At 40.9% G+C, this 288,358-nt stretch overlaps 8 protein-coding genes across 22 annotated transcripts; 7 read left to right on the top strand and 1 right to left on the bottom strand.

The window, feature by feature from the left end:
* The first annotated feature begins 11,567 nt into the window (after positions 1-11,567).
* mgll (monoglyceride lipase) lies at positions 11,568-39,352 on the top strand. Of its 3 annotated transcripts, XM_049753040.2 has the most exons (8): positions 11,568-11,734; positions 18,767-18,914; positions 25,083-25,189; positions 28,542-28,678; positions 31,737-31,847; positions 32,497-32,586; positions 33,933-34,148; positions 35,361-39,352. In XM_049753040.2, exons 2-8 carry the CDS (start codon positions 18,778-18,780, stop codon positions 35,490-35,492), a joined length of 930 nt encoding a protein of 309 aa, XP_049608997.1. In that variant the 5' UTR covers positions 11,568-11,734; positions 18,767-18,777; the 3' UTR covers positions 35,493-39,352. The 3 variants fall into 3 exon arrangements, with proteins under 3 accessions (XP_049608997.1, XP_049608996.1, XP_068509147.1); XM_049753039.2 differs by lacking the exon at positions 11,568-11,734 and having other exon boundaries at positions 18,545-18,905; XM_068653046.1 differs by lacking the exons at positions 11,568-11,734; positions 18,767-18,914 and adding an exon at positions 24,384-24,860.
* Positions 39,353-42,877: 3,525 nt separating this feature from the next.
* On the top strand, positions 42,878-66,177 carry prkar2aa (protein kinase, cAMP-dependent, regulatory, type II, alpha A). Its single transcript, XM_049753030.2, has 11 exons — positions 42,878-43,501; positions 44,292-44,575; positions 54,384-54,419; positions 59,363-59,499; positions 60,026-60,132; positions 61,396-61,537; positions 61,817-61,918; positions 62,476-62,550; positions 63,022-63,087; positions 63,636-63,774; positions 64,903-66,177. The coding sequence occupies exons 2-11, from the start codon at positions 44,329-44,331 to the stop codon at positions 65,025-65,027; spliced, it is 1,176 nt and encodes a 391-aa protein (XP_049608987.1). The 5' UTR covers positions 42,878-43,501; positions 44,292-44,328; the 3' UTR covers positions 65,028-66,177.
* A 140-nt stretch (positions 66,178-66,317) lies between these two features.
* On the top strand, positions 66,318-68,226 carry LOC125988172 (N-alpha-acetyltransferase 80). The gene is made up of 2 exons (XM_049753043.2): positions 66,318-66,563; positions 67,173-68,226. Coding segments are annotated over exons 1-2 (837 nt in total). The 5' UTR covers positions 66,318-66,561; the 3' UTR covers positions 68,008-68,226.
* Positions 68,227-68,716: 490 nt separating this feature from the next.
* Positions 68,717-99,576, top strand: lamb2 (laminin, beta 2 (laminin S)). 2 transcript variants are annotated; one of them, XM_049753004.2, is made up of 36 exons: positions 68,717-68,947; positions 69,156-69,208; positions 79,094-79,263; positions 79,925-80,060; positions 81,009-81,082; positions 81,173-81,361; positions 81,563-81,626; positions 82,968-83,170; positions 83,257-83,377; positions 84,059-84,247; positions 84,343-84,522; positions 84,701-84,813; positions 85,415-85,494; positions 86,214-86,349; positions 86,433-86,591; positions 86,921-87,048; positions 87,708-87,840; positions 87,920-88,112; positions 88,286-88,429; positions 89,016-89,247; positions 90,050-90,219; positions 90,467-90,502; positions 92,211-92,435; positions 92,519-92,736; positions 93,803-93,899; positions 94,445-94,626; positions 94,721-94,911; positions 95,122-95,306; positions 95,836-96,077; positions 96,246-96,449; positions 97,073-97,217; positions 97,289-97,496; positions 97,690-97,831; positions 97,994-98,170; positions 98,238-98,397; positions 98,662-99,576. In XM_049753004.2, the coding sequence occupies exons 1-36, from the start codon at positions 68,943-68,945 to the stop codon at positions 98,796-98,798; spliced, it is 5,421 nt and encodes a 1,806-aa protein (XP_049608961.1). In that variant the 5' UTR covers positions 68,717-68,942; the 3' UTR covers positions 98,799-99,576. The 2 variants fall into 2 exon arrangements, with proteins under 2 accessions (XP_049608961.1, XP_049608962.1); XM_049753005.2 differs by lacking the exon at positions 90,467-90,502 and having other exon boundaries at positions 68,718-68,947.
* A 492-nt stretch (positions 99,577-100,068) lies between these two features.
* Positions 100,069-119,191, top strand: usp19 (ubiquitin specific peptidase 19). 7 transcript variants are annotated; one of them, XR_007488235.2, is made up of 27 exons: positions 100,070-100,449; positions 102,157-102,528; positions 103,845-103,973; positions 104,573-104,709; positions 104,812-105,372; positions 106,233-106,620; positions 106,710-106,866; positions 107,005-107,076; positions 107,357-107,472; positions 107,622-107,860; positions 107,989-108,181; positions 108,431-108,564; positions 108,666-108,824; positions 109,016-109,126; positions 109,206-109,316; positions 109,395-109,496; positions 109,580-109,720; positions 109,800-109,918; positions 109,998-110,141; positions 111,619-112,001; positions 112,292-112,402; positions 112,536-112,752; positions 113,188-113,340; positions 113,434-113,600; positions 113,684-113,859; positions 118,326-118,948; positions 119,047-119,191. XR_007488235.2 is itself a non-coding variant. In XM_049753006.2 (26 exons), the coding sequence occupies exons 2-26, from the start codon at positions 102,324-102,326 to the stop codon at positions 116,621-116,623; spliced, it is 4,704 nt and encodes a 1,567-aa protein (XP_049608963.1). In that variant the 5' UTR covers positions 100,069-100,449; positions 102,157-102,323; the 3' UTR covers positions 116,624-118,238. The 7 variants fall into 7 exon arrangements, 6 of the variants coding, with proteins under 6 accessions (XP_049608963.1, XP_049608965.1, XP_049608964.1 ...); XM_049753006.2 differs by lacking the exons at positions 118,326-118,948; positions 119,047-119,191 and adding an exon at positions 116,345-118,238 and having other exon boundaries at positions 100,069-100,449; XM_049753008.2 differs by lacking the exons at positions 118,326-118,948; positions 119,047-119,191 and adding an exon at positions 116,345-118,238 and having other exon boundaries at positions 100,069-100,449; positions 107,628-107,860.
* Positions 119,192-119,843: 652 nt separating this feature from the next.
* si:dkey-32e6.3 (uncharacterized) lies at positions 119,844-127,618 on the top strand. Of its 2 annotated transcripts, none has more exons than XM_049753036.2 (6): positions 119,844-120,235; positions 120,651-120,823; positions 124,653-124,799; positions 125,058-125,218; positions 125,309-125,441; positions 126,307-127,618. In XM_049753036.2, exons 1-6 carry the CDS (start codon positions 119,977-119,979, stop codon positions 126,481-126,483), a joined length of 1,050 nt encoding a protein of 349 aa, XP_049608993.1. In that variant the 5' UTR covers positions 119,844-119,976; the 3' UTR covers positions 126,484-127,618. The 2 variants fall into 2 exon arrangements, with proteins under 2 accessions (XP_049608993.1, XP_049608992.1); XM_049753035.2 differs by having other exon boundaries at positions 119,845-120,235; positions 124,581-124,799.
* Positions 127,619-128,100: 482 nt separating this feature from the next.
* On the top strand, positions 128,101-202,567 carry klhdc8b (kelch domain containing 8B). 3 transcript variants are annotated; one of them, XR_007488238.2, is made up of 8 exons: positions 128,103-128,435; positions 149,096-149,526; positions 150,176-150,609; positions 173,714-173,878; positions 176,417-176,641; positions 189,984-190,085; positions 193,663-197,462; positions 197,564-202,567. XR_007488238.2 is itself a non-coding variant. In XM_049753038.2 (7 exons), exons 3-7 carry the CDS (start codon positions 150,219-150,221, stop codon positions 193,857-193,859), a joined length of 1,080 nt encoding a protein of 359 aa, XP_049608995.1. In that variant the 5' UTR covers positions 128,101-128,435; positions 149,096-149,526; positions 150,209-150,218; the 3' UTR covers positions 193,860-202,567. The 3 variants fall into 3 exon arrangements, 2 of the variants coding, with proteins under 2 accessions (XP_049608995.1, XP_049608994.1); XM_049753038.2 differs by having other exon boundaries at positions 128,101-128,435; positions 150,209-150,609; positions 193,663-202,567; XM_049753037.2 differs by having other exon boundaries at positions 193,663-202,567.
* An 11,406-nt stretch (positions 202,568-213,973) lies between these two features.
* si:dkey-8e10.3 (serine/threonine-protein kinase SBK1) lies at positions 213,974-217,725 on the bottom strand. 3 transcript variants are annotated; one of them, XM_049753032.2, is made up of 4 exons: positions 217,545-217,725; positions 216,417-216,581; positions 215,187-215,389; positions 213,974-215,053 (listed from the first exon to the last, which is right to left on the bottom strand). In XM_049753032.2, exons 1-4 carry the CDS (start codon positions 217,690-217,692, stop codon positions 214,433-214,435), a joined length of 1,137 nt encoding a protein of 378 aa, XP_049608989.1. In that variant the 5' UTR covers positions 217,693-217,725; the 3' UTR covers positions 213,974-214,432. The 3 variants fall into 3 exon arrangements, with proteins under 3 accessions (XP_049608989.1, XP_049608988.1, XP_049608991.1); XM_049753031.2 differs by having other exon boundaries at positions 216,417-216,589; positions 217,532-217,725; XM_049753034.1 differs by having other exon boundaries at positions 216,417-216,589; positions 217,545-217,684.
* Between the last annotated feature and the right edge of the window lie 70,633 nt (positions 217,726-288,358).

Raw genomic sequence — 288,358 nt, forward strand, 5'->3', positions numbered from 1 at the left:
CCACATTGGGAGTCAGCCGATACAAAAGAAATCTCTCAACTAGCGTCATCGTCACAAATGGAAACAATTCATTCTGAAATGGAAAACATAACGGGAGAAATTCAATCCCTCCAATATACATTTGATTTTGATACAGAAGACATTACTGAGCCAGTTCAATTATCACAAATCAAAACCACTGATTCTGAAATGGAAGACAGGAGAACATTGACACCATCACCACAAAGAAAGAGCACTGACGCTGATACAGAATACATAGCTGGGAAAATGCTGTCACCAAAAAGTGAGAGTTTAGATATTTATAAAGAAGAAACATCAGAAACAACTGACTCAGCTGAAGTAGTCAATGAAATTCCTGAATCAATTCACTTACCAGAAATAGATACCACTGATTTTAAAATGGAAGACAAGAGAAGATTCACACCTTCACAACAAAGAAAGAGCACCGACACTGATACAGAATATATTCCTGAAAAGGCGCTGCCACCGCAGAATGAGACCTTAGATATTTATCAAGAAGGACCATCAGAAGCAAGTCCTTCACCACATGGGGAGACTACTGACTCAGCTAAAGATGTCACTGAAACAATACCATCACCACAGCTAGAATCCACTGAAATACCGCAAGGAGAGGAAATCATTGAATTTGATACAGAAGGCATATCTAGACTTGATCTATTACCGCGTGAGGAGACCCATGTCTACAATCCAAAAGACATAACAGAATATGTGTCTTCACCACAAAAGAAAGCCGCTGAGTCTGGAATTGAAAAAATATCTCAACCAATTCCTCTACCATGTGGGGAAAGAGTTGATGCAGATAAAGAAGAAGAAATCACAGAACTAATATCACCTCAAACGGAAACAATTGAGTATGAAATGGAAGCAATTTTATCACCACAAAAAGAAATCATTGACTGTGGTACAGAAGACAAAGCCGGAATAGTGTCATCACCACAAAAAGACATCTCTGGGCCCAATGCAGAAGACAAGTCTGGAGAAGTTCATTTACCACAAGGAGAGACCATTGATTTTGATGCAGAAAGCATTTCAAGACCAGTTCCTTTACCACATGGAAAAAATGCTGAGTGTGATAAAGATAACATCACAGATAGTTTGCCTTCACCAGAAATAGAAACCATTGAGTCAATTGAAAAAATATCTCAACAAGTTTTTCTCCCACTTGAAGAGACTGTTCACTCCGATAAAGAAGTCACTGAATTAGTATCACCACCACAAGTTCAAACAATTGAGTCTGAAATTGAAGACATAACAGGAGACCCCAAAGAATATAAATATGATTTTGATACAGAAGACATTACTGAACCAGTTCAATTACCACAAATGGAAACCACTGATTCTGAAATGGAAGACAGCACAAGACAAATGCCATCACCAGAAAAAAAGACACTTGATACTGAAGACATTAATGGAAAAGTGGCATCACCACAAAGAGAGACATCTGACACAGAATATATTGCTAGAAAAGTGCCTTCACCACAAAGGGAAAACTTAGATCTGGATACAAAAGCTATATCAGAACCACTTGTACCATGTGAGGAGAACAGTGAAAACAGTACTGATGTCATTTCATCACTGCAGGTAGAAAGCCTTCAAAGTCAAACTAACGTTATAACTGGACAAATTCAATTACTACACAAAGACGTTGACTCTGATACAGAAGAAATACCTGGAACAGGCCCACCATCACAAAAAATCACAGAAATTTCTCATGCAGAACATATATTTGGACTAATTCCTTTACCACGAGGAGAGATCACTGAATTCGATACAGAAGGCTTACCTCGAATTGTTCCTTTACCTCATGAAGAGACCCACGACTACGATGCAGACAACATTGCAGAATATTTGTCTCCACCACAAATGGAAACCGCTGAGTATGACACTAAAGAAATATCTCAACTAGTTCCTCTACCACATAGGGAAAGAGTTGATAAAGAAGAAGTCACAGACTTAGTGTCCTCACCTCAAATAGAAACAGTTGAATATGAAATGGAAGCCATAACTGGAGTAATTATATCACCACAAAAAAATAAATTTGACTTTGATACGGAAGAAAATACTGAACCAGTTCACTTACCACAAATAGATGCCACTGGTTCTGAAATAGAAGATGGGGCAAGACTAAGGCCATTACAACAAAGAGAGCGGCCCAACGCAGATACGGATTATATTGCTGGAAAAGTGCTAGCATCTCAAAGTGAGACCTTAGATATTTATAAAGAAGGAACATCAGAACCACTTCCTTTAACAAATGCAGAGACAAATGACTCAGCTAAACAAGACCTCACTAAACAAATGTCATCACCACTGTTAGAAACCCTTAAAAGTGAAACTGAAGATTTAACTGGACCAATTCAATCACTACAGAAAAAAAACATTGACTGTGGGACAGAAGACATACTTGGAAAGTTTCTATCACCACAAAAAAAGATAATATTACCTGATGCAGAAGACATATTTGAATTAGTTCCTCTTTTAAATGGAGCAACTAGTGATTATGATGCAGAAGGTGTATCTAGACAAACTCCTTTACCACTTGGAGAGACCCCGGCCTATGATACAGACAATGTCAAAGAATCTTTGCCTACAGCAGAAATGGAAAACATTGAGTCTGAAATTGAAAAAACATCTCAACCAGTCTCTCTACCATGTGAGGAAAGAGTGGATTCCGATAAAGAAGAAATCACAGAATTAATGTCATCACCTCAGATAGAAAAAATTGAATATGAAAGGGAAGAAATAACGAGAGTAATTCCAGCAACACAAAAATATACATTTGACATTGTTACAGAAGACATTACTGACCCAGCTCAGTCATTACAGAGAGATGCCACTTGTTCTGAAGTGAAAGACGGGATCGAAATACTGATAGACTGTTTTAATGTTGTAGACTGGTATGAAGTTGTTCCATTACCGGATGAATCTATTGTGTCTGAGGACATATCTGACATTGTCCCAAGTAATGAATTATTTGAACCGGTGACATCACCAAAGAAAGAATTAGATATAGAAGGAATTACTGGACAAACGCCATCACCAGGAGCAGATACTACTTCTGACTTATATCCGGTATTGCCATTAGTGAAAGACAGTATTGTGTCCAATACACAGGTTTTAGACGAACCAATGATATCACCAAAGAAAGATTATGTTGTGTATGGAACAGGAAACCTATCAGTCCCAACCACAGATGACCTACCAAGGTCAATACCACTTTCAGCATCTCATAAACCAATTACTTTCCCTAATACAGAAAACCTATCTGGACTACTGCCATCAGCAATTAACAAAACCACTGATTTTCAAGAAGATTATTTAGAGGGTATGATCATTCTAGCTGATAAAGAGAAACTCAATGAATCAGTAGCAAACCAAGAATATTCTCGGTATGATATGAACTTCATACATAAACCAGTGCCATCACCCTGGATGGAGCTAAATAACCAATCAGAATTGCTCCCATTTGCATCATCAGCTGCAGTGGGCCATAAGACCTATGTATCCCACATAGAGAACCTTGTTGGATCAGTATCTTTACCTCATGGGGTGAACATTGCAACAGATCTAGCTAATCCACCGCAAAATGTAAATGAAATACCACCATTTTCTGACTCACTCCAACAACCACACAAAGAGATCACAGTATCTGATACAGAGGAATCATCCCAGTCATCTCCACTTCTAACATCACCAGAGAAATATACTATTTCATCTGATACCAAAGCCCTCTCTGAAGCATTCCCAAATGCAGAGGAACTAAGTGATAAAGGTGGCCCATCTAAACTCATCCCCCTGCCTCACAAAGGGCCCACCTTTTCTGACGTTGGTGAGTTATCTTTTTTTGTTCCATCACTACAGAAAAAGACCAGTCTACCTGATACAGATAATTCATCTGAACCAGACTCATCTCTAGAGGATTTATCTATACCAGTACTGTCACCAAACAAAACAGTGTCCACGTGTGATGCCGATAGATGTTCCAGACCAGTGCTAGCATCACCTACAGAAGACTTATTTGAAATCACAGAACTAATATCACCTCAAACGGAAACAATTGAGTATGAAATGGAAGCAATTTTATCACCACAAAAAGAAATCATTGACTGTGGTACAGAAGACAAAGCCGGAATAGTGTCATCACCACAAAAAGACATCTCTGGGCCCAATGCAGAAGACAAGTCTGGAGAAGTTCATTTACCACAAGGAGAGACCATTGATTTTGATGCAGAAAGCATTTCAAGACCAGTTCCTTTACCACATGGAAAAAATGCTGAGTGTGATAAAGATAACATCACAGATAGTTTGCCTTCACCAGAAATAGAAACCATTGAGTCAATTGAAAAAATATCTCAACAAGTTTTTCTCCCACTTGAAGAGACTGTTCACTCCGATAAAGAAGTCACTGAATTAGTATCACCACCACAAGTTCAAACAATTGAGTCTGAAATTGAAGACATAACAGGAGACCCCAAAGAATATAAATATGATTTTGATACAGAAGACATTACTGAACCAGTTCAATTACCACAAATGGAAACCACTGATTCTGAAATGGAAGACAGCACAAGACAAATGCCATCACCAGAAAAAAAGACACTTGATACTGAAGACATTAATGGAAAAGTGGCATCACCACAAAGAGAGACATCTGACACAGAATATATTGCTAGAAAAGTGCCTTCACCACAAAGGGAAAACTTAGATCTGGATACAAAAGCTATATCAGAACCACTTGTACCATGTGAGGAGAACAGTGAAAACAGTACTGATGTCATTTCATCACTGCAGGTAGAAAGCCTTCAAAGTCAAACTAACGTTATAACTGGACAAATTCAATTACTACACAAAGACGTTGACTCTGATACAGAAGAAATACCTGGAACAGGCCCACCATCACAAAAAATCACAGAAATTTCTCATGCAGAACATATATTTGGACTAATTCCTTTACCACGAGGAGAGATCACTGAATTCGATACAGAAGGCTTACCTCGAATTGTTCCTTTACCTCATGAAGAGACCCACGACTACGATGCAGACAACATTGCAGAATATTTGTCTCCACCACAAATGGAAACCGCTGAGTATGACACTAAAGAAATATCTCAACTAGTTCCTCTACCACATAGGGAAAGAGTTGATAAAGAAGAAGTCACAGACTTAGTGTCCTCACCTCAAATAGAAACAGTTGAATATGAAATGGAAGCCATAACTGGAGTAATTATATCACCACAAAAAAATAAATTTGACTTTGATACGGAAGAAAATACTGAACCAGTTCACTTACCACAAATAGATGCCACTGGTTCTGAAATAGAAGATGGGGCAAGACTAAGGCCATTACAACAAAGAGAGCGGCCCAACGCAGATACGGATTATATTGCTGGAAAAGTGCTAGCATCTCAAAGTGAGACCTTAGATATTTATAAAGAAGGAACATCAGAACCACTTCCTTTAACAAATGCAGAGACAAATGACTCAGCTAAACAAGACCTCACTAAACAAATGTCATCACCACTGTTAGAAACCCTTAAAAGTGAAACTGAAGATTTAACTGGACCAATTCAATCACTACAGAAAAAAAACATTGACTGTGGGACAGAAGACATACTTGGAAAGTTTCTATCACCACAAAAAAAGATAATATTACCTGATGCAGAAGACATATTTGAATTAGTTCCTCTTTTAAATGGAGCAACTAGTGATTATGATGCAGAAGGTGTATCTAGACAAACTCCTTTACCACTTGGAGAGACCCCGGCCTATGATACAGACAATGTCAAAGAATCTTTGCCTACAGCAGAAATGGAAAACATTGAGTCTGAAATTGAAAAAACATCTCAACCAGTCTCTCTACCATGTGAGGAAAGAGTGGATTCCGATAAAGAAGAAATCACAGAATTAATGTCATCACCTCAGATAGAAAAAATTGAATATGAAAGGGAAGAAATAACGAGAGTAATTCCAGCAACACAAAAATATACATTTGACATTGTTACAGAAGACATTACTGACCCAGCTCAGTCATTACAGAGAGATGCCACTTGTTCTGAAGTGAAAGACGGGATCGAAATACTGATAGACTGTTTTAATGTTGTAGACTGGTATGAAGTTGTTCCATTACCGGATGAATCTATTGTGTCTGAGGACATATCTGACATTGTCCCAAGTAATGAATTATTTGAACCGGTGACATCACCAAAGAAAGAATTAGATATAGAAGGAATTACTGGACAAACGCCATCACCAGGAGCAGATACTACTTCTGACTTATATCCGGTATTGCCATTAGTGAAAGACAGTATTGTGTCCAATACACAGGTTTTAGACGAACCAATGATATCACCAAAGAAAGATTATGTTGTGTATGGAACAGGAAACCTATCAGTCCCAACCACAGATGACCTACCAAGGTCAATACCACTTTCAGCATCTCATAAACCAATTACTTTCCCTAATACAGAAAACCTATCTGGACTACTGCCATCAGCAATTAACAAAACCACTGATTTTCAAGAAGATTATTTAGAGGGTATGATCATTCTAGCTGATAAAGAGAAACTCAATGAATCAGTAGCAAACCAAGAATATTCTCGGTATGATATGAACTTCATACATAAACCAGTGCCATCACCCTGGATGGAGCTAAATAACCAATCAGAATTGCTCCCATTTGCATCATCAGCTGCAGTGGGCCATAAGACCTATGTATCCCACATAGAGAACCTTGTTGGATCAGTATCTTTACCTCATGGGGTGAACATTGCAACAGATCTAGCTAATCCACCGCAAAATGTAAATGAAATACCACCATTTTCTGACTCACTCCAACAACCACACAAAGAGATCACAGTATCTGATACAGAGGAATCATCCCAGTCATCTCCACTTCTAACATCACCAGAGAAATATACTATTTCATCTGATACCAAAGCCCTCTCTGAAGCATTCCCAAATGCAGAGGAACTAAGTGATAAAGGTGGCCCATCTAAACTCATCCCCCTGCCTCACAAAGGGCCCACCTTTTCTGACGTTGGTGAGTTATCTTTTTTTGTTCCATCACTACAGAAAAAGACCAGTCTACCTGATACAGATAATTCATCTGAACCAGACTCATCTCTAGAGGATTTATCTATACCAGTACTGTCACCAAACAAAACAGTGTCCACGTGTGATGCCGATAGATGTTCCAGACCAGTGCTAGCATCACCTACAGAAGACTTATTTGAGCCATTGCCAGAGAATTTATGTGAACCAGCCAGACTACCAAATGAAGAGATCCCTGTTTCAGATCATGACTATCCTCTTGAATCAGTCTCTTGGCTTCACAGGGAGTCCTCTGGGTCAGATATTGAGGACCTAGTTCCTTTTGAACTCGAGGAAAATGGGGAAAAGACCTACTCTAATACAGAAGTCCCATTGAAGTTAGTATCGTCACCGCACAAAGAAATTATTTTTTTTGATACTGAGGTCCTGACCACTGCATTGCAGGTTACAGAGGAAACATCAAAACCCGTACCATCACCACCCAAAGAGACTCTGGACTCAGTATCATCAATACACAAAAAGACTGATGTTGCTGTCAATGAGTTATCTGAACCGTTACCATCCCCTTCCAGAGAGACTACAGCATTACACTGTTATACTAACACAGAGGGACAATTTGATCTTGTCCAAAATATGGAAGGGTTATCAACAGGAATGCCATCACCAGACAAAAAGTTAGTTTCATCTGATGCAGATGACTCAAACAGACCTGAGTCACCACCCCATGATGAGATCACTGTATCGAATACAGAGAACCGATGGGAATCATTACCTAATACTGAGGACATATTTAGACTTGTGCACACAGCCGAAGAGACCCTTTTAAATAATTTTGAGGCTTTAAATGAACACTTGCCATCACCAGCAGAGGATGCTACTATATCTGATCCAAAGGTTCGAGTTAATCCTTTCTCTTTAGCAGCAAAAAACACAAGTGTGTCAGAGAAAGAGGACAAACGATTGCATTCACAACGGCAAAAAGAAACCACTGTGTCTGATACAGACAGCAGTTTTGAATCATTGCCAAATTCTGATGCCGTATCAGGACAACGGCCATCATTACACAAAAAGACTGTCACATCTGATATTGAGGATTCCTTTAGTCGTGTGCATTTTTTACCACACAAAATTAGCAAAGCATCTGATAGTGGGTCTGAAAGGTCTTCGTTATCATCCAAAGGGGATTTTTCAGAATCTATGTTCTCGTCATTGAAAGAGACAACATTTTCTGATGGAGATGACTTACTTGGGCCAGTCCAACTGTCACAAGGAGAGAGCCCTACATTTCATATACCTCGACCGGCTACAATGCCACCACAACGTGAAGAGAGGCGAAAGAGAAGAAGCGCATATTGTCTCCGGATCCCTGATCAAAATAAAATAAAACTTTCTGTAACGTCTGCAACGTCAGGTCTGCAATCACTCCCATTACAAGATCATCATGCCTCAAAACCAGAGGGTTTATATGACGAGTTGCTGAAAATGGAAAGCAAGGAGGCAAAGACTCCTGAACAGACAGACCAAGAATGCTCATCTATACTACCCAAAGCCTCTGCACAAAAACATTTGAGGGAAAAAATATCCCAAAATGCTAGTTCTACCTCATCAACCAGTGACCACTTTTATCATAAATCAAAGTATCAAGGTATTAAAAAGCCTGAGGCAAGTTCTAAAGATGACGTAAAGCCTCCCTCCGGGCCCAGAAGAGGGCACATAGTTGATCAATATCAAACGTCATCTTCAACTATTACATCTAAGTCGGCTCAGGAGTCCAACAGTAAGAGTTCATCTGATTTATCAAAACAAGTAACAGATGCACAAGATGCATCTAGGCCCGTGACCCCACCACACGAAAAGATCACAGTATCACATGTATCTCAACCAGTCCGGCCACAAGGACCTCTTCATGAGGTAAAAAGAGTACGACGTGCATTTACTTTCAGGATATCTAATCAAAAGGAGACACAACTTTCTCCATATGCTGTAAGTGCATCCTTCCTGCCTAAGGTGCGCAAACTACATTTTCAGGCACCAAAACCTGAAGAGTTGCTAGAAAAGGAAAGGAAAGGGACGTCTGGGTCTAAAACAGTTCACCAACATTGGCCACAACCCCCAGCACTGCCAAAGGAGATTACTGTAGCTGATAGAACTCGACCTGGACCTACGCCATACGCACAAGAGAGGAATAAAATAATACGGCCATCATTTACCATCAGATATCCTGATCAACAGTCAACAATTGCCCCACAGGTCCTGAGCAAAGCTGATGTTTGTGGTGAACTCCACAAGCAAACAAAAGGTTCTCACACAATTGAACATCCATACCAAGAACCTTCACCGGCTCTGGACAAAATGTCACAGAAACAAGTGAAAGGAAATAAATCAGCATTTAAAAGTATCAACTTTCCACCAATTAATGATTCCTATCATAAATCAAAGTCTAGTAGTGTTGACAGCTGGTGTTCAGATACCAAAATAAGTGAGGAAAAGCCAATGTCGGAGATCCATCCGCTGTCTCCCTATAGAACTAAGCGAGCAAGTCCTTTTTCTCCAACAGCTGAAAACACAAGTCTAGAAATAAAAAAGAAAGAGTTAGAGCTCGGACCTGAGATCCAGGCTTCAAACGGTCCTGGGGAAGTACTGTTAGTTGGTCAAGATTTCAATTCACTCAAAGTCAAGAAGTTTGTTAGTCTGACAGATAAAAGAAAGGAAATAGGGTACAGACCTGAGAAAAGAAGTCAGTACAAACCCAAGGGAGGAATGATTGTCGATAGAGAGCTCGAACCCCTTCGACCTCAGAGACGAAATATGGTAGGGCAGGAATCTGCGATACGAGCTACATACAAGCCCAAAGAAGAACCAACTGTTGATCAGGACCTCATTCCACCGAAACCCAGGCCACCAGCAAATATGGGTTTGATACAAAAAGGCCTAGGGCTTGGAGCCATCAGATATGTGCCAGATAAAGTCAGACAAGAGACCATTGATGATCCATTGAGATTGAGATCAGAATGCCGGAGGCTTCGAATGAGACCAAATGAGCCTGTACCTGTGATACAGCCAAATAGACACAGGGAAAATATGCTTTCTGATAATACCGTGCCACGAAGAAACGAGGGAGACGCTTGGGCAAGCAGGACAACTGATTCAGGGGGACCCACACTTGGCACTGCCAATGGGAATGCCGGCATGCCAGAATCTAAAAACCTGGTCCAAAGGGCAAATGTGTCTTTTAAGGCCTCAACAGTTACGTGCACTAACTGTGGACATCGTGCCTCTTTGATTGAGTACAGAAAAGACATGATAATGGAATGTCAAACATGGATTCCTAGGCCACTGAATTGTGAGAATACTGCTGTACCGCCACTGAAAACGTTTGCCATGCACAAAAGGCTAATGGGTTCAGTGGAGACTGACACATTTAAGCAACTTAAGCACACTCCTGCTCGCAATTTGTAATCACGTAGTTTCATAAAAAGAGCCCACAATCACTATGCCTTACTGCCAATCCTCTATTCTAATAAGTATTTTTTTGACTTGATATAGAGAATAATTTATTTTTCATTCATTCTTAAAATATATTTTTGTACACTGTTGCTATGCAAACAGCACCTTTTACACAATGTGTAGTAATTGTTTATTTTTATACATTTTTATACCTACACGTTCAAATTATATGAACGTTTTAAATACTTTGTTATTAAAGCAAAATTATTTATTAAAATTTGTTCTTGGCTGAAATTGCTTGTGTGCATGTGTTGGATGGACGGACGGATGAATGGATTTTATGTGCATGCATATCAACAGGGCAAGCTATTTTGCCACACCTTCTCATAACTGTAGGGGGAGCTTGAGAGGAGAAACAACATTGCAGCTTTCCAAAAATGTTGGTAGGTAGGCTCAATATAACCCCTACCTTGACTTTCTGAGAAACGTTATTGACAGTTGACACCCTTGTGATGGTGTTAATGTCTATATATGTTTCTGTTTTGTGGCGGTAAGTTTTACTCAGTTGTTGGAACTTGTTTGCACTGCATACATCCCAGAATAAACATACAGGACATCAGAGAGCTATGGAACAAGTTTCTAGTTTATGTTATACACCAAAAAGAAAAACCGAACCTTGACTGATTGCACTTTTATTGCCCTTTGTAAGACTACAGTATACGGCATGTATATACTATTTTGGGGTGAACAATGCAATATTAAGGTGTCTCCGTTCAAGCTTACATCACAGCAATTAATTGTTACTGTGTACATGACAATTTTGCAAATGTTTATTTTTTTATAACAATTTTCAACAATTACTGTAGATAGGATGCAGTGCCGTCCATTAGCTGTCGGGTGATTTAGGTTAACACAAACTAACGAAAAGGAAACAACGAATATAAAAGACAAGAATAAAGAAAAAGACCCTTGAACTATAAGTTCCAAGGTACTTCTTGTCAAAATGTCCAACTTGAGTTAAAAAAAAAAAAGACTTTTGTGAACGCGCGGTGTGCGCGCGTGCGCGTACTTTTGGTTGCTTCTTTGGTAGTCTTTACTGTGCTCGAGTGCAGAGAGAGAGAAAGGAGCAACGGGAAGCAGTGGGACCAAAGAGGCAACCGGGGCAAGAGACGTTCCGAAAATTAGCTTCTACTTCATCGCAAACGTTCCGCTGCAGGTTGGTTCTGTTTCTTGTCATGTCCATGTTTTCATTCAACTTGGCTCCAGGTTGCATTTGGAGTGCTTGATTGTTGTGGGCTCTCTGTTTTTTTTCATGCCTTTTATGTACAATACGGGTATACAAGTTGGGGAGAATGGATGATGAAAAACGATGTCATAAAGGCGTAAAAAAAAAAAAAAAAACATAGTCCAACGTCACTGTGCACTTGTTGTGCCGCAATTGTTGTGAGTGCGCATCCTTGCGTTGTAGATTCAAGCATCTTGCCATGTCTTGCACGATGTGTGGAGGTACGTACGAGCGTTTGCAAAAATGACAACAAACAAGCGTGCATGGAATGTGCACCATTCTGCGTTTTCATGCAGCGTGCATAATGACGTAAACCGTACTGAATCTTGATTTTTGTATATGCAAGAAAGGAAAGCTTAGTTGCCGTTATTCAGTGGAAGACGCGTTTTGCTGTTGATGCTGCACACTAATAGTTCAGGTATGATGAAATATGAATACACCTGCTTGCATATGGTGTCGCGCCACTTAAAATGAAATCCGATCATGTTCTGGGTTGGAATAGCTTTACACCGAGCTATTTTTAACTACCACGCTGATTGCCTCATTGTTGTGTACAGCACAGTGAATTGTGCCCTATTGAGGTATTCACTGGATGTGAATGGAGCAGCATTGAAGGGAAAAACAAACAGACGCACTTAACTGGCAGCTCTGATTGTCAAAATGAATAAATCTCTGAACATTTCCATGTATTGTAGTGTTTGCTAATGTTTATGGGCTGCATATTCCCTCAAATAGTTACTTTAAAAGACCCTCTCAAATTGTGGTGTCAAACGCAAGACCTGCGGGGATTTGTCATTTTATGTGCACTTTGGATTTATTTAATTGGAACATTTACATCAGTTACACACAATTAAAAAGATAGTCACCATTTTTTCCCTTAATTTTTGTTCAAAAAGTTATCGAGCCATCAAAAAATTGTGGCAGGTAGTAAGTCACGGATGAGACAGCAACCAAGTGTGGCACGGACTTTTATTGACAAGAGGGAGAAGGGAACTGAAGAGTTGGCACTTTGGGGTGCGGTGCAGCAGGGAGAGGCAAAGACGTCACGGACAAGCAATAAGTCGGGGCAGGCGGCGTTCGGGCGTAGTCGGTCAGTTGTGATAGCAAACAAGTTTAGCAACTGGAAACAAGCACAAAAGCAGGAACATGGGCAGCATAACTGAGCGAACTGACAATGTGCTGGTGGGAGCGGTGCCTTTATATTGGGAACTGGTTGAGCAGGTAATGAGTTCTACTTATAACTGAGTAGGGCTGTAAACAATGGTTGACGGGGAAAGTTTTGGGTGAGTGCCAGATGGCACGAGCACGTGGCAGAACCTCGCCTCCTGACATCCCCAAACCAACCCCAACACGAACCCCATCTGAAAAGTCCATCTCCCAAGCGCCGTCATCGGACAGAACCACAGAATGTCAAGTCAAGTCAAGTTTATTTGTATAGCCCTAAATCACAGTCTCAAAGGGCTTCACATAGCCAAAAATTGACAATTATTCTCAAAGCATCCCCTGATCTTAAGCTCCCAAAAGGGCTAGGAAAAACTAAAAAAAAAACCTTCCAGGGGAAAATGAGAAACCTTGAGAAGGGACCACAGATGGAAGGATCCCCCTTTCAGGATCACCAGGTTGTAATGGATGCAGAGAGGGCACAAGTAATACATAATATGAAAATCAATGAAAAAATGGATGTCGGAGGTGCCCTCGATTGTCCTGGCAGTGTCTTCAAGGAGGTTGGGCTGCAGTTTCTTGATCTTAAATTGGTCCCCGAGAATCCAGCTAGCCGCTATCAGTTTTTGCGCCACCTAACCCCCTCCCCAGCCAGGGAGAGGGTGGGCAGAGAGAACAAAACAAACTCCGGCCGAATCGGCCACTACAAGTTAGTTAAAGGCCATCTCATAGAAATGTGTCTATAAACGTGTCTTAAATGTTTCTACTGAGGTAGTAGTTCTAATCTCCATTGGTAGGGCATTCCAAAGCTCTGGAGCCCGGATAGAGAATGCTCTAGAACCTTCAGACATTTTCTTGGCCCTCGGTGTAACTAAAAGACTAGCGTTTTGCGAACGAAGGTTACGAGACGGAACATAAGGAACGACGAGGTCGACGAGATATGAAGGCGCTAAGCCATGCAGTGATTTATAGGTTAGTAGAAGAACCTTGAAGTCACATCTTAAATGGACCGGGAGCCAATGTAAGTTGGCTAATATTGGGGTAATGTGATCAAATTTTCTTGACCGTGAGAGCAGCCTCGCAGCGGCATTTTGTACTAACTGTAGACTTTTGATACTGGACTTAGGAAGACCAGAGAATAATACATTACAGTAGTCCAGGCGCGACGTGACGAACGCATGTATAATAGTTTCCGCATCCCCGGTCGAGAGGATCGGACGAATCTTAGCAATATTACGAAGGTGAAAAAACGCAATCCTGGTTATATTCTTAATGTGTTTTTGAAAGGAGAGCGTTTGGTCATATATTACCCCGAGATTAGTTACAGTATCACTCTGAGTGATAGCACGGTTATCTATAGTTATAGTGGTTTCCTTAAATAAGTGTTGATAACGAGTAGGACCAATTATCAACATCTCAGTTTTATCTGGGTTAAGACGAAGGAAGTTGAGAGACATCCATTGCTTGATCTCCGCAAGGCACGCCTCGAGATTACAACAGTCCCGCGGATCTGTCATCGATAACGGCATATATAATTGGGTGTCATCCGCGTAGCATTGAAAACTAATATTATATTTACGTATTATGTCCCCAAGCGGAATCATATAAATATTAAATAAAATCGGTCCGAGTACCGATCCCTGTGGGACACCACATGTAACATTAGAGAGCTCAGAGGATGTATTGCCATGGACCACTCGGTGAGTCCTGTCTGATAGATAGGAATAGAACCAGCTTAGTGCTGACCCTGAGATACCAACTCAACTTTTAAGACGCCCTAATAAAATATCGAAGTCTACAGTGTCAAAGGCAGCACTAAGATCGAGTAGTAACAATACAGACGACGTATTTGAATCCATAGCTATGAGGAGATCATTAGTCATTTTAGTAAGTGCTGTCTCTGTGGAATGATTAGCTCTAAAACCAGACTGAAAAGAGTCATATCGATTATTAGCGACCATGTAATCAATAAGCTGCTGCGCTACTACTTTTTCAAGAAGTTTTGCTATGAATGGGAGGTTTGAAACTGGCCTATAATTACTGAGACAGTCTGGGTCAAGATTTGCTCGCTTAAGTAGCGGTTTAATAATAGCGGTTTTAAAGGCTGTTGGCACTATCCCAGAGGAAACAGACAGATTGATTATATTTAAGACGGACGATCCTAAAATTGGAAATAATTCTTTAAGTAGTTTGGCTGGAAGCGGGTCGAGTAAACATGTTGTTTGTTTAGCCGCACTAACCAATTTTGTAAGCATTTCAAGGGAATGTCTCGTCCTCATACGTGGTTTCGGGAGGCGCCGAGTCATGTTCTGGAACAGGATCGGGAGTGGACGCAGGTCCGGTGGCAGGAACTGAAGCGGGCACAGGAACTAAATGGGTCCGTCTCCAACGACCCCTCCGATTGACGGCTGGTCAGGGTACACGGCATAAACAGCTGGGATGATAGCATATTGTGGAGCTGATGATAGGCGCCATCGAGGAGGTGGGACTGGGGGCTTCAGCCATCTAAGAGACCGGGCCTGAGTCTGCAGCCTTTAGGGTGACAAAGCAGTGAGCTTACTAGAGTGGGAAGGTAAGCAAACTGAGCCCATACGGATTTGCAGCTGGCTGGGTCCGGGCTGGGCTTTAGCTGAGCAGGACGCCAGTCGATGACCCTTCACCCCTACAGTACAGGCACAGGTCGTACTGAAAACGACGCTGGTGTTCCACATGAGTGAGGGAAGCACGCCCCAACTCTGTGGGCTTAGGCCAGCTTGATTGGGTGGGACGAGCATTTGAGAAGTGCTGGCTGGCCGAGAAGAGTCCCGGTCACGGGCGGACGGCAAGTAGGATTGAGCGTCTGGCCAGGGTTGCTAATAAGACCCGAGGCGTCGAGCAGGCAGCACGCCTGCGGAGAGAGGGGAGAGGCTTCTTCTCCGTCTCGCTCCTTCGCCAATCTACGCATCCCATCAGGTCCATGGCGTCCTCAAGAATACGGGGAAGGTCATAGGAGACCATCTCAGTTGGAGGTCGAAGGGGATACGGCAGTTGGAGATGAACGCTCGAGCTTGTTCTGAATCTTCGTCAAAGGGTTCGGGGTTGCCAACCTTGGGCTCTGGAATGTCCAGCGCTGAGATCAGGGCTGCTGATGGCCGGGTGTCAGGTTCAGCAGGGGATCGTGCTAACTGGGTGGAAACAGATAGAGTAAGGTTCTTGAGGGCATTGAGAGCCTGTACTAGCTCCTGATGTTGCTGCTGCTGAAGCTCCTGATGTTGCTGCAGGACGATCTGGGTTGACGTTGCCATTTCCTCGGATAGCCGGTTGATATCCCACTCGGAGCCCAACAGACGGTCCAGGGCAGAGAGTCCGTTCGCTGGTCGCATTGTTGGTCAGTTCGTGCTGTCATGGAGAACCTTACGAGACAGAACAACCAAGTGGGGCGTGGTCTTTTATTGGCAAGAGGGAGAGGGGGAAGTGGAGAGTTGGTACTTTGCGGGTGTGGTGGAGCAGGAAGGCGAGGCGAAGACGTGGTCAGGGACGAGCAATGGGTCAGGGCAGGTGGCATTCGGGCTTCAGTCGGAGTGATGGCAAGCAAGGTCGGCAAGCGAAAACAATAAGTGCAAAAGCAGGAACAGAGAGAACACTGGCAGCATAACTGGACAAACTGACAATGTGCTGGCAGAAGCGGTGCGCTTATATTGGGAACCGTTGAGCAGGTAATGAGTCCTAATTAACTGGGCATAGCTGTAAACGATGAATGACGGAAAGTTCTGGCTGGGTGGCAGATGGCACGGCACGTGACGGTGCAATTACGCTGTATGTGACGGCTCTAAGATAGAGGGCACTATTGCGCCACCCTACCGCCCATTTGAGTCACAAAAACAAAAATAAAATATGAATAAAAAAAAACTTCAAAATCTACATATAGTGTTTTAAATCAGTAAGATAGTCTACAGTTATTGATAAGTAAAAAATGAATTTATCTCAGGCGTGTCAAACAATGACATACATACAGCTTAGGGTCATTCCCCAGCCTCATTTTTTAAATGTTTTTTTCTTTGAAATGCCTTTCTTAATTTGAGTGTCTTAATAATTTCACACACTCAACCTAAGTCATATAGCACTTCATAATAACCGTCGGTTGTAAGAAAGTGCTGTGCATAAGTGATAAAACAAAATGTAGTATCTCTACGAATGTAACTTCCAGTGGCATTCAAATAGCTTCTCTTGTGCTCTTTGAATGGAGTCGAAGCAATAAATATAATACATTGCTGTTTATTATAGCGCAATGACTCACATAATTTAAATTGTTACTGTTGTACTTGTCTGCATCCTTCACTTACCCCAAAGAAGGCAAACTAATGATGTTGCACTTCCTTAAAATAAACTTTGTACTTGCTGGTTTCATTTTAAAATTTAGCAACTCTACACCATCCAAATGAAGAAATCATCACACTTGTCAAGCTAGACCCTTTTCCGTTTGGGGAAAAAAGGGTAATTACTTGTAATAAATCAGCTCATCGTTTTCTCCTACAAATATGAACACGCTTGTGCCAATTTGAGATTAGTTGCTGAACAAAATGACAGCAATTCGCTGTCTCTTTGGCAACTTGTTCATGTGCAACAATAGGATTCATCTGTATGCTTTTTTTTTATGCCTAAACAGTTCAGCTGTGCACCACAGGAGTTTAATACACAAACCCCAATTCCAATGACGTTGGGAAGTTGCGTAAAATGTAAATAAAAACACAATACAATGATTTGCAAATCCTTTTAAATTTGCATTCAACTGAGTACACAGTGAAGACAGTAGGAACTATATTTTCTTAATACTTTTACTTATATTTCAAATTCTAATCAGCAGTTAACAGGGTGTATTATTATTTAAAGTATATTTGCACACAATTCTTTTAATGCCATGATATTTCTCTGGGCAGTCTCATTTGGAAAGCTAGACATGCCAGAAAAGATGACAATATTAGGTACACCTCCAGAATCCCCCCAAATTGTCTTTACAAAGAATGCAAAACAATGTGTTTGTTACTGTGGTTGTTGTGGTATATTAAAGTGTATTGCTGAGGGTAGCCCAAGTATTCTTCATGCCAGTGGTGTCAAAAAATTTTTTCGCGGGCCGCATTGTAGTCATAGCTTCTTTCGGAGGGCCATTATGACTCAATAAATGTATGAGCACCTCATACACAGTAAAAGCTACAAAACAAACTGACAAATCAGACGAGTAAAAACTGGTCAAATGTTTAAAAAAAAAATTATTAAAGTGAAGACAATTTGCAATTCGAGTAATGACACGAATTTGATGCACAATTTATCTTCGGGGGACACATAAAATGATGTGGCGGGCCGTATCTGGCCCCCGGGCCTTGAGTTTGACACCTGTGCTTTATGTATACGGTAGCCAAAAATAATATATATAAATATATAATATAAAACAGACATGCCATAACGTGAGATACGTAACGTATCGGAGTTATTTATACACGGCGTATTGCATACATGTATGACAGCTGTGTCTCTTGCATTAGGGGAGAAAACGCGCATATGGTCTTCTGACGTAACGCCACCATGTAGCCGCGGCTGTGTGCATGTGAGTGTGCGAGTGTGGGATTAGATCAAGGGAAACGTCGTGCCTCCATTCCAAGTGAACACAACAATCCCTTTTATTAGTGGCCGCCAGGGAAAGCGTATACGAACATCCGTGGGCAATGAACGCCGCGACCGCCGCGACCTGCCTGCTCGCGGTCGGCTTCGGTTGGTTCCTGTACGACCGCGATATCTCACTGTGGCCGTTCCGTGTCAATCTGACAGAGCCATTCTCCATGCCCGAGCCGGGGGCTGCTCCCAGGCGGAGTCCGCAGGGAGTTCCGTACACCGACCTAGAGCACATCGTCAACGCCGATGGACTGCACCTGTTCTGCCGTTACTGGGAACCGGTCCGCCCGCCAAGGTCAGTTCGGTGCGTGGATGAGAAAGGGGGCGTGGGAGTGAGTGGAGACGCGGATCTCGCGTTTGTCGCTGTACTTAAAGGTCACTATTAATATTTTTCGTTTTTAATTTCAGTAGTTAAATGTGATACAGTTGGCCATTTTGGGCATCTTAACCTCCATGCATATGTGGCTGTGACAGAAAAAGTAACAGATGTACATGAAATTGCATGCTGCGTGACAGCAAGGAAAATGTGACAGAATGTGCAGGACCACAAAACATCTGGAGTCAAAAAAACCTTTTCACAGATAATATCTAAATAATTAGTTTACTGCAAATACTGAGCCATGGACATAATATCAACCCATAATAACCCTGATTTATTGATTAGGCTGTTTATTAAAAAAGATAAAAAAAAACTAAGATAAAATGACTGATGAATTTTTGAATTTGTTGACGCTGAATCTTAACTGCTTTGAGAATGATAATACCTAACATCCAGTGTCCACCATGTCAAAGACTGTACGCCCTTTGCGTGTCAATTTTAAAGGGAGAACAGCAGTTTCATTGGCTGTGAAGCATGTTGTCTGTGTTCACGCCCACAACTGCGCAAAGTGCCTCTATAACTGCGCCAAACTGCGTGCGAACATACGTAACCTTTGTGTTTCTTGCCCCCTCACACAATTAGATCACACTACAAGCCAGACTTGTGCTGGGCACAAATATAGAGCCCATGAGGTCAAACAGAACCTCCATATAACTCAGTGGAAGATAGCCTTCCTCCAAAAAGGAAGGCTACAGGAAGTAGCTGAAACATGTAAAGCAAGTAAAATCTTCCCTGTCTAACTAAAATAACTGTTTAAATGGTCGCCAGCCAGTCGTAGCAACCCCCACATGTATACTGTCGCTGAGTGGGAATCGATCCCACGCTACTTGCACACATGTTAAACAAGTGTACCCCAACACCAGCATTGACCTAGTTAATAAAACATATATACACAGAGTACAGTTAAATGACAAGGGCATGTCAATGTATGACAGGAAGGCCATTGGTAAATAAACAATGGGGTAGTTTAAAAAGAAAGCACGTATTTTGTTCTGAAGCAATGCAGACAGTGTTTTTGGTCAAATATTGACATGAATGGCATGTCATTGGTCCTTGAGGATAGTGGTAGCAAACAGCAAAGGGAAGAAGGAAATACATCCTCAGTTTTCATCGATAGATAGATACTTTATTGATCCCAGGGGGAAATTCACAGTTTCCAGCAGTATCCATATCCCAGAGCGGGTAATGAAATATAAAATATGAGTGCAATGAATGTGTTATGCAACAGACACACTACAACCTGTTTAAAGTGCATCACATAACATTTTTGTTATTCGCCTAAACCTAGTCTTTTACAAATGATTTGAATGAAATTTAGTGATCATGATGAGTGAGATGCAATTCTCTTGGATATTATGGTTTCCGTATTATTTTCAAAATGTTCAAAAGCTGTATCTAAACAAGATTTACCTTCTTGCGCCACCTGATAAGCAAGACCATTTGTTTCTCTCTCTCTCTCTCTCTCTCTCTCTCTCTCTCTCTCTCTCTCTCTCTCTCTCTCTCTCTCTCTCTCTCTCTCGCTCTCTCTCGCTCTCTCTCATATATAAAACAGAACACCATAGACTGGTTGAATGAGATGGGGTCAAAGGTCAGCTGCTTCTCAAAGGCCCCTTTCACTAGAACGAGGAAGTGGGTGAAAGGTTTTGGGCTGGAGGGGAGGGGCCTCAACAATGATTGACAGACCATCAAACAGATGTCCAACTGAGGCTTTGAACCCACATGGAGTGCAATCATCACGTCATATGTACACGTCGGGGTCATGGCGCCTCAACTGCATCGTAACTGACACTCAGGCTGTGTAAATGGGTCACTGCTTATACACATTTGTAGACTGATTCCGTCTGGCTTGACTTCCTTCCCTGTTTTGAGTTTGTGTTCCCTGCTGTTAGTGTTACACTTGGACACAGGGCACACAAATACAATAAAAAAAAAAAAAGAGACCTAAATTGACCTTTTGTATGTAAAGCAGAGGTCATGAATAATGCAGGAAGCGAATGCAAAATTACGAGGTCTGCCTTAAGAGTAAGACTTCAAATAAAATGTTTTTACAACAATGTGGAGTTTATTACTTTTACAGATCACCCTACTAGTTTTTAATTCATGCACATAATAGATATTTTCTTTATTTATATTCTTAGTCAACTAATGTTGTTTTTCCAGCCTTTTGATTGTCTAAAACTTACTTGAGGGATTGTTCTCATTTCTACCAAGAGTTTTTTTTCCCCAAACCTTTTGTATGTGGACAATGGACATAGAAATCCTTTTCCCGATAGATTTGCATGGAGCCTATCTCAGCTGACTTTGCGAAAGAGGTGCTGTAAAACCTGGACTGGTCGCCAGTCAAAACGGAAAGCACATATCTGTGCTGTCGGCTGGAAGTAATGAAGCTAGTTTAGAAATTGTTGACCGTCAGAAAAACAACTCAGAGGTCTAGCCAGACATAAATTGTGTAGTTGTATGTGTGTTCCTTTTGTTCACTAATTTAATTGAATAATTGTGTTCAGATACATACGATCTTAGCTGTCATAGAAATGCAAGAAGTAAATTACAAAATTGTTGTGATGCTGGTTTCATGCCGCTTTGAATGTTAATCCCCTCCACGGTGTATATTCTTACTTTTACCTCCTCTCACTTTTAATGTTCACAAAAATTCCAGTTCATCCATTTTGTCAGTAGCTGGAATTCTTTTGCGAGTATGTTGGCATTCCACAACATCATCCATTAAATTTGTACTAAATCCGGTTTGATGGTCGCCAAACTAATGTGTTTTAATGCCTCAAGATGGTTAGTGTGATGTAGAGCCAAATGGATTGTCATAATCGAATTCATCAGACCTCAGTTGCATTCGACTCTAAAGGCTCCACGGTAATGGAAATAAGCATTGTCTATGTTTATCTTGTCACGCTTCCTTTCATTCACTGAGATTTATCATCTGAGTGCCTTTGTTTTGTTACATAATATTCTCTTTTAGAGTGCATTTTGTGCTTGGTTGACAAAAGTTTGTGAAAGCCTAAAATCATCTTCGGGCAGCTAGACGAGCACATGAAAGGGATTAGGCTGTACTTGGAGTAGCTTTACATACAAGAGAATGCAACGGATTTTCTTTCTCTCTTTCTCTTTCTCCGTCTTCTTTCTCTTTCTATCTTTTTCTTTCTTTCTTTCTTTCTTTCTTTCTTTCTTTCTTTCTTTCTTTCTTTCTTTCTTTCTTTCTTTCTTTCTTTCTGTCTGTCTGTCTGTCTGTCTTGTCTGTCTCTCTTTCTCTTTCTTTTCCTCTCTTTTGCTCCGTTTCTTTACTTTCTCTTTTTCTCTGGCTCGCTCTCCCTATGTGTGTTTTCACAAGGCTTTTTATAGACATAGGGTCTGTTTTTCTGTAAACTTAAACATTGTGGGAGACTAGTGAATCAACAATCCCCAAGAAAGACAGTAATGGAGAAATGTGAAGCCTCTTAGGAATTTGACTTTATTTTCAGTAAATGATCCGTTGTTGTAATTTGTAAATGTAATTGAATTTAAAAATCTCTAAATGTTCTGATCTTTTTATCTTTGGTGCCTCAAATGAAGATGGACATGGGGCTCATTGGCATATGCAAGGTGGTCAGGCCTGCATCCATGCGGGCAGAGTGGGCACAGCCCAAAGAGGCAAACAAAGTTCCCCTTCCCATGACCTCGGCACCTAAGGGGAGGGGGGGGCAGGAGATCGAGTGCCAAGAGAGCTGGGTTGCAGTCAGGGAAGCTTGGCTACAGGTTCTATGGACGTAGAATGTTTCCTCTCTTGTAGAGAAGAAGCTAGGACAGGTGTCCGAGTTTGAGAAGTTACTCCTATATGTCAGGCAAGGAAAGGTCTTGCCATACAATCAAAATACTATTTATAGTTTTATGTCAATTATAGTTTAGTGGCAAACATTTCTGAAGTTGTGCTTGTACAATGGTCGACAGTCTCTAATGTATCCTGTGATCGACTAGTGACCAATCAAGAGTTTAGTCAGCCCCCATATCCACCAGCATCCCTGTGACCCTGGATAGGGCAAGATGTAAAAATGACTATATACATGTTTCTGACAATGTCACTTTTATTCCACTTCCTTCATGTTAATTTACCGTCATTTTATTTACCGTCATTGAAAAACCAATCTCTTTAAACAGAATGTACCAAATGTCACATATGTCATTATGGTCAGTATTGTCTGTTTTGTAGTCTGTACTGTGTTCATCTTTACAGTAAAACCAGATTAGCTCCATTAATCTCCAACTGCCCCCTCAGTGTGTGAGTTCAAATCTGTTATGCCTAAACAAAGGCTGCTATTCACTCCTACTGTTGTATGGAGATACTGCACGCACACACACACACACACACACACACACACACACACACACACGCACACGCACACGCACACGCACACGCACACGCACACGCACACACACACACACACACACACACACACACACACACACACACACACACACACACACACACACACACAAACATGAATGCACATGCTTGTTTGCTCTGTGCCAAATTGAGCAGTGGAAGTCTTGTGAGGCAAGACAGAGCAGCAGTTAGTGAAGTTAGAGTGATTTGTTAACAAGGCTTGATGATGAACAGCAACCATTTGGTTATTGGTGTCACTGAAAGCATTTCAAATAATCATTACTGATTGACACTCCACATGGCCTTTCAGCACTTATTTTTTGTTTTTGAGAGAACACCGTGGTGTTTCACAGTTTTCTATAAGATGTTTGTCATGCACTGATGGTAGAGGTAACGCCTCACAAATCATATTATATTTTAGAGTATATAATAAGAATAGTTGCTTGCATACTTCATTGCTGTGTAAACTCTCAGTTTTGTGGGAAGTAAAGAGACATATTTGCATTAGTCTCCTTGTCTCATCATTCATTGCATATCCACTAATAGTGATCCCAAAGTGAGTGGTAATGTTATGTCAGTGCTAGCATGTACACCACAACCGTCAAGGTTCTCGACTTAACAAAGCACTTCACATATAACAATGGGACAACCACAAATACAGAGAAAAGAGTGAATTGAAACACAAATGAATATATAGTAGCAGAACAATCACAGTCGAAAGTCACTCAATAGCCAAATAATTAATATGGGGCTTCAAACGAGTTTTAAAAATAGACGGGGGGGGGGTGCCTTTCATTTAAGGGGAGGTAATTGAAAAGGCTCGATCCTCTCTGAGGCTACGCTTAGTCCTCGGCGCTTCAAGGAGCGTCTGGTCTGCAGACCTGAGGTACCTGACAAGTGCGTACGGGTGGAGGAGCCCAGAGAGGTAAGCTGGGGTGAGGCCATTTAACCTTTTGAAAACAAATCGAAGTATCTTAAAATGCGGTCTAAAATCCACTGGGTTGTCACGCGCGGAACGGAGCAGGGCGACATTGTGCAGCTTGGACCAGGGTTTATTAATGGGAAAAGGGTGGTGGAGGACAGGATGAGGGGAACAAACACAGGCAGGAGACCATGGCGATGAATGGGCAGCAGAAATGGGTGGGAACCAAACATGGGGAAAGCCCAGACAGAGTGAGCAGGGTAAACAGGATAAACAGGACGATCCAACAGGGAGTGTTACACGGGCAAGGCATAAATACAAGACGGGTTACAGGTAGGACACAGGTGGGGAGGGGCGAGAGCAGACAGAGATGCGAACGGGCACCATGACAACGAAACGCGAAATATGACACGGGGCTAGCAGGAGGAAGGCGTGGAGAAGCTCTACGGAGACGTGAAAAATGGCGATCGGCGTGATATGGGAGCCAGTCCAGGGAGGCCCTAATTGGGGTTATGTGGTCCCTCTTACGAGCTCCAGCTAGGAGGCAAGCGGCATCATATATAACTTCCTCCTTTCTGTGGTGGGTGAGCTTGGGTCTATACCAGCTGAATTTGGCCTGAAGGCAGGGGTGCTGTTGATTCTCTCTCGCAATAGCACCTATGGCCAAGGTAGTCGTCAGTCAATCCAACATTCATGATTTTAAAGTGTGGGAGGAAGCAGGAGGACCTGATAAAAACCCACACAAGCATGGGCAAAACGTAAACTCCCGTTTTTGTTTATCACTTTTTATGTCCCTTCCCAGGGCGCTGGTGTTCATCGCCCATGGGGCCGGGGAGCATTGTGGGCCGTACAATGAGATTGCACAGAGACTGAAAGAGCTGTCCCTGCTGGTCTTTGCACATGATCACGGTAAGCCACCATTCTTGCACATGTTCACACCTACTGTAATAACTAGCTCAAACGCGCTGGGACATGTACAGAAGTTCTTAAAAAATAGCTCCTCCTTCTTTGCAAGACTGCATCACATTTTTTCCTTTATCCTTTGCACAAACTTTGTATACCGTATTTATTCTAATTATCGCCCATATTCTAATAATCGCCCAGTGTGTGTTAGCAATAACATAAATAAAAAACATTGATACCTCTAATTATTGCCCATGCTGCTAAAATTTCCCCCCAAAACTTACGTTTTTCTCCGCGACCGCATGCCGACGTCATTGCGCAAGTTTAAATATGACTGATTTGACAGCACGTTGAATGTCCCTTTTAAATTGTTTTCCTCCATAAACTATATATTTGCAGTGTATTTCAATACCTCCCCGACTATCATCATAGTCATCATAGTTCCGGATTGACACGTTTTCTGATTGGGCCAAGGAAAACGAAACCACGCGAATCTTTCCTGGAAATATTTGATTTCAGACGGAAAGGTAGGAAAGGAAAATATACATATTATTGCCCATTTCAGTGCCCCTTGGCGATCGGACAAAAAGTGTTCTCTATTAATCGCCCACCCCCTTGTTGGACATAAACCTTCTCTAATTATCGCCCTGGGCGATCATTAAAATAAATACGGTAAGTCTTTTTACGTAATCCTCTTCGCAAACAAATGTCTATGAAAACCTAACTTCATTGTAAATGAATGACAGGCTTAAGATTTGCATTTGGAAGGACAGGCAGAACTTCCACTAGACGGTTTCCACTGCCTGTTGCCATTTATACAACAGAGTAATTGCTTTGTGTTCAACAGGCACCCAGATTTCACACTGAGTATGTAAATTATGATGAGATTATCATCATTTGACCATAAATACTTTTTATCATGCTTTTGTTTGGTGATGTGCTGTGAGATTTTTCTACTGTTAAATACAGTGTGTACCTTTAGCTAAAGAAGAAGCTGATATGAATCATCACTAATGTCATGCGAACTGTATACTTCCTTATTCGTGAAATTTGCCCTCTGCTTTTAATCCGTCACAGTAGTGAAGACCGCCAACAGACAGTTTGTGGCGTATATGGTAGCACGACGTGACTCAGCTAACGCTTGAGTAGCAGTTCCGGGTATTTGCATCAAGCTCAAGGACGCCACAACCAGTCTGTGTGATGTTGAGGGTAGATAGCAGAGAGCGGTTTCCATCCATCAACCACTTGGTTATGGGCCCTGCAAGCTTTCACTGTGCCACTCTGATAAAGGCTGTGAAATACTGTCTTGCAGTGATGGAATATTTTCCATAGCCTGCTGAATGTCACCCTTTGTTGTTATGCTTGCAAAATATCTTGGTGGTCGTTATCATGCAAGCATCCATAAAAGCTACCATATTACACCTCAGTCAGCGAACGTTCATTTACACATTCTTAGAATAATGTTAAAAATATCACATAGATTTGCATAATTTTCACCAGTGAATCATGGTGGGGAGAAAAATATGAATTTCATTATATGTCAAGCAAAACTGGACTTAATAGCAAAAGAAAAACTACTTTTACAGAGAAATGTAGCAAAATAGCAGGAACCAGGTCAGACTGGGCAGAACAAATCACCATTGCATTACTTCACCCCAGATGCCAAATTGCTGCATAGAGTCCAATATATATGTTAATTTAAAAAAAACCCCGAACAATTGAATTTTGTCAGTAATGTTTGGAACAGCTGGCAAATGACAATTGATTGGTAAGTATCGATGTTAGTGCTGAAAGCTTCCATGTCAAGCAAATTATTCAGTCACACACATTAAAACGGCACAAGATGAAGGAGGTCTCACATGCACGTGAAGAGAATTCATAAGGGGCGTCACTGGAGTTACTGGATCAATGGTTGCCACGGCAACCTACAGCACCTCCCACCTTCTGCTGCATTTGGATCTGCTTCTCGTGCATACGCTCATATGAATGAGTTGACCAGAAATTATTTCAAGTGAAATTTATTCCATCAGAGACATAGAAACAACTGAATGGTATCAAGAAAAAATGATGAGAAATTGAGGGATAGCGATCTTCCATTATATTTATGACCATTATATTCTAATTATCAATATTTGTACTGATATTTGTACTGTCCCCCGCCTACTGGCGGATGACTACTGGGATAGGCTCCAGCACCCCTGCAACCCCTGTGGAGACAAGCGGGATAGAAAATGGATGGATAGATGGAATATTTGACCTGGAAAAAAAAAAACAGTTTAAAACCATAACACCTAGGAGCTCAATACGAGTTCCAGCCATAACCATAGCAGACCTGGAATATGCGGATGACATCAGACATTAGGTCTGACCGGATGGAGCAAGCACAGGAACTTCTGAGGAGTGCAGAGAGGGAGTGTACCCTGGATGTCCCTGGTTTGAATGCTAGGAAAACTGAGGTTATCGCCTTCAAAATCTCCCCGGACCATCCACCACCGGTGACAATAGGGGGAAGCATTCTGAAGGAAGTGGAAGACCTTCAGTACCTGGGCTCATGGATAAACTCCACAGAACTTGAGCTAAAAGTGAGGAAGGCACTAGCATGGCAAATTTCTAAATGGCATGGCAAGTGTGTGGAAATCCAAACTTCCCCGAAATATCAAGCTCCGTTTTTTTGAGGAGACAGTAGAATCCGTTCTCCTATATGCAGAAATCTCTGGATGGGTGCTACACCAGAATGCTGCGTGTAGTACTAAACACCAGCTGGAGCGAACACGTTACCAACGTACACATCTGTATGGAGGGCTACCGAGGCTGAGTAATAAAATAGCAGTCAGGAGAATGAGGCTAGCTGGTCACTGCACAGGCACAGAGAACTCCTGGCCAGTAAACTGGTGCTGTGGGAGCCAAAACACGGGCATCGATCAAGAGGGCGTCCCACACCAACATACATATGTAGACAGACTGAAGAGAGATGTGGGCACGGAAACTGCTGACGATGGAGGATGGGTGAAGTGGAGGCTCCGGTGGATGGCCCGTCTGAGGACGAATAAATGATGATGATGAAAATGCATTCAATGAAAGGCTTTCCTATTACGGAATGCCATATTCCTAATAGATGCCCAGTGGACTTTACGGTTGAGTAAATAAACACCGCTGTCAATATATTAAATACTGTAGGTTTCCCTTCTCCACCTATGAAGTCATTTTCCTTCATTTTTAACTTGATATTTTTTTTCATATCTGTTATAAACCTGTTGCAATTAGTGATCAACCGGTCTGGGGAGGGGCTCGAACCTTGTCCTTTTTGTTTCCTGTTTCGTTGCTTATTGCCATTCTAACATTTGTCTTACCTCCACAGTTGGGCATGGTCAAAGTGAAGGCGACAGAATGAACATAAAGGACTTTCAGGTGTACATCCGAGACTCACTGCAGCACATTGACCTGATGAAGTCTCGCCACCCCGGCCTACCTGTCTTCATTGTGGGCCATTCAATGGTAGGAGGCATGCGGACAATAGTTTTCGAAATAGGCAGAACACAGTGTGAATGAGTCTATTCTGGAAAAAGATTTCTTGCATTTTGTCTTTTATGCTATTCATTATTACTGTTTATTTCATTGTTTGTTGCATTCAATAGCACAAACGGGTGTTTTTGCAGTAGAAGAGCTCTGCAATATGCAATGAGTACAAAGAACAATATGTCAATATTTGCTAGTTAAATAACTCACTCAACCTTGTTTTTAATAATTGGTTTTAGTAGTTTGTCGTAAATAATGTAGTCAGAAGAAAATAAACCACACAAGCTGCGTTTGAGTGCGATATATTTTTGTCAACTCTGTATAGTCAATGCTTATTTAAAACATATGCAATTAAATGATGTAAAATCTTCCAACGTTGTAGGTGAGCACAACTGTAGCTGGGTTTTTAATTTATAGCTCATTTCATTCCATTTGGAAACTGACCACAAACTCATGACCAAATGTGCTGCTCCACATGATCTCATGTTGTCAGTTCTACAACATGAGATCACCTACAAATAAAAGAAGTGTTGCGATGGGCATTTACCAATAAATGAACTTTTTGAAGTTGCATCGTGGTAGACATCAGTCCTGGATATCGCCACTCAGTTAACAACAATAACACATGCTCATTGGAACAAGTTGTCCACAATAACATTAATAATCAGAATAAATGGAATGTGGGTTTTAATGCAGATGTCCATTTACTTTACTTCCCTTCTATTCTCTTGAAATCAAACTCACCTAGTGTTTAACAGTCTTATGAATTTTATAGTTGCTGTGTTTTCAGAAGCCTCATGTTACAGCTTCCTGTATCCTGTTGCTATTAGATTTGGCTGCTGCTGGTCTGTTTGTATAAATTTCTTCTCATCAGCGGCCAGATGACGCACAAAGGAGGGGAAAATCAACAACCACCTGTGGATTAGACAGAATGTTTGCAGAGATGCCGCTGATAGGATGGAATTCTTTCGGGATCACGTGGTGTCACCTCATCTGACTCATAATCTACTCTTGTTTCAGCATGCTCTGGTTACTCAGAAGGCTGTCATTTAAAGCAATACTGCTTAAAATTTACAGGACACAATTTACTGTGCTGTGTACGATTTTAGTGATACGTAGGGTGTCCCCCGCCTACTGCCCGATGACTGCAGGGATAGGCTCCAGCACGCCCGCGACCCTCGTGGGGATAAAGCGGTACAGAAAATGGATGGATGGATGTAGTATCGTTGTACAAATAGCTAGTCCAAGGTAGGCAGAGACAAATCACAAGGAACGTTATCAGACAGGCCTGTGATGAGATAACGAAGAAACTGAGGATTATGTAACAGGAAGTTTTAAACAGCATTTTTTTTATGTGTCTTTTGATCAAAAAGTTCCCTCATAAGTGAACCCTCACCGGACAGACAAAAAAATAGATTTGTTACGACGCGTATTCTGGCAGAGCATCCGTGTTCTTACTACCCCAGAGTCTAATTTTCAATTTTCTACACGGCCTATTACTGATTGTGTGTTGGGTTCACTCTTTGTGTTACGTAGATGGAAGGATTTGAAAGTAAAATACGGACATGAACGTAAACCACAATGATTTGTATGCAAGTAGACCTGTGAGTGTTTGTTTCTTATGTTTAGAGAAAGTGAGATTCTCTGGTGGGAACTACTTAGTGGCTCTTTTCAGCAAGCAAGCCAGTCCACTGGCCAAAGCCTGTTGAATATTCACACAAGTGACAAAGAATGCTCACATAAATAAATTTGGAGCCAATTAGTCTCCAGACGAACAGGACGGATTCACTTGCACACACAGTCTTGTGTTGATATGTGCATGGGTTATTGTGTGTGTTGTTTGATGGTATTACGCCTGAATATAATATTTGCTTTTGGGTGGAGAAACCACATTAGTGTCAAAAGCCAAAGGAGGCTTATGGTTGTAACACAACTGTCATAACTATAGCTCAGCGTTGGTGGGAAGGTGTGGCCTTGCCGTGCCTTCAGGCTATCCCTTTACATTGATCCAATTGTCCATAGAGCAACATTACAAAAAAAACAAAACAAGATGGAAGTTCACACCCACCCATACAAAAGCTTGATTGTTTTATAGCCTTGTTGGCCTCTGAGTAGTTTTCCCAGAGCTCTTTTCATCAGAACCTCTCACCGACTTTGCTTCCCACTTACAAGAAGCCAGACAGTCCTTCCTTACTGTCTGTCACAGACTAGTGGAGGCTCTCAGGATCTCTCCCTCATTGAATCAAAGTCTTTGTTCCATTTTTAACTCCTTGTGCTCAAAGCTATACTCTCCGATTACGTGGGTAGTACTCGTTTCAAGTTGATTTATGCAAGTTGTTTAACACACCTCGTAAATGTGCTGCGTTAAAATTTTGACCGATTGATTTGACCCAACTCTTGGTTGTTTTGTGCAAAACAACAAAGGAATCTGGTATGGTCTATTTTTTAATACACACACACACAAATCAATCGATTGATTGATACTTAGATAGATCGATACTTTATTGATCCCTAGGGGAAATTCAGTTGCCAACAGTATGAATGAATAATTGAATACATGAATAAACATAAATACATAGACAATATAAACATCGGACAAGAAAAAAACGACAAACAAAAGAGAGGAAAATAGATCCGCAGTAGATGCAAAACCCAGCAGGGTGTATGTAATGCTTTGAAACTGCGGCAGAATAGATTAGTTCGGCTACACCCTTAAAATGGTCTGACCCAAGCAGTTGGGTCAGTTTGACCCAACGTCTTGGGTTGTTTTGCAAAAAGAACAGGCTGTAGCTGAACAAAGATGTAAATAATATACCATTTTAAAATTGAGAATATATTTCAGCCAAATCAAGGGCAAAACTGACTAGCACTTATCTCAGTTGCATTCTGTCATTTTGTGGCGTTGACGTAATTAGACCTGCAATTTAATGACGACCACCTCTGTAATCTAATGATATCTAGTACAACTGCTTAATCCAACTGCCCTAGCCTGACTATCACTGTCTTCCTAAATAAATTATCTATTCGCTCCATGCAGGGCGGCGCGATATCCATCCTCACAGCCTGCGAGAGACCTACTGATTTTACCGGAGTGGTTCTAATTGGTCCCATGATCCAGATGAACCCAGATTCAGCCACACCATTCAAGGTAAGTCTTATCCGTGCTATTTTTCTATTAGGCGCCGATCTTTTTCCTTTATTGTAATTCTGGTTGCGTTTCATTAAGGTGTATCCTTTAATTAACATACATTTCAGGCATTTTTCTTCAGCAAGAAAAAAAAGATCCTGTCTGACACGATCCACTGGTCAAACATAAGCAAATGTTTTCTTTACAGGTCTCTGCCAAGTCCTACGTTTTAATATAAACAGAACCATGCATTGCGACAATGTCACTGAATGATTGCCTGACAAGATGACAGAACCTCTCAATAGGAAGCAATTTCCAAACAATTACACTTAATCAAGTAGAGCAAGACCACAACTTTTTTTTTCTAGCTGTATCCGCTATGTTGAATTGGTTACTTTTTTAATATATGGCAAATTGGTTCCTTAGTGTGTTTTTTTTTTTTTTTTTTTTTTTTTTTAAAGAAGGCATATCTGTTGTTCCTGGTTGCTATCAAGCTACTTTTGGTATTCTGCTATTTGGGCAGATGGTAATAGCCCAACCAGTTCAACTCAGGTTATATAACATGTTCTTCCGGTCAGTATGCTGTCCTCATTAACCGACATGGATCTGATTGTGTTGTATTGAAAATGTGGGCTTGTTGTTTGTGTCTTTGTTTATTCACCGTCTGCAGGTTTTCCTGGCCAAGGTTTTGAACCACATGGTGCCAAACTTTACTCTTGGCTCTATTGATTCCAAATGGGTCTCACGGGACAAGAAGCAGGTGAACAATAGAATTAAAAGGTCTCTTGGGGGAAAATCACGTGCAAGCTTGCATGTCTGTAGTAGTTGTGTGCGTGCGTGCGTGCGTGCGTGCGTGCGTGCGTGCGTGCGTGCGTGCGTGCGTGCGTGCGTGCGTGCGTGCGTGCGTGCGTGCGTGCGTGCGTGCGTGCGTGCGTATGTTTGCATGTGTGTGAAATACACGTTACTATATTTTATCTTGCGATTATTTCCATTTAGTTTCCATTTTACCTGTATAACAGTAACACCGTAATGTTTCCATGGTTTTCATGTATCTTAACTCACTTGATTTATCCTTTTATTATTATTATTATTATTATTAGTAGTAGTAGTAGTAGTAGTAGTAGTAGTAGTAGTAGTAGTAGTAGTAGTAGCAGCAGCAGCAGCATTAGTAGCTGTCCAATAAATGCCAGCAGCTTGTAATTCAAAAATAATTCAAGTGTCTTTTAAGCTTTTACACATATTTATACCCTTTTCATGTAATTTGTTATTGACATTGTACCCGGTATTTAGCATGAATTATGGCCCCATCATATGGGAGTAAAAATTGGTCAAACAACCAAATGTAGGTCTTCATTCACTGAGCTAGTGAACCTTTGACTTCACACTCATGCATTATTAACAGTAGTGGAACATGGGCCTCATAGGAGCTTCTGTGCTGCTGTATATGACAAGCTACAGTGGGTCTTTGTGACTGAACCCTTTTTAACTTAAAATGTTAGTTAGTTTGTTTTTCAGATGTAATTCTAAATTTGAAGATTATGGTGCGCTTGTAATCTAAAAGTACTTACTTTTTATCTTAGTCTGACAAAATGCGCGGTACAAAGATTAGAGCTATTTGACACACGGTAGATAAAACATTGAAGGAAGCAAAACGTTAAATTGTACTTAATTCTACATTCATCACTCCTTACAACTTACAATCATGTGTGAAAAGGAAAGTTACCCATAAAGAGGAGCAAAAATCACATTAACCTGATAAAACATAAAAAATAAAAATTGATATTGTACGAATTTCTATTTTGTATTGTTAGGTACAATTGTCCTTTTTAATTTAACAGCTGGCACCGATCACAATAAAATGATGATGAAACGAATGCAGTTGGCATTTTTGTTGCAATTTGATGAATAACACTAAGGAACAATTCTTCACAATTCTGCTGAATTAGATTTTTACTGAACTAAAATTGGCATGCTGATTCCAAAATCTATAGTTTTTTGTTTTTTAGAGTTCAAAGTGTTTTTGTTTCATGCAGAAATAGTTCATCATGATGTCTGTAGTGGTTCATTGGAAATCTAAGTACTAATAGCATGAGTCTCTCTTTCTAGGTGCAGGCGTACGAAGCTGATGAGTTGAACTTCCACGGAGGGATGCGAGTGTCATTTGGCATACAGCTAATGGGGGCGGCGGCTCGCATTGAACGGGAGATCTTGTCCATCAGCTGGCCCTTCCTGCTCCTTCACGGTGACGCTGACAAGCTTTGCGACATTCAAGGTTCTAAAATGATGTTCGACAAGGCTCCCAGCGCTGACAAGAAATTGAAGGTGGGATCAGTGTGTGCTTGTTTTCTATTGGACGACATTGTGTTTTTATTGTTGTTTTGCCTTTTTAGTTCTGAATCTAAATTCAGAAGTGCATAACTGAATGGAAAGAAAAAGAAGTCATGAATTAAATGCTATTTTATGCTTTCCATAGTGATATAATGATTATATAATATTGACTTTAGCACAATGGTGATCTACATTCTTGAGAAATATAAGTTATGTTGGAAGCTATTTTTCTAACCCAGAAGTAAGATGTTTGGTTCACCAAAACAAAAAATCAAAACACAAAATCCACTGTACTCCCACAAGTCTCAGACATATATGGACTAACAATGCTGCATACTTGCCGTCAAGAGGAGTGAAGCTATCCGCCGAACTTCTTATGTTGCCAATCTCTAAGCCTGCCTAATGTAAATACATTGATTTCTTTGCGGCATTCTCACGTTATTTTCTGTCTCTACAGTAAAAAAAAAAAAAAAAAAAGCCATATATGGCATGTAGTTATACCAGTAAATCTAGGAAAAGTGCTATATGCACATTTCATTGATGGTAATTTAATTTGATGGTATGCACATGCGTAGATCAATCGTCCATTGCACTCCCTTTTCCATTCACCAATATCATCAAATTAGAGTTTACATTTTTTTCAATGTTTTTATTGGGCAAAAGTCCAATTAAAACCACATCCGTTTTGGAATATTCTCAAACTGAAAAATGTTTCAGAAGATTTGAACCACTGTAAAAACAACAAAAGCATTAAGTTGCTTGTGAATCTTCTTTACTTCTCTTATGATGCTCTTCTTTCAATGTCTTTGCTGAGGCTGTTCCTTCTTTTAGATGTGTTGCAAAAGTGATTGTAGTTTTGTTGTACTTTTGAGACCTATATTTCTTGTACATTGGCTTTGATGCCGAAAAGGCTTTTGCAGTATGGAGGTTCCGCTACATTTTACCTTTTTTGAAATTTCAATTCATATTTCTTGATTGATGTCATATTAATCTGAAAAAATGTATTGTGTATTTATTTTTAGCAACATTTTAAATTAATTTGATAGAAAAGTTACACTGTCTGTGTAAACTGACAAGTCTCTAATCGGCAACCGATTTTCCCGCATTTCTAGGAGTATTCTTGACGTATAGGACAGTATGTCAGACATTGGGAATGATGATTCTGAAAGGCAAATCAAGGTTCTCGCTTGTATTGTTTCTCGGCAGGTATACGAGGGAGCCTACCACGCCCTTCACCACGATCTGCCTGAGGTGTCGGAGTCCGTGCTAAAGGAGGTGACTGGCTGGATCATAGAGCGCCTTCCCAGCATCACATTGCCATCACCTCAAGGCTCATAGACTTAGGGAACATGTAGAGAGGCCAGTCAAAGCTCCAAGGAAACCACCTTCTTTAAAATACACTGTATAGTACATAGCACCATGGTTTAGCTAGAAGTCAGCCCAAAACCATACTGGTTAAGTGGAAGTACAAGTTCAAGTTGCAGTATGCTCAGGTTTGTAGTGCAATAATGACAATTCTTTGTTTGTGCATATAATGCCAGTTGAACTCCTCAGCCCTCCCCAAATGAATGTTTTATAAATGACACACAAACCTTTATGGAAGTTACAAATGCTCATTTCTGCTTTTCCTAGTCCAAATTAGTTTTATGCAAATATAACTTAAAGCAATTTCCATTAGCTTGTTCATTAGCGTACGGGCAAAATGTGAAAACAGTTTGTGCACACCTGAACGTCTAGGCTGGGCATTAATAGCCTTTACTTGGTTTCTCAGTGATTCGTGTATGAATCGCAATGGAATGATTTAGGTATATTCAAATCTATCCAAATTAAGCATTGATGGAGGTGAAGTAATTGTAGATCAGGGGTGTCAAACTCATTTTTGTTGTGGGCCACAGTGTACTTAAGGTTTCCCTCGTGGGGCCATTAATGACTTAAATAGAAATGGATGGCCCCTCAAACTATCACATACACAACAGAATCCAGTGATAAAAAGTGAAACAATGTAGATGGTCCTCCAGCAGACCATGTTACCCTGTTGCTGTGGACAATAGTTGGTTCACACGTAAATTATAGTTTGGCTCCAGCTGTATTGGTTCAATGAATGTAGGGTACGACATAAAGGACATACTAAACTCCACAATAGGATAACAATTTTTAATACTTTCATGGTTGAGAAGTTTTTTAATGCTAAGAATCTACTTAACATATATAAGACTAATACAGATTGCAATATCATATTTGTATGTTGTAATTGGGGATATCACTGCAAAACTGAGAGGAATGAGATTATTTCTGTGCGGTGGTGCCATCTGAGCCTTTCTTAATAACCATCTTTCCCTTTGTTTGTATTGCTGTGGTGACCAGTAGTGTTTATCCATTCTATCAGCATGGACCTTTTTGTCAGTGCAGCCTCACCCATGCTGCCTCTGGTGGATCGTTCATGCCACTGCTAATGGTCAGTGTCCTGCATTGAATTGGTCATGCAAAAGTCAAATTACTGCTGACTTCGACTCGGTTCCTTTTGAAAAGTGTGATAGATGAGCCTCTTGATGAAATAAGATTTTTATTATGCCACCCTATTTATGGATTTTATGAAAACCTCGACTGCCTTCCCGACTGCAGTTAGAGCACATAAAGCACTTGCATTATAGTACTACATGGACTTGGCACAAGAGACACATTTCAAGGTGTTTTGCATTGCTCACTTATCAAGCTGTCTGCTGACACGAGTGCATGTTACTGGGCAACATTAGCATATTATCAGTGCTGGGGCTATGGGTGATTGAGTGGAAGAGGAGAGAGAACGATGTGCTAGTCGTAACCATGGCAGCACCTTTTATACGTGTGTGTGTGTGTGTGGGGGGGGGGGGTGCGTGTGTGTGTCCTGTTAATTGTGCAGCATGTGAGAGGATGCTGCGCTTTTAGGGCCTGCTTTGTCCAACTGATGTTTGGAGGAGTTTCTTTTGTGTGAGCGTTGACAAATGAGAAGGGATAGTTAGCATTATTAGTACACAGTGTGTAATGAGAACAATTTACAGTGAATCCAAAACAGCCTGTTTCTGCTGAAATCCACATCTTTTTTCCCAGACTTAAAATATCCAGACAGTATATATTTCCCCCTAAATATCTGCATTGTTATCCACAGAATATAATGTGTTGTTAGAGTTCATCATGTCACTAACTGGCCCAGCAACGTAGACAATAAATGTCGTCATTGAAAGGCAGAATTTATTAGCTAGATATTGAGCCCAGCAACATAGAAAATTCCTATTGGTCACTTGTTGCTAGGAAGAATTCGCAGGGCACAAGCTAACTATCTTGCTTGCTCAGAATGTCAAACATTTGTATTAGTCGCTTGATGTGAAGTGGAAGGGAACAAAATTAGCAGACAGTCTCACCAACAGAAACAAATCAGCCTTGTTACGCATTCATATTGGATGTTTGTTTCTAAGCAGAATCCATGGGGCATGCACAGTTTGCTAAATCAAAGGTCAAGCAATGCACAAAATAACTGGCCACGTCACACATTACTGAGGTCGTTTTTTTCGAGGCAGCATTGGCACAATGGAGGCACAGCAACGCTTGGTTGTTTTTCTTTGTTGCACTTTAGAGCTGTCACTTGTTGCTAGGCAGAATGCGCGGAGCGCAGGCATTTACCCCTCACTCCTTGAAGCTCAGTATAAAATATGGCCATCATCCAGTCGCACTCGCATGCTGTTTCCTTGGTAATTTGAGGTAGAGATTGTAATAGCTTTGCAAAAAGACAGTCAGACACCTGCCATTGAAGTTACCCCCAAAAAAGTCTGAGAGAAGTTCATTTGTTCGCATACATTTTGCTATCAAATAACTATTCTTGTATTGACCCTGTTTTGACGACAGTACCATCTGCTGGCTCAGTTACAGATCATAAGATAGTGAACATACAGTATGTAAAAATGTTAAGATACACTGTAATGTACTGCAAACACATATATAAACATAATCTTTTTTGGCAACTTTGACATGCTTAGAAATTAACCATATACAATTACTGTGCTCCATTATGTAATGTATATATTATACATGAGTGTAATGATCGTATGTAGACAGAGCACCTATTTATAAATAAAAATCAATGACTGTTAGTCTCCAATATTAGGTAAGAAAGACAATTTAATATGGGTGGGAAATTGATGAATGATTTGCAGCATAAGTCAGTCAATGCCAGTTTGTTTTTTAAACCTTGGCTTTATGACTGTTTCTTTTCCAAGTATGACATGCGATTCTAAAATAGTGTCAAATATACCTTACCGATCTGGGCTTTAAAATTTAATTATATATTTTTTTTATTTCTGAGAACCTAAATTATGATAAGATACCAGTGGGGCATTTTTGAAATTGTACTGCTTAATTTAGTTTCAACATAATTGATATCATTTTAACAATGAACAATAGCAGCGCTAAGTCAATATTGGGCAATGTGGGGGGTGGGCATTACAATTATTTACATGCTGATGTGTACTGAGCAAATAATCAGGACAATGCACTTTTTTTATACCTTGTATCACAGTGTAATTTGTAACTTTTTAACATGGGAATTGGTGTTTTATGCAGTCCCACACATGTATGACCATGTGTTTTTTAATTCTTATGTTTAAATCAACATTGCATTTTGCAGATTGTGATTCTTAAAAAACATGAATGTTTGAATGCTCTCTTGGCATGTTTTGCTTTATTCCGGAGCATGCATCTTGAGACAAATCTTTCCGTCAACTATGTATTTGTTTTTCAGGAACTGAACTCAAAATTACATGTATGTGATGATGAAAAAATGGAAACATGAGACATTGAATTAGGCAAAAAAAAAAACTCAAGTTCAATACCTGATACATTGCTATGTTCCACAAAAAAAAGAGGACAATTCCACAACAGGACCATGTATTGTATTCTTTTACGGTATAGTGTTTGTGCCTTAATGATGCGAGACCATGCCCAAGAGTGACATTGGTGCAATAAAGTCTGACTCCATCAGGATATTTTTGATTTAGAGAAAATAGAGAGCGCTCGATATGTAGTTATTGTTACCTACGTTGAACCGTTTGATTTTTAAAATTTTGTTTGTATGTCTGTCACATCAGTGTGTATTTCTAAAACAACACATGTATTTGAGATCCTGATATTGCGTGTACTAAAATAAATAAACTGCACTCTTACTGAAATCGTATTTGTTTGGTTTGGTTTAATTTTCTTTTCCCCAGTCTGTTGTGTCCTGCCGCATGACAATGTACCTTGAACAATACTGAAGTACAAGTCCCAACAAAGGTGTAACTTTATTAATGCGTCATATTTTGGGTCTTCCAACGCATGACGCAGATAAACTCAGATACCCAGCATCCACTGCGCGCATCACTCCACCAATCAGAATCGTCCCTACTAAATTTGCAGAAGCAGTACCAGGGCAGGCCAACACTGGTGACACGCTAGAAAAAAAGAGCAACACATGATAAAATCACAGACAATGATGACTTAGCGCCAAAAATAAATGCAACCTCAATTATCTGGAATTAATTAGCCCTCAAGAATGATGATATTTAGCAAACACGTGTTATGTGTGGACGCTGCTGTCTCCATGTGGCCGCACTGAGAGGTACCACAGCTCATTTGTATAACCTTCTAAATCTGCGCCACACAGCTCATTACATCGAGTGAAAAGCCAAATCTGAATGTTGCACGAAAAAACAGTTCTGAAATTTGATTTCAGCCACATGATGAAGGTTCCAAACGGCAGAAATGAAAAATGGATGCTATCACCTTTTACCTGGTTGCGCAGGGAATCAAAGAAGCAATGGCTGCTTGGGCCCTGGATGACGTGCAACAACATAAATGCGGCAAACAAGGTGGAAGCCATTGCACAGGATGAGTAGAGCAGAATGCAGTAATCTGGCCACCTACTTTGTCCTACAGTTGGTAAGATAATGCTATTTTCTGCCTCCTTGCCTATTTTGCCCAATATTTTCTGAAATCATCTGTTTTCTAAAGTGAAATGTGTTTGTCGCATTCTAACTTCTAAAAGCATTTACTTGTTAATTCATTGACGTTTGACATTGACACGTATTTCAGCGTGAGATTCAAGTTATAATTTGAGTATCAGTTTATTGTCATGTTCATAAACTGTAAAGAATGCATGATGTACATATTGAGCAAGCTGTGGGCATCTGTAAAAAGCTGGTTAGTCACTTCTCTCGCAGCTAGAAGAAACCCCTTGAAAACTCTTGAAAAAAAAACAGAAAAAGTCTACTTCAATTCACCATCTCATTCCCTCCTATCAGAATGGCAGAACAAGTTGGGCTCGAGTCAAATGATAATCCATAACTCAGAACCTGTCTGTGGGGAAAAAAGATGCACCATTTAATTTCATCTGTGCGATATAGATGTCGTGGGCCCACTGCTTGACCACTGATGCACTTTCAGGAGAAGGCTATGGCAGCGTTTTCTACGTGAATCCTGTTCTTCATCTCCTAAACAACTCCTGGTGGTATTTAACACCGCACATAACAGTATGTGATTTGTCAATACTTATTTGCATGGTATTACTTTGGATTTTTTTAGACTTTTGAACTGTTGTTTTAACCCCCACACACACACTTATTCTTCTTTTGAGCATGTTAGAGTGCTCATATGTCTTCTGCGTTTACGAGAGCCATGTTGACACTCTTGGCACGCTCAAGAATCCCCCCCCCCCCCCACTCCTATTGCCTTACCCGTTTTCTGGTGAAATCCATCTTCTGCTCTACCAACATGTCCAGTTAACTCTGCCCCACTTAAACCCTCTCACTTTGAGCTATGCTGATGATCAGCATTTCAAAGAATTCCAAAGCGCCTTTCTTTTATCTTCCACTAGTAGCAGTAAAGGGGCCTGTGGTGCGGCTTAACGCAGCTTTACTCTGATGAAAACCTGATCACCTTCATTACTAACAATGCCTAGTACACGGCCTAATCGGTGTCCATCAACAAAGCATCGTCAGCATTCAATTTGTTCTAAAGCTAAATGTGGACAGTAAAATGTTCCACTTGGTGGCAGTATTGCTCCATTAGGGCAGGTAACTCAATCTGGTGAATAATTTACAAGATTTTCCTTGCCATCTGTCTCTGGTTATTCTTCTTATCCTCATTAGGGTGGTGGGTTACTCGGAACCTACCCCAGCTTATTTTGGCCAGAAGGCGAGGTACACACCTACTTCGCAGTGGACATGTAAACAACAATTCACACTCATTCAAACGTATGGACAACTTAAAGTAGGGAGGTCCTGGAGGGATGCTGTCTCGCTGCTGCAACACACTTGATTCAAATAATATGCTCATCAGCAAGCTCTGAAGAAGCTTGATAAAAATCCTCATCATTTGAATTGGGTGTTTTTCAGCTGGGAGATATGAAAACAAAAACTACAGTGGCCCTCCAGGTTTGGAAACCCCAGATTTAGTCTTTAATTAATCTAAAAGACGTATTTTTGGAATGTGGCACGATGCATCGGTATCCGGGAAAAAGAAACGCAATCGTGGAGACAACATGCTGTTTACCTAATTTGCAGGAAACTGTCAAGCCAATTTTCTTTAGGCATTGCACTTTTCTAAACACGGCATTTTGATCAATATTGCCTTTGTGGAATATGACTAAAGCAGGAACATTCACCTGGGAGCGGCCAGAACATATCATAAAGACAATTTTTAACTGTGTTTGTAACTGCGGTATTTAAAGACAGTCCTGATTTTCTTTAAAGACTCCCAACCCAGTATAAGGATCCTGGAGGTAGTTGGTGTCTCTTGAAAACAACAATCTAGCTCGGAGAATTACTCTGAGGCCTGCTGTGGCCATAGCAACAGCTTTTCCTCACTGAGTGCTCAGGAATGGGAATGGAAGAGAAGAGATGCTGCTCTTGACTGAGATGGTGTTTTGGCAAAGAAAGAATACATGGGCTGGAGTCAAATCCAGCCATTCCCAAGCACGCTGCAGCAGCACATTAGTGTGTCGTGACTCGTGGGAGATGCAAAACATCAGGTGTCCTGCAAGTAATTTTCACCTAATTGGTCTGACAATTATGTTTATTTTATGTATCTTTGTTCATCTCTTTATGCCAGCAACTAACTGACTGTTCCATTACCGGCATGTGTTATTTCAACAGTATACAGAAGTCATTCCCAAGCACCTCAGCATTTTAGTGTGCCATGAGATATTGTTAGGTGTAACACGGGACATTTATTTAATTGGTTAGTGTGTGAATGAGAAGGTTAAAGGTAGTAAACGCCATACAGGTGAAAACCCATTTATCATTAAAAATGAAAATAAATCAAGCTTTATTTGCGAACGTGCACATACGCACGCGCGCACACACACACAAACACACACACATTTTGTTTAGTGGGTACTGTGAGAATTTTCCAATGCGAAATATGTGCTTTGGCTCAAAGTTTTGACCTGTACACATTCCTCCACAGGAGATTTCGATCAAATGTTTCTAATGCAAAACTTGTGCTTTGCCTCAAAGTTTGTGAAACATTGAAACAGACCTGGGGGCATTCCTCCCCAGGAGATTTCGATCAAATTTGACCTGTCATCTCTGTGGGTGCGGCACCACTTGTATCCCGCCTCTTCTTTTCAGCCAATAAAGTACTTATGATAATTTGATTGTTTCAACTTCGTGTCAATCAATGTCACCTCTTCTCCCTGACCACGCCCACCACGCGTCTTGGAGGAGGTGGAGGAGATTCATTCGTGCATGACAGCTTGTGGAGTAGCCGGTCGGTGGGGGGCGTTCGATCGTGTTTATTCCATGCACGCGTCGCCCGTTTCATTTAATATTGCAAACCGATCGGTTTTGTCTTGCGTTGTTTTGGCGTTGCGGACTGTTTTTGATCACTGAACTCCCTGTGTCAGTTGACGTACAGTGCAGTAGTGGCTAACAGGCTGTTAGCTAATCAGCCGAATAGCTTGTTGGTGAACCAGCTCCCCACAATTCTCTCCAGCAAGTCCCACCCTCTAAGGAGTGCGTGGTCGTCGTGCGAAGCTGCAGCGGTGAAGCGGTACTTCCCCACCCCCCTACCCTTCAACTCAGCCGGCATCGTTCTTGTTACGCCTCCGACGGGTCTGCTAGCAAAGCTAAAACCATTAAGCCCTGGTAACGTTAGCAAGGTGACGCCAACGACATTGTTGGCGCTACGTGGGGAGAGACGTGTCTTCTGAAGAGGGATACGTTCGCTGTTCTCACTCCCCTCACCGGCTTCGAGAAGCGGCGGAAAACAAGAGCGAACGGGGAATACTGCACGGCGAAGGAGGGGACTGGCTAGATTAGCCGGTGTGATTGAATTCGCATGTAAGTAGACTGCATGGCACTAGCTTTGCCCGGCACCTTATCGTAACAAGCGTGTTGAACAGGCCGACCACTTCGTGTTGGCTTGAACTTCACCGTCCGTTTTACACTAAACCCTCGAAGGGTGGCTTTGCTCCTTGCTAGCCTCATTCTAGCTAACACGTTGATGAATGGCGTGACAAGTGCCGTCGCACAGCCGCCTATTTGTCTGGTAGCGTTTGGAAGTTTAGATGAACTCTACTCTGTGCCTTTTTATATGAAAGGCGCCGTTCGCCTTCCTGCAACTCACGAGGATTAGCCTCTTAGCTCGCCAGCAAGTTGACAGCTCTGTGTGTGTTGTCAGTGCGTGTGCGCGCGTGCACGCTCGGGCAATATTTGCAAAACCTAACGACTGACCCTGTTTATCTGATGGCCCCTCCACTCCCCTTCGGCAATGGCAAACCTTAGTCTCATATCTGTCCAATGCAGCTGTGGGAACTCCGTGTTCCCGGGCTCAACTCGAGATAAGGCAGCCATTCAGTGTCGGTGTCATACCGCAACACTGCATTGCACTTACTACCTTGAATGATCAACTTTGAGTTGATGATCCTGCGGTTAGCTTGACAGTGGAATTCCAGCTGTCTGTTAAATTTAAAACTACAGAGCATGCAAAAAGCTACACTTGTGGCATGGGAGGAATTCTGCTTTCCAGACCTGCAGCAAAAAGTCCAACCAAATGACACTCATTTTCATGATCAAATTGATGACCCTCATTAACGACGACCTTTCCTGACTATCATCTCTCCTACCACAGACAGAGATCAAGCCCTGCGACTGAGCCACAGACAACCATGAGTATTGAGATACCCGTGGGTTTGAAGGAACTGCTGGAGGGCTATACAGTGGAAGTGCTTCGGCAACGACCGTCGGACCTGTTGGAATTTGCCGTCCAGTACTTCACCCGCTTGCGGGACACCAGGAGTCAAGATGGGGCTAATGAAGGGGGCAAGATGGGAAAGGGGGTGATGTTCGATGGAGAGCCGATGCAAACGGAGTCCAACGGCGACGATGACGAAGATGACGATTCAGACTTTGAACGTAAGTACTACGAGTGTCATTTACACTAAAAACGCTGTGTTTTGAGATAGAACCCTAACGTAAATAGCAATAATGGGCCCTTTGACTGTAGTCAGGAAGCAGACTCTCATCGCTTCATTACAAAAAGCATTGGTTGTTGTCTGCGTTTCTGCAGCCACAACACACAGCCAGCCAATGGAGGCTCCCAAGCCCAGCAGATAAATGCAGGGAGGGGTGTGTGTGAGGAAGGGCATCCTATGTAAAATGATGCAAGCGACATGACTCATTATGCTGACACTTAATTGATAGATTAGAGAAATGAAAACAAACCTTCATTTTAGGGGTTCTCTGCCTTGCTCCAAGGCACTTTGACATGGTCACAACGGCCAGGGATTGAACCCTCGATCTTTGGGTTGGAAGACAACAACTATAGCGTACAACTGAGCCATACCGTTTAGTGAGTGGCAATCGAAGATACCAGCCAGTGCCTTCACATCTCGCCACGGCAGCATGCGCATACCACAGATAGAAGCTCTTGCGCAATGGAAGTTTTGCGATGGTGTTTATATGACAAATATTTGGCTAGAAAAGGTCTTACACAGTATTTGGCTTTTTGCACATTTATATGGCCTTTCAATACTGGCATCTGGAGTTGTCTCCTGAGGGTTGTTGAGACGAGATGCAAGCTGCTCCACTGCTCTGCTCTGCATATGCTGCACAGAGCAACGTGGCCTACATCTGTTAAGCTGCGGAGCTGTGTGTTGTTTCGTGAATGAGGCTCCTTCATTGCATTTTCTCAATGGCCTCATCTCTAATGGACTGTGAAGCTGCCAAAGGTAGACTAGACAACATATTTTGGTGCTTACCAGGGGTGGAATTTCAAAGTTTGTCTTTAAGTTGCCAGGTAACCAAATTCATTATCCCCAGGGACGGGGTATAGTAATAGGTTAATTGATAATTATGACTTTATTTGGTTGTTGGTACTTTTATTATTTCATCTTATTAAAATTATATTAGCCAATTAATTACGTAAGTAGTTGTTCAATTTCCCTATAAAATAGAAAGGAAATTATGCCTCCCCCCACAGTACATGAAAGTAATGATTGGCTTTGTCAATTGGCTCAGGGTAAAAGTGCGATTACCGTTTCTTTACAACTGTCTCTTTCTGTGTTTCTTAGTTTCAGTCTTTGCTTCTTTATCTTTGCACTCTTTTATTCCCCCCCCTAACCCTAACCCCCCCTTTGTGTCTGCATGTGTGTGCGCGTTTGACAAACTTGTAGCTCAGCCGGCCCATGTGACAGCCAACTGAGCCGGAACGATTTCCCCATTCAAATCCCAAACAGAACATGCAATGTCATTGCTAGTACAAAGTACATTTTGATTAAGACAATTTCCACATTCAGACTTTCCACAGTCCAACGTATCAGTAAAGGACACAGCTTTAACGTGTTGTGCTTTCTTGTCTGATCACTGCAAATTGCACACGACATCCATGGCAAGAGAAAGTTGCAGCCAGGCTTGCAACACGGCCCCCGGGGACATATCACATGGGGTGACAACACAGGCCTGTATGGCTATATGCATCATGTGCTCTAGCCTGACCACCCTTATGCATGGCCTGCAGATAAAAAGTAACACATGCTCAGTTGGTGATGCACTAGACTGAAGTAAACTTTGTGAAATGACTTTTACTAATCTGAGATAGTTTCTTTTTTTTTTTTAATATGTTCAGGTGACTTTGTAATAGTAATATGATGTCATTTACATATTGCTGGCATTGGGTCAAAACCTCTTTGTCATAATTTGGTAATATTTTTTTTTCATAGATTTATACTACTGGTCAGTGGACTCTACAGCTGATATTTTACTTTTCAAATGAGCTATACCTCATAATTTGGAAACATAAACATTTTTGTCATAAATCTATACTACTGGTCAGTGGACTTTACAGCTGATTGTTTATTTTTCAAATGAGCAGACGTGTGTGACGTCATGCACGCTGTGATCACAACGCCTCTGATCCACTGGTGAAAGGAGGCTTTGAATCTCTTTCATAACCACTTCAAAAAACCAAACATAAAAACGGATGATTATGTTGCATTATTGCCACTGTTTTATGTAAAGTGCTCTGTTGTTATTACATGTTATAAGTTTAGTAAAGTGCTTTGTTATAGTGGCAGGCTGACAGCTGTTGAGAAGGCGATATATATATATATATATATATATATATATATATATATATATATATATATATATATATATATATATATATAAAAATGATGCTTTCCATTGCAATTTACACGTGGGGCTTAATTTTGCAATTTAATGAGTTGAAAATGGCTTGCTCTCTTGACGACGCAGTGTTAATGGACCTACAATCTGTTTTTGAGGTCTCCTAAAAAGTAAAGAATTTGAACAAGAATACCGCCTGGCGCCAGAAATGTATAGATTTTTTTTTTTAAATCCCAAAGAAGAAAACACAGAAGGCATCAATATACAATCAACATTCTTTCACCACTTTGCTTTTTTCTTAGAAAATAGGTCCCAAAAAGAAAAATATCAGTTAAACAAGTGTGTTCTGACTCGTCGTTTTACGAATAAATGTAACACTTGTTTGCTCTCTAGCCCAGTCCCCTTTACTCAGCATGTGTTGACCTGGATGTCTCAGAGCAATCTAATTAGACAAGATGGCTTTCAGGGAGAAGGTTATTATAGGCTTTAGCAGAACCGCCTTTACCATGCTCGGTGGAGAGAATTAACATAGGTGGAAGTGACTTCAATAAAAAAAAAAAGGCTGAACATGAATGGGCAGAAGATACAGAATGAGAAACTATTCATTTAAATGAATAATTAACCAATAACTAAATGAATTAGTTAATTAAGTTATTGAATCTGTTTGTCAAAGGTGAAAGTTGCTCTGCTCAAATAAGATTTTCCACAATGAGCACTTCCACAGCAAAACATGGCTGCGCATTTCATTCTCTGATTAAGAGAGCTTTATTTGATTGATTTCATTGTGGGGCAATGCTCGGAGCGCAGAGCTTTCCAAGACCAGCCCAGTGATTTAGGGTGAAGCTCAGCTTTTGTTACTATGATTGATTAATGGTTCCTTTGGAGAACACAAGGTCATTTTCTTTTGATGCAAAGAGATGCATGTACAGGTTGGATTTGAAAGTTGCTTTGTGGCTCTAAGAGCAAAATGAAACGTGTATGAGGAAAGACAAGAGACATTTTATAAAAGACTGATAATTATTTCCTGTTGTGCTTGATACTTAGTTTTTAATTTATGGATAACCAAGTCAGCCCTGACCTATAGGCGAATGTTAGTAAGTACACATGCAGCCTGATTGGAAGGGGGAAGTTAGGGCACATATGCTCTCGTCCACCGCTAAATAATTTTCATCAAGATCAAATGAAAACGAAAGAACACTTGACTACTCTCTAACCGACAGTCTAAATTATCCACCTCTTATTTGAAGTTAATTTGAGTCCTGACGAATGTGTTTGGTGCAGTCCCCATAGCTGATACAGCCACAGTTGCCATAGAAACTGCTGGCCTTGAGCAGCTCGGAGCCAGTCTCTTCCGTCCATGACTGTGATAGGCGGTAGGTAGCCTTGTTTCATTTATATTTGGATAGCCAGAGGTCATGGCTAGTTCACAGTCCTTTCCTTTTCAAATGTTGTCGGTCTTATTTGCTAGGCCTTGACTTAATGTGATGTCATTGTTGAAATATGAGGAAAGTTTAGGTAGGTTTTTTTCTTTTTCTTTTTCAATGGAATAGAAGGTATGCAGACAACTGCAAGGCTATTGAATTTAATGACTCCGCTGTAAACATATGCTTGAGATTGAGGAGGATTGGACTTCTTTTTGACTGTAAATGGTCATGTAATTGGAGACCAGCTTGGCCTTGTTTATGTTTCACCCTAGTGGTTTGATGAGCCCTTGTTCCGATTTCTTCCCACTGACTGTTCACAAATGTATTTTTTTTCCTGCAGCCTATTCTGTTGCATGTTACATCTGATGGTCAAATCTTGTGTCACACTGGCACACATTACACAGAATATTCATCATGAAGAATGATCATGTTCCGAACTGCAGTTTTGTTGCTATTGTTGTGTTGAGCCGCCTAATGCAGCCAATGCCGTAGTGAAGGTTAGTTCATGGGAATGTACTTCCCACAGTTGCTGTCGCATGTTCAGATGACAAGGACATCTGAGAAGATGGCAATTTGCCTTAAAATGCAAATAATTAAACAATCAATTCAGTAGAGTCCCCAGAGTCGTCAGTTAAATGATGGTTATGCCAGTCAATAGTCTTAGTGCTGACAGGAACAAAAACAATGGAATGATTTTTTTCTTTCTGTACAGTAGTACCGTAATTTCCGGACTATAAGCCGCACCGGACTATAAGCCGCACCAGCTAAAATTCAGGGATATTTTAGTTTTTTTCTTACATAAGCCGCACCGGACTATAAGCCGCACATGCACATGAGTTTTTTACAAAGAAAGACAGTACACAGAAAGCCGTAAAAATCCATAAATACGCCGCGCCGCCATTTAAGCCTCGGGGTTCAAAGTAACCTTCTGAATAAATAGCATTAAAAGTACACATTCATTACAACTTGTTTTTGGTGAGCAAAATGTCAGAAGAATTGAATTTAAATGCTGATTGATTGGGTTTTAATACAATGCAGATGGTCCAAACAGCGCCACTGCTTTGCGTAAACTCTGAGTCACATGCTAGAGTAAGAGAAAGGGTTTAGAGCCCTTTGACGCAGGTCACCTAGCGTGCATTCCTACTAAAGCTCATAATAGTCACAAGCAACACAGCCAGAATAAGCAGGAGCCATAGTAGCGTTTCAAAATAATATTTTTGTTGTTGTTTTTTTCTTCAAGATACCGCACAACAGTGGTTCACAGCCTTTTTACGAGTGTATAGAAGTGATCAAGTCATCACAAAAATCACGAAAAAAAGCTTATATAAGCCGCACCTGACTATAAGCCGCAGGGTTCAAAATTTGGGAAAAAAGTCGCGGCTTATAGTCCGGAAATTACGGTACAAGTAGTGCTGCTGGTCTATGTAATGCCACGGTCATTGATTAAAAATTTGACACATTTTGCACATCGATTGCTTTGACTTTGACCTTACCCCTCTTGTGATGGATCTGACAATCATTCCGGTTTGTCCTGTGGATATGACAAAAATTCAAGATTCAAGAGTTTTTTATTCGCGATGTTTGAGCGTGCCAAACAAGGAATTTGACTTCGGTAAATCACAGCCTCTGTTCAACATTTAGGTGACTAACAACAACACTCAGGACATGTGAAAAATGGAAGATATTCTCAAACATCCCCTGATCTTAAACTCCCAAGAGGGCAAGGAAAACTCAAAACTCCAGCTAGAGGAAATGAGAAACCTTAAGAAGAGACCACAGATGGGAGGGTCCCTCTTCTAGGATGACCAGGCTGCAATGGATGCAGCAATGCCATATGTGCTGACAAGAAACTGACAATGCTGAAGAAATGGACTTAATCACTGGTATCGTATTAAAATCGTCTTCATTCTCAAACTCTCTCACTGAAAATGTGCAACCAAGGAGACTGTTTATTGAGCTCCTTTTATAGCAACTGTGTTTTAAAAATGGTGTTGTGCATTGATGAAGGTGGGTGGAGAGGAGTTTTATTTTAGAGATTTGGAAGACTGTCTGGTTTGTCATGCAGCACTGTGAAAGCAACACATAGCAAGTTAATTATTAGAAGGTTGGGATCCCAATTGGGCCTTTCAAATCAAAGACCGAGTGTAACCTGTGACCTGGACGTGAGTATCAGTGCAATTGTTCCTTCTACCGGTTATCATTGATAGTCTTGCTCTTGCATACTAGAGATGATTACAAGACTTGAAATAATACCCATATTTAGAAAGATACATAACGCATAATGAACATAATGCATACATGGAGACGGGCTAAAGCACAGTTCTCCAAGCCAAGTATTGTTAGTGTTTTATTTCAGACCAAGTTAGATATTTCGTGTTAGTGCTCTACCAGACATGGCGGAATACACCCTGGACTATTCACAGGGACAGTATAAACAACCATTCGCACTTGAATTTATACCTAAGGACATTTTAGAGTCTTGAGCATGCCCATGACCCTCGTGAGGCTAAGCGGTTTGGATGATGAATCAATAAATGAATGAATGAACAATCCTACATTGTAACTTCCGACATCAGAACTGTGAGATGGATGAACTAACCACTTGATCACCGTGCCGCCCAATTTATCATAAATAATCCAAAATGCTAGTGGTTGCTTAGGGCGAAAGTCATATCGATTGAATGTGTTTGTAATAGTCTGGTGGCAACTGGAAGTTGGAGTGAAACACTGGGAAAGTTGATGAGCCTGATAAGTGACCCGAAGAGAATGAGTGGGAGAGAGCGCAAGAAATACTCTGTGGTTGGGAAAGAGATAAAGACATAATAAACAAGAGGGAACGTCTCCCACCCTTATTTGTTACAGCCCATAGTCTTTAGGGTCCCTAAGAGGCTGGAGCCCCTCCCAGCTGGTGACCACTCAATCCCAGTGGCTGACAAATGCATTTAAACTAATCTTGTCACGCTAAACAGCTATTGAGCATTCGTAATCTTGTTGCAAAAAACCAAAACTGAGCTGTAAAGACCCCTCAATGGCAACAAAGTTTTATGGCGTGGAATGTTAGTGTTATGCAAATCTTTTTTTAATGTTGCCCGTGAACAGCTGATGCAGAGCCTGAAATCATTTAAGATGAAGAGAAAAAAGGCTTCTCAATAACTCCAACTGTGCTTCTTATTTTGCTTAAGGCCACCTCAACCACATCTGTGTTCTTTTCACTGTGTTTTATAAATACTGTTATAAAATGCTTGTGAAGTCTGTTGTACTGCTTTCTCAAGACGGCTGTCTTGTATTATTCAAACAGCTGGTCAAAAGAAATATAATTATACTGCAAATATTTGTCTCATTGCCTGCTCAATGATCCTTAAGTCCTGCTGAAATATTTGTTTACTCTGTCCATTAGGCAGGTCCAATTTTTTTGCACTAGTAATAAGTAATACAAAGCTTGACATTTTGCTCTGGTGGTCCCCTGGGATGAGTTAAATGCAGAGGATTGATGGAACGCTCTGTATCCATGTAATTCAGAAACACGAGTCATCACATGAAGTAGATACAATGCTACTGCGTCAACATTAAACTGCAAACATGAGCTAAAATTAAGATTACCTGCATCCAAAATCAATATACCAGAACTTCATTCCAGATAAATTGTATTTATTTATTTGTTTGTTTGTTTGTTTATTTATTTAGCTTGATTTTTCATTCATCCTTGGTGTACACCTTCTTCACTGCGCAAGCCACCCTTTTTTTTGGGTTGATGGTCTGCCCAAGCAAAGTTGTCCTGGCCTATTACACCTTTAGTTAGTCCTTCACATTTCCTATGCCCTGTTGTGTTGTAATTAGTTGTCGCTGTCTCGTAATTACTGGGGAATGTCATTGAAGAGCACTGCATATCATTCCTGAGCTCATCCGATTATGTTAGTGTTACACTTGCGATGTCTTGCTTCAATGTTTTATATGTAAGGCAAAGGCTCATAAATGCCTCATCTCCAGTTATTCTCTCATGCTTCAATTTTGCGTGATTTCTGTGCGAAAGAGGCTTACAGGACTCTCTAATGTGTTTTGAGTTTTTCAGTTTGGATGATTTAAACAGTACTATCTCATCCACCAGTTTATCACTTCAGAATACGTAGCAATCGATATACGATAAATACTTGATTTAATAGCCAAACTAGCTTGACTGAATGTACAGTACATTATGTACTCTATTTTGCCCCAGTTTAAAGACTGGATTTATCAAATTCAATTTCATGCAATCCACCAAAAAATAGTAATGTACTGATCAGTTAAGTGATTATTATGACCGGCGGTATCAGGCACCATTGCTAGAGTATTGCTTTAAAATAAACATTTTTATTTCCATGTAGTATCTTGTTTCTTTGACTGCAATGCCTCTTTTTCTATTAGGAATAGGTTTTTATCGTCCTGCTTGCGTATCTCCCCCCCCCCCCCCCCCCCCCCCCCGAATCTATAGTTATTGCTAAATTTTCATGCTATAGTCCAACTTTTCTTGTTGTTCTTGTGTGGCAACTTACTGCTATTAACTATCATATAATATGTCACATTTCTAGATGTCTCACTCAGTTAAACCTTCTGGTCTGTCGTTTGTTTCTCCATCTGTGTAAACACACCGCCACCTTTTTTTTTTTTTTTTTGCTCCCTCTTCTTGTTTCCATCGAACAGTTTTGATATGGCACATTGTGCATGCACACTGCGGGAGGGGGAGCGATCACGAGAGCTTGAGAGTTGGTAGTGAAGGAGGAAGAGAGGCGTGGAGAGACGAGCTGCCACTTGTTACAAGCTAGATATTGGAGAAGGAAGTTGGATGCGTCTAAGAAGGGACAAGGGGAGAGTGAACGGGGTAGGGTTGTTATGGCAATGAGATCCTCTTTGTGTTAGGTTGCCAAGGCAACTTCAGGCGTACATTTAATACAGCCACCAGCATTGCCACACTGCCATCAACACCATTCAAACACATGACTGTGGAGAGAACACATGCACCCACACAACTGAGCACATATGCATGCGAGCAAAAATATTTCATGGAATGCATTTGTGCGATACAATAGACAATACAGGCCTGAACATGGTGGTGGTCGTCAGGTGATTTGAATTAGTGCTTGTTCCTGAAGACGAATCTAGTTCACCTCTTACATGTTAAATAATTGTTTGAACATTCTAATGAATAGTCTTGTCCTTTCTCAGGTGAGTGAGGAACGTTGCGTGTGTCTATGATTATCTTGGAGTCTCTCAACTTCACTGTCTAGATCTAATGGGCTCTGACACGATGGTAATACCGTAGTGTGGCACACTCTTAATATATGTCATTGCCCGTCTGGCCCGCAACAATCTTGGCATTATTAAGCGGGTGTTTGTTTACTAACTATGTAGGATAATCACCCGAATGCAAAGACGCATTGTAATGAGGTGAAAACATAAAGGAAATAGATGCACATTTACATGTCCTCACACAAACAGGTGCACATCCTGCATACTTGTTTGAATGGCCTCTGAATAATTCCTGATGTATAATCATATTCAGCAGTATCCACTTCAGGCTGCTCGGTCAAGGGTGCAGTACGCTGGTCACATGCTTGAAATCTGCATTTCCTTAAATATTGGAGAATAGACCTAATGTTGGCTCTCGCTTGACACCCACATCTCTTGTATCAAACTCTAAAACTGCTCCCCATCACCTCCAAGTGCCACTGTGCTGCAGTTTTCTGGGCACAGTCAACGTTGAATATAGAGTGCAATAGTTTTCAGTCAATATGTAATCAATATTGTATACCACTGTACAGGGTTTTGGGATGGGGAGGTTCCTATTGAGTGTGAATTTCATGTTAATGAAACCCTGAAGCTATTGAAAATTATTATTTTATTTATTTTTTTAGAGAGAAATTAGATGGTGCTGTCAGAGCACGTCACCACCATTAAGACCTTTTGGACACGTCTGTTTTATTTGTGTTCAAGTTATTGTTTGTGTCTTTGTGTTGCCAGTTATTATTCTGACCGACTTTAGGCACTTATTGCTTTTTGAAATCCTACTTTTGCCTCAGAATTGCATTATGTATTAAAAAAGAAACCGATTACTTAAGTAAAACCAAAAATGTCTCAATATTTGTTTGTTGAAACTCACTGATGTTCATTTGCCCCTCCCCTTTCTTGTCTGTTTGCAGCCCCACCACCAAGCAGATTCAACAGAAGAGTGTCAGGTGAGATTCCTGTATGAGTGTGAGAGCGTGCCTGGGAGATTTATTGTACCTTTGACGTCATGACCCTCAAGGGCTATTATATGATATTGCATACTTGGTTGCGTAATGGGCCCTATTGCGGCGCGTGCACAAATTGTGTTGACCATGCACGTCAAACACAAGTAGCAGATATATTCACGGTTTCCGTCACTGGCCCCTATTTTGTCACAATGAGTCTCTATGCGTAGGTAGGCTGTCTGTCTGCACAGCCTTATCTGTTTCCTCTATTTGGTGAGAGTTTTTTTTTTTTTTTTCCCTCCAGGATTTTCAGCTTTAAACAGCTTCACAAAATATTTGACGTGATGATGAATGAAATGTAGGCTTACAGCTTTTTATTGAATTAATTTCTTTCAAAATTCTCAGTGGTATTTAGACACTACATAGAGCCACCATTTTCCATAACTGGTTGAATACTTTTTGAAAAAAAATCCCGTGAAGTCTTTGGCCAGTCGCCATCAGCAAATACTGAGTTTCTTTCCTTCATTTTGCCAGGCCTTCAGTGACATCCAGTACATGAAAAGTATGCTCTACTGTCACTGAGATAACCATTTAAGAATATTATCATATTTTTGTTTTCCGAAGGTGTTGAGTAGCATGTTGCAGTAACTCACAGAAAGACAAGTGAATAGTAGAGTGAAGTGGGGGAAAAAAACAGTCAGGTCTAGTCCAAATGCACAACCAACCTTTATCAATGTTAATATGTAGCGGGCAGATGCTTAGAAATATGTGCCAAGAGTGTAATTCCTAAATGTGTAGGTGTGTCTCTACATCAGTCTTATCTCTTGTGCCAGTTTGGTGAGTTTGGTGTTTTGTTTCCACTCTCTGTGTCAGTTGTCTTTGGTCTATGGTACTCTAGTTTTCTCACATTTCATTGCACTTCACAGATGAGTAAGTAATTGACTTGTCGTCAGCCTTAGTGGACAGCATCACTTTGATTTGGCTGTCTGCTGCGTGTCAGCTGACGTTTATCTTTATTACTGTCTTGCTATTGCTCTTGACTCTGCTGTCCATTCCTCAGCTTTATAAAGGCTTGTGTGGGCCATGTGGTTTTAATTCGACTGAGTAAACTGTTTTTTTATTTTTGGTACTACCTCCACTGGTGGAACAGCAGTCACAAATTCTTAATGTAACAAAAAAAAGGCAATTTAAACAAACTAGAGGGGAGGATTTCAGGATTAATTTTACTCATTAGCTGTTAGTATTTCAGATATTGCAGGTTTTTTTCACAATGGTGTGTTAATGGCAAGAGATCTTAATGAAACAGCCTTGGCAGTAGCAAGCGAAAATAAATGTGAAGCTTCAGAAACATCCACGTGAGAATGAGTTTGTGTAAAAAGTAAAAGAAAAAGGCCTTTCTGTTTGAGCCAACTTAGTATTACAACAATTAAAATTCTTTAAAAAATTGTAGCTATCCAAAATCAGATTCATCATGGTTATCGTAATCCAAAATCTTTACAGTTATAGTATTACTAGGACAGTTAGTCAACTGGTCTTTTTGCAATTGTCTTGTTGTGAAATTGTTGAAACAGGTTTTCTACCTTTCGCATTCTGTGTAAAATGTCAACCATTACCTTTAAAAATGGCATCATAAAGTCGTAAGATATAGCCATGTTTTGAATTGGTGTCTAGTGGCTTTGCAGCAATTGCAAGACCACTTTATTAAATAACATGGCTCATTTGAGGCTACTTGTGAAGCAAAACCGATGTACTGTATTAAGATAAAGTGCCGTAATTTTCGGACTATAAGTCGCTCCGGAGTACAAGTCGCACCAGCCATAAATTGGCACCATTGAGAGCGTCCTCACCAGTTGCATCGCTGTCTGGGGTGGTAACTGCACTGAACAGAACTTGAAGGCCCTGCAGCGCATAGTGAATACGGCTGGTAAGATTATTGGTGCTTCGCTACCCTCCCTGAAGGACATTTACACCTCCCATGTCGCCCGCAAGGCAACCTCGATTGCCAGAGATGTGAGTCACCCGGCTCACTCTTTGTTTGACCTTCTGCCCTCTGGGAAGAGGTACAGGAGCCTGCGCTCCCGCACCACCAGACTCGCCAACAGCTTCTTTCTCCAGGCTGTTAGGGCCCTGAACTCGCTACCCCCTTCTGCGTAGCGTGCGGCACTGTTGCGCTATTTTCGGGAATGTCTGCTGTACGCGCACTTGCTCCTTTTTTTTTCTGCTCCTCCTATTTATTTATTTATTCATTATTTATTCAGCACGCTTTTGTTATACTTGTTTACTTGTTTGTCTGTTGTGAGCCATGTCTTGTCACCGTGGGATAGGGGGGAACGAAATTTCGGTTTCTTTGTGTGTCTTTGGCATGTGGAGAAATTGACAATAAAGCTGACTTTTGCCCCAAAAAGTGAAAAAAAAACATATATAAGTCGCTCCGGAGTATAAGTCGTATTTTGGGGGGCAATTCATTCGACAAAATCCCACACCAAGAACAGTCATGAACGAGCAACAACAGGCTAAACGATAGCAACAACAGGCTAAACGATAGGTATGCTAACGTGATAAACACAAACAAAGAGCTGAGAACGGGCCTAACGTAACATATAGAGTTATTAAAGACAACTATTACATAAATAACATGTTTATAAAACCATCTGTGTCACTCCAATTCATTAAATCCATCGATCGTTCGATACGACGGCAACAACAGGCTAAACGATAGGTATGCCAACGTGACAAACACAAACGAAGAGCTGAGAATGGGCCTGACGTAACATATAGAGTTATTAAAGAGAACTATTACATGAATAACACGTTTATAAAACCATCGGTGTCACTCCCAATTCATTAAATCCATCGAGCGTCCTTTGTCAACAATGGGTGTGCGCGGCTGACGGCGCTTGCACTTCAAAGTATTCCACAGGCCCTTATAATGATATATAAATTATATTTCAAATAACTATTATATAAGCAATATTATCAAACCATCTGTGCACTTTAAATAATTGAATCCATCGATCAAATTCCTCGTCCTTTGTCAACAACGCCGCGCGTGCGTCCTGACGTCAGCCTCGTCGTTATTCCACAGATCTACTATATAACTATATTGTAGCGTTAACAAAGTACAAGGAAAGACGTGGGTTTGGTAAACGGCTCTTTATTTAACAAAACAAACTTCCAAGCGTGTGGCGGCGTGGACTTCCAGCCACCGATGTGGAAGAGAGCTCCATACAATAGGACCGCGCGTGCGTAAAAGCCATGTCCGAGCCCCATGCACCGTCCGCGGACAGCCACCCGGCCGAGCGCCGGACCCCGACTTCGATCCACAGAGGTGAACGAGAGCTAAGTAGAGTAGGACCGGGCGTCCGTAAAAGCCATAATATTTTTTCAAACCTTCTATGTCACTCCAAATCCTCAATTCCTTCAATCTCTGCGTCCTCCGTGTCACTTAGAAACGTAGCCGCTAATGATGCTGGTATGTTTGTCCTTTATGTAAACAACTGCCGCGCCGTGCCACTGATGTCACTTGAAATTCAATTACAGTAATGCTTTGGTACATCACGGTTCTCCAAACTTTCTTTCTGCTGCTCGATTACTTTTTTCAGCTGCATATTTTACAACTTGAAGTTTGTTACCTGCAAAATATGAGTTTCTTTTTGGTGCCATTTTTCTCAAGCCCTTCCCATTTAGAGCGCCCTCATCCAGTTTCTCCTGAAAATATATATTTTTTTCAGATGTAGTTTTTTGTTTTGTTTATTTGAACTTGAACTTGAACTTGAACTTTGGTTGTTTCGTCAAAGTCTGCTTTATTGTCGATTTCTTCATATGCCAAGACACACAAAGAGATTGAAATTACGTTCGCACTATCCCACGGTGACAAGACAGTACACAATATGCATACAAGTAAACAACACAAAAAAAAACAAGAAGGCACAAACAATGAATAAATAAGAGTGATGAATAAATAATAAATAAACAAATAACATAATAAATATAAGAGGAGCAAAAATGGAGCAAGTGTGCATACAGCAGACAGTGGACTTGGATATGGCGCTTTAAAGTGTTAATTGCTTTATTTGATTTTTTCCTCTATTTTTTATATTTTGAATATGTTGAAGGCGGCTCAGTGGCGCACTGGGTAGCACGTCCGCCTCACAGTTAGGAGGGTGCGGGTTCGATTCCACCTCCGGCCCTCCCTGTGCGGAGTTTGCATGTTCTCCCCGAACCCGCGTGGGTTTTCTCCGGGCACTCCGGTTTCCTCCCACATCCCAAAAACATGCTTGGTAGGCCGATTGATCGCTCCAAATTGTCCCTAGGTGTGAGTGCGAGTGCGAATGGTTGTTTGTCTCTGTGTGCCCTGCGATTGGCCGGCAACCGGTTCAGGGTGTCCCCCGCCTACTGCCCGATGACGGCTGGGATAGGCTCCAGCACGCCCGCGACCCCCATGGGGACTAAGCGGTTCAGAAAATGGATGGATGGATGGATGAATATGTTCAAGATAAAGATATAAAAGCATGTGAAGTGATCAACTATACTAAAAATAACATGTGAAGTGGTCAACTATACTTGTAAGTGATGTGTTAATGATCAAGTAAAAATTTGTGGAAAAAAAACACATGTCGCTCCTGAGTACAAGTCGCCCTCCCACCCAAACTATGAAAGAAAACGCGACTTATAGTCCGAAAATTACGGTAATAACATTATTGTCAGGGGAAATATTTCTCAATATGGCAGTATTAACGGTCTGTCACTTTCATAAGGCAAAAACTAGGCTCTGAGTAGACACAAACAGAATTTCATGGGTCATGGTTAAGAGTCACGTTTACTGCAGTTGGACCAATACTTTAATTTACAATGCCGGTAAGAGAAAGTCTGTGTATTGTATGTGTGGCTCGTGTTCATTGCAACTCCATTACACCCCCCCCCCCCCCCACCCCTAATTTCTCCAGTGTGTGCGGAGGCATTCAATCCAGATGAGGATGATGAAGACACAGAACCCAGAGTGGTTCATCCAAAAACCGATGTACAACGCTGCAGACTGCAGGAGGCCTGTCGGGACATTTTGCTCTTCAAAACACTGGATCAGGTAAATAATGGGAAGGATGACTCGGTATACACTGCACGCACACTAGTGAGAAAAGGCTAGTCCCCTTTGCCCCGTGTCTCTCTTTGTGTCCTTTATTATTAATGGCATAGTACATAGTAAAACTCCTGCGATCTGCCCATGTGTGGGATTTTCCCTGAATTCTAAATGTGCCTTGATTTATTTGCATCTGCTTTGGCTTGAAATGAATGAGAATGTTTTTTCCCTTTGTGAGCCAAAGTGGACTCACAAATGATATATGTCTGTGACATTGTGTTGAACTTGTGGACCCCAGGGATGGCATGACTGTCTTGAGATTACATATTCTTGTGAAACACAGAAAATGTTTACTTAATGTAAACAAAAAGGCTTTTTTCTCTTCTTTTACACTCTTCCTTAGTTTTAGCTTGGCCCCCTCCAGGGGTCTTTTTTTTTTAGCTTCTTGTTCAATTGCACTGTTTCTCTTGGTTTGTCATCTGTTTGTATGTGTCTACAATGTTTCTTCTTGTCATTCTCATCTTCATTTCAGGAGCAGTTCTCTGAAGTGCTGGATGCAATGTTTGAATTACGGGTCCAGCCCCAAGAGCATGTGATTGACCAGGGAGACGATGGGGACAACTTTTATGTCATAGAGCGGTAAAGATACAGACAAATAGCCACACTTAATATAGCCTTATGGTTAGTTAGCCTTAGGTTAATATAGCCTATAACTGTAAGAACACAGAAGAGCACAAAGGACCACACTGAAAAACTAATAAAAAGATGGTGTACTTGCCAAATTAGCTACATTAGAACTACAAGAGTTTTAAAGGTTAATGTTTCCGCCACCCTGGCCTCTAATTACTCATCTGTGCAGTACATTGGGAGTCCACTGACTGTGATATTCCCATCTACATACACACAATCTATAAACTATTGTTTTCTGTGTTTTCTCTGCACGAGGTGTGTCAGGATGACCTTTACCAGCAGCATGTCTGCCAAGTCATACTATCTCAGGCTATTATCAAAGCAGTTAAAATGTAATGAATGTTATATCCTCTAAGGATGCATTCAGAGTTTAAATCTTGATTTGCTGACTAGTGAGTGCTCCAGTGACGCCATTCAATTTCTGTTCTGTTGATCCTAGCAAGGGTTGTGGTAGGTGAGTTGTAGCCTATTCCAGCTAAATCTGGGCGAGAGGTAGGGCACCCGCTAAACTGACTGCCAGACAATCACAAGGCACATAGTACAAACAACCATTCAGAGTCTTTATTTTAAACTAAGAAACATGTCTTTGGAGTGTGGGAAAGCACTAGCCACTCGACTATTGTGCCACCCTCAGGAAGTGATAATGTACACAAAGAGACATTGAACTGATCTACTGGAAACGGTGCACTCTTAGTGTAAACTTATTTGTATGGGTGTCCATTTTTAACGACAAAAACTATCATGTGTAATGGAAAATGACTACTAATGTGAATTTGGTGCATGGTCTGCCTGAAATTAAGCACAATACATTCTCTACGTGGGTCCTCTAAGACTCAGTCAGAAAGGATTGGCTGTGGAATGTTGTTATTAATCAGCATACAAGCCAACAATTTGACCCTGGGAACAAGAAGTGATCCCCAACATACCTGAATGGTCTGCTCTGTTCAAGTAGAATAAAAAGGTCAGATATGTTGGGCCTGAGCCACATTTGTGGCATAGTAACATTTAGAAGTCATTTGAGGAACTGGTAGCTAATGAAATATCGTAACAAACAATTGATGATAATCTCCGAAATTTGTGCATGTTCAAAATTTAGTCTGTGGTTCGATACTGTTCACCTAAACTTTTATCTAAATTAGAGGAATCACATTCTTTTCTTGCACATGAACTGATTCAAGGTTTCTCTCCCCTGTTTGATCTCTCAATCTCCAGAGGTGTATTTGACATTGTGGTATCAGGAACATGCGTGGGTCAGTATGACAACAAGGGCAGTTTTGGGGAGCTGGCACTCATGTACAACACACCACGTGCAGCTACTATCATCGCCACCCAAGAGGGCTCGCTATGGGGGCTGGTAAGAGCATCTAAATATGCTAAACTGAAACTGATGTTACTTAGCATAATATTGCGACACCAGTCTGGATTGCCATGTCTATAATTCCTTGTAGTTGTCTAGTCGTCCACATACTGTATGTTTTAAGTACATTGATTGTGAGCCACCAAGCTTAAGAATGGAATCAAATTCTGCGTGAATGGAGGAGGTACTCTGCTGTTCCCCCAAGTGGCCAAAGAGAGAAAGACAAGTCAGAGACTTTGGGAATGCACTTTGATGATTTTTTTCCTCCCCCTTTAGGATCGTGCCACATTTCGTAGACTCATTGTGAAGAACAATGCCAAGAAGCGAAGGATGTACGAGTCTTTTATTGAGTCTGTGCCCTTACTGAAATCCCTGGAGGTAAGTTCAATGCTTGAGAGAGTGGACCATGAATAAATCTGTTATCATAATGTTTGGAAACAATAGGCGCCAACATAATGGCAAGCCTGTTTGCTCAACCAACTCTACAATGTGTTTGTTGTTAAGCGCCAAAGGAGCACATCTGCGCCGTCAGCCTAATCTGGGCAACAGAAGGATAAATTAATTAGCCGGGCTCTTCGTGGTCAGGTTAACAATGTCTGTACTGCTACCACTTCTATTTTTGAATAACTTAAAAGGTTGAAATGTAAATAACGGATGGCGTTCCGTCTTATTCTGATCTTTTCAATTGACACTTTCAAACTGCAATGGTAAAGAAGGCTAAAAGCATCATTTATCCTGTCTTCCTAGTTGCCCTGCTTTGGTCAAAAGTGTTTGTTTAGATGTGGTGTCAGAGCTATTGCCATATTCAAGTACGTGTGTAGTAATGTTTAAAAAGGTGCGCAAACATCGACAAGTTTGCATTAGTCAAAAAATTCTGTTGCCAGCATTTGTCTCATTTTTCCTCCCTCATCATTCGCCTTGTTTTATCCTTGCAGGCAAATGAGAGGATGAAGATTGTGGATGTATTAGGCGCAAAACAGTTCTCAGATGGTGAGCGCATCATTACACAGGTAAGCCCCTCACATTTGACTTGTGCAGCCTGAGCATGATCATGTTATGTCAAGGCTTGCATCTATGATGTGGACGATTTGCAAAATAATTTAAATGTATATGTATGTATACGATATTGTACACGGATAGAATTACTTGTAAACATGCAGACTAGAGTGCACTTAAGCGCTGAACATATCAAGACACTATTAGAAATAATATCCATAAGTAAAATACACATACTTAAAAAAAAAAAAAACACTGCCAACTGACTCAAATTAAGCTGAGATCATGTAGTGAATGAAGCTGAGAAATTGCATTGTACTACATTGCCATGTAGATTTGAATTTGATTACTTGTTCAGTCCTAGCCCACATGTTGATCTCACCTGTGAGTGACAAGTGAAATTTCTCAAATGTTTTGGATTGGAATAAAAACCAAGATATTGTCAATTAGTATGTCAGAAACCTAACTGCATTTGTTGTTGACAGGGGGACAGTGCTGACTGCTTCTACATTGTCGAATCTGGGGAAGTCAAGATCATGATGAAGAGTAAAGTAAGCAGAGTTTGCATTTCACAGTATTCAGTTGATCGATTTTTACATTGTATGAAAATTGTATCCCACCCAGAAATACTAGATTCCTACTGTTTCATTTGGAACATGGTCACATCAACATGGCTCAAATTTTGACGTATTTGATTGTGTTTTTACCAAAGAATAGATGCAATTATAGTTTATCTACAAAAAAATCTGATGTTTTCAAAGTGCGCTTTTCACACTTAATCATAATGTCTGTTACAATACATTTGTTATTCATTTGTTTATTATTTTCATAGTGTGCAAAGTTGGGGAGAAAAAAATACATTGTCTGAAACACAAGCCATATCAGCTGACTATTGCAGTCTTCCGGGTAGTTGCTGTAAGAATCAGTTTGACAATGACAACCAACGCTCCCCATTAACAAGGTTTTGCCAAGCAACAGAGGAAATTACGACTCTCGGCTCAGCTGCTGAGTGCCTCTCTTGCTTTGGGGGGTGGGGTGGCGGGCAATGATACGCTCACTGGTTGCTAACCTTTAACCCTCTTCCTTCTACGCCGAGCAGACGAAGGCAGACCATGCAGACAACGCGGAGGTGGAGATAGCACGCTGTAGCAGGGGTCAGTACTTCGGGGAGCTGGCCTTGGTCACTAACAAGCCCCGCGCTGCTTCAGCCTACGCAGTGGGCAGTGTCAAATGTTTGGGTAAGATCTCATACACTCCATCTTAAAAATATTTGGCAGCATCTGTTGTTTTAAAGCAATATTTTTTTTCTTTTTCTCCAAGAGTTGTTGGCTCAATACATGCCTTTTAAAGCGATCAGTATAAATCCCTGTATTATTAATGCACAATGTTTTATTTGAACCACTCCTGCTCATATGCATTTGTGATTAATTGCTTACCTAATTGATCCGGGGGTTGTCAACCAAGCATGAAGTGACTTGACGTCTCAATTATGCTGTGGACTGTTACTCTCCACCACAGTTATTTATTGCATTTCATGGTATTGTCTATCATTCATTTATCTTCTAAAGTGGTTCACTACCCATACGACCACAGTTGTTGTCAGTCAGGCTTAGAAATAAATGATAAAATAACTAGTACAGTGGTACACACCTTTTTGTGCCACGTTTTTTTTTTTTTTGCATTGAGAGCAATTACTTGGTCCTTTTTTTTTTTTATTTCTTCTACTAATCAAAATTTAAGTCACTCACAAGCTTCAGGTAGGCTGTCGCTAGAGTGAAGTGACAAAAAAAGTTGCCAATGCATTTTGAGCCATTATTGAAGCGATCAAACAGACAATTACAAAATAAAGGGACTCATTACCTGCATTGGGTAGACACCAACAATAAATTAACCTCCACATGTCACTCACAGGGCCGCACAGCTTAAAGGCCCGCATCGATGCAGAATTATTGCACAAGCATGCGTGCACATGTGCGACTGTTGGAATAGTTAGTGATGAAACCACTAGTGTTTTATATTTTCATATGTTTTTGTATTTATTTTACAATACAGTGATTTTTATTTATTGACTTTATTTAACACATGTTCCAAAATGATTGTTGTTTTTGGCGCCTGTAATGGATTACTAGCATTCAAATGTATTTCATTTAGTAGGGAACATTTATTTTATATCATGGACAAGTCTAGGTACCATTTCAGTAGGATTAGATTTCATTTAGTTTTGCCAAATCCATTTATGCCAATGTTTTTGAATTCATTGTCATAGCAAAAAGAGCTCAGTCAAATGGATATTGTGTGGCCAGACTTGATATTTTAGCATCTGAGTTGACTCCACACTCACATATATGATGCACTCCGTTTTGCAGTAATAGACGTGCAAGCGTTTGAGCGCCTCCTGGGCTCCTGTAAAGAGATCATGAAGAGGAACATCGCCCATTACGAGGAGCAGCTGGTGGCCCTGTTCGGCTCGAGCATGGACCTGAGAGACTGAGCCTCCCACTCCACTCGCCGTGCCTTCTATTACACAAGCACGCACGCACACACACAAACACACACACACACACACACACACACACACACACATTCACACAGGTGATCGAGATGCATCCAAAGCTTTACCCATTTTGTCCAAACATGAAGAAATGTATTTGGTTCACATGGAAAGGAATAAAATAAAAATTATTTTGCGTATACACTGACACAAGCACTCACATATTCCCTTAATATAACTCTTATACATGCACTCCTTAATGAAACTGCACACACGCACACACATACAGATAACTGTAGGCCATAACCTTGTTATTTCATGCCAGCTTCACGCTTTCAGCATGTCTTAGCTGAGTTCACCTGTATGCAGGTAAAGCAGAGGTCAGATGTAGAACGAATACACACACACACACAGACTCGCACTCCATTCATGACGTTTTCCAAAGCGCAGCAGCACTCGTGCTTTGAATGGCAGTTATCGATATCACAAGAGCGTTTTAGCAGCTCTGATTTGCCTCAGCAAAAAAAAAAGGAGAGAGAGAGACACACACACACACACACACACACGCGCACACACACACAGAAACATGCACAGGGGGTACACTTAATGAACACAAACCACATTTGCAAAAACTAAATTGAGCTGACAAACTTAAAAAAAGATGTTAAAAAATGCAAAAAAGTTTAATGAAGACTAAAGTTTTAGAAACATTTTATGAAGATAAAAACAGAATCTTTGATAAAATATTATTTAAGTATATAAAAAAGAAGTGTTTCCTCCCTGAGAGGCCGGGGTACAGAACAATGTGAGGACACTCCATTTCTTCCTCGACTGTTGTTGAGTTCAGTTAGTGCTGGTGAATATTACAGTACCATGGAGGAAGTGATAAAACAACATCCTCCATTTCTGGGAATTTGCTATTCTATTCGTTGACGCCACACTTCATTGTATTGAATTAATTATTAATGTATTGCTATCATATATTTGTTTTTGTTTTGTTTTGACCAACTGATAATTCACCCTCCATCTGTGTAAAAACACAGAAAAAGCTAATAAAAATTGTGCTTATTTCTCTTCGATTATCCTAAATGAGTTGTCCTGGATGGAAAAAACAAAAGAAAAAAAAGAATAAAGAAAACCTTTTGGTAAAGATGGTTGCCTTGTTAATATTTGTTTTACTAGGACAATTTGTTTTATTGTGATTTAGATCGTTTTTGGAATCCACATGTTGAGATTGACTGGATGAATGAGTTTTATTGAGGATATATATTATATGTACTCATTGTGTAATGTAGGCACATGTACATGCAATATCACTCCTGTGCGCATGGTGGCACACGAGGATCACAAGCGGGAAACGCTACACGATTGTCTTCTCTTTGAGACAGAGCAGTACATTTAATAAAGCAGCTGATCCTGGAGCACTTCTTACGGTTCTCATTCGTGCTCCAACTAAAGCCTACTGCAGACGGCTGCTTCAGGAGCAGGAACGAGCTGAGTGAGCTGTCACGGCGACCGAGCGTGGACACGGAGCATGTAGGTAAAGTTGATTTCTCGCTACTACCAGTATGTAGTAGTAGTATCTTGCTCAAGGAAACGTCAACATTTAATATCAAACTGTTGCACTTGACTCTTTAAGATGAACGCATGATTAGCTGGCGCTTAACTTCACCTTCCGTCACTTCCTTGAGTTCTTGGTAAATCTTTGTTACAAGTCCCAAATTTGAACCAGACGAGTAAAATAATGCGCTGCACGAATAAAACTTCCAGGATAGTAGCAGTGCAAAGAACGTTACAGACATCCCAGTCTACTCGTTTATTCAAAAAGCCAATCGAGCATGTTTTACGGAAAAATGATATTCATCGTAAGCTAATTCGTCGCACGAGTAGAACGACCCCCGTCCCACGAGCTCGATATCCGGTTAATGCTTCTGTTGGCCACTAGGTGTCGCTAATTGTGCCAAGCACATTTTAATTACAAAGCTCTGAGGGCAGTGGTTCTCGGTGAGATAGATGCCTTTGTCCCTGTAAACAAACTTTTAAAGTCAAGGTACCACTATAGTTTCTAAAAACTATTGTACTCCAGGGTGGACATTGTCTAACATTGAATAAAGACTAATCTGAATCAAACTATGATCCCCACAGGGCAGAGTCTGGAACCCCAGTGACCAGAGGGCTCGATGTGAACACTCATTTTCGGACAGTATTTGAGCCTTCAATTTCATACGATACAAGTGATGCAGAATGTCAATCAGAAACTGAACCAGCAGAGAACAGCTACGTTATTCCGATCCACCTCCGCCCGGACCTGCTTCTTACCTGCGCTGACCTAGTAAACTCCGAGTGGCAGAGGAGCCAGACTGCTCGTGTTCACTCCCTGCAGAAATCCTGCCCAGATTTCCCCATCTGCCTAGTTCTCCTGCAGGGTCCCAGAGACATTGAGAAGCTGCTTGGTCATGCCCGTCTCTCAAGAGTCATAGGCCAGAGCCACAGCCTGTTTGTGGAATCTGTGGTCATATCAAAGGCGGAGAGAGGGAAAGGCTACGGGCGAACTCTGATGGAGAAGACTGAGTGCTATGCCAAACGACGAGGGTTCAAGCGATTGTGCTTGACCACCCACAATAAGCAGCACTTCTACGCCCACCTTGGCTACAAGCTATCAACGCCGGTGCAAAACTCTGGAGCATTGGCCTCGTTTGTTCCTAAGGAGAGTCTACTCAGGTTTTCCAGGATCCCTTATGAAGAAGTTAACGTAAAAATACAAAAAGTAGAAAAAGACAGCCCTGTTGGGAATATAGGACCTCCTCCTCCTTCTTCCATACTTCCACCACCTGTGACCTCCTCCATACCTCCACTGCCTCCTCCGCCTCCTCCTATCCCACCTCCAACTGAAAGAGCACCTGTGATTCAGACTCTTACAGAAACCACCTACAGAGATGCCAAGGGAGCATCCATTTTTTGGATGCACAAAGATCTCTGAAGGACACCTCTGGGGTTAAACAGTCGAAAAAAGAAACGAATAGACGAAGGTTCGGGAGAAAATTCTGGCATCAATTTGTTACATCATGCACTGTCCTAAACAACTCAACATACAACAGATGGACTATGTTCTTCAATTTTTTTTTCAGCTCTGAAAAGCAGTGAGATATGGTTTTATGTGAACTGCAAACAAATAAAATAAATTAAAATTCAATTTTCAGCACTTGTTCTCATTAAGTGTTTTTATACATTTGTATTTGTGTATGTAATATAAATTGTATATTTTTTGGGAAGACATTGGGGTGAGGGCAGCCTATAGCCCTGTCCGAAATTTGCCCCTTCAGTATTTTATTTGATATTTGAAAATATAATTATAAATCATATAGTCAATATAACCTTGGTATCATCACTTTCACCTTTGAGGCCCCGATTAAGCAATTTATTTTCTAATGGCATTGGTGATGTGCGGACAGCATTTTTGAACCTTTTTGACAGATTCTCCTGATAAATAGCAATAGGAGTACTTTACAACACACGGAAAAAGTTTCATTGTAGCACAAAACCTTGTATTTATTTATGTATGTATTTATTTATTTATTTATAGCACTACATACATACACGTGTATATATACACACACATACAGACTGCCGCAGCGTGTATTTTTGCCACCTCTCGTACTTCTAATCGTGTGGGTGCTTTAACCCCCACTGCCCCAAGACCGCCCGTGTGTCTCCTCCCTCTGTTTGCGCTCTGTTCCCTTCCACTAGGACACCAACAAGGGTTTTCCACACGCAGGAGCACCGATCTTTCGCTCCGACCGTAGCAAAGACACGCAAGACCCTCTTGTCGTGTCCCGCAGCTTCTCAGCAAGTGGACCCAAAGGACGAGCGGTGGGTTCGGACACCGAGACTGGAGAGTACATCTGAGCGGAACCAATGCGGTGAGTTGTTTGACTCCCTGCGGCGTTTAAGACCGTGCGTAACTGGAAGGATTTGGCAAACGTAAAAAAATCGGAGGAAATTACTTAAAGAAATTCAATTAAAGATTGTGTGTGCTCCGGTTAATACATGTATTTTAAGTCATGTGTAAAAGTATTCCAAAGTAGGCATGTGGTGCGGATGATGAAGTTTGCCAACTTTTTCCTGCAGGTTGTCCGTGTGCGGCTGCGAGATGCAAGCGTCACTGTTGGTGCTGGTGTGCGGTGAGTGCACACGACACCCGCACCTTTTGAAGTCCATCCATGAGTTTTGATCCTTAAGAAATCCTCAGAAGTGATCCGGTGGTGGGCTTGTCGAGGCATTAATGATTGCCTTTAGGTCACTGAAGGGGCAACACATGAGCTATTTGATGTTGGCTGCACAAAAACAAGTCGAATATCCCAAACAAATCAGATCATTTCGCATCGGAGCGACATTCATTTTATCTTTGCGCAGCTGGGCAGCCTTGAGCTCAGTACATCTGCCTCACTGTCAGGAGATCAGGGTTGGAACACTTGCATGGACCCTCCACGTTGCCAAAACATTCAAATTGGGTTCATTTCAGACTTAACTCAATTGGTCATGGGTGTGACTGTGATTTGAACAGTTGCTTGAAATTGACTGGTAGCCAGTCTTGGGCAAGTGGCAGGATACACCTTGGACTCACGAGTTGGCAGTATTGGTGTTCATGAACATTAATGAGAGATGTTTCAAAGAAATGTGTTGCAAGTGAAACGTGAACTATATTCAGCATTCAGTTTCTCGCAATCATTTGTTCATGTGCACTGACCCACCAAAGCATGACTATTTGCACATCATATCTAATACAAGACCTGTATAAAATATTTTGCCTTTGCAAGAATAATGAAGAGCAAATTTTCCTTTTTGTTCATTGTAAATATCAAGTTACGTGTTCTTGAAGTATTTTAATGACTGCGGGGTTGAATTTGATTCAAAAGTCCTCTGTGGGTGGCGTGCCTTCCATTTACGGTCCTCTTAAAGCAGCCCAGCTGAATCCGCAAACACTCCCGTTGACACCTACAAGACACCGTATGTTCGTCCCAAGATGTTACCCATGTAAAGGCTGAAAATATCAATATCACGTCAACCCAGAAAATAAGAAACTAGCGGAAAATTACAATTCATCGTTGGGGTAAAAATAATATTGACAAATGTTGAGGCAATATGAGTTTTTCAAGTGATTTTTATGAATTTAAGAATCTTATGCATACATTAAGTCTATTTCACTTGTGTTTCCTGTGACCTGGTGCTAGCATTCAAGCAACCAGAATGTACATTGCCAGAATTCATGAAGCGTTATGAATATAGCTGATATTTTATTATTTATATTGCTCATCTTTCCGTTACAGTGTTCATGTTCCATAATGCTATTTTCTTGCTAATTGATTTGTGATACAGCGGAAGTCATGAGTGGTTTAGAATGTGGCTTGTGACCAAAGAGCCCCATGTTCGATTGCCCCCCAATTAGCATAAGGATGTGGGCATTTGCAACAAATCCACCGTTGAGGTGTCCTTGAGCAACAATTGCAGGGTTCAAAGTTTAGACTGGAATCCTTCATCACTTGTGAAAGTTGCAAGGAAAAATTGATTAGGAAATGGTGGTGTATAATTTGAACCAGTAGCGAGTTAAACATCCCACACGGTTGTAAGACCCATTGACAGACAGCTGGCCATGGAGACTTGCGACGCCTTTCGGGACAAGGTGGAAGGCCAAGGGTCATTTCCCAACCCTCAGGGTCAGAGACGTTAATTAGTGTGTAGCTTTGTGTGTACATGTTGCCTTGTGTGTTTGCGTGTGTCAATGAGGCAAAACAAACTTGGAGTCTTTCTTTTCACTTTTCCCATCATGCCCTTGTATTTGGATGAGTGCATTAGGTGTATGAATGTTTGTGTGAATAAGTGAGTATGTTTCTGTACATGCATGTGAACTTGAGGGAAAGCAAATTCTCAAATTCACCTTTTTGTTCTCGTTTGTGTGAAAGACAGCTCCCTATTCTCCCTATTGTGTGTGTGTGTGTGTGTGTGTGTGTGTGTGTGTGTGTGCGTGTGTGTGTGTGTATGTGTGTGTGAGTGTGTACGTGCGTGCATGTGTGTGTGTGTAAAAAAACTTCAAAGTGGATTTTGAGGCAAAGCAAATCCTCTATGATTCAACTTTTCCTGCATGTCAATGTGTGTGTAAGAACATGGGGTTCTCAGCTTCTCGTGTGTGTGTGTGTGTGTGCGCGCGCGTGCGTGTGTGTATGTGCGCGCGTGCAAAACACTCGCAGGTGAAGGTGGTTTTTAGGCAATGTGCGTTTGGGAGTGTGTCTCAGAGGCCTTTTGTAAGCGACAGCCTCCGGAAATGTCTCAGTATCAGAACAATGGTGCAGCAAAGCCCACGAAGTAGCAGCAATGGAGATAGCGAAGGAGAGAGAAAGGCAGGGAAAGTAGAGCAGCAGGAATGGCTCGGATAGAATCAGAAACAAAGAACAAGGGGGGTGGGCCTGAAAGGTGGGGGCAAAAGGGAGGGCAGAGAGAAGGAACAGGTTGCTTTATATGAAAGGGCCGGTGAGTTGGTTTTTGTTGGCAGGAGCTTTTCTGTCTGAAAAGTGGAGGTGGAGATAAAGGTGGGGGAGGATGAAATGAGAAATGGATCTCATCTCATTAAAAAAAACAAAGGATGAATTGAATGATTACTAATGTCCTACTCAGGATCCAACTGTTTGACCTAACCTGGAGAATATTTCACTTGTGACAAAGTGTTAGAGAACTTAAACAAGCAGATGTTGATTTTAGAATGGCTTGACCGGACTGTTAGCTTTTGACCATTATATCGTTTGTTATATGTGTCTTTACACAATCACAAAACTCATCATAAAGTATATTTACATCTTTACCTGTCTTCTATGTGTAGAAATATGCAAACAAACTAATTCAACTCACACGTAGATTTACACTGAATTGCTCGATCTTGGCTTATTACTGCTTTAGCTATTGCCTGTGTGTCCATTCGTGTGCATGTGTCAGGATTTTATGCAATCCAAAATATTTTGTTCATTTTTGTCTTCTCAGTATTGGTATCACAAAATAAAGTGACAACTTTTACTTTAACTCATCACATTCTGGTCTTTTTCCTCTTGGAAGAGTCTCAATGTTATTCCCACCATCTGTGCCCCATGACATTTTACTTCCTGAGTCTTTTATTTTTGCTGCAAAGCCAGTAGCTAATACTAATAACAGGCTGTGTAAAATAGCCCTTTCAAGCACCTTGAGAGGTTGAGACTTCTAATTTTGTAATCTCAGACAAGGTATAATTGCAGTGCGATACTGTAGGAGGTAGAATTGAAGTGCGATACTGTAGTGAGGCAAATGGATCACATACACATTCATGCAGACGCATGCACGCACACGCACACACACACACGCACGCACGCACGCACACACACACCCTGGACTAAGCTTGTAAACAACAGAAAATGTTTCAATTGGGAGGAAGATGTGCTAACTGCTGATATGCTGCTGTCTAATAAATTGTAGATGTGAAAATATTATGCCCCAATATGAACTCCTGTTGAATGATGGCAAAAAGGCTTTTGTGGCCAAATTGTGCAGCTGTGAACAATTATTTTTGTCCAACATCCCACTAAAGTCTAGTAAAAGAAACTTTGAATGAAGCAGCTTTACAAACATGTCGGTTTTCACTGACTGTGATAGGTCAAAATTGACATTTAAATTTGATGAGGTCAGTATTGTTTTACCTTGGTATGTGTATGACGTAAAGTAAGAATACATAAAAGAATAATGGCCCTGTTTGACTTCTATGGGAGTAGTGTGTGTACCATGAAGGACATTTTAACCATTAAGAGTAATTAACGTAGCTCAATGTTTATGCTACATTGTTGTTATTGTGTTTTTAGTCTACATAAAAATGACTTCCCAACCAACACAGACTGCAAATAAATATCGATAAGTTCCTTATGTACTGACGGTTTTCTCTTAGCTTTCTCCTCTCAGCAGCACCACATTTTGGTTATCAGGGCTCTAATTAGCACGGACAGTGAACCAAACCTACAAGCGCTGTTGAGCAAAAAGCTGAAGTCAACATCTGCTGGCCATATGTGCCTTGTCATCTGCTCCATTTTGTCTGTGGTCAGTAGTTGGTCCTTTTGAGATATGGTCATCCTAATCACTTTCATTTCATGGCCGTTAATGCGCTTAATAAGCACCCTTTTTACCACGTTGGTCTATTTCCGTATACAGCGCATGTGGGCTCGCCATAAAAATGGTGGCGTCCTAATTTTTGTGCCGGCGGTGTAGTTTACCGTGTTTGGGATTTTGGCAAACCGCGCTACGCCATGGTAGCCATTAGGGTGGACTGAGGGTATTTTCTTTTACACGCCCTCGCCACACCTGGCAACTTGTTGAAGAAAAAGTAGACTAGAATTTAGACCTGGTCAGGGTTGGTCTAAGTTGTGGTTCAGGTGGTCTAAGGTGATTTTGGTGAATTTGATCCAGGTGCAGGCAGACAGATTCTGAATTCCACTGATATGTTTGTTGGGTGTCACTGTACTGCATTCATAAATATGACAACCGCATGCATCAAACCCTCTCATATTTATTATATTTATTAACACCCCCCCCCCCCTACACACACACTTGGTCAAGGCAAAAAAATAAACTTTAAACCATGTCTTTCTGTAAAATTGTCGTTGAAGTAAAACTTGAACTCATTGCACCGGACCTTCAGGTTCCACTGTTATCAAGCATGCTATCCAAGTGTTCTTGGCCTGGCATGGACTATTGCTTCTCTCAGCTGTTGGTTAGTATGACAGTCTGGAAGTCTAACATAGTCTCTCAGTGATTAGGCCCAGATGCTGCCATTACACACTGAGTTAGATTAGCAGGCAGATGGAGACAGCTGGAAGATGCAAAGCAGATTCCTGTGTCATGGGCCAGACGTCTGAACAGAGACGCGTGTTGTATCACCCGCAACAGGTGGGCGGAGGAGTGTCGCGGCTCCGAATGAACGTCACCATTAACCCTGCTTTCTTTGGCCTTCACACATCTGCATGCAGCTAGGCATTTGTTTCAAGAACGTTCACACTAGCACCCACATTTCTAACTCTCTCCTAGTCTTTTCACATGTAGAATTGTTAAGTCAATAATAGATTATTGTGCACATTGAAGAGCATCTTTCTGAGATAGAGGAGACGAAAGGTCCAGAAGATGAAAATGTTTAGCAGATGCCAATCATGCCATCCTCAGTTGCACCTTCCAATGTAGTTACAAGGTGAGGCAGCGGCGGCAACTTTTGGCTCAGCGGTTAGTGCTCCGTGCTTCCAAGCCGATGTCACCGGGGCCGCGGACACCATCCCCAAGTGGAGTGATGATTTTGTTTCCGCAATGTCAGGCACGGCAGACTCGGGTTTGCCCTTCAACTGCCCTGATTTTGATGCAAATGAGAGACACGGCGCAAATTGGCTTGGAAAAGTCTATTTCCAGGACGTTCCAGCCCACAGCGGCGCTTAAAGATACCGAAAGAAAGACAACTTCACCCATGCACACAGGTAGTTTTGCCCCCGGAACAAAAATAGGGCCCTATGCCTGCGACCCCCATGACGAAAAGGGTTTCAGAAGATGGATGTTAGAACAGGAGCGTCATGTGTCCTTTTAAAGGTTAATGGGCTTGTCACCGTTTGTATATCTTAGGGTCCATAGTATGCATGTCTTCGTATTTCTTTTTTCCTACGTGGATTTTATGAGAAAAATTGGCAAAGACAACTGCACACAAGCCAGTGTGAGACGACCCTTTTTCCAGTTTGTAGTCTACCTACTATGTACTGTCAGTGCCCAATTGGTATGGATCCCAATACTTTACTCACCGTCTTATGCAATGATGACGGAAGGATGACAGAAATGAGGGACGTAAACAGCAAGGCAAAAAGGAGGAGTGCGAACGGCAGGAAGAGATATCCCATGCCGGCGGAATCGTGATGAGGAGGAGGAGGAAGGAAAGCAGCTGGTTGTTTGGTTGGGAGTCAGTCATCCTTCAGCTAATTGCTGAGCAAAGAGAAGATAGAGGCAGCGAACATGTCTCTTAATTAGCCAGGAGGATGTTGACTTTTCTCTTCTATCCGATGGCAAGGGCTGCAGCGAAAAGATAAATAGTGATGTTTTTCTGTTCTCTGCCATTATTTTCCTTCATTAGTTGTCCACCCAGTAATAGGCCCGCCTTTTGGTTCGGCCATTGTTTGCTTGATGTGGCAACAGTTTGTCTTTTCCCTTCCCTGGTTAGACTAACCTGTCACAATGTGCCATGATGATGCCACATCCTCTCCACCAACAGCTTTCATCCTTTTGCTAACCTTGCCTTCTCTTGTGAATGAATTACAGTGATACACACTGTAGCTCAGTAGTTATTTCATCCAGACAGACTGAAAATGGAACAAAAGATGGGGTGCACCTGCAACAATGGGAGTTTTTCTCCCTTCATCCAGAGCTCACTAATATTGTACTGGAGAGAGGGCCTGGCTATCACGCAATCTTTGTTCGTAGTAGTTAGAGTTCACTGTGATTTGGAAATGGATTTAACACGCTTGTTTAAAGAAAGGTTATGCCTCACAATGATTAGAACCCTTGAAGTTTAATAATAAATTGTTCATATTGAAAAGTAGTCCGCAGCAGTGTGACAATGTATTTCCTGCTGTTTGGGGCTAATTGACATCAGTGGCGAGTGAGCTTAGAGCTTCTCGTACAGACACAGCGGCTCCTTGCTCAGCTGTCACCCAACATTCCTCCGTGCCTTCTCTTTCCATGTATGGGTGCAGAGGGGGGAGGAAAGATAAAGTGCGCTCTTAAATTCAAAGTACTTCCCTGTGACCTTTCATTTCCAATTTTCACACTCACAGTGACACCAAACGAAACCTTCAAATCGTTCTTCTTCTATGTGCTTCATGATTATTTGCTGTTCTGAGTTGTTTTGAAAGCAGAGTGGGACATGACTAAACGGTCCCTCATTTTCTGCTCATGTTTCTGCATGATGTCATGCCATCTCAATTTCAAGAGTGTTTGAAAATGGAGGGGACGATTAAAAAAATGATTTTGTGCAAAAAAGAAAAACACCCTAGTGCTACAAAGTTATAAAGGTATGAACATATTCAAATTCATGCTACATTTGACAATTATTCTGCTCAGTAACGCCTGTTCTAAATGTTTCTTTCTTATTCTTCTTTGTTTGGAAATTAATGCAGTTTTAATTTAAATTATACCTATTATTGAGTTTGTTATAACAAGTATAATACATTAACTTACTGCAACAAAAACATGCTGCGTTTAAAGGGATTTAAAACCATTTAATTAAGTACGTTTAAAATAAATATTTCTTGGTCAGGTTGTAACTGTGGAAACAAATGCCCTTTGTGTTTTTACATACTAAGACAATTTTGATACTGAAAAGGAAAATAAACAACAGTGTTAATAGTAACAATAATAGAAATGTTGCATTTAGTACAACAATATGTTCATCCTACTACTGGTAAACATTGCCTAATTAACATATCAGTGCATTCTATTTACCATTTAGTTGGGGCTAACTGCTAAATCATTACAGGACTTTTTCATGTAAAAAAGTGAGTTTTACCATTCTGCGTACGGTATATTTTCCTCGTTGGGAGAGGTGAATACTGTAAAGTCTTACACAATCACACACAGAAACGTACACAGATAAATGTGACAAGATACAGTTTGTCTGCTTCTCTTCCACAAACTCCCTGCTCCTACACGCACACGGACGTGCACACTCTTGATCGTGTATCACTTGTTTGCAGAACAGATGTCAACTGACTTCCGAACCGTCAGATAAAAGATAAGTGGACGAACGCACCTCGGCTGCCTTTGTATCACTCACTGTTTTTGTTGGTAATGACTTCAATGAAGGAGGATCCGTGCCATTTTTAAATCTTTTCCGCAGAATTACGTATTACACTTGTAATTTTAACAGAGCTTTGTGAATGACTGGAACCTGGGAGAACTGATAGTGTTTGATAGTTGAGTTAAAGTGGATTTGCCACTGGCATTTTCCCCCACTGGTGAGCATGAGAGAGTGTTGAATGATTTTGGATCAACAATCAGAGAGGGAGGTGAGTATTGGTGAACAATAGAATTGGCTGTCTTTCAAGTTGGTGTTGAATATGTGTCAATGGGAAGGAAATTAGCAGATGATGAACAAAAGCAGCCTTAGAACACAACCCTCAAGAACAGATTTGGTACCAGATTCTTATGAAATATTTTGGATCAACTCAAACAAAACTTAATCTGAGTGAATTGATTGATGGATCAGAGTTAGGAATTTAGTAGCCAAGAACCCCGTATATAATCTGTATATAAGACAACTCGAACGACTAGCATGAGTCTCCATCATTTCCAATGCTTTAATTCTGATATTTTCTTATATATTTTAATTGCTTACACACTCCTGCCTTTGCTCTTATGCATTTGTCGCCCACTTGGTGGCCACTAACATGGGTCCAATACTCGACTCGAGACTATATTTGTGTTTGCTTGTCCGTGTGAAAGCTTCCTCAGCTCACTTCCCACTCATCTCTCTTTCCACACCAGTGTCGCTGCGTGATAATTTACCATCTTAGTAAATCCTCTAGGCTCTCCATCTAGTGTTACTTTAATAATGTCAGCTTTAAATAGTCCTTAACGATCACAATTATACTGCTTGTAAAATTGTAGGTAGGAAAGCGGGGCACATTTGCCAATCAGTCCCACGACCATGTCCACTATGTTTCCATTGCTGTTTGGAGGAACAGTCAGTTCTATTCAATCGACCAGTCGCTGATTATTGGGTTATTGTGCTTATTCCTAGTCCAGAACACATGAACTTCATTTTTTTACGCATCCCATCTGTCTAAGTGACTACTAACACAATTTAGACATGGAGGTCTGTGCTCTACCTCGTGCCAATTTTGGTTTAATTTTGTCCCATTGAAAATAAATTATTGATGCAAAAACCACTTTGTAAAAATCTCATTTTTCTGCCATAAATCAAACAAATGCAGTCATAGATGTATTTGTTTCTCTTAGTGCTATTTGATCCCTTGTAGAGCCACTGTAACATAGTTCCATTGAGAATGGACACACAATGGATTAGAACCAGCTGCTGCTAAATTGCTGAAGATTTGACAGGAAGACCCATGGGTCTCCACTCTCCTCAAAAACAAATTTTCCTTATCTCATCATACAGACAAACCAGCAGCATTGAGAAAGAAAAAAAAAAACATTTGCAACAGAATGTCAGACGGAATGTGAGGCACCTGCTGCCGGTTGTCATGAAAGTCTCAAAGGTTTTATTTTAACTCCCATGCATAGCACAACGATGCAGTCACTGCCTCCGGTAGTGTGTCGCACCATCGTTTCCCTTCTCCAACGTAAAAATAGACCCAAACATGTGTTACCTGCAGAATCGAAAAAGGAGCTAAAGCTGCTTTTGGATGCAGAATCGATGTCATCAAATCCTTAACGGTGTTGGAGTTAGTTAGCATGTTACAAAAGTAATCAGTAAGTCAATAAAAATCACATTTTGTAACTCAGTCATGTAATGTGTAACGCAGTAAATGTTTTTTTACTCTAAGCATACATTTTGGAAATTAATTATCCAACACTGATCCTACATTATCACAAAGAATGGTCAGGTTTAATATCCGTGTCTACACATGTTAAAGCGAAATGTGTAATCTGGATTGCAATTTGAACATTTGCATAATAACAAAAAAATATGTCAATCCATTTATTTTCTATACCTTTGATCCTGTTCATGATCGGTGATCTGGATCTTATCCCAGCTGACTTTGGGGCCGAGGCAAACAAGACCCTGTATATAAATAGTATATTCATTCAAATTGGACAAAATTTAACAGTTATGACTAAAATATTTCTATTAAAATGTTGAGAGTTTTTGTGGGAGTTTTTGTATAGATTGTCATCAAAGAAGGGAAAAAAAGTCAGTATTAAAAAGGTAGATTGTGCAGCTATCTAGCAATTAGGTTCTGTTTCCTGGTCCCTGTGATTCATTTTCTTTTTTCCTCCCTCTCGTCTACCTAAAGTCTTAACTGCAGCCACTGGCCAGGAGCCCGACCACAACCATGGCTGTGCCCATGGCAGCTGTTACCCGGCAACAGGGGACCTACTGGTCGGACGAGAGAAGAGCCTGAAAGCCTCGTCCACGTGCGGCATGAGGAGAAAGGAGCCCTACTGCATCGTCAGTCACCTGCAGGTGGGTTTGGGACTGCGACTGTGTCTGGAATTGACATTTCGTAAATATGTTTGTCATAATGTGCACTCTCCTGTGTATAACCAGGGGTGGAGCTACTCTTGTGCCCAAACCCTTGGCTTCCCCCATTCCAAGGGGAACATTTTGATATCTAGGATTTTTTCCCTGCAATTTTCACATGGATGTGCTATTCTTAGAACCATCTATACCACATTTTTTGTGCTATTAACTGCTGATGAATCAGCGAATCAGTTCATGAGACAGAAGTACACGATGTAAACAAAAACAAAGCCACTGCAAAGAAAATGGGACGCTCTAGAGAATTAACATAAAGTTGTTCCTGCTTGATTGAGTGTAATGGACATTGTTCTAGATATGAGTAAATTATATTTCATGAAACCCTGACTGTGGTTGGTATGAGAAAAAATGGCCACCCAACTGAAAAATATCTGGCTCCGCCCCATTTAAGCACATTCTAACTCACTTGGTTGAGCAAACTTTAAACTTTGAGGCAGGCATGTGTACCACTAATTGTGTTACTTTTCTATATTTGAAATAAATATTATGTCTTTCACAAGTTCACCCTCACAGTGGCTTCCTCATTGACCCCAAAGTCTCTCACCCTTTGACCAGACAACCCTAACGTCTTGTCTCACCAATGTAGGAGCAGAAAAAATGTTTTGACTGTGACTCCCGGAGGCCTTACGACCCTGTCTACAACATTATCAATCACCGCATAGAGAACGTAATCACCACGTTTAAGCCTCATCGCAAGAAATCATGGTGGCAGTCAGAAAACGGTAAGAAAAGATCTGCACTGATACATGTTTCACACGCTGTGTCACTGCAGTAGGTCACTTGGGCTAGAATAGAACAGACGAAAAATTGTGGATATTTTTAGCCACAGATGCTTCACGTCTCCATGACAACTTTGTGATCTCTCCATGACTATAGTGGTTCCACTCACTGACTTAAAAGGTCACTTACTCTGTTAATATGCATACTTTCAGGATTTAGGAGGTTGGGTAATCCTTTATGTGCACATTTTCCATTAAAACTGAATACGTAGATTAACATGGAATCCCTTCCCTCCTTCTCTTCACCTTTCACCCTCTGTATCGCACCCTTCCTCCTCCTTCCTTTTCCGACTTTTCCTTTCCTGTGCTCGTCAGCTGTTGATTAGAAGGTCATTATAATTCATTTTCCATTGTAGACTGCTGAGAATGATCTTAAGCAGTGGAAAGACTGGAAAGAATGACTTGGTAATTAATAATAGTGGGAATATTTTTACATCTAGCAGATTTAACATTAATCAGTAGTTTGGGCTCAAAGTAACAGTGATGATGGCAGTATAAACAGGCTAGACAGGTCTTCTCCTAGGACCACTTGAGTACTCCTTGGGCATGTTCTAACAATCATTCAACAGTCACGGGACATTGTGATTTCTGCGAAATGTTGAAGTGATCATTTGACAGGCACAACCAATTTTATATTCTAGAAACCTGCTTCAAGAGTGAGATGTTTTGCTTCTCCCCAAGTTCCCAGACCCTATGAATTACATCATGGATATTTTGGGGCTTTTCCCCCACGTGTAAAAAAAGTTTATCTTATGACAGGATATCCTTATAAGCAGGAACAATCAGTTTACAGTTACAATGATTTTCCCAAAAACAAATACTGTAGTGTGAGATGAGTACAATCTGTGTGTAAATACATAAATGTGACACTTGTGCTTCACTGTGCTGTAGGAAAGTCAAATGTGTATCTCCAACTGGACTTGGAGGCAGAGTTTCATTTCACTCACCTCATTATGACTTTCAAGGTAACTTTTAAATTATTTGCTCCCCTAAAAAAAAAAAAAAAAAAAAAAAATCAACAAATTGCTAATGATTGTCTTTTTTTTTCCTGACAGACATTCCGTCCAGCAGCCCTGCTGATTGAGAGATCGGCTGATTTTGGTCGCACGTGGAAGATCTACCGTTACTTTTCCCATGACTGTGCCGCCAACTTCCCTGGTGTAACCCAGGGTCCTCTGCACACCATCAACGATGTCATCTGCGAATCGCGTTATTCCGACATAGAACCGTCCACAGAGGGAGAGGTGAGTGAGAAATTACGTCAAGTTTCATTTATTATAGTTTTAGTTGGGATTTGTTGATAATCCGATGCCAGTGTTCTCATAAAATAGATTTTCTGAACTGAAAAGCTGACTATCAAAGTACCTTAGTGTATTTATTGTATTATTGTATGATTGTTTCAAAGTTCTGGAATAATCTTGTATTAAATGTTTGTCCTGGTCTAGGTCATCTACAGAGTGTTGGATCCAGCCATCAGGATTGAAGATCCATACAGCCCAAACATCCAGAGTATTTACTCTTTATTCCCATTTTTACCTCACAAAAATAAACAGTTTTTATATTTCATATTTCTATTAAGCATCTTTAACTGGTTACTGTATTTGAACTTGCTTCATTAAACGTTGCTAGACTTCTTATTATTTGTGTCAGTGCAGGAACCCTATGGATTTTAATGGCCAAAATGTATTTGAAGTTCAACACTCCTTTTGCACCTCAGCATGTTCAACACCTTTAAACGCCGACATGTTCAGGCCTGCTGCGGTCACTGCTCAGTCTTCATTGAAACTCTTATCCTATTGGGTTCAAAGGCCAAAATATTATACTCTATGGGATGCTTTCAGATGGTGTCTACGTACCCTATTAGTGGTATTTTATCTTTTTCAAATTAGTCATCGTTCTATGTCAAAGCAAGAACTTGAATACTGTCTGACACAAAATAGTAGATTGTGACAGATACTGTGACAGTCTCTTAGCTGCTCATTTTCTCTCTCTTCCTGACAATGTTTATGGAAAGGAATTATGAAAAATATCTAATCCCAGATAGTTGGTTGGATAAACACATTTTAAAATATTGTTTTTTTTCTTGCCATGAACACAGAGTAGATCTTTTGACCCATCTGCACCACACAGTTGCTGTTCTTCCTGGCTGGCTCTGTGCACAAATGAGGAAGAGCAGCTTTTTGTGCCCCACAAAAATTGCATGTTGTCTGCAACATCGGGGTTGACATGACATTCAATTTCAATGCATTGGCTGCGTTTGTCTTTTTGTACAATATTTAGCTAAGTGATGACAACTGACCTCAATATATAGCTGAATATTTACTCACTCTGCAGGTTAGTGCATGCATCACTTTGCAGCCAGCATTGCTCAAAACCTCTCGTCAAAAGGACAGAAGGACTGTCCTATTTCAGTTAGATCACCAAAATGCACAGAGCAAGTTCTGTATTTTCATGAGATTTCATCTTTTTTTTTGCATCCTATTTAGACCCCAAAAAGGTTGTTACACAAATAACTTTTATTTATATACTTTGGCCAGACCTATTGCTGACACTGTGAAGACCATTTCACACATCATTTGAGATTTCAAGTCATTTCTCGCACACGGACTAACAGGTTCAAAGACCAGATAATTAACTTTTCGTCCAAATGCTACACACTCAAGCCCGTCATGCTCTGTTTGCCCTGACCTCCTCTCAGCGGGCTGCGGGGGTTTGTTGTGCGCTCACTCATGTGTGCGTGTTATCTGCCAGTAGGGCCTTTTATGGCTTGTTTGTTGCCACCTTTACAAACACTGATCATCTAGTTAATTTTAACAATAACGGTGGCTCCTTCTCATTTTTGCTCAACAGATCAGCTGAAAATCACCAACTTGAGGGTAAACTTCACTAAACTTCACACGCTGGGCGACAACCTGCTGGATCCCAGACCTGAAATCAAAGAAAAGTATTACTACGCCATCTATGAGCTGGTTGTGCGTGGAAACTGCTTTTGCTACGGCCACGCCTCTGAGTGTGCCCCAATCGATGGCGTCAGGGATGATATAGAAGGAATGGTGCGCATGACCCGAAGAAATGGATTTGCTTTTGCTGTCTATAATCTACAGAATGCCTTGTAACGCTCCCTCGTCGGTTGTTGCAGGTTCACGGCAGGTGTGTGTGTAACCACAACACCAAAGGTTTGAACTGTGAGCGCTGTGAGGACTTCTACAACGACATGCCGTGGAGACCCGCAGAGGGCCGCAACACCCACTCATGCAAAAGTGAGCCCACCGCTGAAATCGTTTTAGCATTCATTCATAAAGTCAATGCCAGTGTGTTGCGTATTGTTAAAGAACATTTTACTTTTTAACAATTTCATGTATGATAAAATGAAATATTATCATAATTTATTTTATTTTATTGTGTATGATAAGCAGTTTGGATTTCATGTGGATTTTTTATTCTTATACAATTAAAAACAGTTAAGGGGTTATAATGTAAATGAGCAATTTTGCGCCTTTGTATATTATAATTCTGTTACATTTTGTAAGATTTAATTATATTTTACAGTGTGGCATTTCTAAATCATAATAATTAGCTGGAGTATTATATCTGTCTGTCTGTCTGTCTGTCTGTCTGTCTGTCTGTCTGTCTGTCTGTCTGTCTGTCTGTCTGTCTGTCTGTCTGTCTGTCTGTCTGTCCTAAAAATCTAATGCTCACAAAGGGATTTTAGTACAGTACTTCGTATATATATATTGAAAAAAGTCTGATTCAGAACGTAATTTGAGGTAAATGAGGGTTGTGAGGTCAAAATCCTTAAACCTATTAGCATTTTTTATTATTCACTGCTTTAAAAATTCCTGAGCATTCCATTTGTGTTTCTTATTTTTTCTGAAATATTTCCATTTGTGTTGATAACCTAGGTAAGTGTCTTTAGCCTGATTGCAGCCTTTGTTTTTCAGAGTGCAATTGCAATAGCCACTCATCAGTGTGCCATTTTGACATGGCCGTGTATTTGGCCACGGGCAACGTCAGCGGTGGTGTGTGCGATGACTGCCAGCACAACACGATGGGCCGAAACTGTGAATTGTGCAAGCCTTTCTACTACAAAGAACCCCTCAGAGACATCCGGGATCCTCGGGTCTGCATAGGTCAGTGCAATGCATCAGGCAATATATATATGTGAGCGTGTACTGTACGACAGATTATCACGTTTATTAAACGCACCCCGTTGTGCCTCCCACAGCTTGTGACTGCGATCCAGAAGGTTCAGAGAACGGAGGGATGTGCGACAGTCACACAGCGCCGACGTTAGGCATGGTGGCTGGTCAGTGTCGCTGCAAGGCCAATGTGGAGGGCCAACGCTGTGACAAGTGTAGGACCGGCTACTTTGGCCTAAGTGCCGATAACCCTCAGGGCTGCCAGCGTGAGTATGCGCAACCCTGGAAGCCCAAAAAAATAATAATTCCACAGGTGTATCTGAATCTGGGTTGTGATTCCAATGCAAAACAAAGGACAAAAAAGGCTAGACTGACCCAATGCCATTTAAAGTTTGTTTTCAAGTACTTGTTGGAAAAAGGTGCTTTTTTCCCCCCCTCCTGCAGCTTGCCGATGTGACCACAGGGGAACAGTGGCAGGCAGCACCCAATGCGACCCAGTCAGTGGCGACTGCTTCTGCAAGCGTCTTGTCACTGGACGAAGCTGTGACCAATGTCTGGTAAGACGCTCACTCTGGTCCCTGTGGCGCTCATTGTTTTCCATTCTGCTCCCTAATTATTCAATTGTTTACATCCTTTCTTCAAGTTCTGCTTGTTTTTGTTCTCTGTCTTGTCACACTCATCCAGGAATAGTGTGTAACAGCACTGTAAGCTCCCGCCTGGGCTCTATGTCTAAATTTAGTTGAGGCATTTTAGGTTAGTCCACATGGTGTGGGTTACCATCGGACTAAAAATGGACACGGCCGAAAGTGAATCTTATCTTCCATAAAACAAGAACTAAATGTTGTGTGAAAGAATGAACATTTTTGGTTAAATGATGAAGCTGCCTAGTAAATGTATTTGCTGCACAATATCCAAAATACACCCACTCTTTTGGAAGAGAAGACAACTCACAATGTTAAATTACAGGAAGCGGACCGTGACCATATACCACAAAGCTGTGAATGTTAGTCTTTGAGATTACAGGGTTGGCTTCAATGTGTGTGACTCAAACACTTCTTTTATAGAATGAAGGATTTGTGTTGTCATGATTTCATCTGTCTGTTTGCCTGTCTCTCTCTCTCTCTCTTTTGCTCTCTCTTTCTCATCTGTCAATCCCAGCCAGAACACTGGGGCCTGAGTCTCGACCTGAATGGCTGCCGAGGCTGCGAATGTGACATCGGAGCTGCTCTGGATAACGAGTGAGTGACGTTTACTGAGCAGATTAAAATAAATAGTGGCCTCCTGTTTAGTCTGTGGCACTCGAGTTTGACGTGCTCTGCAATGCTTATGGCACTACATTTTCCCTACAGAAGTAATGATAAAACAGAAAGTATGAATACATACTTTACCTGCCTGCCTAATGCCCCAAATCGTATTTATTGCATTGCACGTATGTAGCCTGTGGTTTGCGTCACATTTTCTACATTAGTTTTACTGTCTGGTGTCATTTAGTGTACATTTCCATAAATAAGTGTATCCATTTGGGACACATCGACCTTGAAGTCACTCATCAGCAATTCTTGACATTTAAATATGGGCTAACTTACCGACTTGGGAGATCAACTACCACACACTCTATTTGTGGATTCATCTATTCATGCATTGGAATGTATGAGAACATCCAGATGTATTCTGTGGGATAATTTGTGGTTATCTACATTTTTGTTTTCTCTTCAAATTCATTCTAGTTTCTAATTTGTCTGAAAAGCAGCCACCTAACATTACCATAATGATGAACGATTCTGAGATACTGGAGCCAACTCACTTTGGATGATGCGGTGCCATCCGGCTGATGTTTGGAATCTTAAGTGACATTAATGGTTAAATGATTAAAAAAAGTGAACAGTGGGTTTGGAGAATTTGCTTGTTTCCATTCAATGGAAAAAGTAGTTCATGTAAAATCATGTGTTCTCTGTAGCTGCTCCATCGACAGTGGTCAGTGTCGCTGCCGCAGTCACATGACAGGACGCCAGTGTACACAGGTGGAGTCTGCTTATTTCTTCATGGCTCTGGATCACCTCTTGTATGAAGCCGAGTTGGCCAAAATGGGTCAGGTGAGACTCTCAGTTGTGAATGAAGCAACATGTATTAGTAGAGCCATCAAAGTTCCCAAATGAGCATTTTCATATTCTGTCAGGGCTGCACACTGGAGACCCGAGAACACGAGCTGGGTCGTCCGGCCACATGGACGGGTCTTGGGTTTGCCCGCGTACCTGAGGGTGGCACGCTTGAGTTCATCATCAGCAACATCCCTTACTCGATGGAGTACGACCTGCTCATCCGCTATGAGACACAGGTGTGTGCATTTGTTTTTACTTAACATCTTCTACTATAAGGGTAAATATGTTTAGATATAAATCTCTTATCAATTAATCCTCCCATTAGGGGTTGTACTTCATCTATTACCCTTAAATCTTAATTCTTAATTGTCATAAATCACAAATGCTGGCCTTTAGAAAGAGAAAGACATTCCCACGGACAGGCTTCATAATTTTCCATTGGAAGCTGTTATAGATGTCCAATGTCCAAACTTCCTGTAGGTCTAATGACCAGGTGTCCGAATACTTTTGTCTAATACAAAGATCTAGATGACATCCATCACTTCTTAACATTCATCCATTCCAGATGCCCCGGGACTGGGAAGAGGTACGGATAACAGTAATCCGTCCGGGCCCGATTCCAACGAGCAGCCCTTGTGGAAACACAATCCCAGATGATGACAAACATGTCGTCGCCCTGCCGGCTGGAGCCAGGTCTGTTAATCTAGCACACATGCACGTGCATGCATTCAACCACAAAAGCTGAGATGGAGGAAAAACATTCAGAAGTGCTTATGTGTTAAGTATTTATTGTGTAGTTTTGCTACTGCTGAAAACTCTTGCTGCCCCCCGTGGTCTCATTACCATCAGCATGATTAGTATTTATTCATTCATTGTATAGTTGTCATACTGATGCTATTCATTCTGCTCATTGTTATTGGCCGGTGTTATACTGTGAATTTGCTGCTATAAAACTGGAATTCCCCCATTGCATGGCAAAGCAAGGCTAATTCTAAAACGTCCCTCAGAGAGCTTGCCAAGAATGACATCAGTTTCAATGATTGACAGATCCAAAATAGGACAGTGCTCACCATACCTGATTTCTTATCATTGCCAATTACATTATTTTCAATTTACAGTACTTTGTATAATGTATATTCTGACCTGGATTGACGACTTTGTGTAACAGTTAGGATATTATAATGGTACTTAACCTACAAGTACAGTTAATAAAGGTTTTATGACAGCAATAGTGCAACCAAGGAGTTACTTTCAATGGGAAAATGATAGTGGAATTTATTGGCTGCTAAATTTTTTATACCCATATGAGAAGGTGACTCTAGAATTTTTCTTCTTTCCAAACATGCCTTTAGGTTCATGGTCCCTCCACAGCCCGTGTGTCTGGAGAAAGGTGTGACATACACCATCCGCTTTGAGTTCCGACGCTATCAGGACGCCAACGTCGTCCTCAACGGAGCGGCCAATGCTGTCCTCCTCATGGACTCTGTGAGGACGATTCCTTCCTTCTCTCTCTGTTTCAACCTTTGCCGTGTCACTTTTGTGAATCCGTGCTTCTTCGCTCCAGATTGCTTTGATGCCTCGTCACTCTTCCATGGAGCTTTTCAATGCCGGGGACCTGGCCTCTAGCAACAGGAAGCAGACCTACGAGCGGTACCGCTGCCACGAGGGGGCGAAGAGTGTGATCCATCCATCAATGAGTGATACCTGTGCCAAGCTGATCACAAGCATGTCGGCTGTTATTAACGACGGGGCTTTGCGTGAGTACAAAAACATACTTCTTACATCATCAATTCATCGCTTTGCTTTTCTTTTGTCTGTGAACCTATCCTCAGCCAGCAATTGTGGTCATCTATGTTCCTATATTGTTAATGATCAGCATTAAACCCGCCTTGAGTTGTTTTAAGTTGTTTTCATCCTTGTTTCCCTCCAGCTTGTAACTGCGACCCCCAGGGATCCATCAGCTCGGTGTGCGATGTCCGCGGAGGTCAGTGTCGCTGCAGGCCCAATGTGATTGGTCGACGGTGCGAACAGTGTGCTCCTGGAACTTACGGCTTTGGACCCTCGGGCTGTGTTGGTGAGACAACATCATTTTAATGTGGTGCTCTTTTTTTCTTGTGATCCCAATGTGGGCTACTTATAGACCATTTTACTAGTTTTAAACATTGAAGCATGTTGTTGTACAGTACCAGAGTATTAACTGTAATCCATACAGTTTGCCAAAAATGATTTATACTGTACAGTATTAGAGTCAAATTTTAAATTAAAGCCTACATTTATATTTGAAAAGGATATGAAGACCTGCTTGACTGTATACCTGTGTACCTAGCATTTTATTGCAGTAGATAATTTACAATAAAAAAAAAAAGTACGATCTGACATTTAACAATGTAAACATAATAGAATACTGAAATGAAATGTGAAATACGCTAAATTCAGTAAGTGGTTGTATTTTCGCTCAGATTTGTTACATCCATGTCTATGACTATAGACAACAGTAGTGTGGCTTACTGAACACGAGCGCCATCTACTGGTGTTTAATATCGAACATTCAGAAAATCCCATACCTTAGTCCCCTTGGAGGTCTAAACACAAAACCAATCCACGTTCATCATCCGTGCTATAGTCTCATATTACATCCGCCTCATCCTTTCTCCCTCCAGCCTGTGGTTGCAGCGTGGAAGGTTCCGTCACTCGGCTGTGTGACAAATACACCGGGCTGTGCCAGTGCCGGCCCGGAGCATTTGGCCAGCAGTGCGACAGATGCCAGGCAGGTCACTGGGGCTTCCCCAATTGTCGCCCCTGCCAGTGCAACAGCCATGCCGATGAGTGTGACCAGAGGAGCGGTGCGTGTATTAACTGCAGAGACAACACTGGAGGAGACAAGTGTGACAGGTGACATCTACCTGTGGAATCTGCATGTACAGACAATTTGTTCATGTTTTATTTCAGAAGAATAGGGTTGCAAAGAGGTGAATTATTTTTTCCAAGTTTACGGAAAGCTTCTTGAATGGGGAATTTTCGAATATAACAGGAATTGATGGAAATCAAGTGGGAAATGAGCAGAATCCAATTGAAAACTATCATGTTCAAGCTTATCAGTACATGCATGTTAACATTTTTGTTTTGCTATAAGCAGACTTCCATGCATGATAGTGATAGCTACACTGAGAAAAAATGTTTCTTTTTTTGTTTTGTCGAGTGTTTGAACAAATCCAGATGATATTTTTTCATGCAACCACTTGATGAAATAACGTAGAGTAAGATCGAGGGGTTTTTTTTTTTCCTCAGGGTATTCTTGTTCAAATTTCCCCCGTATCCAAGGATTGCTCGTGCTGCAATTTTTTTCAAGTTAAAAAACTTGACGGTTGTTTCAGTCAGAATTTTGCTGACATGTATTTTTCCGCATTATATTTAAGCTCCTTTTTAATAACCAATCTTGAATTCCTGGCATATTCTCATTTATTTCCATTAATTCTGTTTAATTCCTATGGAAGTTTTCAACTTAAAAATATAATACCCCAATTTTTCTATCCCTAATAATCCAACCATAACTAACACCTCTACAGAGTTAACAATGTTCAGTTTTATTTCACACAGTCAGCGAGATATTTATTTCGCTATTTCGGAGGTACAGTGTGTCCCCAATATTATGACTGGTGAATGTCTTCTTTTACTGAAATCACTGTTTCTATAGGTGTGCCAATGGTTACTACGGCAACCCAATTGTGGGCATAGCAGCTGGCAGCTGGTGTCGCCCATGTCCCTGTCCGGACAGTCCCACCAGTGGACGCCATTTTGCAGCATCCTGTTACCAAGACAACCGTAACCAGCGAATTGTCTGCAACTGTAACCAGGGATACACAGGTAAACGTGTTTGATACCTGACGATCTCTCGAGCAGGTTGCACAGTCCCTTCCACTGTTGACGGGCAAACTAAACATAAAAGTGACTCAGCAGAACTATTCCATGAATGTATGTGCTGGAGTTGACATTTGAAACTGATGGTCTCACTTTCTCTCCAGAGCAACTTCAGATGAAGCCCAATTATAATCTCGTGCTTTAAATATCTAACCTTTTCTTGTTTCCTCCCTCCCCTGTATTACTGGTACAGGGATTGTTAAACGCTCCAGGCTAACCATTTGCAAGCGTGAGTAAAAATGAAAATGAAAGCCCGGCACTGCCAACACCACAACAAGTCTGTCCTTATTTTCCACCAGTCCTGCCCATGCATGCATTGCTTTAGCACCCTGTGGTCCAAGGTGCTCGGCCACACCTCTCCAAATGATTTTAATTTGTGAGTGGGTGTGTTACGCAGCACGTAGTACCACGGACGGACACTGCCATTAAAAATTGGCCGATCGCTTTCTGAGCTTTACTTGTCAGTGTAATTGTACCCCACTGACATCTTGAGATTTTTTTTTACTTTAAGCGTAATGAGACAGTAATTTGACCGTGTCCCACAACTATATTTAATTATGCCTCAAACTGTATTGGTATATGTCTGTTGGGGTACATTCATTCTTCACATTGCCATACACCACTACGTGTCTGTGAATATTATTCCCTATCAAGGGTCGGACCCAGAAGTCCAATTTTATTTCAAGTGTGTGTTTGTGTGTGTGTGTGTGTGTGCGTGGGTAGGGGGGGGGGGATTAGGGGGGGACTGTGAGACAATTCTGTGATTGATGACAACTCTGGGTCAGTAACTGTTTGAAGAACTGTTTATCTCCCATAAATTAATAACTTTGCAAATCACCTCCAAAACTGACAAATGAGCTCATACTCCTTTTCTTTCGGCACCCAACTTTCATCTCTACACCACTAATGCTTTTTGAACTTATGAACTAGACCGTTTCATCTTTCCTTCAGCTTCTCATTCCCTTTTTGGCTTATTTCCTCTTGTACTCCTTCCTGCCAGACTCAAATATGCCAAGTATTTTGTCAGTCATGCAGCACAGTGTGGCACACAATTGAGAGCAGGAGTCTGAGAGAACGGACATTGAAACAGAGTTGTATTAGTAAGTTTAAAGTTTTATATAGAACAAGTTTACATTGAGTGTTTGTTCTCAGTCAGGCGGTTTTGGCAAGAATGGAAGAGCTGTTTTTTCTTGCTATCCCAGAATGCAACTGTATTATTTTTAAATCTAATTAGCTAATTTTCTAATTAGTGTAATTGTATGTAGCACATTCTCACAAAGAAACACTTCTTGTTTCAGGAAATTAGCTCACACCTCATAGCACCCCCCCGTCCCCCTTTGTCTCATTAGAACAATGTGACAGTCAAAATGCTGAGTCTGGTTGAGATGGCCACTTCAATCTGAGTACAATGCACCATGAATTGAAAATCAGATGATGAAAAACATTTTTGTGTGGGGAGGGAAATAAATTCCTTTTGAGGAATGTTTCTGTGTGATATTGCCTACAGTATGCCTTCAAATTAAAGTAAAACTTTTTTTTTAATTGTCCTTGTTTCCCAACATATCTCCTTGACTACATGAAGAAGCCCTTCTCTGATTGTCTGACAGGTTTTTATTAAAATACCCAGCAATAAACTCAGATGGGACAAAATCCCGAGAGGTCTTCCTCATCTTTGATAAATCTCTTTGAAGGAAATGCAACATTTGCAGTTTTGACAAGTTAATTGTACAAGTCAATCTCAATCCCACTGATTGAAATTGAACCGATTCACTAAAAAAATTGCACTGGCCTTGAATCGTATCACACACCACGTTTTGAGACACATATACTACTTTGTAGAATCATCTTTTTCTGGCGAGATGCACACTGCTAGTAATATTGTGATTATCAAAACTACTTCCTTTACTCTGACCAATCTGCGTTTTCTCTCAATGTAGGTACTCGATGTGAGGAATGCGCTCCAGGTTACTATGGCAACCCCTCTCAGCCGGGGGGAAGTTGCCAGCCGTGCCAGTGCAACAACAACATCGACATATCTGACATTGATGCGTGTGACCGGCGAGTCGGCGAGTGCAGGAAATGTCTTTACAACACTGAAGGGCCCAACTGCGGCATCTGCAAAAGTGGCTATTTTGGAGACGCATCAAGACGAAATTGCAGGAGTAAGTCACCTTTTGACCCTTCTTGCTACCTTAACAATATTTTTAATCAATCATGATCTACTCATCCCCCATGCTCACTTTAGAGTGTGTATGTAACTTCCTTGGCACGGAGCGCAGCCAGTGTATGGAGCGTGAAGACTGCGTGTGTGAGCGGGCAACGGGCCAATGCCAATGTCTACCTAATGTAATCGGTCAGACGTGTGACCACTGCTCCCCCGGACACTGGAACCTCGCTAGTGGCAAAGGCTGTGAACCCTGCGGTTGTGACCCCCACAACTCAGTCACCTCATCATGTAACGAGGTATATAGAGGACACACAAACTGAACTGGTATGGGACACAAGATGTGAAATGTGGGCCTGGTCAGAGCACAACCAGTGGGACCTCAAGTGGTAAATATTGGAACCCAAAAATGTTTGTTCGTGGTACACAGTGCAACCTCAGAGGACCATAAGTCAAAGTCAAAGTCAAAGTCAGCTTTATTGTCAATTTCTCCACATGCCAAAGACACACAAAGAAACCGAAATTTTGTTCCCCCCTATCCCACGGTGACAAGACATGGCTCACAACAGACAAACAAGTAACAAGTATAACAAAAGCGTGCTGAATAAATAATGAATAAATAACACAACAATAAATAAATAAATAAGAGGAGCAGAAAAAAAAGGAGCAAGTGCGCGTACAGCAGACATTCCCGAAAATAGCGCAACAGTGCCACACGCTACGCAAAAGGGGATAGCGAGTTCAGGGCCCTAACAGCCTGGGGAAAGAAGCTGTTGGCAAGTCTGGTGGTGCGGGAGCGCAGGCTCCTGTACCTCTTCCCAGAGGGCAGAAGGTCAAACAAAGAGTGAGCCGGGTGACTCACATCTCTGGCAATCGAGGTTGCCTTGCGGGCGAGATGGGAGGTGTAAATGTCCTTCAGGGAGGGGAGCGAAGCACCAATAATCTTACCAGCCGTATTCACTATGCGCTGCAGGGCCTTCAAGTTCTGTTCAGTGCAGTTACCACCCCAGACAGCGATGCAACTGGTGATGACGCTCTCAATAGTGCCACGGTAGAATGTAGACAGGACTGCCTGAGGAGCACATGCACGCCTGAGCTTCCGCAGGAAGTACAGGCGGCGCTGAGCTTTCTTTGCCAGTGACGAGGTGTTTGCGGACCAGGAGAGGTCCTCACTGATGTGCACCCCCAGGAACTTGGAAACGGGTTGACTTCCATTGTTTGAATTTTTATTCAGTTTCAAAACAAACAAATGATGCAACTACAAATAGTCTGGTCAAGAAAGTCTCGCTGTGTTTTTAAACTTATCGACTTCTATTTGGAGGACTTAAAATAACTGCTCTTTATTTCAATTTTTGTGTTGCTCAGTTTAGTGGACAATGTCACTGCCGCGATGGGTTTGGTGGGAAGACCTGCACGGACTGTCAGGAGAACTACTGGGGAGACCCTCGGACTCAGTGCAGAGGTCAGTCATGCATTTCTTTTGTAAGCCGTAATAGTAATACATATACACTTTTGGATGATCTGTAGAAGCTATGAGTTAGTTTACCGTGCCACTGGAGGGAACCCAAGAAATACATTGTATGCATCACCATAGTTTTATTTTTTATACAATACACAGAGCACAGGTCACTGTATCATGTTTTGGTAAAAATTCTTAAACTCTCAACCGAGAGTAATTGACACGCCACCTTTTTTGATAACTGACTAGAAATGCCACAGTATTGCATCGAAGCACTACTTTTGTCTAAATGGAAGTCCCTGACTCACTTCAACACACTGCAGTTCCCTTGATACCAAGATGCCACAAGATGGCGGCAAGGCACTTTGTGTTTGTGTTTAAAAATAAATCAACCAGTAATGAATACGCATGGGAGCAAGAAATAAAATGCATATTGAATTTTTTGTCTTTATAACAGGAGCAACATTATTAGCGTGCAAGGCTCTTTTAGTCCCAGGTGTTGGCTATGCCGTATTTACATGCTTTCTTCTTGTCTGCCCTTCTTCCAGCTTGTGACTGCGACTGGCGAGGCATTGAGACGTCTCAGTGCAACCGAATCACAGGTCACTGTGTATGCCAGCAAGGGGTGTCGGGTGTCCGCTGTGATCAGTGTGCCCGAGGTTTCTCTGGCATCTTCCCCAACTGCCAGCCCTGCCATCAATGCTTTGGGGACTGGGACCGTATTGTCCAGGTGCAGAGAGAGTTACAGTCAGATCGGGAGAGATGAAATGTAAACCCACCAATTGAGTAAAAAAAAATACAACAACAATGTCATCCTTCTACAGGACTTGGCGGTGCGCACCAGGACTTTGGCAGAGCGTGCCCATGAGATTCAGACCACTGGGCTTACTGGGCCATATGAGAAGGCTTTTAGAGACCTTGAAGAGAAACTGGCCCAAGCTCGAATTATCGTCAACTCACGCAATGCCACTGCTGCTGCCATTACCACTTTGATGGAACTTATTGAACAGCTTAGGTACATGTTGCTTTGTGTCTTCAAATCTTTTACAGAGTGTAAATTGGATACAACTCAATAGATTAAATAATTGGCATCCTTCCAGGCAAATAAATGCCTTCTGTACCCCCCCGCCCCCCATCAAGAAAAAAATAGTTACTAACAATGTATATTTGTATAAGTCATTGTTCAGCCCAACTCCATTTACAACAAATACATCTTTTTCCTTAGATCTCAGATCAGTGAAACCACTGACACACTGAACCGTCTGGAGGGAGATTTAACTCTTGTCCAGGACAGCAGCTCGGAGGCAAGCAAGGAGCTGAGTGCTCTGGAGAGGGAGGCCAGAGAACTGAACTTCACTTCAGAGCAGCTCCATCACCAGCTCGATATCATTAAAAACTCAAATTTCCTAGGTGAGCAAGTAAAGGGGTCCCTTATGAAATAGTCCAAATATTGATGCTTATTCATTCTTCAAACGTGCAATGATTTTTAATTTTTTTAATTACAATTTTTCTCATCTAAAATTTCTTGTAGATTAACAGAATTTATCACTTTTGATTACTTTACCAGATTGCTTTTCCTAATCATTGTGCAGGTTTGTCAGAGGAATTGTTGCTAGTCGGAGCTCCGAGGGCTCCATCACAAAGGCCTAAGCTGATTTAAAAGATACAATTAAGAAATTATATGCCAGCCATGACAAATAAGGGATACATTTAGAAGACTACTCTAAAACTGCACTTTAAGGACTATAGGACAAGTCTAGTCCTACACATTAATTTCACAGTTAAATCACTGTAATAGTTATGAAATGCATGTAAACTAAAAATAAAATCTAATTAGGTACGGTTCGCTTGGCCGAAATGCCTTGTGATTTACAAAATGTGCTGTTTTGATTATGTAAATTCAAAATATAAATCTCTTCCGTCATCTCTTTTGTGCCAGGCGCCTACGACAGCATCCGTACCTCCTACAACAAGTCTTGGGATGCTGAGCGCCGCGCTAACCAATCAACAGTGAACAGGCCCAGCACAGTCAGCCAGTCGGCCGACACCCGCCGTCGCACCGAACGCCTCATCTCTGCTAAGAAGGACGATTTCAACCGCAAAAATGCTGCCAACAAACGCTCGCTTTCAGAACTCAAGACCAAAGTCCAGAATCTGGACATGCAGAAGATCAATGAGAAGGTCGGGTCTTGGTCAATTATTGTGTACGAATTATTTTCATGCATACATTAATGGTATTACAGTCTCAATGAAAATATATTTATGTCTTTTGCCTTGCATGAATGAACTATCTTCCATTGACAGTGATGATATTTTATGAGAAGCAGACATAAACTTTCCCCACAACAGGTTTGTGGTACAACAGACGATGCTCCCTGTGCGGAAAGCCCTTGTGGAGGTGCAGGTTGCCGTGACGACGAGGGGAACCGTCACTGTGGAGGCCTAAGTTGCAACGGTGCTGTAGCAGCCGCTGACAATGCTTTGGAAAGAGCCAAGCATGCTGAGAAGCAACTCAACAAAGCCATGGGAGAAGTTGAGGGACTCGTTATCAAGGTAGGGATTCACTGCTGTTAGTTGTCATGATAGCATCAGCTCTGCTCCCATCTAAATGGGTTCAGGGAGATATTAGGGATTGTTTAGTGACATACTATAATTGTAACAGAGAAAGCATATGTAATAAAGATAAGGATGACAGCACAAATGTGAGGAAAACCATTAAATGTCATTTTCTGTATGCAATCTCAAAACCATAATGAGTTTTGTCAGCATTCTGCTGAACGCAAGTTGCAGTCAAGATAGCTCTGATCACAAGTTAGTTTGATTTAGCTTTCTTTTGTCAATATTCTTTCAGTTTTTCACCAAATGCCCCTAAGTTTTAACATTCCTGTCAAACTCGCAAGCATTTGCTGAAACATTTTCATGACATTTTTGCCTACATTGTTGACAACTTTGTTTTTTATTGTGGGTGTTCACTACTCGCTCTATATGGTAGACAGCAGAGTGTGATTTTGAATACCTCCCCTGGGATTATAATGAGTATGATAAATTATTCTTCATTGAATTCATTAATAACACGTGATCTTTACCAAATACAAATCCATCATTCTTTGAATGCAAGACAACAAATACTGTTGAACTATTACACCAAGTTGAAGTGATTGTATTATTTTGGTGAGGTGGCGGAAGCTAAGACTAAGGCAGAGGAGGCCAAGGGTAAAGCCCAAGCGGCTCTCGACAAAGCCAAAGTCACCAAGGACCAAGTGGAGCGCTCCAACAAGGACCTGCGAGACCTCATCAACCAAATCAGGGACTTCCTCATGCGTGAGTCTGCTTGATGAAAAACATCATGATAACGACTTCCAAACTTCAATAAGTCGTCGTCTTTCTCTCAGACGAAGGGGCAGACCCTGACCATATTGAGGTGGTGGCCAATCGCGTGCTAGAGCTCTCCATCCCCGCTTCCCCTCTCCAGATCAAACATCTTGCGGACGAAATTAAAGAACGTGTACGCAGCCTGTCCAACGTAGATGCTATTCTGGCGCAGACCCAGGACGATGTCAGAAAGGCAGAAAAACTACTGCTGGGTGCCAAGAGGGCAAGGTATTTATCATCTTTCAGCCAAATTTTAATTTGCTAATTTTTATACACAGTAATTCAAATTATAGGAAAATAAATAAACACAATTTAAAACAGGAAAGATGACCAGAGATAAAAAAAATCTCTAAAAGAATCTGAAAGTCAATTCTGCAACTCTGAAACCACCTTCTGTGTGTGTAACACTGCTGTTGTACAGGCATCACGCTGAAGGTGTGAAGACCACAGTGGAGACAGTGAAGCAGGCCTTGGTGGATGCAAAGACTGCTCAGACATCTGCAGAGAAGGCCATCGCCAAAGCCAGAGCCGACATTGACGAAACAGAGACTCGCCTGGCACAGGTAACCAAAAAAAAAACCAATCCACTGCTTCTTTCATTTGAATGGATGGACGGACAAACGGACGAGTGGTCGGATGGATTGCATTCATAGCGCTATTTTCATAGTCTTTGTGCATAAGACACAGCACTGATTTTCACAATGCTTGTACGTGAACGTCCACAGATAGAATCAGAGACGTCTAACAGTGAGCGGCAACTAAGCGAAGCCGTGCACCGTCTGGGCACGCTGGGCCGGGAGATCAGTGTGCTGAAGACCAAACGCGCTAACAACAGCATGGCAGCAGCCCGGGCTGAAGAGACGGCCACCATGGCACGAGACAAAGCAAACGAAGCCAAACAGGTATGTGTGCTTCTTATTCTGTATATTGCTTCATTAGTAACCTACACTCTCACTGTTTGATGCACAGATTCTAGATGGACAGCTTACCGATAAGTACCATGAGGTGAAGCAGCGTGTTGGTACTAAGGCCAAAGCTGTTCAAGATGCAAAGGCAAAGGCAGAGAGCCTTAGGGATGAGGCCAAAAAACTACTGCAAGACGCCGAGAACAAGTTGAAGAGACTAGCAGGTACTTTTTGTGTATGTTGGAAAAATATGGAAAATATTTAAAAAAATAACAAAATAAAGCACAGGTTCAGATGGTCAAATTTAGGAGAGTAATTGGAGTGCCTGTGATTGTCTGGTGGGTGTAGCATAGGCTCCAATCTGACCTGTGACCCAACTGATGACAAGCACAATTAATAGAAAATGCATGGAAGGATTTTTTTAGGATAAACAACAAATGAATGTGTATTAAATGTTGGTTGCCTGCTGAAATATTCTGTTCCCACAGAGCTAGAGAAAAACTACGAGGAGAATGAGAGAAGGTTGAAAGGCAAAGCTGATCAATTGGATGGCTTAGAAGACAAAATGAAAGCCATCCTCAATGACATCAACAAACAGATCCAAATTTATAACACGTGCCAGTAGTACTAGCCACCTTTTCTGGTTTGGCTAACTATTCTGCACTCTACGTGTCAGGTGGATCATACCCAAAAAGCTGAACGTGTGGAAGTTGTGTTCAGTGTTGAAAAAACAATCTGGAATTGTATGCTTGTAAATGTGTGTACTGAATATTAAAACGGTGTGTATAATTTAAATTACAAATGTCAACTGTCCAAAGATAAGGAATAAAAGAATGTGACATTTACTACTGAGTATATTTTAAATTACCTTTTTAAAGACAGCAGGTTGACTAAATTGGAAACTTAGGATATTTACTCAACAAATATCACCTACAAAAACAAAACTGCTGCGTGGATTGCTTTTGACTTAATTAAATGAAAGCCCTCATGCCACTTTTATTTTTTTATCATATGAAAATCAAGCCAATGAGGAAAGCCTGCCTTCTTGTAATCAACACTCATAAGATTAAGGGTGATATTATGGTGACTTAAATTTACAGTATGACACTTGCCAGTGTTCCATTGCATTGAACATAATATAATTTTACCAGGCATATTATATTGTATTGTCATATTCCATTTTATTGAGTTTCAGTTTTACAGCACAAAGGCCACGCATAAGTAATTGTACAAAAATATAGCTTTTATAAGAATAGATTTGTAAAATAAATTTTGCATAACATACAACTTTATTCTCCTAAATGTATTATGTACCAAAGATGAGAGCAAAAATGCCAGAATAATAATGTACTACTGTATTTCAGTGCCTTGACGTTGTGAATAAAGGTTGGAAGTCTGTATAATTTTTTTTGTTTTACTACTTGCGCCTGCATTTCCAAACGTAGTGTATTCATAGTTTACATATAGTATACACATACATCTTTTAATTTGTAACCAGATGTGCATATTTGAATTAGAATCTGATATGAATCTATAGCATCAATGCCTTAAATCCTACAAATACGTTATGGAGTAAAAAAAAAAAAAATGCCTTTCTTCACCCCCACACTTGTCCAGTATTGCTTTATTTCTTGCGCCAAATGAGTTGCCTTTCTTCATGGTAGCTGTAAATGAAAGATTAAAAAAATCAATCTATAAATATTAAACACGTGATACCACCATAAACGTGTGTACTGTATACGGCACGTCAGTTCTTAATGTCTTTGAGTATCTTGAAAGTCAGATCTTTTGTGCCTTTCAAAACTTTGAAACGAAATGTCATTTCACATGAGATCATATTTGTGCGTACATGTGCCCGCACGAAAGGAGGAAGGGCTACAGATCACGTGGTACTTCCATCCAGGAAGTTGCTTGCAGTCTCTAGGCTTGGCCGGGCAGGATGTTGTCCTCAACAAAGTAGACTTATCCCACGGATTGCCCACTCCATCAATGGCATTGCAAGACTGACTAGCTTTTAGCTGTCGTCGTGATTAAAACACACGCACATACCTGCCTGTTCAACTTAGTCCAAAATGGCTCCTGGATAAAAAGGAAAGAAGGTTCCAGAAGCACCGTGGACGACAGGGTTGCGAGTGCGTGGAGCTGAGCGGCCTGCTGTCGCGAAGAAGCGAAGAAAGCTTAGCAGCAACCGGTGAGGACGCACAGCAAGTCGCCGGCCATTGTGTACATGCACAACAACAACAACTAAATCACACTTCTCCTTCAATTAACACTTGGTGAGTACGATGCTTTCGTTTCAGTATCCACCCAGTCCTATTATCCTCAGATGACCGCAAAGGGTTACCTATTTTTTTTCTAGTGTAAAATGGAGGCTAGCATTAGCTTTAGCAGCTGCTAATGACATTAGCGATTGATTGTTTTGCCTATGCTCCAAAATGTAGACGTTGACAATCTAATTAATGCATTGAGGTGAGTGGTATGGAGAATTACGTGATGGTAACCTACTTCGCCAAATTAAATATGGAGGATCAGAACTACATGGAGTGTAAATGTCTCGATGTTTCTCATGACGACAATGCTCTATTTACAGGTGAAGGTGACAGCAAAAGCATTGGAGGGTTGTGAGCATCACGTATAAACCTCTTAAAACTGCAGTGCAATGTTCAAAGTGATGCATCTCATGGATTTCAAAGATGCACGGCGACCAATTCGCTAGTAACAGCCATCGTGTTTACGCTAGCAACAGCAAGTGCTAATACTATTGTTTAAGCTAGCGTTTCCTTAACTGTTATTGAGCCGAGGTATTTATTTTGCATTAGGAAAAGCTCACAGCTCACGCTTGTCTAAAAAAATATCGTTCGTTCATGGGGTGACATGATGATCTCGTATCCCCTGTGAGGAATCCGGGTTTGTTTAGTTCAAGACAAAGCTATTGTTTTCTTTCATGAATTGCGTCAGGTTATTAATTGGTTACACAGGTTATTAATTGTGCCTTGTGAAAATGACTGGAACCGCTGTTGAATTTTAGTATGCTTTTATATAGTTAGTTAGTAGTAGTTCAGTAGTTAGTAAATAATCATTAAAGAGCAGGTCTTCGGGAATCACTGTTTTTAAGATACTTGGCAGAGCAAATGGTTTTAGACACAATTTAAGGAAAGTAACAATATTGTAAAAACGAGGTTGTAAAAGGATCTTGTGCAAGTGTGCATATGTGCCGTCCTTAAGTGTCCTTTAAGCGCTTGAATGAAGTTGACAATAATACTAAACACAAGAAAAAATACACTATGTATTTTTAAGTACAATTAATGCTTCATTTTAAAAACGTTGCGTGTGCTAATGTAAAGACAATGTTAAAATATCTCATTCAAATTAGGGTTGCGACTATCGAATATTTTTAGAATTGATTGTTTTATCAATTGCTCTATTGATTGATCAAATAATCGGATATTTTATTTTGCTTAAAGATGTATCACAAAAACGATTACTGTATTTTCCGCTGTGCGTGCGTATGTATGTATGTATGTATGTATGTATGTATGTATGTATGTATGTATGTATGTATGTATATATATATATATATATATATATATATATATATATATATATATATATATATATATATATATATATATATGCACGCACACACAAGGTTTTGAAGTCAATGAACATTTTTTTATTATATTTTTTATTAATCATGATTTTAATCTCAATCAAAATTATTGGGATCTTTATCATTTTATCATCCTCTTTATAAATTTGTCAGAAATCCCACATTGTTTGGATAATTCTAATTATGAAGGTCAAATACATTTTTCTGTGAATTCACAAGGCAATGTCCTACTTTCTTTGATCGAGAATGGTCAAGTCAAACAAATCAAATTCAAACCCATGCTAAATGTCAGTCACACCAGCCACAAACTGTCACAATCAACAATCATGGCTATTGGATAATTGCCTTATTTTGTTTGTTTTTCTACCCTTAGGTTCCCCTCTTCCCCATTACTCTTCCTGATTGTGTTCTAAGAGAGGTAATACCAGTATCATCGCCAAGATAGCTGGGCCAGGCAGAAAGCGGCACACCTCAGATCCAGACCCCAGCAGCGACAGTGAATCCGGCGACGGGCGGCCCCTTAGCGCCAAGTGTCTGAAGATGTCCAGCGGTGGTGGTAATGGAGCCGGGGGCCGACGCAGCGGGGCTCCGAATCAACAGAGGGGAGGAGGTGACCACGGGTCAGAGTTATCCTCCAGTGCCAGTAAGAAGAAGCAGAAAGACAGGGCTAACCAGGAGTCCAGAGAGGCCAAGAGAGCAGCTGCTTCTGCAGGAGTAGATGGAGTCCTTGCCGAGGTCAAAAAAGGTAAAGAGGTCGGTTTATGGGGGTGGGGCCAAAAAAAAAAAACTCCAATGATGGTGCAATATAATATTGTAACTTTCATTGAGATCAGAATACAGTTGTCTTTTAATTTGTCATGTTGACAATTTTTTTCTTCATTATGTATGTTAATTGGCACCCGGATTCATATCGTGTCTGACTCGATATCTTGGCAATGCCATTAGGAAGAAAAGGATTTTTGGCTTGGCACGGTACTCGCTAAAATCGAAAACCATTGGCTCTGTATGTAAAAGATTGTTTGGTCATTTTCACCCATCAATTTTTTTTTTCTTTGCCATGACTTTTCTCCATATTATGTTTGCGCTCTATGCATGCGACAGGAAATGCAAAGTGACATTTGGCATTACGACCGCCCAGAAAGGATAGAGTGTTGTTCCTGACATTTAGAGGGGGAGAGAAAAGGAGAACGTGTGTGTGTGTGTGGGGGGGGCTCTAGTCGAGTTGCAGGAGGAAAAGCAGCACACTCAAAACGACTTTGGAGATGATATTCAGCTCAAATTACGTCACCAAATTCGTCACATGGACGACGGTATACAATTTTTCTTGATTCTGAAGTTTTCCGTTGGGTGTGATATTAAATTAGGTCTTTTTGAAGTATGCACGTGTGAGTGTGGTGAGACTAGACAGCTTGTGCGTGTGAGTGCAGTGGCAGGGATTGAATGAGTGTGAGCAGGTGCACCTACCTCAAGACTCTGACTGGAGGCTAGTTTATTTGTATCGAGCCTTATACCGCTGCTCTAGTCCTAACAGTTTAATGCACAGAGCTTAAAGAAATGCATGACGAAATGAATGAATTAGTGTCACATCTGGATTCGAAAAACGTCTGGGCGTAAAGGTGTTCATTATACACAAGTTAGAGGATCAGAATGCAGGTTCTTCTTAAACTGTTGACAATGTAACAACCATAAGAAGATTGACATTTCGAGACTGTACCATCGATACCATTGATAGAATCTTAGTTCTTATCAGCAAGACACTTGTACGCTTCGCTATGTACTTTGCTGCCGTGGAGAGAAGACATTTCATTACATCGCAGCAACCAGCAGAGGGTGCAAGTATTTCACTCCAGACTGCTCTGCAGCCAAAATGGGTAGAGGAAGTAGAAAGCTAATTTTCATCTTGACATTAGTAAACAGCTGATTCAAATTTCACGAAATAAATGGCAATATCCTTATCTTGTTTAAATTTATAAAAACACACTTTATGTAGAATACACAAAATAATGTATGAATAAAAGCAAATTATACCACATTTAATCATGATTTTTTTGGTGCTTCCAGATGTGTTTGTGGATTGGAAACAAAACGCCAATGAAGTGATCATCAAGTTACGCTGTGGGGAAAGTGTGCAGAAGATTGAGGATGTCAACACAACCTTCACTGATACACACTGCCATGTGCACTTTGCAGGTAAAGTCATCTTTGCATCACATGAACACTTGTTGAGTTTCAAAGGAATATTAAAGAAAAACAACATAGAGGCTGTTTGCTTTATCTCTTATTCAACTTTGGTTTTGATTTTACTCTTGTATGATTGTTGAGAATTTTAAAATGTTACTCAAAACTAGGGACGTTCAATATCACTTTTTTTTTTGTGATTCATAATAGTACAAGTATTCTTTGAGTACTCATCTAGTATGAGACACCCTGAACCGGTTGCCAGCCAATCGCACAACCATCCACATTCGCTCAATCGGCTTGCCAAGCATGTTTTAGGGATGTGGGAGGAAACTGTAGTGCTCGGAGAAAACCCACGCGGGCACGGGGAGAACACACGGGGAGGGCTGGAGGTGGTATCGAACCCGCACCCACCTAACTGTGAGGCGGACGTGCTTACCAGTGTCTCACCGAGCCACCCTCAGAGAAATTTTTGAATTGTATTTCCATTAGTAGTTGTAAATATTATCATGCTTCAGTTTGCATCTATATCCCGATCTGCCTATTGTAAAGTATTACTCCAAAAGCATGCATTTTCATTCAATTTTAATTTTGTGCATTTCCTTTTTCAGATGGCCGTGAGTGGAGCTGCCAATTGCAAGAGGAAATAGAGGCCTCTTGTAGTAGAGTGCAATACAAAGAGAAGGGAGGATTTCTGTTGCTCATCCTCCACAAGAAGATCCCTATACACATTTGGCCTTCACTAAAAGTGAGTTAGAAATGAATGTTAACACATTAAATGATCTTGCTCCCACCCATGTTACAGTGTATCTCAATGGTGACAGCAATTTTTCCATTTGTTGTGTTTAAGTCCAACAAGAAGGAGAAGGAGGTGGGACCCATCGAGACAAAAAATGTCAAGGTGCCAGAATTAAGGTCTGTAGCCTCCGAGTCATCAGAGCATCTCAAGTTGTCCTCCCCGCTGGCACAGCATCAATCTCAGGCTCCCTCCCCCCCCTCTCGCAACGCATCAAGATGCAGCAGCAGCAGCACTAAAGCTGATCGTGCTGTCAAGCGTTATCTGAAACATAAAACCTCCATGGACTCTTTGGCGGCGACTTCTAGTGATGGGGACGGCAGAGGTGCTTCACCTAAGCCCGTCCCCATTAAGAAAGGCAACCAGCAATCCCAAGAGCCCAGTGCGAAGCGCACCAGTGCACATCTTCCTAGGAACTCCAAGGAGGACAAGTCTTCTATCAAGGAGGACAAGTCTTCTACTGATAGAGGCATAGACTCATCCCAGACTAGGATGTCTCATGCACACCTGCCGGCCGTAGAGCTCCCTCAAATGCCACACACAGATAGAGACAAGAGTATAGAAAGATTACTTGGTGAACATGTGCATGGGAGCACTGTTGCTAACAAGTTTCAGGTTAGTACAAATATTTGTTGATAATTTATCACTGATAAAAATGTGTTATCTGAAAACTGAGTTATCTTTTAAGGTCACAAAAACAAGATGACCAAATACTCTTGTGAACTAAGCTAAAATGATATTGCTCTCGGCACAGATTTTTGCCCATTCCATTATTTTTCATGTTATGGCCAAACAACAGGCATTGTTGCTCATTCCATTATTTTTCATGTTATGGCCAAACAACAGGAATGACAGTTGAGACGATTTTAATAAATTCCTTTTGCAAAGTTGACAATTTACATAGCTCCAATTGCATTGTGCAGTTAGTTGGCTGCTGTCAAATGCTGTATTGGAGAAAGGGGGAAAAAAAAACATGCAACAGAATACATAAGAGAAGTCGAAGCACACAACTCGCATTCTGGCCTCCTTCCACTGGCTGCTTTTGTATTTAGAGAATTTAGGAGTTGTTCTAAAGAAAGCTTTGTTCTCTAAATGGTCTCATCCCATCGTACCTTCTATGGTGTTCCATTCCTCTGCTCTTGTCAAGTTGACCAGCAGAAAGTCGAAAGAGCTTTTTTTTTTTTTTTTTTCGCTGCTGGTCCAAAACTATGGAATGACTTCTTTGTACACATCAAACAAGGCTCTTTCCATAAAACAAAAAAACAAAAAAAGAGCTAACTTAGCTTTCAACGCTGAATGAGACACAGCCCTTGTTTTAGTGTTTTGGCCTTACAGTTTTAAACTGTATATTCAATGTTTAATGTTTTAGGTACATTTTTATTTAAAGAACATTAAGCTCTATTGTTTTTAAATGAAGTTAACCTGACTTCTATATATGTAAGCTGGATCTGATTTTTGTTCTATTTTCTATTTAGGAGGCAGATAAGCCGTATGACTCCCCAGACACACAGTACAGAGGCGCTGAAACCGGGGACAGTGAAAACCAACCAGCTGTTCCTATAAGCACTGGTGGCTCCCTGAAAAGTTTAGACTTCAACAACTCTCTTGACTCAGCCTCTCTAGAAAAGAGCTTAGACGTAACAGGCGTCAAGCCAGACAAAACGACTCAGTATCACGAATCGATGCAAGATACCCAAACTTACCAGCAGCCTGTTTCAAAAGGAGTCACCTCTGCGTCCTCTCAAGATGCGTCTGCCGAACAAGGCCCATCGGCAGGTCTGAGGCAGATTCAAAGTAGCTCTGATGGGGAGGAGAAGTGTGACCAGTCCAAAGAGGATCCAACCCTCATAAAGCAACAGGAAGGTTTGTCTTGGCAGTATAGAGTCTCCTGGAGCTGTTTGTTTGTACCGGTCTTCTGAATGAATTTAACGATTCATATTACTTCATCGTAGTGCCAGAGCCGATGGTAAACCTGCAGTTTGTGAAGAGTGACTCGTATGAGAAAGGCACAGACTTGATGGTAGTGAACGTCTACATTAAGGGCATCTGCAGGAACACATCCAGGGTCATTTTCAGGGAGCAGGATTTCACCCTCATCTTCCAGACGAGGTACTGGATCGAAATCTTACCAAGTAGTGCAGTACTTTGTCGCAAAATTAAATTCGTAAATTTTCCAGCCAATGACAAAGCTCTTTCTTTGTCACCATCTTCTTCTTTTTTTTTTTTTTTTTTTTTTTTTTTTTACAGTGACGCTAACTTTCTTCGGCTTCACCCGGACTGTGGACCAAACACGGTTTTCAAGTGGCAAGTAAAACTAAGGTAGCCTTTCCACTCTTGAAATGGCAATGATGTTTTTCTTATTTTTTTAATATTTCTGCTTTGTCTAAAATAACATTGGTATTGCTTGCTGTGATGAAATATTACTTGAAAAAGCATTTCCTGCATTCAAGAAATTGATCACCTTATGTATATGTGATGACTAACAAAAGACAAAAAACAAAGCCCCAATTGCTTTTTATTAATTATTTTTTTTATTTTATTTTACAAATTTCTAATCCTTCCAACCTGTCCGCATTGGTCTGCCCCGTGCTTACTGCAGGAACTTGATACAGCCTGAGCTGTGCTCCTACTCCTTCACTGTATCCCGAGTGGACATTAGCCTGAAGAAGAGACACAGCCAACGCTGGGAGGGTCTAGAGGCCCCTGCCACACAAGGTCTGATGCCAAGCTTCTACTTGATAAAGTGACGTGGCCTTTTTCATTATGTGTGATGCAATACTGTCCCAGGCAAACATGGGCAACATCGTTATATTAACGTGACCACCACCTCCTCGAACCACAAGGTCCATTCTCCTCTGTTTAAGGTGCAGTGGGTGGCGCCAAGGTGGCTGTGCCCTCGAGCCCCAGTTGCACAGAAAAGAGCCAACCAGGCAGCAGCCAGCACAGCCTGCCGACCAAGGAGGAGCCCCCAAGGGTTGGTGAAGAGAAACCCAAGGCCCCTAAAGCCCCACCTCGAGTGGAGGATAGTGGTTTGGAAACTGTAGTTCCTCGTACAGTCTCCGACCATGATGCCATCACCAAGGCAGAGCCCACTGTTATGACGGTTAGTTGGAAAAATGCAGGCTTTTTTGGGTGGGAGGGGGGGTTCAGGATGACGATTTGCATGTAGAGTTGGTGCAAGTGGTCCATTTTTTATTTTTTATTTTTTTTTACTTTTATTTCTCATGTCAGCCTAAGCCGACTTGCATGGTGCAGCCCATGACCCATGCACCCCCTGCCAGCAATGAGCACCTTGAAGAAGAAGAGGAGAAAAAAGTGTGCCCGCCTGGTTTCACAGGATTGGTCAACCTCGGAAACACCTGCTTCATGAACAGTGTCATTCAATCCTTGTCCAACACCAGAGAACTACGGGATTACTTTCATGGTAAAGATTTGCGCTCCACCAGTAACCTTACTGGATGGGTGCCAAACACTACACTTCTTTTCACTGAAATACAAGTACAGTAACTTGCTGTTTTACGCTCTTGCCAATGGAAAACACGTCAAGGAAACCCTCTGTAACATTGCAATGTCACTTCTCGAATCACACATTCATCCCAAGAACATTACTGTAATTTTGCCACAATATGGTTGTCTATCCCAAACGGATTTTCCTCTTTCCGATCTCTTTTAGATCGGGCGTTCAAGTCAGAAATCAACTGCAATAATCCGCTGGGAACAGGAGGTCGCCTAGCCAATGGCTTTGCTGTGCTGCTCAGGGCCCTTTGGAAAGGAACACACCATGCCTTTCAGCCTTCAAAGCTCAAGGTCTGCGTGACATTTATGGGTTGTAAAATGTGCTTCGCTTTTTCAAACCTATATGCACGTTCCATCTTTTATGGTACTTTAAATTTCATTTAACTTTGCAGGCAATTGTGGCCAGTAAAGCCAATCAGTTTACAGGCTACGCCCAGCATGATGCCCAGGAGTTCATGGCCTTTTTGCTCGATGGTCTCCATGAGGACTTGAATCGCATTCAGAATAAGCCATACACGGAGACGGTGGACTCCGATGGTCGCTTGGACGAGGTTGGTGTTTCGGAAGAGGCCTGGCAGGCCCTTTTGTTATGAATGATAATGTTTTGCAGCTTTAGCTGAAAATGTATAATTAGGTAGATATGGAAAGGACTGAAATGAAAATCATGTCTTCATGTTGCCTGCTGGGACATCGATTACTAACTTTGCTGAAACTTAGTTAATGTTGCTGTTGCTTGTCACAGGTAGTGGCAGAGGAGGCATGGCAGAGGCACAAGATGAGAAATGACTCATTCATAGTGGACCTCTTCCAAGGCCAGTTTAAATCCAAGCTTGTCTGCCCCACATGCTCCAAGGTAATCCATGCTACTTTCAACATCTGGATTTAAGGTAACAGTCAGTCCTCAGTAATCATCTCTTCTGCTCTCTCCTCAGGTGTCCATAACATTTGACCCCTTCCTATACTTGCCCGTCCCATTGCCACAGAAACAAAAGGTGCTCTCAGTTTTCTACTTTGCCAAGGAACCACATAAGAAACCTATAAAGGTGAGTTTAGAAAATAATTGACTGTCAAAAGACAAAGATGTCTCATATTGAATGTTATTTTGTATATGCCTGTGCCAGTTTTTGGTGAGTGTGAGTAAAGAGAACTCCAGCACTGCAGAAGTCCTTGAGTCCATCTCCAGGAGTGTTAGGGTCAAGCCTGAGAATCTCAGACTCGCGGAGGTTACCGTAATTTCTTTCTTTATTCTTAATTTAAGTTTAAAATTTTAAACTTCGATCGTACTGAGCTTGTTTCCTTTGTTCAGGTGGGGAAGAACTGCTTCCAGCGAATGTTTTTGCCCTCTCATTCCCTGGACACTGTGTCATCCTCAGACATGTTATTCTGCTTCGAGGTGCTTTCCAAAGATCTGGTCAAAGAGAGAGTAGTGTTGCTCCGAGTGCAGCAGGTAACAAAACAATGCCTTTCTGGGATAGGTGCTTTGCAGTGATAAATGATAATGCAGTTTTCTTATTTTTCCCCAACAGAGACTACAGGTTCCCAACATCCCCATCTCAAAGTGTGCCTCCTGCCTAAAGCCTCCAGTGTCTGAGGAAGACAAACTAAAGCGTTGCACTCGCTGTTACAGTGTTGGCTACTGCAATCAGTGAGCTGTGTTTTTATAGTGGCAAGTCCATCTTGTAGTGCAGTTGCTAATTTCATTGTTGCTTTCTTCTTCTTCACAGACTGTGTCAAAAGAACCATTGGCCCAATCACAAAGGTCAGTGTCGACCCAACACTGAAAATGTGGGTCTGCCATTTTTGGTTAGTGTACCCAAGTCCCGGCTCTCCTATAGCCGCCTCACTCAGCTTCTGCATGGCTACTCCAGGTACTGAGTGTGACTCAAAGCATCTTATTGTGCAAAATGCATCCATTCATACACATTGATTATTAACTTATTCACTGCCATTGACGAGACTAGACGTCAAACGGCTTTACTTACCGTAATTTTCGAACTATAAGTCGCACCAGCCATAAAATGCACAATACAGTGGAAAAAAACCCATATAAGTCGCACCGGAGTATAAGTTGCACTTTTGGGGCAAATTTATTTGTCAAAATCCAACACCAAGAACAGACATGAACCAGCAACAACAGGCTAAACGATACGGTATGCTAATGTGACATATACACAAACGAGGAGCTGAGAACGGGCCTAAGTAACATTCAGAGTTATTCAAATAAGTATTACATAAATAACACGTTTATCAAACCATCTGTGTCACTCCAATTCATTAAATCCATCGATCGTCCTTTATGTAAACAATGCCGCGTATGCGCCACATATGCGCCGCTGACGTCGGACTCGTAAGTTGCACTTCTAATTATTCCACAGACCCATATAACGATATATAAAGTATATTTCAAATAACTATCATATAACAACATTATTATCAAACCATCTCTGTCACTCCTAATCATTAAATCTATCGATCAAATTCCCCGTCCTTTATGTCAACAATGCCGCGTGCGCGCCGCACAGATCTAGTATACAACTATATTGTAGCGTTAACAAAGTACCAGGAAACACGTGGGTTTGGTAAACGGCTCTTTATTTAACAAAACAAGAGTTCAACGAGCCAACAACTACTGAACTGTAACGATAAAAACATATACAAGTTGCTACACGAAATAAAATGTATCAAATAACTATAACATAAATACGTTTTTCAAACCTTGTGTCACTCCAAATCATTAAATCCTTCAAACGTGGGGCCCTTCGTCATCTTTGTCATCCCGTGATAGAATCCTTTGTCCTTATGTAAACAACCGCCGCGCTGCCAACGTCACTTGCAGGTCAAATGACAGTAATCCCTTGCTACATCGCGGTTCGTTTATCGCGCTTTCACTACATCACGGATTATTGAATTTTGAAAATTTGCGAAAAAATTCACATATAAGTCGCTCCTGAATATAAGTCGCCCCCCCACCCAAACTATGAAAAAAAACGCGACTTGTAGTCCGAAAATCACGGTACATCAACTTTGTAGTGGGATGGCAGTTAAGTTGTGAGTTAAGACAAGTACTTGATTTAAATATCAAACCCCATCTTTTGAATTTTGTTGGGGAGAATGAAATTATTCATGCCTACTGATATGAAAAGCAAAGCATTGCATATTTTGTGCATTTTCCCACCATATGAATTTTATTTGTGCAGAACACAGGTGTTAGTCATATTTAGATCATGTCAGCATTTTGTTTCCCTATAAATTCTAAAGCTCAGGTATATCTCTCAAGACAGAATCTTGATGAGTTAGGCAATTTTTGTTACCTATTAAAACACCATCCCTCATCTCCTTGTGCAGGTTTTCAGTCAATGTGTTCCAGCCTCCTTTGCAGTCAGGGAGGACATCCCCTGAAATAGCTCCAGTTCTTTTGACAACACCAGTAGGTTCTATAGGTGGCCCTGGGTCAGGAGATGAGGCCATGGCTGGAAGCAGTACTGTAGCATTAGGTGACTGTGGACCTGAAAGTGGCGGGCCAACACTTGACTCCTCTAAGCTACATACCTTTACCCCAGCCCATGTTTCCGGCGATGCTGTTCCACTTACTTCCCCCCAGACGTCTCACTCCACCACAAAGACTTCAGACTCCGGGTTCTCAGAGTCTATCTCCTCTACTTCCTGCTGTTCTCTCGACACCCACACTGAAAAAGAAACCTCTTGTGAGAAGGCAGTACGACCGGAAGGTGATGGATTTTTTTTTTTTTTTTTTTTTAAATATAGTGCCTTGCGAAAGTATTCGGCCCCCTTGAAAAAGTTTAAATTATCCAATAAATTTCGTTCCACTTCACGATTGTGTCCCACTTGTTGATTATTGACAAAAAATTTAAATTTTATATCTTTATGTTTGAAGCCTGAAATGTGGCGAAATGTTGAAAGGTTCAAGGGGGCCGAATACTTTCGCAAGACACTGTACATATCCAGTAATTTTGTTGTCTAACATCCTTATTTATCTTTGCTGTTTCCTGTTTTCTAGCTGCAGTAGCAGGGTATCAGCAACCTAATGATCCATCTTCAGGGCATGCTGGTCAGTTCTACATCAATTTGCTGGATTCTAACAACAAGGAGCAGCGGCTGGATGAAAAAGGTAGCAACTATACTGTGGATTTCACAATGTTTTATTGAGAACTTTCGAACTGGAACCACGTGTGTGTTTGAATAAGGCACAATAATACGCATGGCAGCTCTAGATTATGATTGTATTGCGACCCATTCTGCAGAGGACATTCTGGTCGATCTCCCTGACGATGCAACTGTGGAGCTGGTGTGGAAAAACAACGAGCGTCTAAAGGAATATGTCCTGGTGAGCTCAAAGGAGCTGGAGTATGAGGAAGATCCTAGTTCCTTGAGTGAGACAGCCAGGGCAGGGCACTTCACCCTGGAGCAGTGCCTCAACCTCTTCACCAAGCCAGAGGTGTTGGCACCAGAAGAGGCATGGTAAGGCTCTTCATATTGCCATCATGTAATGTGTTTATTGTCACACTTCACTATTTATTTAGCAAACCGAGTTATATTTTATGTTTTGGGAAATGTTGAAAAAGTAGGACCCGTGAAATCCTGGCCAAGGTCAATTTAAAAGATGTAAAAATAGAGTCTGGGTACTCTTTTGTCATCACATAAAGATGTTTCAATGTTTGTTTACATTGCAAGCACTGTTTAACAGAGGCAAGGAAAAGATTAGGTTCCTTTCTGTTCTTCATTTGTAGGCAAAATTGCCAAAGCGACATGACAAATTCCAACCTATTACATTCATATGATTAAATTAATATGAAAAAACTCAATAAAAAAATATCATCCCATCTGAGAGTTCACCATTGTAATGTAAACACTCCGCTGGGCTCTGATACAGTTGCTCTGTTTCCCCCTCCAAAGGTATTGCCCCAAGTGCCAGCAGCACCGTGAAGCCTCCAAACAACTGCTTCTGTGGCGGCTTCCCAATATTTTGATCATACAACTGAAACGCTTCAGTTTCAGGAGTTTCATCTGGAGAGACAAAATTAACGACATGGTTGACTTTCCTGTCAGGTGAATGTCTCTCAAATAACAGTTACTTGGCCTTGTTGTTAGTAAAAAGAATGTGCAGTGTTGATCCAATTCAAAAAACCTTTTGTCTTGTAGAAATCTGGATCTGAGTAAGTTCTGTATTGGTCAGAAGGACGAGATGCAGCATCCACCTATCTATGACTTGTATGCGGTCATCAACCACTATGGGGGCATGATCGGCGGCCACTACACCGCCTATGCTCGGCTGCCAAATGACAGAAACAGCCAGCGTAGTGACGTTGGTGAGTTTATTTATTGTTTTGTAAATATGAACTCTCTGCTCTTCTGGTCCTTATTTCCAACCTAACGTACGTCCCTCACACAGGCTGGCGCCTATTTGATGACAGCACTGTAACGATGGTGGAGGAGAGCCAAGTGGTGATGCGATATGCCTATGTCCTTTTCTACCGCCGCCGAAATTCCCCCGTGGAGAGGCCGCCACGCTTCCTTAGGCCCGTTGGAGCAGACTCTCCCCCTGCAATGGGAGCCACTGCCAGTCAGGTGAGGTCACCGGAACAAGCTGCGATGGATGCGGTGTTACAATATCTCAAAACATTCTAGGCATTCTTCTAAAGTGTGATTGATGTATTTGATTCAATTTGAAATGCGATGCACAGTGAAGATTTGGAGCCTTATGGGAAATGCTGTTGAAAGGCATGCAACCCTATTTTCTGATATTCTTCATACTAGAAGGGATGAGTAGCACGTAATCACACAACAACAGTGACATATGAGTACATTCTATGGGTTTCTACAGTTAGGAATGTCTCACAGTTATCTTTCTTAGGCTTTTGAAAATAACACAAGGTCAAGTGTCAGAAAATCCACCTCTTGGTTTGGAAGGGGTGCCTCATTCTGCTGTATCATCACATTTTCTTAATAGTCTATCTGTGGGGTTTGTGGTGTAATCATCATATAACAATAATGTGTATGCTGAATGCAGCTTTCAGCATGTTAACATTTTCCCCACTTTTCCATTGAAATGTTCATGAATGACAATGATGCTATGATAACAGTCACAGACAATGGTGTTACAAGTGTCAAGATAAACGCTTCCTCTGTGACCCATTTTCAGTTTTGTTGCACTAATCTGTACAATACAAGCAAATGACCCTCACGGTTTTGTCAGTTGAGAGAGAGGGTATCAACTCGGTCACCAGCCTACTCCTTGAGTACTGATAAATGTGAAATGCTGCCAGTTTGGTATGCACCTCTAAAATTTGCTCAACTTATTTTTAATTGTACAATGATAATTAATGAATTCCTTATATGTGACGATGTTGAACATGTTGATTTCATACAATAATTTTAAACAGTAATTTAACAATACTCATCTATGAGAGTGTTTGCATTTTAAATTGACCACTTCAACAGGTCTAGGAAATCACAATGTTCTATCATCGGTGCACCATTTAAAATAGGCCTGTGTGCCACTTGAGGGGCTCAAACTCGGTATGTAATTAATTGCATTGGCTGGATTTATTTTGACCAAACGTGGGATTAGACCTCTCTTAGGTGCACTCATGAAGTAATAGGGTAAATATTTCACCACTTGGTAGCAACAAGCTGGTGCAGTTAATCAAGGTTTAAGCAGCTTAAGTACGCAATACTACCGTCATAGCTTCAATACCTTTCATCCCTGCATGTTGAACACATTCTATTCTTTTTGTCAAAATGACCTTCTAATTCTAAATACATTATTGTGAAATTCAAGTTTCTTGCATTTTCATTCTGCTACAGCCACACCTTTGCTGCATTTCTTCTTTGCAAACCTTCAAACCATGAAGAAGGTTCTGCCTTATTTCTATTGTTTATATTTTCTTGTTGTCTGGTGACCCGTTATCCTGAGACCTTCGGTATCTATTTTGTGTCATATTATGTGGAAATGTGTTTGTACAATAGACATTCCATGAATGTCCTTAAATACCACCTTAAATATAACTTGAAAGAACAACCAGAAAATAAATTAGGAACAAACTAAAATAGGAACACACTGAAATAATAGCATTAAAAAAAGCAAAAGAAATACCAGCTGTTCCTGTTGTGTGCGTGTTGGCTTCTTTGGGGCAGTGCGGTGCCTTGCAAGCATGGAGTACACACTCAAAATGAGAAGAGTAGAAGGAAGGAAGGTGCGCTTCAACTCCATATATGTCGTTTTTTTTTTTTTAGGGGGGGGGGGGGAATGTGTGCCTTTGAGTATTGCTATATTACTACCCATGTGTATGTGTTCTTACAGTGTTGGTAATATTTGAAAGAATCACACTCCAAGTAGTCCAAGCAAATTTCTTGTTATATCAATGAGTTTTTACATTGTTCTGAGCATAAGCGCTGTTTCTGTGATTATTTTTGTTTTGTCAATATAGTTTAACAAAAAACTCCACCTGGGGTCATTTAACAGTTGAAATCACGCTGAGGGAGGTCAAAATCACATCACATGCTTGCTGCACAAGTGCATTGAGGGTACCTTCACAATGCTGGGAACTTGTACACACCGACGTTCACCACATTAATAGTTTTTCTTTGACTATAACGTTTTTAAGATTGAGGGAAGCCATAGTTAAAATCACATGGATATCAACTGCCCAGCCCTAATACCTACCTGTGGAACAATCTTCACCACTCCAGTAAAGTTAGCTCATGAGTAACTCTGGATGAATTTTATGAATTTTAAAATTGACTGCGTTACAATTTTCTTTTTTGTTTAAAAGTGATGAGACCAACCTCTGATTCTTGTGCTTCGCTACCTTTCTCTTGCCTCTATCCTGTCTGCAGTTCTCCTTTTTTGGATGTAAATTTAATGTGACAATGATTCTCAAAATCAGCTGCAGACTGAACAATCTAGTGAGCATTTATTTACGTGACTCCATGAGGAATTGCCCACCTCGAATGTAAACAGCAATTCGACTCAATACATCAACTCTTAATAACAGTGTTTGTTAGACCACATCTTTTCCCAGAAGTTGATACCGGTTTCCGCCAATCGCAGGCCTCTCTAATATGGCGGGAACTGGAAGAAGACGAGGAGGGTCTTGATGAAGGCCCACGCAGACCTTTCCTCTCTGGGCTGCGACGGCGACAAGCCCAAAGGACAAGAGATGAGGAAGATGAGGACAGAGCAGAAGGGCACCATCAACGCGTGGGGAGGATGCCAGATTGTCCCGACGACGATCGTGTGCGATACTTTGTTCTGGGAACCCTTGCTGCCGTCTTTGCCCTTTTGGTCAACTTGGTCTACCCACTTCTTTACAAATCAAACTGGACCTGAGTCACAGCGAATTGCTCAGGAGTTACGCTTACAAACTAAAGATTGATTGGGTGGAAGCAATCTCAGTTGTCTTAGTACATTGGACTCTCTTGGTATTAGGAAAATACAGGAAAAGCTGATCAGGAAGGAGAACAAGAATGCAGAACCTGAAGTTGGTGAAATGAAACAAATCAACTTTGTATCAGCTGTTCTCCCTCGCATTCCCTGTCCTTATTTTAGTCATTCATTTTACCATATGATAACCCAGCAGCCTCGTTTCTGCTAAAAGGTATACATTTTATTACGTTTTGATTCCAAATTGCTGCAAAATCAAGTTTTGATTTTGTCATATCTGATAGATCCCAATTTTTAGTGTCTCAGACACTTTCAGGCACTGTCCCGTCACCAATTGTTAAATTACGATATGACGTCACTCCATTTACTGAGCTGACACAGCTATAGCAATCCCGCCAACACACCCCGGGTTGGACAAGCAAGCCTGATCAGGAGTTAACTGGTCCAAACACTGAACTGGTAACAATAATGAAAGAAAATAAATACTGGCATAATGGGAGAATAAGCCCCATAGTGATTATAAGATGCAATATTCATCATGGTAGCTGCACTGCACATTACTATGTATCATTTATGTTAGGTTTGTTTTTGAAAATTTGCTGTGCTAAAACTTTAGAAAATATGCTATACTACATTTAACAATACCAATAGCAAATTTTAATCTATGAAATACATTCTGTTTTCTATGTTTCTTCTGGTGAAAATTCAGAATCATAATCCAGATCAATCGAAGGTTAACTTTGTGTTGATGGTCTGCTTTACCTATGCATCTGTCAACCTTTTAAACAGAAGCTCAAGTAGAATATGTAATAATTTGGATTGTTTAACTGTCGAACCAGCAAGGTGAATGTTACGTCTGAATGTGAGCATGACTTAACTGACTTTCCTTTGCATTTAATACTAGATGGTAATATTAGATACAAAACATACTTGGCGGTTTAAGTCTTATGATTGAGTTTTGAATGGTTGAGCAACCTAACATGAGGATTTCACTCAAGAAATACACATTGCTTTCGCATGATGTACATTTTTACTTTATTCCCCTCCCTTTTTTCCTGCAAATGCGTAACATTCTATCTCCATTTTAAGCCATAGTCTGTTGGGTTTTAGTTGGGTTTATTGTCTTTCATTTTTAAAACCCTCCGCCACTGTTTACTTACATAAGATATGTGATAGCTTCAAGGTGAAGAGCACGTTGGGGTGTATAACATTTGGTTTAGTTTTGTTAATTTTGTAATACTGTGTGAATATATTTGAAAATTGTAAATTTCAAAATGTGTAATAGGACAAATGCACATTTGAAGTCTTAATGTTGGCTGCTGTGGTGATTCTGATATTATATTGAAAAGCATATCTCAGGGATTTTTCACTGCAACCTTCCTGTTTCCCTTAGTCCGTATAGAATGCGATGGTATTGATTGATTTCTGTGATGTGTACTCAGTAAAGACAGAAGTTATTAGTTTCCCCGCAAGAATGTATCGAAGGTCCTTTATCCAAAAGTTGCTTGCTAATGACTTATTTTTTTTGTTTGGAAATAATAAAAAAAAAGGTGTAGCTTTACTCGTCTTTGAATGCATTTGGCACGATTATTGACAGAAAATTAATTCAATCCTCTGAATTTATTGTTGATACTGCTTTATTTTACAGGCATCAAGTCAGTCACTATTTGGCGCAGACTTGGATTCAGAAGAACCACCTTCGTTGACCCCAGAAGTGCCCTCTGGTGTCTGTGCACAATCTGGAGACTGTGCATCCTACAGCAACATGGAGGATGTGGACTAATCTGTGACTGACAGGACACAAACGTGACCCAAATAACATCTCATGGTGATGCATTGAAGTAGAGCTAAGAATTACTTGGCCGACACACACTGGTGCTCATCATAACATCAAAGCCTCAATGGGCCGTCTGATGCTGCAGTGTTGGAAGAGCTGGATTTCAGAACTGTCATGTTGAAGTACTAATAATGTGCTCAGACTAATTACATGCTTTATGTGGACAAATGTATCAGGATACTTGAAAATCAGAATCGCCTTTATTGTCGCTGTACACAGTACATCAAAATTTGAGCGCTGCTCACTTGTGTGCAAAAAGCATATTAAAATAAAAGAGCATTAAACCACACAAATTACACTTAATGAGCATTGCGGGGAAATCTGTTTACGGTTCTGTGTCTTGTCATCTTGTCATTCAAACAGGAATGGGCTAAAGTTGATGTTGGATGAGGGTGTCACTCGTGGCTTCTTCATCCTATTCGGGTCTGATTGAGGTCAGGGCCTCAAGTTATTCCACACCCAAGTCATAGCTGTGTCCCAAGAATAGGGTCCACTTATTTGCTTACATAACTATGAAATCGTGTTGTTGCAGGTATACAACTGTCATGTTCATAAGCGCCATAGGCTTTCAGAAGCTGCTGTTGAAACTGTTCTCGTCAAGAATTGAGTGGCCCATCTGCAGGGTCCCACTTGTCAACGCACCTTGTGGTATGTCAAAATAAAAACTTTATTGTTGAGTCGGTCCAGCCCTGTTGATTTGATCTTGAATGTGAGCTAGTGTGTTATGTATATTCCTTAGTTTTCTTCACAGGTTATTGCCTGGTAAGACTAGTGCGTGTCAGGGTTGCATTTGAATTGTAGCAACAATAATAAAGGTGTAACGTAAAGGTAGCTTTAATAACGTGGATTCAAATGTCCAAGGCTTCAGTATAAAGTGAAACGTGCATGTCTGCATGTTCTCACATCACATGTAAGTCAACAGCTTGCTAGATCTTACTAACCCCCCCTGCCCCCCTTTTTTTTCTTGCTAAATTACCTGTTCTTGCCCCTCTTTTCTGTTGTAACCAATCGCATAAGTGGTGGTCTTTATGAAAGCTGTTGTGGATCATACATGTAAATTATTTATATAAATAAAAATAATTCTAATTGGTAACATTGAATGACTCCTCTCCATATCCCCTTTCCCCCTATACACAGGAAATAAGTTTTATCATTTCTTGTTTTACAATGTTCCCCCATGCACAACGAACGATAAGAATACTTTTGTCGTTTGTATGTTTAGCACATGTTTCCCCCCATCAAAATTAAGAAAAACGATATTCCGCGGCGTGATTATAGAGGTGCGGCATCTACTTTTATCACCAATGGGTGGCGCTCAAGTAACCCTGTACAATATTAACTGACAGAAGAAGAATTTGGAACAGTTGATAAGGAAGTTAAGGAGACAGCTTAACTAATTTTGGCAGCGGATAAACAAAATTGAAGTGCCGATAAGCAAACTACCACACAGAGTGGTCCAGTGATGGCCAACAACAGTGGAGACAACAGCCACCATGCTGAAGACGACGAGGACACGAATTACCGGGATGCCTCCGAACCTGCGACCGGGACAAATGACGGCCCATCGTTGTGTCCTGCCATACACAAGAAGCATAAAAAAATAATCCTGCATGTGGATTTAAACAACACCATTCTGGTGTCCGACTCAGTCAGATGTCAAGGGACAGAGGCTGCCCTGGATTATTTTATGACGACTGTTACATGGGGCAAAATGAGCAAAGGTAAAAACTGCGAGTTGTATTTATGCTGACTCAGGTGAACAGCTATGTCTTTTATGTCGAATTCAATGTCAAGAACTACAGCATTTATTCGAGCATTTTCAATCCATCGCTGTGGAATGTCAACTATGCTGAATGGCAGATCTGCAGGAGCAGTGTGTATCCCAACCTTTGTGAGCCAAAGAACATAATCATTCCATTCACACAAAATCCCTGACACACCAAAATGTACTTACATAGTAACAAAGCGTACATACATAGTAATTATCTCACTCTACATTACATTCTGTAAGTAACTCAGCCTTCCCGTAAAATGATACCAACTAAATTTACAAAAATGTCTGTTTTAAATTATAGAAAATGCCCAATCCTCCAGACCAGTCTGATCTACATCTCAAATGTGTGTCTACATTCACAGGCAAGTGGAAATGGTTGAGTGACTCTCCTTCTCTACTTCCGCCATGTGATGATGCCGTCAACTACTACTCTCAGTTTGGAGCATCTCCCATGTTCACCTCCGTTGCCGGTAAACGCTTTCGTGGAATTCTGGAGGAACATCTGAACCTGCTCCGCTGGCCTGAAGGTGTAAAGGTAAGTATCCTCTCAGACAGAGTAGACATCAATCTACCCATTTTCTGAACTACTTATCTTCACGAGACTCATGGGCAGGAGCCGGGGAACACTGTTAATTGGTTGCCAGCCAATCAAAGAGCACACAGAGTTGTTAATTTAATTTAGCCCTGTGATTGTCTGACGACCAGTTCAGGGTGTACCCTGCCTACCGCCCTACTAGACTGTTGGGGTAGGCTCCAGCTCCCTCGCGACCGTTCTGAGGATAAGTAGTTCGAATGACGAATGAATATATTAATGAATAATTTTAATTTTAAAAATAGGTCTTTTTTAAAGTCACTTTTCAAATCAATATCCATCCATCCATCCATCTTCTTCCGCTTATCCGGTGTCGGGTCGCGGGGGCAGCAGCTTTAGGAGGGACTCCCAGACTTCCCTCTCCCCAGCCACTTCATCCAGCTCATCCCAGGGGATCCCAAGGCGTTCCCAGGCCAGCTGAGAGACATAGTCTCTACAGCGCGTCCTGGGTCTCCTACTGGTGGGACATGCCCGGAACACCTCCCCAGGGAGGCGTCCAGGAGGCATCCTGATAAGATGTCCGAGCCACCTCATCTGGCTCCTCTCAACGTGGAGGAGTACCGACTCTACTCCGAGTCTCTCCCGGATGACCGAGCTTCTCACCCTATCTCTAAGGGAAAGCCCGGACATCCTGCGGAGAAAACTCATTCCGGCCGCTTGTATCCGGGATCTCGTTCTTTCGGTCACGACCCATAGCTCGTGACCATAGGTGAGGGTAGGAGTGTAAATCGACCGGTAAATTGAGAGCTTTGCCTTTTGGCTCAGCTCTCTCTTCGGACCGGTACAGGGTCCGCATTACTGCCGACGCTGCACCGATCCGCCTGTCGATCTCGCGCTCCATCCTCCCCTCACTCGTGAACAAGACTCCAAGATACTTGAACTCCTCAACTTGGGGCAGGATCTCATCCCTGATCCGGAGAGGGCATTCCACCCTTTTCCGATCGAAAACCATGAACTCGGATTTGGAGGTGCTGACCCTCATCCCGACTGCTTCACACTCGGCTGCGAACCGTTCCAGCGAGAGCTGGAGATCACGGCCTGAAGAAGCCAACAGCACCACGTCATCTGCAAAAAGCAGAGACGTGATGCTGAGGTCCCCAAACCAGAACCCCTCAATACCTCGGCTGCGCCTAGAAATTCTGTCCATAAAAATTATGAACAGAATCGGTGAGAAAGGGCAGCCTTGGCGGAGTCCAACCCTCACTGGGAACGAATCCGACTTACTGCCGGAAATGCGGACCAGACGCTGGCATCGGTGAAACAGGGACCGAACTGCCCTTATCAGTTGGCTCGGCACCCCATACTCCCGAAGCACCCTTCACAGAACCTCAGTCCTGTGTCAGGGACACAGTCGAACGCCTTCTCCAAGTCCACAAAACACATGTGGATTGGTTGGGTGAACTCCCATGCACCCTCGAGGATCCTGCCGAGGGTGTAGAGCTGGTCCACTGTTCCACGGCCAGGACAAAAGCCACACTGCTCCTCCTGAATCCGAGGTTCGACCTCCCGATGGACCCTCCTCTCCAGCACCCCTGAATAGACCTTAACGGGGAGGCTGAGGAGTGTGATTCCCCTGTAATTGGAACACACCCTCCGGTCCCCCTTCTTAAAGAGAGGAACCACCACCCCAGTCTGCCAATCCAGAGGCACTGTCCCCGATGTCCACGCAATGTTGTAGCGGCGTGTCAGCCATGACAGCCCCACAACATCCAGAGCCTTTAAGAACTCCGGGGGGATCTCATCCACCCCCGGGGCCTTGCCATCGAGGAGTTTTTTAACTACCTCAGTGACTTCGACCCCAAAGATTGGAGAATTCGCCTCATAGTCTCCAAGCCCTGCTTCCTTAATGGAAGACGTGTAGGTGGAATTGAGGAGGTCTTCGAAGTATTCTCCCCACCGACTCACGACGTCCCGAGTCGAGGTCAGCAGCATGCCATCCCCACTGTAAACAGTGTTGACGTTGCACTGCTTCCGCCTCCTGACACGCCGGATGGTGGAGCAGAATTTCCTCGAAGCCGTACGGAAGTCATTCTCCATGGCCTCACCAAACTCCTCCCATGCCCGTGTTTTTGCCTCAGCAACCGCCGAAGCCGCGTTTCGCTTGGCCATCCGGTACCTGTCAGCTGCCTCCGGAGTCCCGCAGGCCAAAACGGCCCGATAGGACTCCTTCTTCAGCTTGACGGCATCCCTTACCGGCGGTGTCCACCAGCGGGTTCGGGGATTGCCGTCATGACAGGTACCAACGACCTTACGGCCACAGCTCCGGTCGGCCGCCTCAACAATGGAGGCGTAGAACATGGTCCACTCAGACTCAATGTCCCCCGCCTCCCCCGGGACGTGGGAAAAGCTCTGCCGGAGGTGGGAGTTGAAGCTCTTCCTGACAGGAGATTCTGCCAGACGTTCTCAGCAGACCCTCACAGAGCGTTTGGGTCTGCCAGGTCGGACCGGCATCTTCCCCCACCATCGGAGCCAACCCACCACCAGGTGATGATCAGTTGACAGCTCCGCCCCTCTCTTCACCCGAGTGTCCAAAACATGCAGCCGCAAATCCGATGACACGACTACAAAGTCGATCATCGAACTGCGGCATAGGGTGTCCTGGTGCCAAGTGCACACATGGAAACCCTTATGTTTGAACATGGTGTTCATTATTGAAAATCCGTGTCGAGCACACTGCTCGGGTTCAGATCGGGGGGGCCGTTCCTCCCAATCACGCCCTTCCAGGTCTCACTGTCATTGCCCACGTGAGCATTGAAGTCACCCAGTAGAACGACGGAGTCCCCAGAAGGAGCGCTCTCCAGCACTTCCTCCAGGGACCCCAAGAAGTGTGGGTACTCTGAGCTGCCGTTTGGTGCATAGACACAAACAACAGTCAGGACCCGTCCCCCCACTCGAAGGCGGAGGGAGGCTACCCTCTTGTTCACCGGGGTGAACCCCAATGTGCAGGCGCCCAGCCGGGGGGCAACAAGTATACCCACACCTGCTTGACACCTCTCACCGTCGGCAACTCCAGAGTGGAAGAGAGTCCAACCCCACTGTACGTGGAGGCTAGTCCGACTATATCTAGTCGGATTTATTCTGCCTCGCACACCAGCTCGGGCTCCTTTCCAGCCAGAGAGGTGACATTCCATGTCCCAAGAGCCAGCTTCTGCAGCTGGAGATCAGACCGTCAAGGTCCCTGCCTTTAGCCGCCGCCCAGTTCACACTGCACCCGACCCCTTCGGCCCCTCCCACAGGTGGTGAGCCCATGGGAAGGGGTACCCACGTTTCCTTTTCGGGCCGGGCCCCATGGGCGAAGGCCTGGCCACCAGAAGCTCGCCTTCGAGCCCCGCCTCCAGGCCTGGCTCCAGAGGGGGGCCCCGGTGACCCGCGTCCGGGCGAGGGAAAACGAAGTCCATTTATTTTACTCATCATAAGGGGCTTCTGTGAGCCGTGCTTTGTCTGGCCCCTCACCTAGGACCCGTTTGCCATGTGTGACCCTACCAGGGGCATGAAGCCCCCGACAACATGGCTCCTAGGATCATAGGGGAACGCAAAGCCCTCCACCACGATAAGGTGACGACTCACGGAGGGGTCAAATCAATATAATTCGAAAATTATAATGGTCTTCCAAACCTCAACCAGAATGTACTTTGGTAGTTTCACCAATCATCAAGATCTTTAGACTATATTGTTTGTTGATGGGCTGGCCTTCCTACAGGGAGACAGCGAGCTGACAACAAAGGCAATGAATGGCCGACTCTACCACTGGATCCTTCCCTCCTTTTTCCAGTTGCTCAAAGACCTGACGCAGCAAGGCACTGAGTTTGCCATCCACTTTCGTACTTTTGGATGCGACTTACCTCGTGTGTTAAATGCTGTATCCAAAGCACTGAGCCAGGATGTTCATCCCCTGTTTCCTGATCTCCCTGATCTGAAGGTAAAATAGAGTCACAATCAATCCAAGCATTGTCTACCCTCACCTACTCCACATTTTTAAACACGAGCGCCACACGTTTTCAAGCTCTTGTGCTGTAATTTACAAAGCAATGAACTTGTGGTACAAGAATTTTCCCCGATGGTTCATGGAATATTTCACATGAAAATGATAACAAATGAGTTATGGACCGATAATGGCCATCAATCTCCCAGTAATTGTGCTGTAATAGACACCTGTCTGGACTTGTCTCCTGCTCAGTTAAGTGTGAATAAGACACCAGGGAAGATCCGCTGCAGTTCGAAGGGGGTTCTTCTGACCAGAGGCGCAGAGCGGCTGTCGTCCCGCGATGGCGAGAGAGGCCTCTACCAATTCTTTAGTGGCGCGAATGGACTCGGAGGCTTCCAGGATGACTACAAATGGTAAGTTAATTCCCCAAATACGATCGCGGTAACTCCAGTCTCCTGTATGTATCCTTAGCCATATTTCTTTTTTTTCTTAATTCAACAAAGGTGGATGATGAAGAAGTTCTCCATCCAGGGTGGGAAGCCGCTGTGGGTGGACCCCTTTGACAAGCATGTTCAGCACATCTTCATAGATGACAACATAAGACAGAATGACAAGGATACCGTTGTCCATCCCAAGGTAGCACACAGCTCTTCTCGCCACAGATCATTTTCTTCACTTATTTTCCACCACCATTTTCCATCTCATTTGACTACTCATTTGTGATATTTCATACTACGCATATTGAGCGAGATGCAGTGTCCTTACTCCCTGCCTCCTTCTCTGCCTCATTAATCTTTAATTGAGTGTGTTTTTTGTTTTTCAAATGTCAAGTCCCATTTAGTGAGAGCAACGTTTTAAAGCCACTTCAAGAACTGTAACTTCCCGACTCAGCTCTTCTTGGAGTAAACTGCTGACTCGCTGCTAGTGTGTTATTTCAGTCGATGAAAGTCAGACATTGGTAATTACGAGATTTAATTAATAGAAGCTTTATTCAGTAAGAGCCCCAAAGCTTTTGTGCTTTGCTCTAGCCAGCGGTTACTTCTATTTAGTTTCATTGTTTTTGTGTCTTTGCAAATGAGTAAAATGTTGAAAAGAAACTAACAAAAAATAGCAGAACTTGCTTCTTTCAGAGTAATGATATTTAGAAGCAGGTGGGACTTAATTATAGCAGTCACGTTGGTCCACTTTCCAGGTCAAGCAAGTCAAACAAATGGAAGATGGAACAGCATGAAATATTCACGCCAACCATAGAGCGATCTTTTTCTTCCCATTAAGTATTTGCAAAGTGTTGCTCTGACGTTTTCACTTTCAGGCATTCTAAATTGGTCACTGTGGAAAGCAAGACAATTTGTGCAAGTATTACAAAAAGCAGAATAGTTTGGTTGTTTTTATTTTTTTGTGTGATGATTAAATGCGTCAGACCGCAATTCGCATAGTAGCTTCCAATGCAGTTGTGTTTAACAACCGACAAAAAAATAACACAACCATGTGTCTGGTTTAGGTTTTCATGGAACCAGGCGGCTCGGACACTCGCACAGCCTGTGTCTCAGAGTTTTATGACGTCGCCTTGATCCAGACCGACCTCCTCAAGGCCATTTCTGAGCCCGACTACTTCACCCGCCGCGTCCACATCTGCCAGGAGAACTATGAGAAGAATATCCAACAGAGGTCAGGCTAGAGCACAGCTGGACAACTTTTAACCACTTCTACTCTTGAAGAACTCCTATTCAGGGTACCATTTTCTCAGGGCTGTGATGTTTAACTTGCTTTATTGTTCAAAAAAAGAGTAATGATAAAAATATTCCCAAGAAACTAAATATTGGGTATTCGCAGCACATTCCTATATAGTACATTGAGACAAGACCAAGTAAACACATTTTCCATACACATTTCGAATTGTAAGTCAACAAATTTGAGAGACTGCCTTTCAGCAGAGGCTTTGTGAATAATGCATCTTGGCAAGAATTATGCAAACTCTCTAATTGGGGTCAAATGGAGTTAAGCGCCCCTTTAGTCAGAGCTGATTTCATCCATTACTTGAGTATAAAATTCTCTGAGGTTTTTAAGCCAATATTGGTGCCAACACCCATTAAAAGAAGAGGCAGGCCGTTTACATTCTCATTCACACTTTCTGTCGTGATTTTTGTCAATGAATGATGCACTCTTTGGTTGCACATCACTTTTACTAGCTGTGATGTGCAATGTTAAATGCATTGTGACCCACCATTAGGTTGAGCAGGTGTCAGGGATGCTTTTAAATAATTTTACTTTTGTTATGTCTTAACACAAACTGACTGCACATTTACCGAGTGATTGTTCGTGGTACTGATTACTGTATAATATGATGGGTGTTTATAACAAGTTTATATTTCTGCCAGGGAGATGTTTTATTGGCAGTTTATTTATTGCTGAGTAGTTAGAGACTAAAAAACAACAACCACAAAAACTTTGTGGTGTAGTGAATTTGTAGCCAAAGATTTTTTTGCATGATGGAGCTTTTTATTTTTATTTTTAAACATTGTCCTGAACATTTATTTTGCAAGAAGTGCAGATATAGTACGAAGGTGTACAATTTGAGGCACATACAAATCAAGTTTGTTAGCCTCAGTTCATGCTTCACTCCACTGATGACTTCAACATTGACGTTCAATCACATGAAACATTTGTTTGACTGCTTCTTCACCATTAATTTTTTTTGGTATGCTTCTGTTACATCAAGCTATTGTATTTACTGTCGTTACAATATGGCTGATGTCTAATAATAATGTGTGACAATCATTAAACATTTGTTTTTTAAATGAGATAATTGCAAAGGATGTTTGATGCCACTTCTTTTAAAGTACGTAGTCACCGATGCCGAGGGCCGATACTACTAATACTACTAGTAACATAGAAGCAACATTTTAAAGACCTATTCATCCCAAGAGAGCAATTTGCTTCCATTTGAATCGAGTATGTTGCACCAGTGAGACATAAAAGCATGCAGGAGATCAGACATTGTCATTTATTTCAGTTTAGGCCAGTGGTAGCCGCTTACGTATTGTTTATTTACTGATATTGTTTATAGTAATTGACAAAAGGTCTATTCGTGTTAGGATATGAGGAGTCGTTGGAAAAAAAATCTGCCATCTTAAATTTGATAACCACTGACTTGACTAATAATACAGTAAAAGGCATGTCGGTCGCATAAATGACTGCAGTGTCTTCTTTGTCCGCATGAGGGCAGCAGCATCTCTGGTTATTTTAACCAGCTTCCGTCTTCTCAGGTGAGTTACTGTTACCTGATTCCGTTGTCAGCTAATGAAATGCGCACAATCAAACTCACCATCCTGCTTTTCTCCACTGAATGTCAAACGACTACAGGTGTGCAGGAGTGTCTCAATTTGCACTTGAAGACGGCGGAAGTTGCAGCTTGAGAGCACTTGATGGCTGCGTCAATTGTGCGCACAGAGAAAGGGAGAGAGAGAGAAGTGAGGAGGCGATCAGAGTGCAGCTGGATTGAAACTGTTGGATGCTGGCGTTTTAGCAAAATATGGACAGCTACGCTCTGGGAGCATGTGACTAATTCGGTACCTGTGGGCTACGTGGCACCATCGCTGCATCTTCGGACTGATCTCCCCTGCTAGGAAGGTACACGCATTTCTTTGCACAACTTTGCACATCTTTGAGCTTTTATTTGCTTATCAAACAAGATGCATTAATTTTGTATGTGAGAGAAGAACGTGCGCTTCAGCGGGGCGTTGCGGCGGGTGGTCAACTTCGAGCTCCAAAATAGCCATTGACATTGTTTTGTTTGTTTAAGTCGAAGCTATTTGAAACAATTTGCATTCACTCACTGACCACTTCGTTAGACATACGTGCAATGTCAGTGGGGTGCTGAACGGTTTCTAATATTTTGACATCATGTTGCGTAAACCGCTTTGTGTCTATTTTTTAAATTTATTAAATCATTACTATTTTAGCGCTTTCAATGCAAATACAGTTAAAGTTCTCAGGTGTGGAGTTATGTCTCGTTTTGTAACTTGCACCTTCAGTTCACTCAGTTGCACTTATTTCACTGGTTTACATCGAATTGGCACTTTCGTGGCCAATCTTGTCCAATTGAAATTCAGGATTAAATCATATTTGAAAAGTGGTGTTTCTGCACTCAACAGTTGATTTTTTTCTGCTTCTGTCTATTTGTGATTTTAACTGTGTCCTGTAAGAAAAAAGGTTTTCTAAACATTTCTTTTATGGGCATATATGCCCAATTTGTGCAAACTACAATTTAAAGGCTTAAAAATATAAAATTATATTTTAATCATAACAAATAGTTGAATAATTAAAATTGATGTTTAACACTTCATGTCATAAATGTATAATTACCTAAAAATATTTTAATTAAAAGACACTTGTAATTGAACAAGACCAGAGAGTTAACTAAACTACAGTATGGGAGACATTTCACTACACATATAGTAAAACAGAATCGTTTCAATCAAAACTCAGTATAATTAAGCATAATCAAGTCTTGACTTGACTTGCTGTCATGAGATTGCAATTTGCTCCATGATTTCACAGCTTATTCGGATGTGATCAGAAGAGACATTGATATCACAAACTCTACACAACTTGAAGTAAACACTTACCTTTTACATCAGTTTTTTTTCCCCTTGGGAAATGATGGTTTCCTTCAATCTGATGAAGCCTTGTTATTGAAGTTGTCTAGTGATGTAGTTTTGACATCCTGAAAGGCACAATAAAAGCCTTCTCCATTAGTGCTGTAAACTAAGACAGTCTTTATGACTTTGTCCTTCACACCCCTTCTTAGTTAGTATGTTATCTGTGAATGACATCGATTGCATCACCCGTCTTTATTCCTCTGTCCTTGCAACTAGGGCCCTTTTATTCACAGTTTTTTTCATTAAAGCAAGATGTATTGTCGATAATAGATCAAAAGGTCATTATTTACCCACATGGAACAGATTTCAGTGGTAATAGAAAATATTGCCGGGGAACTGAATGCAACTGTTTATTCTTTTAATTACCGTAATTTTCGGACTAAAAGTCACGTTTTTTTTTTCATAGTTTGGGTGGGAGGGCGACTTATACTCAGGAGCGACTTATATATGTTTTTTTTCACAAATTTTTACTTGATTATTAACACATCACTTACTTACAAGTATAGTTGACCACTTCACATGTTATTTTTAGTATAGTTGATCACTTCACATGCTTTTATATCTTTATCTTGAACCTATTCAAAATATAAAAAATAGAGAAAAAAATCAAATAAAGCAATTAACACTTTAAAGCGCCATATCCAAGTCCACTGTCTGCTGTATGCACACTTGCTCCATTTTTCAGACGAAACTGGATGAGGGCGCTCTAAATGGGAAGGGCTTAAGAAAAATGGCACCAAAAAGAAACTCATATTTTGCAGGTAACAAACTTCAAGTTGTCAAATATGCAGCCGAAACCGTACCGTACCGATGTACGTACTACCGGCATCATTAGCGGCTTTGTTTCTAAGTGACACGGAGGACGCAGTGATTGAAGGAATTAAGGATTTGGAGTGACATAGAAGGTTTGAAAAACTATTATGACTTTTACGGACGCCCGGTCCTACTCTACTGAGCTCTCGTTCACCTCCATGGATCGAAGTCGGGGGCCGGCGCTCGGCCGGGTAGCTGTCCGCGGACTGTGCATGGGGCTCGGACATGGCTTTTACGCACGCCCGGTCCTATTGTATGGAGCTCTCTTCCACATCGGTGGCTGGAAGTCCACGCCGCCATACGCTTGGAAGTTTGTTTTGTTAAATAAAGAGCCGTTTACCAAACCCACGTCTTTCCTTGTACTTTGTTAACGCTACAATATACGTAGTTATATAGTAGATCCGTGGAATAACGACGAGGCTGACGTCAGGACGCACGCGCGGCGTTGTTGACAAAGGACGAGGAATTTGATCGATGGATTTAATGATTTAAAGTGCACAGATGGTTTGATAATATTGCTTATATAATAGTTATCCATCCATCCATCCATTTTCTGAACTGCTTAGTCCCCACGGGGGTCGCGGGCGTGCTGTAGCCTATCCCAGCCGTCATCGGGCAGTAGGCGGGGGACACCCTGAACTGGTTGCCAGCCAATCGCAGGGCACACAGAGACAGACAACCAATCGCACTCACACTCACACCTAGGGACAATTTGGATTCTTCAATCGGCCTACCAAGCATGTTTTTGGAATGTGGGAGGAAACCGGAGTTCCCGGAGAAAACCCACGCGGGCCCGGGGAGAACATGCAAACTCCACACAGGGAGGGCCGGAGGTGGAATCGAACCCGCACCCTCCTAACTGTGAGGCGGACGTGCTACCCAGTGCATCACCTATATAATAGTTATTTGAAATATAATTTATATATCGTTATAAGGGCCTGTGGAATATTTTGAAGTGCAAGCGCCGTCAGCCGCGCGCACCCATTGTTGACAAAGGATGCTCGATGGATTTAATGAATTGGGAGTGACACCGATGGTTTTATAAACGTGTTATTCATGTAATAGTTCTCTTTAATAACTCTATATGTTACGTCAGGCCCATTCTCAGCTCTTCGTTTGTGTTTGTCACATTGGCATACCTATCGTTTAGCCTGTTGTTGCCATCGTATCGAACGATCGATGGATTTAATGAATTGGGGTGACACAGATGGTTTTATAAACATGTTATTTATGTAATAGTTGTCTTTAATAACTCTATATGTTACGTCAGGCCTGTTCTCAGCTCTTTGTTTGTGTTTGTCACGTTAGCATACCTATCGTTTAGCCTGTTGTTGCTATCGTTTAGCCTGTTGTTGCTCGTTCTTGGTGTGGGATTTTGTTGAATAAATTGCCCCCCAAAATGCGACTTATACTCCGGAGCGACATATATGTTTTTTTCACTTTTTGGGGCATTTTATGGCTGGTGCGACTTATACTCCGGAGCGACTTATAGTCCGAAAATTACGGTATATAAGCCAAATGGATGCCATCTGCTGCTTTTTCCTGCATCTGGCCAAACAGTTGAAAGATGGGTTCAGTCTCATACGTGGAGAAGAACGAATGCACCCTTCCTGCCCTCCTTTCTCCGTGTCCTAACATATGTGCTAATCAGCTTAATGAGGATCACAGCTGACATGCAGCGTTTGGGTCTGTCTCGTCAGGTGCCAGGCAGGCTTGCGCGGCGTGTTGGCGGCGCTCGTAGTGCCAGTAAAATGCCACCTTCACTCAGGAGGCGGCACCGTGAAGGCAGGCACTCAGAAATACACAAGCTTGCACGAATGATGGATTACATTATTGAGTCATGCACTACTTGGGTCAGCGTTGTCAAACTTGTTGATATCGAGAGTCACATTTACTTGTGGTCGTAATGTATACGATTGGGGTGTAATGGTACACCAAAAATAATGGATTGGTACATGAAGTTAACAGTTTGGACACAGTAGGGAACAAAATGCAAAATAAAATTCTTATGTTTTGTGAAAAGAAGAAAACATTCGATGGCATTTGAAATAAAAATCTAAAGAGCTTAGGAGTTGGCAATTTAAAAAGAAAAAAGGTCATATTTGAATAGTCATGAGAGTGGAAAAAGAACAACAGCTATCTCCGGCTCATTCCTGTGCCTCTACTTTGATATCAAAGAAAAAAAAACACACATGAGGAAAAATAATCTATGAGCGACAGAAGCTGCGAATTACATGTCAAATTTGTTGCTTACTCGTGAGCACTCATTGGGGATACACCTCTGCAGCCTTGCCCAGAGAAGCACCTCATTCATAATGGAATGTTACTATAACTCTAAATATTAGCAGTTAGATTTTTTATTTATTTATCTTTTTTTATTTTTTTTTTGGAGAGGCTGCAGCGATTGTCACAGTGAGTGTTTCCACAAATGCGGAGACTTGACGGCCACCTCGCAAGTCACATTTTGTTTCTCTGATTGTTTTTTTTTTCCTGTGTGATTGTTTTTTTTATATATCAAATGAGAGAAGCGCAACAATAACTATTTGGTCAGTCTGAATTATCATCCTATAAGAAAGTAACAATAGCTTTGGCAAATTGAAGAGCCTCAACGCGTATACTGCACTACATTATTTTTAATGCTGTAATGATATTCCCATTGGCATGACGCCATTTCAATTGAGTTAACAAGTTTGCCGTTTTGCCAAAAGCTTGCCTCTTTAGCAAGGACGTCCACTAGACTAAAACTGAGCTATGTTGTCTGTTTAAGAGCCGTGTGATTAGAGCGAGAGGCAGTTTACTGTTTGTAACATAGCAAATATGTTCTGTGTGGGAACCCTAATTATCTCCCCATCATTTTGCATAATTGCCCCTGTTTGATTACTATCATTTTTATGGATAATGAATTTTGAAAAGAAGTCAAGGGGAAAAAATTGCAAGCTTTCAGAGGCCAAATGTTTAATTGGTCACTCTGGAGAATGCATTGGTGCCTAACAGGGATAAAGTATTGTAAAAGCTCCAAAGTTGAACACCATTTATTATCATTATTATTATTATTATGGTTATTTTTATTGTTATTGATGATAATACTAGTAGTTGTTGTGTCCGTCTTTAGCTTTAACACATCCGGCTCTGGCCTCCCTGCGTCGAGTTTGCATGTTCTCCTCCAGGTACATCCCAAGACAGCATAGAAAATGGATGCGTGGATCATAACAATAACTTAAATTTATTCATCAGCTTTTATTTTGACAACAAACATGCACACCTTGACAAATGAAGCCATAGTGTGTAACCTAGTGTTTTAAAATGTGATTGTTTCATATTAATTTCATATACACACTTGCGCACATGAACAAAACACAAGGGGACATTGCAGACATCAACCTGGATGAATGAGTGTGGAATCGAGCCAACTTTCCCATCAGAAGATTAAGTGGGATGCATGCAGTGGACAGTTTGGACGTTCCTAGCTGCCAACGTTGACTTTTACACCAACAAGAGAGCTTTGCAGCAAGGAGGCCATATGTGGAAGTGATAATGTCAATTTATGATCTATTATCTTCTCAGTTTTATCAGTCGTAAGAGCAATCATTTTCATCTATGCATCTGTTTTTTGTGATTTTGTGGAATAAATTGCCCCCCAAAATGCGACTTATACCCCGGAGCGAATTATATATGGTTTTTTTTTTTCACTTTTTGGGGCATTTTATGGCTGGTGCGACTTATACTCCGGAGTGACTTATAGTCCGAAAATTACGGTATGTTAAAAACCAACAAACTAAAATGCTCCCAAACACTACCAGATGGAAAAAGAGCAAGACCAGTGCTGAAAATAATGAGAAAGAAAGTACAAAAATTTAAAGGCTACCTTTAGACAGTATGCTCAGGCATCTTCCTAATGAAGGAGCAGTGTTTAATAAACAAGGGAAATTATGGCCTTAGTAAGAGTCCGAGATGGCCAAGAAATGGTGCACACTGCACAGACATCCGTGAGAGGCCATGTCAGCGGCTGACTCATGGCATCAACTTCCCTCTCCAAAAAGGAAGTGTGGCACACTCTTGAGACGTGCTTGCATAACAAAAGGTCAAATATGTTTACATTTTACTTCCTACGTTCAAAGAAGTAGTCTCCTCTCCAACTGAAAAAGTCAAGGCCTTTAATACAATTGAAAAATAAATATTGTGCCAACGTATGTATTAACTCATCATCACTCCATCATCAAAGCTGTTTTTGACAGAATCCATCCATCCATCCCAGTCTTACTCCTTTCTGGTTGCTACAGTCCACATATGGAGCAGAGGTTTGATGTTATCATAATTCAAAGGAGAATTGCATCAACTTCCAGATCTCTCTTCTTAAGCTTATTACTCTCCATCACTCTCCTGAGATTTTTTCATATTTTCATTACTTAAGTCTAAGGGATCCCAAGGCAACAATAAGTGAGTGTCAGGCATTATCGCCAGGCCATGTTGCACTTAGTGTATATGAAGTCGCTTTGAATTCAACTCAACTATGTGTAGTCCCCACAGAGCAGTCATGGACTCGAACACTAAGATAAATCCCCTGGAAATAGCCTCGTTCGTCTCAGATGTGATTTTCTTCAAAATCTATAGGTTTCGTTCTTTGATTTAGCTAGAGCACATAGATCAATTCAAGATTGTGCCTTCCTCCTGTGGTACAAATCAGAAAATGAACTTTGGTTGAGTTTTCCTGATTGAAAATCCTACAAAATCACATAGAATTTGATACTGTGCAATTTAAGTGGCACATTGAATCACATTACACAAGACATTAAGTTAAAAGAAAAAGAGCAGCAAAATGTTGTGGCAAGCATCATTCAAGTCTGGTAGCCATGCAAACATACGCGAAACGGTCTCGGTGATATCTGCCCATGAGCGCTAATTTGATTTTTTTTTCTGTAGTCCTGATACTGTAATCCCCTTACATCATACCATAGCATCACCGGCAATTCTGGTTCGATAAGGAGCACGTCATCACATCTTTTATCAGGACTTTTCATCACATGCAATATGTGACTAGAGGGGCAAAATAGCACTTTTGTGTTACATAAGTCTACATGTCTGAGCATGATCACACTGATGGGAAATTTGTGTCATCTGAAGTATTAAGATGTTGGTGTGATTGTCTAGCAAAGATTGCTGCAAGCAGCTGTCTGCTACGAACAGTGTCCACATGATCCCAACAGGTATTTTAGTTTAGAACAGAAGAAGAACCTTGCCGCCACAGTCTACATCACTTCCAGGGTGAATGCGACGACGAGACCAAACCAAAAGAGAAGGAGGCAGGACATTCACAGTCTGCTTTATGACTGAATCTTTTGCATCCTTCTGCCACGGGTTGGTTGTGACTGACCTTAGCAACTATTTTAAATACCGCCAAAGTCCAGGAGCAAATCTTAAAACTAAACATGAACCAACACATCATTTGGAACCTCATAAAAAAAAACCTCATATTGTAGCTTGGCATTCATTTAAAACTGCTCCAAACGCTGGGCCAGTGAAAGGAAAGTCAAACTTGTGCAATATTACATGTTTAATAGCCACAAGTTCAATCTGTGGCTATATGATCAAATTAGACAGAGGCAGGGCAGAGTTGTTCCCTGTGAGCAGCATAACCTTGATATGCTACATATGAGGAGAGGAAGGAACAAATAATCCTATTCATGGTGATCATTCTTTTCCCCAATATAATTAACAGTCTGTTCCCTGATTACACGACCACTCGTTCGCTCTTCACATAATTCATGAAGGTAATTACAGTGCAAGATGACAAAGAGAAGAATATGAGCAAACGTGCTACAAGTAAATTTGTCCTGGCTGCTTCAATTTCGCTAATAAATGAAAGACGAATGTATCTTTAAGACTAACTTCATTAGACGCTCTACTCTATATAAACGAATTAGTATTCAAATAAAACTGAAAATCTTTGAAGCAATTCTTGAGCATGTGTCTGTGAGACCTCACTTCCTATTCTAACATTATAAGGTGGAAAAACCTCCCGTTTTTTTTTTTTTTTTCATTTGGGCATGCAGGCCTTCAGCAATTGGATGAGAGTATGAAATGTTAATTTTTTTTGTATCCATATTCTTCTGTTTTTGCTGCAATGTAAATTTGAAGGTGGCCCAAACTTCTGAATAGCCATCAGGTGATTAAAGCTTATGAAATGTATGGTCACCCAGCCAATTGTCAAAGTGTAGAATTTCTTTTGAGCAACAATGCTATTACTATGGGTTTGATTGTTTACCAGAAGTCATTTAAAACTGGGGAGGATTTGTTCACTGTTATTGTCCGACCTGATTTGCCGTACTGCTACTTTATATGAGCTGTATGAAGAGGATTTAATAAAAGAAAATCCTTTTGATTTAAAACTTTGTAACATGTTTTATTTAAGATAATGAGTTATTGTTTTTTTTATTCACGAAGGTCTGGTTGACATTTTTTTTCCCCAGAATTTCACAGAGATTTGGAAAACAGCTCTTTATATGGACTTGGCAGCATCAGACTTTATAACGCACTTGGGTGATTTTGTACAACATTGCCCGCATGGCAACACAAAGACAAAACAGCGACCAAACAACTGAACCAGATAATTGTGGGGAGGATGCATTGAGCGACCAGAAATGAAAAGGGAGATATGCAAAATTGTCACAGCTACACAACAGCAAAACAAAATGACATCCCGTCGCTTTGTCGAATGGCCACTCTCGGTGGAATTGTTTCCTGGCAATTGAATGTTTTCCATCTGTGCCACCAAGAGGCAACAACGTGCCCCAGAGGTTGAACGTCCAGTCCGTTGCTCCGCTGCCTGTCGCCACGGAGACGGCCCAGCTCACATAAGTGACACAGAATAACAAAGGCATTCTCCACTTCACTAATGAATTTGAAACCCCACACTGCTTGTTTCATTGACATGCGTAGCAGTTAATCTGCCGGACGTAATTCTCCTCATCTTGGCTTGCCGCGTAACAATTGATGGAGGATTTTTTTAAACGGAGAGCTGCACTCATTTGCACTCAATTCCAACCTTTCAAACTGAGTGACACCGTCGAAATTGTCGGATCCAATTGAAAAATATGAAATGGTTTGTTCACAACTATTACATGCATCTCAACAAACTTGTCGACCAGCAACTGACTGTGCATAACCTCTTGTGATCATGACCGGTGTCATCCATCGCCATCAAGGCTGGCAAACCATTTATCAACCTAACAAAGTCCCAACACATTGTCATGTATCATGTCTGAAACAGTTTGCAGCAGAACAAAAATATAGAATGTCCAAAATGCATTACAAAGTTTGGTGCTAAATTACCAAGTCAGGATCCCCTGTGAACATTCGTGTTTTTTAATATAGTCAGAAAACAAAGGAACTCACAGGAGAACATGCAAACTGCACACGGAAAGATCAGAGCTGAGATTTAAAGTCACGAGAATCTTCCATCGTGATGCAATTGTGTACAGTAAATTCATCACCCTGTCTTCTTAAACTAATAAGAAACAATCACATTATTTGTCACTCTTGGCTCAGGGCTGCCATTGATTTGTGTGCGCAAAGCCAGAGGAGGAGGCTTGCACTGTCTAGGTGCCTTTAATACTACGAATTCCTTTTTGATTATGATCCCCACTATTTCTCCTCCTACAACTATGAGTTTTTTTCCTTTTGAAATGATAATGCTCCCGAAATGTTGCACCCTTACAAAAAAAGTCGCTCATCTATATAATTTTTATGCCACTTATGCAAAATTTATAATACTTCCAGCTGTTTGTCACGTTTTCATCAAAATGCTGCAAGAATCATACCGCATTGTTTAGCCATGTTGAGTAAGTAATATAACCAATCAAGCGATCAAAGGTTCTTAAGATAACAAATGAGCCATTTGTTACTTATCACGATATTCCTTGATATTTGTATTGTACGCCATGTCATCAGCAGCACTTTTTTGTGTGTGGTTGGCTTGAACTATGAAACAAACAGATATTACGTATACATAAGTTAAATACTTGAATTGGACCCTCAACGAACGCACAATTTATTAGTTGGGGCTGAAGAGAATGCACGTTGGCAGATGTCACACACAACGCATTAACATACTAGCTGCACTGTACATGACAGGCTACATAAGACTGCAGTGTTCTGACTGCATCTGTTCATTTTGTAATTCCACAAATCAATCCAACTTTTAATCCATAGCAAAATCACGGTCACGTGTCACAGGTCAAACACACACATGACCTACTAAGCCAGTGGACACTTTTACTTTCATTTGAGCATTTATGCTGGGGGACTAGAGAGCAAAGGAGCTTACGGGCGTTCTCTCAGAAAAAGACATGACAAATAATGCCAATGTGAAATAAAATATAGATTTGCTTAACAAGCAGAGAAAACAACCAAGTAGGTCACAATGCAACATCAAAGCTTCGGAGTGATGGAAAAAAGATGAGTTGTAGTATGAATTGTGAAAAGTGATGTTATTCATGACGGAGTCAATCAGGACTTATGGCTTGAAGTGCCATAAATGACTGAGAAAAGAAGAGGCAGCTCACCATAAATTCATAAAAGTCAGCAAGATTTAGTGGAAGAATTATGGCTGCCTCGTCCAGTTCGACGAAAGTCAAAATATTAACTAAACTACTATGTCTCACGGGTACAGTGGCGGTGCGATAAAATATTGTTAGATGAATAGCTTTCTGGCAGCAGCATTCAAAAGTGAAGATATGGTATGGGATAAGAATTAAGTGCAGTAAAACAAATATATTCAGTCAATCAAAAATACTCAAGGGGGGCAGAATTCATGAGTGACTTCTTAGCTTCTGAATTAAATTATTTTATACATGCTCACTTTATTTTCCTCATGTAGTATGTATGCCTGCACACTGGATGAGGCATTATGCTCCTTTACTTGCACTATATGTTTTTTTTTTGTTTGTTAATTCAGTCTATTTACATTCGAATTAGTCAATTCTGGTCCACCCGATACAGACCAATACAGATGAAATGAGGAGGAAAAATAACAATTACATGCAGTCGAGTGTAGTAGCTCTCTGCCTAGCCACAGCTGTCGCCATGGAGACAGTACATTCATTTATCTTTACTTCACAGTAAACATTTATTATTTTATTGGAAAGATGGCATCTTGTCATGTAAAAGTACTTCGAGCCATACGTATGAGAGTACAGGGTGCAATCTGTGGCAGCCATGGCAGTTTAGATTGTACAACTCCAGAATTTGAACTGTGGTATGCGTAAAGCTGACCATGCATGTGGTGCGTGTGCATCATCTTGTCATATTTTTTCACAGTGTTAGTTCAATATAAAAGTATTTGTGGATACAGCAAGATACACGAAAATGATGCCTCACTTAAAGTATGTATTCCGACCTTTGATTCACCTCCTTTTAGAGTGTAAATACTTGGTCTTTCTTATTCTTGCCCTCACTCAAACCCAATCTGTCACAGTACATCTGGCTATGTTGCTTTATAGTGCCCAACTGCGGCATGAGCCACAAAAAGGCCATATGGGGACATTCAGCTACGTTTTCCCCACATGGCTCAGCAGCTTCCTAGCAGTGTTCTTCCTTAAATAGATGGGAGGCAAGACGAAATTTAAAAAATGGAAAAAACCCACAAGGGAGTGTAGATGATGAAAGCAAAAATAAACAAACAGAAGGTCTGGGAGGGTAGTGAAAAAAAATTAAAGCGGATGGTAAAATATATTTACGCTGGCAGAGGTGACTTCCTAGATGGCATCTGAGGCAATGTTATTTTAAAAAATGACAGGAGGTGGTTTGCTTGAAATTTAGATTCTTTAGAGACTTTAAAAAGGAAACCTATTGTGAACTTTTTTAATTGCTTGTATAGTGTCAACCAAATATTTTTCTACCTGCCCTTTTAGGACTTATTTTAATCATTGTTTTAATTTTGAAGGGGAAAAATTGACGAGAAGTAAGGAGGAAGTTGAGGATGATAAAGGAATGATGAGAGTTAAGTTAAGGCTTCATTAGTTAGGAACCATTTTGTTATTGTCAATGTACATATTATAAAGTCTGTTCGGAAATGTTTTGGTGCATTGTTGATGGTTGTCTTTAAATAGGGTATTGTCATGTGATACTATTGTTGACAGATTTGCATGCTACTATTGTAGTGTGTCCCAAGTAAATCTCAATTAGGAAAACTGAACAAAGTTTTGTTTACAAGTGGGGGCTATATCGGGCTTTTTGTGTGGGCTTTTTGATGGCTCTAAACTTATAATCATGCTTGATTAGTAGGGTCACAAGCTTACGTTGAATACTTTATGAGGGTGTTAATTAGGGCCACAACCCAATTTTAAAAAGATCCCCTCAGCTGGTCAAAGCTGCGTGCCCTCTTTACCACCGCAGCTTCAGTACCATCGCAGCCTCAGCATGTAATGGTTGCTTAGCAACCAGCAGCAGGGCATCTCAGCCGACTGGTTGGTTATCCGATACTACTTTTTTTTTGTTCTACTTGCAGTCTACGTGAGTCTATGTGTTTTTATACTGAGTAGAATGTAAAATAGATGCATAACTATAGAATGGGTGATTGGGGATCTGGTAGATATGTGGTGTCACTTAACACTTAAAATACTGTTCACAACTCAAGCAACAAGTATTCGAATTTTTTTTCCCCTTCTTCTGATAGTGTTAAGGCCACTGCTCAACATTGATGGACACAAACATTAGTAAAACCATTGGCTTATTGTATCGAAAATTGGAGGCTCCATGTCAAAAGACTTCACATCTAATCTAACCGGTGTTGGTCTGTATTTACAGCTGCCTTGCTATTTGATTTGTCAGCCATATTTTGCCAGGTTTTTACAAGTACCTATGGGAGCGTCATGTTCCCCTGAACTCGTGTGAATTTTGTGGTGGCAGCATTCAAACGAAACCATCAAAGGACACAGTTACCGTGAATGGATGCATTGCTGCGCCTCTGGCAAAGTCAAGATAAAGCACACAATTCTAAATGGCAGGCATGTGGCAAGCAGCCAACTCTGGCATACACACACGCACACACACGCACACATGCGCACACACACGTGCGCGCAAATGTAGAAGCAATCATTCGAAAATAGTAATTCGCTACAAAGCTGGATTGTTTGCTGTGCACTCCAAACGGTTATTTTTTGCCACTTAATTGCTCATTCGTCAAACATCGCCTGCAAATGGTGATTTTCTCCTAAATCATGTCATTTCTGCATAATTCCAACTCTGCATTTATTTTACCGCTTTAATTTGAGAATTTTACTTTATAGCAGCATTAAGCGTTTCACACACACAGAAGATGGATGTTATTCATCCACATACTTTATTTCCTGCATAATATCTCGAGGGCCAGGGATGTTTCACTGGCGGAATCACAGTTAGCAAATTAGTAGTAGTATGCTACGAACCGGGAGTGTTTAAATGAAGATCGACGTGTCCCCTGGGAAATTGGAAAATCAAGAGGCCATTCACTTGAAAATTAACAGCTGTTGTTCTATGGAAGAGGAAAGATTTGGACAATGATTTGCTGATTCTGACCTTTGATGACTATATCTACAGTATAACGTTATCCCGAATTTAATAAAAGTCTCACAAACAAAGTATGTTGTATTGGATCAGATATGTGACATCACGGGAACCAGAGTTTTGTTTATAAGCTATTTGTACCACCGCAAGTACACTGTGACAGAAACTAACTTTTTTTTTAACTTGCCCAAAAAAATCCAAAAACACTTTCTTCACATTCACATTGTCAAGTGGAGCTCTGTGAATTCTTTCCAAATACCTGCTTGTTTCTAAATTATGGCTTTATTTATTTAGGGAGTAAAATCCAAAGCTTTTTGACCCCATGTGAAAAAGTGATTTCCTCCTGGACCTAATAAGTGTTTATTACCACTCTTGGCAGCAATAACTGAAATGAATCGTTTGTGATAACAGGTGATGAGTCTTCCACATAATATGGAGGAATGGTGGCCCACTTTTATTTGCAAAAAATATTTTAACTCGGTCATATTAGAGGGGTTTTTTTTTTCATCAATTGCCCATTTAGAGCAGATCATAGCATCGAAATTGGATGAAAGTCTGGAATTTTACTTAGCCCCATCTTAACCTTCATTTTATTTTTTATTTTTAAGACATTCAAATGTGGATTTGCTAGTTTTAACAAACTTAGTCAATCAAGATGATTTTACAATGAACACAAAAGTGGTCATTTTAGTGTGTTGGTGCAAGCACTGAACACAACAATAACATTCTTTACACCATACACAAACATGTCAATGTCACAGTGTATCATGCAAACATGATTCCAGCATAATGTGAATATAAACTGAGATGAAACCGTGCTGATCTTGCAGGATAAAATTCCCAAATTTCGGAACTGATACAAGGAATGTCATTGTTTGAGAAGTTTGATGTCGTTGAATAATATACAGTATGTGCTCTGCGATTGGCTTGCAACCAGTCCAAGCCCCGCATCTGGCCTGCACTCAACTAGGATTGACTCCGGCTCACCAGAAAACCTAATGAGAACAAGTGCTACAGAAAACAGATGCATAGATGAAAATGATTGCTCTTACGGCTGATAAAACTGAGAAGATAATAGATCATAAATTGACATTATCACTTCCGCATATGGCCTCCTTGCTTCAAAGCTCTCTTGTTGGTGTAAAAGTCAACGTTGGCAGCTAGGAACGTCCAAACTGTCCACTGCATGCATCCCACTTAATCTTCTGATGGGAAAGTTGGCTCCATTCCACACTCATCCACCCAGGTTGATGTCTGCAATGTCTCCTTGTGTTTTGTTCATGTGCGCGAGTGTGTATATGAAATTAATATGAAACAATCACATTTTAAAACACTAGGTTACACACTATGGCTTCATTTGTCAAGGTGTGCATGTTTGTTGTCAAAATAAAAGCTGATGAATAAATGTAAGTTATTGTTATGATCCACGCATCCATTTTCTATGCTGTCTTGGGATGTACCTGGAGGAGAACATGCAAACTCGACGCAGGGAGGCCAGAGCCGGATGTGTTAAAGCTAAAGACGGACACAACAACTACTAGTATTATCATCAATAACAATAAAAATAACCATAATAATAATAATAATGATAATAAATGGTGTTCGACTTTGGAGCTTTTACAATACTTTATCCCTGTTAGGCACCAATGCATTCTCCAGAGTGACCAATTAAACATTTGGCCTCTGAAAGCTTGCAATTTTTTCCCCTTGACTTCTTTTCAAAATTCATTATCCATAAAAATGATAGTAATCAAACAGGGGCAATTATGCAAAATGATGGGGAGATAATTAGGGTTCCCACACAGAACATATTTGCTATGTTACAAACAGTAAACTGCCTCTCGCTCTAATCACACGGCTCTTAAACAGACAACATAGCTCAGTTTTAGTCTAGTGGACGTCCTTGCTAAAGAGGCAAGCTTTTGGCAAAACGGCAAACTTGTTAACTCAATTGAAATGGCGTCACGGCAATGGGAATATCATTACAGCATTAAAAATAATGTAGTGCAGTATACGCGTTGAGGCTCTTCAATTTGCCAAAGCTATTGTTACTTTCTTATAGGATGATAATTCAGACTGACCAAATAGTTATTGTTGCGCTTCTCTCATTTGATATATAAAAAAACAATCACACAGGAAAAAAAAAACAATCAGAGAAACAAAATGTGACTTGCGAGGTGGCCGTCAAGTCTCTGCATTTGTGGAAACACTCACTGTGACAATCGCTGCAGCCTCTCAAAAAAAATAAATAAATAAATAAATAAATAAATAAATAAATAAATAAATAAAAAATCTAACTGTTAATATTTAGAGTTATAGTAACATTCCATTATGAATGAGGTGCTTCTCTGGGCAAGGCTGCAGAGGTGTATCCCCTAGATACACGAGTAAGCAACAAATTTGACATGTAATTCGCAGCTTCTGTCGCTCATAGATTATTTTTCCTCATGTGTGTTTTTTTTTCTTTGATATCAAAGTAGAGGCACAGGAATGAGCCGGAGATAGCTGTTGTTCTTTTTCCACTCTCATGACTATTCAAATATGACCTTTTTTCTTTTTAAATTGCCAACTCCTGAGCTCTTTAGATTTTTATTTTAAATGCCATCGAATGTTTTCTTCTTTTCACAAAACACAAGAATTTTATTTTGCATTTTGTTCCCTACTGTGTCCAAACTGTTAACTTCATGTACCAATCCATTATTTTTGGTGTACCATTACACCCCAATCGTATACATTACGACCACAAGTAAATGTGACTCTCGATATCAACAAGTTTGACACCGCTGACCCAAGTAGTGCATGACTCAATAATGTAATCCATCATTCGTGCAAGCTTGTGTATTTCTGAGTGCCTGCCTTCACGGTGCCGCCTCCTGAGTGAAGGTGGCATTTTACTGGCACTACGAGCGCCGCCAACACGCCGCGCAAGCCTGCCTGGCACCTGACGAGACAGACCCAGACGCTGCATGTCAGCTGTGATCCTCATTATGCTGATTAGCACATATGTTAGGACACGGAGAAAGGAGGGCAGGAAGGGTGCATTCGTTCTTCTCCACGTATGAGACTGAACCCATCTTTCAACTGTTTGGCCAGATGCAGGAAAAAGCAGCAGATGGCATCCATTTGGCTTATATACCGTAATTTTCGGACTATAAGTCGCTCCGGAGTATAAGTCGCACCAGCCATAAAATGCCCCAAAAAGTGAAAAAAACATATATAAGTCGCTCCGGAGTATAAGTCGCATTTTGGGGGGCAATTTATTCGACAAAATCCCACACCAAGAACAGTCATGAATGAGCAACAACAGGCTAAACGATAGCAACAACAGGCTAAACGATAGGTATGCTAACGTGACAAACACAAAGAGCTGAGAATAGACCTGACGTAACATATAGGGTTATTAAAGACAACTATTACATAAATAACATGTTTATAAAACCATCTGTGTCACTCCAATTCATTAAATCCATCTATCGTTCGATACGATAGCAACAACAGGCTAAACGATAGGTATGCTAACGTGACAAACACAAACGAAGACCTGAGAATGGGCCTGACGTAACATATAGAGTTATTAAAGAGAACTATTACATAAATAACACGTTTATAAAACCATTGGTGTCGCTCCAATTCATTAAATCCATCGATCGTTCTTTGTCAACAATGGGTGCGCGCGGCTGACGGCGTTTGCACTTCAAAATATTCCACAGGCCCTTATAACGATATATAAATTATATTTCAAATAACTATTATATAAGCAATATCATCAAACCATCTGTGCACTTTAAATCACTAAATCCATCGATCAAATTCCTCGTCCTTTGTCAACAACGCCGCGCGTGCGTCCTGACGTCAGCCTCGTCGTTATTCCATAGATCTACTATATAACTATATTGTAGCGTTAACAAAGTACAAGAAAAGACGTGGGTTTGGTAAACCGCTTTTTATTTAACAAAACAAACTTCCAAGCGTGTGGCGGCGTGGACTTCCAGCCACCGATGTGGAAGAGAGCTCCATACAATAGGACCGGGCGTGCGTAAAAGCCATGTCCGAGCCCCATGCACCGTCCGCGGACAGCCACCCGGCCGAGCGCCGGCCCCCGACTTCGATCCATGGAGGTGAACGAGAGCTCAGTAGAGTAGGACCGGGCGTCCGTAAAAGTCATAATAGTTTTTCAAACCTTCTATGTCACTCCAAATCCTTAATTCCTTCAATCACTGCGTCCTCCGTGTCACTTAGAAACAAAGCCGCTAATGATGCCGGTAGTACGTACATGGGTACGGTTGTCCTTTATGTAAACATCCGCCTGACGTCACTTGAAATTCAAATTACAGTAATGCTTTGGTACATCACGGTTCTCCAAACTTTCTTTCTGCTGCTCGATTACTGTTTTCGGCTGCATATTTTACAACTTGAAGTTTTCTACCTGCAAAATATGAATTTCTTTTTGGTGCCATTTTTCTTAAGCCCTTCCCATTTAGAGCGCCCTCATCCAGTTTCGTCTGAAAATATTTTTTTTTCCAGATGTAGTTTTTTTTGTTTTCTTTATTTGGTTGTTTCATCAATTTCATCGATTTCTTCATATGCCAAGACACACAAAGAGATCGAAATTACGTTCCCACTATCCCACGGTGACAAGACATAGTACACAATATGCATACAAGTAAACAACACCAAAAAAACCCCAAGAAGGCACAAACAATGAAGAGTGATGAATAAATAATAAATAAACAAATAACATAATAAATATAAGAGGAGCAAAAATGGAGCAAGTGTGCATACAGCAGACAGTGGACTTGGATATGGCGCTTTAAAGTGTTAATTGCTTTATTTTGCTCTATTTTTTATGTTTTGAATATGTTCAAGATAAAGATATAAAAGCATGTGAAGTGATCAACTATACTAAAAATAACATGTGAAGTGGTCAACTATACTTGTAAGTGATGTGTTAATGATCAAGTAAAAATATGTGAAAAAAAACATATATATAAGTCACTCTTGAGTATAAGTCGCCCCCCCACCCAAACTATGGAAAAAAAAAAAAAGAAAACGCAATTTATAGTCCGAAAATTACGGTAGTCCTTTTAAGCTTGTCTAGGTTGGCTATTCATTTTCAGGAGTGAAACAACTGCATTGCAAAGCATTTTAACGTTTCTCTAATTTGGTATTTCTGTTTTGAACGTGTTGATAAGTAAATTGATGAGTTTGGTATGGCATATGCAGTCAAATCCATGTTTGTGAACTTAACATTTTGTCCTGTTTGCCTCTTAGTCATGATGCGTTTTTCTCCTTGTATTGATTCTTTCGAAGAAAATGCAATGAGACAGGCAGCGAGTCCATAGAATGGGTAAGGCCACCTGTGATCTACAAGGCGGCACTTCATGCTGGGAACTCCAATAATCATTTTTAGCATTTTTCATTTGTTCCTTCGCTTCCTGTTGTGCAGCTATTCAGCCGGAAGCTTTCATTACCGCTATTAAATTTAGTTCCGGAAAGGTTCACGGGCACCTCAAAATAGCTCGACCTCTTTTCTAAATCTCTAAGCTCCTTTTTGTGAATATAAGTGTGTGTACATTGCCTTTTCAGGGATGCGTGCTTCCTATTCAGAAAGATCTCTTTCATGGTTGCCAGAAAGATCAGAGAGGGCTGGTGGCAGACGGAGCACTCCAAGAGATCATTATCGGTCTGAAAACTGTGCAATTTTACTTTTGGGTCTCTTGGTAGTCTAAATACGGTACAAAGTCAGAAGTACAAGGGAGTTTTTGGCCTGTCGGAAACAAAATAACAATAGTGTTACAATGCTGTAAATTGTGTGTGCCAAAAAAGTTCAAATAAATGATGTCATGATGTTCATAATTTTATAAGAAAAAAACATGCATTGAATAAACCGTCATTTTAGGAGCTAAAGTTAAGGAAATCACATGAGTAGTCTGTAACATGCAGACTTCACGCATACATGCTATTAGATTTTGTTTCCGGGGGTTAATATTTGGACTAGTGACACATTTTAAAATATGATCATGATGTTTAGAATGTTGAGTGACAAACAATCCAGTGTGTGGTCACTTGTGACAATTTGGGGTTCAGCGTCTTGCTCAAGGATAATTCGACATGGTCACAATGACTGGCGATCAAACCCTCAACCTCTTGGTTGGGAGACGACCATTCTACCACTGAATCACGCCTCCCCTAAATATGTGCATTGCTTCAATACATGTTGAGAAACATAGTTCCGTTGACGAGCTCATTACTGACTTGGCCATTTCTTTGCCTTCAAAAAGTCTTCGACTGTTTATCGATTAACATGCCAGCCTATCATTTTATTGTAGAAAACGTTTGAATTTCAAATAGTACTTTGGTTGTATAAACCAAAGTTAACCCCGAGCATAACATAGCTATCTCTCTTCTTCAAGCCAACTGACTATCAGAGTAACAGTGTTTAATCGTCTAACGAGACACAAGAGTCAAGAGCCTAGCTCCCACTGCACCTGTGCTAACACTGAATTAGGAGACATTCATTTAATTCTTCCAACTTCCACAAAGTCATGCCCACAATACAAATTGACTAGACTGCTACGTGAGCACCACAGGGGAAGCAGGATTTGTGCTTTTTCTGCTCTGTATCTTTTCAACATTTGACAACTTGTAATATCTTTCTTTTAAAGATGAAACATTGTGTGCACCACAACATCAACCAATAACACAGCCGCTTATTGTAATTTTCACGTATGCCTTTGTCGTGAACTCCGAATTGGTGGTGGGTAGCGGTGTAACATGCAGTGAGTCAAGCAATATGTTAACAACACTCAAACAGAAGTTTCAAAATGAATGGAAGATAAACACGCAAACCTCCCTCATGCAATGAGACGTAAGAACATGTTGAAAGCATAAAAAAGGAATATTGTAATTCACTCATGTTGTCAAAACCGGTCCCATCATCCATCTTTCCAATTTGATTTGTTAAACAACATCGTCTGTGATACATGTTGCCGAATTGTTTTTAAACACATCTCAGCTGAATTATGTAAATGTCTCAGGTGGCCCCAAATACAGCACTCAAACAATGGTTCATACGTTGCCCTAGTAACTGCATCGGGGGAGGGGGGGTGATCAACAGTGTAGGATGTCTTGAGGTCATTTGAATAAAAACTGCATCCAGTAAAAACATGCCCACTGTCTTTTTATGCAGACTTCTGATGTTTTTCCTCCTCATTTTAGACAATTTTTTATCCTGTGACTCATCATTCCAAACCATGTTTCTGTGTGTTCTTGCAGGTTGGCCCTCATCGAGGGACCTTCTCCAAAGCTCTAGCGTGCGTGTGCTCTCTTATGAGTCAGACGATATTCCTCCAGGAAATGGAGACGTTGCCTAATTAAGGCAGGAGAAGCCTTTTTGGACGTCCGGGGAACTTTTTATTTGCTCTTGTGAAGTTTTTATTTTAAACTATGACCCCTCCTGATTTCTTTTTTTTGAGATTGGTTGCTGCTTGAGGTTTTGTGGGATTAGTCGTTAAACCTGAAGACACCCTCCTTGAAGGATATATTCAAGTCCAAATAAGCTCCTTGCAAGACACACTGAGGGAAAGACACAGCCAGAGAAAAGGGGTGAAACAATTTGTGAAGGGCAGATGGCTTTGCTGCTCACAAACCAACAGCCGTAGGAATAAAATATTTATATAGGGGTGGACGTGACATCTGGAAGAGAGGTGAGATTCACAGTTTTTTTTATCCCCTACTTTCTTATACCTTCCACTTCCACCTCTTCTGTCCTACACTTCCTCTCCTGGATGCCTGCGTGCTTTTGCTTTTAACCCATGCCAAACTAATATTGTTATGTTTTTATTATTACTGTTCATTTGATTATCTTGTTCAGCGATTAAAAAAAAAAAAAAAAAATCGTATAGAGCCCTGATCATATATTCTTTTTTTTATTTTGTGGTGTGTCATTGTTGTAATTTAAACCATATCGTTGACCCAATCATATTTAAATGTTTGGTGAAAATGAACAATATTTAAAACACACATTGGTATTTTTATTGGGTCTTCTTCCTCCCATCTAGTTGAAGTTTTTGTGACAATATCAATAGAAAAATACAAACACGTGTTCATGGCTTAGCCAATTGTGTCATGTGGCCGACAATATGCTTTGCTTGAGCAAAGGTTGGCAAACACGACTATCGTTACAAGCAATTGCTCAAATAAGTTAGGTTTTCATCCAGCCATCCATTTTAGAAGGATGGAATTAAATGTAAAGTTAGCAAAATTGAGCAATATACTGTTCAAAGAATTACATTACAATTTTCAGTTGTACTTCCCACCGTTTCACACTCTCTCCTCCATCCTTCCTCACTTCAGCTCGGTGTGTGATGGTGTCCCGCCTCTTATCAGTCTCGGAGACATGCCTGTGCAGGAGATGGCAGTGAGTCCTGTCAAGTCCTTGCACTGGGAGAAGTTCCCCCCCATGTCCCAGCGCAGAGTCTACTGCACCCCCATCTACCACGAAGGCCTGCTCTACGTGCTGGGGGGCTGCAGTGAGACCGGCATGCCCCTGGACAGCGTGGAGGTGCTTGATGTGGAGAGCCAGACATGGAGCCAGCTGCCACCTCTGCCCACAGCACGAGCGGGTGCCGCGGCCGTGGCGCTGGGGGGGCAGGTCATGGTCTTGGGAGGAATGAATCAGCAACAGACCCCGCTGGCATCAGTGGAAGTTTTCCACCCAGATGAGGGGAAATGGGAACCGAAAGCTAGCCTGGGGCAGCCGTCCATGGGCACCACCACAGTGCAGAAAGGTACACATAATGCTACACTAAGCGGAGAGAATACAAGTTGAGATAAAACTTTGCTGGTTGGCTTTACTTTTGGGTGCTTTTAAGAAAATAATGCTAAATAAATAATAAATGCTTTTAAGAAAACAATCGCCTCAGCTTGCATTGTTGCACTGAGATGGGATTGTTATTTAGATGGAAGTTTCTTTGTATTTTATGCCACTTTTAAGACATTAGCTGAGTATCATTACATTTTATCAAAACTTTTTAATTGCTAATAAAACAGTGTGACCAATGTTAACAGAAGCATAAACATAATCAACAAAGAAATCCAGTGCACAGTACATCTCATCTATAATTAATTCACAGTGGTATATAAAATGTGATAAAATAACCTATTAGCTATATCTATTGTAGATAATTATCAATTGTGTACAGATTTAACTCTAATAATTTATGATAATATGATAATTGTTCAAACAGAACCTTAATCATAGAAATCTTTGGAGGGCAAAAAATGTTTTTTTAAATTTAGATATGCTAACCACTCAAGCCATACGTCTCCCTTCTATATAAATAAATGAAAAGATATCATGTAACAAAAAAGAGTAATTCGGACTCATAAAGAATATGTTGATGCAAATTTGTCATGACACAAGACCAACAACGGAAAAAAGCAGCAGACCAAAAGTCCTTTCTGTGAACCTTTAGACTTAATTAGATCGTTTTTTATGTGGGGCAAAGATGCTTGGTTGATTGACTGAGAAACCTTCTCCAGCATCCCTGGAGTGGAGTCTGCTCAAGTGTAATTAAAACTGAGTGGTGCAGAAATCAATGTCCACTCACAAGTCAAAAGGCGACCGGTTAACTAAGATTCAGGCTCAATGCAAATTGCACAAAACTCCTGAGGTTGTATTTGTGAATACATTTGATACATTCGATGTAGGAATTTGTTGGTGAACTTATACAGTAAATACAGGATATTTCTTTGTGCGTGTGTGTGTCTGTGTGTCTGTGTGTCTGTGTGCCTGTGTGCCTGTGTGTCTGTGTGCTTGTGTGTGTCTGTGTGCTTGTGTGTGTGTGAGTGCTTGTGTGTTTGCTTGCGCATCAGCACGGTGTAAATGTAGAAAAGTTGTCAAACAGTCCACAGTAGATGAGTAAACATAGTGATGCTTCTATTCTTTCCTCAGACTTGAGCAGACCATCTCAGCTCATGTTCGTGTGCGTGTCTGTGTGTGTGCGTGTGTGTGTGTGTCTCTGAATTAGCATATAGGAAGTTGTCCATGTGACAGTCGAGTGGGAGGAAAGAAAGAATAAACTGTTTACACGACATCGGTGGGGAGAAGGTAATGTAATTGGAGCTATGACACTGTCAAGAACAAGAGAGACGTGAAATGATTTAGTTTCATTTTACATTGTTTAATTCAGGTTTATGTCAAGCTTGGGTCCTCAAGGGCCTGTTTCCCACGTCTTACACATACACACGTATACACAGTGTGTGAAAGTTACACTGCCCTGCAGTCAAGACATTCCTTCAAATGGTGGCTGTCACATTTCTTCACATCAACAGCTCATGCTTGAGGTTCTATGTTTGACTGCGACACAATCAAGAATAGAATATCCACCACCCACTGTTGGCTTTCTGGAGAAATAAAACCCGGAACTAACGCAGTCATCAGTTTTTTTTAAATTGGCTGCCGGCATAATTCGGTGAAAGCAAAACGCTAAAACCCATTAATGTTATGTGTAAAAAGCATAAATCTGTTGGGGTAGCGAGGTGCGCAGTGTTGTGACCAGAGCGAGAAGAGCCGTAGAAGATTTTTGCTTTCCAGTCGTCATGTTTACATGGTGTGTGCTCGGATGAGCTAAGACAACGCCTACACATGGAGTAGTAGAGCCTCTGGTGGTTTCATCCTCCTACTGGTCCTGCCAAGCTGTCAGCGTGTTTGCATTTGTAGGAAGGGATTGTGTTGGCCAAATTTGTCGCCATTCATCTGGCATGTCACAAAGTAAACCATCAAACAAAGATTAGCTTTGGACTTTTTGAAAACATGCACAATATATTTGAATATTACTATTTATAGTACATAATTGTAGCACAACTGTACTATATGTACAGTACACAGTGAACTCCAGCTTATTGTGGAGAAAGAGTGCTTGCGTTCCGATATACACGGCACTAAACTCAAAACTCGTATGCATTTACGTCCCATACATAAAATTAATAACCTCTGTCTGAAGGAAAAATGACAAATTATTTTTAACGTCCATCCATCCATCCATCCATCCATCTTCTTCCGCTTATCCGGGGTCGGGTCGCGGGGGCAGCAGCTTTAGGAGGGACTCCCAGACTTCCCTCTCCCCGGCCACTTCATCCAGCTCATCCCGGGGGATCCCAAGGCGTTCCCAGGCCAGCTGAGAGACATAGTCTCTCCAGCGCGTCCTTGGTCGTCCCCGGGGTCTCCTACCGGTGGGACTTGCCCGGAACACCTCCCCAGGGAGGCGTCCAGGAGGCATCCTGATAAGATGCTCGAGCCACCTCATCTGGCTCCTCTCAACGTGGAGGAGTAGCGACTCCGAGTCTCTCCCGGATGACCGAGCTCCTCACCCTAGCGCTAAGGGAGAGCCCGGACATCCTGCGGAGAAAACTCATTTCGGCCGCTTGTATCCGGGATCTCGTTCTTTCGGTCACGACCCATAGCTCGTGACCATAGGTGAGGGTAGGAGCGTAAATCGACCGGTAAATTGAGAGCTTTGCCTTTTGGCTCAGCTCTCTCTTCACCACAACGGACCGGTACAGGGTCCGCATTACTGCCGACGCTGCACCGATCCGCCTGTCGATCTCGCGCTCCATCCTCCCCTCACTCGTGAACAAGACTCCAAGATACTTGAACTCCTCCACTTGGGGCAGGATCTCATCCCCAATCCGGAGAGGGCATTCCACCCTTTTCCGATCGAGGACCATGGATTTGGAGGTGCTGACCCTCATCCCGACCGCTTCACACTCGGCTGCGAACCGTTCCAGCGAGAGCTGGAGATCACGGCCTGAAGAAGCCAACAGCACCACGTCATCTGCAAAAAGCAGAGACGCGATGCTGAGGTCCCCAAACCGGACCCCCTCAACGCCTCGGCTGCGCCTAGAAATTCTGTCCATAAAAATTATGAACAGAATCGGTGACAAAGGGCAGCCTTGGCGGAGTCCAACCCTCACTGGGAACGAATCCGACTTACTGCCGGAAATGCGGACCAGACTCTGGCATCAGTGATACAGGGACCGAACCGCCCTTATCAGTTGGCTCGGCACCCCGTACTCCCGAAGCACCCTCCACAGAACCTCCCGAGGGACACGGTCGAACGCCTTCTCCAAGTCCACAAAACACATGTGGACTGGTTGGGCGAACTCCCATGCACCCTCGAGGATCCTGCCGAGGGTGTAGAGCTGGTCCACTGTTCCACGGCCAGGACGAAAGCCACACTGTTCCTCCTGAATCCGAGGTTCGACCTCCCGACGGACCCTCCGCTCCAGCACCCCTGAATAGACCTTACCAGGGAGGCTGAGGAGTGTGATTCCCCTGTAATTGGAACACACCCTCCGGTCCCCCTTCTTAAACTAGGGGAACCACCACCCCAGTCTGCCAATCCAGAGGCACTGTCCCCGATGTCCACGCAACGTTGTAGAGGCGTGTCAGCCATGACAGCCCCACAACATCCAGAGCCTTTAAGAACACCGGGCGGATCTCATCCACCCCCGGGGCCTTGCCACCGAGGAGTTTTTTTAACTACCTCAGTGACTTCGACCCCAGAGATTGGAGAATCCGCCTCAGAGTCTCCAGGCCCTGCTTCCTCAATGGAAGGCGTGTGGGTGGAATTGAGGAGGTCTTCGAAGTATTCTCCCCACCGACTCACGACGTCCCGAGTCGAGGTCAGCAGCACGCCATCCCCACTGTAAACAGTGTTGACGTTGCACTGCTTCCCCCTCCTGAGACGCCGGATGGTGGACCAGAATTTCCTCGAAGCCGTCCGAAAGTCATTCTCCATGGCCTCACCAAACTCCTCCCACGCCCGGGTTTTTGCCCCAGCAACCGCCGAAGCCGCGTTCCGCTTGGCCATCCGGTACCTGTCAGCTGCCTCCGGAGTCCCGCAGGCCAAAACGGCCCGATAGGACTCCTTCTTCAGCTTGACGGCATCCCTTACCGCCGGTGTCCACCAGCGGGTTCGGGGATTGCCGCCACGACAGGCACCAACGACCTTACGGCCACAGCTCCGGTCGGCCGCCTCAACAATGGAGGCGCGGAACATTTTTAACGTCCTTTATGTAAATTCAGGTGTCCAGGGGTTTTATTGTACTTTATTAATTCTACAAGGGGAAGTTCTGGAGTTATTGCACCACATTTGCATTGGCATTTGCTTGACCAGTGAAGATTTGTATGTGGACTGAAGTCATTGTGTCTGGTTGAAAGATTTTCCAGTTTGGTGTGGGGAGAAAGCCTATAACTAACCCCCACAGTAATGAAACTAGACTAGGACTTTCTATTAAACATTCATCCGTCTAATTGGCCATACTATATACTACATATGTATTATATTTCCTTAACTCATCTCAACCACTCTGTTCATTTTCAACCGTAGAAATGGAGCTGAGGAAAGTATAGCGGTATATATGATTTATGAATGAAATTCGCATCAAATATCACAGAAACAATATAGGCCAATCACAATACTGTATATGATTTTGCGTGTGTGCGCATTGAACTTTGAGAAGCTAATCAGATGGATAATGGAGGAGCCCTGGTGGATCAGTGTGTTGGAACGATTAAATGATCCTCTCACTGCTGCTTCTGTTGCTGCAGTAAGGTCATGCATATGCATGACAGAGCTGCTCACGCACGCACACACACACACGCACGCACACATATTGAAATGCCCACATATTCAAATTATGATCACAGTGAATGCTATGCTGTCGTTTTTGAACTGTCTATCTCAAAGGCTGAAGGTTCAGTCACATAACAATGAAAAATATGCATGTAACAAAAAGAAGCATTGCGGTATTGCAATTTTAGAGTTCCGCTTCTTGAGAATTTTTAATTTCTTATGACAACCATGTATATCGGGTTGTCATTTTTAGATCCAGAAGCTATTTCATAAAAAGCACCACGACCAGCTCTTATTAGAGGCTTGTTAGCAGTTGTAATGGAAGCTTTGGTACTTATTTTATTTGGTACTTATTTTCAACCCCGTTTTTATTGGTTATTTGGATACTCAGTGTTGACAGTGCATAGAAGAGAATACAATGTTCAATCGTTAATACACGATATTATACATACTCTTATATAAGTCTGTTAGTAAATTATGAGTCTGTATTGCTGTATAGTCTCCCTCAAGCCAAATTACTTTGGAATGATTTTATGTTTTGTAGATATTGTCTTTTTTTAGCTATACGTATTGATGAATCAGCCCGTTTCCACCTACCTCGGTGTGAAGCTTGACAGAACACTAATATTAAAACAACACCTGGACAGTGCCACGGCGAAGACAAGTGCCCGTGCCGCCCTTATGCGCCGCTTAGCCGGCACCACCTGGGGAGCCACAACGAAAACACTGCACATGTCCACGCTGGCCCTGGTGTTCTCAGCTGCCGACTACTGTGCCTCGGCCTGGTGCCGTAGCCCCCATGTCAAGAAGTTGGATGTCGCCCTCCACAGCACCCTGCGGACTGTCTCGGGGTGCCTGCGAGCCACCCCAGTAAACCAACTGCCCGTCCTCGCAGGCATCGCCCCGGCTAACATCAGACGAGACGAGAATCCCACTTGCTCCATAAGATCGTCACAGAGACACCACGACGCGTGCGCCTAAAAGTCATGATGCCCCTTTGCCATCCAAGCCCATGAGCTGCTCAGCACAACAACAGCTGACACTTCCAAGGCCACCTGGGTCAAGACCAAATGGAGAGAACAGTGTAAGTCAGCAGAACCATCTAGGCTGCACCACTACATCAATGACCCCACAGACTTCTCTGGCCAGGACTTGCCCCGGAAACAGTGGACAACCCTCAACCGCCTGAGGACCGGCGTTGGACGCTATGGAGCTGCAATGAAGAGGTGGGGACTCGCAGATAGTGCCTACTGCGAGTGTGGGGACCCAGTCCAGACAGTAGAGCAGCAGTTGCCCCAAACACTGGCCACCGAATGCCAAACAAGGTCTGATTGATCTGGACGCTCGCCTCAACAGAGCTGCAAGTCCGAAGTCATACGACAGAAGAAGAAGAAGCTATACGTACAAGTAAATTATGTTGTAGCATGGGTGGGTGCATTGCTTTTGTGATTCAAGTGATTCACTTGTACATTTTCTTACAAAACAAACTCCAATCTATTACTTTATTTAGCTAGAATCGATGGTTGTCTGGGTGACTACTGAAAGAACATTTGTAATTGCAGATAATACATTTTTCATGAGCATAAATACTCTACAGCAACATGGGATGCAGTTAAAGCGCATAAGCTATTCAGAGGTCACGGAGTCCTAAAGTATAAATGATCCGCTCGGAAAAACATGAGACGTATAGGAGGTTTGTAGAAGTATGGCACGCAGGAAAGATAAGAACAAGTATCACTTAGTATTATAACAAGATTATGAATCTGTGTGGATAACCATGGTTGTTAATTTTTATTCTTTCTCCATAAACTTTGTTGATACTGGCTTGTTTCTGCAAAGTCTTGAGAAAGCCGAATTGATTGATAATAATCATAAGTGGATAAAGAGCCACATCATTTTTGAAAAGTGAAAATCCATTAATGAGCTTAAATGTTCTTTCAACTGTGATTCCCTTTAGTGAGCCAATAAAAGCTGTACTTGTTTGGCATGTAATCAGACTGTGGACGGAATGCGGCTAGATTTTTTTTTTTCAAAATACTGTACAGTGGCGGTTCTACACACTTTTACTTGGGGTGGCAAGGGGGTTGCAGGAGGCTCGGTTGGTGGGCGGAGCTTATACCCCCCCACCACAAACACACAAATGTCCACAGATGCGCACGCATGCCCACACACACACATACGCAAACACAAACAAGCACACACATTTCGAATTCAGGTTTCAAAGTCAAAGTCATAGTCAAAGTCAGCTTTATTGTCAATTTCTCCACATGCCAAAGACACACAAAGAAACCGAAATTTCGTTCCCCCCCTATCCCACGGTGACAAGACATGGCGCACAACAGACAAACAAGTAAACAAGTATAACAAAAGCGTGCTGAATAAATAATGAATAAATAACACAACAATAAATAATAAATAAATAAATAAATAAATAAATAAATAAATAAATAAATAAATAGGAGGAGCAGAAAAAAAAGGAGCAAGTGCGCGTACAGCAGACATTCCCGAAAATAGCGCAACAGTGCCGCACGCTACGCAGAAGGGGGTAGCGAGTTCAGGGCCCTAACAGCCTGGAGAAAGAAGCTGTTGGCGATTCTGGTGGTGCGGGAGCGCAGGCTCCTGTACCTCTTCCCAGAGGGCAGAAGGTCAAACAAAGAGTGAGCCGGGTGACTCACATCTCTGGCAATCGAGGTTGCCTTGCGGGCGACATGGGAGGTGTAAATGTCCTTCAGGGAGGGTAGCGAAGCACCAATAATCATTTTTCATTTCATTTTTGTTGTTGTCGCTTGAATAAAATAGCTTAATGTTGCACAGTGTAGTCGACATGTCACAGAAAGCAGCTGCTATTAGTTGACTAATCGGATCATTTGTAAAACACAGCATATCGCAACAGAAGACCGCTGCCCTTTTGTAATTTGAATTTCTTAGTACAGTTTGCTTCTGGGGTAGGAAGATCCCTGAGAATGGTAAGCGGTTACTTCGGCTGATGTAGGTGCAGGGCTCCTGCACAGAGCTCCGTGTGACTTTGTCATTAGCCAAGTACACCGCTGGGGCAATTCCCTGAGCCCACCCGCTGCGACGGAAGCTTAGTGGATACCAACACGTGTCATCCATTTATGTGTCCTATTTATTCAAATGAGATATGAATTCACTTGGGGCGATGTTGACTGATTTTCATCATTCTCCTTTATAAATCAGCACTATGCAGTCAACATGTCAGCATAAAACTAATGTACACGGGGAACAGTCACGAGATGGCCGATGTTCTATTGGTGGTTTATCGTATCAACCAGTTTCTTTTGAAAAAAGAGGGGGGGGGTCAGACTGAGATAAATTCTAATCAGTTGTTTACTGTTACTTGGTATGGTTGAGTACTCATTCTGGTATCAGTGTGAAAAATGGTGGTTCAGAAACACCGTGGGTCACCCAGTTTATCATCACTGTCAAGCATGCATGAGCAAAAAGTTGTTGGCAAGATTTGAAATTGTGCCGTGGTACATCCATGAGACATTTTACTGACTATTCAGAGTACACAATGTTGCAGCAGGGCATACACCGCTGCTGCAGCTCGTGAATTCAAATGTTATACTGGGTTTTCATCCAGCAAGTCACTTGACATTCCCTGCAGGGCTTGTGTGTGGGTGTGTGAGCGCATGTGCATGAGAGCGACATGACAGCACCGCTTGCATCCTGCGGGAGTTAGGTTGAGGTTTCCCCCTTTTCTCTGATACAGCAGAGGAGGTGAGAATAAGAGCAGCTTACGGTGATGAATTGAGACGAGACTAGAGAGGCAACAAAAACCAGAGTGCGGGTGAGGTGTGTGTTGAAGAGTGTGGCAGCGAGGGGTGCATGCAGTGTCTGAGAGGGGGAAAACGCAGCGGACAGGTAGTCACACTCTGTACCATTTTGCTGCATTGGCACATTACAACTTCCCATCCAATAGACAGTTTGTGATTTGTATTAACTAATAATGAAAAGAAAAAAAAAAAATTGTGGACCCTTGATGGTCAGCAGTAACATTGCAGGCGCCTGTAACAACAAAAAATCATGTATGACTCATGAAAAAGCCATGCACTTGCAGACAAACCAGAGTTGAGGTATAGCTTCCCTAATGATACCGTTGTTATTTCTGACCTGCTGAACCTGCTCACTTTTAAGACCTTAGCTAATGAATCATAGCAGTATAGCGCAGTGTGGGCTGCCAGCACCTGAGGCAAGTCAACAATTTGCACTTTCTAACCAGTAGATCTGTGGAACTGCTTTGAATCTTTTCTGAGCCCTCTGGGCTCTTGTGACGTGAGTCCAAAAAAAGAGATACCTTTTTGTGACATTGTGCTAATGCACATTGCCATTTTATGTACACAATGTCTGCAGCACGGTGGAAAAATGATTAGCAGGTCTGCTTCACAATAATGAGGTTTGGGGTTTGATCCAAGTTTCCGCTCTCCAGTGTGGAGCATGCTGGTCCTTCCTCCTCAAGCTAGTCCAGCTTCCTCTCACTTTCAGGACAATAAATTGTCCGTTAGTGTGGATAGTTGAGTGTTGAAATGTGCTCTGCAATTGAAGGCAACTGAAGGTCGGTCCTGTGTATCCCCCGTGAACATGAAGTCTCATAAGCGAACTATGGTCATGGCAGATTTGTCAATTCAGAAATTGTGATTACTGTAATTATGATTAGGCATGGACCCACTTCATATTCTGATGATAACTGTGAGCAAACATACCATACTTTCACGGAATTGGAATTAAGGCTCTAAAATGTATAACTTTTAAATCTTCAAAAAAACAATAAATGAAATCAAAACACTGTGTAACCGCTTGTAATCTCTTTTAACAAATAATTCCTATTGGGAAGGAAATTTTTGTAGAAGTAATATATTCACATATCCATCCCCACATGTTGCAAAGCAGAAGTTCAACCTTTATACATTAAATTGACATACTTTTTTTATAGTCTGTTTTTACTTGTTTTTATGTTATTGCATTTATCCCTAACCACACTCTATTTAAAAACATGTATTTGTAACTTATTTTGGGGGGCTGGAATGAATTAATTGCATTTATATATTTCAATGGGAAACATGACCTCAAGTTACGAACCTTTCAAGTAACAAACAGGCAGAGGAAACCAGTTAAATTTGAAATTTGAGGTTCCACTCTACTGTATGCAGTATATTAAGTATATAATTTGCTATGAATATGATGGCATGATTGCCCCAGGCTCTGAATTTCAAAGGAACGTTAAATACCTGTTAAAATGCTGTGGTCATCATAATTGCTAATCATGCATAATCGTTTGAAAATGTTCTTTTTCATCATCATATCAAGGCATCTGTGAGCCACACCATGGCTGTTTTTCCTTGGCCTGCCTTTGACATGTTTCTTTCTGATATCGTCCAGACTGCTCTCATCTCATCACCCTTTCCCTTACCTCCTCTACACATGTCATATCTGATCACACAGCCCACTGCTTTACCTTTTGCCATTTTACGCAGTCACTGAGCACTCAGTGTGCTGCCACTCAACCTGTAGAAATTCCCAAAACACCAATAAATAAAGTCAAGGTGTGCCTGTCGCTACTTCCCGTTTTTCCCACTTGTTTGACTGAGCTTGTCCATAGTCCTGCTCGACTCACTCTGTCTTTTTCCTTTTTCTATCATCACCGCGCAGCATTATGCATTCCGCATACGGCTTTGCGTTATAATTCTCTCAAACACAAGCTCACTTCATTTGAGCGCTTGAGATTATTACAGTGTTTGTTTAGGAACATGGGAGCTTAGCGTATGAAGATAAACAGCTGCGATGTTCTGGCTACCTGACTTTTAGGATGTGTGATTAATTTCACCCGCTCGCACCCATGCACATTCACTGCTGGCAGAACAAAATTAAATGCACCGTAAAGCAGGCAAAGATCCATATATGACACTCACATAGATAAATTACCACAGACAGACCAAAGCAATGTGATTGTTTCGCACGGAGGTCAGGTCATGTCTTGCGCATGAATTGAACAATTCATGGTGGTTTGGGCACGATAGCGCTTTCGATGAAAAGTTGTAAAAGTATGTGAAATATCTGAGGTCTTTTGACATTATCAATACCATTCCGGATTCTTCCTTGACATCTTTAAAGCTGGTTGCAAAAAGTACATTAGTGGGGTCGATGTAGGTTGCACTTTGATCAATCCATCATTTCAGTCTTTTCACAAAAAAATAGATGAAACTATATATCCAAATTTACATCAGGTGCAAAAATCTAACCCTTTTCAGGAAATTGGACCTGTGGAGAAAAGGGTTGACGTCTCAATCACACATAATCCTTGTAAATTGTGGATGGCTACCCCAGTTGGAATTGTATGACAAGCTTGAGGCGAGATGTTTTGTGGTTTCCATTAATGTGTAAATAATACTCACCTACTTACTTTTTCTGAATGTTTGGGATGCGAGATACGACTTTTAGTGCATGGTTAAGGCTTATGGCTGGGGAAGAATTTGCAAATAAAATGTGATACATGAGAGGATAAATGGAACAGGACGTGATAGATCTTCAGAGTTCAGTTCATACTTACGAGTGGAGGATCATACATGCTTATGTACAGAAATGTAATGCATATTTGGATCAAACTGAATATTTAAGGCTTATGTCAAAGGTTGGTGCTTTGACAGAAGACAGATATTTCTTTTCTGATTTTTCTGTGTACACACGAATGCATTTTGGATTGGATTTCTACAATATTTTTAGATCTAAAGACGGGTAAGGGGAAACGTCCTTTTTACGTGGAAGAGAGAACCATTTTGAAAAATCCAAATTGTTATAGATAAAATAAGGATTTTGCAGAGAAAGGTGAATTGATAAATTGATTTATTCCACCTAATTAGGAATTTTAACACAAACACTTTCCACCTTTCCTTTTTTTTAACCTGCGTGGTGGAATGTAAACTGCCACCATTACGATCGAGGAGGGACTCAAAGATGCACTGTTTAATCAGGGTGTCAATTTCTGGATTGTCTGTGTGGATGTATGAGTAACACCCAGCTCTGTCTGTCTAAATCTCTAACTGCCTCTTTCTTTCCCTCCTCCTCATCATCCTGCCATCTACCAAGACCAGAGACTCACGAGCCTTATAACAAAGTTCCATTCCCCTCTGTCTTGTGCATTAATGAGACACCCTCTATGCAGGAATACAGATAGAAAGACATATGTGGCATACAGAAATAATGAAAGCGCCAAACTCTGGTCCCTGAAGACGTCGCTATTCATAAACTGCACCTACATAGCATGTGTAACGTCACAGGTTTGGATTCATTATAAATGGTGGTATGAAATGTAGGCAAGCATATACTGTCCATGGAATACACGTATCTCATTTCCTTATCAGTAGCTTTACCTTCTCCTGTTTGCTAGATATCACCAAATAATGCTGCAGGCAAGAGTGGGAAGGGTAAATGCACAAGGGCGTGTAAAGGTAATGATACCATTCATTTTAAGATGAGATGTGACACCAAAGAGAAGGAAATCGAGCCGCCAGAATAGAATGTTTATTCATAGGCTGGTGCACCAGTGCATGCTGCAACAAAGTGCCAACCAGAAAAAAAAGTATTTTGACATTGTGTGATGTGGCTCAGGTGTGCTGAGGAAAAATGGTAACATCTTGACAGCTGCATTGCTCTCTCTTTGCAGCCCCTGTTGCTCATTACATCCATGTTAAAAATGATTTACATGGATAGTGGAGCACTTGGTGGCAGCTGAGCTCTGCAACAGCTTGATTCATTATTGATCGCTTCCTATTCTTAGATTTGCGCTGCAACATTGGCTGAGGTGCATTTGTGCTTCGGTCTAAATGGGCAACGTACAAGTGAGAAATCTGAAAGTGAGAGGCGGCCGTTCTGATAAAGGCTGCCATGTCAGGTGGACTCCAAATGACAAGTTTTCTCTTTTTTTAAATGATGAAATACTGTCCAGTTCTGATAAACGTTTGCTTGAACATCCATGGTATTTTTCAGGAGCTGTAAATTTTGTTTTAACAATAACGTCCAAATTTATACTGTTTTGAGTTTAAGCTTGCAGGTTGAATGGTTATGATTGTTGCTCACACCACATTTTGGATTTGAATTTAGAATTCAGGCTTCTTTCCATAAGGTGTCCAAACATCCTCGACTCTTGGCTTTGACTCTTGGCGACCAGTCCAATTTATCTCATGCCTCTGAGCCAAAGTCAGCAGGGATAGGCTTCACTACCCATGATTGAATGTCTCAACTTGCTATGTGGAAAAAATAAAGATAAACAAAAAAAGAAAAGAAACATCGCAATGTCAACTCTTAACACTGTCTCTCACTCATTCTTCCTGCTGACACATTTTTTGGTTCGTCCCTCTGTGCGGCCAGGCCCAGTGGGGACCATCAGGCTATAGAATATGAGAAACGTATAAGAAAAAAAATGTAAAAGAAAAAACATATCTTTAGATTAGTATATTATGTAGTTTATTAAAAGTGACTGTCTATGAGAGCCTGAGGGGCTCCAAGCACAGCATCTCTTCTCACCTTGCACTGGCAGCCTGATGATGGAGAAGAGTCCTACACTCACTTGCTTGTTATATTTGAGAGTGTCATTTTGAGTCAAATATTTCCGTGCGTGTGAGGCACCACCGGAGTATGCTGTGCTGTGTAACAGTCTCTTAATTTCAATGAGATTTCCAAAATATAAGTGGCAGTTAGTCGACCTCAAGTTATTACGGTCATTGTGGAGTGGCAAAGTCAATACGTCCTCTAGCTGATTAGTAGGTTCAAACCCTGATAGGCGGTATAACAAATAGATGCATGGAAATTTCATGAAGACTTGAAATTACTCGTCGGGGAATGGTTTGTTTTAGTGTTGTGATTGACATTTGATGAAGTCAAATGGCCTAGACTCCCGTTTTCTGGTAACACTTAGAGTAATTGGATGAGTGGTACGAAAATGGATGCCTGGATGTTAGTGTTCCATGTTTGTGAGCAAATGATTTTAGTGAATGGATTGAAAGACATCCTCAAACTTGTTTCTGGTGTTCCTGTTGGGTTCATCTCATTAGCCAAAGAGCAGAATTGCCAAAGTCATTTTTAACATACAGTTCAATAAAAAAAATAAAAAAAAAATTGAAAACATTCAGATAAGCATGCAATTAAGATAATGGTATTGTTTGGTAAGCAGGACACCTGGGTAGTTTTATCTTTCTTATTTTGCGTATTATAAGATCTGTCATTGTGCCTCCAAAGGAGTTTTGTTATGAAGAATGCTTGCACACAATCAGTACTTTTCAACTATTTATCTGGAAAGTAGTATTATTGGATGTATTTCAAAAGTGGGCCCTCACACAGCAAAATGATATACGGTGTATAAAATGAAACATAAGATATTCATTGAAGCTTAGAAAAAGCGCATTTAGAATATTTTCTGCACTTTCAATGCTTTCAGCTACAAATAAAAGTATTTGATTTATGCCTTCAGCAAAAAAAAAAAGACATTTTGACAGTGCTGTGGAGTGATTTTCTTTAAATGAGCCCTCTGAATTTACACAATTTATTTCTCAACAGCCTACTCAGCAGACTCCATGTAACACGTGTCTATGGGAATTGCATATAATGATTACTTATTCAGCCCGTGATTGTATTTATTTATTTTTAGCCTTGGGAGTTAAAAGTCAGCTTTCTTAGAGGTGTCGAGAGAATTGTCATGTTGCCACAACACATCATTTGTAGTAAGTAAATGAAGATGTTTTGTTGTGTTTTTGTCTGGCTGTGCATTGATAATTTGATGTCCTCCGAGAAACTGGTGCTCTGGCATGTAATTTTGTCAACATGACAAAAAACAACAATACAGGCTTTTTTTCGTCCTACTTCAAGAGAAATTAGACGCATAGCACTGAAAACATCTCATTGTGGAAAAGGTCAAATACTTGAATATCACAGTAAGAATCTCTAAAGCCTCATATTAGCCACAACTCTCTTGTGTAGTGAGTTTGGAGGAAGAGATATGTCAAACTAATTGCTCTTCATTTGAATAAGATCTGTCAAACATATGCAAATTAGTAGCACAGAAAAGGCTTTCAATTCAAAATTCTCCAATGCTGGTTGAACAGTAATGTTTAAATATATTCACTGGGCATTCTATTAGTTAAACCTATGAGCATTGTGACACCTCCAAGGGTGAACATAGTAATCACTTTGAGAACCTTGCTTGACTTCCAGTTTTAGATTTGTTAACATTGGCTCTTATAAGACGTAACCTCTCGTTCCAGAACATTCCAAAGATGCTCTAATGCACTGAAATGGAGTGAATCCCGAGGACGTTTAAATGTGGTTAACCAACACTCATGAACTGTATAAAAAAAACAAAAAAAAAAACACTTAACACTCCCGATTAAGATCAAAGAAGATGCACCATGTTACATTGTGCTCAGGAGCAATACTCGGCAAGAATGTGGTTTAAACAAAACAGAATTGTTGCTATGGGACTGGAGTGGCACCCCCTTCCACAATTACACCACCATCAAATGCTGTTTGGGCGCTGCAATAGTGGAAGTAATCAGTACGAGTGCCATTTGTTTCTAATATGCATGCTATTGTATTCTTTGTACTAGTGCAAGCATTGTTACTTTTCTATATTCTCAGCAGAACATTGGCTAATGATCATACATTGTTTGTTTTCAGCCCATTACACCTTGCACGGTGAACAGGAAGAGCAAAGGCATATATCACACTGATTGGCTTGTAGTAAGTCTATGTTTCATCCTAAAACGGTTTCTGAATATTATTACACAGGCAGTATCTTGAGGGCTACCAATATCACAAGCCATTTCCAAGAGTGATTCTTTATTAGTTGTGCTATATAAAGAACTGCCCGATGATCACATGTAACATGTCAAGCACATGATTTGTCTTTTAGCGCCTGCAGGAAGTAAGCTTGTGCGTGTGTGTTTGCGCGCGTGTGTGTGCGCGTGTGTGTGCGCGTGTGTGTGTGCGCGTGTGTGTGCGTCTGTCAGTACACGTTCATGCGTCTGTGTGGGACTGTCAAGACTGTTCAAGTTTGCATGTTGGCACTTCATATGACAAGTTATGACAAGGCTGCACAACATAAAAGCTATTGTCTCTGTATGTCATCATCAGCATCATCATCATCAATCATCCCAGTCACATTCTGTGTTGTCATAAAACCTGTTATTGTGTTACTTAGAGCATAGGCAGGTTCTCTCCTGCTTTGGTTACACAGGGCTCATGAATAAAAACAGCAGATAACAAACCAGTTGCATACGCATCCAATCACTTCAACATCCTGTCAAGCTCCATTTAGCCTCTTCAGTTTGAAATTAGTCAAGTGGCAAATTGACATTGACGTGAAAATTAATTTGAGCATATTTCCCCATGTCAGGGAAACAGTGAGTTGGAGCAGCCATGCGAATATGGTTGCATCATCAAAAACTTTTACATAGGAACGTTTTGTATTTTTTCTAGTTGTACAATTTCTTTGGAGTATTGTATTGTATTGTATTGTATTGTATTGTATTGTATTGTATTGTATATTGTATTAACTACCAGGAAGGTAGCTTTGACATCTACTCCAAAGTAGGGAGAGAGTGGCTGCTTCCAGAGTGAACATGGAAGATGGTTCCGCAAGAAAAGAGCCTGATAACTGAAGTGTTGCTTTACCATCCAGTTTTTGAGATTTCAGAAATCACAATGCCGCCTGGCCATGTTGACCTTTTAGGAGAGTAATAAGATTTTACATTCAATTCAAAATTTTACAGATATCCAATGTTTTACATTACACAGAGAAATACAGTATTGTTTCTTCTTGATACAAGAAGAGCATTCTTTGAGGATATCTGTGTTTTGTTCTGTCAGATGCAATTTGTGGAGTCATCCTTGTGGTACAAGTTCCGCTTAGTGAAAGAGCACATAGTTTGCAGACTTGATACCAGACTCCATAATAAATGGGAACAAAAATGGCCACTGTGTGTGCAGTCTTAAAACAAACAAGCACTCTAAATGAGCCCACTTGGTTCCTGTCTCATTCAATTTTGAACTAATGGGCCAGACCTGCCCTCGGCGATTTGACAAGACTGGGGTGTACAGTTTAACATAACAATTAGTACTGTAAAGCCACATGGCATCCTGCCATTGCATTTGTAAGGCATAATTGGTAAAAGTAGCTTTTATCTGATAGAGGGTGAATTTGTGGCCACTTGGATGGTGATTGTATTACAGTATACAGCGATTGGTCATCATGTAATCAACTTGTCATGTAAAGATTGAAGGGTACTTGAATACAGATGATTTATGGATGTACAGTATCTATCTTAGTGATTGCTTCTTAAAACTATTGTTTCTTTTACGGGCGCAGTGAAAGGTATTAAAATGGACTTACTGTGGTGTCACAAACTAAATCCAAAGTAAAGTCTGATAACATGTACCTTTCTTTTGCTGTTATTTTTTTGCCTTCATTTATACAGAATGTTCCTATTAGCAGACTCAAGTTTAATATGGCCAGTCATAGCTTTGTGTTTATCTGGGCAGATGACATTTTCACACTGGCCAAGAGATAAGAAATGGCACACGAGTTTACTGCTGGGATCTTCCCAAAGTATTAAGTGAGAGAAGTTTTTGTGCTTGGAAATATTGTCGGTAATGCAAGCGTAGTTCAAGCTCACACTGACAGAAATGAGATCAGGAACAAATTTGAAACATTGTTTTTTCTAAGGGGGAATGAAACTAACTACTTCTGTGTTTAATCCAATTTTGTACAATAAGTAAAAATGCATAACCATTAAAAAACATTCAGAGGTTAAAATAATTTCTATTAATAATTGGAAAAAAAGACCATTTGTATTTTTTTATTAAATTAATTTAAATTATGTTTTGAAATAATTAACTAGGAAATTAGCATTTTAATGTCAAGATACAAAATATAGCTTTTTGGTAGACGTTCACATATTCAGCATTGCACTCTTTGTCTGTCCATGACACTAAAGGAATTCAATTATAATGTGACACGCACAGGATGAGACAAACAAAATAAATTGAATCCTTGGTAAAGGAAATTAGTGACGTCTGCAGGCAGGGTCAGGGGCTGAATGTGGAAGCAATTTAAACCCCATTTAACATGCCTAGGTGGTTACATAGCTGTGAAAAATCTTTAGATTAACTTGTAATTTATCGTGTTCATGTTATTACATTTAGTTCCCTCATGAAACTCCCTTATTGAATTAAGGTGACAAATGTTTAAGCCTCGGCCGCAGTCTCCTATTGCTTTCGATAAGGATACAATGCGGTAGATTACCTTTTATCAATTGAACATGCCAGCAAATAACATAAGTGACGTTTAGCACGACGGTCCCCGTACAATCGACGGCCAAATAGGATTTTGTTGTCTTCATTAAGTAGGTGGAAGGAAGCTGCTTTCAGTGATAAATTCACTGCTTTCATCCTGCTATTTAATTCTCTCTCTCCTTCACATCCACTTTCGGTGAAGTCAATAAATTCACATTGGCCCTTATTCATGTCACAGTGGAGGATTGGACAAGACTATTATCGAGGTTCGGTAAAGAGGACAAACAATATGGTGACTACATTTAACCCCATCCCGTCACACTAATCCAGATTTGGTAAGTCTTTCCTGTGGCGCCATCCAATTGCCAACAAAGCACAAAATAGAAGGACGCCAGACGGACAAAATGACGAGAAAATGTTTTTTGTCTTCATGTGCTGAGGAGAATTGATCCTCCAAAAGGTGAAAGCTGTTACGCTCCCATGCCCGTCTCACCGTCCTTCAAGGGCACTATAGGGGTCTTTATTGATTACCTATTGACAAATCATACGGATGAGTGCTGGTATATCAAACTGTGGGAATTCACCTGCAGTTTTATCATTTACAGTAAATATAACTTATATATTTAATTTTATATTATATTAAATATAACCTGCCATCTGTTTTTTTAACAAGATACAAATGTTTGTTAAGCTTAAAGGCAGCCATCATCCTTTTATGCTAAACTAATTAACAGTTCTGTCTTCTCTTTATTTTTAATATATGTATAACATGAACTCGCGTTTCACCCTTGTCTTCTTCTGCAGCTGTTATGCTTATCATTTTTTGACATGTAACTGAAATGAAACTCATTGTACCATTTTAAGCTTAGATCTTTTTCTGTAAAATGATGCATTCAAATGTATGTAAAGGAAGATCTTTTTACAAAATTACAGTGTTTGCTTATTAAGTCCTACAAGAATCTATTTTCTCATGGTAAACATCAGTCACATCATGGGAACACGATGCATGGTAGGCCCATTGACCGCTCCAAATTGCCCATAGGTGTGATTGTGAGTGTGCCCTGTGATTGTCTGGCAAACCAGTTCAAGGTGTACCCCGCTGAGGTAGGCGCCAGTACACCCGTGACCCTTGAGAGCATAAGGTGGTTTAGATAATGAACAGATGGATGGAACAACTGCATTGAATGACACCTCATTTTCTTGCCGGGCAACTGTAACTCAACACCTGTTCTATAGCAATTTGTTATTTTCTGTCATTTCTTGTTTTCTGTGCTAGCTCCAAAACCGCTGCAATAATTATATACAATGTAAGAGGTGTGTTTTTCTTTCCATAACCCCCCCCTTCAGATAAGAGTGGGAAAATGAAATAAGAAAATAAAAGTATAGACACGGTAGGGTGAGAAAAGGACAAACGACGCGGTCAATTAAGCAAAGAATGGGGAAAACTGGCATCAAAGTGGAGTTTTAAATAGCCGAAAGGAGATGATGGAGGGTGCGAAAAGACAATAGTGGGATGCCATTGATGAAAGATGTGGAGGGATCAAAGCATCGGATCGAGTCGTCTCAAGTGCAGCGTTGGAGACGAAGCAACATCACAAAATAGAAAGCTTCACATGTACACTTTGCTATGACTCACTGGTCTGCCTCTTGGTGATAACGCATTTGGTCGCCAGGCACTGACGTCAAACAGCCACACCATAATAAGTCTGTAGGTTACGCTACGGTTACCATGGTGACTCCCTGGGTGATGGGCAAAGAATAGAGCCCGCTTTGCTTAATTAGAGAAGATTGCACATGATTAAACCAAGGCTGGACCAGAACAGGAGCGGACACACACACACACACAGACTTACTGAGACTTATATGCGGATAACTGTGGCAGTTTGAATGTCAGGCATTTTCATTTGTTGATAATTCAAATGTAATAATTCAGTGTTGTTAGATTATACTAATAAGATAATTCTAATAGTCTAATATAATCAGAAATCAGAAAACCTTTATTGTCATTCTACACAGTACAATGAAATTGGAGACCTCCATCCAGTGCATGAGGTAGATACAAGTAACATAGTCAAGTAAACGACTACTAATAGAAAAGTAGATGAATAATCGGAAACAGTAGTGCGGACAAAGTGCAGTAGTAGTGCAGGAGGAAAGTGTCATCAGTGTCGGCTGGAGTTGAGGGCGGCTATGGCTTGGGGAAAGAAACTGTTTTTGAGTCTGTTTGTCCTGGTCTTCATTTGCCTGTAGCGTCTTCCAGAGGGCAACAGGTCAAACAGGGCGGAGCCAGGGTGGGAGCTGTCCGCTGAGATGGCCTTAGCCCTGCTGAGGCAACGGGTAGTGTAGAAGTCCATAAGGGAGGGGAGAGGGCGGCCAATGATCCTCTGAGCTGCCTTCACCACTCTCTGCAGCTTCTCCCTGTCAGCGGCGGTGGAACTGCCGAACCATACTACGATGCAGTGGGTCAGTAGACTCTCAATGGAAGATCGGTAGAAGGTCAGCAACAGGTCGGTGTTGAGGTTGTACCTCCTGAGGACTCTCAGGAAGTGTAACCGCTGCTGAGCCTTCTTGACGATGGTGGTGATGTTCTCTGACCAGGAGATCCGGTCAGAGATGTGGACGCCCAGGTACTTGGTGCTGTGGACCCTCTCCACCTGCTCGCCGTTGATGAAGAGGGGAGTTGGCTCAGGGCTGTGCCTTCTGAAGTCTATGATGATCTCGTTGGTCTTCTTGGTGTTCAGAGCGAGATTGTTCTCTGAGCACCAGTCGACCAGCTCCAGGACCTCCTCTCTGTAGGCTACCTCATCGCCATTGGAGATGAGACCGACCACAGTGGTATCGTCGGCGAACTTGACAAAACATTATTATACAGTATCGTGGAACCTCTAGGTCAGGGTGTCAAACTTATCTTTTGTCGCAGGCCACGTGAAAGTTACAGTTGCCCATAGAGGACCATCATGACTTTACACCATTGTCCATAGGCATGGCTGTGAATGTGAATGGTTTATTTTTTTGCAACTTATTTGTGCCCTGCATCTGATGTTCAGCGTGCAAGCCATCTCTTGCCAAAAGTCAGCTGGGATCGGCTCCAGCACTCGAAAAGCAAAGAAAACGTGGCACAGAGAATAGGTGGATGGCTACAACTGTACTACTTATTATAATAATTGAAATGATAGTAATAATAATATATAATGTCAATATCTGTATGCGGACGTGCTAACCATTGCCCAACCGAGCCTAACCCTCACAGTTAGGAGGGTGTGGGTTCGATTCAACCTCTGGCCGTCCCTGTGAGGAGTTTGCATGTTCTCCCCGTGCCCGCGTAGTTTTTTTCCGGCCACCCCGGTATCCTCCCACATCCCAAAAACATGCTTGGTAGGCCAATTGAGCACTTCAAATTGCCCCTAGGTGTGAGTGCAAGTGTGGATGGTTGTTCGTCTCTGTGTGCCCTGCGATTGTCCCCCGCCTACTGCCCGATGACTGTTGGGACAGGCTCCAGCACGTCTGCGACCCCCGTGGAGACAAGCGGTATAGAGAATGGATGGATGGATGGAATATCTGTTTGCCATCACCCCGATAGAAATAATACAAATTGCTAGACCAGCTTTTTACCTTGCAGACATAGACGTGATCTGACTAAAATTTAGATTGACTTTCTGCCACCAAACTGTCACTCTGCCAGGCAAATCTCCAAAGGGGCACACCCAGCTTGGCGTCAAATGGTCTGCCAAATCGGGAAATGCTTTACACTTGCACAAAAATCAGGATCTGTCAGCATTTGTGCTCTGACGCAGATGCACTGTCTAAAAAATAGAGCCTTGTAGTCTTTCATGACCAGTTTTTGTTTCTGGACTTGTTTTACTTAGGGTAATAAACAAAAAGTCTCTAAAAGGTTCTCTGAACAGAGAATGGCAGTTTCTTCAATTCCTAGCTTGCATCACATGCAAGCATCCTTTCCATGTCGAGAGTGCCATGAAACAAAGTGAGCTGTTTATTTTATTGTCTTACAGTGGGGAGAGACTGTTCAGTTGTAAATGCACATTTTTGGGGTGATTGCACCCATGGTGAGTGACAGATTTATTAGTGTTGAATTTTTCACAGCTTGAACCACAGCTTGGTGGTTGTGTCATCCGTTTGCGTGACTGAGCAGCCATCCCCGCTGTCCCTCAGTGACTCTCTTTCTCGCAGTTGGGCAGTCACAACTCTCCAAACACTAATGGACCGCTAATCTGGAACGCTGCAATCTCCTGTTTTTCACCCCATGCTCAATCTTCCCTTCCTTCCAGTCCATCCCTTCGATTTTCCGGCCTTGCATTTCTTCAACAGGCTTACCAGATTTACTCACTCAGCATTTGGCTCTCCTATTTAAGTCTTAATGATTACTGACACTGCAGTACTGGAGCATTTTTACGTTTCCCTAGTATCCCTAATCATCTATGCTAGAAATAAGGTAATGAGTCATAAGCGCAGTACCGGATATGACATGGATTATAGCCATGGGTGGCCAGAAGAATTTATACTTGACTACTAAAGTTTCTGTTCTGTACATGAACACTATTGATAAGTAAGAAAACCAAAACAAGTTTTGCTCATGTTATTAGTGGCCTTTTAACTATATTTATTATCATATGGGAGAAAACTGCCGTGAGTTAGTGGAAAAAAGTACTTGCTTTGTTACTTGTGTAAAAGACAAGAAACACTTATTCAACTTCTTCACTTACGTAAAAGCAAAGCATAGGCAATCAAATGATAACCAACCGACAAAAAGAAATGTGATCATAGGGAGGAAGTTGTGAATGCATTTCGTAGTTTTGGTTTCATTGATGGCAGCCTCTGTTTTAGCAGTTATTCCTATTGATTAAAAACATTGGTGTTTCATTTCTCCATGATGCGTTACTTTCTCACTCGAAATTTTTACAAATCACTGCCCTTTATTTCTGTTTCCCTGCAGATGGCAAGGTGTACGCATTGGGGGGAATGGGGGCAGACATCACACCGCAGGCCCTGGTGAGAGTTTATGAGGCAGAAAAGGATCAATGGCAGCCGCTGACCTCAATGCCGACACCGCGATATGGAGCTATCCCCTTTGTAAAAGGAAACAAAATCTACATCATGGGTAGGAACTTTCTCTGTAACGCCTCTCCTTAAATGTATTCTTGAAACTGATTCCAAAAATGTCTACTTTTTTTTTTATAGAACTCATCAAGTTTTTTATTTTTTTTCCTTGTTTGCGCAATACGGATTTTACTTCGTAATTTATAACTATGACATTTCACAAAAAGTCCACCTTTTGCTGAAATTAGTCAATTCACTAATATTACTAAATATATACCACAACTACTACTACTACTACTAACTATTATTATTATTATTATTATTATTATTATTATTATTATTATTATTATTATTACATTTCTGATGAGCTTCAGAAAAAATAAGGGCTGAATCGGAATCAGCACAAAAAAGTATCTGTAACAATTTCCTTGCTTACTCTGTGATTGATATTCTGTAAAAAATAGTCAGCAAGTAAAATACAGGGATAACTTTTTTCAAGGTAATGTTTGTCACAACACAATATACCTATTTATATATATTTAAAGGACAATGTAGAAAGTTACTAGTATGGGATCGGTTCTTATAAGTACATTTAGAAACTGATGATTTTACATCTGTCTTCAACTTGACATTTTACTTGACAGTGTGGTGACCCACAAGGGATAAAAATTCACCTCGTGTCTTTAAGGGAGTAGTGGGCATCTGACACTTCGATAAAATAGATGATAGAGACCAAAAGCTTGTTGCATGTTAAGTGAATACTTCAGTTTTGTCTTGTCATTTACCGCATTTCCACAGCAGAACATTAATTTTTCATCATTCCATTCAATTCTATCAAAATTCAGCTCATTCAGGCATTACAATGTTTCTCTAATTTTGTATATAAAAAGTCATGCTACGCTTCCGTCCATCTGTCTGTAGATCTGTCCGTCCTCCATCCCTTCTCTTCCGCTCAGGTCGCAGAAGCAGCCCCTTAAGCATGGAAGCCCAGACTGGCTTCTACCCAGCCACTTCCTCAAGCTGTCTCACAACTATCTTAAATGGAGAGCACAGACACCCTGCGGAAGAAACTCATTTTGGCCACTTGTAGCCTTGATCTTATAGCCATAAATTGAAAGCTTCTCCTTTCCACTCATATTGTTTTATATTCCTCATTTCGGGTGGGATTGATGAGTTTTGTTGTCAAGTGCCGATGTACTAACAGGTTTCTTCAGCTAATCCCTAGTTTTAAATCACAGTACACGTGGGACAAGTGATTGTCACGCAGTAGTGTAAGTGCGTGCAGCAGATTGATGCAGCTGCGCTTATGTCAGCAATTGTGCTTCAAATTGTCTGCTACCATGACTGGCCTCTGAAGAGTTGAGCAGCGCTTGACGGAGAGCAGCAATATGCCCACGCTTGTGCAACAGCTTTGTCAGGATAGACTTCAACCAAAATGGATAAGTGTGTCGCCTTTTTCATGTGCAATGTATAAGAAACAGTGATTACACCGTATCAAACCCGCCATGACTATTTCCAATCCAACTGTAAGGAACATTCCCATTGTAATCTTGAGGTATTAGTCTATCATGTCTTTGACTGTAATCCTTCCCCCTCGTCTCACTTTTTGCAGTCAATCTTTTCCTTTTCTAGCTGATAAGTATCAGTCTTTCATTCACAGGCTCTCCCTTCTCTGTTCTTTCTATCATTACTTTGCATGTTTGTATGACTTTGAACTCCTCTTAGCTCTTCTCCCTTTTATTACACAGCCTTTTTGTTCTCTGTCAACACGCAAAAGATGGGTACAAGAAAACCTGAGGGGAGCAAACTGTCTTTTCTTGTGTTCTGTCCAATTGAATTACTTCCCGATGACGTTGTCATTTCACTTTGCTGTACTGTAAGTGCCAAATAGACTTAAACAGTGCAAGATGGGTGTGGAACACGACATGCTGATTATCTTCCAAATAGTATTCAGTGGTGAATTTGTTTACCGTTCCATAAAAGACAGATTCATAGTCAAATATATTTATTTGTGGTTATGTGAGATGTCCTGTTACTAAAAGAAGTGAACATTGTTTTTTTTAGCATTTGCATTCTGCTAGTGGTGTTAAAAAATCCTCAGCCAAGTTTGCCTTTTCTACCTTTTCATAGCACTTCAAAAACCGCCAGCCTGGGGGCTGTCACTTGTGTTTCCTTTCTATGGTATTGCTATATTTACTACAATGAATTTGTTTTTGATTGACCCACCAGCTGTCCACGTTGCACTCCGCTTCTTGCCTGGGAGCCAGCTGGGACTGGCTCCAGCGCACCTAATGACGATGGGCAGTATAGAAAATGCATGGATCGTTAGTTTTTCATTGAAAATGGTCAATTTTGACTGTCAATTCATATGTCAACTATCATGGCTGTAAACTAATTGGATCGACATTAAATTAACCACCTGTTTTGAAGTTGATACAAATGTTACATGCATTAAATTCCATATGATTAATTCCCAAAAGATTAGTGCGCCATCATATTTAGTGTGACTCATCCATCGTATATTTTTTTACAAGAAATTAAAATTTTGTGCATCCCAGCCTTGAAGTAAGCTTTCCTTGATATTCCTTGATATTCCCAGGTGGTCGTCAAGGAAAGATGCCAGTGACAGCGCTAGAGGCATTCGACCTGGAAATGAAGAGCTGGACACGCTACCCCTGCATACCGAGCCGAAGGGCTTTTTCCTGCTGCGTAACAAATGAGCGAAGCCTCTTCAGCCTGGGGGGGCTTCAGCAGCCGGGACCGCACAACTTCTACTCCAGACCTCACTTTGTCAGCACCATGGAGGAGTATGATCTGGATCAAAGTAAGTGGACCAACACTTTAAGAATGAAGGCACACTATTTGCCTTTCTGACAGGGTTGGATGTAGGATATTAAATTTTATACTGTTTGTGTGTTTGTGATAAAAATGAGTCCTACGTTTAAACCTTAGGGCTTTATTTCGCACCCATCACAAGTGTAGTACAAAGCATGGTCGAATTGTATGCATGGGTGGCGGTTTCTTGATTTTAGTATTTTTGTACACCTGCGCAGTGAAAAATGGGTGTTTGCGCTGTTGTGGGCATGAACACAGCTGACTAGCCTCCTGACCAATGGAGAAGTGGAAACTTAAAAAGAATTGTTTGAGTCCATGCAGAAGATGAAAATATGCTTATAAGGGGGATGATGGCAGATGGATAGGGCGATCACAGATCACCTCTACAAAGTGGGCACATGGAGGCCACATTCCAACCCGATCCCTCGTGTCTGTGTATGACCCCTCACCCAGCCCCAAAGCTGTGCCGCAGCCAAAGAGGCTGATTTCTATAATGATTCACACTGTTGTCGTATTTTTAAAATGTGATCAAATCCAACACACATCTGTGAAGCAGAATGTGCCTGCACCACGATCAAATTCACCCAAATTGCATTATACCACCTCCACCACAAAATAGACCTCCTTACAGCAGGCCCAATTTTTTTCTACTTTCAGCCACCAAATTGACAGGCGTGCCTGAGGAGGGTAAAAGAAAAGGCCCCCAGTCCACCTCAGCGCCCACTATGGTACAGCACAGTCTGATAAATTCCCAAACATTTTTTTAGAACTCAACTGAGAGATGAGAAGCTTCTTTGAGATTTCATTAATGTGTGAAATCATGTGAGATCCTTCTGTCCAAAATGATCATTTTCATGGACTAGAATGTATGTATTTGCAGTGCTTTGCAGTGCAAGTCACTTTTTTATTGGCTTTGCAGAGGAGCCTTGATGCAACAAATTGACATTTTAATTGCTTACCTATTGTACAAATCTGTCATGAGAACACAAGCTACAATTGTATTATTTGCGCAGGACAGAATTTGCAATGGTATCTTTGATCATTTAAGGTATTCTAGTTTTTGCTAACATAACAGAAAAGAAACTCTCACAGTCATCAAATAGCAGCCTGGAGCCTAGAGCATATAAACCTAAATAAGAACACGATCTGCTCAGTGTTCATAATCCTATCCAAATGAAGGTAGATTAGGCATTAGTGAGTCAGAGCGCATCAGAGGTGATAGTGATGCAGATAGGAAGAAAAGGTCTTATCTGCGTTAGATTTTGAAATTCTCCCAAGCATGACGGTTCTTCAAAAGACATGTCGCAGGATTGCGAAGTAGAAGCTGTCTGTGTTTTGACTCAGAGTTGCTTTGAGCACTTGCATCACCTTGACTTGAGTGTGCTTTTGATTGTCTGGTGCTGAGGATTTGATGCATCTTGTCATTAAGCAAGGCTAAGGGATGGCAATCTTGGATATTGGACCCAAATTCCTCCATAGACTCTGGGAAATAGTTGTAATTAGGAATTTTACTTGCTTTTACTTACAAAAGCATTTTGTCAATCAATATTTATAGTAATAATATACCAGTAAATTAGTCAGAAATTTGCTCACTTGTAACTATAACATTTTCCTTACTATTTAATTTCTGTTTGTTGCTAATTAGCTGGGCTACATTAAAAAAAAAAAAGAGAGAGAAACTTCATCACACTGCTCCCTTAACTAACCCTGTCCACACTCTATATACATACATGTCACATATAACTCTAAATTGAGTTCTAATAGCTCATTGTGCTATTCAAACAGTCTGGCAACTGAAACCTAGTTGCCGGAATGCAAAAAGAGATACACTAACTTTTCAAGAAATTGTCTTCTCTTTGGGTTGTAACTGAGGAACGCTAAAGACCTCAATTTGGGTTTTGACTGTGTCATCTGTAGCCAAGCAAACTACTTGTTGAGCACAAACAGTTATCTTTGCAGGAGCAGTGTACCCATTTTTTTCCCTACATTAATTTAGGACAATAATGTGTTATTTGCCCTATCCAATCCCAAAAATATACAGCAAAGACCCCTTCAACATGTCTGGACACTTTAGTGCAGTAACTATAAGCTATTGTCTGAAAAGCTAAACACTGCCAGCAACAATTTTTGTATTGTTTTGAGTATAATTCCAGTGATGGTGCATACAAATGCACAAAAGAGCAAAGATAATAGAATCCAGGTTTGATATCTCACATGCCATTTTATCTACTGTGCAGCAGAGGATAAAACCTCTTTGTGCTTTTAACGTTAATTTAACAACCCAGGAAGTTTGCCAGTTTGCAGACCGTGTCAACAGATTAAAAAGCTTTATTTCAATACTTGTTGAAACCCCACCTCCAATGTAACAATGATACTTCAAGTGATTATGTGCATGAATAACAAATGGAGGTAAATTTAGAACAGGCCTACACACATTATGATGTGTGGGCATATGTATCAAAATGTGTGCCTTTGTGCTTATCACGTAAACTCGTGAATTCCCTGCAGAAACATCCGTATCTGTGTTTTTTTTCCCCCCTGACTACACTGCATAGCTTGTTGATCTTATTTGTATACATTCATGGAGAATATGACGAACGTAAATAGCATTGTAACTAACAGATCAGAAATATTACATAGTGTATTCTGTTGAATTATTAATCACCGGCTTTATCTTCAAGGCTCCTGACAGACTGGAAAGCTTGTGGCGAGGTTTCATCAGCTGTGCATTGTTACCGCTGGGGACAAGCTCAAGCAACTAGCTGACATCATAGCTATTCAAAAAAGAAAGATTTTCAGAGCTGAGCATGTGGGTGACTCAATGCTCAAAGGCTTATGAGAGAAAAAAGCCACCCGCATATACTGAGCTGAATTAGATGGAACTGGACAATTGAAAGCAAATTACTGACCCTTGCATACCTACCAACCAGCCTCAAAAGGCATTTTTATCAGGAACCAAAGTTTTGAAGTGTCACCTTCATTGTTTATTGAAACACGAACAATATTGCATGATTTTTCAAGATAAAAAGGGTTTGCCCTGGTCGCTGCCACGACATTTGACAATATAAAAATAGCAAATGGAGGGAAGAAAGGAAAGCTGGTGGCTTAAGATGTTTTGGTAACAATAAAGGGGCATTTTTTTTTTTCAATCTTGTCATCAGGTTTTAATATAATGATCAAACATCCAGCTATATTTGAGAGGCTGTGGGCAACAGTATTGCTATGGGTTGATCTTGCTTGTTACCCATAAATCCAATGTTTCTTTTGAATGGTCATGTCAATTAACTTGGCATTTTGATTGTCTCTAAACTCTTCTGCTGTTGCAATGCTATTCACCTTCTACCAAGTGCATGATACGGATAGTTCGCTCCCCTGTGTGGCCGGCTTTACTCGACAATAACTAAAATTACAGAAGACATTCTATTTACCTTCATTTAATATAATTGGGAAATTTGGATAAATATGCTAATAAGTATATTTTTTAATTTTTATTCATTAGAAGTCTATTTATTAAATAATATAACTATGAAACTGTAAATCTAGTTATGGCAGGATTGTATTGCACATAACTATGATGTGTCACCTTTTGAGGTCCTTCTCATTCTTAATGATGCAAAAGCAGTTAGAGCCTAGTACAGGGAAACAGTGAAGAAAAGCTGGAGCTCAATGAAATCTTTAAAGTATTTATTATGAACTAAAAGGCAAACAAAAGGATGCCGGAGCAGGATCAAAAATGACAAAAATAATGGGTAGCACGGATGACAAAAGCACGGGGAGACAAAGCCATAACAAGCAGAGTGAGAAGATAGGAAAACTAAACAAACTGAAATGGCGGTGGTATGAAAAACATAACACAGATAATGATGTTACACCACCAACTTCCTTCAAGGATGTTGTCCAGGCTTCTAAAAAAGGCCATGGTGGGAGGTATTTGGTGGTAGGTACGAGGGAGAGGTCATCCAAGACAGAACAAGGCCCATAGGGACCAGTAAGTTGGGCTTGTGGGATGCTAGACACAATAGGGAAGGTGACCAAGATACTGAACACATGGAGCTCCTCCAGGCTGTTTAGGCGTACCGCCGTGGTGTGAAGCCCTATAGAGTTGTGGGGACCAGGCATGAGGTCTTGCCTGACAACATGAGACATACGACACATGGTTCAAGGCTCGCTGCACACCGTGCGCTGCTAGAGAAATGTCCAATGGCATCCACAGGTTGTGCGCCGCCAGAAAGAGACAGATGGCAGCCACAGGACGTGCGTTACCGGAGGAGGTTCGGACTTTATGCAGTAATGCTTGATTTGGCTGGAAGATTTTTCTGTGTCATTTTTTTTTTTAATCTTGGACATTTAGTGTAGTGCTACATGCTGCTGCAGCGAGTGCCCCAATATCCAGCCACTGTTGCCAAGCCCGCAGAAATTCTAAATGGATAGGTTGTGCCGGGAAGTGCAACTGTAAATGAACTTTGCAAGAGACTCGCTGTGGCGGTGCCTGGTGGGACAAACCGAAAGTGAAAATAGCAATAGCAACAGCCAAGTTTTTTTTTCTTTTTAAATACTCTCCCCCCTCCAGAATGACACTAACAATCACAAGTGTGGCATTTTCACATATTTCGAGCACTCAAAGAAATATTTGTTGTGCTCAACTTTCCCATGTGAATATTTCCTAAATTAAATAGTGAGGATTAACAAAATGTTCAGAGTCTATAAAAATCTGGTTATCTCTTATGCACCCTGCTGAGTATGAGGTTTAGAAATGGGATCATGGTGTGATGTCTCTCCTTGTAGTTGGCTTACAGCATTAAATCGCACTGGGATGTATTACTGTATTTTAGCTACCTTCTGTGTTTGCTTCTTAGTGTGTGTTTGGGGGATATTCAGACAGATGGTAAGTAAGTGAGCTTCATTGTTGCCTATCGAGAGTGTTGTGTGTCCATGTCACTGTAAAATATTTGATTACTCTCGCGTGAAGAGATCCCTAAGAATTTATGAGGAAAATAAAGCCATATCTTAGTAAGGGCACATTCTTTCACACTTCCCTTTTCCTTATGGCGGTGATCTTATTGTATTAATAATTTTGTTGTTTAATCCTCAATCGGGTTCAATGTGCACAGCTTGAAAGGATAATAGCCTTCCGCCAACTAAGAAATCCTTTCTCACCTTATCTTTGACAGGGAGCCCATACTTATGCCTCAAAGCTGTAATAACTTATCTTTAATGCTGCCTGTTTGCACATTACACCGTATGGGTGTGCTTTAGTGGAGCCATACAAATATGGAAGCTATTGAAATGCAAATCCTTCAGTACTGTATGCCATGTTTGAAACATCTTTTTAAACATTGGTCTTTCTCTTTATACAAATCAAACCTTGCAAAAAAGAAAGAAAACACTAATAACAAAATGACACAAAAATAGACAGTCAGTGTGGTCCATAGTCGTGCGGGAAGTGTGAACCTATTTGGCAGAGGACATAACAGTTCTCTATTAACGTACAGTATATACAATATATGCAGCTGAAACAAAGCACTTCACATATAGCAATGGGACGACCGCAAAGACAGTGAATACAACACATTGAAAAAAATAATATACAGTAGCAGTACAGTAACAGTTGAAAGTGAGTTGAAATCCAACACCCAGCCAAGTGTCTATATGAATATAAACCCAACACTGCGTAATATTATGTTTGTGGAATACCAATTAAACAGCAAAATCCACCCGTTTTTCCAAGAATGATCCTGAAGACTCTAACCAGTTAACTTCAGTCATTATGTAAGGACATGGTTTCAATTTCAAATAGACGCCATTTGGTGTGGAATCCAGGTGAAACCCCATTTTAACAACGTGAAAGTGTCACACAAGCTTTTTTTTAATTACTGAGGGGTGTTGATGCAACTGTTTTAAACACTGTTTGTAAACTCTTAACACTGGCGGATTTGCAGTATAAGCAGTATTACGATGTTAGTTAAAAAGTTGAGGCTGGTCTTATCACCCATGATGAACCTTGAATAATGAATAACCTTATTGTAAGGGGAACCACAATGACACCAGGACAACGCTTGCATTACCAGACAGCTGCTAAATGGCATGCTATAGGTCAGTGAAGGAGGCTATGTAGCAAAAGGTCATGGCTTTGATGCCTCGGATGAAAAAGAAACATTGGATGTGAGTCAACAATCACAATTTAAGATACCCAACAGTAAGTCAGAAGCAAAGTACAAAGTAGCAAGGTTTTGTAGTTAATATAGTATGATGATTTACTATGGGTGCAGATGAGAAAACATTATCTGGTGTGAAAGAACATTCCACTGTGATTATGGTCTTTAGTGGCGGCTACAGCCTTTCTTTCATTTCCCATTACCGAGCAGATTCATTTTAGCTGTGTCTGAAATGTAATCAAGGTGATTTGCATTTAAATGTTTTCTCCTCTGGCGTTCAGCGCAGCCAGCAGGGTTGTCATCAGGTTACAAATACAGTGAAGAAGGAAACTTCAATGTTTAGCAGAAAAACAAATATGTTTTTCCATGGTCAAGCAATTAATGGATTGCCAATAGAACTAGCTGAGCCACAGCTGGCAGGGGTCTTTCAACTCAGTTATTGGTGGCAATAACTTTCATTTCACAACAAGTGGCCTTGCATTGTTTGTCTAGAAACTTATAATCATTTAGTTTATTAACCCACAAACACTTCTGTAAACGACTGAAGATACAGTATGTTGAGACTCTTTCACTTCAAAGCCTGATGAGATTGATACGTAACGACAGGCTTTTTACACGGCTTGGACATGCTGTTGCATAAAGCTGTAAATAGACCCGAGGGGACTGATGGGGGTGAAGATGGTGATGAAGGATGATTTGTTTATTTATTTTTTGCCTGTGTGTATGCTTTACTATGTCTATACTAAGTCACCAGGGTGATGGTGGTTGACAGCTTTCCTTTGAAAGGATAGTAAGCGAAGACATAAATGTCCAAATAGAACAAATGAAATGACTGTGGTGTTCCACAAGTTCAGCAATGTCAATGAACTTTAATAAGTCTCATCTAAAATGCGCAAGTCTGTCAGTGTAAAACGCACACACGCACGCACACACAGGCACACAGCAAGCTTTAAGCGATCACAACGATAGAAATGCATTCAAGTAACATGTAAAACATACGACTTACTGTGCTGAAGGTAAAATGTGATTATGACCTTGAGTTATTGGCGCTTTGAGTCTCAAAGGAGAAGCACAGAAATGAATAAATCATCTATTTTAGCACATCACAATTGTACGAAAATACAGCAAGCCTTTTATTGAACAAGAAGTGACATTTAAGAAGTATTAAAATTTGCAAGCACTCCATAGTAGTCTAGGAGTTATCCTAGCACCAGGCCTGCTATAAAAATAGCTTCCCAATGATGGAACATTGTGATATCCTAAGAATGTTTATTAAGTGATCTTTTCAAAATGTAAACACTTGCAGAGATTTCTAGAAAAAAATCATATTGACATTTGTCTGTTTCCTACACTGTTAAACCATTGTAAGAAAATGTATTTCATTTTATTGGAAGAAATCAACATTTATGATTGATGTGATTTTTACAGTGGTAAGTTCTTCCCTGCTAGCTAGGTGCTTAATATTATACTGCATGTAAGAAAAATAGGTAATTATGCAAATTAATAAAAGTCAATATAACACGTGTGTCATGGGAGTAATGAATCTTGCCCAACCCTTGACAGATTGACAATTCATTCATAATTAGCATCCACGTACACACGCCCACACATTCACATGTGCACAATAATATTGTGACATTATAAATCGAGCTTTATGATCCCAAATAAATGAAATTAATGAACTGAGTGCCAAAATGTTGGAAAGAATCTTTATTTTGTGTTCCAATCCATGGTAGCTTTCCCGGGTTCCTTGAAGGTAGTCCAGGCTGTTGCTATGTGCTAAAAATGGTTCTTTCATGCCTGTCAGCATTCATCCTCGTTGTTGTTCTTTTCACTGGAGCAAGCACTATGATTATATGTCAAATTTATTTTTGCTGATTACACATTTTGTCTGTAATAATTACTGTACAATTCAGTAAGACGAGAGACTGCAAAGGTACTAAATACTGTGAGCAGTGTGATAGCCCCTCTACTGCTGTCACACCTTCAGAAGTCTAAATCTGTTTACTCTCTGTGGATTGGCATATTTTCACCCTCCCTTGGATGTCTTGTTTTGTGGGTGTGTTTTGTTAGCTTTGACCTCCCAGATGAGCAAATCGGTCTCCTCTGTGCTGAAATGGGGCTACTCACACTTTCCGCTAGCTCTAGACTCTCTGGAAGTCAGGTGCGCCCTATTTAAAGGGATGGGAAGAAGCCGCTTGATTGATTGGACACAGTTGGAGTCGGCTGTGTTGACGCCCACATGGCGCAGACAGCCTCTGTCTAGCTGTGCCCAACTGCGTCGGTCTACAAAAACTGCCAAAATGCTGTCTGGCCCCACCACTTCCACATTTGAAAAATGGGAAAATAGGCCCCCAAGTATTAAAAATTGACATTCTTTATCTCCAAATGTGCCACTCCCTGGGCAAGGAACCATATTTATATATAACAAGTAACTTACTTCAGTATACCAGTATTCAGCAAAACCATGTCTTTTCTCTCTGTTAACCAAAGCGGTAAGTGGTGACAATGATTGCTTGACAGTGACATTGACAATGATGATGCAGGGGTGTCAAACTCATTTTTGTCGCAGGCCACATCGTAGTCGTAGTTTCCTTCAGAGTGCCATTATGACTGCAAACCCAAATAAATGTATGAACGTCTCATATTATATACATTATAGGCTACACAACAAACTGATGAATAACTAGTATTGAAATCAGAGACTAGTAAGAACTGTTCAAATTTTTAAAAAGATGACCGGTAATCAAAATTGCTTGAAACATCTCTATTTTTCAAAAAGTGAAGACAATCTGCAATTATAGTATTGACACAAAGTCGATGCACAATTTGCCTTTGTAGGACAAATATAATTACACTGCGGCCCATACTTGGCCCGCCGGCTAGAGTTTGACACCTCGGTTCTTTTGTATTCCAAAAACTAACTTGTGCCTCGTTAGGAATTAATCTGCAGAGTGAATATTTATTCAGCTGAGTATCTTTTTCTTCATTAGACTATAAAAGCCACATCATCTTTGGCTACCAGCCATCACTCACCCTGCGGTAGAGGAGGATGCAGTGCAATCACTCTTCAGTTATGGGAGCAGCTTACTATGCGACAAAACCACATAGCCTGTGCAGTGACGAATTAAACATGACTCAAATGTCTAAGTGAAAGAGAGACTTCATTGACTGAGAGCAGTTAATGTTTCCTTTAGATTGTTCAGAATTTTTATTCTGTGTTGTATATGCCTTGAGATGGGTGGATTCATAAAAAGACTTCGAAATCAGCTCGGAGTGCTGAATTCACACCGGTGTCTAGTTTCCTTCTTAAACAGGATGCAGAAGAAATAATCCTTGGTTTTGAGAGAAAATAAAGCTTTGGGTAAAACCGTTTTAAGATAGAGTTTGGATATAATTTGATAATAATTTCCCACTGCACGTTAGCCAGGAATCAAAGAACTTTACAAGATGAGCTGATGTTAAAGCAAATAGAGAATGACTGTATGTTTGTGTAACCCTCAACTTTGGTTCTTTCTGAACTTGGGTTTTCAGTCATCTCTCTTGGCAAGCTCGTGCTTCTAAGCAAGAATCAGGGGGCTGGAATTATTTACACTTTATTGCAGTTGGCTCATGCATTTGAATGAGGATTAGCTTGGAGGCTCCCGCGTCATATTAAGAAGAAAATCATTCATGGGATTCAACTGTAATGTGTTTATAGGTCAGGGTTTGTGCTATGCTTATGACAGTGGGACAGAATAATGGCAACTTGCACTTGTCAAGCTAGCCTCAAGACAAATCCGCCAAATGGCCAAATGGAACCATTAGCAGACTGGTGCAGCCTGCAGTTGATGCACCCCACTGTTCTTGAACATCCCTCTCGGCCCTGCTGAGGTGCAGTAATTGCTGTGTCAAGGATCATCTGCTAAACGCACATCTTTTGACAAATGCAGCCAGACTCTCTGTCCTCACTGAGGAGCACAGAGCTGCCCAGCCACTCAGGTTAAAATACAGACTGCCCATCCTCCAGGAATACTCTCTCAATCTTTATAAGAAGTGCAAATTAGTGAATTGATCTCAGGTTAATCAATAGCAGAAGGCTATTAATCCCACCCACATTGCACCACTTGTCTAAAGCTGTGCATATAATTAGTTACAAATTTTTTGCCAAATAATTCAATTATTATTATAATATCACAACTTTATTGTTGGAAAGTGTCACATTTTTCTATTTTGATTAACACCATTTTTTCCATTATTATTATTATTATTATTAGTGTTTCAATTCGTAATCTCCAGAGGAAAGAGCTTTGAGATTTTCATCTTCGTGTTAGCAAAATGTTACGTGTTCAAATTTCCCTTCAATTCATGAGAAAATCCAAAGCGATAGTCCTCTAACAATTTGGGGCTGATACTAATTAGGCTGCTGAGGTGGAGGTTTGATATCTAATGCAGCACCCAATTTTTTTTTAATTTTTTTTTATGATGGAGAGGTTTCACCTAAAGCAACAGATCGACAGACCAGCACATAAACAAATATAAACATATTATTACCAATATAATTTACCATTATGCAGAAAGTAGCTGTAATAGTTAGTGTAGCTGTTGGGAGCTCTGCACTCGCTTTAATGAGACAGACCCATCTTGAGTTAATGAGACACAACACCAGAATTGTGTTTGCGGTGGTACTTATGTCAAGACTATACTCCATAATTTATTTTTGTTTGCGATCATTGCAAAAATCAGGTTTCACAAAAATTTGACGATGGAAATTGAACCAAGTATAGTATTCGGTGCTGACTGACAATTTTCATTGCTTCATTTGCAAGCCAGTTACCACATACTTGTCTGTGACCACTACTGTATCCTGTTAGCGTGCTGACTGGTTTGTCATGCATGGAAAGGGACAGGCGTGTGTCGCTGGTTTTGAAAAGAAACCTTCTTTCAAGTGATCAATTAAAAAAATTGTTCAGTCTCTCAGTGGGGCCTGGCAGACAGGCTTTTATATAAAAGAAGACCCTTTTTTTCCATGACCGCAGAGTGACTAAGCAACACTTTGGATCAAGTGCACCACTCAAATCCGTGCAACACTCCAAATGTACTTTGTACATTAACAGCAACAACAACTATTATATTCATCTGCATTCCCGTCGGGGATTCAACCTGCTGTCTGACTGCCTGTTGTCTGTTGCAAGTGCCGGTAAAAAAAAAATTGTACCATACACACTGTACTAAGTGCCGCACATGTCATTCACACTTAGCTTCAACTTTAGTAGAGTAAAATAAATCCTTTCAAAAGTGAGTACATTATTCCACACATGTGCGGAGGTGACTCCAACGCGAATTAATAATTGCCCAAAGGGATACAGGCTCCAGCTCACCCGTGACCCTGAATGGGATAAGCCGAAGAAAACACATGGACTGATCAAATATATGCAAGGAGGGGATTAGTGTTATTATTTGCTTGCTTTTAGGCAAGAAGTGCTCTTGAATAGGTTTATTGCATACATGAACCTCTTTGGTATTTTGCCCAGGGTTTTTGGTAGCCATCGGGAAGGTTGGGAAAACTCTCGTACAGCCGGTCCATTTCATTCCTAGGTGGGCGTACATTGAGCCAAGGGCTGCAGCGAAGAGCGCAAGGTTGTCTAGTGCACCTAACCAGGATAGTAGTGTGTTGCACCACCTAATTATGTATATAGAAGTCCCCATAATCTTAAATGCTAACAAACATCATATGAACTTCACAAGACAGAAAGTAAGCTTGCTCTGAGAAATGTCAGCAACGTTGGCGCATGTCACATTTGAAGACATACTAAATTAGTCTGAGTGGGCTTCTGGCCTCTGAACACAAGCAGGGAGTGGAGCCGTTTCTGGATGCATTTTTGCACAAACTGCTGTCATGGTCTCTCATATCCATGTTTTCCTTGCATTTGTCTTTTTGTCTGCGTGATTTGACATTGAGCATACAGTGTGTAGACATCTCAGCTGTAGCTGACTACAGTATCTGCTGATTTGTGTGTCCCTCTGTTTCGATCTCTTATGTCTTTTTGAGTGTGTGTCTTATTGAACTTAGTGAAAGCAGCAGAGTGCTGCTGTCTAGAATGGCAAAACAGGATGAAGGAGAGGAATGATTCAGAGCTTTAAATAAACATGCTTTCCTCCAGCTGAGTCCACCAGACAGAGATCGTGAATTTAACCTGCCTTAAGCTGAAGGAACCCTGTTGAGTTCTTACAGAGTACATATAGAAATTGAAAATACCCCTGTAAAAATATATATATATACCATATGTAAAAAAATACTGTGACGTGTAACCTGCACAAATAAGAGACAAATTGACTTATGCTTGTAATAGAAGTCACTAATGTGGTTATGGCAATTTTGTAAACATGCAGAGTATTGTTTTCATGTCAAGCACACCTATACTTTTTTACATTCGGGCCAAAGTTCTAGCTTTGGTTTTGTTAAACCAAAATACATGTACACACTGTCGACAACTTGCAAAACATTCCTTTAGTAATAATATGCATAACTTGTTTGTCAAGTAAAGAATAAATCCAGAAAGGTCCGGTAATAATCCAACGGCAAATTTTGGCCATTTTCGTGTTTTTATTTATAGATGCTTGCCAGTCAGCAGTGATTGCTCCGGGCTCGAATACCTTTCTGAAAACATTACTCTCAGCTCCTCTTCTCATACATTTACATGTTATCTGACTTTCCTATTAGCTACGGCTGAATAGCTGATCTTTTGCTGGCAGAAACTGTGTCAGAAAACTCATAGCATGGCGTCGTCCTTCCTTCTTGACTGCAACTCTCCAGCGACATCTTATTATCTGTTAACAGCATTTCCTCTCCAATCCTGGGTAGCGAGGCATGGTAAATTTTCAAGAGCAGTCAGGAAATGTAAACAGGAAATTATCAGCCGTTTGCATGAGCAGAACTCGAATGGAAGAAAATCAGCTGTGGTAAAATATGTCTTGCTGTTGTTGTTGATGCTAAGGCAGTCATACCCCAGGGATTTTGTCTTGTGTTCAAAACTGGTGAGCATTTCATGGGAAGTCAGTATCCCCAGGCTCAAAATGAGCTCCACATATAAACAAACACAATTCTGTGAGAGCAGATATCAGTGATCTAATCTTTGAAATATATTTGTTTGGTAAACGATGCCTCTGGACTAATCTCTTTTTCCTCTCTGTCAGGTGTCTGGCTCAAACCCAGTCGAACGTCAAAGATGCGAGAGAAAAGGGCGGACTTTGTAGCAGGTTGTCTAGGTGGACGGATCATTGCTGCTGGTGGTCTAGGTCAGTACCTTTTGACCCTTGTTCTTATTCACGTGTGGTATTGAGTAGTGTACAGCCATTACAGACTCATATTCCATGATTGGCTTTTCCTTGAAGGACACAAAAAAATTAAGTGACTTCAGAAAGCATTTTAACTGTCATGTCACATTCCATACTGCACACTCCCAGAAAAAAAACTCCATTGTTGTATCTTAAAGCCCCTGTCCGAGTGAGGGGAGAACAATTGTGTGTTTTCGAAGGCAGCAAATGTTGCTCTCTTAGCAGGGTTTGTTAGGGATTGTTTAAGGTTGCAAATATTTGCCAAATGATCAAAGTAAATAATATTAATCACCAGTCAGTAAAATAAAACAGGTAACTAACTGATCCAATCTATGAAATCTTTTTAAACAACTTGTTCATTTAGTGTATAGTTGAGTCCCACTATTTGCAAGGGATTAAACCACAAATAGCCAAAATTCACATATAATTGACACCCATTGGTTTGATTTGATATGTCTTTATTTCGAACATATTTAAAACAAAACAGGAGGAAAAAGTAAATAAACAAATATAACACAATAAATAACACTTTAAAGTGATATATTTAAGTCACAAAAAAAAAAGAAACCATTGAAATATGTTGGGGGAAAAATTAAAAATTAAAGTCTAAAACCTCTCCCCAAATCACTGATAAATATTTAATACACAGAAAGCGTGATGTGTGTGGGAATGACCTGGCACATGCACACAAATATTTAAAAATATTGGAATATTAAATAAATATGAATTTATGTAAAACACGACTGCACATTTTGAGAAATCTTGGATTAATTATGGCACCAAAGAACATTCTTGCAATGAACAAAATTGGGTTCGCTGTAATGTCTGATTTTGTGGCTCTGATCAATGGCATCATTGACAGATCTGCAACGGATGACCGCGTTTTCCTGAAGTGCAAAATATCTGCCGATGCAATCCAGCAGACCACATCTGTGTCAAGTCCCATTACTGTGGTGTCTTGAGGCAAAAAAAAGTCTTCACAACACACATAACCAGGAGAATTACAAGACATCAATATCATAGCTTGGACTTGATAAATTGAGTGGTCCATACAGTAAAGCTATTATGTGCTATTTATAATGACAAGTGGCATTACCTGAATGAGGCAAAAATGCCCCCAAAAATGTTGTAATTTCATTTGGTCTATCTCTGATTATGCATGTTGCAAAGAATTGTTGCGGACGTTATATTACCACAAAATCGTACATTAGACAGTCAATGATATTTTACTATGATGATAATAATGAACCATGTGACAATACCTTCCCTCAGGCAGTATCTTCCTCGCTGTACACTTCATGACAGATACACAGGAAATATTTTATGAAATTTACACTCTCATTTCTCGACTTCCCCCGCCGACCCATTCTAAATTGACATGTATTTTCCATCAATTTTCATTTTCTCCTTGACCGACCAAAATTTGTTCAAGTAAATACAGCGTGAGCAATCGTTCAATTAATCAGGGGCGAGCTTTTTTCCTCTCAATGACATGCTTATTAAGCAGACATTGACGTGTTGTTGTGCAGCCCAAAGTAACATTACTCATGTGAACTGTTACTAGATTGAATTGAAATGCCATTTTCTCTTTGTAGCGCAAATACACATAAACACACACCTCGCATTTCTCTTTTCAAGATGATGTGATCGTTTGCTTAGAAATTATTAATAATTTGAAATACAAGTGCCCCTAAATCAGGACTCTAGACTAACATTTTTTTTTTTTACTAGAAGCACAGTAGCCCCTAACTTAAATAAATAAGAAGACGGAAAAAAAAGTAGGGTCTTGAAAATTAAATATTTACATTTGGCTCCATTTTCTTTGTATTACTGATAAATACTTTCAATTTACATTTTACTGTGCAAATTTCGACAACCTAAACCCTAAGAATATCTCATACGCCTCAGATAGTTAAAAGTAAAGTTAACATTTAAACGAGCAGAGCAAGTATTATCTGCAAATTCTGCACACAGCGCATGTTTGTGCCAACAGAATTTGGCGTTAAACTGAATTTGTTCGCCTGACCAAGATGCAGGCAGCGTCTGCTCAGTTCCTACTCAGTGTCAACTCAAAGTCAACGATTGTCTGTCCACATATGTGCTCTACAACTTTACTGGAAACCAGTCTGGCATTTGTCTCCTTTGACACGCGAGATTAATTGCAGAAAAAGTAGGCACCAATTATCCTCTTGACTGTTGTTCCTCGTCGCAGTTATGCAGGGTCCGACATTTAAGCCTTTTTGTGTGATAGTCATGATAAATTACTTTTGACATTTTAGTGGTTATTTCATAGTATCGTGATTGTGTACAACTGGCATTTATGGCAATGACTGTACGAATCTCACTGAAATCAAGGCATTGCATTTGCAAGCATTAATATTAATGATTCGAAAAAACCAAGTCAGTTACAGACGTAATAAAAATTTTATAAAAAAACTAACATTTCCAGCATGCAGAGTTTCCAACGATCACTTGCAATTTCTTCTCTGTAGCGGACCAAGTCCTTAAAGAACAAGATACCAAAATACTCCAGGTCCAGTCCGGAGCTTTAGATGTGTGCTTCAGATAAAAAATCTGACTAGAGTAATAGATAATAAAAGAACATGATTTGAGACAAGAGACCTTGGAGAGGAAAGAACCAAAATGTGAGTAGGGGCTGACGCAGATCAGAGGAGAGTCAGATGAAATTGTGTGGTTAAAAAAAAAACTGATAAAAAGGTCTGAGAAGAAAAGAATAAGATGAAAAAAATCAAAAAGATTTAAAAATGAACTTGAGAAATAACAACAAAGGAAGAGCCATATGAGGGATGGCATTAATGGAAGAAAAAAAGGAGCAGCTGGAGAATCGACATGACATCTGTGGGCCAAAAAATCAAAGCAATGACGGGAAGCCTTTGAGCAACAGGAACAGCAAGTGTCGTGTGTGTGTGTGTTTTCAAGAAGAGAATGGGGGAAAAAAATAGTCCAAGCTCAAGCCTTCCCATCACAGCAAACCTCACCCTGTGATGCGGGTCTCCATGGAAACGGAAACGACATGATTCCACGTGATGTATAATGACAAGTCTACACCTGAGCTTGGAGGGGAGCAAGAAAGGAAGAAAGCAAGAAGTGATTGGAAAAAGCCGAAAATGTCAGCAGACTTTGAAAATGTGGTCATGCGTCATCTTTACATGTTTTTGTGCTTTAATTGAAGTGAGTACATCATGGATTAGGCTTGCAAATGGGCCATCAAGTAATGAACATTTAATAACTATTGTTCCACATTACATTTGCAATTAAATTTGTTCCGCTGTTAAAAAGGTGAGTCTGGTGTAATGGAGTGTAACCACATATTCCCCGTTGTACTATTGCCCAATGTTTTTACACTAAATTGCATCTGTGTCTTCTTTTCTTATTGTTTTGATATTAAATTAGTCGAGACCTTTGGGGCTGCATCGTTATCACTTTTATTTGGTTTTATATTATCTATGTACATATGCATATTGTTGACTAGTGTCTTCTCATTGCTTTGTCTTAATTGTGGCGTATGTCTTTGCAGGCAACGAGCCAACACCGTTGGGCTCAGTCGAGAGCTACAATCCGATCAAGCGACGCTGGGAGTACGTGGCGCCCATGCCCACTGCACGTTGCTCGTCTGCTCTCCTGCAGACCGCTGGCATGCTCTTTGTGATTGGTGGGGTGGCGCAGGGACCGAGCAATGCCGTGGAAGCCCTCTGCTTGCAGGAAACCGTGTGACTCGTGCGCCGAGGGCACAACGCTCACAACGGAGCAGGTCCACAATGGCATTGATATATTCTCAAATCTTGCGTGGAAAAGGCCTAAACGCATGGCTTGGTTATGGAAGCTATCATGCTCACATACTTTTCAACCTTCAATATGCAACTGATGGATTCCTCTTGATGCTGCACATATTCAGCAAGCATTTTGAAAAGAAAAAAAATCATCCGGGGACATTTGCTGACAGAGCTGGACGAATAAATACAAGGACAGCTTAGATTGTTGTGACTGATAAGGAGAGCGAACTGACGGCTTGTGTTCCTTGTAGATGTCAGGAAAAGATGGAAGAAAAAGAGCAAAAAATAGACACACACACATACGACAGTATCCGAAGACTTCACATGCCTTTGAACTATTGAACATTTTTTGAGAATAAAAGCAGGGTACTTTTCTGGATATTAAAGGAACATAGGGCCATATCTGTGTTGCGCTCCCCTGCTTGCTGATGAGCAAGCTGACATTTTTCTATGATTCTTTTTTTTCTTTCTTCTAGTCCTAATATGCTTATGGGACACTTTGTTTTTGTCCTTGAGTGTTGTTACAGCGTTAAGAGTTGCTGTTGCTGGTGACTTCCACTATCTCATCAAGATGAGTGAGTGACTCCTTGTAGGCAGTGACAGTGGTGTTGTGTTGATTACCATTGAGCAAGGCAGGTAATTGTGACTCCTATAGTATTTGGACTGATGCTTTATTCACTGGGTAACTGAGTTTAAATGGACACCACATGGCTCACTAATAAAAAAAAAAAAATCATATGTCATTATTATACATAATTTAATAACTGTCCTCTAATACACAACTCGGGTTAAGGTAAACCCCCCTCACTCACCTTTTGTTGGATTTGAAATAAACCAATACTTGACTTAACGCTCAATAACAATGGTAAATGGTGTGTATTTTTTAAATAATTGAGGATAATGACTTGTATGACGCATATACTTTCTCTTTTCGCAGGCATACATTGATAATTGATAGGCACTAGATTAATGTTCGCCATCGTTAATTTTGCCAAGGCACCTAATTTACATTTTGGTACACCATTAAATACCCCCCCCCCAAATAAAAATTAATACTGAAATAATGCTGATCTCATCTCAATTTACTCACAAAAGGATTTACTCTATGGGAATTTTGAGGCTGTTTAATTAAACACTAAGCTTGTACGAAGAAGCCATAAGGAATTCTGTTGTATGAAAGGCAACAGGTGGACTCACAGGTTCATTGTACCTTTAGCCATCTAACGGAAGAAGAGCATTGTTTTCTTCTGCCTGTCTATGTCGCTAACATAGAAAGTTGAACAACAATATCCTTTTAAGTGATAAATAATAATTTTCAGCCAAATTAGGTCAAATTGCGCAATTTTCTCCTGGCACACAGCATCCTGGTTAGGAATCACCACACTACATGTCTATCCGTAATGGCTGAAAATTCAGTGCCATTGACCAACAATGTAAAAGATACACGACTAAAATTACTGAACATGTTTTAATCCAAGTCCTGGAATAATTCTTCGTGCGTTGGACTTGAAAATGCAAAGAAAGTTAACATTTCTGTTGACTAGTTGTGAGTTATTTATGTAGTAGTATTTCTCTTTCAAATTTAAATGTAATTTAAATGTATTTGATTATTGATTATTGGTTGGGTTGAAAGTGTATGTGCTTGGCGTAAAGAGTATACTATTTAAAGTACTTCAAATTTGAAATAATTACAAAAATTAATGTATTTTAAAATACTGAAAATACGCTTCTGTCTGGCATACAAAAAAATACATTTCTGAGCAAAATCTGAGATTTCCTGCTGCCAGACATGACTGCATTAAACCATGTCAAAGATCCATCCACATCCACTGCTACATCATCTGTTGTTGACCACAGTCACTGTGCTTCTTTAATCTCCAGCCATGAGCAGCAAAGTGATTTATCAACACTGACGTTATCCGTCGCACTGTAGTAGGCTTTGTTGTTGGGTTGTTGTTTATACACACTCAATCATAGCTACTGCATCCAATCCACTCCTCAGCCGGCATTACCGACGTTTGTTGCATTTCCCCCACCCGCGGTCTCAGTTTAATGAATGACAGCAACACAGTGTATTTATTACCTCAGCTTGATATCAAGCACATTTCAGATTCAACAGATAAATCATCTCAAGGTAATGTGAGCCGGACGGCTTTTGGAAGCATTAAATTGATTTGAAAGCACCGAGCAAAACACTTGTTGCCATATCATTGTTTGTTGGGTGGACTATAGGCTGGTCCTCTCATCTTGGCTTGTTCCCAATAACACCAGCCCAGATTTGTTTTGTCCATTTTCTTGGTATACAAAATTGTTCCTTTCGCCCATTCGTAATATTTGAGTGAAGCTAAGCAATTCTGTTTGCTCCAATGAGTTGAATTTTAAACGCCATTGACAACTTGAAGTCTTGGCACAATTGGTTGATGCACAGCGGCCCACTCTTCTGGGCAAACAGCCTCCTGTGCCTGTAAATTCTTGAACTGTCCTGCATGAAGAGCACTTTTGCGGTTTCTCCAAAATGACATTTAGATTTAAGGAACCTGAGACAGCTCCAGGATAGATTCAGAGCCAATGAATTGTCAACTTGGTCTTGCGTTTTGGCTCGGTATCTTGCTGAAGGCCTAAACTACAGCTTTTGGCTAATGAATACAGACTAATCTCATTATGTATTTTCTTATGTATCTTATGAGTGCAAATTGACAGCTCGTATTTTCTGACTGGCTTCCATCTTGCCATTACTATGGACCCTGTATGTTTGTAACTCAAACATCCTCAAAACCAAGTGCTCCACAGCAGTGTTTCACAGTTGGAATGTGTGTACTTAAGCCATGCTGGCGCCTCTCCAAATGTACAGTTTATGGTTGTGGACTTAAAGCTCCATTTTGATGTAACAACTTCAGATGTTTTATTTTGGTGCTGTTCTGTCTGCAGGCTTTCTTGTGGCATTGTTGTAATAATTGCTTTTGTCTGGTGACCCGACCATGTAGCCTATTTTTCTTCAACGACCTCCTTATTGTTCACCTTGAGACAGAAAGTCCTGCATCTCACAAGTCATCTGTGGCATTTCTTTGTGCCCTGAAAGATTTTTGTAAAGTTTTGACTGTGGCTTATTTCCACGTGAAGTTCTTTTTATATAAAGTAGAACGTTTTCATGTTTTATAAAGTTCAACAACCTCCTGCAGATGCTTTGATTATTGCTTCCCCCATGGCTACAAACACAGAAGTGGACGAAAAATGGAAAGTTCTTTTAAAAACCCACAAAGTCACACACACACATTTTTCTGACATCATGATGTTTACCCTTCACCCTTTACTCCTTTAGTAGATGTGTTATTAAACTCACCTTTTGATATTTACACACATGAAAAAATACTCTGACATAAAAGCAAAAATGCTTACGTGCAAATGGACAAAATTGGCTACTTGTAGCTGTGTCAGGAGAAAAGCAAAAACGAACTTTCAGTATCATTTTCACTGAAGAACCACCAACACCTAATGCAAATGAAAAAAAAAAAACATCACAGAATGTCAATGAATTAAACTTAAGGTCAATAAATCTAGAATAAAATCAGACTGGTTGTGAACCACCAACACCTCATGCAAATGAAAAAAAATATCACAGAATGTCAATGAATTAAACTTAACAAGGTCAATAAATCTAGAATAAAATCAGACTGGGTGTTCAGATGACAAGAATATACATCAGATGTTTGGACCAGCTGACCACTCAATGACAGATCTGATGCATCATTTTTACTTATTATTCCTTTGATGCATCAAAGTGACTCATGTAATTCAAACTAGAGAAGTCTCTCTGATCATAGGATAGTAAATTCAAACATAGTCAGTCATGAATACGCAGGAGAGGGAAAGAAACATGCTTCAGATGAGTGAGAGATAGGCACAGGACCAGAAACACACGCGCTCGCACACACACATGCTTTTCCTAGCTGTTGCAGTTTAAATTGCTGGTCTGCATCCAAACGGCTCTTATCTTTTTTGAGGAAGCACATGAGGTTGGTGCCAGTAGACAGTCAGTTATTTTTGGTGTTCACCATTTGATTATGTTGGGTGCAGGTCATACAGCACAGCGAGAGCACACGCTCGCATGCACGCACGCACGCACGCACGCACACATGCACTCACACTAGATGCTCATGACGGAGCAAATCCATTTTCCGCTCAGTTATGATAGCACAGTTCTATCTAGGAACAACTCGAGGGGGAAAAAACGCTTGTAAGCCATGAAGTAAAGCAATTTGGTTGTGTTTTTTACCCAAGTCTGATATTGCGGCGGTCTGTTGTGTCATTCTGGCAAAGTAAAACTGGAAACTATTGCAGATTTAATACTTTTTCTATATAGGTCTATGGTCGGATTTACAATGGTGAAACTGACGTGGGTGGTTGTGAAACGGATCCAATGTGCAAGCAAATTGGTGTCTGCACATTTATGGCACAGTTCTGTAAGACATCCATTTGTTAGGTGAGCCATCTGGAGCGGTACAATGATATCGTCTAAATGCGTCTTGTGTTTTTCTCTGCTGTAAAAAAAAAAAAAACCTTGAAATAAATCAAAGGCTTTACTCGGTTTCCCACCCCCAATTGCCATCCCCCCTTTTTATAACATCATCTCTGTCACTCCCTCATTGATCCATAGTTGCCCATGGATATGATTTTTGCTGTAGTTGCAGGTTAGTTTTTAATTGTATTAGAATTGTACTTGTACCACCTCTCACAGGCTGTTGGGGAATAAGAGCAGGATGAATCAGAGCAGGTAGAAGCCAATTACATGCTGTATCGTTTAAAACAGGCCATGAGCTAATGATGCACAAGCCTCCTGCTTGAACGTGGATGTAAATGCATTCTTGTTGAAAGCAAAAATATATTACCAATCTAATTCCCATGGCAGCAGGTGTTCAGGATTTGGTTTGAGCCCATTTATTTAACCAATTTTCCAACTTTGTGTGTTTCTTAAGACTTTTCCAAAGAGGGTTAGAGTTAGTTAGTTAGTTAGTTAGTTAGTTAGTTAGTTAGTTAGTTAGTTAGTTAGGTAGGTAGGTAGGTAGGTAGGTAGGTAGGTAGGTAGGTAGGTAGGTAGGTAGGTAGGTAGGTAGGTAGGTAGGTAGGTAGGTAGGTAGGTAGGTAGGTAGGTAGGTAGGTAGAAAGCATTTATTATGTTTGTACAGATGTGTCATATTTCTCACTATGGGGACTCGTATTAAATTTTGCTGATCCAACATCAACTTAATAAACAAAACATGACTATTAACAAGTTCTCAAATCATCCACGGTCATTACGACCTGAAGGACCGAAGTGGGATCTTATTTATTTATTGATTTATTTATTTGTAACACACATTTGCCATAGGTCAGCTGTCTTTTGTTACATGTCTTTAGCATTTGTAACTTTACTGCCACTTATAGGACAGTCATTTATAATTAGAATACTCGAATTTAAAAAAAAAGCCTTCCAAATTTGCCATTCCATGGTGTTGTTGACGATCCTTACACATATGTAGATAAAAAGAGGCTTCAAAATTATGAAAATTCAACCTTTCTATCTACTCTCAAAGGCTGTGCACCTGTCTGCTGAATGTGCTAAAACACCAAAACTCTGCTCATCTGTCAAATGTTAAACCTATAGTGGATAGGAGTGCATAGGCTACATGCACCTTGAAAATGATGGTAGCACAATGTAAAATCACATTGGAAGCATCACCTTCAAAGCTGAATAGATACTGTGTACTATAGCCTAATCATGAAATAAGCACACAAACCAACCTACACTTGTTAGTGGGAACATCGAGTGACTTCTGACGAGTTGTCCAATTCTGTCACTGCGCAGTTCAAGTTCTGACATAGGTGGGTAGGAGCAACTCATGCCAGATGCCCAAGTGTGTCACCGGGTGGTGAAAAACAGGAACAAAGAAATGCTGAAATATAGTTTAGCACTTTGGGCTCTATTTTTTGGTATAAACCCTGCGCAACGTTTGTTATAACTGCACAGAGACAGGTTAGAGATGAACAAGGGTGGGTTGCGCCGCCGTGGGAGTAATAATGAATTCCTTTGAATGCGCCTACGAGAGTCACATCACAGAAGCACATGTGTTGAGAATGTTGGAAGAAGTAGAGTACCTGAAGAAAACCCATCCAAGCACGAGGAGAACACAAACGCCACACAAGATAGTCGGAGACATGATTTCTGCCCCTAAACTGGGAGCTCGTTTTGGTGTGCCGTGGATGTCCAAAATAGAACTCAGGCACTCAGGACTAAACAATGTGGGGTGACAAATGTGAATGGAAGATGCTGATGCAGATATGCTATATCCATACAAGCTGTCGTGAGTAATTTATCAAATGCAAATGCTTTTTTTTTTTTTTTTTAATAATCTCACAATGATATCATGCTCTAATTGAGCTGTTGTTTAGGGAAACTTTAAGACAAAAATGAGTGACAATAGCGTCCCTTCACGCAGATGCCAATGGGTGTCTTGTTTCCTCTTTGAAAAATGTCCCGTCAAAATAATTAATAATAATAATAATGATAATTCAATGTGTTTGTGGTTTTAGTATGGGAGTTATTGGAGATTGTTTGTAATGTTTTTATATACAATATATGTAAATTATGGATACTTTGTGTTGTGCATTGAGATTTTTAGATGACACCCATGCCTTGGTGTTGTTTTGTTCTGAGTTCCTGCTTTCACAAGGGTTTCTCACCAGGAGCTCCAGTTGATTTTCAGTGTGGATGATATCAAACAGAAGTGAGCAAGCTGTGGCCTGCAGGCCACTCTGCCCTAAGCATTTAAATTTTCAAGGGTCCTGATATATTGCTTCAATTTTAATTTTATTTCCACAATCTATTTATTTTTTTATCAAATTATCAGATGATTTGTTTAATTTACTTATGTAAATAATAAAGTATGACATAAATTTACCAATTTGTTAATCATTTTATTTCTCGTTTACATACATTTTACATATACTACTATATACATGTTTATAAAACACGTACAAATCGCTTGATATCTATCAAATTTAAAAGAAATATGACCCTTGAACACAAAGCTTTGGTCACCCCTGAAATCAATGGTGATCATGTGAGTGTTGCATTAAAAACTGTCGATGCTATGAGCCTTAATGAACACTGTTCACTTTGACTCAGCATTTGATGTAACCACGGATGATTTGATGATTAAAGTGAAGCTAGTGTGGACACATTTTGGAAAGCAAGAGAGGAATTCGCTCTTTTTGTGATCTCTCTTGCTGTGCTATGCCGTTTCCCTGTACAGTGATCAACATGATAGAATCCAGGGGGAAAATGCTTTGTGCTCAGTGAGTGATCTATGTCTGTAAAAGTGATTACTGCACTGGATGAAATGTTCAGAAAATTATATATGGCAAGCTGGGAGGTGAGATCAAACCATTATCATATTGATGATTATGTATGTCATAATGCTTTATTTCCCGCGTACGTTGTCATCGCTATGACTATACGCTGAATATCTTATTTCATAAGGATGCAATCATAATTGCAGTCAGCAAAAACTTCCCTCGCACTGATCCCTACATATCCTGTTCTAATGAGAATTTAACTGAAAACTCTTCAAAGAGTAAGATTCCTTGCTGTTCATTTCTAACCTTTTATCACCCTGAGAACTGACAAGTTGTCAGTTTGCTAAAACTTCCACTGATCACCAACAGAACAGCAGTCAGGCAAATGTAATATTCTAAGCCTGAATTTGAATACAGTTTGAAGAGACTTCAGCTTCTCTGATATTTGCATTGATTAAGTAACTAAAAGGAATGGCATTTATGTACATAGCTCTGCTAATCTCTCTGCAAGTCACGCTGAGATGGAAGGTAGATTTTACTCGCAGAGGTGAATCACTCGAAAGAGCGGTTGAGAATTTGCCAGACAGGCAAACTGCAATCACATTGGCGAGAGGCGCAACGCGTAATCTCTGCTAATAGTTGAAAACAGCTGAGACCACTAAATACCCCATTGTGTGTCATTTAGGGTAATTGTACATCTGTGCCATAGATGTACCAAAAATAATTACCACTACTTGATCCCTCTATGAACAAGATACCAGGTGTGCTTTGTCCCAACCATGCTGTATGTCAAGAGAAGCAACAAGATGTGATATTATTGTATTTCATTGAAATAATGGTAACCATATTATTTGTTGGTGTTGTGCTTGTCATAGCAGATGAATGTGAGACTTTATTGTGTTCAAGGTGTAACAGTTGAATTAATGTGTATGTATTTCAGAGAGCAGTCGTGTATTCATCTGCTTGATAGATGAGGCTGTCATGGAGAAATAGAAAGCCTCCCCGCAAACTTGACACACACCATTAATGTGACTTCAGAATAGGTTTTTGATCCATGGAGTTCAAGATTCAGCCATACCAATGAACCACACCATAAACTACATGACATCAATTCTTTTTTACCTACCGTTAATGCAACTCACCAACTGCTCTAATGTTTAGATTGTATTTCTGTTTGTCACTCAGGTTGATTAAATGAGGATGATGTGTCTGGCAGGTGATGGTTGCCACAGCAGGGCAGTAGTACAGTGCCTATAATAAATGTGAGGTAGTGCCTCAAATATGAATACTGTTCTATAATAAACTATTTTGACTTGCTGTCTAAATCTCTTCTGTTCAACTATTTGTTTTTGCCATTTTCTTTGTTTCCTTTCCGTGCTGCCTTAGCAGACAAAAATGAGATGAAGTGAAATGTATTGGCAAAAATACACGGTGAGACCATTCAGTACATACATAGTATAAGCTTGAATTTGATTATTAATTATCTACTGCAATTTCACATTAGACACTACAATAGGTAGACTACACGAGGTAAAAAAAAAAAAGAAGAAGAAATAAATAAAAAAAGCGTAGCGAACGATTCTTTTGAACAAATATTTTGAGTGAACCGTTTCTAAAAATTCACTTAACTGGAATGCACATCACCAGTATAAAGCGTTGTAGACGAGAATGTGCTGACAGGTCGAAATAACCGACTGGTTAATGACACGGGCTCTTGCTCGGTGCAAACTTGGTTCGATCCCAGGTGTGAAAACTCATCTAAATATGCTTTTATTTTGTAATTAACCCTATATTTATTTATTCTTTTTTTTTTAACCTCGTGAAGTGTACCTATTGAAGTGTCCATGAGGTGTACCTACGCATGTTGTCATATAAAGCAGTTAACCAAATATCTGATTTTTATGTTTTAATTGGCGAATATAAAAACAAGGAATAAAACACCAGACAAGTTTGAACATAAATCCATCCATCCATTTTCTGAACCGCTTAGTCCCCAACTGGGTCGCGGGCGTGCTGGAGCCTATCCCAGCCGTCATCGGGCAGTAGGCGGGGGACACCCTGAACTGGTTGCCAGCCAATCGCAGGGCACACAGAGACAGACAACCAATCGCACTCACACTCACACCTAGGGACAATTTGGAGTCTTCAATCGGCCTACCAAGCATGTTTTTGGAATGTGGGAGGAAACCGGAGTGCCCGGAGAAAACCCACGCGGGCCCGGGGAGAACATGCAAACTCCACACAGGGAGGGCCGGAGGTGGAATCGAACCCGCACCCTCCTAACTGTGAGGCGGACGTGCTACCCAGTGCGCCACCGAGCCGCCCTTTGAACATAAATGTTTATTAAAAATAATAATAATATTAAAAGTAAATTTCAAACCAGCAATCCATTGTGAAATTGCAGTAGATATATTGGATAACATTATTTAGGCGTATATATGCATACACGTTATTTAAAAACTACTATAAGTGTTATAAAATCAAGATTACCCAAAGAGAAGCATAACCTCCCCTTTGTTGCATAACGGCGCATCCCTTCATGCAATAAAGTTAGCCGTTAGCTTGAAGAAAAAAAGTGGTGTTTCAGTGAGTGGTTCTTTCTTTCCTTGGCAAATCATAAATCGACATTCTGGCTTACATAGTTCACGCCAGGAGGGAGACGCAACACGTTCACTGACTGATCCATTGATGCACGGGAAGGAAGGCAGTTGACCCATTGACTCGTTCGCGAACGGGAAAGTCCGGATTCGTTCCCTCACTGATCCGTTCTCGCGATGAACTGGAAATGCAAATCACTCACTGACTGACTCGTTCACTCACAGATCTGTTCCGTTGGTGAACGGGAAATGCAATTCACTACTCGTTCATGAACGGGTAGTTACGTCATTTTCTTCTTCGTTTTGTTTTACGGTGAGGTGGCACCAGCTTCAATGCGCATTACTGACACTTACTGGTTAAAGTAATATGAACTGAAAAAAGAATTCGTTCACTCGTTCACTGACAAGATTTGGTCTTTTAAACCAATCGTTCACTCACGAGCCAACAGTATCACACAGCACAGACAAACCAGGCGATAAAATGTGCAGTGGGACACCATGGAAAAATAATGAGCAGATATTATTTTGAGTGAATCTTCTGAGTGAACTGATTCTAAAGATTCAGTTCACTTAAAAGAACTGGAATGCACATCACTCGCCTCCCCAGTCATGAACCTCACAGTACGTCACTGGGTCCTATTGACCCCAAGCTCCAGCGCGCGACCATCGTGAGGATAAGCGGTGTGGGAGGTGAATGAATGAATGAATGACATACACTATTATCAAATGTCAAGTTACCCCCTCCCCACCAAAAAAAACCCCACTCTTTTTGATGCCAGAACTATTGATCGTATAATTAGCCACAACAAATAATCAATGTTCATCATCAAGACAGTGAGACTTCTGTAGTACAATTTCCCTTTCTTTTTCTGCCATCTAGTGGGGAAAAACGCGAAACTACAATTGAAATGAGGTAGTACATAATTTTTTTTTAACTTATTACAACTCCCGTGCTAATGTTGTTTCTAGCCAAATATTCTATCTGCCAAATATTCTATCTCTTTTTATACATTTACAGAACATCCCAGGTGCTTATTTAACTATATCAGGGATGATATAACAGAAATAATTAATCAATATATATATATATGTATGTGCACGGAGAATTGCATCATTCATCAAATTACATTTTTACAAATTCCACATAAACAACACATTTTAAAGTATTACTTTAATGCTGAATGGTGAATTTCATAAAACATTTTCAAGGGATATTTTCAAAGTGAAGGCTACAAATGAGTCACAGAGCAAGTTTTTCAATTACCTAGAATTAAAACGTCTGTCAGTCAGTTAAAACTAATTTATCCATTTGCACATACATAAGTTTTAAAGTCATACAAAATAATAATTCAGAAAAAAAATCAAGTAGCTACCATCGAGCTTTTAAAATGTAGATGCTCTTTATTGGGGGGTGGGGTTTAAAGCTATAGAATGAAGATTAGCATCTGGCAGTGATTTTCTATGACACAATACACAGAAGACCACGTGAAGGGAAATAGTTGATGTTTAAGGCAACTATCATTGACTGTGCAAGGCTCTTGGGAAGATGCGAGGTCATTGCTGAGAAGCGTGCCTGTGCCCTTGGTGGCCTCCAGTCATGTACGGGTATTGATTTCAGCCTCAAATCAAACGTTTTCTTCATCCCTACGCTATATCACTGCTCTTTACAGTTGCCAAACATTTGTGGATCAACTACTTTTGAGATTGATAATACTGGTGGACCAGCCAGGACATCTCACAATGAGCATCACTTCTAATGTCACTGTGTGTTTAAAAAAACGATTCATTTAAATAATTGTGTACTTTGACTGCTGTCTGATTGTCTTTAGCACTGCAGTTTTAAAGTATTTACACATGTGCCCATTTTTAAGCATTCGGGATGATTTCAGAATTCAGATGCACATCCACTTTTGTTGTTCGGAGGAAAAACACACTTACGCCTAAAAATTAATTAGGTGTTGATTTGATCGAAGAGTTTGTCCTTAATGACTTGAGACTCATGATTTAATTATATTGAAAAACCTTTTGGGTCAGTTTAAACTCATTCAACGCTCAAGCAACAAAGGAAGGCTACTTCCCTTGGCATTTATATTTATTTATTTATTTATTTATTTATTTATTTATTTATTTGTGAATAATTGGAAAGGTAATGTAAGCTTTAAATAATTAACTAGTGTCATTTAGAAAGGAAAATTACTGGAACATTTACTTTTCATATACATTGTCGCAACAAAAACCTCCACATAATTTACATCACAAATTTATTTCAATAATTATAAGAAAGACTTTTTTTCCTTATGTCCTATTGACAATTTAGTTTTCAATTAATTTAAATTGCTCGTTTTTGGAATGTAGTAGAAAGTTGGTGTACCTGGAGAAACCCTACTTCCAAACACGTGCTTTGTTATATTTATAATATTTCTGTCAGAAAGTGCCACAAAGTGCAGCCCTTCTAATACATAGAGTACCGTTAGGCTTCTTATGTATGTGTTGGCAAGTGGTAGAGAAATATTTTGCAACCCGCAAGAGAAACTGATCTTGGTTTCCAGTCCTTTAAAAATGCCACTCTGGTATTTCTATTGCTTTCCCTCGTAGTTTAGTTTGGCATCACCCTTTCAAACAAATGTCATGGTGAAGTGAGAATAAATAACACTCTCAATGGGACTGTAATTATTCACACTTAGTTTGCCAAACAGTACATAGCAGCAGGGCTCTTGATGGTGTTGTCAGTCATAAACAACTTGATGAAAATGAAGCGCAAGCATGTCACTTGTGAGGATTACTATTACAAACTTGGCCAGTGTGAGAGATCTACACAAATAGTGGCTAACATGGTGTGAAACTGCAGTTATACAAAAACTAAAGAAATATTGCTCTACTATGTTATTACTAAAAATCATGTTTTCCTTTTATCATTCTTGTGTAAAGTAGAGAACCTAAGTGTAACAATCACAATGAAGCATGTCAAGAGCAGTAATTCCCAAACAGAAGCCAAGGGAGTTCATCGGCTTTTAAAATTCAATATCATAACAAAAATCGGTTTGGTACTACTATTTTAGTCTGTTAGTATTACCAGGCATTAAATCATAGCCAACCAATGAAAAGTGATCCAAAATCCAAGTTTTTGGAAACAATGCCCACTTAATGGCCACTACTTAGGCACAATGTACATTTTATAGAAACTTGAATGTTCGTAAAATTGCAAATCTGTCACATCAGAATCAGGGCCATCATAGCAAGTGTTTTATGCGCTACCTTAATGATTCTAAAATGTTGATGTTCAGAAAGTCTAATAATAATAATACAAAGCACATTAAAACTAGGGTCAGGGTTTCAAACTAGGGTTAGGGTTTCAAACTAGGGTTTCAAATAGGGTTAGGGTTTCAAACAACATAGAGTTAGGGTTTCAAACTAGGGTTTAAAACTAGGGTTAGGGCTTCAAACTAGGCTTTCAAACTAGGGTTAGGGTTTTAAGCACAAAAGACTCAACAGTGTCGTAGAAGACCTAGCAGATGCACAAGATATGACAGAGTCACAGCATGCCTTGCATGCTTTATCAAGAGGTAACCAAAGGACCGTGTTATCACAGATGCAGCCATACACCCAAAGGGACTCATTTGTGAGCCGCAGTCCTTGACAGCTGTGTAAACATTATATGTTGCCTGATGTTTAGCTGATTGATCACAATGTAGGATTGAATCTGCTTTGCATCTGAAGCTAAAAAAGACTACCAAAGTGAGAAGAAAGTGAACAAGAATTTGTAAAAGCTGCAATTAGTTGAACCCATAAATTGACATAGATACAGGCAGTAGGTTTGCAGTCACGAGGAATTATACATACAGTAATCCACCACAATTCGTGGGGCCTAGGGACTAAGCCCTGCTGTGCCTGTGAATGATGCCACACCCAAAATGGAACAAATAGTATGAACTGTAATAAATAAATAATAGCAATCATTCAAACTCTATTTCAGGTAGTTTTACATGGTGCCCTGTTCTATCATTCTTGTTACTTCATATTGACTTCCAGGCCAACCAGGGGTGTTTCCATCAATGGGTCGTACTCGACTGTACTTGCCTCAGTAATGCTTCAAGGCTATAGACATGAGAAAGGTCCCAGTTGTGGAGATTTTCCATAACAGACAGCATGGCAACAGCTGCTTTATTAATAGTTCTCCCACATGACGGTCATCAGGCTTGACTGCCTTGTCTTCTGCTGTTTCTGTGTTTGTATCGTTGTGAAGTGTGGTGTAGCGAACAAGTGTGTGAGGGACACTATGGCAACGTGATGCAAATTGAATGGCCAAATACATACAGCAATGTTCCATTATTTCTCTTTATTCAGTTGGTTTGCTAAAAGTGATGGTTTTGTTTTAGTTTTAAAACCCTACATGAAAACCTTAACCTGAGGGTGAAAAGCTGACTTTAGTTTGAAACGACTACAACGCTTAACCAAAAACCATCCATCCATCCATCCATCCATCCATCCATCTTCTTCCGCTTATCCGGGGTCGGGTCGCGGGGGCAACAGCTTCAGGAGGGACTCCCAGACTTCCCTCTCCCCAGCCACTTCATCCAGCTCATCCCGGGGGATCCCAAGGCGTTCCCAGGCCAGCTGAGAGACATAGTCTCTCCAGCGCGTCCTGGGTCGTCCCCGGGGTCTCCTACCGGTGGGACATGCCCGGAACACTTCCCCAGGGAGGCGTCCAGGAGGCATCCTGATAAGATGCCCGAGCCACCTCATCTGGCTCCTCTCAACGTGGAGGAGTAGCGACTCTACTCCGAGTCTCTCCCGGATGACCGAGCTTCTCACCCTATCTCTAAGGGAGAGCCCGGACATCCTGCGGAGAAAACTCATTTCGGCCGCTTGTATCCGAGATCTCGTTCTTTCGGTCACGACCCATAGCTCGTGACCATAGGTGAGGGTAGGAGCGTAAATCGACCGGTAAATTGAGAGCTTTGCCTTTTGGCTCAGCTCTCTCTTCACCACAACGGACCGGTACAGGGTCCGCATTACTGCCGACGCTGCACCGATCCGCCTGTCGATCTCACGCTCCATCCTCCCCTCACTCGTGAACAAGACTCCAAGATACTTGAACTCCTCCACTTGGGGCAGGATCTCATCCCCGATCCGGAGAGGGCATTCCACCCTTTTCCGATCGAGGACCATGGACTCGGATTTGGAGGTGCTGACCCTCATCCCGACCGCTTCACACTCGGCTGCGAACCGTTCCAGCGAGAGCTGGAGATCACGGCCTGAAGAAGCCAACAGCACCACGTCATCTGCAAAAAGCAGAGACGCGATGCTGAGGTCCCCAAACCGGACCCCCTCAACGCCTCGGCTGCGCCTAGAAATTCTGTCCATAAAAATTATGAACAGAATCGGTGACAAAGGGCAGCCTTGGCGGAGTCCAACCCTCACTGGGAACGAATCCGACTTACTGCCGGAAATGCGGACCAGACTCTGGCATCGGTGATACAGGGACCGAACCGCCCTTATCAGTTGGCTCGGCACCCCGTACTCCCGAAGCACCCTCCACAGAACCTCCGGAGGGACACGGTCGAACGCCTTCTCCAAGTCCACAAAACACATGTGGACTGGTTGGGCAAACTCCCATGCACCCTCGAGGATCCTGCCGAGGGTGTAGAGCTGGTCCACTGTTCCACGGCCAGGACGAAAGCCACACTGCTCCTCCTGAATCCGAGGTTCGACCTCCCGACGGACCCTCCTCTCCAGCACCCCTGAATAGACCTTACCAGGGAGGCTGAGGAGTGTGATTCCCCTGTAATTGGAACACACCCTCCGGTCCCCCTTCTTAAAGAGGGGAACCACCACCCCAGTCTGCCAATCCAGAGGCACTGTCCCCGATGTCCACGCAACGTTGTAGAGGCGTGTCAGCCATGACAGCCCCACAACATCCAGAGCCTTTAAGAACTCTGGGCGGATCTCATCCACCCCCGGGGCCTTGCCACCGAGGAGTTTTTTAACTACCTCAGTGACTTCGACCCCAGAGATTGGAGAATCCGCCTCAGAGTCTCTAGGCCCTGCTTCCTCAATGGAAGGCGTGTAGGTGGAATTGAGGAGGTCTTCGAAGTATTCTCCCCACCGACTCACGACGTCCCGAGTCGAGGTCAGCAGCACGCCATCCCCACTGTAAACAGTGTTGACGTTGCACTGCTTCCCCCTCCTGAGACGCCGGATGGTGGACCAGAATTTCCTCGAAGCCGTCCGAAAGTCATTCTCCATGGCCTCACCGAACTCCTCCCACGCCCGGGTTTTTGCCTCAGCAACCGCCGAAGCCGCGTTCCGCTTGGCCATCCGGTACCTGTCAGCTGCCTCCGGAGTCCCGCAGGCCAAAACGGCCCGATAGGACTCCTTCTTCAGCTTGACGGCATCCCTTACCGCCGGTGTCCACCAGCGGGTTCGGGGGTTGCCGCCACGACAGGCACCAACGACCTTACGGCCACAGCTCCGGTCGGCCGCCTCAACAATGGAGGCGCGGAACATGGTCCACTCAGACTCAATGTACCCCGCCTCCCCCGGGACGTGGGAAAAGCTCTGCCGGAGGTGGGAGTTGAAGCTCTTCCTGACAGGAGATTCTGCCAGACGTTCCCAGCAGACCCTCACAGAGCGTTTGGGTCTGCCAGGTCGGACCGGCATCTTCCCCCACCATCGGAGCCAACCCACCACCAGGTGGTGATCAGTTGACAGCTCCGCCCCTCTCTTCACCCGAGTGTCCAAAACATGCGGCCGCAAATCCGATGACACGACTACAAAGTCGATCATCGAACTGCGGCCTAGGGTGTCCTGGTGCCAAGTGCACACATGGACACCCTTATGTTTGAACATGGTGTTCATTATTGAAAATCCGTGTCGAGCACAGAAGTCCAACAATAGAACACCGCTCGGGTTCAGATCAGGGGGGCCGTTCCTCCCAATCACGCCCTTCCAGGTCTCACTGTCATTGCCCACATGAGCATTGAAGTCACCCAGTAGAACGATAGAGTCCCCAGAAGGAGCGCTCTCCAGCACTTCCTCCAGGGACCCCAAGAAGGGTGGGTACTCTGAGCTGCTGTTTGGTGCATAGACACAAACAACAGTCAGGACCCGTCCCCCCACCCGAAGGCGGAGGGAGGCTACCCTCTTGTTCACCGGGGTGAACCCCAATGTGCAGGCGCCCAGCCGGGGGGCAATAAGTATACCCACACCTGCTCGACGCCTCTCACCGTGGGCAACTCCAGAGTGGAAGAGAGTCCAGCCCCTCTCGAGAGGGCTTGTACCGGAACCCAAACTGTGTGTGGAGGCTAGTCCGACTATATCTAGTCGGAATCTTTCTGCCTCGCACACCAGCTCGGGCTCCTTTCCAGCCAGAGAGGTGACATTCCATGTCCCAAGAGCCAGCTTCTGCAGCCGGGGATCAGACCGCCAAGGTCCCCGCCTTTGGCTGCCGCCCAGCTCACATTGCACCCGACCCCTTCGGCCCCTCCCACAGGTGGTGAGCCCATGGGAAGGGGGACCCACGTTTCCATTTCGGGCTATACCCGGCCGGGCCCCATAACCAAAAACCCTAGCACCTAAACCCTATCCATAACCCCTAAACGATATCCCTCACCCCTAACTCTAACACCTAAACCCTTACCCCAACACCTAACCCTAACCTTAAACCCTATCACCATATTTCCTTATTTGAGTTTAGTTTGAAACCGTACACTTGTCGACACTTAACTAATTACCCAAACCCTAACACTTAAACCCTACTTTGAAACCTTAACCCTTCTTTGTAACCCGAACCCCAATTTGAAAAGCTGACTTTAATTTGAAACTGTACTACAACACTTTATCAATAACCCTAACCCTAACTCCGAACCATAAATCCTTTGCAGTTAGAATTACACAGGCTTCCTCATTGTGCAGTCAGGTCAAGGGGTGATCTGAAACAACTCAGAGAGTGCGTTGCATAGCATGACTTGCCATCAGACCAGGGCCAGCTGGAGCTAAATGCCAAGGAATTATTCAATAGAAGGTTGGAAAATGAGATGAGAAGAGGATAAAGATGTTGAGTGACAGCCACACTAAAGTCACACTGAGGTCAGTGGTCTTTACCATAGCTTCAAAGAGTTATATGATACATATCTGGCCAAGAGACAGAACGCAGGAATGTTAATTGACAGATGGATTTGTGTAAATATTTCTTTCCATGCACCTGCTATCACAGTGTAGCCATCTACAGTATTGGATGTATCGTGTTATGAGATTGGACACAAGCTGTGCATTTGCTGATGTTTCTTTCTTTTTCAGGAAAAATATTGCTTAGTAATCCATTGACAGATACTGTTTTCTTGTTTGTTTCATCAATATTTTCACTACATACATGCACGTATTTATAAAATGTAAAGGTAGTAAACTTTCTTATGCTCATAAATAGGGGTTGGGGACCGTATGAATTTGGATGATTCCGATTCCATATCCTAGATTCGATACTGATTTTTAAAGATTTTCTATTCCGATGCTTGAAAAAAAGAACAAAAGATGTAGCTAAGGTTTTTTTTTACTGCTCATGAACTTTACTATGAATTTCTCAATAGGCTACTGAATTTCTTACAACTATACTAATATCAAACTTTATGAACTTACATTTTTGAAAATGGAATGTTATTTTTAAGAAGCTCAAGAAAATACAATCGCGTTGTTTTTCTATGGAAAGAAAAAGTATATAGGACAAACTCAAAAAGTGTATTTGAGGGTGACGTAAGGAAAATTTAATACAAGCAGTCTCCAAAAACATGTGCCGTACGTGTATCTGTACTACATGCTGTGTGATTTATACTTTATGATAATTATTGATTTGCGTGTTGACCCACTGTTTTGGTTACAATTTAACTTGATGGCTCTATGATGGGATGGCATAAGAAGGATTTTGGTTTACTTATGTGACTGACTTGGGTTTTATCGTATTTGAATTGCAATCTTCTTTGCGCAGTATTATTTTATATACACATACACATGGCACTAAGTAGAATGGTCTTTCTTTTGTTTTTCACTTTCGATCTCTGCCGAGTGTTGTTTGATGTTTGCACACACTTCCTGCTAGTTCTTTTTCATTTGTGTCTGAGGGGGTGTCTATTATTCCCTGCTACACGTTCACGTTTCTTATTGGTCCTTATTCATTTGTATTTGAGGACTTCCATGCAGCAAACTGGGCATTGATATTTAGCAGTTGATCAACATTTCAAAAGCTGAATGATTACATGAGGACTGGAATGTTAGTCCCACTCAATTCTCAATGCCCAGCATGAAAGATTGGCAGTGGAGATCCGGAAAAATATTCAAGACGCCAGTTGTTATCACCAGCTCATTCTGTATTTAACGAGGGTACTCGTTTACATCATTCATTGCCACGATAAAAGGAGCAGTGACAACACAGCAGTTTTTTCCTCACATGCAAGATGTGTGCGTGCCACATTCAAAAGTTTTGATAGCCGGCAAACAGAGTCTATTTCCACCCACATTGGCGCTAACCAATGGTGCATGCATGTTCTGATCTCACCTAGTGTAGTTGGCAAAGGTGGCAATCAAAGATGGCTGATCTTCTGCTCACGTGCAACACAGACCGAGCAGGATCTTTTTGCAAAAAACAAAAAGAAAATGTCGTCGTCAACTAACTGCCTGGTGTTGTGTTACGCAGAATAAGTGTACTAAATTGAGGTTGTACTAAGAATGGGAAAAGAAGCTGCAGTACAGGCAGGCTACAGATTTGAACCTGAACCTGCAGACTGCGAGCCAGACAAAGAAGAGGCGGGAAGAAAACCGTCTCATTCTCATGCCAGTCACACCACGGCACTGGTACATGCTGGCGGACATGGCGGTATCAACATGGTAGCTTGCATCTATTACGGTACTCAGATTTAGACACATCACATTCCTAAGCCTACTCGGTTCATGCAGAACATGTTGTGATGTGTTAACTTGATACATTAGATTTTCACTCAGCAGGGTGACCTTGGTGGCTACTCTATTGCAACACCCATGAGCATGTGCAATGCTCACACGTTTACTCGTGCACATCCCAGCCAAAGAGTTCAGTATTGTGCCAAGCTGTTGTTAAGTAAACAGAAGACAGCAAAAGAACATTTGCATACTGCAGGGCTTTGGCCTGCTTATTTATTACACTTGTGAAACATTTCTGGCCCGGGTTCTCTTCATATCACGTAGTTTAAAAGTGCACTGGTTTACTTCTAAATGAGTGAAACAAAAACGTGGCAAAGTTTTTCTGAACCTTTTTCATGTTAAAGGAAAACACATACGAAGTATACAAGTGCACAAACAAGAATTGAATTTGAATTTAAATTAGGGTGTACAATCATTTCAATAGATGCAACTTAGTGTAAGTCCAATGATACAAACCTGACACAATACTTTCAGTCGTCGCATGTTTTTGAAATGGAAAGTCAAAGGACAAATCTATCGTTGTTTAAATCATTCAGTCATTTTCAAATATACTTAGGGACTGATGTTCAATAGATGTACATGGTTTCAGCACATGGTGCAAAGGGAAATTGTATTGGTCAGCTCTGTATGTCCAGGATTATTCTTTGTCTTTTTCTACTGTCTTCTGCTGCTCCATTCCATGTTTCTTCTTAAGCCAGGCCTTGCCTACATAGTCTCCCACCACCCCTTCGGTGCACCTCTTTTCTGCATCCACGGCCAGGAGCTTAGTGAACAACTCCATGGCTTCTGGAGTAAACTTCTTCCACAATTGAGGATTATTGTCCGGTTCAGTGTTGGCATTTTCACCCAAGCTTGACCAGTCAGCAAACTCTTGGTAGCAGTCATCTGAGTCTGTGCAACACTCCCAAGGAAAGTAGCCCGTCAGGATGCAGAATATAAGCACCCCAAAGGCCCAGGTGTCTAAACTTGGCTCCACTTTCAGTGGAGGGGCAGTGACTTCTTTCTGGCCCTCTTGGAGAGCAACGTTACAAAGCTCAGGAGCCATGTAAGGCAGGGTCCCTGTGATGAAACTGATCAGAGTGCCTCTCTTCTGGGCCAGACCAAAGTCAGCCAGCTTGACCTGGCAACAGTCATGATCCAACAGGAGAATGTTTTCAGGTTTAACATCTCTATGGACCAAGCCTCGGCTGTGGATGAACTCCAAAGCGCTGGCAATCTGGACGACACAACGTTTAGCGGCCGACTCGGGGATGCCCACCTGAAACAGATAAATGAGTTAGCAGTATAGCAGATGAATGGGTGGCTATACGTTCTTCAGCTAAAGTTCTGCTAAAACAGAATAATCAGACTTTGTTTTCTATTTCAATATTTTGCTCAGTTACCAGCCATACCTTAGGCTGAATGACAGCAAATAGGTCCTTCCCAATGACAAGCTCCTGGGCAAAGCAGTAGTGCTCATTAGATTGAAAGACGATGCCAAAGAGGCCCACGATGCAGGGGTGGCAGGACAGATGTAAGGAGATGCAGTACTCTCGCAGGAATCCCTGCAGCTTTGTTGAGGATTTTGGCATGACTTTCAAAGCCATGGGAGTCCCTGCACAGAATCCGTGTATAAAATATCTCCTTTCTACTAAATGAGAAACATTAGCAAATTAACTGATTCTATTTGCCTACTGCTAGAGAAATGTGTAAATCTTAGCTTAAGGCTTATTTTCACATACTCGCATTTTGTTAAACTAAGTCATTCATTATACAAATTAAATGTTATTTCTAATGTCAACGAATTGCATCCGTGTTTAGGGAAGTAAAAATGGCCCTGCTGTACGTCTCAGTCCTCATGCATCTTGTTTTTGTTACAAAAATTGCTTTTACGATATTGCTTTTCACACCCTCTGTCTTCAAACAATTGAGATGTGTGTCACCTTTGGATGATACCAGGGCCGGAGTTGAGTCTTTCTTTATCCCATCCAAGTCAAGTCTGAGTCAAATGTCCAAGTGCAAGACAAGTCGGAGTCCGGAAGGTTCGTGTCCATATGAAGTCCGAGTCCACAAGGTCAAAGTCGAAGTCCAAGTCAAGATGAGATCAAGACTAAACCTTGTTGACCTCGTGGAGGGACCAGGAGGAGATTGACCACCGAGACCAGCAAACTGTACCAAGCAGTGCGAGTCGGCTGCAAAACAGTGCAGAACTCAAAGCTAATGAATGAACACGAAAGCCTAGGACTTGGTCGAGTCAATTAAAATATTTTGCGAGTCCAATGTCCAAGTCCAAGAAGAGTCAGAGTCAATTGCCAAGGAGTCCGACCCAAGTCTAAGACATAGGCTTAAGTCCGGATTCTGCAGCCCTGAATGCCTGATACATGTCCGATTTATATGCACATAAAAAAGAGGCATTGGTTGGATTTGAAAAAAAAAAAAGCTGAATTGTACTGTCCTCATTGATGATTTTTTTTTTAAAACATGTCTCAAATGGAAAGAAATTTAACATGCAATTGATCTGTCGTATGAACACAGTTTATTTAGTCACACACTATTTTTTTGTATTATCTGAAGTCTCAGGAGAACAGGTTCCAACACAACACAAACATTTGATATAATGGTTAGCGATTACAAAGGCGTACCCCTGAAACGATGTGTGACCAGCAGCACTTTGCCATATTTTCCTCGACCAATTTCTTTGATGACGTTGAAGTGTTCTTGGATCTCCAGTTGGGTGAGGCTCTGGGATGTTAGCACCATCAGTTCATCAATCAGGCTGCCGTCAGTGAGGCCCAACTCCATCATCTCTAGCCCACTCATAAGAACAACAAAGAAAATACTCATAACATTTCTCAGGGGTCGGTACCGCTACTTTTTTTTTGCCTTAGTTAAAAGTGTCGTCACTTGTAACGGCAGCTGAAACGAGTATTGGTCACCTTCTAGTGGCCATTTTACAACCAGGAACGAGAAATTAGAAATTACTATTAACATCATGTATTTTAAGGAAAATTTATATTTTGGGATATTTAAGTCTTTCCTTTTTCCATTATCTGTCACTGTTTTGTGGGGAAATATTACGTATCAAAAGTGGTGGTATCGGTCTGGGAAAAAAAAACTGAAAAAACCCCAGATATATCTAAATGATCATCATGATCAGCTAGATTTTTAAAAATATTTTTTTACATTATTCATAGTATGAAGGGACGGATCTACATGAGATAAAGCACTGTGCTTCAAAATGAGCAACTTTTTTGAAACTTTATTTTCAATAATTAGCAAGTAAAATACTAAAAGGTTTGCTGCAAAAATACAATTATTTCAGGTTTTCACTTCTACAGAACAGAATAGGGATCAGTTAGTCTCTGAGTATTTATTCAAGAGTTTTTAAGTAACCCAAAGCACGTGTTTTCCTATTAAAAATATTTCCACATTTGAACTAAAATTCCACAGTAAATAAATAAATAAACACATTTGCTTTTTTAGGGATTTGAATTCCCTACAAGTGCTGACATCTGATGCTAATGAAATTGAAAGGAAAATTTCATCACTCAAATCAAAGATCACATTTGCACAAAGAGAACTTATGCATTAGTTACTTTTCCATTGATGCTATTCACAGAAGGCAATGTTAATTAGTGATTAGATCAGAACTGGCAACTACAGCCATGATTAGAACAATAGCAATAAGAAAGTATGCCATTGTGTATTACTTTGATAATCTGAGTATAATCATTATAAGTATAAACAGTATATTTACATTGAAGTCTTACCGTAGACAGAACTCTTCAAACACCTTGTAGTTAAGAGTGCAGCGAAGCAGATGATGTCAATACAGTATGTTGTTCGCATCCACTGCCACTGCCACTGCTTGGATGAACATACCGAGGGGACCTGAGAGCTTTTCCCTGCCCAGCACATAGCTCAACTCTCAGTGGCTACAATGAGAACTTTGCATGCTTTGACAGCTGATTACAAACAGTCTCTTTGAAGAACAGTTACGCACTCACTCACACACACACTCTCGGTCGACATGGTTACGTTTTCATGTATGCAGTATAAAAGCTATACCTAGTTTTCTTTACAAGCTCTATTTACTGGCAAAGGACATGGCAATATGCTAATGTATATCGACAACTGCTGTGGGTCTCGTTATTTATGCCTAAACAGCTTCATGCATGCATTTTATACATTACAAATTAGCATTTCATTTGCATGAATTGACAAAAAGATGTGTTTATCAAGTATGATAAAAATACATACATGTGTATAGGCCTATAGGACTATATCGTGTCAATTTGCAATTTATTGCATTTATTAATGTTATTTTATATCACTCATTTTCAAAGGATTATTCTCAGGGATAAAAATCACAGATAATTGTTATATGCATAACGAGTGTAAAAAAAACTACCATGATGCACTTCTACCATTCAATTTGAATCATCTATGCATAGTGTTGAGTACATATTCATTTAGGGTATTACGCTTGTAATATGGAATCCATGGGAATGTTGCCCCCATGGCCCCGAACGAGAGGAATACGTGCCCTCCTACTGTGAAAACATACTGCGTCTACAACTTGGGCACAGCCTAATGGGACGTTCTTGACGACTCTCGTACGTGTGTGTGTGTGTGTGGGGGGGGGGATTAGTTTGTGGAAAGCCACTCAGCACTGTGACCCTTGTTTCTATTCTTGGAACACAGGCATCAACATGTGCAGGACTTGATGACACAAAGAAACAGATACAGTACGCTTGTGTTTTCCCTCGTTGGCACTTGCAGGACGGGGGGGATCATAATGTATCAGTCGCTCTGGCTCAGGGCTGGGTTGGGCTAAAGCCAACAGCTGAATTGAAAACTTGAAAAACTAAACAAATGAAAAGCAGTCAAAAGGGTCTTAAGACATTTGATTTTCTTCGGTTCTGATGAAATTCTGCATCTCAATAAAACTATTATGATGAAATTATACTTAAAAGTAGTACAGTTACTACAAGTTTAACAATGACCCTGCAATCGCTTATTTCTATTCTTTCTACGGGAAACATTATTTACAAATCGACATCACGGGATGTTACTTTACTTTAACTAATCCATTCACTCATTAGTGTCATTGGCAAAACAAACAAACAAACAAACAAACAAACAAACAAACAAACAAACAAACAAACAAACAAACAAACAAACAAACAAAAACTCCTTAAATCTTGGATCCCACACTGCACTTGAATAATTTTGTTGGCGAATAGTTGAAGCAGATGTAAATCATTGTTTAAATGGACATGTGAAACTGAACTTTGACATGACACTGCTGAATGCTTTGTTCAGATTAGGTACTGAACACACGTCCAAATGGGCAGGAGGATGAATGATATATGACATTTGGCACAGGGCTTGAACTTTAATATTGTGTCATCATTTCCAAAAGTGTCCAGCTTATCACACATCCAATCTGACAGCTGCACTGAGCCCCATGCAGGCCATTAGAGGTTGTACTCGGTGTGTGTATTCATGTTTTGACATTTTGTCTGGTTTGCAGACACTTTGGTTTTATGTGCTTTAGAGTGCGGCTGTGTGTGTGTGAGTGCTTTCACGCTATGTACAAAGGTGAAATTGTTCACACACCACGGAGTAAAATGGGGACATGTTTGGACGCACTTGGCAAAAGCACCTGCTGTGAAAGTAAAGGTCCATTAAACACCCGCGATCATTCTCAGAATAAAGTACCTCAAGTTTGGCCTGACCAACTGAGTCCTCACGGTCCAAGTACTGTCCACACACTCTATGTGTACATCTCCAGATTCAAACAAAGACACACACATTATTGGGTGCATATTTATGAATTTATAAATTGGGAGTTTTCAGACAGCACACATATTGTAGCTACGCATATACATGTATTCAAGGTGGAGTGCAAACTGTGAAGTCCACATTGCGAGATGCATCACCGTGACATTCTGTCTCTAAACAGCTGAGCTGAAGCCATAATTATGGTTGTAAGCTATGGTAAACAGTAAACTGAGCTCACTCAAAGTGTCATGTACTACAGGATGCCGCTGATGAAACGTATCATTAAAACGGGCCTTAAAGTGGAAGCTGGAAAAGAAGGCATGAAGTTTGTACAACTCTGAGTGTTGATGGAGTGAGAGGACAGGCTGCTGGATGTGGACTGACGCTGAGATTCTCTTTTAGAGACATCATTCCTTAAGAGAGCTGTCCATCTCAAGACAACTTATTTCGTCAACAAAGTAATATCTATCTTCGCTGGGACAGAGACATATTATTGTATTTCTTGATGGTCACTTATGGCTTCTTTCTTGGGAAAACTTGTTTTGTAAAAATGTCAAGAAAAAGTGGTAACACAGGGGTCACCAACCTTTTTGAAGCTGAGAGCTACTTCTTGGGAACCCATTGATGCAACTGGCTACCAGTTTGATGTGCACTTCTGAAATAATTAAAAAATATTCAAATGACCTTTAATAATGGTATTATGAGGGCCTGACCTATTTAATAGGCCGGGTAATCAGCTTTCATAATTTTATACTGCCAAATATCGGACAACATCCATCCATCCATCCATTTTCTGAACCGCTTAGTCCCCACGGGGGTCGCGGGCGTGCTGGAGCCTATCCCAGCCGTCATCGGGCAGTAGGCGGGGGACACCCTGAACTGGTTGCCAGCCAATCGCAGGGCACACAGAGACAGACAACCAATCGCACTCACACTCACACCTAGGGACAATTTGGAGTCTTCAATCGGCCTACCAAGCATGTTTTTGGAATGTGGGAGGAAACCGGAGTGCCCGGAGAAACCCACGCGGGCCCGGGGAGAACATGCAAACTCCACACAGGGAGGGCCGGAGGTGGAATCGAACCCGCACCCTCCTAACTGTGAGGCGGACGTGCTACCCAGTGCGCCACCGAGCCGCATCGGACAACATTTAATATTTAATAATTATTTAAATAGGAGTACAATGTTGACCACCAAATGGCTTTTCCACTCCTTTAACCATAAGTATAACTTTAATAGGTATATTTTCCCATCATGCCCCATCACCCGAAAACTCATACTGCATCACTTCTATGCAGGGAGATACCACAAGGGGGTGCACATTCCCCATACAAACGCCACAGATTTGACAGGTCATACCATAGCTCTACTTCAACTATTTATAGAGCACCAAAACACCCTAAAACAGTAATTTCACTTCGCAATCTTTTACATAGCTATTCCTGCGCCATGTACAACGACATCTAATGCACATGCCAGAGTCTGTCATTGGAAGTAAGGACTTTCCTCGGCAATTCAAGCGAGGCTCTGTGGCTCCTTGTGCATTTGGTAACAAAAAGAGCCTTCTTCAAACTGTTCCTACATATTTGTAAGAATTAAGCGATGAATTAAATTGATTAAGCGGTGTTTCCCATTGCTTTTGCATATTGGGGTTGGTCATATATAGCCCGTTAACCACCATATGCATTTCTATTCTTAAATTGGACCTGCAGAACATTTACATTTCCAAGAGTTTTAAAATTATATTTCATTTCATTCAGCCCTTCTTTCGCCAAATTGGTTAATTAAACCAGATGTATACATTTTACTTACATTGATTGGAAATGATGCAATCAAAATATATAATTATATAAATATCTAATATTATATATAATGTACACATGAAACGTGACTTTGGAGCACAAGTGCGCCCTCTTCAATACCGTTGCATGGGAAAAGGCAACGAGAAATAGAATCATGAAGAATGCTCCCACCTAGTGGACGAGTCAATCAATCAATGGCAAACACATTTTAATGAGGTCAGAGCTAATCAGAAATCAGTATAGTTCAAGTTAAGCCCCTTCAACAACCCTTTTATTAGATATTCCAAAATATATATGGATTTTGTCCATCAGATTTTAAGCCCCAGTTAGATAGACAGGTAGATAGACAGGTAGATAGATAGAAGGACGGACGGACGGAGTAGACACAATTCTTTCCTTCAAGGAAACAATACTTAGATAGATAGACGGGTGGACAGACGGAAACGGGATGTGAGGAGTGTACTTATATGAGATGAAGCACAATTGTAAAACATTGCCCCAAGATGGGAGTCACTAATACGTTAAAAGCTGCAGACTTCAAAACTTCAACACAGCATCATGTCCCACATGTGAATGTACATTGAGAGGACATGCACAGTTTACAATTTTGTCTGTGCGTATATCTCTAGATCAAACATATGCAGTCAAAAGAGGAAGTGTTTTTTTAGAAGTGAAGCATGAGAGCTTTTGACTCTTCCAGGAAAGAAGTTTGCTGACCTAATGTAAAGGCGAGACCACATTCACACACTCTTCTTCCTTTTTCTGTGTGTTTATTTCATCCCATTGTTTTTGTTCTGGTGTACTCAAAGAGGAAGTTTATGTTTTAAGTAATGACAGAGGGGTTTGTTTTCTCACACGTAAACACAAGATTGATGTTTTAAAAAACAACCATAGAAATAAGTATTATATATATTCTTAAAAGTATAACATAAACCCTATAAGTTGTTTACCAGACATACATATTTCTACCAACATTTCGTGGAACCCCAGAAGCAAAATAATGTTTTATTTTTTATGGACAAATTACAACTCTCTTGCAAGCACTACTTTTGCATGTCGATTTAAAGAGCAGGTGGCTCGGTAAAACACTGGTTAGCACGTCCGCCTCACAGTTAGGAGGGTGCGGGTACGATTCCACCTCCGGCCCGCCCTGTGTGGAGTTTGCATGTTCTCCCCGTGCCCACATGGACTTTCTCCGGGCACCAAAAACATGCTTGGTAGGCCAATTGAGCACTCCAAATTGCTCCTAGGTGTGAGTGCGAGTGCGGATGGTTGTGTGTCTCTTTGTGCCCTGTGATTAGCTGGCAACCGGTTCAGGGTGTCCCCTGTCTACTGCCCTATGACCACTGGGGATAGGCTCCAGCATGCATGCGACTCTCGGAGGGACAAAGTGGTACAAAAAATGGATGGATGGATGGATTCAGAAAGCACCTTTGCTATAAATCATTATGATCAAGTGGTATTTGTTCTGTGGCAGAAAACGCAAGCTTTCATGGCATATGAACGATGATACGCGGTTGATGCTACTTTACCCAGCAAGGGGCGCTCTGACACTGGTAAAATATTTCTTTGAGTTTTGACATTGGCAATCGTTTTGCTTTTTCTCAAGCATGCTGTGTATGTAAGCTAACATCTTTTATCTAATTTAGCATATTTTACTCGGGGTCTTGCTGAAAGAGAGCAGGTGAAAGAATGGCAAAGAACACCCTTTATCGCTTCCATCCAGAAGAGTTTCACTATCTGATCATGCACTCACGTACTTCCTATTTCTTCTAAACAAAAGTATTTTCCGTCTGTCATTTACATCTCACCACAGTGAAATGTTAATTTGTGTGTATAATTTATTTGTGTTCCACTTTAGGTGACATGAATTATATTGTTATATTATATTGTTCATATAATTGTTTATAATAATGGTTATATAATTATATTGTTGTTTTTAATTGCGTTTGTTAAATACAGAAATCATATGAGTCTAAAGTCTAGCAAGTCTAAAACATATAATTGTTTATAATAATGGTTATATAATTATATTGTTATATTGTCGTTGCAAATTGCATTTGTTAAATAAAGAAATCATATTTGTACATATAAATGAATGTAATAAATGTAAATATATATGAGTCTAAAGTCTAGCAAGTCTAAAACATAGACTTACACTGAAGACTCAGAAATTGTCTCAAGGTGTGAATGTGATTATTCATGTTTGTTTGTCAAGGTGACCAGTGCATGGTGGTGTCCATCTCACACCTAAAGGCACCTGCAACCCTAGTATGGTAAAAGAAATGGATGCATGCCTGGATGGCATACCAGTGTTTTTATGCACATATTTACAAAAATCATAACTTGACAACTAGATTAGTACAAATTAAAAATCGAAACTTTGGTGTGCTGAACCTTTCATACAAAACTGAGTTGCATTGGTTCTCTAGAAATGGATCTCTGGTGTAATCTGAGGAGTTATGTGGCTGTGTGCTGCACCAGTGGGAGCAGGGGCGTCACCTACTGGGGAAAGAGAGAAAGAGAAGGAAAAATAAACCATGTGATTTGAAAAGTAAATGGAGTAAAGGTCAAAGTAAGAGTTGGAAAAAAATCCAATAACATTGTAGTCACTGCATAAGAATGTGTTGTAACAGAAGCTTTCCTTGACATTTTCCAGTCCCTCATTCCAAATTGACGAGTCACTGATAAGAGCGGGAAGGTCGCTTCTCTGGAATCCCCAGAATGGAACCTCTGGAGTGGCTCAGGCTCCACCCACATTTTGTGGGAATTTGGCCTCGGTGCATGCGCGTGCTATGTTTTGTCAAGGTTTCTCACCCTCATTCAAACTCAGTCATAACTTCTCTAGCATCAAAGTAATAACCTGGATTTTAATGACAGAAAATGTCATTTTTAAGTTACTCACCTGGAAATTCATGCTCATGTTCAATCCTATTCAGTTGGTTTCTTTCACGTGTGAAGGTTTTGCTTTTATTGTTGTTTAGTCCCATATGTAAAGTATCTTGAGACTAGCTATTGCTTTAAACTGGCACTATGTCAATAAAATTGACTTGCCTTCATAAATTATGCACTGAACAGCAGTGGTCTCAAACCACAGGTTTGCAGTGAATTTTTAAAAATTATTAATATACTCTATCTATCTATCTATCTATCTATCTATCTATCTATCTATCTATCTATCTATCTATCTATCTATCTATCTATCTATCTATCTATCTATCTATCTATCTATCTATCTATCTATCTATCTATCTATCTATCTATCTATCTATCTATCTATCTATCTATCTATCTATCTATCTATCTATCTATCTATCCAGCTCAAGAAATGAATGCTTGAATAAAATACTGTGCTTGTGAAAGGCATCTGATTCAAGTTTACATCAGTTTGATGTGACCGAAAGAAAAATATCTGATCGATTAATTGCAGAAGTGTGCATGAATATTACATTTATGGATCTTTTCCTCCGGCTTGTGTATTTGATTACGTGTAGAACTGCGTGATGTTAGTCTGGCCCAGCTAGAGGGAAATGCCAAAATCTGTCAAAGTGGGTCGCTCCCCTTGGAAGGCAGGTTGCCTGGGTAACATGGAAGGAAGTCTGCCAGTCAAATTTTGCAGTCCCACACTATTGATTTCATTCTCACTATCCACACGTCTCTCCCTCAGTTGACATTGATATTTGAGTGTCGTTATTTCCGGCCTGCATACGTATAAACATGCGCAAATATTGGTAAAGTGGAGCATAAGGTAACCCCACCTCTTTGTGTACCTTTAAAATATCCTTCTAATACTAATACAATTCTAGCATTGGGGGAGTGTTCATTAAACTCTTTTTAGTTTTCTTGTCCTTGTCGAAGCATACTGTAAGACACATATCTGTTTGAATACATTCTTGGACAAGTGATGCCATATGACGACACACAGCGGTTCGTGCTCGATTCCGTCTTTTAGGAAAAATCCATCTTTTTCCTTCTGTGGAAGGAGTAGGTGCATGGAAAACTAAATATTTTATAAATACATTTTAGAATATCAAATAAAATGCTGGACTGGTTTAACTGGAGCTACAGAGATTTCTGACTGGGCTAAAGCACCCCAGCAAAACATCTTTCAAAAATAGACTTACATTTATATTGTGTGTGTCCCATGTGTGTTTTTGCTGATGTTGTTGACAGGTGTGGTTGGTGAGTGAGTGACTATTTCTGATTACAACTGCTTGGTGCCAAGCAACTTGTTAGTGGTCATTCTACCCAAGATGTGAGAGACTCTTTCAGGGAGAAATGTCAGGACATTGTTGGCAAGACTAAAAGTACATGTACCTCCCCCTCTTTTTCAAGGGGGATGTTCTATTTTGCATCTTTCACACCTCTCTCAAAGCACTTTTTTGCTCCTTGACTATGTAAAATGAACTCACGCTGCTCTTCACAGTTTCATATTGTTGTTAAATCATTCATTCTTATTTCTGGGGGGTTCTTTCGGCACAACCATCTAACCAGTTAAAGACTAAAACAATCTTGAAAAGGTTATGTTTGCACTGTTAAATTTGAGATGCCATCACAATTGAGAGACAACGGTCTGAGCTCCATGAGACATTCAGTAACCCAAGAGCCTTCATCAGAAGCCTTTAAATTCACTTTGACCCCAATTTTATCATGCCCTTCCAGCTCTCTTTGGGAGTCCTGCATCGACTGTAATGAGATGTGACGGATGTTTGAGGGCAGTGCTGTGAGAAAACGTGACGCAGTGTGGTCTAGCGTTTGGACACTCCATGGGAAGAAGAGCCTAGTCTGGCCTATAAGCCTCCACTCTCCCTCCGGGGCTCCTTCAGATTGTTGTATGGCTCGTCTTCTCATTACCTTCCCTTGTTTGACATCCTCCTTCCCTAGCGTGTCCTCCCACTCCTACGATGACCCATAATCTCTCCATCTTCTCCCTCCTTTTCTTTTATTCCCTGCCTTTTGTTTTCTCAGATCTGCCTGAGCGTGAAGCATGGAATGCTGCTGGCAGCCCCCATACTGCCCCCTCCTTTGGAATTCCCATGGTGGGTCATTGTGGGTGGGATTGAGTGATTGGAGGTCATAACCAAGGAAGTGAACTAGGAAGTTTTCCCAAGAGTTTGGCTTTTTCACATTTGCCTTAGGGAGAGACACTTTGTTGTAATACATTAATCACATAAGTAATGTAATATTTGAAGAAAAAATAATAAATCTCATGTAGTGTATGAGACAGCTTGCTCTCAAAATGTAATAACACGGATTGGCTTGCTTTTAAGATCTATTTTATTCAAGGTCAGGAATGTAAACTGGGAATGGAAACACCTCAGGAATCTCTTGTCAATGCAGAGTGTGGTGTGACAGGCCTGGAATGCTAACCAAACTAATAAACCATCATGATTCATGATGGCAATATACATGTGTTGTAGTGCCCTGTCATGTTCCTTTAAGATTACTACTACATTATATTCTTCCACATCATTCTACAACATTCCACATCATTCAAAATCTTTCATAATCATTCAACATCATGCCAATGTCAATCAATATCAGTGTCATCCAAGATGAGTCCATAGGTTTTCATTAGGCATTTCAGCATTCGCATGCAATTTTTCCAGAAAGTATATTCTCTAGCAGCAATCCACTTTTGTGCACAGCAGGACTAGAATAATGCTTTTCTCCTAGTACTGCTTTTACATTTGTCAAAACAATAAGTTTGGGAATAACTGTAATTGTTTGTCACTATCTAATTTTCCGCTTCCTTTCATAATCATATCAATAGAAACATGCAATCTGCTGGTGGTCACATTCCTGTTTGTTTAAATGTGGAAAGAAAAAAGCCATAGATGAAACAAGATGGGGGTGCACGCAGACAGCCACGACACATCACACGCAGAGAGCGCTGGGCTGGTGGCTCCAACGGTCAGCGCTGGTGAAAAGATTTGTCTGTAGTTGCTGCCATTCTATGGTCTGTAGCCTTTGTGTCTCTTCCAAGAAGAGCAAGTTCACTGAGGCACAAAGGGAGTGGCATGAGGAGGAAAAGTGAGGCTGAAATTTCCTTTCTTTTTCCCACTTCAAAGACGACACTTGCTACTTGCCAATCATCACTTGGAGGCCAACAAAAAGTCTGGAATGATTTTTTTTTTTACATGCACACGCTGCGTTGTGAAAAAAAAGTTAGAGTTGATGCCAGATCAAGGCCCAACACACTGTGCGACGTGGCTGAACCCAAGTGAACTGTTGCACAGCTTACGTGGATCGGCAAAGAATTTCTGTGAGTGGTCGACCGTCGGCCACTAGTCTTGCTGGATGGCTAATCAAAAGCATTAAAATGTTGCAGATATGATGCCACATAAAAAATGCCATGTAATATCACATGATCTTTCTCAAACAACGTATTCGGCTCTACACAAGATTTAACAGGCCTTCATCATTGCTCCCTGAGCGTTTCATATTGAAATAGGGCAGGAGCCCAGGTGGTTTAACTCAGTTTTTACATAGGACACTCAATGAAATAGCTTCTTGTAAATTCTAAATCTGAACCCCAGAAAGTCAAGTCATATGTGTTTTGTTTTTAAAAAATGTAAAATATTTAGAGGAGCTTCAGTACCCCCACACTCTTGAAGTACCCCTCGATAAAACTACCGACAGCATTCTCCAAGTTAACACAACACTTGTAGACTGGATGGATACCTGAGGAACTGTGTCAACAGCAAATGGCAAAATGTATCGCCTAAGGTACATGAAAAACTATAAAATTATCATAACTATAGATGAAACTTTGATTTTTATTACTGCTAAAGAGTGAAAGAATCCTATCCCTGCGGATTTTGGTTGAAAGGCAGACAACAGCCTGGCCTGGTCTCCAGGGTGCACATGAAGACAGACCACTCACACCGTCACGAATTGGGAACTGAACCCACATAGTTGGCACAAAAGTCAAATCAACTACTACGCTATGTCTGACTATGGTAGCTCCTTTCAGCTTTTCCCCCGAAGGGGTCGCCACAGCGAAACATCTCTTTTTGTCCAGATGATTCGCATGAGAAGTGTTTGGTTTTTACGCCGGATACCCTTCCTGACGCAACCCTCTGCATTTACCCGGCATTTGGACCGGCACAGGGGAGACATGTGCTGCATATGGTTCCCTGACCGGGAATCGAATCCAGGCCGCGGGCGGAGAAAGCTCCGCATCCTAACCACTGGACCATCAGGGACACTATGTCTGACTATATTATCTGCTTATTAACCACAAGATAGACAGCAATATATTACTGTTTGATGCATTATAGTACACAATATAGTATGTATAGAAAAGAGTGTTAAAAAAACCTCCTAGTAATACCGAATATGAAGCATATAGCACACACGTTTGTGCGCTGTCCTGTTGGACCTGACACAGGGCCATCACAAGCAATTTCAGCATAAAGCAAGAATTGCGGTTTTGTGGTCCACAACGAAGGTGAGGAGGTCAAAAAAGAGTCACAGATCACTGAGGTGACCACATTTATTTGCCACAATGTGTGCAAAAAGTGCTTGACCTGGATGACCCCATCAAGCCCCATTTGCATTGGGGGAGTAAAAAGGACATGCTACACAACAATCAGTCAAGGGCTTAGCAAAAGCAAAAGAGACAAGATCAGAAGAGATGAGACGGGAGAGTGAGGTGAATGGAACAAGGCCGTCGGTCTATAGGCCTGCGTCTGCAGCTCTTCTTGAGGTGAACTAATGGAGACAGGACAGATAAAAGAGAAAACAAAGGATAAGAAGAAGTAAAGATTAACCCCTATGAAAGTGTGGGAACAGACACTGGAAGCTCAGTAGGGGGCAAAAGGGGGACGACGACCTAAGGGACGACCTCAATTTCGGGGTGCTTAAAGCAATAAACCACCTCACATTCAGACACGGGAATGGGAAATAAATATGACTATGTTGAACTACCAGTAAGTTTTTATTTCTGCTTTTAAGGAATTGCAATAACTTCTAAATATTATTTTTTAAATCACAGAAATCGAGAGTTTGTTGAGAATTTTGACAGCTAAGATGTTGAAGTATAATTTATTAAGTATGTATAATATTGACATAGCATTTAATTATATTCAATTAGAATTTACACGTCCTAAATGATCTTTAATTAGATGCTAGAACAGCGTGAAACAACCTCCGGATTGAATTGTGGTCCTCAAACAATACGCACCGTTTACTGTCACAGCACTGCATCATATCTGAACAATTTCCATGTCGTGGTGGTGGTGGTGGTGGTGCGGGGATCATATCAAAAAAACATTCCAAACAAGATGTTTGTTTTCTTCCTCATGAAGGCAATGATTGTTTCATCATCCCGATTCTGCTCATTTATTCCAACATTTGTTGTAAGAAGCAGCGTATCCCCTCCCCAGCACCCCCAATTTTATAATAAATCCAATTACCCTATCTCGACTCATGTAAGATAACATGCTTGAAATTCAGCGTAATGTTAATTTATTGGTGCCTGCCTAATTGATTTTTTCCCCATATGCAATAATTTATGACACTGTAATTGGGTGAGATTCTGCGAAGCGCTAATGTATGCGAAATGTAAATCTATAGGATTGAGCAGAGGCGCTTGTGTTTGTTTCGCATGAGTGGCATACTAATGACGGCAGTGACTATGTGCCCCAAGTGGCCAAGAGCTGCGGGATTGGCTCATGAAATCAATAGTGGTCCCTTCCCAAATAATGACAGTTTTTTTAAAGGCTTTTTGGTGAAAATTCAACAATGTCTTTAGTTTTTTCCATCTTCTCTCTTCAACAGTTACTCTAGTCATCTGAGCAAAAGGTTTGAGAATTTATTGATGTTTTTTGCCATATAAATGCACAATTCAATCATTAACGATAAAGGTGTTTCTTAGCTGGAGGGCTTATGTGCACTTTAGTGGCGTGATAGATGATGGGAAATTTGAGTTGTTACAGGGCCAAAGGAGACAATGTGATGAGGCTGAAGGAGGCTGCCAGCACTTTGTAGTGATACCTCCACTGTGGTAAGTCGTGAGTGCTCATATGGCACCAAAGATGACTGACACATTTACTCAAACATGCCTGCACACACACGCACACACACACGCTCACGTACACACAAAAACGTACACACAATTCATATGTAAATGATGGATTTTCATTGGTCCCCAAAGTGTTCACATCAATCCCCCTGTGTGCTACCCCCCTACTTCAAACGCCCTCATTGAACTCATGAGTGTGCGTGCATGGCCCGCCTGGATGACCGCCTCAATGTCTGTAGATCACCCGAGGCTTTTAATGGTGGGGGTGTCTTTCTTTGTGTATGTGTATGTGTGTGTGTGTGTGTGTATGTGTGTGTGTGTGTGTGTGTGTGTGTGTGTGTGTGTGCGTGTGTGTGCACGTGTGTATGTATTCATTCATTCACACGCACGTACACATGCACACGCACACACAAAATGACTATTTAATAGTAAAACCATATCAAATGACAGCATTTCGCTTCTTCTGTAAAGTAATTTTGACATATGTATTTGGAAAACAAATCAGGACTTCAAAATAGAGCCCAATGACCCAACTATAAGGCAGTAGAATCATATGCATCCCATCCAATTAAAAACTGAAAATTAATTGTGTTTGACAGATTATGTCACATTTATAATGACTGATTTCTTATAATTTCTGATTTAATATAACTTAATTGAATACCGTTATTATTAAAGCTATTAATAATCACAATGAAATACTTTCATTTCATTTCTGATTTAATATAACTTAATTGAATGCAGTTATTATTAAATCAATTAATAATCACAATGAAATACTGTACACTATTATTGTTAAAAGCAAACTGAAAGCATCTTCAGAAGGAAAAACAGGTAATTGAGTTGGGTTAAACTTTTAAATGTATTTCTGTGTTTGCTCTTCAATGGCAATGTCATGCAGTTAAAAGTCAAATGCCACACAGTAAGGCCAAAGAGCCGAGATTCAAATTTAGCACCTCTCATCTGTGAGTCAGATAATCACATGCTCCACTGTGCTGCCTGAAAGAAACGTGTCACGTTTCCTAGTGATGCTCTCTAATTGATTTCAATGGAGTGACATTGTTGTTGTTTTTTTTGATTAACTACACAGTGGAAAGAGCAAGGGCAATATCTTCCAAGACATGGAAATTATTTTTTCCATGGAGGTAAATCATGGAAATAGAAATAGTCTGTTGGGGTCAAATTTTGATCCATCCTGAAACTTTCATAAACTATACAGGGAATGTTCTGTTTAATTTTAACTTCTTAATTGAAATATGTTTATACTGCAAAGATTGTACAAAAAGTATTTTTGGTATCCAAAACAAAACTTGCTGAATGCTTTTGATATGTTCATCTGTTCACTGGTCTATTCACGATATGAAATATTCATGCATCTTGTATATGTGTTGGTGTTTCAAATTGAAAAACATAAGCTTGTCTATGGTCATAACAAACTTGATGAGTCAGAGACAAAAACAGAGTTGTCTCTTAAAATGACAAATCTTTGACCACATGTGATGGGAGCTCCACGCAGACACTATATGGCATATACTGTATATGGCACTGCAACACAAACCCACAATTCTTGACAAATCCAAATACCTAGAAGAGGCTGCATTCAATTCAGCCTTGGGCCTTTCCAGTCCTTTTACTAACAGAGGTAATATTTGTGAGTTGATGGCTGCGCACATCAAATGATCCAAATATCAAGTCTCGTGCTAGGGCTGGCCCAGAAGGCCATCATCCTCTTTGGCCTCGTGATAAGCAGCAACTCAAACCTGCACACGTAGGTTTCCTTCATTGCCTCGAGAGAGTTTTTACTGTGTACAATGATGTTATACAGTTTGACTTGAGTTAAATTAGGAATTTACAGGTCACATTACTAAAACAAAAACAAAAAAAGCCAAAACGAAAATCTTAATTTGAATTTAAAGTTTGGATTATTATGAACAGATTTCAGGATAATAATGATCACTTTGCTGGACGAATTTATATGTTAGGAAGACAAGAAAACGCAAAGGAAAATGTCAAAGATGATTTTCTGACAGCCAGACAGACAAACCTAATCACTTTGATCATCCCCATTTCTGTGGACATAAAGTAGAACCAACCGTTCAATGGAATAACAGTTTGGCCTCTGAAGTTACACAAACTTTAGAGGTTAAACTGAGTATTTATTATGCTTGCACTTGTGTGCTCAATGAACATCCAAAGAACTCTACAACAAAAGTGTGTCTTTCTTTTTTTTATGTTCTTGTTTTATCATTGTCATGGGTCCGCACATATATTTTTTTTACAGGATTTCTTAGGGGAAAAAACTATTCCAATTCCAAATCAAATGGTATTCTACAATAGATGGCTACTCCTGTAATTATTAGAAGGCATGTAAGACGGTTAAGGTAAATGTAAAATAAACTCTATATTGTTAAGACATAATATATACATATCGAATTTGATTGCAGAAATTGGCCTATATGAGTAGTGTGTGCATGATCTCTGGTATTTCATTTTCTTTCTCACATTCCCAAAACAAGTATATTACGTTAAGTGAAGGCTGAAAATGCCAATTGGTGTGAACGTGGGTATAGAGAAGGTATGGTCGTCGCCATTTTCTGTCTGTATTCAGACTCTAATACAATATAGAGTCTGAATACGGACAGAAAATAGTGACGACCATTCCTTTTCCATACGCTATTGCTCATGTGTCAAACTCCAGTCCTCTGGGGCCGCATTCCTACATGTCTTCCAAGTTTCAGTTAGAGTAAATATAAAGACCACCAGTTTGAAAAGGACAAATGGCAGCAATGTAATAGAGAGTCAGCAGATTAAGCAAAAAGCAATTTATTCATCCATGTCAAACACAATTAAAAATGAGTGTTTACCTAAGGATATTTGCCTTCTAAGGGTAAGTCAAACATAATACTGTATTTACATTGACTGTATATAGGAAATTTTGTGTGCTCAACACACACACACACACACACACACACGCAAATGTATGCACACACGCGCGCGAACACACACACATGCACGTGTGCACGCACATTAAATGAGTGTAACTCATAAATATAGTTTGTTACCCACCTCTGACAAAGACAAATGATAGAAGTTGCAAAGAATACATATTCACTCACGTGTGCACATATGCAAAGAATTACACACAGTTCCCAAATCAAGTCAGAACAAATCAGCTGATCATTTTTCTAATTCAGTTGCTTGCACAGTCACCTGATGGAGACGATATGACGATCTCTCACACGCTTCATTGTAAGTAAAGAGTGCACAAGATTCCGGGCAAAAATGTCAAACATGAGTTAATCAGAGCAGACACGATACACGTGGGTCTCATCATCCTTCTTTTCATTCCTCACGTTGGTGACATTTGTGGCTTGTGGCTGCTGTGGACATTGGACATCTTCATGGCACCATGCAGAGAAGGCCCGCTTACCGCCAAACAACCAACGTGCATGTCTTGTGATGGAGCTGCTGACCTTTTTCAAGTCATTGCTTACTTGCATGCATGCAATGGCTTGGGGAGGTACGAGGAAGCCTTTTTATTGGAAGGGTCAGTCTGACACTGATGTCATACATGACTGTTGGGCATGAGATAACTGTGACTCCATGGAGTCTCCTTCTCCATATAAGGATTACTCCCTCCATTCATTCGGTTATTATTAGCAAGACTGCACAACAGCTGGCTCTCCAGTGCGGGAAAAGCAAATTGCACAAATTCTCATCGTTGCCGGGTTTTGCCATAACAAGTTTATAAATAGATAGGAATCACTTTTTTTTATTGTGCTGTATTAGTACCAAATTATTTGTGTATTGAGTGTATTGACTTTATAATCATAGGAACATCCTGTCAATTTTCTTTACTCATATAAAGAGTGCCAAAGTTCTTGAAATGATTGAAAATTATGTTTAGATTGAGATGTTTTCAGGAAAAATTGCAGTTGAAGGTTCTTTAAACCATTTTATATACTACATATCCAACTACAGCAACAAATGCTGGGAACAGTTGGACGGATCCGCGCGAATCACTATGAAAATAAAACAAGAGTATGTGGAAATGCAGCTATTATAGCAACTATATTGCAATAGAATAAAGTGTAAATACATACAGTATGATAAACTCTTGTTTATTTTAGCTAGAAAGTGTTTGTTCACCGTTGGTCACGTCTAAACTCGTGTTTAATCTGTCAAATATCATTTAAGAATCGTCACTTCATTATGTAATCATCAAAGCAATACAGCTCACATATGTGAGTTCATTTCTTTATTTACAAGTGATCAGTCTCATTGTTAGTTTTGCATGTTCATCTTACAAACTAAATGACCAATGCATAAACATTGTGCCTCAAGGTTTTTTTCAACATACTACTTGGCAAAAAATCCTCTAAAATGAAACATTTTGCATGGATGTCCATGCAGCAGGGTTTATTTAGAATTGTCAAAATGAAAAAGAATGATGTCGAATTAGATGATCATTATTAGTATGTAAGGTGTGATTGACTGCAAAATATTGGAAAAATCATGTTGATCTTGTATTTGACCTTGCAACACGTGTATGTAGTCTTAAAATAGATACTGTGAAAACTTGCATTGAGTATTTTAATGTGACCTTCAAAGGTGTATGAATCTTGATAATAAAGTGCAGTGGGTCAGCAGGTATTCCCTGCGACAATCAGATGAGTGACCTTCAACATTGTTATTTGATTAACACACCGGGGACCTTCATCCCCTTTACATTAGATTCACCTTAAATGGCTGTGATGGGATGAAAAAGAAAGGTTGACATGGTTTGGTCTTGATAACCTTGAAATGCATGTGCATAAACGAAACGCATGTACACACGCGCATGCACACACATCATAAGACCACAACTGGGATGTTTCCCTGATAAGGTCCTCTTGATCCACTGGAGGCTCCCTCTAGCCACTCTTGGTGCTGTAACGCCCACACTGGTGCACTCATACCTCATCAGTGGTGAAACCTGACCAACGTGTGCACTCAACAGCTGCGCGCCAGTGCGGCTCCTCTTACCCTATGAAAGCATCACTATGCCGAGCAAAACCTGAGACGTCCCAATTAATAAACGCGCCACTTGGAATCTCATCTTGGCAGCATTCACAAGGCAAACATGCATGGTTAGAATGACAAGAACAGCACGAGTTCGCTTTTTTGGTCTGATGTATGTATTGCACAAGGTTGTCAAGTGTCGTCGTAAAAGAGAAAGCAGGGGTTTCCTATGTGGGTATGTTTGCATCTGAGGGTGTGTAAAATAGTGCTTAGGGGAAACACCCCCCTCACACACACAGACACACACACACACACACACACACACACACACACACACACACACACACACACACACACACACACACACACACACACGCACACACCTTCCTCTTTTTTGCTCTGCCTCTGCAGTGAGCCTCACCCATTCGCTATCCAATCAGCTTGCAGCCACATGAGAGGAGACAAATGATGGGGGAAGCCATGCTGTGGATAGTGAGAGCCTGCCGGGATGGGCATAAGCGTTTGTGTTTTCCAACGCAACAATATTTCCTATTCAGGTTCAACGAATGTATATTTCTAGTCGTGTAGCTGGAGAGATATGCAGTAAGACCTGAACAAGCATCATCAAATGAATTGCAATTATTTGCTTCCAGCTCACCAAAAATGCATATTTTTTGTTTTTTAATGAAGACAAATGTATCTTATGATTGAGCAATATTACACAATCATTAATTATCACAAATAAGAAGAAAAAACGAACTACGGTTTGTTTATTTATTAAAGCAGCAAATTGCCACTAGCCATTCGTGACACATGCTAAAAGCAAACTTGGACAAAATAAATGAAGCAAGTGGTTTTTGTTTTTCACAGTAAAAAAATAGCATGCTTAGACTTCATCATATCTAGTCACATCACATAATTACACCATTTAGTTGGATCTTCAAAAGTCTCACAAAGTCTTCTGAAAGCCCAAAATAAAGCCAACTGATGTGACAACTGTGAACTTGTTAGTTAAATTTGCATATTGGCTGAGTGTCCACTTGTGTTTATGCAAATGGTTGTGAGTGATGAAAGCTTTCGAAATACAGCATATTGTTTGCAGCCGGAAAATAGCTATTGTAGCCGACTGTCGCAAATTAGCATCAAACTGAATTCGTCAAATATCTACAAAAATACATGTCATAGGCACGCTACCTTGTCATGTTAGAGATACAAGTACTTATAAGCACATATGTAGTCCAAAAATCATGGCGATCTCAGCCGTCCAAAACCGGCTATAGTGTTTTCCCCGACAGGAATCCGGAGAAACTCATGCTTGCAAATTGTTCCAAGATGTGTCTTGATAATGAATGCATCAACCAACAGAGGAGGAAAACAGTCACTATTTTTGGAAGCAAATTTCCGACAACCGACATCAAGGGGTTAATAGATTATTTTTTTGTGGACAGCGCAAAAGCGTAAAGAGTGCCGTATCTTAATATTTTTTTGCTTCAATGTGCTTGTTTGGGAATGTGCTGGGCATTCCAGCATCCTGATAGTTTCAGTTTGACATGCTCCCAGCAAACCTAGCAATGTATGGCTGAAAGAATACTAACCTCACTTCTGCTGGATCTAGGTCTAAGTACTGGCACAAAGATTGTAACCTGGTTTTGGTTCTTTGTGTGTGTGTGTGTGTCTTCAAGAATATTGTTATATAGAAGTCTCCTATTTCTTCACACAGATCTTTTCATTTGAATTGAAGTCTGAAATATGTGGTAGGGTCTCCACATTTGGTCATAGTTGGCCCAGTCTTGTTGCCCCATTTGTTTCAAGCAACCCTGGATCTTCCCGTTTTTGCTCTCAGGCGGATTGCCATTTGGTCCACAGTGTGTCTGAGTGGGGAGCAAGTTTTTCAGCACGCCGCAATCCCTGTCGAGTGATACCCAGCTGCCACTTGCGAATTCTACCAAACTCTTCAAAAGCTGAGCCAAAGACAAGAGATGTCCAGAAGCTCTACAAACAGCAGAACCCCCACTGCCCAGAGTGGTTTCAGTGAATGTGATCAAGATGCAGGCAGACAGCTCCTCAGGCGTGTGTGGTTGATGTCATCGTATTTCATTCTTTATTATCACAACAACGCATCAGACCCACTGAATCATTGTAAAAATCTATTAATTGAACGCATTATTATTATCACACGAACATACTATCGGCATGGCAGTTTTCGAGTGCCCACTTCGCAGCGATAATCTGTGATCGTCCTGGTCAACTGAACATTAAGTACTTGACAAGAAACAACTCTGTGCTACACTTTGCTTGGATATTATCAGTTCACAAGGGTGTGCCATAGGGCTCTGTGTTAAGTCTACTTTAATTTCTGTGAATAATCTCTGTCAAATGCAAAACTGCACCTTTATATGGATGACGCCATTGTGTACTGCTGTGCTGCATCTCTTGGAGATTTGAGCCCACCACCTCTGAACTGTGAGGTCGATGTGCTACTAGTTGTCCGCCGTGCGATTAACTTCTTTTTTTAACGTGTTTATTCATTTGGGTAAAAGAGACACTTGAGTGTCATGTAGTATGTCTGTTGTTGTACTATTGTTAACTCTTATTAAAATTTTGTCGAATTCAGTCAGTATCTAAATGGAAAAAAAATAATGTTTTTTCAAAATGAGATAGCTGTTGTTTTGTGAATAATATAATCTTCAATTTGAAGAGCTTGTCGGTTTATTCCATAACTTCTCAAAATACTGCGTTTTGTGGAGCAAGATTCTATTTATTCAGCATGTTGTGGAGTGTTTTGTGGTGACCTAACCCTGAACCCCAACTGAGTGCAATGTCACAGGAAATTGAAGGAACCAACCACCTGTCCAGGTGAATAAAATATTAAATTGTCATTAAAAGATGAAATAAACCCAACGACAATATATCCTCTTAACAGAGCAATTTTACAGCAGCATTTACACACCATTTAGTTATTTCTCATGTTGCAAATAGTAACGTGGAAGCGAGTCTCGACCCAGGAACCCTCGGGGGAAATCTGTAGATAATCAGTGAATTCCAGAGCTGCTCGGCTCTGCCTCTCCTCACGGTGCTCTCCTGGGACCAGAACTTGCAAGTGTGTGTGTGTGTGTGTGTGTGTATGCGTGTGTGTGTGTGTGCGTGTGTGTGTGCGTGTGTGCGCATGCATATATGTGTGGTGTGTGTGTCCACGTGTGTAAGGAACAGGTCGTGAAGAAGGAGGCCAGCATGCAATTAAATACTTATTATCTCCCTCAAACCTAAATCAAGAAAATGACTCAAGTGACCTATGAGGAGAGATGAGAATGACTATGGGCAGTTGAGGACCAAGGTTTGACGTCCAGGGTCATTGTGGCGACCTGCAGGGCTGCCTTTTCCGATGTATCGCTCCCTCCTTTTTCTCTTACGCTGCACACTGCATCTGTCTTCCGTCTTACACGAGAAATTCATCATAATATTCAATATCAAGTGAATGTAGTCTATTTGATCATATACTGCTGTAAACTAGTGCTGAGCGGTCTGGGCCTTCTAAGGCCCCAAGCACTTTCCTACATTTAGCCCTAAGGTTCAACCTTTTTCGTGAACCAATCACATTTAAAATTCATTCCAACGGCCGAGTGGCGTCTTACTTTAAATGGCAAAAAAGCATTTCTGGTCAGTATGAAGTAGTTTATTTTAAAATGTTTATTTGACATTTTATTAGATAAGAAACTGATTCTGAATGGCTCCAGATAATGTAAGAGGCACATACATATATTATACCCACTCCACATATATTACATATTTGTATAGAATTGTTGTTTCTATAATTATGATGATGTGATGTAATTGTGATACTGTATGATGGCGATATGATGGTATTCATAGGTGGATTAACAAAACACAAATTGTTGTGCAGGGCAAACAATGGTTCACCACATACATATTGAGCAATAGTGCATGTTAACTTTCAAAGGAGAAATGTTGAGAGATGCCATCGCTTAGTTGATATTTCATAGTTCAAAATGGTTGTCTGACGACATTTACATAGCGACAGCGATAAAAGATGAGCCACTCTAAAAGTGGAGAAAACATTTCATAATAATGCAGATATGATTTGTATCCACTGTCAGCAATTGTCATTATCAATTGAAGAATTACAGTCCAAATGAAACAAATTGGGTAGTTTATATTTGGTTATTAAAGTCCATTTTGTTTTGTCATTGTCTTATCCTAGTTGCCTTAAGCAAAAGGGAAAATTTAACTCCACATTTGTTGGAACATTTTCATCCCGTCTCCTTTATGATCATAGGAGGTATTGCAAGGTCAACAGTTCACATTTTGCTGGGGGGCAAATTTTGTGGTCCAGAGCAGTTTTCAGAAAAAACTGTCTAAGGAAAGCTGGGGAAGTTTTTGCGGCATAGTAAAAGCCAAAATGACAAATGTCAGCACTTGTGCAAGAAAAATCTTGTTCTTGAGTTTCACAGTCATAGAAAATTTGTTTGCATAGTTGGGAATGAAATTGTAGCGCGTGAAACCACCACCTAAGATGTATAAAGTGTTTCAGGTTGACCTATAGCAATCTGAAGAGGCTGTGTCAGGCATCGGACAATCTTTTTTTAGAAAGCCTAAAATAGGCAAAACTAATGCTGAGCAGTGATGTTAAATGGAGCATGAATGAAAGATGCAAACGTAAATGCACTGTATTTGAGAATACAAAGTGTACAGCCCTCTAAAAGATCACCTCAGACTCATAAAGAAATTGTGAATGCTAAATAGAGTCAAACCTTCAAATTGGAAAACAAGTACCAGGGCTTATCCATCCATCCATCTCGGGTCGGGTCGCGGGGGAAGCAGATTTAGGAGGGACTCCCAGACGTTCCTCTCCCCAGCCACTTCATCCAGCTCATCCCGGGGGATCCCAAGGCGTTCCCAGGCCAACTGAGAGACATAGTCTATATTATTATCATCATTATATTTATTAATCATTCTTAGGCCAACAAGGGGAAGGACACTTTTTATTCGTTAACAGTTATTTCTAATAAACTTGGTGAGCCACATTTAAAGGGAACGAGCGGAGTGGCTTTGAATGGAGGTGGATATGCAGTCTGCTGTGTTCACACCTACGTACATTGGCGTAAACTGCTATTTTTATCATGCATCACAAAAATTATCACCACCTGGTCTGACTTGCACTAGTCTTTCGTTGGTCATGGATATACTAGAGCTCTGTATATTTCAAGACAAAAATCAGAGGGAAAAAAAACTACAGATTCCAGGGTCAAATGAGTTGGTAATCTTTTTCTTAACTATGCAGTCGTGTGAAGATTGCTAACAGATTACACAAGGGTAAAAGCAAATTAACCATTAATAGTCTTTCTGAAAAAGTCATATTTGAGGTGTGCCTCATACATATAACACGCAGAAACAGAATTTTACTACAGCGAGCAAACAATCACAAAAAAATCAGTCCGCATTGATGACAAGTGATGACGATATTAAAGTAAGTCTGCTTACGTCACTGATGTGCTGTACTGTATTGTATTTTTCACCTTTTGTTGAAGCTGCTCCTTTAGGAATTTGTGTTGCAGTTAAAGCCAACGAAAAAGCAAAACACCCTTGAAAAAGCAATGAGACTCCATTCGTTGATGCTCACTGCACTAAGGTTGCATGCAACAATCTCTGATCATGCCATGCGTGACGGCGCTCAGAGGTTTTGCATGACGAGAGGATTTGGTTCATTTGCATGACCTCGGGATGTTGTAAATCCGTCATCTGTGTAAATTTCCTCCATCATATGCTAATTTACTTGTCCAAAGCTGAATGCAAATTACAATGATTGAATAATCAAAAGTCGTTTGTTTGGATAGTGAGTGATGATTTGGTGTTTTATCTAAGCCTTACATAACCACCACCAGCATGGCATGCATGTGATAGATAGCCTTGGAAGTGGGTTAGCAGGCCTTGTAGTCCCTGGGCTCCTCCCCACCCTAATTCTTCCCTACTTTCCTCCTGCCAATGTAAATGCCTGTGGTTGTGGGGATAGTGTGGCAGTGTGCAAGAAGAGCAGGGTGGAGTCCTGACAGCGGGCCATATCTACAAGGAGGGGCGGACAAACTCTGTGACCTCCACAGATGCGGCTGGCACACGCTGCAATGATTTATTAATGACGCCATTAGTAGCTGTCACAAATCCAATATTGAAGAGGCATCATCAGTCTGTGTCAGGGAGATGAGATGGCATTGTATCTGTGCTGACAGGGCGTCTGAGGGAGTTCAGAATCAGTTTGAGAAACAAACCATAAAATCATGAATTCCCTCTTTTAATCACACTCACAAGTACAGCTTACAGTATCTCTTTATGCTCTTTTCAGCAAGCAGTCTTACTCCCCAGTGGCTCTTTGTCACACGCAAGCAGAGCTCTGGATCTGAATGACAAGCACGCTCAGCAGGAATTAACAATTGTGCTGATGATGGTGGTGCTCGGAGGGGGATGCAAGGGCGATCAACGGGACTCTGCATCATTGCTGCCGGCTCACAGCTACACTTCTGTATCGCCTGACTTGTCCACGTCACCCCATCTCGGACGTCTTTGCGGATGATTCACGTTCCCGGAGCCCAGCAACACGACTCACCGACAGGCAGAATGAATGGACGCTGCCAGGGAGGGAGGGGCTGCTCGACTGCTCATCATCACGCACGCACATTCTGACGTCAAGAGTCGTGTTCCTTGTGCAGAACTTGTACAGATTCTCGCTCTCTCTCATACACACACACACATACACACACATACTCCTATTCCCGTCATCGTCCTCTGCCACGAGCTCTGAACCAGTGGCAACATCGATCTGCTGACTGTGAACATAGCTTGGTTTTGTAACACTTGGTGTTTTGAACCACATGGCACTGCGGAATGCTTGTCCACAAATGCCTCAGTGAGGCGCGAGAGACGCAGAATCATTATTTTAAAATAAATCCAACAACAGCTTTGACTATCACTCTATAGGACTTTGAATGAGCAGATCATTTGACATTTGTTCAGGGTCACGGGCAACCGGATCTTATGTCAGATGACTTATGCTGCATTCACACTCGTGATTCATGACTCTGAACTGGATAAAATCATTTTGTGCTTTTTGAATCACATTTAACCCTGGCTGACGTAAATTGGAATTTTATCAATGCACCAAAGGTTGCCCGGTAGACAATATGTACATCAGGGATGGGCAGCTTAAATGATGTATGAGGCCACCATTGTTGATCAATGATTCATTCCTGTCTGACATATCTGCCCAAACACGACAAAAATGCCATTCTCTTTTTTATTCAACCAATTTACCTCACAGTTTCATAATATACGTATCTCATGCTCAACGTATATGTAAAAGATCCAGACTCCAACAAAGGGTTTGAACAATCAAAAAATAACCACACACATAATTTTTCCAACAAATACTGGGCACATGGGTGTCTGGAGTAAGTCACACATCACGCACAAAGCGGCAAGGATATGAAGTCATAGATTTCCCAGAGACAAATATATATAGTGCATCTCCAGGATAGTTAGAAACCGAATGATGACTCCTATCTTTGTGATTTATATTTATTGTCTCCAATATAAGTAAGACACAATGAATAGAAATCAATCGATAAGTCATAGACGTTAGTTCCTCTACCACATATTTTGTTTGATTAAGTAGACCAGCGGCAAGATGACCTTCCAGTCCATATCTACAGATGATGAATTTCTGATGATCGAGGGAGTGGGAAAGAAACGTGCACCAGTAATGCGGCAGGCGTGTACTATCACATAGGGTGCGGCACGCAGGTTGGGCTGCAAGCTGGTGTCTGTTGAGCGAGTTGGCCAGACTCTTTGTATAAATATGGGACCAGCTGGCCCGTGAATATCAAAATTCTGCTTAGAATTGATGCCCATTGACATGCATTGGAGAAACAAAATAATATTTTTTGTTAATCCCCAAAAAGATGTGAACTCCTTCCAGCTCTCTATAACTGTGTGTGGCCAGGGGCATTTTTAAAATATATATAACAAAGGTGATAATGCATTCAATAATATATGCCAAATAAAGTGCTTTGACATGATGATACATCAAGTACAGAATTATGAGGAGAAAATTACATTGAATGATTTTAGCAGAGGTGGCACAGTTCCTAGAGGTTAGCACATCCATCTACATTTCCTTCTTATGTGGAAGGAGGGAGGAGCTTTCCCCAGCGGACAAATGGTTGCGAGACACTTGAGGCTATGCGATATTTTGCGATAGATTTTGTGCAGTCTGAATGTAGCATGGACCTTTTATATGCTCTGCCCTTGGCAGGGGGACGGCAGACGGACGGACAGGCGGGTGAACGGTTGGACGGGGTTGGATGGGTGGCTTCAGTATATAGATGTGCATAACGGTAATGTGAAAAAATGCTGAATGTTTTGGATGGATGAATGGCTTCAATATAGATGTGCGTAACAGCAATGTAAAAAATTGCTGAATGCTTTCTGAATGCGTTCTGTCTTCTTATCCAGTTCAGTTCCAAAGATACAAACACGACCTTTGGCTTCACCTGATAGATCGCTATCTGAGGGGAAACAATGAGATGATTAAACATTCCTACTTGTATGCCAAATGGATTTTCGTTCTTTAATTATGAATGATAATCAGTCGTGTTATAAATTATAATCATGATGATGCTCATCTTATCTTTTCATGAAATCTGCACCAAACACGGTCTGCTCCATACATATAACCTTGACACGTAGAATTGAAAGTATTGATTGTAACATGGGTGCGAGTGTGTCTAAGTGTGTGCGTGCCTGCGTGTTTGTGAAAATGAGTCAGAGAGGAGGTCTCTGCATCTCTATTCATGCACGCAGGATGTTCTCAACATGTCCCTTGAGTCTGCACCGGTCACATAAGACAGTGCTCTGTCCTTCTGTCTCCTTTGAAAAAATCATGAACGTGGTCAATATGATTTATATACCAATGTATGGGGTAAGGGAAAGCCTTAGCCTTTAAACGCCAAGGTACGTAGCACAATTGCATTAAACAACCTTCACTGTACATTTTTCGCCAACCATTTTCATGTAGCAACCTTTTAATATATCAAAGCTGAAAACATCTAAAAAAAAAAAGATTGTCTTTGTTTTTACTCTACATCCTCCATTAGCTGTTCCTCTCAATAAATGACTTATGCTGTACAGTGGAGCTCAATATCCTTCAATATATAATGTGTGGCATTGACACGGGAAGTCCGCGTGACACAAGCATGCTCACAGCTGGACGTCAATGCAAATTTTTTTCAGAAGGCACCTGTATGGTGCATACGCAACAGAAAGGAAAGAAGAAGAGCATGTTTTCCAGTATAATATGCAGACAGACATGAAAATTCATTCCTGGCTGACAAAGGGATGAAAATGGGATGACAGTGGAGTGCGCCATTCGCAAGGATAAATGGCCACTGAGGATATGTATACATGTTTCAATACTGCATGAAAACCTTGTTCACTGTGGGAAGCCTGAAGCACACCTATGCAAGAAGAAATAGTCGGATGTGGCTTTGCATCACATGTGTGATTTTGCTCATGTGAGAGAGTGAGAGAGAGAGAGAGAGAGAGAGAGAGAGAGAGAGAGAGAGAGAGAGAGAGAGAGAGAGAGAGAGAGAGAGAGAGAGATGGAAGCTATATCAATGGTGTTCTTGGGTGGAATATCAAAGGTAGTTAATTCATCAGATTTACTTAAACTGCAACGAAAATGACATTTTGGCTAGATTTGAAAATTCCTTGTGTGGTGTCCAACTGCCATTCTCCTATCTGTGTGGCACAATTAATCCCCAAAGGAATTAGGAGGGTTAATGGTATTGATATGCTGCATGTTCATTAAGAAGAGTCCTGTAAAGACTACTTTCGCGTTACGTGTATGTATGAAATGCTGGGAACAAATCTTCGATGTGGAGAAAAAGTGTGATAAGACTAATTTATGGGTAAAAGATACACTCTTATTTAGGTGAAGGTGTTCAAGGGGTTTCGTCAGGTGAAGGCCTTCAATGGGTTTCTTTTTTCATTGTGTCTGTTCAAATGGTTGTTGTTTTCACATACGCCGTATTTGTCATTTCATTACAAAAATGTGTCAAACGTCCACCAACATTTCTTAAAGTGGTCTGACAGCATGTAATATGTGTGACTGCATTAATGGACTCTACCAGCCATCTGCGATGCCCCCACCCCTAACCTGCACACACAGACATAACACATAAAATGTAATGAACTGAGACCTATTAAAAATCAATTTTAATAGCATGACCCCTTGCTTTTTTTTTATGTTGCCGTCAAAAAGCAAACACATGCTGAAACCACAGAACATATGCTTGATAGATTGTGGCTTGCATTTTTTTTCCTGATACCTTACTTCATGTTATATCACTTAATTTGATGCTTTTTCTTTACATTCATTCTGATGGAACGCTTTGAGAAAAGCTGCACAAAAAGTGTAAAGCGATACAGTATCTTTAGAAGCTGTTCTTTGGGCAGGGGAGCATCTTGAATTACACAGTTTGAAAGTGTTGTGATCAAAGAGAGATTGTAGTTCTGTTTCATTCTCAAGTCTTTGTTGTTTATGAAGTATGACGGACTGAAGGATAGTGTGACACGTGATGGACAGCAAAGGGATTAGTGCTGGCTGAATGATGGTGAAAGGGGCGGATAATGCCACATTGCCTCGCCTCCTCCGTCTCTTGTCTGTTTCTTATCCTTCATGTCTCAAAAACATATCCCACTTGAGTGGTTTTAAGGGGTCCTCTCATTTGAACAAGGTCCAACCTGTACACAACTCGTGGTTGCCTGCTTCGAATAAACACAGCATGTGCTCAGTGATTAGAACTCTTCCATGTTAGAGATTATTTGAACTGTCAGAAAACATTTGCCATCTACGATGCTTTCGGTCACCAATGTTTCAGCGCCCGCATTGAGAAATACTCCTCTTCCTTTTTTAAAAAAAAATCTATTTTGCCCTACACCATAATATTGATAGTTTTTCATATTTTTGTTTGTTTTACTGACAAGATGAGATGGAACAGCGAGCAGCAGCTCAGCCCCAAGGGAATTTGTTGGATTTCACATGAGAAAAGTAGGCCTGTTAAAATCATCATCATCATCATTATCATAGCAGATTCCCATGCAAAACAGAAAAAACTACCTGGGGAGCCGAGAGATCAATATAATCTACACTGTCAAATTGTCCTGATTTACCCCCAACTTGAACAAGGGCCTTGGTCCTTAGAATGCAAGAAAAATGCAGATCTGCCTCTTTTTCCTTTTCTGTTTACAGTTTATTGCAAGGTCAATTAGAGGGTGATTCGGTTGACTCAAACAAAGAAAACATTGCATTTTAAGTTTAACTAAGTTCAGTAATTGCTTACATATACCAGGAAAATATGAAGCGTAAGTGAAGCAACTTAACTGAGTGTTTAAACATAAGCATATGCCAAACATAAACATCTACTTTGTCTTCTTCAAATTGATTGAGCCACTCAAAGTTCAGATAAACACAGCTTGTAGTTCAAACCAAACATTTCAAACAAACTAAGCATTAACCAAACTTAGAACAAACTTAGAATTTTTTTTTTTTAAATTACAAAGAAAACACCAGGCATTTTGTCAGGTCTGACCTAGGATGTACGATGGTATATTTCCTACTTGCAATCCTTTATATCATATATCATACAGTAATTGGCAAGCCATACCAAATAGACATACATCATCACATTCATCTACGTAATATACGTATTTCTCATGTGTAATTGAATTTCCACAATTCTTTCACCTCCATCTTGTGTCGTCCTCACTTACAAATGCCAGATACCCTCCAAACCTGGCAGTTGCAATGCAAGAAGGTGCTACCTGGTTCCCAGTCCCCTTGGCTACCCAATACTGCTATCACCAAATGCGGTGCAACCGTGCAAACCGTGCAAGTAGAACCATTACCAAAAAGACAATATTGGTCAGTAATGGAAGTGCCATTAAAATATTTCTAAAATATTAACAACCAAAGATTCCCTTCATCTCCTTAAATGAGCACTGCTCTCAGATCACATGTGTCTTTTAGCTTGCACGAGTGTGTGAGTGCGTATTGATTTTGGAGGAAGCATTAGTTCTCTGCTTATTAATAGCCTGAGGAGGGAAGCCTAATGGGAGCTCTACTTCCTCTGGTTTATTCATAGCAGGATCATTACTACCATAATTGACCCCCTTCCTGCTCATCTGTTGGACTGTGAATCTCACTGTGTGTGTGTGTGTGTGTGTGTGTGTGTGCGTATGTGCTCTAAGGAAAGTAGCCCTCTCTCTCTCTGTCTCTCATACAAACGTACAGAAACAAACGCACAGATGCTGCACACAATCTCAATTTTACAGTAACAGATTTAGTAGAAACAGAAGGAACTGTTAAGCTCAATATTTTTTTCTTAACTATAACCAATAACACATTTCACATATGGTACAGTTTGTATGTAGTCTATTTGTATATAATTTTAGTTTCAATTCAACAAGATGAGTTGATGGTTCTTGTGCTATGTTCACTCTATGCTCCTTAAACGACAGCATGCTGCTCCTTTCCAATATCATGTTCCACAATACAATGATCCCCTCCTTCCCCCTCCAGAAGCCCCTTGAGGCAACAAATTATTCATAAAATGTTTCCGTTCTTTATACGTAGCTATGCTTTCAAAGAGCATTTCCTTGTCCATCATTTAAGCTGCTTTAATGGCAAATGTACTGCATGTACAAAAGCTGCATGAGGATTCACTAAGCTGCTTGGATAAGATAGTAGCCGCAAGCATCACACTTGTCTTATATTTTGGATATTGCCAACTATCAGCTGTCTGAATATGTATCTGTCAAATTATCCATCCATTGATCCATCCATTGATCCATCCATTGAGCCATCCATTGATCCATCCATTGATCCATCCATTGAGCGATCCATCCATCCATCCGTCCGTCCGTCCGTCTGTCCGCCCGTCCGTCCGTCCGTCCGTGTCCGTCCATCCGTCCGTCCGTCCGTCCGTCCGTCCGTCCGTCCGTCCGTCCATCCATCCATCCATCCATCCATCCATCCATCCATCCATCCATCCATCCATCCATCCATCAGCATGTTCTACAATACTGCCAGTGCCAGATACTCGATTGAGTTTTAAGTATTCCAAATATATATATACGGACACTGAATGGGTAAACTTGAAAAAAATTGTTTTTGTCATAGTTCTCAGCTTGGATTTCCTCATGGTGTTCTTCCGGACTTGGCTACATAGTTGCACACCAAATTAGAAACAAAACATGGCAAGGTGCATACACATCCGTGTGCACTAATGAACAGGTGAGCATACATACACCCACACAAACAGTCAGCCGGACAAATTCACAAACACAAGCATTCACACACAGATGTTCATTCTCAACTGAATACACACACACACACACACACACATACGCACACACGCACACGCACACACACACACACACACACACGCACACACACACACACGTCAGCATGCCTTCCTTCCGACTAAGTCAACAACTCTAAGGCGATCTTTTTTTTTTGAAAGAAAAAAAACATTGGAAAAACACATTAGTAATTTCCTCTTCAACTTCCACTCACACAGGATGTTACAGCGATGGAGTGTTTCCTGTGGACACACAAAGACAATGTCAGCATGAGGAGCCATTAACCTCTAAGTCACATTCATGTAAAGGACAGCAGCTCCACTTCCACAACATGTTTATCCAACATCGTACACAGGATGGATTTTACTGCTAACATTCTGCACACCCTTCCCTCTAAGTTTTGTCACTGAAGTGGGGTTATCGAGGTTGAGGTCTTTGAATATTTCTTTCTTCCTTTTATGTGGCGTATCCTGTTCAGGGTTGTGGGTGAGTTGCGCAATAGAATAGAATAGAATAGAATAGAATAGAATAGAATAGAATAGAATAGAATAGAATAGAATAGAATAGTGTTTATTCCAAGATAAAAACAGAAATTAAACTTTAACACATCTTATTCTGGAAAGCATCCAATAGTCTCTCCCTTGACACACACCAATATTCTAAAATGGATACAATTAAATGAAATAAAACAGTGTTACTTGGTACTATTAAAAAGAGTTATTGCTGTAGGGATGAAGGACTTCTTGTAAATGTTCTTTTGGGCCGGTGGAGTTCCGTATTGTTTGGCTGATGGCAGCTGAGTTAAAAAGTGATGGAGGGGACGAGAGGCCTGTTCATTGATGCTTGCCCCAACAGATTTTTGGCTGTCAGTCAATCGCGGGGCATAAAGATAAACAGATATTCAAAAACCTGAGAAAATCTATTTTACCGTGTTTGGTAAATTGGCAGACCGCTGTCCATTCATAAGAAGTACTGAATAGATGAAACTGTTATCTTCTGGTTAAATCACTGCACGTAGTTGTTTAAAAAGCCTTTGATACACTTAGTATCAAATCCAAAGCTAAACCGTTGGCAGAGTAGTCATACAGCAGCGGGTACTTATGTGAAATCCTTGCAATTGCACTGAACTCAGTGGATAACAACAAAATAAAGAAAGACGAGGAGGACGATCAAGTGTCTTCACTTAGACAATCAATCGACATTTTCTATCATTATAGCAAGAAATAATAAATGCAATTAATCAGAACATGAAATAGCAATAATATATAATTGAGAGCATAGCTCAAAATAAACTTTAAGATCTGAGCAAAAGTCAGTGATTAGATTAATTCAACCCTTAAAAGACTCAAAATGGAGAAACCAGTCATAAAATATTCCAATCTCAATGCTCAATGTTGTGAAATTCAAATACACTACATAATAGAGAAATCGTTCCCTGAGATGTTGTTTCCAGTGCTTTGCTGCATACATACACACCAATGTGTCAAATCCCACCACATTGGCACATTAGCAAAGTGCAGGCCTTCAGATACTTTCATGGTGCTGCGAGGCAGGTGCACTCCTTTGCCAAATGTAGCGTGAAACTGATTTTAACCTTTTAACTCCTGCTATCATACCTGAAAAGAGGGTTAGATAAGGAGAGAGGAAGGCGTGCCAAAATTTATAGTGTCAGGGGATGCGTGTGTTCGTGTGTGTGTGTGTGTGTGTGTGTGTGTGTGTGTGTGCGTGTGTGACAGGGATGGGGAGTAGGGAGGGGAGCCCAGTGTGAAAGCAAGGAGTTATTTTTAACTCCCTCTGGCAGCCTAATAGGGCACGTCTATATTTAGTGAGGTGAAGGCAGTTTGGGTTACGTGGACCTGTGTGTGTGTCGTGTGCGTGTGTGTGTGTGTGTGTGTTGGCGTGGGTGTGCGTGTGCGTGACACAGTCCAACTGGAAGCAGAGTACTGGTGGATGCCACACACACTCCTAATGGTCATGCCAATCGTCACCACATGATCCTATTTAATCCCGTCACTCAGCGCATGGACACAACAGTCTCACGTTTCCTTTTCTTGGGCTCACAAGGAGCACACAAAAATTTAATAGAAAGCTGAAGCTGTCAAGCAAGTACAGTTTTTTTGTCAATGATGAAAATTACGGTCATCACTGTTCTGATTATGAACCCTCCAAAGCCACCATCGCTGTGTGGTGGCCCGGCCATGACTTTTTGGTCAGGTGACCACTGAAGCTCCAGGCTGTGGCTTCCATTCAAGGGAATGGCACCTCACCAGCGATGCCTGCACTTGCAAAGAATTTCACCCCATCCAAGTCAGGATCGGCGTGGAAATGGAGCAGGACGACCAAGTGCAGCTTGGACCAGGGTTTATTGAAGAACGCAAACTAACAGACTCGGCAACTGACATGACTTAACAAAACCTGACAACGAGACTGACCAAAAAGACGTGAAACAAAAAGACAGGGTGACATTACCAATAACAGAAACAGGAACCAAAAAGACATCATGACATGAACACACAATGATCCGACGTGGAGCGAGGGGCAGACAGGACTTATATACACGACAGGTAACAAGAGGCAGGTGGGAATAATCAAACTCATCACGGGCATATAGGAAGGGAGGGGCGAGCACACAGACAGAAACTAAGACAACCGACACTTAGTGGAACAGCTGGAGCTAAGGCGTGCCAATCCATCTATCTACCCATTCATCCATTTACTGAATCGCTTCTTCTCACGGGGGTCGCGGGTGTGCTGGAGCCTACTGCCCGAAGTCAGATGAATTAGCAAATCTGTTTTTCACAGTCAATGGTCAAGGTCAACATTTACCTCCTGCCCCTTCCTCAATTAGCTGGAAATTTGCACGCCTGAGCATCCAAATTGGATACAGTATAGTACCCTGATTTTGGTTCCTTGTTCTATTGCAAAATGTTGTTCTAAGAGCCTTGTGGCCATGACTTGCATCCACCGTGTAGCGTTTATGATTAAGCCCTTTGAACTCAGCCAAGCAAAAAGGGGCAATGCAAATGTGTGATATGGCCAAGAAAATGTATCTGAGCAAGATGGATTGTAGGTTACTGTGTATACTGGCCAGTTGCTTACACTATTTAAAACGGTACGGTATAAACAGAAATAGAGATTTTAAAAAGCAGCTTTTCTTTTTTTTCGTGTATTAATGACTCTAGAGACAGTCATTAAGAAAACAGTTGCTATTGTATGTGTTTTCTCCATCCATATCCCGCTGTGTTATGCAACTGAAATCGGACCACTGGTTAAAAGTCACAGTTTGCTACTGCTGAGTCGAGCAATTCCTGACAACTGCGTCTGCTACGTGTTTCAGCATATTTCCGCAGAAAGCCATGTTATCGTATTCTGCGGGGGTCTTTCGCTGTAACATCTCACTGAATGCAGATGATTCCGGCGTAAAGCAGCAGCGGCAGCAGATTGCCACTGGCAGCCAGCAGTCTGCTCTTCCTTCTGCATTGTGTTGCGCATGTGATAGGGTGCTTTCCAGCTGAGTGGCCCAAGAGATAAGCCTCGCTCGCACACATGCACGCACATGCACACGTACACCCTCATGTGTGGACATACGTACATAGGGATAGAAAGAGACGGAGGACTACATCTGTGCAAGGTAGATAAGGCCACTGAACATGAGCCACTTGCACACTCTGCCATCTTTTGCGTTCTTTCCACTTTCAGACACACATGCAGTCACAAATACCATCGCCGGCCTTGCCCCGAGAACATCCACATGCACTCCTGCTGAAATTTCGACCTGCATCCGTCTCGGTCACTCCTCACAGTGTCTTGCTGTTTCTCCTTCATTGCACTTTAAACATTAAAGAACTAACACTGCAGCAGGCGACGTCGCCCTTCCTCCTGATTCGCTTGTCGTTGGACAGTGCAAGACGTTTGGTTCATTCTTGGGAGATTGGCGCACATGTGCTTGGCGCAAAACGGGCATAAAATCATTTTCGTGAAGCAGTCTAGCCCTCGACGCACGTGGGGACCTACGTTGCATCTTTGGGCTGGATTGTCACACATCCGCATCATCATGTTGCCAAGAAATAAAAGCAATTGGAAAAGTACATTGTTTTTTCATTGTTGAAAGAAATTAGTGATTTAATATTATTATTGGTACATGTAGTTTATTAACATTATTATATTAGACTATTTGCTTCCTTTTTGAATTCTTAAAATTGGGTATGAGAAAGTGACATTATAGATAACTTCCTCATTCCTGCTCAAAATGATAAAATGTTGACAAAACTGGAATTGAATGTGAAAGTTCAAAGTCAAAGTCAAAGTCAAAGTCAGCTTTATTGTCAATTTCTCCACATGCCAAAGACACACAAAGAAACCGAAATTTCGTTCCCCCCTATCCCACGGTGACAAGACATGGCTCACAACAGACAAACAAGTAAACAAGTATAACAAAAGCGTGCTGAATAAATAATGAATAAATAACACAACAATAAATAAATAAATAAATAAATAAATAAATAAATAAATAAATAGGAGGAGCAGAGAAAAAAAAAAAAAAAAAAAAAAAAACTTTTCTTAATTTTAACTTTTGTTGACCATCTCAGACAATACAATTATATGATTAGCCTTATGCGTGACTGGACATCATGTTTTTGACTGCCATGTAGCTTTACAGTAGTCAATCCTAAATGAATATCATTTAGATTGTCCGGGCGCTGTGGAAGACAAATGTGATGCAGATGCGGGTAATGAAAAAGGGCACACACAGTAAGGCTAAACTAGAAAGAGAATTGTCATTAAAGTGAGACTAATGCAAATTACTTTGCTGTGACTTCATCTGTTCTTGTTATTTGAACTTAACAGAAGAAATCAATCACAGCAGAAACGCAGCAGATGTTAATGTTAAAAATCCCATTCGAGCAGTCGAGCATTGCTTACGTAAACCTGCTGATTTATGACTGCATGGTGCAAAGGTTCCAGTGTGTTTGTATTGTCTTTATTTTAATTAATTGAAACTGGCAGGCATTGCAGTTGAGGTTGTTTATCGGTAACGCGCTGCTCTTATAGTCAAATACAGAAGCTAAAATACTCATTGTTCATGTAAAAAACCCTTCAGACTGAGTGCTTATTTTAATGAACCTGAACATTTGCATAGGCAAACAGCCTTAAAACAAAAAGCATCGTTACATGTCAGAGATGTTGCTCTTATTTGAGGGCCCGGCAGCCCCCTCAGCCATCGCAATGAATCACTCGAAACACAACTGTCACATCAGGGAATTCTGACTGTGCTTGTGTGTGTGTTGTGAATGTGTGTGTGTGCATTCATTTGAACATACACATTTTTAATTTGCGTGAGCATCTGTGTGAATGTGAAAACCCCCTACTGCTCATTTCCCGTAACGTCGACGCTTGTGGGCTCTGGTGGCCGCGGAGGGGAAAACAACTAAAGAGCATCTTGAGTGAAGAAGATTAAGGGGAAACCACCAATGTTGTTTTCAGAAACTACATAGGTCATACATCTATCAGATATGTCTGGTTAATATGACGCATGGAGAAAGATCTCAAAATGTAATGTTTACACACATTGCCATGGAACTTCCCCATTTTGGTTTTTATTAATGTTTGCATGAACTATTACTAGAATGTCGGTTCGAGGTTGTTTATGCCGACAAAAAAGTCCTCCGTATCACAAGACTGCCAAGATTGAGGGTCTTTATTTGTGTTGCGCAGCTGAACTTCATGGCCTATTTAACAATCATCTTACCTGAAAAAGAGTTCCTAATGACACATTTTATCATCATAACACTGTGATCATATTGGCCTGTAAAAGAAACGAGGTGGTAGTGCACAAAAACAATTCAACCCGATGTTGCCTGTAATCACAATCTTGCTTTGCTGTCATTAAATAATTATGAATGAAATTACCCGGGAAATTTTCTGAGAAACAGTTATAACAATAAATAATGTCAACAAATTTCAACCAAATAAAAAATCCCCCACGAATGGCTAGAAGGGCAGGTAATGGAATGTTAAATATTGTATTGATCCCTGAATGCTTCAATGCTTTTGTGACAATATAATGTGGAATTAAAGTCTCATCATGTGTCATTTGTGAGCATTTTTCATTTGAAATTCAAACATTAAAACGTTAAATATGTACAGTGTATATGAACTGTACGTTGTATGTTGATGATGGAAACACAAGAACACGTTTCTTTATTGTATAATTACAGCTGTGTTGTGAGCTTGAAAATGGAAGATGAGGGGAATCAATGGACAAAATAGATATAATGAGGCAAGAAAATTGCATAAAGCTTAAAACACAAGCTGAGCAATGAGAGACAGAAGAGTCGAGAAGGGTAAAAGAGAATATAATAGAGGGATATGAAGGTGAAAGGTGGCAGGGAGAGCACGGAAAAGAGAAGGCGAGACCCGCAAGGAGGGGGGAGGGCTTCGACTGGTAGAACAGCTGCTGTTTAGTTGTAATTGCCTCAATTAGCTGATATGGCTACCATGGCAACAGTGTTTGAGTGGTTGCCATAGTGCGGATGCAGCGCCTTCCCCAGTGGGGATTCATGGGTGGGGGAGCTAATGATGATGATGGCCATGATGCCAAAAGAAGGCACAGAGTGGAAATGAAAGAAGAGATGAAAGGGCAGACAAAGAGGCAGATGAAGATACCGGCTTCTTGTGGAAGAAGAAGAAGAAGAAGAGGAGACCATGAAGATGAATCAGGGCGGAACGTTGATGGCGAAGGGTGTGATGACAGGAAGACAAGACAGAAAAAAATTGTCTATCAATTGTGAGTGACAAAAGAGGGAATACAAATAGAGTGTGCTGGTAAAAGACCTAAATAGGAAGTTGGAATTATTGTCACGATAAAAATAGCACCAACCAGTTAAGCACTACTTCCAGGAAAAGAGAACTAAAAGTGCGAAAGCATTTTCACCAATTGTCTACTCCAACTGCCGTCAAATGAGTTCCGCCACTGCAACCTGCAACAGAATCCGTTATTTTTGGTCACCACAGATGTTTGTGCAGCTGCTAGTTGATAGGGGGGGATTCATGATTCACAATCATTTGTGTGCCAAATGAATGAAAAAGTTGTAATATGACTAGAGGAAAATTATATTTTTAACAAGTGAAAGTCTAAATTGTCCCACAAGCTAAAAGTGACTTCCCAATCACGGTCTTGCAAAATGGCTAAAAAATGAAATTATGAGAACCAAGCATTAGAATCAAGGAAAGGTTGGTAGTTGATAGTCACTTATAGATGAAGTGGAGATGATCAAAAACCCTTCTTCATGACAAAGAAAAAAGTGCTGATTGAATAGCTTGGAAAATAGAGGTAAGATATAGAGACGACAATACATATGTGGGTGGAGAAAGTGGGCGAAGTGGAAGGAAAAAAGACAAAGTGAAGTGGGAGGTGGGTACAGCATATAAGGGCTCATTAATGTGCTGACTACATAGTCAGCACTGATTGTTAAAGCTTATCTAAATTTAGCTTTCATTTCCAGAATTGTTCACACATTTGCTTTCTCACAATCAGCTCCTCTGCATAAATGGCTTGTGCCACATACTACTATATATATCATACTGTGCATCTTATTGTGATTTTGACAAGTTGGCTTGAAATGAAAAACATCAGACCATGAATTCCCTTCACATTCTAGTAATTATCATCACTGACACCTGCAAGTCTATTTAACGCCAACTCAGAGCCACTTACCATTTCTACTGATCAGCCCAACCCCCATGGTTACACGCAACCCTTCCCCCAATGCCCTTACATCACAGCACATTTTACACACATCACATACAGCCGTGCAGTTCATATGTACACACCCGCACTCCTATCCTGCTCCCATATAGTATATACCTTCTTCAACCCCCCCCACCCCTTCCTTCAATTGGCCATCATCACTCTCAGCCTTCCATACCACACCGGCTCATCGCTGTATCTCTAAACTTCCGCATCCACCCTGCTCCACTTCCTTTCATCCCTCCATCATAACCCAATCTCACGACTCTGGCAGGATTTCCAGACCATTGTCCAACAAGATGAGAACGAAAGCATAAGGATCATTCAGAAATGGTGACAGGACAAAATAAAATTCAAAAGCCTCTCTGCCCTTAGATCTGTTGACAGGAGTAGATATTGTTGGTCATCTGCTTACTACTGTAAAATAATATACCTTGGTCTCTTGAATGATCTGCTTCAGCAACTTATACATTATTTGCTAAAAGAAAAAAAAAAGTTGTGAAACAAGTGAATGTGCTTGTTTGAGACATTTCATTAAAGTGTGTTGTTGCACAAAAAAAAAAAAAAGTCTGATGTCAGCAAACTGCAAATACTTCCAAGCCAACGTATACATGATGAATGAACAAACCAGTTCCCTGCCAACAGTGCAATAAAATAAAGGAGCAGATGAATCAAAATTATCCAAGCAATAATGTACAGTTAAAAAAAACTAACATTCCCCATTGAGAGGTAAAAAAAAAATACTTTTTCCACATGTCAAAGGATTTATTTATTTTTGCAACTTAAATATAGTTAAACTTATTTGAAAAAAAATACTGTAAAGGGACAGACATTTATTAGTGATAACGTATTCATTCAGTTTTATTAGTATTTCATAATATTGTCATTTTTAAATATTTTTTTTCTCCACTTAAAATTACATCAATAATAAATAACAATACAGTACAGTACAGTACAGTACAGTACTGCAATTGTGTGGACACTCCCTACCTTCTGCTGATGTGTGGGCAACTTTCGGGCCATAATTCCTCAATTTAGAATGTTTATTTTGAATTTGTGAATCCTTTTTTTTTTTTTTTTTTAAATCCACAATGTACTGAAGCTGCGATACTCGAACCGCGATGTAGCGAGGGATTACTGTATATGTCAAGGGACCTTTGAAAGACAGTGTAAGGTCTGTTATATAATGTTATATTATTCTGATCATTGCAAAGGAAAGTTTCAAATTGAAAAATATCCCACAAACTTGTAGCTAAGGGCAGAATTCAGTAAACACACAATCAAATTCATCGTAGTCTGCCAACAAGGCAAGGAGCGTGTGACTAATTCAAACGCACATCCACCCATCCGACACACAGTATAGCGTGTACTATAGAAGCGTGACAGTGGTCAAGTGCATGAGGAATTAGCAGGTGGCTTCCTCCGTGAGGAGCTGACACACAGAAGAAAAAACAGATAGACCAAGCGTGCTCTTTGAGACTCAATGCCCGCCAGGGACTGTGCATGTGACCGTGTACACCCCCTCCCCCACCCCACCCCACCCTCAACCTTCCACTCTCACTCCCCCTATCTGTTTTAACTCTCCATCTTTTAGCCTCCGCCCCTCGACCGTACATATCATTTGAAAATCCCCACATCCGCATGAGTATGCACTCAAAAGCATATGCTAAGACGCGCAGATCCTTGGTGCCGTGCAGGCCTTTGAGCTTTCAAGCATGTGGCGTTTGAGCTATAGATGGTATAAAACCCCCTCTTTTGCCAATTGTTCAAGTGTTCCATGCAGCAGAAAAAGGTCTTGCTTGAGGAAGAGTTCTATCAGTCCAATCTTATTCGGCTCCTCTGCCAAATGAAATCATGTGTTGATATGTGAGTGCTACATGTGCTTGTACGTACATGCCCTATAGGTTACAGCTCTCTATTGAGAACATTCTAAGGACAAGTGTATCAGGAACGTGAGCGCGCTTCTGATTAGCACCGTTGATGCCTCCCGCTCATTAATGTGCTGTACAGGTCAAGTAGCATGCTGAAGGAGATCACACAACGAGAAGGGATGAAGTGGGAAAGAGGAGCAATAGAAGGACGGATTGCTAAGTTTTCTCAAGGCTTGTATATATTTATAGCACAGTTAATGCACAAAGCCTACTTGAAATGAAAGTGCAAAATAAAAAAGTGTATGGCTCACAATCATGTGCAACAAGTCACAATTACATATAACTTACAATACAAAATGCAATATGCAGCAGTAAGAGAAGAGACATGTTTACTACCTGGAAAAGTAAAAGTGTTTATATTTACATCTGAATAAAAAAGAAAATTAAACTGACTTCATGACCTCAGAATGTCAGGAGGACAGAAGTTTACCAACGCCAGACTGTGAAAGGAATCAAAAGCATATAGTGGAGTGCCATATTTTTTGTAATCAGTCTGCAGTTAACAGGCTACATAAAAATTAAAGTTCAAGGAAAAGGACTTTCTAAAATGGTCAGTAGCAAGCGCTTCCTTGAAACATCTTTTTGCCATTGAATATGTGGTCCATCCATCCATCCATCCATCCATCCATCCATCCATCCATCCATCCATCCATCCATCCATCCATCCATCCATCCATCCATCCATTATTTGTACCGCTTTTCCCCACAGGGGTACCGGGCGTGCTGGAGCGTATCCCAGCTGTCATCGGGCAGTAGGTCGGGGACACCCTGAACTGGTTGCCAGCCAGTCGCAGATATGTGGTTTAACTGGTTCAAAGTTCTGCAAAGTCTGCAATTGATTATTGAAATGAATGGAAAACTGTTTTGTGTTTTGAATTGTTCCCAGTAATACAATTCTTATTCGATTCTCTTATTCAGCTCATCGATTCAGGTTTGGCCCTGTTCAGACTAGATCACATCACCGACCCAGCTGACAGGTTACATCAGTATCTGATGGATTAAAAGACTGTTGGTATCCCAGCAGGAATAATGAAAATGAAATGTGTTATGTGCACATGGGTGGGGTTTACCATCTTTTATTTTCATAGACACACATTGTCAGGTGAGCTGCAGACATGTAATAAAAGCAAATGCTTTCGATCCTCTGGCATGGCATAACACTGTCTGCCAAATTCTCAAACAAGACTAACTAGACTTGCCCTGGCACAAAAATGATGAACCGGTTTTTACACCAAGCACATGTGTGTCAGTCAACGAAAATAGGGCTCCATGAGTGGATACGAGAAGCTAACCGTTCCGTCCAAAGATGAAGATATCAAAGCGTTCAAGTGAAACAGCAAGAACTGATAAGACAATTAATGAGAAATTAGATTGATAAGCAGGATACGGTAGAATCTGAATGGATAAATTCTTCAGTTGTGACTTTATTTCCATACAGATTCTAATTGTGTGCAGTGAAAGCAGCACTGAGAAATTGGCCTTAGGTAGAAACCCTGACTGGCTCCCGACTTTATTCTAAGACCTATTTCATGTATCTATGGACTCAAAAGGAATGGGTACGTATGGAAAATATGTAAGTATTGAGGAATGATCCTGTGCCAGCACACACACCCCCGCCCACCTCCCCCATCATCTGTAGGTGAAGCTTGTTTGTTGGACCAGCAGATGAAGGCAAATAAGCCTGCAGTGAGTAAATTGATTTACATACAGTATCTGTCAGAGGTTTTTTTTTCCCCTCGAGCGGGTGGTGTCTTTTTCCTTCTTCTGCTGTTCTATTTCTCCCAGTGTTTTTTCCCATCACGATTATTTCATGCTATGGTTGGGAGCGCCGCATGTCTCACAGGGAGTCAGTTAAGTGCAGTGATAACTAGAGGGAAGAGACTTTAAACTGAGAGATAAGTTTCAGTCAGAACTGGGCTTATCCTCATCAATAATGTAGATTTGTACTTCATTTGTCATCCCAGATATCTTATCTATTTATCCTCATTCGGCTAAAAGTTGCCTTTCAGCAAGAGTAGGGTACACCTGGACTGGTTTGCACAGTTTATCAGCAATTGGTTCATCAGAAGAAACCGGTAATACTTATCTTGACCGTTGTGAGGTTTTGCTCACTTTCACAATAATGTGAACTGGGGTGGCCGTGTGGTCGCTAGCAAATGATTTGAAGAAAAGTTTTTGTGCCCAACAGGGGTACCCATTAAAAACATCAGTTGCAAAACAGGCTTTTCATTGGTTGTTAAGCAACATCCTGTCCACAGTACATGCATGAGAACACGAACAATGTCACAAAAGTAAATATTGGTGCCAAGTTAGCAAATTTCCCAATTGTGAAACGAATAAAGTTATCTTATCTTAAAGTGGATTTTGCAAGTTTGTCTTTGCATAGCAACATTTAGCCCTTGATTTTCACCTATTCACCTCTCTGAAAATTTCAGTCAAAATTGTCACTATTTTTTAGAATGCAAAATGATGTCCTCATTCTGTAGCAACCTGTGTGTCCATTATGTGGTGGTCCTGAAGATGAACGTGTGAATATCATAAATGGAAAGACAGCGCTTGCTCTCATTCACTTGAATAGAACTGGGAACGCTCTATTGCAGTGGTTTTTGGAGGTACCGAACCCCATCAGTTTCATATGCGCATTCACTGAACCCCTCTTTGGGGGAGGGTTAGCGATTGTACCAAACCCCATCAGTTTCATATGCGCATTCACTGAACCCCTCTTTTGGGGGGGGGGGGGGGGGGGGGTTGTAATGACATACCAACAAATCAGTGTGACTTCTGCTGTTGCCTTTGCAAGACCAGTTCAGATATGTGTTATCGCAAGTTCAAAGTCAAAGTCAAAGTCAAAGTCAAAGTCTCCTTTATTGTCAATTCCTCCGCATGTCAAGACACACAAAGAGATCGAAATTACGTTTCTCACTATCCCAGGGTGACAAGACAGAGTTCACAACGCACATACAAGTAAACAACACAGGAAAAATAACATAAGAAGTCAACATCAATGAACAATAAGCGTGATAGCACGCTAGCCGCTCCCGATGCACAGCAGAGTCCGGTAAGATGACAGTCAACCAGGCCACTGTGAACACGAGCACACAGCAGGCACGCACTGTCCGGTTCGTGGATCCTATCAGGCGAACGCAACCCATCTTGTCGTCCCGCGAACGAACGTACGCCAGGAGAATGGAAGGCACGGATGGGCGAGCTGGGTTGGCCGCAAGCCTGGCCCGACGTCTCCGCGCTGGCCCCTCTTCCGCTGCCTCGCAGACCCGCTGCCGACGCATCCCAACAATGCTCCAGGACGGAGCAGTCCGAGCTCAGGACGCAGTCCAACCGGGGGAGGAAGAGCAGGCCAGTCCGGCGTCGCTCCATGACGAAGCAGTCCGAGCGCTAACACCAGCAGCAAATCTCTCCACACCAAAGTCCAGAACGCCATAAAACCCACTTCCGCCGATGTTGAGCAGAACATGCCCGCCGCACTAGTAGCACGACGTATCACACGAGACGAATACACACAAAACTGCCAGACAAACACTCAGTAAACACTCACAAAACACCGAACGGGACAGAGAGTGGCCGCTGCGTGTGCCGCCATCTTGAACCATGTCATTACACGACATTCAGGTGTGTTCGGCCATCCGCGGGGGGGGGGCGGGATTAGCATACCAGCTCTGCCGAACCCCTGAAGCCGACTCACCGAACCCCAGGTTAAGAACCACTGCTCTATTGTAACCGTGTGGTCGGGTGAAAATGTGTCATGGGAAAGTGACCACACAGGACGGAACCAGGCTGTTTCAGGGTAGAACTGGTACAGTAGAAAAGCGGCATAATTCAAGTGCAGTATTTTATGTGAGAACTTTGACTAGATGCTTTAAAAAAAAAAAAAAAAAAAAAGACTTTTGCAGCTGGCTTAACCAGTTGCTCTTCTGTTACATAAACAACTCCCAATATTTAATTTATAGATAAGAAAGGACCCTCTGATCCTGGAGTCTAAGTCTAAGTCTAAGTCTAGTACCCATGTATTGGGTCAGACACATTAAGACACATCCCCACATTAAGGAAGCAATTCTTTGATTTGGTCCCCGCAGAAAACAGAAACCCTTTCAAGGGGATGCTGCAAACAGCTTTGATGTAGTTCACAGAGAATGGAGAGAACCAGAATGCTGCCAATATCTATCTCAGTGGAAGGAAAGCAGTCTTAATGATCAATGCTTTATGACTTAGTCTGCATCATTGAATCTCACAGGTGGCTTTCTCTTATTTGCTTTACAAAGATCGTTATGTTATAGCTGGTTTGTATTTCACATTGTCACATGAGTCAAATGAAACTCATCGCATCACATCCAGAGTTTGTGTCAACGGGAGGTAGTGGTGCACATCTACTGCATATAGCTGCGCGAATAAAGATTTAACAATACAGTATTATTATTATTATTATTATTTATCAAAACTTGTAAAATAGCCCCCATATTAAGAGAAAATGTGATTGGATTGCATTGTATTGAATTGCTCTCTCTCTCTCCCTCTCTCTCTCGCTGTCTCTCTCTCTCTCTCTCACAGACACACAAATCCAACATATAGCGTGTCCCACGATGAGCATTGTGGTATATTAAACACATAGCTTAGCTTTGGAAGAGTTGTAGGCGGGGAATATGAGATGTCGGTGAAAAAAAAAAAGTATAATCCCTTCTCCCAAGGGACCGCCAAATTGTGATACGCCCTATTACATACTGTCAGGTTTAGCTTCGCTACGACCCTTTTACTAGTGCCTATCAGGTTTTAAAAATGATTGAATGAAAAATTATAAACATATGAAACTTATGATGGAGTTTGAAAGTTTGAAAGGATATATTTTCTGCACCTAATCATAAACGTGTCAAAAGGTAAAGGCTAAACAAGGTGGCTTGTATTGATTTGACAACAATCTATGAGGTTCAAGGTATTCAGTATTCAGTGAGACAAATGTGCAAAAAATAATAATGTGACCACAAAAATAATCAATCAAATTTGGTGTGAGGCAGACCTGGTTTTTCTTATATTTTACTGTGAAGATGAGTACTTTTATTTGATTTTGTTTTACTCGAATGTGGTTCCAGCAGATGTCAACATTTTGTTTTATCTCTAAACTGGTTACATTAGGGGTGTTTTTCCACCATGAGCTATGTATATATTTTTTCTTTATTCAGTATAAAAAAGGTGCTAAATCTCATACGTGAAAAATATGTAAAGATAGAACAGCCTACTATATATTAGCATTGCGTTGTTTATTAATATTATATAGTAATATTTTCACGATTTTGTTTCTTTTCTGTGAGGCTGTAATACTCCTATTTAATGTTCTGATCTTTTGTTATACACCATTTCCAAATTAAAACAAAAATAAAATAAAACCCCTCAGATACCCCTGCTCATAGATGTTGTCAGTTACTACATTTTAAAAGGAAATTTATCCAAATAAACGGGGACAAATTAAAAATATATAAACAATGCACAGCCAGAACCCTCATTAAATGCATCATTAAATATTTATATTGTCATTTTTGTCAAGGCTCCCCATTAGGTTGGATTTACATTTAAACTGTGGAAACAATTACCGTCTTCCGCGTGCAATGTGAAAAATTATCTCATCAAGTTAAGCTCGGAAACTAAATTTAAAAATAAAAATCGAACAAGATCATGAGGCATGAGTGGCTCAGGGGAGCTGATTGGTAGACACAAGAAACATGGCTGAGAAGAACAAGTGGAGAGAAACAGACCAAACGAGCAGAAAATACATGAAGATATTGGCACAAGAAAACTTGAGAAAACATTAAATAAAACATAATCTAACCTAAACAAATTCAACAAACATTCTGTGGCATGTATTGATGTCTACTTTTCATGACATTAATTGCGTAATACAAAATAAGCTATAAGAAAAACAACCTCTGCTTAAAGGTGAGGCATTTTGGATGAGATTATTAAGAATTCTGTCTGCGGAAATTTTTCTTGGGGTGCAATACTTGGGTGCAACCAGTATATACACACTGTGCATGCAGCAGCTGGTCTGCGGTCTGAAGAACAACCTAATGATGATGATGATGGCCTACTTCCATGCAGAATGCTGCTCGAGTCCGACTTCCCCTGGCAGCAATACTCGGCTTCATTCAACACTGGCATGGATACCGGAGTAGAGAACATTCAGAGAGAGACTCTGCTATTCCTCGATTACATCTGTACACACATGGATGAAAAGTGAACAGTGTACACCGGGGCTAACAAAATAAGCAACTTGGTCCATCTGGGTTTATTTGATGTAAATGGGATGAAAGTAATGTTCACATTGTTCGTTTTCATAGATCTCAAGAAGCAGCATTTTGTTCTATGCTTTGTGTGTGTTTAATGTGAAGAACTCTCCTGTTCCGAATTAAAAATATGAAAAGTGGTAAAACATAGATTTCATGGTATTATCTGGTGTTCCTGCTAAAATTCTTATAGGGATATTCAGGATGCACACAGCCTGAAATAATGCTGATTCCTTACAAAGCTTTACACGAGATGACGTCTATGCGCATTTGAGTGAATCTTTCAAAGTTAACAACCCTCATTCTATTGTCATCATTTCTCGCTAAGCATTTGTGCAAAGGGAATTGCACTTACAGGGCAACATAATGAGTACAAGGGAGGAGCAAAAAGGAACGTTAGTATGCAAGAGTATGCGCACACGCCCTGCTGTGGGCTTCTATCAGCGCTTATAGAGAAGTCGATTGTATACACAAGCAAATATCACTGCTGGGATTCCATTATTCACAGTGTAAAAAAACAAAGAAATTGTAGTGCAGAGGCCCAGCTTTTGATGCAAAAAATATTTATTGGACATCCTTGTTGTGTATGCGTGTGTGCGTGTGTGTGTTTGTGATAGGGAAAATGTGACCATGTGAAATGAGTCACTCAACTGCGATTTCACAGTATGCATCCATAACGTGGCGACGGGCGTGTGCATGCATGTGTCATTCCACATGCATGTAAGATGAGCCCATCAAACATAGCTGTTAAAAATGTAAATTCACTTTTGCCTTTATATTCCCTGTCACACTGGCTCATTAGTGGTGCATAATAAAGCGGTAGGTAGATTAAGTCCATAGGCTGAAATTTTTCCGAAGGAATCGCATGCATGTGCATGGTGCTGCTAGATTGCACAGTAATGTTGAGCTAGCGTCAACCACACCCTGAAATATTGATCATTACGCATCTTTAGATACAGATACATTTGTATGCTGAGTAGTGCTGAGCAGGCTTCTTGAAGTTTATTACCCGTTATTTAAGGAGATACCCATTTCACCATTTAAGAGCAAGGTTACAGTTAATCTTTAAGGAATTACTGAGTACCAGTGTAAACGTCGCAGTTCGCAATAGTGTGATAACGCCAAGTAATCCCTAATGAAGTGTTAATGTGGAGCAGGCGTGTCATTTCTTATTGCAAGCTCCGCTTTTACCGGCAGGTTAAACGTATGCCCGCAAAGAATAAAACGGAACCCAAAGGGATTGCCGGCGACATGATAAAAAGCAGGTAATCAATGTGGCCACTTCCATTTTCCCCAATATGCATTAAGCCTGACACGTGCTAACCTTGCATTCACATATTCAGAAACCACATTAGGGTAAGCAAAGAGAAGAACAGAGTCAATTAATCAGGATTTGAAGAGAAAGTGACTCGTGTGATGAATGTAGAGCTGTAACGTTGTCTTCCCCCGGTATCTACCCCCCACTCTTTATCCATTACCCCGGGAACTCCTCCTCCTAATCCTCCGCCTCCTCTGTCTTTCTGTGTGTGTTTTGTTATCTTCTCCAATGAGAAAAGGCAAGTGGGTTATGAATTGATTGCCAGTTGTATGATAGTTATTTACATAAAAACCAGCTAGTTAAGCAACTTCCACAAAACTATACAGAGGCGTGGTCATGGCGGAACAAATTCATTCAGATGAAGACGCAGATCAAGGTATGTTTTACCCCCTTTGCCATTTGTATCTCTTGGACATCAAGGAACAGTAAAACCAAGATGGAAAATGTCCCAGTTTGCTCTTATGAATTGCATGGGCAAACAAAACTAAAACACAACACTTTAAAAAAAAATGAATACCAATTTACAACACTTAAAAAAAAAAAAAAAAAAAGAATTCCAATTTATGCTTGATCGAGGGCTGCATTCTATCTAGCGACCTCCTACTTAGACGGCCAAGCGCAACATTGAGCAGTATATCTTAATTGGTGTTTATTTAGCTTCTTAGTTTACGCAACATTGGGCAAAACCTAGTTAACAGACTTCCACATAAGATTTCTGAGAAGAAGCATAAACTTATTTTATTTGGGCAAGGGCGCAAGAGGCATCATTTGTGATGTATCGTTTTCTTTTTTTGCTTGGCACTTTTCCTGATAATTTGGCCTCGTCAAAGTACTACATTCTATGGAGTCATTCCAGTTGATGTTTTTGTATTACCTTCATGTCCTTCACTGTGGTAAAAGGTGATATTTATGTGAATCTGCATGCAAGCACCAATTACTCACTTTTGGATTCCCAAATATGGGTGCTGACATTTCTTCATGTATTTATTTATTGTTGGACTGAATATTTTGTAAGAAAATATACACCTACCTTTTGGGCACAATCAATTACCACTTTTCATTTATCTGAATACCAAATCTGGCTTGCTCGTAATTCAGCCACACTCTTTTACTTGTTGATGTAAAAATGTTCCTGATTAAAAGTGTGTGACAGTGCAACAGCTTTAACAACAAGATCAAGGTTTAGTGCAATAAATGTCCCCGTCTGTCTTGGACAGGATTATTTGGGATTAACCCAGAGTATCACCAGTCAGCTAATAAGGGTTAGATGTACACTCTCACAGCCCAGCCTTTGGTTCCAGTGTGAGTCTACACAGCATGAAACATGGAAGACACATCCATGTTACATACAACAACCCTAATCTATGTTTTATTCATGACTATCCACGCATGAAGCCAATTGCTACTGTTGCAGCTTTGCAGCATTTAAATTCTAAGGGTGGATCTCCTCTTTGGGAAAATATTTTCCACAGTAAACTCAGTCTGTAACTACTTTAGTCATCCAAAGCTTTTAATGAAAGCCGCGCATGACAGGAACATGGGGTCTTGATCTCTCCACTTGTGAGTAAAAGTCGACTCATCCCAGGCCCGTCTGCTTTGGTTATAACCTCATTATTTTTTAACTTGTCTAATATGAATCAAGGCACTGTATACATGTAGTGCAATCATAAAACTGGAGTGTTGAACCTTCATATTTTCTTCCGACCAGCATATAAAACATAACAAATGAAACACAGGCAAAATTTGATCTTTGTCAGTCTGTTGATGAGTCTGAATCTTACATGAAACATGATTATGAAATGAACAACTGAATTAAATTAAAGCGAATGGAGTTCAATGCCACTCTTTCCCTTTCCTCTGAAATTTAAAAGAGACAATAATTTTAATATGCACACAAAGCCTTTTTTCCCCTCAAAACATGACTCACCAGAAAGCATCTATTCACTCAAATGTGGAAAGAGTTTGAGTGGTAAAACTACAAAAACAAAAATGCAAGCGAAGCAGATAAACACAGCCTTGCATTTTTTTTTGGGTTGATTTAATTTCATGAACAAACTTCATTACTAATCTAAATGGTTTGTAGATTGAATAATGTGGACATGTCCCCAAGAGATGAATGAATGAATGAATGAATGAATGAATGAATGAATGAACGAACGAACGAACGAACGAACGAACGAACGAACGAACGAACGAACGAACGGATGAATGAATGAATGAATGAATGAATGAATGAATGAATGAATGAATGAATGAATGAATGAATGAATGAATGAATAACCTGTGTTCAGCACAACAGATTATAAAGTTAAAAAAGAATGAAACATCTGTAATGGGCTCCTGGGTATCCACAACCCTAATGGGGAAAAGCATGATAGAAAATGAATTGAATGGATGGATGCTGGCAACAGAGCTGTATTTGTATACATTGTGGACCGAAAAGGAGAATAACAAGTTGCACAGCTGTTTGGAGTCACTCCCACTTTGAATATTTCTCAAGCACATTCATCGGCAGTTTGTGCCATGCCATTGTTGGCAAGATTTCTGCGGTTTATGGACCAGTCACAACACATTTTTTCCCTCACTACTGGTGTTTTTTAAGTCTATCCAGAAAACCACGTCTGGCTTCGTGTGTCACTTCATCCTGACCTATATCCACGGCTCTTCTGGTTCCCCTTTTCTTGTCACTCCTCCCGTCTGGGAGTGTTTTCATGCAGAGAATGATTTCATCCCCCAACCACGAGACAATACCTCACCCTTCCTCTGAATCACAGCCTGGAAGGAGGTGGAAAACATTTCTATCTGCTTTGGGTAATGGGTCTAAAACAAGCAGCTGTGGCTGTGAGAGTGTAAACAGTGCACGCACATGTTTTGTGTAGCCGGCTGTCTCCTGCAGGTAGATACTGGGACAAATCGGCCCTGCAGTCTCTTGGGATTCACTGGACAAACGATTGGCTGACGCGGACGAGCTGACTGACAAGCTGATGGTTCGGCTGACCAAATCCCTTTACAGTTGACCAGCTCAAAAGCTAACTGCTTGTCATCCTGGGAACCCAGCCCTCATGACTGAAAGTGGGGACTGGCTGTGTTTTATGATATAAACATTTATGTAACCATTGCCTATTGAATCGATAGTAATGTAAACTCAATTTGTGTGTTCACTGTGCCCACTGAGGAATAATCCTTCATACACAAATCAAAATGTCACCAAACAATGATAAAAATGTAACAATAGATTGTAGTGATTACAATATGATTTAAGTCATTGCTTTGCCAAGCGGCATTATTGTTGTTTTTAGTATTGTGTGATATAACAATAGATGATTTTTTTCCTCACACTTTCATTTGTACATGTGGCACTTCATTAAAACCACTGAGACTTGAATCCCATTCTCCTTCCAACATATTCGACACCCTCCACAACTTCCCAACACAACCATCATTCAAAAAAAAAAAATATTCTCAGTATCTAATATTGCAAATTTGTTATTTTCTCAGATTTTTAGAGATTTTTACCGGTAATTGACTTCTTAGAATCGCTGGAAATCTCACCTAAGTTTTAAAGCCTATTTATTTCCCAAAGGTGCAGGACATTGCAGCAAATAATCCTCAAACAAGAGGAAATGTGTGAGGATGGCAGAGATGAGTAGGTGTGGGAAGATGAGTGGAGAAAGACAAATAAGATGCATAAGAAATGTGAACACATTGAGTATTGGTTACTATTCCGTAAGGAGTGATCATGTTCAAAAGACAGCCGTGAGCCTCTGTGTGGATGCACTGGAAAGGATGTTTGGATCCCTCAGATTTGATGTTGACCTTTCATTTGGTCTAGTTTTGGAAGGAGATCTCTCTCTCAGATTATCAAAGCCTTTGTTGGTACATATAATGTTGGGAAAAGTGAAACGATGCAAAACCATAAATGAACTACATAACTTTAGAATGAATCAAAATTCACAATTCACTGAACATGTTTCTAGAATGTTTTGGGGAAAAGTTTAGGTGCGATGGTCTCACTTATGTTGAACATTGTAAACATGGTAAAGTGACAAATGGAGACAAAAACTGAAAAAACATCAATCCTGCCTCCGCATTTTCATTCATATCTGCACCAAAATGCAATCTTGGCTCAGTCTACCCCTTCACAAAGTATTGGTTACATTAAAATGGACATTTATAATGAATGAGGTCCTTCTTAAAAAATGTAAATAACGGAAATACAGTAACTCCTAAAATGACCGCACCACACACCGTGCTTAACCTGTAGCCAAAACAAAGAGAAAAAAAAGGAAATTTCATAAATTCCTTCAATAAATTCCCAAACTGACCTTGTCAACAAAAAAAAACCTCAAAACAATGCATACCCCAGACGTGACCTTTTAACCAGGCATTACTCCATCAAACATAATCATCTTTTGGTCTTTTCCACAGTCGAGGCTTTGCAATGATTCAAAAGTATTTACGCCTAATTGTTAAAAGCGAGCCAAGCTCTGTCTTCCACTGTATCCCTGGCACCCAGAGGAGCGCTAAATCTGTTCAAGGGAATCTGTTGCGGAGATTCCCGAAGCCAAGATGGCTCTGGTCCCACTACTTTCCTTCTCGTCTTCCAGGAGGCAGCTGGGAGATATGGAGCACCATAGCAATGTTAGGGCCTCATCATTTCTCTTTGGGCTTGGTTTTTTGTTTCACGCCTCACAATTCTGTGATTTCAGCATTTTTTGTCAGAATAGAAGTGAGAAGAAATATATTTGTGTGTGTGTCTGCAGCTGCAAAGTTGGGTTATATTCACAGGGGGCCAAAGCACACAGCTACTTTCATATGTCAGGGTTCATGACACAACCAAAGCTTCAGCAGTGCTTTGGTCAGTTTCTGAAAAATAAACAACATTTCGTGGCATTTCACTGCACACAATAACAATTCATGTGGGCGCATTCTGTGGTCGGCTGTGCTTGTTTACCGTGCAGGTGTATGTCGTCGCTATCAATGCTTGGATGCATGTATGCATGGGTTCCTGTGTGGTTTCACAATGATTATCACACTAGCATCTTCACATTTGCATTGCAAAAGATAAAAGCTACACCTTCGAGCAGGGGTGTCTAACTCAGTTTTGCGAGCTGCGTTGTAGTCATAGCTTCTTTTGGAGGGCCATTATGACCGTCAACCCAAATAAATGTATGAGCACCTCATATTATATACAGTAAAAGCTACAAAACAAACGGACAAATAACTCGTTATCAAATCAGACGAGTAAAAACTGGTCAAATATTTCCCCAAAAAATATTGTTAAAAGTGAAGACAATTTGCAATTCTAGTAATGACACACGAATTTGATGCACAATTTGTCTTCGCGGGCCACATAAAATGATGTGGTGGGCCTTATCCAGCCCCCAGGCCTTGAGTTTGACACCTGTGCCTTAGAGTATACATTGTGATAATGAGAGCACTATTATCACCTACTATAGTGGATGTGCAATTACACTTTATTCTAGTAAGGAAAAAAGGCATGTTCGTTCACACAACCCCCCCGGCATCATATATTATTTTATTACTTGAGCTGAGGTAACTATCTTTAGTATATATACATTGCCTTGTCACTCAGTAAAGGTCTCAATAAAACAGGCTTTGGGAATCTGTTCATGTTAAAATGTTGTCTTTTGGAGAGATTGCACTGTGGTAAACATGACGGACATATGATGACTCAGACAGCAGACAGAGATGGTTGAGCATGAAAAAAAAGAAGAATGAAACGTGCTCCAAATATAAGATGAAAGCAGATGGTAATGGCTGAAGAAGAGAGGAAGCAAAAAAAAAAAAAAAAAAGTGGCTGCTAGACATTCTAACAGATGGCATTGCAGGAATATTTAGTCAATTGGGGGCGGCGCAAAGCAGCAGAAGGAGTCAAACACCAAGAGACTGTGTTAAAAAATACACTCAGCAGCATAGCAGCCAAGAAAGTAGACCGCAAAAAGCCTCAGCAGTTCAGCTGAGGTAACGATAGCAGAAGTCACCACAACATCAAATATGACAACAAACAATGGTGCTGTTAAAGCAACAACGTGGAGTAAGCTGACCTTAAAATATCAGCTTTGAAGTCAATCTGATGGCAAATCACCAACTGCTATATTTGTGCCCACCTCTTATGTTCTGTTAGTGTAAGTGGGTGGTACTATTCATACTCTTGGTGAATTGCAATGAATTATGTCAATGGTGAGGAATTAATTGTTAACTGTCTTGAAGCAAATGGGACAAAATAGAGGGCACTACTTGGATGCAACCGGCAGAGGTATTGCTGTGTTAGTCTCAACTCACTGGCTTTCAAAAGAAGTCAAACTGTGATGATGCTATGAGAAGTTAAGCCACATCCATGTACTAAGTTTCTTTTAGCCAATATTATTCCTCATAATACGATTATGGCATGGGAACAGTAGTTCAGAACATCTTCGCAAACGTCGTATAGTTGTATATTATAAAGTTGTAAATAATCAATGATAAATTGCTTCATTGGATAGTTAAGTTTCCCTGTGATCCGTAAAGGAAATATTTATCATAACGTGCTGGTCCAAATGATTTAATCTTTAGCTTGATTTCATCTCTTTTGAGTGCCACAGCGCCCCTTACAAATAGATCAACAATTGGTTACGGACTGTTGAATAAAGACAAAACCATCTCTATTTTCATTTATGGACCATTCTGACACATGACATTTCAAGTTTTTGACTTTGTAAGTGATTGAAAGTTAGGCAATCATGTCAGCATAAGAATTGTTACGCGAAGTCGAGGCTCAGAAGCTAACAGTCTGTCAACGATAAAAACTTGTCAAATGAGTTTCTTATGTAACTGAATTCCAGGATGCAGCTGTCGAAAACTGCTGCATTGTTCAAGATTCACATGCACGCACGCATGCACATACACACTTGCTTCTTAGTGCAAATACAGCAAGTGCCTGAATTATCGGTCAACGAGTTCAGTAATAAAATACATCAGGCAAAAAATTTTGCTAATATGTATCTATGTAATCGACTAATGGTTATTTTGGGGCCAAAACCCAGCAGCACTGTTGCATGGTGTGTATTGTCCTAAGAATGCAACTAAGGTGCATTTTCTATGTGTTCACTGAAACAATGTTGTTGGGTGTGTGCACAATGGGTGTGTATCATACTTCCACACATTCAAGCTAAGTCTCTTATCTCTCAGAGGGAACACATTCAGAGTGAAAGTGAGAGTTGAATGATTTCGGTTCCTAAGACCAAGTACTGTTATGACTATGAGGACAAACAGCAGAAAGCCTTTGATGGGAAATTCAGCCCACTTTATCAGAAACAGCTTTTCAGTGGCTTAGTTTAATGCTGTGACGCCATATGACCCCAGCAAGTTGCTCCTGATCTAGCCAAGTACAGTCAACGGCAACTTAAATCTCCTCTCTGACGGCACAGTTGAGTAATGAGATTTCCATAGTATCACGGCAACACAGACTGGGACTAACTCCAACTGTGATTCAAGGGGAGTTTTGGTAAATCTGGATCAAAATCTGCAACACAGCTGCTCATTACCTTAAATATTTCGCAGAGAAGAAGAGGGGAATCGACGGCCAGAGGTTGACAAGTTTTGTTTGCGTCTTGAGAACAGCAGGTGGAAGGGGGGAATAAGACAAATCCGAACGCATCCCTGTGTGTGTGTGTGTTTGTGTGTGTGCGTGCGTGCGTGCGTGCGTGCGTGTGTGTGTGTATGCGTGCGTGCGTGCGTGTGTGTGTGTGAGTTTGGATCAGCTGTGTTTGGACTAAGTGGGGCCGAGGTGAGGGTGCAGCTTGAAGCAGACAAGGCCATGAAACAGACCCACTGCTTTCAGATGCTGTGTATTCCTGGAAAGAATGTGACCTGCACCAACATGTCTTGGAATTGTCCATCCTGTACTAAACCCCCCACAAAAAATCTTGTAAGCGGAAAATACTCACCCTGAAAGTTCAGACATTTATATATATATATATATATATATATATATATATATATATATATATATATATATATATATATATATATATATATATATATATATATATATATATATATATATATATATATATATATATATGGATATATGTCTGAACTTTCAGGGTGAGTTTTCACTCAAAGGCTGTAAAAAGAAGAAAAGTCCTTTTAGGACTGAAAGGATTTCAGGCTTCCTGGTGCTGCCTAGAGAATGTCTCTGAAGCCTGAGGAATGCACTGACATCATAGTTTAGAATGCTTAAAGGTTGGGAGTAGTTCAATGTGAACTGCTGACTGAAACCTCTCTGCGTCCTCTCTGCACCCAATTATGGTTTTCCCATGCCATTTTTTTTGGGTTAAAATACGCATATAATTTTTGCCAGGCAGGATAGGAAAATAAATTGATGAATTTGGGTTGATTTTAACGTTTTTCAATCCTCGGGTGTGCTTGACCCAAAAGCTTTCTATTTGAGGTTTGGCCCTTCTAAAAAACTATATATTTTAATATATAACTAAATCATTTTGGACAGAAGATTACAAGCACGATAGGTGAATACAATTTCTACCTATATTTTTTATTGGTGGATCGGCTTGAAATAATGACTGACAATGAAGAACAGGTTGTACTGAAATCTCATTAATATAACTGGTTAGAATTTGGATTTTTTTTTTAAATGTATTTCATTTTTTATCTATTTAGTTCACTCTAGTATTGCAATGAAAGATATATGCTACCAAATTGATCCCCTTTAAAGTATTTCTGATCTCCTGCATCTCATTTTCATGACCTCGTCCTGCTAGCGGTGTGTGATACTGTACCGATACTTACTGATACAATTATTAAGGTAGAAAGGCAGATGCATCATCACATTGCCAATTTTAAACGAATTTTCATGATCTTTGTCGGGGGGGGGAGGGGTTTATGATGCAGTTTTTTCAAGAAATGATGCACTCTTGCAATGTGTGTCTCCATATTTTCTCAAAACTTGCCCTTTGAGACTGTTTGTGATTTAGGGCTATACAAATAAACTTGACTTGGTCCATCACTTTAATTTTAGCAGACAAGCTGGCAGCGAGTTGTCACGGGGCCACTGAGGCTGTATGCCACCAAACCCTGTGCAGCAATATTAAAAGTAAATAACGACAAACACTATTATCAATAGCCTGTGTGACCACCCCCCACCACCCCACCCACTTGTAGTACCTTAGCAGTGAATGCTCACGTGCGCATATGTGAGCGAATAAGACTAATAAGCAACACAGACTTCTCATCTTGGGTCGGTGTGTGTTGTTTCTCAGGAAGTGGGTGGGTGAGATAAGACCACAGGACTTCTAGAGAAGTAGGGGGCGGCTACATGACAGCGGAGGGGGTGGTCTGGCAAAAACAGGCTCAGATAGATATGTCAGAAGTCCACTTGTGGTGATGTTTCCATGAAATCAAAAAACACAACCAGTAAAAGTTGCCATGCCAATTCCACTTAATCATTTGTTAGTTTTGTGGTGTGTGTCTTTCCATGTTCCAGCATCTGTATTGTTCCCAGAGTAAATTAAATTTATGATACCATCTTCTGACCAGCCCCAATATATTCTTGTGACGTATTTCAGTTTGTCACTTGGGAGACAGCAGCAGCATAGTACTGACTTTATCATGGCTGCACACATGTTTACGCACAGACAGCCCCATTCCAAATCCACCCACCCCCATATCAATAGTCACGATAACGGGCCTAACACTATATGAATGAGGTCTTTGCAGTCCCTGTTGACGTTATAATTAAATAGTCTACTGTTCTGTTCAAAACCGAACATGGTTCATTCTGCCCAAGTGCCGACAGAAACCTTATGGAAAAAGACAATCTCTTTGAAGAATAGGTAGACCGCAAAAGACTGAATGTTCTATCACTTTAAATTTTTCCCAGCCTTGTTGCTACATTTTTAGTGACATGTAAACCACACCTACCACAATCAACAGATCTTTGTAGATCACGCGCTGTAATGGTATCGATCCAAATTTTGGGGTGATTAGAGAGATATAGAGGTATAGTGGTATATATAGAAAGTGATGAGCAATGCTGAAAATGGATTTATTGTAATTGTTATGAGATAGCTTCGACCATTGTTTTTGAAAACTGTGTCATCGCAGAGAAAAAAAAAAAGAAAGCAATCTCCAAACTCAGGACATTGACATAAAAGTCCAAGCTGGATCTTATTTCCGGCATAGTTTTATTTTATTCTTGCACAATTGTAGTTATTTTGTGCCAAGCTAGTAGATTTTGCAACTGTTTAAATGTTCACTATGATGCCACTGCTGTTTTAAAATGACAGTGAGAGTTTCATATATCGCACAACATGACATATTGTAGCAGCCTATGTGAATCACAATTACTGTGTTACTATGTTTTTTATACAAACAAAAGAGTGGACTCAAAAACACAAACTGTCACCAAATATGTTGCCATAATATACGGTACATTGTTTGTTAAGCAACTCCTTTCATGTCATTTGAATTGTGCTCTGTGACGTGTGAACAAAAAGAGGTGCGTGCATAGCTGTTGCTGTGTTCACTTTGGCCACTGTAAACGAGTCACATCCTTTTCACTTCATTAGCTTTAAGTGGACACTCCAGGGTTGTATCGAGTGGATGTGGGCATTGCACGTTGAAATGGAAGAAAAAATGAATTGCGTTCTAAATGGACCACTTCTGTCATTCCTCTAAAAAGAACAAGCAATAACTCATGTTCTGCTTCTATATTTGTCCACCCTGTTCCCTCATCCCTCTCCACACATGCACGCATGCACACACAAACAATCACACACACACACGCAAAGTTAAAATATTCTTGGTTCAAATATCAGCTCAAACCTTCCTGTGAGGAATTTGCATCTCCTTCCAGTATTTGGTTGGGTTTCTCCAGTTCCGTCGACCTCTTCTTTTTTGTTACCTATACATTGTCAAGAGGTATTGTTGTGGGTGAAATGGATGACTATATGTGTGCCTTGAGATTGACTAGCGACAAATCCAGTTTATACCCTGCCTCCTGCCCTTCTGCTCAAGATCGCCTTTGACCCTCATGAGGATGAAAAAGCGTGTCGTAAATGTTCCAGGGCCGGTGTTACCAAATATATATTTCAAATCTAAACCACCAACTCCTACTACTGGTTGCTTCATCATGATAATGTGGCTGCTCACAATGACCTCCGTTGACCATCTGACATTTTCTGGCCGAGTAGAACATCCCTGGGCTGGAGTAATTTCCTTACTCATCCCACCTTGCTCAGTGTGTTTATTTTTTCCTCTTTACCAAGTTCAAGGAGACCTTGGACGATGTGGCTGACAGGTCGACGGCCATTAATGCAGGTGCCAAGTATCTTAAAAGAATCCTTCAAAGAGTGCATAAAGATGTGGAAAAGAAAGCTAGTCAAGTGTTTTAAAACTCAGGTGGTGTATTTTAAAGGAGACTATTTATAGTTTGTGGTTTGAAATTGCAATATATATTTTGTATCAGCAATCCTGGGACTTTTCTGACATCCTGTATCTCCTATGTCCGTTATCTAGACCCACAAATAAAGTAAGGTTTACATTACAATTGCAAATCATGTAATTCTTTTAATTGACCGGTAAACAAAATGTGAGCAACAATGAGAACAACAAACCAATGTATATTACATAGCATCTTACCCACCTGCGTATTGGTGGTGCAATGTGAAACCTGCATTAGCATCATTGTCCCACCTGATATTAACACCGACTTTCCTGTAATAGTGCAGCTCACTCACACTATTGTTGAATAAGTGGAAACTGGGCAGGAAGAAATCCCCATTGACAACTGCTTTTCCAGTTCCCTTTCTGCAAATTTAGACTCACTTCCTCCTCCTGGGCTCTCCGGACAGCTTATGACCCACCAGTAGGGGATGCCACTGTTTATTGTGGCAGCTTTTCTATTTTAATCTCTAGTGTCATCAGATCATCAGAGGTGGCGGAACAACTTGTGGAGTTTACAGTGTTCAACAAGTGCTGCCAAGAAAGACGGAAACCATGCACGAAAATTCACTTTGGCTTGGCACTTGGGCAACATCACTTTGATGGGTTGCTATGTAATTATGCTACTGATAAGCAACATATGATCAGATTGGCGCCGCTCAATGCAATTAATAAGAGGTCGATAGATATGCGTCCCTCTATTTAATCTGGCTCACAGAGAATTTACATAAATCAGGAATTTATAATAATTTTTATTGTTGTTGCTGTGCCAAGTTACTGAATTGGGTATTGCATATACGTAATTGATCATTAAAATTGATTTATACTTTGTACTTTCATACTTACAGTAAGTCAGAGTTTGTACTTTTGTCAGATTGCATTCTACTATGCTGTGCTAGTTTGCAAATGAATACTGGGTAGCTACATCTCAAGTCTCCTTTGCTGGCGCCGCACGATGACATTTCCATTCAAGTAATTGTTTGGAAAGCATGGATAATTGACGGGTTTTACAAGGGACTTGATTTCCAAGTAGCTACAGTTAATGGCCAGTCAGTGGCATCGATGCTTCTGCACAGATCAGCATGAAGTCATTGTGGTGCTAACTGTCTGTGATGCTCCATTGTTACACAGTGATGGCTGTAACAATAGATTGCATTCCAGGCCTGGTGGGCCATGCAAAACTATTGCATATGCACAAGATGAGAGGGACTTGAATCTGTTCATCTGTAGGTGCAGTGTGTGTGTGTGTGTGTGTGTGTGTGTGTGTGTGTGTGTGTGTGTGCGTGTGTGCGTGTGCGTGTGCGTGTGCGTGTGCGTGTGTGTGTGTGTGTGTGTGTGTGTGTGTGTGTGTGTGCGTGTGTGTGTGTGCGTGTGTGCGTGTGTGTGTGTGAGTGTGCACTTGACTCTGCACGTGTGCGTGCATGTGCATTTGCGTGTTGACTGTGCCCTCTGACCACTCTTCCACTATAGGAGGTTTGCCACAATGAGACTCTTCTGACTACATGCTGGGTGGCCCATTCATGTGCCACCATGCACGATGTCCTCCCGTGGCATGGACCTGGGGTGCAGAGTGTGGAGTGTTAATGACAAGAACTTCAAGTTAGGTGGTTCAAGTTAAGCACATATAGACCTTAACAACAGTAAGTGTATACCATTGAGTCGTTTTTGCTGGACCCATACTAGAAACCATTTTTCCTCCCAAGGACTCAAACGCACAAAAATTAAAGCACAGCATAAGAGTCACTTTGACAAAAATAGTAAATAGGACAGATACTGATAGAAGATAATTTACTACATCCAAGAAATTAGGTAGGGGTGAACAATGTGTCCCACAAACACACGGTGATAAATCCTTGTTATAAAATGCTTTCATTGTCTTTAAGAGCACATGTTTTTTTCTTCCACACTGTGGACTCTGCTTCCGAAGTAGAATGAAGCAACAGGCCACATAAGACGTAGAAGAGGAGCGAGTCGGAATGTACACACTTGCCTGATGAGATGCAGCCATTGTGATAATCATTGCAGCCAGAATTATGATTAGTCCAGGAGAATGTATAGGGTGGAATGAGGGCGGGACCAGGGCTGGTTCATTTGCACGACAAAGTGAGATAATTCAACAAAACAAGAACTGTGGTGTATAATCCGTTCTATGATCACCAACCTTTTGAATATTTTGACTAAAACATGCGACACATGTATTTAAGACACCTGGGAAATGTTTTAAATTAGAAAAAAAAGCATGCAGTCTCTTCTGTGGGGGATCATCAAATGATGATTTTACCTTAATTATAAAGGTGTTTAACTTTTCAAAATTGCTAATTGTCAATAATTGTATATCATCCATCCATCTTCTGTACCGCTTAACCTCACGGGGGTCACGGGCGTGCTGGGTCCTATCCCAGCAGTCATCGGGCAGTAGGCGGGGGACACCCTGAACTGGTTGCCAGCTTGTCGCAGGGCATACAGAGACGAACAACCATCCGTACTCGCTCCTAGAGACAATTTGGAGTGCTCAATCTGCCTACCAAGCATCTTTTTGGGGATGTGGGAGGAAACCGGAGTACCCGGAGAAAACCCACGAGGGCACGGGGAGAACATGCAAACGCCACACAGGGTGGGCCGGAGGTGGAATCAAACCCGCACCCTCCTAACTGTGAGGCGCTCGTGCTAACCAGTGCGCCACCGAACCGCCCCTAATTGTATATCAACTGTGTGGAAATTTTAATAATAAAATAAAAAATGTCAAATGAAGCACAATTAACACTTTAATGTAACTCCGATCATAAGTATAGTAACACTAAAGGCTCCCAGTAAGAACAATGTGGAGAAATCTACTATAGGCTACATAAGGTACCATACCTTTAAAAATTAATGTTCATGATCGAAAGTAGAGTACAGCTACATACTATATGGCCTGTTAAATCTTCTCGTCTTGTATGTGTTATGTGGTCTCTTGCTGTGGGACCCATGCTCATTAACACATTACCATGAGGGGATCTACCACTAATAGGCCCAAAATCTATTTAGCGTCCTGACCCATGGGGTGCATCCAGTCTAAATTTCCCCTGAGAAATGCTTCATTTGCACAAAGAAACTATCGCTGGTCTCATGTCACTTTTGGGGACCTTCTATTGATCCCTGAATGGGAGTTGTTTTCTTCACTTACGGTACACCAGGGAGCAGGGTTCAGAGGTCATTGTTAGGAACAGATCAGATCTGAAGATACAATACCAACCATCTGAAGTGCAAGATTTCTAGAAGCATGTCCAGACACACACACGCAGATCATTCAATTTGTGAGTGGATTTGATTGCTAATGCTGACTAAACTGATGTATCCTGTAATGTCATGCCTCATGGCAGTTGAAATGCGAGTACTTTTGCTTTCACATTTGGAATTTTACAATGTTAGGGGCGTTCAATTTTATGGCTCTATTGTTTAAAGATTGAATGTGAGCATTATAATGCAGATAGAGTTAAAGCACTGCACAGTATATCCACCTCATTTTATTTCAAACTTGAAATGTTAACAAGTCTGCTGTCACCCCAAATTCTTTCTCTGCCCTCCACATGTGACAATCAATATTTTACCATTGGGCCATTTCCACAGTCTGTCAGTGACAGCCATTGCCATGCGTTAGCAGATTATGTTTGAGATCATGGGAGACACATGATGAATCATTCATGAAACATCATCTGTTTAACCTGCTGACACTGACGTTCAGCTCACGAAAACAGCAGCTTATGTCCACTTTAAGCCGCACAACATGAGACAGTGAGCAACGAGACGACTATATTTTGGTAAAAATCTTGAAGGTTTTCCTGTCATGATTTGTTCATTTTTATCTTTAGCAGTTTTGGTCAAACATAGTGGCAAAGACTTATTCATGAGTAGTTTAACCTTTGATTGCTGATTTGATTCCAACGAGGTTAAACATTCAAGCTACTGTGTTACATTGGAGCTCATTTTGGCAAGGTTGCATTGCAAGTCATTTTATCCATTTAATGATTTGCCACTAATAGTGGGTTCAATTCCGCCGTGCTAAATGTGTTGCCTCCAATTCAATACTTTATTATTGAGCCTGAGAAGTACAAACAAAATTACAAAGAGAACTTTAAAAAAAAAAATTCAAATGTAACAAAAAAGAACTGACCCAAAAAACAGAATCAGTTCACTCGGCAATAAAACAAGTACGACCTTTTATGGATCCAACATGCTAAGAATTTTAATGGTTTTTTTTTATTCCTCTTTCGAACTGTAACTATCATTTGCACTATAACACGCATGTCTTTATTTAGCTCTTTATATTTTGTGATTCAGCTTGGGTGCAACAGAGAAGAAAGCAAGGTTTGTGAGGTACATTGGCAAACCAAACTAGAGGGGATGCTTTTTATTTTCAACAAATCTATCAAGTCAAGCAAATGTCTAAAAGCAATTACATTTTGTAAGGTCTGGCAGACCTTTCTGAAGTGCACAATGCACATATGCTTTATCTCTTTCTTTTCATTATTTTTTACATCTATTTTTATTGCTTACCAAGCACTAATTTACAGAAATTAAATACACTGAATATGATGCAATTGGGAATTCAGTCATTTAATCCAGCAAAAATAAATCATCCAGACATCACCTATGCCGCCGTAGATAAAGTTTCCCTCAGTAGCAATAATTCATCCAGAGTGGCCTGCTGTATATAAACTTTCAGTGTGTCTTATGCAGTCCCAGGGACTCCCACTCTTAGCTGTCTGTATGTGACATTTGGGAAAGCGAAAGTGTCCCTATCATATCACCCTGTACTGTCAATTGTGTGATAAAGGTCAGATCCGTTTTATCTAATCTGTGCCGGATGCAGATACACTTTAACTGATTTAATCAGGTTTTATTCTCCACTATGTTGGCTGACAAATACACATTATTGTATGTAAATGTCAACATACGTTTTCAATATCATTTTAAATTGTTTCCAAGTTTGAATCTGAATCAAAGCTACTTGAGCTGAAAGCTTCTTATTCTGCATACCATAGCACATTTCAAATAATGATTTTTTTTCCCCCACCCCATTATTTGATTTTAGGACATTCACATTGTGTGAATTCTAACCAGATTTTAGAAGGGAAATTTCACACATGAATCAAAGAAACATCTGAAAAGATAAGTAAATTTGGTTTTAAAAAGAAAATCTGTCATAACCATGCAGTAGAAAACCAGCCTTCTGTTTTCATTCAGCCTTCCTGTTTTATATTTTAAACTCCTAAAGATGATATACTGATGCAAAGAAAACTTTTGTCAACGAGAGAGATGTGCATTAAGTAGAAAGCAGATTTTGTAAAATGTGATTACTGCACCACACGTTTTTTTTTCGGGATGCAGCTAAATTGGCAAGACCAATATGGTTGTCAAAAACTTAATAAAAAAAAAAAAATAACACATTCTGCTGTGTTGATGCACCTCTATGGAAGGCATTTATGAGGGTCCATTTTGCACATTCATACCAGTAGGTCAGCACCAAAAATAGTAAGGGCTGATTAGCCATGCTTGGAGTTTCAAAATAGAGATCTTACCATATGTGTTATTGACGTCCGCAGTGGTTTCAGGTTACAAGCTTTGCTTGGCCCGGTGATTCTTTGAGAGGGTGGTTCTGCTCTAATAGCTTCTATTTATTTAGCATATCTCACAGTCTTAGCTGCTGTGCCTGCGTTATATTGAAAGAATCCGTGTTTTTCTTGTTAGAAAAAAACAACAAAAAACTTCTTTGTTTTAAAAAAAATGTAAGATTGTCGAGAGGGCTGTGCAAATATGGGCTAATGCCTGCTTATCACTGTGAGAAAAAATTACAAGTGAAGTGAGTTCAATTACCCTATTAATTGACTAAATAATCGATAGGTTAATCGATTCCAAAAAAGATTTGCTTGTGGCAACCTAGTTGTCAGGCTCCAAAACACTGTTTTGGATGAAAACACCAGTGTTTGGGGATAAAAACTGGGTCATGTACACCGACCCTCACTCACTGACAGTTGAGTATGTTAGAGTTTGTATAGGCTTAGACCCGGGGTCACCAAGTCCGGTCCTCAAGGGCGCCAATCCAGCCTGTAGATGCATCCCCACTGCAACACACCTGATTCAAATTATCAGGAGTGTTTTCAGGCTTATAATAGAGCTTGTTGACAAGCTGATCATTTGAATCAGGAGTGTTTTAGTAGGGCTGCACCTAAAACAGGCTGGATTGGCGCCCTTGAGGACCAGGCTTGGTGACCCCTGGCCTCGACAGACCTATCAGCCATCAGTCAAATGTGACGAGGCCTACCTCTTGTGTCGTCGGTCCAACTGTCGGGATGTTGTGCAGGAAAAAAACGGATGAAAATACACCGCCATAGACAGACAGCAATGCTCATATTGCTTTCATGTTTATCTACAAGAAGGTAATGAGCATAAAAATGCAGCTCTAATAAAGTCGGATCCTGTTTTTACATTTCATCAAAAGAAGCTAGATGCACTGAAAGAATTGTTACATTTTTAGGAATCATTCTGGTACGCTATACAAATGTAGGCCGGCCTCCGATGTGTCATACGAACAGTTGGGAGACACACCCTTACCCTCCCGTCTACGCAACCTGTTTCCCAGAGGTAGGCACCTTACCAAATTTTGCCAGTCTTTCATCACATCTTTACTATGTCATCACGAGAGATGATGCACACGGCATCCTGCTCGCAACAACAATTTCTAGTGTCTCACTTTGAGGGCATTTGCTATTTTCTTCCTTTGTATCTTCCCTTATGCCTGGACCCTATTTTAAATTGTTGAAGTAGTCCACACCTTTTTTGTAAGTAAACAAGACTCATGTACAGTCACTGTTGATCCATCAAGTCCTGTGTTCCAGCTGCTGACGTCAGGCCAGGGGAATGTCAACAAAGCCAGGACTCCAGGGCAAACCTCTCCCACGTTCACTCCTACCCTGCTCACATGAATGGCCCATGTTTATAATAGGCTTCCCTGTACACAAGTGACTGAGAAGCATGAAAGGAAAGTTCCACATCCGTGTGTGTTGTTCCAACTGTGGCAAGAGAAGGCTGCTCCAGCATGCTTTTGTGTTGCTTTGTTTGAAGTGTCTACATTCTGAAGCTCCGTGCAGGAGGGCTTGTCAGGCGTCATCTGTGAGAGAGGAGCAAAGTAAACAGCTGGCTTTGACGTAAAACTACAATTCAGTCCTCGTAAAATAAAGGATGGTTGATATAATGATGGAGGTATATTTGCAGAAATCGAGGCTGATCACTGGAGTTTTCCGATTACGTTCAAGTGAAAGTAGATTCTGGGAACCATGAAAGTATTATTGCATCTTGCGCAGTATAGCGCTGTATACTGATCTACATTTGAATTTATCTAATGAGATACAATGTAAAAAGATGTGTGAAATAGTGTGTGTATAAAGAATGATATTGGTGGTTTTTATCTACAGCACTGTCTGTGAGGTATTCATTCAACAATATGTTTAATTAACTCTTGTTGTAGTTTACAGTGGTGTATCATGCTGAGAGTTGCTGGATATTACAATTCTCAAGATACAGATTTGAAAGGATTACATATTGACTATTCATGTGGTCTCGGTACAACAATTTGGAAATTTTGTGATGAACAAAACACTTCCTGTCATGATTGTTTGAAGAATACAGGATGTTGTGGATTCCACATTGCTCATCTACTTCCTCCATGTCACTTGTTTCTAAATTGTCACTAATGTTTATTTACATCCATACCACCAGAGAGATGGTGTTTTTTCACTCATTTTAATCACAGAGGGGAAATCATCTATGATGACATGGCAACAGTATGTCATCAGAAGAGAACAGTTGGAGAAAAAGGAAGAGGGTGTCAGGGAGTAAAGGAATTTTTTTTTTTTTTTTTTTGCATAGCATTCATGCCCAGGGGACAACATGGCAAGGCGACGCCTGCCGCTTTTCTCTTTCAGGGCAATGGCTCAGGGTGGGTGGCTTATCCTGCCGAAGGCTGCATGTGTCTCAACCATTCAAAGGTTAATCCACTCATCAGGCAACGGAAGTTGCAATTCCAGAAAATTGACCTCTACGTGTGACTTGTACGGGACTTCATGCAATGGTTTCAATCCATTCTCAATGGTGAGGGTGTTTTGATATATATATCTATATCTATCTATATCTATATCTATATCTATATCTATATCTATATCTATCTCTATATATATATCTATATATATATATATATATATATATATATATATATATATATATATATATATATATATATATATATATCCATCCATCCATCCATCCATCTTCTTCGGCTTATCCGGGGTCGGGTCAAGGGGGCAGCAGCTTTAGGAGGGACTCCCAGACTTCCCTCTCCCCAGCCACTTCATCCAGCTCATCCCGGGGGATCCCAAGGCGTTCCCAGGCCAGCTGAGAGACATAGTCTCTCCAGCGCGTCCTGGGTCGTCCCCGGGGTCTCCTACCGGTGGGACATGCCCGGAACACCTCCCCAGGGAGGCGTCCAGGAGGCATCCTGATAAGATGCCCGAGCCACCTCATCTGGCTCCTCTCAACGTGGAGGAGTAGCGACTCTACTCCGAGTCTCTCCCGGATGACCGAGCTTCTCACCCTATCTCTAAGGGAGAGCCCGGACATCCTGCGGAGAAAACTCATTTCGGCCGCTTGTATCCGAGATATATATATATATATATATATATATATATATATATATATATATATATATATATATATATATATATATATATATATATATATATATATATATATATATATATATGTAGAGAGAGAGAGAGAGAGAGTATATATAGTATATATATATATATATATATATATATAGATAGATAGATAGATAGATAGATAGATAGATAGATAGATAGATAGATAGATAGATAGATAGATAGATAGATAGATAGATAGATAGATAGATAGATAGATAGATAGATAGATAGATAGATAGATAGGTATATATATATATAGATAGATAGATAGATAGATAGATAGATAGATAGATAGATAGATAGATAGATAGATAGATAGATAGATAGATAGATAGATAGATAGATAGATAGATAGATAGATAGATAGATAGATAGATAGATAGATAGATAGATAGATAGATAGATATTCCCAACGTATGGGAACCCAGTTATAAAGCTCGGGCCTTTTTTTTTTCAAGATTCTCTGTTATAACAATCAAGTAGAGGGGAAAATAATCTGGACTTCCTGATATGGGGTTTCCCAGGGAAGCCGCATTCAGTCATCTGGGTCATGACATCAGTGGCAGCAACATAGAAGTGTTTTGATTCAAGGGGAGGAGATGAGGAAACTGGTGGGAAAAAAAAAACCCACTGCCATCACAGCAACAACAATAACTCCCTATCCTGGGTGCCAATTCAAATCAGCTGTGCACAATGTCAGGGGTTGGGGTAGAGGCGGGGTTGTATTGACAGAGTAGAAAATAAAACAGTTACCATCTTTTAAATACAAAATGTAGAACTAAAATACAGGACTATATAAGTCATATGGATTTTTTTTATGGTTCCATGAACCTTTAGCGGATTCTTATTCATCCGAAATGTTCCTTCTAAATGAAAGTTCCATTAGTAAACAGGGAAATAGAAAAAACAAAACCGTTTTTTTGCATTTCCGGTTAGGAATTAAAACCATTGCCAACATGCATTGACAATGAATGAACAGTAACAGTGGCGAGTTGTTTGGGTGACGACATTTAATATGTCACCACTCTCAATTTCCCACGAGGATAAATGTGTACAAACCTCAGTAGAAAAGCCACCCCCTCTCCTCTCTTAACCTACGTGGGAAGGTGACACAAGAAGCCTTCTTTTTGGTTCAGCACATTCCTTGTCATTTTGCCAGGCTTTCTGAAAGACACGCGTCTCCCCATCATCGGTGGCCTCTCTTTCGGACACTTTTGTTTTGGATCAGAACAAAATATATTCACAAGTGATTACCGACTATAGGTGTGGCAAAGTTGTCATCTTGATAAATGTTTCAACAATGCAATGTTAGTTTCAGTCATTGTTGTGAAAATGTGCCAATTATAGAGAAGCAGGTTGCGCAAGTTGATGGGGATTCACCAGTTGAAATCCGAGCATCGAACAAGTTGTTTGTTTACATGATAACAGATCCTAATCGTGGCTCCAATTCTTTAGTTTTAATTGAATTTTAGGAACATACAGTCTTGCCATATCGCCTCTTGAAATGCTGCAATTTCATTAATTACTACTCAATCTACTTGCTTTTCAATACCAATCACAGTGCATTACTTTCTGGGCCGAATCTTAACAGAATTTACTGAGTGCAGGTTTCCCCAATAAGCTGAAACCAATCAAACATGTTTGTTTGCAAGTTTGGTAGAGAGTGTAAATCTGAAACAATCCACCATTACACCTAAGCTTGAGTTAACTCTTTGAGGAACTGATCATGACAAATTACAGACGAGCCTATTCATAGGATACTCGAAAATCCCCTCTGTCAACAGTGTCATTACCAGCAAGAATCTGGGGGATAAAGCCAGAGGTCTTATTTCCTGTGATCTCAACTCACATAAGGAGAAGTCTGCATCTGACAGCAGTGGCAGCGTTGTAAACACACCGTCATTCCCTTATTACACACAGATTACAACTACCCTTAAAAAGACACAACAATAGTCATAAACAAACCATTCGCCAGCCCTTCAGTAGCCAAACCCCTAATTGAGACAAGTGGGGATAATTTCCTGGAAGAGTAGTACGAGTGGTGCTGGGCA

This window comes from Syngnathus scovelli, chromosome 2, assembly GCF_024217435.2.
Source record: "Syngnathus scovelli strain Florida chromosome 2, RoL_Ssco_1.2, whole genome shotgun sequence".
Classification (NCBI taxonomy): domain Eukaryota; kingdom Metazoa; phylum Chordata; class Actinopteri; order Syngnathiformes; family Syngnathidae; genus Syngnathus; species Syngnathus scovelli.

Excerpts from the sequence above, each read along its gene's own strand:
- usp19 (XM_049753006.2), top strand. The coding sequence starts at position 102,324 with ATGTCCAGCGGTGGTGGTAATGGAGCCGGGGGCCGACGCAGCGGGGCT. Across the intron at positions 107,861-107,988 it reads CAGAGCCCACTGTTATGACG|CCTAAGCCGACTTGCATGGT; the intron begins GTTAGTTGGAAA and ends TTCTCATGTCAG. Across the intron at positions 109,127-109,205 it reads TCTGCCCCACATGCTCCAAG|GTGTCCATAACATTTGACCC; the intron begins GTAATCCATGCT and ends CTCTCTCCTCAG.
- mgll (XM_049753039.2), top strand. The coding sequence starts at position 18,664 with ATGAACGCCGCGACCGCCGCGACCTGCCTGCTCGCGGTCGGCTTCGGT. Across the intron at positions 18,906-25,082 it reads GAACCGGTCCGCCCGCCAAG|GGCGCTGGTGTTCATCGCCC; the intron begins GTCAGTTCGGTG and ends GTCCCTTCCCAG. Across the intron at positions 34,149-35,360 it reads GCGCTGACAAGAAATTGAAG|GTATACGAGGGAGCCTACCA; the intron begins GTGGGATCAGTG and ends GTTTCTCGGCAG.
- lamb2 (XM_049753004.2), top strand. Across the intron at positions 90,220-90,466 it reads CTGTAACCAGGGATACACAG|GGATTGTTAAACGCTCCAGG; the intron begins GTAAACGTGTTT and ends TTACTGGTACAG. Across the intron at positions 94,627-94,720 it reads ACTGGGACCGTATTGTCCAG|GACTTGGCGGTGCGCACCAG; the intron begins GTGCAGAGAGAG and ends ATCCTTCTACAG.
- si:dkey-32e6.3 (XM_049753035.2), top strand. The coding sequence starts at position 119,977 with ATGGCCAACAACAGTGGAGACAACAGCCACCATGCTGAAGACGACGAG. Across the intron at positions 120,236-120,650 it reads ATGGGGCAAAATGAGCAAAG|GCAAGTGGAAATGGTTGAGT; the intron begins GTAAAAACTGCG and ends CTACATTCACAG. Across the intron at positions 125,219-125,308 it reads TTCCAGGATGACTACAAATG|GTGGATGATGAAGAAGTTCT; the intron begins GTAAGTTAATTC and ends AATTCAACAAAG.
- prkar2aa (XM_049753030.2), top strand. The coding sequence starts at position 44,329 with ATGAGTATTGAGATACCCGTGGGTTTGAAGGAACTGCTGGAGGGCTAT. Across the intron at positions 61,538-61,816 it reads AGGGCTCGCTATGGGGGCTG|GATCGTGCCACATTTCGTAG; the intron begins GTAAGAGCATCT and ends CTCCCCCTTTAG. Across the intron at positions 63,775-64,902 it reads GGGCAGTGTCAAATGTTTGG|TAATAGACGTGCAAGCGTTT; the intron begins GTAAGATCTCAT and ends TCCGTTTTGCAG.
- si:dkey-8e10.3 (XM_049753031.2), bottom strand. The coding sequence starts at position 217,692 with ATGTGCTGGGCAGGGAAAAGCTCTCAGGTCCCCTCGGTATGTTCATCC. Across the intron at positions 216,590-217,531 it reads GTCTACGGTAAGACTTCAAT|TGGGCTAGAGATGATGGAGT; the intron begins GTAAATATACTG and ends TGTTCTTATGAG. Across the intron at positions 215,054-215,186 it reads TTGCTGTCATTCAGCCTAAG|GTGGGCATCCCCGAGTCGGC; the intron begins GTATGGCTGGTA and ends TATCTGTTTCAG.
- klhdc8b (XM_049753038.2), top strand. The coding sequence starts at position 150,219 with ATGCCTGTGCAGGAGATGGCAGTGAGTCCTGTCAAGTCCTTGCACTGG. Across the intron at positions 150,610-173,713 it reads CACCACCACAGTGCAGAAAG|ATGGCAAGGTGTACGCATTG; the intron begins GTACACATAATG and ends GTTTCCCTGCAG. Across the intron at positions 176,642-189,983 it reads GGAGTATGATCTGGATCAAA|GTGTCTGGCTCAAACCCAGT; the intron begins GTAAGTGGACCA and ends CCTCTCTGTCAG.